Here is a 288,358-nt window from a genome sequence, read left to right as displayed (position 1 = left end):
TTTTTTTGGATTGCTGTTGCTAGGACTTTCAACACTATGTTGAAAAAAATAGTGAGAGTGGACATCCTTGTCTTGTTCCTGATCTTAGGGAAAAAGTCCTCAGTTTTTCGTTAGCTGTGGGTTTTTCATACATGACCTTTATTATGCTGAGGTATGTTCCCACTAAACCTACTTTGTTGAGGGTTTTTATCATGAATGGATGTTGTACTTTGTCAAATGCTTTTTCTGCACCTATTGAAATGATCATATGGTTTTTGTTCTTTCTCTTGTTGATGTGATGTATCTCATTGATTGATTTATTTGTGAATATTAAACCACCCTTGCATCCCAGGAATAAATCATTTGATCGTGGTGAATGATTTTTTTAATGTATTGTTTGAATTCAGTTTGCTAACATTTTGTTGAGTATTTTTGCATCTATGTTCATTAGAGAAATTGGCCTGTAGGTCTCTTTTTTGTAGTGTCTTTATCTGTTGTTAGTATCAGGGTAATTCTGGCCTCATAGATTGAGTTTAGAAGCTTTCCTTCCTCTTCTATTGTTTGTAATAATTTGAGAATAGGTATTAACTCTTTAAATGTTTGGTAGAATTCACCTGTGAAGCCGTCCAGTCCTGGACTTCTGTTTGTTGGGAGTTTTTTTGATTACTGCCTCAACTTCATTGCTGGTAATCAGTCCATTGAAATTTTCTATTTCTTCCTGATTCAGTTTTAGAGGTTATATAAATATATGTATATATTTAATGTTTATTTATTTTTGAGAGAGAGACAGAGCATGAGCAGGGGAGGGGCAGAGAGAGGAGGAGTCACAGAATCCGAAGTAGGCTCCAGGCTCTGAGCTGTGGGCACAGAGTGCGATATGGGCCTCAAACCCATGAACCATGAGACATGACCTGAGCCGAAGTTGGATGTTTGACAGACTGAGACACCTACGTGCCCCGGAGGTTATATGTTTTTAATAGCTTATTCATTTCTTTAAGTTGTCCAATATTTTGGCATATAATTTTTCACATCCTCCTATAACTCCTGTATTTCTCTGGTGTTGGTTGTTATTTCTCCTCTTTCATTTCTGATTTTGTTTATTTAAATCCTCTCTCTCTCTCTCTGTTTTTTTTTTTGTTTTTTTTTTTTATAAGTCTGGCTAGAAGCTTGTCATTTTTATTGATCTTTTCAAAGAACTAGCTCCTGGTTTCATTTATCTGTTCTATTATTTTTTTTTTTTAGTTCTGTTTTGTTTATTTATGCTCTAATTTTTATTATTTACTTCTTTTTACTGGTTTGGGATTTTGTTTGCTCTTATTTTTGTAGCTCCTTTAGGTGTAAGTTTAGGCTGTTTGTGGAGATTTTTCTTGTTTCTTGAGGTAGGCCTGTACTGTTGTAATCTTCCCTGTTAGAACAGCTTTTGCTGCATCCCAAAGATTTTGGACTCTTGTATTTTTATTTTTATTTGTTCCGTGTATTTTTTTTTAATCTCATCTTTGATTTCCTAGATGATCATTCATTGTTTAGTAGCATGCTATTGAACTTCCATGTATTTGTGTTCTTTCCAGACTTTTTCTTTGTGGTTGACTTTTAGTCTCATAGCATTATGGTTGGAAAAGATACATAATATGATTCTGATCTTTTTGAGTTTGTTGAGATTTGTTTTATGGCCTAATGTGTGATCTCTTCTGGAGAATATTCAGGTGTACTTAAAAAAGAATGTGTATTCTGCTGTCTTAGGATACAATGTTAGATCCATCTAGTAATTCAAAACTATTGTTTCCTTATTGATTCCCTATTTGGGTGATCTAGCATTGATGTAATTAAGATGTTGAAGTCCCCTACTATTATTATGTTACTATTGATCACTTCATTTATGTTTGTTATTAACTGTTTTATGTATTTGTGGCTATCATGTTGGGTGTATAAATAATTACAATTTTTGTATCTTCTTGTTGGATTGTTCCCTCTATGATTATATAGTGTCCTTCTTTTGTTATGGTCTCTGTTTAAAATATTTTTTTAATGTTTATATTTGTGAGAGAGAGACAGAACATGAGCAGGGGAGGGGCAGAGAGAGAGGGAGACACAGATTCCAAAGCAAGCTCCAGGCTCTGAGCTTTCAGCACAGAGCCTGACACGGGGCTTGAACTCATGGGCCATGAGATCATGACCTGAGCCAAAGTTGGATGCCCAACTGACTGAGCCACCCAGGCACACCTACAGTCTCTGTTTTAAAGCCTATTTTTTTGATACAAGTATTGCTACCGTGTCTTTCTTTTCACTTACATTTGTTTATGCAGAATATTTTAGAATTCTTCTTCCTCCAACTCTGTTTTATTTTTTATATTTTTTATTTTAGATAGAGTGCTAGTGGGGGAGAAAGGCAGGGGGAGAGAGAGAATCTTAAGCAAACTGCACGCTTATCATGAAGCCTGATGCAGGGCTCGATCCCATGACCCTGTGATCATCACCTGAGCTGAAATCAAGAGTTGGACACTCAACCAGCTGAGGCACCCAGCTGCCCCTTCAAGTCTGTTTTCTGAGCATATCCTGGGCCTCCCTTTTTAAATAATAGAAAAAAATAAATTACTAAATAGCATAATGAAGTGTTTTAATAAACAAAATAACTGTTTCTCAGAAAAGACATTCTGGCCACAAAGTTTTGAACCATTTTTTCTTCCTCTTTTCTTTCCACAGTAGGAGAATGTTAATTTTGAGACAGAAGTGAAGATTCTTAGAGGTAGGTCCCAGGTGGGAATACTACCTGGAGAGGAGACATTTTCCTGGACTCTCAGACTCTTTCAGGGTTCTGGAATTCCAAGGTTGAAGAGTGTCGTTTCTTTGGCCAAGTCAGAAGTGAGGCAGGGTACTGACTTCAAAAGAGACCTTCATGGGTCTGGCCTTGACCAGTGATTAGAAGCTCCTCTAGGGGTTGTTCTTCTTTCCTGTTATTTCCAGTTTTTAAAGAGGGTCTTATTAAGAATTAGAGATTGATCTCACTTGTGCTAAGGAAAATGAGAAAAAGGCCAATCCTCTTTCAGATGAAGTGATATAATAAGTGGCAGGTAGGAGAGACTTCCAGACCACTGTGCTCCTACAGTGGTGTGACCAGAGGTAGAGAAGCTCAGATGAGAGGCACTGGTGGTCAAGGTTAAGGGAGGCAGAATATTTCCCAGTTAGTGGTTTAGTATAGTAGTCCCCACTTATCCATGGATTTGCTTTCTGTGGTTTCAGTCTTGTTCAGTCATCTGGAAGCAGATGATTCTCCTGACATAAGGTCAGAAGGTCAATAGTAGCCTAAACTACATCACAATGCTTATCATTCATCTCACTTCATCTTATCACATAGGCATTTTATCATGTCACATCATAAGAAGGGTAAGTATGGTACAATAAGTTATTTTGAGAGACAATATTCTATATAACTTTTATTGCTGTATATTGTTATAATTGCTCTATTTTATTATTAATTATTTTTTAAGTTTATTTATTTTGAGAGAGAGAGAGTGAGTAGGGGAGGGGTGGTGAGAGAGGGAAAGAGAGAATCCCAAGCAGGCTTTGTGCCACCAGCATAGAGCCCAATGTGGGGCTTGAACACATGAACATGAGATTATGACCTGAGCTGAAACCAAGAATCAAATGTTTAATCGACTGAGCCACCCAGGCACCCCTATTAATTATTGTTTTTAATCTCTTACTGTGCCTAATTTATAAAGTAAACTTTATCATAATTTTTATTATAAGGAAAAACATAGTTTATTTAGGGTTGAGTACTATCTGATGTTTCAGGCATCCACTGGGGGTCGTGGATGTATTTCTCGTAGATAAGGGGGAACTACTGTAGTAGGAGAATCAAATAGTTTGGATTGTGAATCAATTAGTATATATCCCTCTTATTTTTATCATTGATTTGTAGATTTTGTTGTACTAATTTATTTAGATTAATTTATGCTGTTACAAAATCAAATACTGGACCTCAGATAAAAGGTAACACGTATTTCTTACCTAAAAAATAAACCCTCCCAAGTCTGTGCAATATTCTTAAACCAAAAGTTAAGTCACTTTGATTACAGTAGAGGATACTAGCAACTTTCCAATACATATAAATTACTCAATCTAAGATATTTTAGCAATTATTTTAATAAGATAGTTTTATAAACTTGTTATGAACAAACAAAAAAACATTAGCTAAACTCAACAACTGGAAACTATTACATTGGAGAGCTTTTTCAGAATGTCCAGATCAATTTTAAAGAACATACTTTCTGTCAAGGAATTTCTTAACATTATTCAAGAAATTTTCAAATTTCATGAACCAGTTCAGTGTTTAGTTCAGTTTTAATTTTTACTCCAAATCTGAGAAATCCTAGAGTTAGGGAACAAAATGTTCTGTTATAAATGTTATGTTAATCAATGTTTTGTTATAGTTTCTAATGTTAGAATTAGAATTAACTTTGAGAAATCAGCAGGAGCAACAACAACAGCACAACAAAAACCTGAAGCATTGGAACATAATTTCCTCCAGTGTCTATTTACTTCTTGCCCAAAGGTCAATACTCATCCAAAATGGTAGTACTACTCATTGTGAAGGAGCTATTACTTGCACGTTAGGTGAACCAAGAATGGGTTCATTTTGTAGAAATTCTTTATTAATAATAGTGTTTATAAATACTGGTATTGCATGCCACCATTTCAGTCCCTCTTACACTGCTGGTGGGAATGCAAACTGGTGCAGCCACTCTGGAAAACAGTATGGAGGTTCCACAAATAGTTAAAAATAGAACTACCTTATGACCCAGCAATTTCAGTACTAGGTCTTTACCCATAGGGTATAAAAATACTGATTAAAAGGGGTACCTGCACCCCAGTGTTTACAGCAGCATTATCAACAACAATAGCCAAATTATGGAAAGAGCACAAATGTCCACTGACTGATGAATAAAGAAGATGTGACATAAAAGTTGAATGGAACATCAGCCATCAAGAATGAAATCTTTTGCAACGATGTGGATGGAACTAGAGTGTATTATGCTAAGTGAAATAAGTCAGTCAGAGACTGACAAATACTGTATGATTTCACTCATATGTGAAATTTGAGAAACAAAACAGATGAACATAGGGAAGGGAAGGAAAACTAAAATAAGATAAAAACAGGGAGGCAAACCATAAGTGACTGTTAAATATAGAGAACAAAATGAGGGTTGCTGGAGGGGAAGTGGGTGGGGGATGGGCTAGATGGGTGATGGGCATTAAGGAAGACACTTTTTGGGATGAGCCCTGGGTGTTATATGTAAGCGATGAATCACTAAATTCTCCTGAAAGCAATACTATACTATATGTTAACTAACTTGAATTTAAATAAAATCTTGGAAGAAAAAAATAAGGAACATAAACTGACTATTAAGAGAGGAAGAAAGTTGACAGTTCCTGAATTTTGTAAAACTATGAAATTCCAATATTCCAAAAATTTCAAGTATATGTTCTTTGGAAAAGAACCTGATATATTTTTTGAAATAAAACATATGGTTTAAAAAAAAAGAATTCCTGTCCCCTAAAAGGTCCTTCTAGCTGGACTAAGAATCAAGTTGACATGAGACAGATTAATAGGAGAAAATAGAATTTAGTAAGTATATGTATGGGGAATCCACATCGCCATGAAAGATAGGCAAAATGAAGTATATGTATCATTCTGAACTAAAAACGGGTAGGGGTTTGGGACTTTCAGAAAAGGAATGTTATTCACAGGGTGATAAGAACAGATATTTGGTAATTAGATGATTGCCCTGCCATGCAGATGGATCATTCAGGTAAAATTTCTTTCTGTTAATAACTCTTATTCTGGGAAGGGCCCCCAATTTAGATTCTTCTATGTAGTTAAGGGAGGGGCAAAATTTCCTCTTAAGCCCATAGGGTCTCAAGTGCCTTCAGCTCAAAATAATCCGTATGCCAAAGTGGCACATTCTTGGGGGCCCTGTCCTGAACACCTTCAATTCAAATGTTTCCTTTTGGTGTAGGCCGGCTGGGTCCAAGGACCCAGAGGCGTTCCTACAGGACCAGCCAAGAGAGTCTACATGCAGGATAGAAATCAAACATGAGCTGGGAGGGCATGAGAGCAGAGTTTATTGAAGATATAGAAAGAGTGCAAATACAGACAGAGCATCCAAGAGACTCAGAAAGGAAAAAGATAGTCTCATCTTTGCTTGGATCTGGGGTTTTTACTGAGGATTGTGGTCTGGTGTACATATCCTCCCAGGCATCCAGGATCTAGTCAGAACAAGGAAAAGGGTCCATAAGTCCTCCATACGTCGCTGATTCCTTGGAGCCAGGGGATCTTGGCGTCAAGATGTCTAGTGCTGGTGGTCTGGAATATGCACAGGATGGCTTCACTCGGTCATTCTCGCCCAGTCCTTCCTTAGATGTTATCTAATGTGCTGGAAGACTCTAAAGAAACCATTAACTCCTTGTTCCTTACAAGGAGGACATACATTATTTGTACTATGAGGCATATGTAAAGTGGGGGTGCAGTGGGGCTCAGTCCCACAAACTGACATCATGACCTGAGCCAAAATCAAGAGTCAGACGCTTAACCAACTGAGCGTTAAGCAAGAGCTTAACTGAGCGTCCTAGCAAGAATAGAAGCAGGAAAAGGATCAAAAAGCAGATTTTTATGGAGTCCTTCAGTTTCTCTATGTCACTTTGATGCTGGAATTTAGTTAATGTATGGAAACTTCAGTTGTTTTAGCCAAATATTAGGCAGAAACTTTTGCTCTCATCACCTCTTGACCTTCTTTCTAAGCCAGGAGTTTGAATTGGTGTGTGCGTCTGTTTTCACTTTATGACCTTGGTTTTCTGATTCTCCCAAGCCTGGCTAACCATGCTAATGTCTCTCAGTGTCTGGGTTTCCCAAGTATTTCCCAGGATACTTAGAACGCTGGAATTTGTGTGAGTGTGAAGGCATTTGAGAGCCAGCAGATCCCCATGACAATGATTCATGGTATGGGCTGATTTATTTGCAAGCCCCCTCCCAGTGGCAGGATAGAAAAGGCCTCTCAGAGAACAGTAGTACTTTCTTCCTCCATCCAGAGTAGCCTGTCAGGGTGCTACAGACCAGCTTTGTCTTTGTAGGTAGATTTCATTCATAAGGTGATTCTCTTTGTGGGTAGATGGTTGTTAGGATACAGACGGTCCTAACAACATCAAGGCAGCTGCCTTGTTCTTTAGCACATGATGTGGCAGTTGAGAAATAGTGTTTTATTTTATTCATTTCAATACTTTTCTGATTAAAATTTCAAAAGCTTGAAGAAGGGTCTTTCTTCTTCCATAGGTTGCATCCTTTTATAAGCAGATCAATTACAGAAGATCAGTCACACTCAGCACCATATAGCTGTTGACAACAATCCTGTGTATTTGGGACCCTTCCCTTATGAGGTTGAAAAACATGCAGAGTTTAGAACCTACCAGGAGTCTTCATATGTTTTCCTCCCTCTGAAGCATACAGTTGTTCTGTTTACTATAGAATGTTCAGCAGAAAGGAATTTAACCTCTCCTTGGTCTGCAGGGAAACTGCAAAGTCTATTGTCATTAATTTACCCAGTATGTGGAAATACAGATCTTTTAGATTTAAGCAACATTGTTGAGAATTTTAAAAGCTCTGAGTGGATCAAAAAGGTTATTATATTTTGGGAAACAAATTTGAAAAACCAACCGAAACTTATATTTCTTGATTATTCTAATGAATCCTGGCAACAATTTCACATAAGGAGAAAAAAGAATATGTGAAGAAAAATTTCCATCTAAAATTTCAATGCGTTTAAAAAGCACCCAACAATGGGGGTGCCTGGGTGGCTCAGTTGGTTAAGCGTCTGACTCTTGATTTTGGCTCAGGTCAGGATGTCACAGTTTGTGGGATCAAGCCCCACGTTGGGCTCTGAGCTGGCAATGCGGAACCTGCTTGGGATTCTCTCTCTCCCTCTCTGCCCCTCTCCTGTGTGCTCTTCCTCTCCCCCCCCCCCCACAATTAAAAAAAGAAAGGATGATAGGTGAATTTCTTTAAATATCGATAGATTATCTTCTGGAACAGAAACCTAAAAAAAAGCACACTGTGCATGGATATCCTTCTGTCACATAAGCTACGTTGATGCATAAGAAATGACTAGGTTTTATTACTTCCAACAGACAGGATGAAATGCCATTTTTTAAACAAAGGACACATTTTAAATAGTGAATTGTGGTTGGTGCATTACACATGTGGATTGATCTTGTCACAGGAAAAAGTGGAGCAGTAGATAGGTGGTTCTAGTGTTACCTTGCTGTTGTCTTATTTTGCATGAGAGCGCTCCCTCAGTTTCAGTCGATGGGCTATACCTGGCAGGTTGTGTTAGGCTTCAACTTTTGAAGTTAATAAGGTTCAATTCTGTAGCTGATATGAGCTTCCAGTACTCACCTCATAGGATTTTATGACGACTAAATACAGTAGTCAATATAAGGTCCTTAGACTCACACTTGACTTAGTGAGTTTCCAGTAAATACTAGCTGTTACTTTCCACCCAATACCATAAGCTGAGACATTTAGAACACCTTTGCTTTGTGAACACCTTTGCTTAATGATGCTTAGAGAAATCTGAAGTTAGTTTCTTGGGATGAGCCAAGTCCTCACAATCATCTTACCCACAATTTTCTGTGATTTGTTATTATCCTTGATGATAAAGTATGACACAAAATTTCCAATTAATTATTTTTTCCTAATTACTCCATCATATCTGCTTTCAATATTCCAAAGAAATTACATGAAGTATTTTTTCTCTATATTTGTATAGCTATATGTGCAGCTGGGGCTTAGGATTAGCTGGTTGGTCAGGGCGGAATTAATAAGAAAAATGAAATTGGACTCAGGAAGCATCTAGAATCCAACACTTTTTAATTTCTTACTGTTTTTGTCTATTTGTCTAGGGATACTCAGAATGTATCTACAGGCAAATGTTTATTTGTTTAGGCTTGTAATTTGAGAAACATTATCTTAAAGTAGTGAAAGAAGAGAATTGTGTTAAGGTGTTATCACATGGTTTGATTTGCTGACAGGTGTAAGGTGTTATCTCATGGTTTTGATTTGCATTTCGCTAGTAATTACTGATGTTGAGCACATTTTCATGTGTCTGTTGGCCATATTTATGTCTTGTTTGGAGAAATGTAGACTCAGATTCTCTCCCCATTTTTTTAAATGTTATTTATTTTTGAGGTGGGGGCTGACAGATTGTGAGTGGGAGAGGGGCAGAGAGAGACAGAGACACAGAATCTGAAGCAGGCTCTAGGCTCTGAGCTGTCAGCACAGAGCCTGACATGGCACTCAAACTCACAGACTGTGAGATCATGATCTGAGCCAAAGTTGGACACTCAAATGAGCCACCCAGGTGCCCCTCTCCTCAATTTTAAATAGGGTTTTTTGGTTGTGTTTTTGAGTTGTAGGAGTTCTGTCTATATTTCTGCATATTTACACCTTATCAGATATATGGTTTGCAAATATCTTCTCCCATTCAGTAGGTTGCCTTATCATTTGATGATGGTTTTCTTTGCTGTGCAGAAGCTGTTTATTTGATGTCGTCCCATTTGTTTATTTTTGCTTTTGTTACTCTTGCCTTTGGAGTCAGATTGCGAAGATGGCACTAAGACCAATGTTTGGGAGCTTACCATCTATGTTTTCCTCTAGGACTTTTATGGTTTCAGGTCTTCCATTCAAGTCTTTAATCTATTTTGAGTTAATTTTTGTGTGTGGTATAAATAGTAGTCCAGTTGCATTCTTTTGCATGGTAGCTGTCCAGTTTTCCCAACACCATTTATTGAAGAGATTGTCCTTTCTCCATTGTGTATTCTTGGCTCCTGTGTTAAACAGACCCATTTTCTAACCAGTTCCTGGAACATGGATGCAGAGAATCTGGCCTTAGGGTGAACATGCCCAGAGCAGTGTTTCCCAAAGTGGGTTTCTTGACACAGTTGAACTATGAGACCCTAACTCGTAAGAGTTCTTGGTAAATTAAGTTAGAAATAAGCAGCACAGCATGATGTTTAAAAGCTAGACTATGTGATCAGAAAGACATGGCTTTATTATTTATAAATAATTAACCTGTTACTTATTGGCCATGTGACTATGTCACATTAACTGCTCCCAACTTCAGTCTCTTCTTCTGTACAATGAAAACACTGAGAACCCACCTGCTGGTATTATCCAACTAAATGAAACAATACATTCAATGTGCTACCCTAAGAGATAACACCCTAGATGTTGGATATTGCTGTTCTGGTGATACTCACCACCTACCTTCTTGGAGTATCAAAAAGTGTAATGGCACATTAAAGAGTGAGAAGTCCTGTTGAAAAAAAAATCTGCATAATCTTGTGTCAGTTACCATCCTGAGAACCTGGACGACCTCTTAAGGTTGACGATGAGAATCAGGTTGAGGGTTAGGTAGGGGCTATTTTCTGCCTTAGATGACACATGTCTGCTACCACTCTGGGACTAGGGTGGCAAACTTCATTCGCATTTTTTAGAAAGCAAAATTGGGCCCCTAGGCTTGTCTTTCAGAATTAAGATTTAAATTCACCTCTCTGGCTCCCCTTTCTGGATATATTATTTCTGGGTCACTTGGTTTCTCTCTCACCTGCCTTGAATTTTGACACTAATGAATAAACTGAGAAAAAAGCTATGATTGTCCACCAAAACAGATGGGGATAGTCTTTTAGAATGAAATAAAACTTTCTGTGGTTCATAAAACCCAAGTTTCCCCTCAAGTTAGGCTCTTGAGAGGCAGTAATAAATGACTCTTCTTAGGGGTTTATGGTAGGAGCAGTGAAAGGTGTCAAGCTTTCTTATGTCATCAGGTCCATCACTTTAAATCTACCTTCTTTCTGCATGGTGTTGTTGAATCCTGGAGGTCTGGAGCTTCCTTTTCACTGTCTGTCCTGTGAACCTGAAGTCTGTTTCCAGATTTAGAGCAGAAAGCCTGTGGTGGGGAGAGCAGGGTGCCATATGGGCCTAAGAGAAGCCCAGGATTTTTTGTTAATCTGATTGCCAGGATCATTTATGTGCTAACTAGGTTCTGTGGGTCTTTGCCCCCAGGGGGCAGAAGAGCTTGGCTTCCTTTTCCCATTTACCTGTGTGGGACCTCTCCCACCAGCTCAGAGCAGGTGAAAAAGGGACTGTTGTGAAATAATTCTGTTTCTACCGCCCACTTCAATCAAAACATGCTTTTCCTAATTGACCTCTGAACCAGCTCTTGGAGTCACTAATGAACATCTTCAGGATGCTCCACGCATTCTGGCCTCCTTTGTAATTTCTGCAGATCCCCTGCTAATCCCCAGGCTGAGAAGTCAGAGGCTTCAATTGATTTGCTGTGACCGGTTTGCTGTTTTGGGGTTTGTATTCCTTAGAAGTAATGTTTCACTTTCTGTGCACTTCCCTTTTACTGAATGGCACCCAAAATAAACACCATAGGTTTTGCCATGGGAAACTTTAGCTGTTCCAACATGCACATTCTGCTGACATTCAGATCCACAAATTGTCCCACACACTGATGTTTACAGAGTCTTTGACAGGTCTTAAAAACCCTAACTTATTTATCATTTCCTGTGGTAATACAGAATGACTATTTTACCAAGCCTAATTTTCAAAGTCTTTCATTTTTAAAAGAATCATGTTACATTTCATGTCTACAAATACTCACCCAGGCCCTACAGTTACACAAAATGATGCCAACAGTGTAGGGGGGGAATGAACAATGTTTTGAGGGAAGTGGAATTAAAACCAGTTACATAAGCAAAATGAAGATTGTAATGTCTTAACATATAGCAATCCAGACCAAGGCAGGAAAGAAGGTGATATTGGGCTGCTAATTGGGCACCAACTAGTGGTGGCTGTTGGGAAACATCATTGGATTTCCTCATCTGAACTAGATCTATGATTTCCAGTTCAGCAAGATGTAAGAATCATCTGGAATGTCTCACCCTCAGCCCAGCCCTTATAGTAAATTGGAATCTTAAAGGAAGGGGTCTGCAAAAGACACACACACACACACACACACACGCACACGCACACGCACACACACACACACACACCATTCTGATTCTTTTGGACAATTTTAGGAAACACTGATAAGTAATGTTTAGGATCTTTTTAGTTCCAAGAGGATGCTATCTATGATTCACCAGTGAATGGGAAAAATCGGAAGAGTAAATTCATTAATTCATACTTAGTACTGTAATAAATATTTTCTATTTTTTGAAAAGTTACTGAAGTTAATGTTATGGTTTGTGTTTTATGGATCTAAGTATTCTTCAGATTTCTCTTTGATTTATTCATTGTAATATCTGGCCCATCTAGCTCATGGTGTTATATTAAGGATAAATGAGATCAAGATGTAAAAGTTTGTTGTTGTTGTTGTTGTTGTTATTATTATTGCTATTAGTAAAATAACCACTGTAGGATTGACTCTGCTTTTATGAATTTGATAGATCTGCTGGCGTCTTTAGCTTTGTTCCTTTGGTAAAAGCCAGACAAATTAGCAAATTACAATTGTTTCTTTAATACTTTTTTATTCAAAATTTTGAGTACCTATTATGTACAAAGTGTTGTGCTATATTCTGTCTAAAATTTTTAAAGTACCTTTTCTTTCTCCTTTTTTTTAAACCTGGAAAGCTCCCATTCAGTAATACTTTTATTTATTAAAAAAATTTTTTGTCAATGTTTATTCATTTTTGAAAGAGACGAGAGAGAGAGAGAGCGGCAGGGGGTGGGATACAGAGAGACAGAGGGAGACAGAGAATCTGAAGCAGGCTCCAGGCTCTGAGCTGTCAGCACAGAGCCTGATGCTGGGCTTGGACTCACGAGCCAGGAGATCATGACCTAAGCTGAAATTGGATGTCCAATCGACTGAGCCACCCAGGTGTCCCTATTTGTTTTTTTTTAAGTCTTATTTATTTTTTTTGTATTCTCAACACCCAGTGTGGGGCTTGCACTCATGACCCTGAGACCAAAAGTCATATGCTCTTCTGACTACCCAGCCAGGTGCCCCCATTTAGTAATACTTTTAAATAAATAAGTTTTATTGAATGAATAAATGTATCATTCATGTATCAAGTATCAGCACATAAGAAAATTAATAATACGTATTGGGTGCATTTATTCAATTTATAGAGAGTACATGATACACATTTCAAAAAGAGGACTCCTAGCAATAAATCTACAGGCCCACAGATCAGTAGCTATGAGCTTAGGGTGCCTTTTGCTATATGACTTCTTTTCCTCCAGGACACATTGCTGTGGGATAGTTGAGTTACATCAACGTTCTCATCCAGGGGTTCAAACCTGAACAGTGGCACAAACCTATATAGTGAGACCTTGGTTGTGGGAATCGGCAGTGGCAAATTATATTTGTGTAGTGCTCCATAATTAATAAAATACTTTCCCATATAAAATTTCATTTCTTTCCTCAATAATCCTCTGATGTAGCGGTGAGATCCTGTGCAGGGAAGCTATGGCGCCAGGACTAGAAATAAGGTCTCCTGGCTCTCAGTCCAGTGCCCTCTTCCCATTTCTTCTATGATACTTCTGGTTCCATAGCTGGAGTGGCAATAGGAAATGGACTGTCCTCTGTATCTGTGCAGGAGTCTTCTGTTGTGTGAAAGATATGGGAAGAGTGATTTGAGCTAATTCTCCTAGACATTCATGCCAGGACCAATTTCAAACTCTCATGATCTTGCACCCCTTCCTTCCTCTTGTATCTATTCTGACGTCCTCTAAGGTGGAGTTAATGTTCTCTGACCTTAGAACATAATTCCTGAGTAAGAGGGTGTTAATCCATCATTACGTTTAATCTTTTTTTTTTAAATGTTTTTATTTATTTTTGAGACAGAGAGAGACAGAACATGAGCAGGGGAGGGGCAGAGAGAGAGGGAGACACAGAATCTGAAGCAGGCTCCAGGCTCTGAGCTGTCAGCACAGAGCCCAACGCGGGGCTTGAACTCATGGACCGTGAGAATATGACCTGAGCTGAATTCAGATGCTTAACCGACTGAGCCACCCAGGTACCCCTCATTCCGTTTAATCTTTAGAACAATGAACACGTTCACTATGTCACATTAAGGTATTAAAGTCTAGTGTGGATGCAGTGTGAATAATATGTGAGAATAATGTGAACCTCGCGGAGAAGCAAGAATATGTTAGCATTCATCTCCAATCCCCCACTCATCCCAGAGGTTCCAGAGTTATCTAAAGGCAGGGCTGAAGGAGCCTTCTCACGCTCAGGCAGAAGAGACCAAGGCGACTAATCTGGCTGCAGGAGACGAAGCTATTCTCTGGCATTATCTTGAAGCATCAAAGGCAAGCTCTGTGCAGAGTCAGTCAATATGTGCTGAGGTTTCCAAAGAAAGGTATCAGGTTCCCAAAGCAGGTGTTGGATACTTGGGAGTCTGAGAGGGAAGGTGGCATCACCTGGAACAGGAGATGATAGGGTTAGGGCCCCGGGCAAGGCCCTGCAGCAATCGAAACTCTAGTGCAGTCTACCACCCAAATTTAGCAGATAAAAATATAGGGCAACTAGTTAAATTTGAATTTCAGATAAATGTGAAATAATTTTTTTTAGTGTAAGTATGTCCCATGCAACATACATGCAATTCAGATTTAACTGGGCGTGCTGGGTTTTATGTGTTGATGCAAACAGAGACAAAGCATCTCAGAGCTTTCACAGGCTGGCATTTCAGTTTTTCCTGTTTCCACTTAAGACCTCTTCTTTCCATCATCTTCTATGTCATTACTCCAAAGTTCTTTCTGTTCATTAGGTAAGAAGAGGAGGTGGGCTCCATTTCCAAAATGATATCTATAATATTATTTCCAATTTATATAATTAAAAGTTACCTTCATATAGACCCTATCCACAATAGAAAACAGGTGGTTTCTTTTTTAACATAAAATGGCATTTTGTAGATCAGAGTAGAAAGTGGTTTTCTCTTCAAATAGTTCTTTTTTTCATAATTGGCAATGTTCATTTCGTACAATTTGTGAAGAAGACGATTTATAAAATTAAGTAGGAATATCTACAGGAACTTGTTCTCTATACAACTGTCTTCATTTAAAATACAAAACCAGGGGTGCTTGGGTGGCTCAGTTGGTTAAGCATCTGACTTCAGCTCAGGTCATGATCTCATAGTTTGTGAGTTCAAGCCCTACATCAGGCTCTGTGCTGACAGCTCAGAGCCTGGGGCCTGCTTCAGATTCTGTGTCTCCCTCTCTCTCTGCCCTGCCCTCCCCCCCCCATCACACTCTGTGTCTCTCTCTAAAATAAAAATAAACATAAAAATAAATAAATAAATTAAATAAATAAATAAAATAAAAATAAACATAAAAATAAATAAAATATAAAAACAGTAATTAAGAATTAAGTCTACTTGTATTAGCTGTCATGGGAAAATACTTTATCTAAATCAGATAAAATCCTGAAAATGTCTTTCTTCCCACACAGGTCCTGAACCCTTCTTAATTTTCTCCCATGGAGGCAGTATCTTTAGGATTGACCTGGACGGAACTAATTATGAGCAGTTGGTGGCTGATGCTGGTGTATCAGTGATCATGGATTTTCATTACTATAAGGAAAGACTCTATTGGGTAGATCTAGAACGGCAACTTTTGCAAAGAGTTTTTCTGAATGGGACAAGGCAAGAGGTAAAGTACATTTCCCGAAGCATTTAAGGGATTTCTGTATAGGCTGACAAACATGATATAGTTAATTTGCAATGTATAGATGAGTGAAAATTACATTCCAATTCAAATGTTTCTGGCATTTGTGGATGTTTCTTTATTTATTTTAAAGCTCATTCCGGGGCACCTGGGTGGCTCAGTCGGTTAGGCGTCTGGCTTCGGCTCAGGTCATGATCTCGCGGTCCGTGAGTTCAAGTGCCTCGTCGGGCTCTGTGCTGACAGCTCAGAGCCTGGAGCCTGTTTCAGATTCTGTGTATCCCTCTCTCTCTGACCCTCCCCCGTTCATGCTCTGTGTCTCCCTGTCTCAAAAATAAATAAACGTTAAAAAACATTTTAAAAAAAACCTCATTTATTTATTTTGAAGGAGAGAGAGAGAGAGAAAGGGGAAGAGAGAGGGAGGAGAGAGAGAATGCCTGAGGCATTAATGCACATCCTGAGGCAAGAGATCATGAACTGAGCTAAAGCAAGAGTGGGACGCTTAACTGACTAAGCCACCCAGGCACCTCAGAGATATTTATTTAATCTGTATCTGTGGTATGTTACTAAATAAGCCCATAAATGTGGCACTGATATTCAGAAGCCCCCCAAAGGAATAGGATGTGAATGTAATTTTGAAAATACGTAAGTTCATTAAGTACGGATTATTTACATGGTTGCTTCCAGTGGTTCTCAGCTGAGGGCAATTTTGCTACTCGGGATATTTGGCAATGTCTGGAAACATTTTTGGTTTTCACATCTGGATCGGGAAAGCGGGAGAATGAGGTAGTAGCATCTAGTGGTAGAGGCCAGGGATGCTACAAAACATGCTACAATATACAGGATGGTCCCCACAACAAGGCATTATCTGGCCCCAAATGTCAGTTGTGCTGGAGTTGGGAACCTGTTTTGTCTAAATGTCTGTCATGGGTTTTAGTACCTGATATTTAGGAGGAAAACCTTTTTTTGATTCTTAAGGTGTTTGCACTGTGGAAAAAAAAACAAGAAAGCAGGTGTCAGATATGGAGTATTTTGCTTCAAGTACATACAAAAGATCTTTAGTCTTTTTCCCTAACTGATGGAGCCCTTAAATGAGTCGCAGGAGGAATGTTCTCTCAATTCCTGAGAGGTGGATTATAGAGACATGTGACTGGAGAAACCTTAAGCATTTATTCCCAGCACAAAGTGCTCATTGTTTTGTTTGTTTTTCTTTAAACCAAACCTTTCTCCCTCCAGTTATTCTTAAAAGCTTCAATTAAGTGCTAATCTCTTTTATCATGTCTCTGATACTTACTAATGTCACCTTTAGCAAGGCTGACTACTCAATATTCTCCAACTATCTGTAGAAGAACAGTTTCAAAATCTTGAGTCTCAAAATCTGGAGGGTTTCCTGTCACAGACTAGGAAAAAAAATTAAACAGTTGTGACTTTGTGTCAAGTCATTAGGAGAGGATTGACCTGATGCCTAAAATCCACCATTGTTTTCCCTTCTTTGGATTAAAACATTATTTAAAAAGGACACCTGTTAAAATACAATTTACCTGGGTAAGCTTATATATTAAGATACTAGCAACTGGTTAAGTGGATTGGCTAGATTACTTTGTGTGAGGTATAGGAACAGTACAAGCTCGTGAGATTTTTGATCTCTGCCCATTCCAAGTTCAGTCAAGTCATGTCAGTGGCTGGAAATCAGTGATGGTGGCAATATTTACAAGCCAAGGAAACCTGCAACCTCACATACCAGGGCTTCTCCCCACCCCCCTCCCTCCACCCCCTAGGAAGACTAACTGGTTTACCTGCATGCCCTGGAATTAGGAGATAAGAGACATTTTTGTTTGGTCATTTTTACCATGAGAGAGCAGGAGGCTCTCCTACCCAAGGGCATAAAGAGAAGCCCTCACTTTGGGCCATAGGGTCATAGTATGAGGGCACTGAGGACCTATAGAAAGGGAGGGGCCTGATGGAAGAGGAGGGGCCATGAAAGTGGGACTCTAATGAGAAATTCATTTATTTTATTAAAAAATTTTTTTTAATGTTTATTTATTTTTGAGAGAGAGACAGAGAGACAGAGTGTGAGTGGGGGAGGGGCACAGAGAGAGGGAGACAGAATCAGAAGCAGGCTCCAGGCTCCGAGCTGTCAGCACGGAGCCCACCTCAGGGCTTGAACTCACAAACTGTGAGATCATGACCTGAGTGAGATCATGACCTGAGCTGAAGTCGGACGCCCAACCGACTGAGCCACCCAGGCGCCCCAAGAAATTCATTTATTTTAAAGTTGTGTGCACAAATGTCAAGGACATCTTTAGAATCTCACAGAGCTTAGAATTGGGTTCAGGTGAGGATATGGAAAATTCCATTAGCAAATGGATAAAGTGTCTTTAAAATAGCTTGGAAATTCCACTGTTATTATGGTTGAAATTATTAGTACATTACGGTTGATTGCCTAATTTCAATAAGCATAGGATAGTTTTCCACTTTAAAACTAATGTATAAATCCCATGCCCAGAAATATTCGTGTGGTAATTGCTCTGTCAAAACAATGGCACCCTAACTGTGCCATATGTTAAGATCTTGTGAGTGCACAAAAATGACAAGTACCTAAAAGAATAGATTTTTATACATAAAGATGAAAACAATGGTTATGTGAATGAGAAAATATTAATATTTTGAAATTTGATTTTACAGACAGTATGCAATATAGAGAAAAATGTTTCAGGAATGGCAATAAATTGGATAAATGAAGAACTTATTTGGTCAAATCAACAGGAAGGAATCATTACAGTAACAGACATGAAAGGAAACAATTCCCGTGTTCTCTTAAGCGCCTTAAAATATCCTGCAAATGTAGCAATTGATCCAGTAGAAAGGTAACTGCTGTTTTCAGACACTGAAATGTATTTCAAAACTCTGATGGTACTTCCTGGCATCATAGTATTTTGAACTCAAAAGGACCTTCTCATTGAGAAAGTGGCCTGAATTTGAACCAAGGCAGGCTCCCTGTACAAATAGTGCTTTTGAGTACCGTGATTTGCTGCTGTACAAGCACAATTGCTTTTTTAACTTGAAATCACATGGAATTTCCACAGCAGGGCAGTAAATGTTTGTTGAATTGGAATTTCACTCAAAATAGTCACACTCATCCTGGGGGCATCTGAAACACTGAAAGAGTTGGCCATTTAAATGACTTTACATTCAGTTATGTGTCTATGTAATGTGCTTGCTCTCAGGTTTATATTTTGGTCTTCAGAGGTGGCTGGCAGCCTCCACAGAGCAGATCTCAATGGTGTAGAAGTGAAGATTCTGTTAGAGACGTCAGAAAGAATAACCGCTGTGTCACTGGATGTGCTTGATAAACGGCTTTTTTGGATTCAGAACAATAGAGACGGAAGCAATTCTTATATTTGTTCCTGTAATTATGATGGAGGTTCTGTACATTTTAACAAACACCTTACACAGTAAGTTGTGCTTTTGGCATAAAAAACAATTGCTGTTTGAAGTTTGTCCAGTGGTTTAGCACAGACTGGGGTGTCCAAAAGACTTGAGAACCAGTCCTAGATTTACCATTTATAGGACAAGTGACTTGTCCTATAATATAAGAAAATGATATCCTATATTAGGATAATGTCCTATAATATAATAATGTCCTATAATATAATAAAAGATTAACCACTTATAGGAAGGTCACATGACTTCTCAGTTTCCTTTAACGTGCGGATAATAGCAGTAGCTATTTTTTGGGATTATTGTGAAATTTAGTAAAATTAATTAAGTAAAGAAATTCAAATAAAAATAATTAACAGAGTTTTGGCATCTGGTAAGTTCTCACATGTTGGTTACAGTTTTGTTTTGTTTTTTTTTTTTTGAATTACTATGTCATGTATTTGTGAAGCACCTATGTTTCATTTGATTTACTGTCTTGCCTGTAACTGACTCTCCTGCTTGTGGTTAAGAGGCAGAAATTAGTCAAGTGTGAAATGGATACAACCAGAATGCACTCTTACACAATTCCTATTTTCTTCTTTGTTTTATTTTCATCACACTTAAGTGCTGATTAGCAAAAGAATGAGACAATGAAGTTTAAGCTAGAAATCATATCCCATTAATTCAGATTATGACTACATAAATAAAATTTTAAATTTAACATCTGCTTCTAAACCTAAAGGAGAAACAATTGGAAAGGTAGGTAATTAAAATTTAGTCAACACACTGAAATGAAGTGAAATGTTAATAAGCCTAGGAAGAAGTGTTCTGCTATTATTTATGGTTTTTTTTCTGTTTTTTTCTGTTTTTTTTTTTTTTTTTTTTAAGGCACAGTTTGTTGGCAATGTCCCTTTTTGGTGATCGTATCTTCTATTCAACATGGAAAAAGAAGACAATTTGGATAGCTAACAAACACACTGGGAAGGATATGGTTAGAATCAACCTCAATCCATCATTTGTACCACCTGGTGGAATCAAAGTAGTGCATCCACTTTTACAGCCCAAGGCAGAGAGTGATGCTTGGGCACCTGGTGAGTTATCTTTGACCTTGAACAGGGTCTGGCACTTAGTCCCCACCTGTCCACCTGCTCAAGCCAGACACTTAGGGGCCATCCTTGATTCCTCCCACTGCCTCACCCCCAATTTCCAATCTACCACCAAACCCTTTCCATTCTACCTCCTAAATACATCTCAAATATCCATTTCTCTTCTCTACTGCCACCACCATCGTCCAAACAACCAGCATTTCTTGCCTGTTCTGTTGTAGTAGCCAATCAACTAATCTTTCTGTTCTTGCCTCTTGACCTTAAATAGCCAACCTGATCCATTAACTCCCGTGCCTAAAACCCTTCAAAAGCTTTCCTGTGCCTTTAGACTGAAATGTAACATTTTACCAGGTTGATCAATATTTGATGAAACTTATCTAACACTCTGTTCCTCACTGGATTCTGACTCAAGTCTTTCCACAGTTGTTATGACATGCCATCCCCTTCACGTCTTTAGGCTTTTGGAGTCACTCCTTTCTCTTCCTAGACTTCCTTTCAATTCTGAGCTTCAGTATGTCCTCAGATAGGCAGTCTCTGGTCATCCAGTCAAGAGGAGGCAAGGGCCCTACCCCTTATTACCTATTTTTTTTTTCTCAGTACACCCTTCACTGAACTCACCCCAAGGTGTAGTTACATATTACTTTGCTTTCTTTTTTTGTTTTCTCTCCTGCTTAATTATAAATGCCGTGCAGGCAGGGACCATGTCTGGTATGTACATATTATTAATTTATTTAAACCACCCTATATTCAGTGGTTGTTGATTTATTTATAAATGAAGAATTTTAGATAACGTTAATACAATGAGTGGATTGACTGAATCTAGTCATAGTCCCAAATTTCTACTTTTAAATGTAGGCTTCTCTGTTTGAATTCTTTAGCACATACCTTTTTTAGGTAGGCTCCTCAATATGGCTTATCTACCATGCGAATGATGTTATACTAACATTTGCTATTTGTACAAGCTTAATTTCAAGCAGGTTTTGACATACATTTAATCCTATCCCCAATTAGCCTTGTGAGGTTCCGAAGCCGAGATGGAATTGTTTGTTTTCTCTTCTTTCTATCTGTTGGATGCCACTAGGGTTTGGTAATAGTGTGGGAAATGGTAGGACTGTGAGTCCCTGCCACAGTTAGTATATAAATGTGTTTGTTCCTGCCCTAGACATAGCTCCTGAACAGAGCTGTGGAGACTGAACAGGAGGACAGGCACGAGATTGCTGAAGGGAGGCTAGAATCTAGGGGAATTGACATTATTATTACTTACATCTTCAAGGAGGTAACTAATAGTGTAAGTGCTTTTTAACTGATTTCTTTAAAAACTTAAAACTATAATTTTATTTGTGTAATGACTATGCTTTTAATGCAACTAATAAGGCACTTCCAAGACTAACATAAATCCCAGGAGATAAAGTGTTTAGTCAGATAAGTTTTTTTTTAATGTTTACTTATTTAAAAAAATTTTTTTTATATTTATTTATTTTTGAGAGACAGAGTGAGACAAAGTGAGACTGGGAGAGGGGCAGAGAGAGAGGGAGACACAGGATTGGAAACAGGCTCCAGGCTCTGAGCTGTCAGCACAGAGCCTGATGCGGGGCTCGAACCCACAGACTGTGAGATCATGACCTGAGCCGAAGTCGGACGCTCAACCGACTGACCCACCCAGGCACCCCAATGTTTATTTATTTTTGAGAGAGGGAGAGGGGGGTTTAGGGGAGAGAGAGGCAGACAGAGGGAGACAGGCGATCCCAAACAGTCTCAGTGCCATCAGCACCATCATGAACTGTGAGATCATGACCTGAGCTGAAACCAAGAATCACGTGCTCAACCAATGGAGCCACCCAGGCGGCCCCAGAGAAGTCATTTTTTAAAAACTGATACTTGAATTTGTAAAGCAGAAATTGTGGGAAACAGTTAATCTGTGGGTCGGAGTGTAACATTAAATAGCAACGACCTGGTGGAGTGTTATAAATGAGATGGTGACCATATTCCACACATGAACAGTGAAACTGATATTCTGCCAGATACCTTCCATGGGAAATAGGGACTCAAGCTGTCTTCAAATATGACTCATTGTCCATGTGGTGATTACCCACAACAAAATTAGAACCAACAACTACTATGAATAATTATTGAGTGTCATTTGTAGTAGTTACAGATATGTCCATCAGCACCTCTTACATTTATGTGTAACCTCATGGTTTCCAAAGTATTTTCATGAACACTATTTTATTGGTTTGTCCACAGCAGTATTGTGAAACAGAAAGGTCAGCAATAACTGTGCTCATTTCATAACTGAACTGTTTAAAGCCTAGAGAAGTAGGGTGCGTTTTCCAAGATTACACAGCTTGTTAATGATGGATTATAGGAGAAAAAAAGCCTGGTGCTAAGTCTGTTGTTCTTTCCACCATAAACACTTTAACTCTTCAGAATCCTTCACTATTACTCAGCTTTTTTTTGATAGGGAAGTCAAATACGATAACTGAAAGCATGAATTTCAGAAGGAAATCTATAATGATTTATTACAAACCAGCTTCAAACAATCTGGCAAATAACAACATTTGGTTGGGAAGCTGCTGCCAGCTGCAGAGCTACAGGCTAACCTGAAATCTAGAAGACGGTGGCATTGGTGATATTGGCTCCAGTTATCGATCAAAGATTGGGCTTCATATATACTCCAAGTGTGAAGAGCTTTTGACTTCAAGGACGCTGTTACTTCAGCTACCATTAAATAGGTGTAAATTGTTTCAGTGCCTGGCAGAGCAGGAATTCTTCACGTGGGACTTAGGGTCTGTGAATCTCTTGATTGTATGGTTAGACGAAAATATGCAATTGTCCCTCCCTAGGAAGATGGTATGGAGCTGCCTTCAGGTTCCCAAAGTGCCTTCACGTTTAAAGACATACTACTCTAGGGGCGCCTGGGTGGCGCAGTCGGTTAAGCGTCCGACTTCAGCCAGGTCACGATCTCACGGTCCGTGAGTTCGAGCCCCGCATCAGGCTCTGGGCTGATGGCTCAGAGTCTGGAGCCTGTTTCCGATTCTGTGTCTGCCTCTCTCTCTGCCCCTCCCCCATTCATGCTCTGTCTCTCTCTGTCCCAAAAATAAATAAATGTTGAAAAAAAAATTAAAAAAAAATAAAGACATACTACTCTAGAGGCTTGTTAGTTCCTTCTGGATAGCAGGCTTACAACAGGCGGATGGTAATAGTACTTTGGTTTGCAAGGCATTTAGTCACGAGATTACTTCAGTGGGGAGATAACTGAGAAAAATCGTGTAACCTGGTTGACATTATTTTTTACATAAAATGTAAGTATTTATACACATGAGAGTGTCAATAAACTTACTTCATGCCAAATACCTAAACTATCACTTATCAAAGTATGTTCTAAAAGACACTAGTTCTGTGGGATTTTATGGGATTATTTGGGGCCAAAAAAGTTTCAGGATCAGATGGTTTAGACAGGCTGGGTTAAATGAAATTAAACAGGTGTCTTTTTCCCACGTGATTTCTCAGAACCACTCATCTGGCTAAGTGCCTTGTTAGTCTCTAAGGGCCCTACAACCTATGCCATTTTCCTATTTTATTTCCTACGCAGCAGTCCGCTTGACTCCTAACTCTATTCTTTCTAGCCAGACCACTTTCTTGAGATCTAGACCAAAAAGAAAAAAAGAGAGACTGAGGCACAGTGAGAGTTGAACTACAGAGAAAATTGATTTAAAACACTGGGGATTTATTCATAGCATATGAAAGTGAGCAGCCCCAGTGAAGACTGTCCGACCAAGGGCAAGGCCACAAAACTTCATAAGGAAGACTGCAGTCATTTTTTGGTTTAAATAATCCATGGCTAATTGATTCGGATTGCCTGGTTATAGAGGAGCTGGCTGCAGCTAATGGCTGAGCCCCAAAGCCAAGCGGTAGAGCCACAGTTTCACCATCAGGATGGTTTTCTGATACTTCTGACCAGTTTCCTCAGGGTGGTCACTCAGTTCTCTCATCTGGGCCACACCTACTTGCTGTCTGCACCCTCCAGGCTCAGGGTCCTGCAGTGGGCATGTGGAAAATTTCCTTATTAAGGCCTATATATTTATCTGCCTTCTGAGCATTTCTACTTGGATTTCTTTCAAGGGCTTCTGGCACAAAGGAAATAATTGGCCTACCAACTTTTACCTCCCTTTTCCCTGACTCCAGTGCCCCTATTTCAGTGGGTGGTATCTCACCCCATGTCCTAAGGCAGAAATCTGGGTATGACCCTTTCCTCTCTCTTTCCCACTCCCACCCCATGAAATCAACCTCCAGCTCCCACCAGTCTACCCACTTGCCATTGAACCACTCTTGCTCTATCTGGCAGCGATCCATCCCTACTGTCCGCTTCATCAGTGTTCCTGCCTCTCTTTTCCATGCTGCAGGGAGCATAACCCTTCAGAAATCAGAGCCCAGTCATGCCATTCCTTGGTTAAAACCAATCAAGGGGCGCCTGGGTGGCGCAGTCGGTTAAGCGTCCGACTTCAGCCAGGTCATGATCTCGTGGTCCGTGAGTTCGAGCCCCGCGTCAGGCTCTGGGCTGATGGCTCAGAGCCTGGAGCCTGTTTCCGATTCTGTGTCTCCCTCTCTCTCTGCCCCTCCCCCGCTCATGCTCTGTCTCTCTCTGTCCCAAAAATAAATAAAAAATGTTGAAAAAAAAAGAAAAAAAAACACCAATCAACAATTCTGTTGCCAATAATAAAAATCCAGTTTCTTTATTTAACCTGTTCACAGCTGTTCACAGAAGGTTCTCAGCTTCATCTCTTGCCATTATCTGTATTACATTCTGTGCTGCAGCCATGTTCAAAGGTTTCATTTCCTCCCACAAGACATGTTTGTTCTTTCCTCCAGGCCTTTCAGCATGTCCGGAAACATGCTTTCAATCCTTCTCTGCATGGGCTCATTTTCCTTATCCTCTGAGAAATAGCTCAAATTTCCTTCTTTCAGAAACACCTTTGCTGCCCCACTCATGATTAGCCTTGGTTAACTTTTCGCAAATAACAGATTTCCCTCACCTGTCACTTATTATTCATCTTCCTAAATTTCCTTATTCCTACGAGGACAGGAGGACACCTCTCCATTGCACCCCCAGTGCATAGAGGACATTGTATAAATAATAGTTGAAAAAAAAAAGAAATTTCAAGAAGCCCAGAGATACGCTAAAAATGTTTTGTATAGCCTATTCTACAATGGAAAATAAGAGATTTGTTCTATAAAAAAATAAACAAGTAAACAATAGTTGGGGAAAAAAAAGAGTGGAAAGAACACCCTTTGTCACTCTCTCCCCAAAATAATATGCTGAACAAGTTTTAAAGAGGTATCATATCTAAGTACATGTTGTTTTCGTTAGGTGCTGTAAGCCCTACCTTTCCCTTGGTGCAAGGGACAGTCTTCACTGGGGCTGCTCCCTTTGGTTTATTATAACTAAACTCCCAATGTTTTAAATTTTTTTTAATGTTTATTTTTGAGAGAGAGAGAGAGAGAGAGAGAGAGAGAGAGAGAGAGAGAGAGCGCATAAGCAGGGGAGGGGCAGAGACAGTGGGAGACAGAATCTGAAGCAGGCTCCAGGCTCTGAGCTGTCAGCACAGATGCCGACATGGGGCTCGAACTCACGAACCGCGAGATCATGACCTGAGCCGAAGTCGGACGCTTAACCAACTGACCCACCCAGGAGCCCCTAAATTCCCAATGTTTTAAATCAGTTTTCTCACTTAATTCCCATTGTGCCGTAGTGTCTTTTTCTTTTTTCTTTGAATTGATCTAGTTCTCAAGAAAGAGGTCTGAGCTAGAAATAATCATTTTAGAAGCCGCATGGGCTGCTGCATTGGAAATAAAATAGGACAATGCCACAGGCTGTCATCCTTAAAAATAATAGAAATAGGGGCAACTGGGTGGTTCAGTTGGTTAAGCATCTGACTCTTAGCGCAGGTCTTGATCTCAGGGACATGAGTTCAAGCCCTGCATTGGGTTCTGTGCTGGGCATGCAGACTACTTTAAAAAAATAAACAACAACAACAACAAAAAGAAATAATATAAAGAGTCATAATTATTGAGTATGTAAAGAATTATCTGCTCTGGCTTTACCCATATTATCTCATTTAGTCTTCACAACAACCCTATGAACTAGGTATGATTATTATTACTATTTTATAGATTAAAAAGCTGAGTTGCAGAAATGTCACAATATCTTGTTCAAGGTCACACTCTGGAGGAATTGGGATTTGAACCCAGAGAGAGTGACACCATGCTTCTTCCCCAACCACACTATGACTATTATCATTTCATATCTTAGATTTTGCCTTATTTGTTTTAAAAAAAATCTGTAATTTGGTGTATTCTTATCTATCCATGGCCTCCTAGTAGTTAAATGCTTGGGTGTGCACAGATCATGGGGCCAAAACCTATTTCTCTCTCTGTCTTTCTCTCACACACACATGTGCACACGCACACACACACACACACACACACACACACACACCCCTCTCCCCTGGCTGTCGCAGAATTCATCACCCAATTTTGTTGGTGTGATTAAAGTCACTAAGCAACAATGCTCTCCTGGCTGTCCCAACACCCACATTATTATATGAATCTCAGAGCCAGTGTGGGAACTCCTTTGTATACAGTGTTAATGACATTATTTCAAGCTCAGCTTCTGGTGATTTTTTGCAACTAGTTTGCTCACAGACTAGTTTTTATAAAAGGTCCAAATATCTTTGGATATTTTATAAAAGGTCCAAATATCTTTGCTTTCTTCTGTGTTTTTTTCTTTTTGTATTCTGTAAGTGTAGATTCCAGTGGGGCACCTAGGTGGCTTAGTCGGTTAAGTGTCCAACTTTGGCTCACGTCATGATCTCACAGTTCACGAGTTCAAGTCCCAAGTCGGGCTCTGTGTTGACATCTCAGAGCCTGGAGCCTGCTTTGGATTCTGTGTCTCCCAATCTCTCTGCCCCTCCCTGGCTAGTATTCTCTCTTCTCAAAAATAAATAAAACATTAAAAAAATGTAGATTCCAGTGTTATGTTCATAAGAGTTTCAAAAGCATATTCTGTGGTAAATGAAGGGTGTCTACCATCAACACTGTGCAAAATACTTTGCATTCATTTCTTGCACAAAAAATATTGCTGAATTTCTTTAGTTCTGAGAGTTCGTGAAGGAGAATTGCTCCCACCTGGAGGTCTACCTGCTCATGGAAGTGATTAGTATAGATAAAACAGCCCAAGTGGGACTCTGATTCATTTTAATTATGTCATTGCTGGAGTGTCTACTATAAAACCTTAGTTATTTGGAAACTTATAGAAAAGAATCATCCTAGAATTATGAGTATTTTTTTCACATAATTTTCCCCCAATTTTTTTATTGTAGTAAAATACACAAATTTACCACCTTAACTATTTTTTTAAGTTTATTTATTTTGAGGGAGAGAGAGAGAGAGAGAGAGAGAGAGAGAGTGTGTGTGTGTGTGTGTGTGTGTGTGTGCATGAGCAGAGGAAGGATAGAGGTGGGAAGCAGGGGAGAGAATCCCGAGCAGGTTCTGTGCTGTCAGCTTGGAGCTTGACGGCAGGTTTCGAACCCCTAAACAACAAGGTCATGACCTCAGCCAAAATCAAGGATTGGATGCTTAATCAACTGAGCTGCCTAGGCACTTCACCATCTTAACTATTTTTATTGTACAGTTCAGTGGCATTAAGTACATTCACATTGTTGTATAACATCGCCACCATCCATCTCCATAACATCCATAACTCTTTTCATCTTATAAAACCACAATTCTATATGCATCAACGATAACATCTCTCAGCCTCTGGCAATCACCATTGTACTTTCTGTCTTTATGATTTTGACTACCCTCTGCACCTCATATAGGTAGAATCATACAGTTGTCTTGTGACTGGTTTATTTCACTTAGCATAATGTTCTCGTTTCATCCATGTTTTGTTTTTATTTTATTTTATTTTATTTTATTTTATTTTATTTTATTTTATTTTACATCCAAGTTAGTTAGCATATAGTGCAACAATGATTTCAGGGGTAGATTCTTTAATGCCTCTTACCCATTTAGCCCATCCCCCCTCCCCCCACCCCTCCAGTAACTCTCTGTTTGTTCTCCATATTTAAGAGTCTCTTATGTTGGGGCACCTGGGGGGCTCAGTTGGTCAAGCATGTGACTTCAGCTCAGGTCATGATCTCACAGTTCATGAGTTTAAGCCCTGTGTCAGGTTTTGTGCTGACAGCACAGAACCTGGAACCTGCTTCAGATTCTGTGTCTCCCTCTCTCTCTGCCCCTCTCCCACTCGTTCTTGGCACACGCTCTCTCCCTCTCTCTCTCTCTCAAAAATAAATACACATTAAAAAAAATTTTTAAGTCTCTTATGTTTTGTCCCCCTCCCTGTTTTTATACTATTTTTGCTTCCCTTCCCTTGTGTTCAAGTCTTCACGAGTGAAGTCATATGACATTTGTCTTACTCTGACTAGCTAATTTCGCTTAGCATAATACCCTCTAGTTACATCCATGTAGTTGCGAATGGCAAGATTTCATTCTTTTTGGTTGCCAAGTAATACTCCATTCATCTTTATCCATTCATCCATCGATGGACATTTGGGCTCTTGCCATACTTTGGCTATTGTTGGTGGCGCTGCTATGAACATTGGGGTGCATGTGCCCCTTCATGATTTCATCCATGTTTTAACATATGTCAGAATTTTCTTCCTTTTTAAGGCTGAATAATATTCTATTGTATGTATATACCACATTTTGCTTATTCATTCATCTGTCGATGTATACCTGGGTGATTTCCCTGTATTTGCTGTTGTGAAAAATGCTGCAGTGAACATGGGTGTGCAAATATCTGAAGACTCTGCTTTCAGTTCTTTTGGATATATACCCAGAAGTGAATTGCTAGATCATATGGTATTTTCGTTTTTAATTTTTTGAGGAACCACCATACTATATTCCACCCAGTAGCTGTACCATATTATATTTCCACTGATGCTTATTTTCTGTTTTCATATAATTTGAAATGATCCAGTTCAAATACCGACATCTCTCTGTTTTTCATAAAAATCTTAGTAAAATATGGGTGGCTATATCTTCCTAACTTTATAAATAATTGTTGATATTTTGTTAATGACTAGGATCAGATTTACAAAGATACATGTCACTGGGCATTCATCAGACTAGTGTGAGACAAAGCTCGGTTTTATTTTATTTATTTACTATTATTTTCCATTTGAGAGAGAGACAGAGTGTGGACAGGGGAGAGGGGGAGAGGGAGAGAGCGAGAATCTTAAGGAGGCTGTATGCTCAGCCCAGCGCCTGACACAGGGCTCAATCCCACAATCCTGGGATCATGATCTGAGCTGAAATCGAGTTGGATGCTCAACTGACTGAACCACCCAGGCGCCCCCAAAGCTGCATTTTAAATGCAGGTTTGCACTGACACAAAATTGCTACTACTTGAAATGTCTTTTAAATATTTTGAATGGTTCTTTTATCATTTTTCTGTCTTCTTTCTTGCTGTCAGCTCTTACTTTTTGCTGTTTTTCTCACGCCTGGCCATGGACTCTGTTTATTTTCTAATCTGAGGTATTTCTTTCCCATTTATTTATTGGGGAAACCAGATCATTTGTCCAATAGAATTTCCACATTTTGGATTTTGCAGATCATAACCCCATGGTGTCATTTAACATGGCTCTGTATTTCCTGTAAGCAGGTAGTTTTGGCCTAGAAGACTGATCAGATTCAGATTTTTTGTAAGACTAATTTATAGGAGGTACTGTATGCTTCCTACTGATCACACTGGGGGACATGTAGTGGCTAATTCTGGATCTTATTGTGACGTTCAAGGGTCATTAGCAGTTCAGGTGTGGCCAATGTGGTCCATCCTTTGTAAAGTTTCCCATCAACCTTTCACATAATTGTTTCAGAAGCTATTGGTTATCATTGCCTAGAGCCATTTTTTTCATTAGAGTTTCTTTTTTTTTTTTTTAATTTTTTTTTCAACGTTTATTTATTTTTGGGACAGAGAGAGACAGAGCATGAACGGGGGAGGGGCAGAGAGAGGGAGACACAGAATCAGAAACAGGCTCCAGGCTCTGAGCCATCAGCCCAGAGCCTGACACGGGGCTTGAACTCACGGACCGCGAGATCGTGACCTGGCTGAAGTCGGATGCTTAACCGACTGCACCACCCAGGCGCCCCTCATTAGAGTTTCAAAGTGATGGCATTCTAATTGTATCACCGCTTATGCATTTGTTAGCTGAAGAACTTTTCTACATCAACTATGATTTCCCTGGGGAGGATCTTTTATAGGAAATGTAAATTAAATGTTCAGTTCTTTCCCTTATCTGTTTTTGAAATAAAGGGTCTTTAAAAAAAATGTTCATTTATTTTTGTGGGAAAGGGAGCGTGAACAGGAGAGGGGCAGAGAGGGAGACAGAGAATACCAACCAGGCTCCACACTCCGCTAGTGCTGAGCCCCAGGTGGGACTCCAACTCATGAACCATGAGATCCTGACCTGAGCCGAAATCAAAATCAGACCCTAACTGACTGAGCCACTCAGGTGCCCCAAGGTTCTCTTTTTAAGCATCTTGATAAACTCATAGATTTAAAAAAATATTTGACATGTGTCTATTCATTGCAGTTATTATCATTTTGACACTCAAATTGTACCATCTTTCTCTAGGAAGAGACCTGAATTGAGGCTTCTAGTCTTTGTGGGAGAGATGACCAGTAGGGTCACCTCAGCTGCCCTCTCCCAGTAACTGGCCCTGGTAGTCTGGAAACCTGGGCTGAGGCAATGTGTGGGCTTACTGGAATCATGCAGTCCCTTCTGCCAGCCGGGAATGCAGTGGGGGTGGGGAGTGACAATGGGAGTGGCATTAACACCTTGCATTTCCATCTCTGTGCTGTGGGGTGCCATGGTCACACTCGTCAGAAATGGCTACAAAATAAGACTGAGTGGGCCCAAGGGGCTCTTCTGAGAGTGAAAAGAATGTGCAGTAAAACCTTGGTTTGAGAGCATAATTCTTTCCCGAAACATGCTTGTAATCCAAAGTACTTGTATATCAAAGCTAATTTCCCCATAAGAAATAATGGAAACACAGATGATTCATTCCACAACCCCAAAATATTCATAGAAAAATGATTACAATACTGTAATATAATACAAAATAATAAAGAAAATACAAAATATAAAGAAAAATAAACAAATTAACCTGCCCTTACCTTTGAAAACCTTTATGGCTGGTGTGAGGGAGACAAGAGAAAGGAGGGTTATTGTGTAGGAGGACTTTCACTATCACTGACAGATGTTGAGTACAGTATAGTATTTTTTAAAAATTTTTAAATGTTTGTTTATTGTTGAGAGAGAGACAAAGCATGAGTGGGTGGTGGGAGAGAGGGAGACACAGAATTTGAAGCAGGCTCTGTGCTACAAGCTGTCAGCAGAGAGCCTGAAGTAGGGCTCGAATTCACGAAATCATGACCTCAGCTGAAGTCGGACACTTAACTGACTGAGCCACCCAGGCGTCCCTACAGCACAGTATTGATAAAATCTTGTCATCTACTGTATTTAATGTAACTGGCAATAAGGCAGCAGAGGAAAGGGTCTAAATCTGCAGGCAGCCTGACCTAGAATGAAGCAAAGCATTCCGAAGCTTTCTCTTGTATGGAAAAGCAAAAGACTGTCCATAGGTGCTTTGAAGTGACAAAACATACACTAGTGCCAGGTGTGGGCACCTTCCAACGTTCTGAAAAATCACTGATTTCTGTGGCCTGAGACTGAGCATCCAAGCATGGGAGACAATCACCCACAATCCAGAGAGAGAGAGAGAGGGAGAGAGAGAGGGAGGGGGGAGAGAGAGAGGGAGGGAAGAACCATTGGGTCATTTGTGATTGTTCTGTTTGGTGTCATGTACTACTCATATTGCAAGACATCACTCACTTATGAATTTAAAGTTTATTAGAAATGTTTGTTCGTCTTGGGGAACACTCACAGAAAAAGTTACAGCCCAAGGTGTTTTACTGTATTTTTTAACTGTTCAGAGGCTGTTGATTTGTTTACGTTCTGATTCTTAGAGGAATTTAGGTGGCTCAGGATACCAACTAGCTGAATTCTGGCTAAGGGGTTTTTGTTTTTATTGTAATTGGGAATTCCAATAGCACAGAATGACCATTCTAGTATTTTCTTCCTTGTTATTGCTATTAACAAAGAAGAATAAATATACAGTTTGGAAAGTTTTTAAGGAAATTGAAGAAGTCATTTACTCAGGGAACTCACTAATGAGTAAGACAATAAATAAATGAAGCAAAAATATAACTAGGTTCTTATAGAAAATATATTATAGGGGCACCTGGGTGGCTCAGTCGGTTAAGTGTTGACTTTGGCTTAAGGCCTGATCTCGTGATTTGTGAATTCAAGCCCCCCATCCGGCTCTGTGCTGACAGTGGGGTCTGGAGCCTGCTTCAGATTCTGATCCCCTGCTCATGCTCTTTCTCTCTCTCTCAAAAATGAATAAATATTAAATTTAAAAAAGAAAATAAATTAGAAATAACATATAGGTGTCTATAAAAACCTATAGTTATATACACACACACATACAAGTGTACGTATATGCACATATATATATATATATATATATATATATATATATAATGGGGTCTACAACCAGAAGGCTTGAGCTTGAGTCCCAGATTTACCCCTTATTACCCATATGTGATCCTAAAGACACTATTTCCTAATCTGTAAAATGAAAGATCATGTGTGCTCTGATTAGTGAAGGGCTTCTTTTGAAAATTAAATGTGAAGATTTAAATGCTTTATAAAATGTTATTCCAATTTTTTATTGTATATGTTAAATACTGGATGTGCTAATATTTAGTTATAAGACTGGTTAAAGTGAATGGGTTCAAATGGAAGAGACTAGGAAGGCTCTGTTGATGAGGCGAGTCTTACACTGAATTTGAGGTAGGGAAAAGGTGACCAGCGAAACAAAGCAGGTTGGGGAATCCCATATGCACCGTTTCAGAATGGGCCAGGGTAAAATTTACAGATTTACTCAGCATTAGAAAAGCTCACGAGAGCCTGTGTGTTAGGCAGGCATTTATTGAAGGCGCAGTTGGTGGTGGACATTAACTCCGTGATTAGGAGCTTTAATGTGATCTCAGAGGTAATTAAGCTGCACTGCTGGGCTCTGGGATGGGGTGTTATTTGAGGTCAGCCGCAGTGGTTTTCAGTGCTAGCTTTGGCCTAATTTGAAGCTGAAGAACAGCAGCAGATTAAGAAGATTAAACAAAAATATAGCCCTCAATCCTCTATGTTTTGCCACTTCCTAAAATGACCTTTTAAAGTGTTTGGTGCCTGAATTCAGGTCGTATCCTCAGCCTAACCATTTAGAGGAAATAGTGATTGCTTTCCTGCCCATCTTCACCACTAAAGAGTGATATATATTGCTAAGGACTACCATTAAAACCATCAGCAGCATGGTAGCATGGAAGGAGGCTTTGACTGGTATAGTCTGTCTGAGTTCTAACCTAAGGTTGACTGGAAATTCAAGGAAAAACTAAGTAAAGGAGTTCAGTCGCAGGTGACATGATCACCGCTTTGTTTGTGCATATATTCTGTATGTTTGAGGTATACCTGTGCTGTAAAAGGCACCATGCTAGATGCCGTTTGGACTATGAAATGTGAATGGGATGCATGCCTTATCCTCAGGAAGCTTATTGGTTAATGGAAAAAGGATGTACATACATAATTGTGATGGCAGTGGGATGGAAGGTGATGATAGTAAGAGCAGAGGTGAGCACAGGTGAGAGGTAGGAGAAGAGTACAAAAAAGTAATAAGTAATATTAGATCTAGATTAAGAACAGAGCATTTCCCGTACCCTGGATGCTAATTGTTTTTCTTCATTAGGCAGTTTGAATCCCTATTAACACATCATAAGCAGTAATTAAGGTTGAGACTCTTTAGAGGTATAAACTTAGAGGAATTTACCACAAACATCTGGCTCTGTACAGAACCGTAAAAATTTCATTTTTAAAATATGTGATCTCAAAGCATATTTATTCCAGCACTTTCATTTCATAGATTAAGAAACTAAGGTTAAAGAGATAATGATTTGATGTAAAGGCAGAATCAAGACAGAACTCAGTTTTCCTAGTCCTTAATTAAGTACTTGCCTATCATGCTGGATTTGGAAAGGTTTTTATAAGGGATATTCATAGGAAGCATAATTCCTCGATTTTTTGTTACCAAGAAAACGGAAGCACTTTGGTGCCATTAAAAGGCCAACTCCGGGGACTGCCTCTCCACCTACTAGATAGGGTGCTGCTGGATTCATGAATCATTTAATAAAGCCAATTAGATCTTCAAATTAAAAAAAAAGGCCAAGTCAGACCTTTCTGTATTTTTGTTGTTGTTATTCTCTTGCAAAATTTATAAATTCAAAAATAAATATAAATTTAAAAAATACATTTAAAAAAAATTTGAAGTGGGTGCATTTGTCTCCTAATTTTAGTCATTTACTTTTAACATTTGGATCATTTTATTTTTCATCTTGCTTAGTTACAATTTGAACATGTGAAGCATGTAGGAACCTGAAAGCAGTGTAATTATACATGTGTGATTAGTGTAAAAACCATAGACAAGAAACAAAATTTTGGGAATCAGTATCCAAGACACTATTCAACGTATATCTGAACTGATTCAGTAGGTAGGTGATATTACAACAGTATTGAATAATTGGCAAGATGTATTTCATATTTAATTCTGTCATCATGTCCTAATAAGTTAAATGTTTTTAATGTTTTATTTATTTTTGAGAGAGAGAGAGACAGAGCGTGAGTAGGGGAGGGGCAGAGAGAGAAGGGGAGACACAGAATCTGAAGCAGGCTCCAGGCTCTGAGCTGTCAGCACAGAGCCCGGCTTGGAGCTTGAACCCACGAACCGCGAGATCATGACCTGAGCCAAAGTTGGATGCTTAACTGACTGAGTCACCCAGGTGTCCTGAATAAACAAGTTTAAAATCACCAAGGAAATAACACAGACTTGCTAAAAGGAGGTATTCATAACTGAGGTGAGGCTGGGAAGTTTCATTGGTACATTCAGTATTCAGTGTTTGAGGTATTCCTCAAAGTGTGTGTGAAGACTTACAGCAACAGAATCAGAATGATTCCTGAAATGCAGATTCCTGAGCCTTTCTCTTGATTTTTACCAAATCAGAATCCCTAAAGGGTGGCATGCCAGGTAGTCTCGATGCACATTCGAGACATTTTCAAGAGCCCAAGAATATGTTATGTTTTTACTGTGTCGTGGTGTTATTGGTCAAAAGAGTGTTTACTGACTTGAAATAGAAGGAAATTGGTACAGTCAGAGTAAGGAGACATCTTTATAAGTAGATAAACAGGGACCAGAGGAAGAGTCCTACACAGAGAAAGAATGGCCTCAGCTTCTTGCACTGCTGAGCTCAGGCTGTCACTGGTTTGTTCCCTGTGCCATTCACAGCAAAGCTGTGTTTTTAGCAGAGCTTCTGTTGGGTCCTTTTCATTATTCATAGGCTCTCACTGATCTCAACCCCTCCATGACTTCTGATCCGTGACCCGGGCCTTCTTCCCTTACTGTCACCTCTTGCCAGAGTTCTGGCTTCCATTTCTAAATGTATCCTGAAATCTGCTCTCAGACTCAAGCTTAACTCTGTATCTCCAAGAACATGTTACAAATTATCCTGTCGTTGTTAAAATTGGTAAAAGAGGAGAAGGAGCATGATTTGAGCAGGGATCCGTGTGTTACTAGTTTGTCTCTTGACTCTGGCTCTGAAAATCAAAGGTGCTAAGTTGGCCATTTGTTGTTCCATATACTTGGCTAATTCAACCCCAACACCTACCTCACAAAGCAGATTCTGCTATTTACCCTGGGCTATTTTGTAAAACATGGAATACTGGCTGCAAAAAACTCAGAAATTTGGGGACAAGATATATGGCAGTGGTATATTTTAAGTCTGAAAGATGTTCTTTAAATAATGATCCTAAGAACTGAATATATAGATCAAACCTATAACTATTATATTTAAAAAAAGATGTTCTTAGGATTGAAGCTTTCTTGTTTCTTAAACAGGTATTTCATTTTCAGAATTTTTGTTTTATTATTCTTTTTTTATAAAAGTAAATCAGAATGAATGAAATAAAGGAGATTAAGAGTACACTTATCTTGGGGTGCCTGGGTGGCTCAGTCAGTTGAGCCTCCAACTTCAGCTCAGGTCATGATCTTCTGGTTTGTGAATTGGAGCCCCATATATGTCTCTTTGCTGTCAGTGTGGAGCCTGCTTTGAATCCTCTCTCTCTCTCTCTCTCTCTCCCTCTCTGTCCCCACCTCTCAAAAATAAATAAACACTTAAAAAAGGAGTACAGTTATCTGGATGAGCACTGAGAAATGTATAGAATTGTATACGTATAAATATAAATGTATTTTATTATATATATGTAGTAAGTAAAGCAGAAATGAAAAACTGATAACTTGTGTTTAGTGTTTATAACCCAAGGAATGAAATCTCCAGCTAATTAGGATGTCTGATCCTGAGTGCTTTTGTAGGAATAATACAATTAGAGAAATAAGTGGGCTGCCTCTCTGAATGCTTCAGAATCCAGACTAACACTGTTTGGCTCCAAAGCAGTGTCACCACCATGAAAGACAACACCCCTTCTTTTGTCACAGGGAGATTAGACTTCTAAGAACCACGAAGGGATCAAGCAGTGTCCCTTGTCAAAATACACCTCCACTCCAAATAAACCATCTTCTTTTTTAGGTCAGAAACTCTGCAAGCTGAGGAAAGGTAACTGCACAGGCAGCGTGTGTGAGCAAGACTCTAAGTCCCATTTGTGCACGTGCGCGGAGGGGTATACTTTAAGCCCAGATGGAAAGCACTGTGAAGGTAACCTGTGGGGTAGCTACCTAAAACAAGTGTAGCCCGCCTGAGCTGGGGCTGTTCTCCAGTGGGTCATGGAGAGCCTCGAAGTGAAACCAACTTGAGGTTTCTCCCCTTCCCCATCCAGAAAAATAATTTTTTGTTGTTGTTGTTGAAGCCTTTGTAATAACTTTCAGATCTCCTTTATGTCTTGTGTTCCTAGATCAAATTCTCTCAGAGGCTACTCAGAGCTGGATATAAGGCAGGGATTCTCTGAGTGGACTCCATGGACCTCCATGGGTTTGATAGTGAGCAAAAATGTCAGTATTTTCAGATCTTTTTAAGGTAGTAAGATTGTTTCATAACTATCATTAGATCCTCAAAGAGTAAATGAAGTCCGCACCTTATCCCATAAAGGTGTGACAGGATCTTGAGACACTGTGCACCAGGACTGGTTATCTAGGGCTCCTCCTGTTTTGAAGCTTCAGGCCCAATTCAGTAAACCCAGGAGAAGTACTGTATCCTTTCTCCTGGGAGCTCCAGTGAGTTACTAATGAAGAACACTCAATGGCTACAGCACACATTCAGTAAAATTGGCTGGGGTGAGAGGTCAGGTAAACTTGACACCTAAGTATGGGTTAAGTATATGTCTCCTGTTGACCTGGGACTAGTGGGGGAGAGCCATAGCATAAAACAGTGGCCTGGAAGGTTGGGTTTCCATCAGAATGAAGCTGCTGGGGAATGTTGCTACATTCAAGGCTCCTGTCAGCCTTAAGAAGGCTGAAGAGCAGAGCAAGGATGTCCTAGTCTTATTAAGAACTTTCACGAGTTCCTGCCTTAAGTGGCTGCATCTTTTCATGGGAAATTGTACTACTTTTTCCTGAAGGCAATCCTAGTATGAAAGTACAGATGCATTTGAAAGTATAAACTGTGACCATAAAAATGGTTTCACAACAATTGAATTGACTTCTTTAATTCTTTGTGAGAGTAGCAGAAACAGTCTTTCCATGGTCAGTTACAGGAAATACAAGTGTGAGATATTCTACTTTGTGCTGACTTATTAGCAATATTACAATTTATTGAAAAAATAACCATCTGAGGCTGCCTGGGTGGCTCAGTCAGTTAAGCGTCTGACTTCTGCTCAGGTTATGATCTCACAGTTTGTGGGTTTGAGCCCCCCATCAGGCTCTGTGCTGATGGCTCAGAGCCTGGAGCCTGCTTTGGATTCTGTTTCTCCCTCTCTCTCTGCCCCTCCCCTGATCATGCTCTGTGTCTCTCTCAAAAATGAATCAACATTAAAAAAAAATAACCATCTGATTACCGTTGTCGTTGTATAGATGTCAATGAATGTGCCTTTTGGAATCATGGCTGTACTCTTGGGTGTGAAAACATTCCTGGATCTTATTATTGCACATGCCCTGTAGGATTTATTCTGCTTCCTGATGGGAAACGGTGTCATCGTAAGTATTTATTGCAATATTTTCTTTCATTTTCAGTGATGTTTCTAAGGTGGCTATGAACTGGGTTGGTAGGCCTTGATCAGCAGTATGCATCGGAATTACCTTGATAAGTTATTATGTACATGAGTGACTGGACTCTACTCAGGCCTATTAAATCAAAATAAGGTTGGGAAGCAGCTGTATAAATTTCTCTCTCTATATATATTTATTTCTTTTTCCATATCTTATTGTATATCTCTGAAAGGTAAGTATATAAAAAACATAATCGTAATACATTATTACATCTACAACACTAGCTGTAATTCTCTGCTATCATCTAATATCCAGTTAGTTTTTATGTATAATCACAATAGCATTGTTGTACCTGAGAATACTAGCAATAATTCCCTAAGAACCTCAAATGTCTACACAGTGTTCAAATTTTCTTACAAAGTTTTTTTCAAACCGTTGATTTGTTTGAATAACCATCCAGACAAGAGCTGTTAGTTTTCCAGATGAACTTGCAAATGATTTGGCTGAGTTCCATTTAAAAAATTTTGGAATAGGGGCACCTGAGTGACTCAGTTAAGCTTCTGACTTCAGCTCAGGTCAGGATCTCATGGTTCATGGGTTCAAACTCCGCTCTGTGCTGACAGGTCAGAGTCTGAAAACTGCTTTGGATTCTGTGTCTCCCTCTCTCTCTCTGCCCCTCCCCTGCTCATGCTCTATCTCTGTCTTTCTCTCAAAAATAAAAACATTAAAAAAAATAAAATATTTTGGAATACTGATGACTAATAACTTTGAAAATATTATTTGACATAAAAGAAACTTAGAGGAAGCTAGATTCACTTCCTAAAATGATAGATCTTTCTTTAATTTTTTTAGATTTGAAGTTTTTCTTTATTTTTACAATTTCCTTACCAAAGTATTTCATAAATGTCTGGTTTTGATTTAACTTTCTCTTTTTAGCATAGCATTTTTTTTAATTGTCAGCTGATTTTGCTAAATTTCTACAAATCTGGTTTAACACTAATCTTGACGTTATGCTTCATTGATTAGAATTAATTTCCTGTCCAAGCAATACATCTAAATGTAGCCATGACTGTGTTCTGACATCAGATGGTCCCATATGTTTCTGTCCTGAAGGCTCAGTGCTTGAGACAGATGGAAAAACATGCAGTGGTAAGTTTATTTACTTTTTGTTTGTTTGAAAACATTAATTTTCTTAGTGACACCAAAAAATTGATCTTATTGATAAAGGAGAATAGATTTTTCAACATTACACATAGAAAGATACTTATGCAACAAAGTACCATATAGGTTTATATCAGGTTTTGGTTTGTGTGTTGTTTTTTTTTGTTTGTTTGTTTTTAGACAGCATAGTGTAGTGGTTATGAGCAAGGGCTTTCAAGTTAGACAGCTATGCGGTAGCATTACATTACTAGCAGGCTTACTTTGGACTAGTTACTTGTTCCCCCCTTGTTCTCATTTTTCTCATCTGTAGAAGTTAATCATACATGCCTCCTGTATTAATATTACTAATATTAATTAATTAATTAATTAATTATTAATTAATAATACTAATATTAATATGTTTCCATATGTGTGAATCAAGGAGATTATGGCACTAAGACTTGCGTCTTCTAGTTCTGGTGTTCACTATTTGATGCTGGCTCTTTTGACAATGTGGCCAGCATTGAACAAGACGATGGACGCAGAGTTCTTAGTCTATTCCTTGCAGCTAATAAATATCTTTCTACTTTGATCTTCATAGAGACTGAAGCATTATAGAGGGCTGGATGTAACTTAAAATTAGCATAAGAGTTATGTGTAGCTTTTTTTTTTAATAAAGCAAAAGAAATCCGGAGGCCAAAAATACATGGAGAAAAAATATATTACTCACCAGCAAGAGTTAGACCAGCTGTCAAACTCATCAAAAGATATTTCTTATTGCAGCCGCTGGCAGTGCTCTTGTTTTCAAGCTCAGTGACAGAACAGAGGACAAGGGCTGTTGGGATGTGAAGGGTTAACATTCAAGATATCAGGTTATAGGAAAATGGAATGTGGTGACATTTTGTTCTTAGGGTCTGAAAAATAAACTTGTTTGCAGCAGTATAAATGATGATGGAGATAGATTTAAAAACTAATATATACTTGGCTTTTTCAATATTTTGATGAAAAATTGTTATATTTTTGAATGGCATAGCATCATCAGCAAGCGATTGTTTTTATAGGCTGTTCATCACCCGATAATGGTGGATGTAGCCAACTCTGCCTCCCTCTTAGCCCAGTATCCTGGGAATGTGGTTGCTTTCCTGGGTATGACCTACAACTGGACAAAAAAAGTTGTGCAGCATCAGGTTAGTGCTGTGGATGTTTGAATGTGTGTCTCTGCAGAAAGATTATGTGAAAACATTTTATTTAGAAAGATGGAGAGTTAAATTGCTTTTGGCTTCCGAGTAGAAAGTCTGAGTTTTTATTTTTGGAAATGGAACACAAAATCACATTGTAAATATAAATAGGAATCACATAAATAATAATCATTTTGAGGAATATCTCTAAGTCAGTTAGCACTCAGCAAATATTTACCATAACATCAAGCATGGGATGCCAGTATATGTGAAAGTCATGACCGGAATAATCTTTAGAGATGTTTAATAAATATTTGTTGATTGATTTGATTTTCATCTCTGCAGTGAATGTAGCCATCATAAGACTTTGACAAATTCTGTCCTTTTTATGTCAAGATTTAATATGTAGTTGTATGCTTGAACAATTTTTTCATCTTCTGACATTGTATCTCTTGTGTCCCTCAGCAGCTTTAGAAATCCTAGGTTTATACGAAATTAATGTCATCTCTCCCAAAGTTCATTATGCCTGTGATCTGGGATCACATAATGATGAGCTTACAGAGTTTTGCCTTAGACCCCAATACTCTTAGCTTCTCAGGGCCTTAGTGAATATAGTGTAATCTGAGCTCTGAAAATTATCAGGGGTCTTGTTATTAACTCAAATAATCATGCCTCCTTTTCAGAAGTGCCCAGGCCAGAGAAGTATATTTATTTGGACATGAATTTATTTGGACATGAATCTGCTAATATTAATATGTTTCCATATGTGTGAATCAAGGAGATTATGGCACTAAGACTTGCGTCTTCTAGTTCTGGTGTTCACTATTTGATGCTGGCTCTTTTGACAAGTAATTTGCACTTTAAAAGCTGGCACCTAGACAGAGGGGAATCTGGTAAAATGTTGCCTCATACAAGAAATCGTCTTGCCTGTCTTAACCTACACCACACTGGTGGGAAATTACGAAGATGAGAACTGCAGAGAGCGGGTACAATGAAAAGGAAGAGTCAGAAGTGTTTTCTGGGTTCCAAGGCATATTTTAAACAGAGCCATACTTGAATCTGGTTAACAGGACCACAGCCATTTTTGCTGTTTGCCAATTCTCAAGATATTCGACATGTGCGTTTTGATGGAACAGATTATGGATCCCTGCTCAGCCAGCAAATGGGAATGGTTTTTGCCCTTGATCACGACCCTGTGGAAAATAAGGTATGGTTTTGTCGCCTGAACAGATGTGGCTGTGCTTTAAGGACAGAGTAGAGGATTTTATCCTAACAGATGACCTGAGCTACTTGAAAATCCTCTGCTAAGCTCAGAATGATTAGGCACAGAGAAATCTAGGAACATCGTTTGGCAAATTTTAAGGGTGTTCCTGTTCTCATAACACTGCCTTGGTCCTTATTGTAATTCAGCCATTTTATTGGGAATGATTGGGCAGAATCTTAAATTTAGTTTCATCTTTGGAGGTGAGGATGGGAGGTTAGCAGAGTGCCATACACATAGGAAGACTGCCATAAATAGGTTTTTAGTTATTTACTGATAGGGGAAGGAGTGGGTGGGGGTGGGACACTGGAAGTATGGGTTAGTAATCTGCATTTAATATAAGTTCTTGAAAGATGGAATTCAATGACCTCTTAATCATGGCAATCAGAAACACAGATTTTATGACTCACGTGGGAATGACAGTCTTACAACATTGTTTATATAATAATCAATTTTACATGAAGTTTTAAAAATTTCTGTGTTATCACCTGAATCAACTGACCATTTGATCTTTAATTTCTGGTTATATTTGTGCTAGGTTACAATGTGCTTGAAATGATATGTTACACTGTCTTGTGGAGGTTAATCACCCAATAATTATAAATTTACATAGTGCTTAACTAATCATTTAATTATTACTAGACAGTGCATTAATTCCTAGAATTTTAAACTTTGTATTTTTGTTTCTTCCTGATTTGAAGGAAGCAGTCTGGTAAATGGTCAAAAGAGGCAGAGGGAAGCAAATCAACTCTTTGTTTAATTGCTATGGATTGATAGCCAAATATAACTATATTTGCAAATAGAAGTTTTGTACTTAAACACTAGCAAAAAATCCTACTCTCTTTTCCTTGAACTGAATTTAGATAATTCCATGGAAGAATTATATTAACAGAAAGAAATAATTAATAGAAACAATCAGTTCAAGATTAATTTATTACCAAACTAGTTTTTTTTCCTACACAGTCAGCGTTCTTTATAAGGTGAATAAAGAGACCTAGAATGAACTTGCAGTCATGTGGCTAGTTTTCATTTCTCTGGTCCAGTTCTCATTTTCTTGCTTTTTAAACTGTGGTCCTTGGGCCAGCAGTATCAATGTCACCTAGAGCTTGTTAGAAGTGCAGATTCCCAGGCTCCACCCTGACTCCTGAATCAGAATCTGTATTTTAACAAGATTTCCGGCGATTCATGTGCACATTTGAGTTTGAGGAGAAGAGCTCTAGCTTAGTGTTGTTTAACATGAGAAGTACCCATTTTTGTGTTATGGAATAGAACCTTTTCTATTTTATCTAATGATAACTCATTAGATAATGAATGTTTATGAACATTCTCATCATTGATTACAGGTTTATGTGCATATATGTACTCACAGCTAAAATTCCACACATGCTATCATTAAATTGTCATCTAACTCATGGTTAATACTCTCACAAAATTCTGGTACCTGTTTGCTAGTCTGCATAGTAGACTGAAAAAGAGCTTTGCACCTGCAAGGTATGTTCTGTTAAACAAGGTGGATTAATTAAAATGAAATTAAATGTGGTTAGAGATGAAAGAAACTTTGGCAAATATCTAGTCTAACTTTGTCATTTTTACAGTTGAGAAAATTGAGGTCAAATGACTTGGGCAGCACAATTAAATAAATAAGGGCCAAACCAGGAAAGGAACCTGTGTTTCCTGACTTGTAGTGAAATGCAGTGCTGTGGACTGAGCAGCAGAAGACACAGCCCAGCTTGTAGCTGCCACTAAACTGCTCATCACTGTTCACTTTCAGGCTATAGAAGCCATTAGAGTTCAAGTATAATGGCTTTGTTATTAACCAATGATCAAAGATTAATAAACTACCAAGTAGCAATAGAAATATGTGTCAAGCACAGGTCTAAGGAGTTATATATATATATATATGTCAGTGATATATATATCACATATAGACTCTTGGTTTCCTCATTGGTTAAATGAGGATAATGATACCAAATGCATTCACTGATATATATATATATATATATATATATATATATATACATATATATATCTGTGATATATATATATATCTGTGATATATATATATACCTGTGATATATATATATCTGTGATATATATATCACTGAGATATATATATATATATCTGTGATATATATATATATCAGTGAATGCATTGAATATATATATAATTGAATACATATATTGAATATATAATTGAATATATTGAATATATATTGAATATATAATTGAATATATAATTGAATATATATAATTGAATATATTGAATATATAATTGAATATATATATAATTGAGTATATATATAATTGAGTATATATAATTGAGTATATATATAATTGAATATATATGTATAATTGAGTGTATATATAATTGAATATATATAATTGAATATATTGAATATATAATTGAATATATATATAATTGAGTATATATATAATTGAGTATATATTATTGAGTATATATATAATTGAATATATATGTATAATTGAGTGTATATATAATTGAATATATATAATTGAATATATATATATCAGTGATATGCATTTGGTATCATTATCCCCATTTAACCAATGAGGAAACCAAGAGTCTAAGACATCTGGGAAGCAGCAGAGGTGGAATTCAGTTGCTGGTGTGTCTATCTCCAAAGTCAAGCTCTTAATGATTACACTGTATGATCTGAAGGTTACCAACTCCATTTGTATATATTCCACATTAATTTTTTAAAAGCAAATCAGAGAGAAATGCCTGTGTTCTTTTTTGTAGATATATTTTGCCCATACAGCCCTGAAGTGGATAGAGAGAGCTAATATGGATGGTTCTCAGCGAGAAAGGCTTATTGAGGAAGCAGTAGATGTGCCAGAAGGTCTTGCCATAGACTGGATTGACCGTAAATTCTACTGGACAGACAGAGGGTACGCTTCCACCTTCAGTTTTAAGCCACGTGGGATGGGAGTGATGGCATAGGTAATACCGCGGACCTCATCCTCCACTTTGTACTCAAGAAATTGTTGCTGGGCACTTGGCTGGGACTGGAGGAAAGATGCTCCTAATGCTGTCCATATTCCCTCCACTCCCCCACACCACCAAGCAGGATGTTCCTCCTTTCATCAAGATTGGATCTGTATCCAAGGGAGAATTGTGTGGACCAAGGAAGTAGCATGTGTTTTCACACTTCAGGCTGTGGTAATCAGAGAAATGCAAAGCCTGTCTGAATGCAATCAACAAGCATCCTTTGAGCACCTGCTATGGATAATTGTGGGAAATGCAAAGGAGCATGAAGAGCTCTCCATCTTTGTGGTCAGCTTACAATTTAGCCAGGGAGCTAAGGCACATGTACACAGGCAAAACCAGTACAAATGCTTGGTCTACTTATCAGTACAAGAGATGTATAAATAAGGCCATACAAAAATAAATGCCAAATGAGGGGTGTACACATCCAGAGCGAGTGATGGAAGGGGCTTCAGGGATCGACTAGTCAAACCCCCTCATTTTACAGACTAGAATCCACACGCTGGCTCCTTGTTAATAAGCATGAAGGAGGGAGCAGGGCTTTACGTGGGAGTTGTGAGGAGAGTCCTCATGAGATTGGAGAGATGGTCTACTTTCCCTTATGTGGGAAAGAACAGAACTAGAGAGAAATTGTGATATTTCTGCCCTCTGGGCACACTGCTCTTGGGGCTGCAGGAAGGGCAGCTGCATTTGGTGTGTGTGTGTGGCCTGTGTGAGCCCCCCAGAATGGTGTGGGGTGGGGGGAGGAGGGTGAAGGATGGGGGAGAGGGATGGGTGAAGGGGCTGTTCCTCTTATGTGTGCTCATGAGAGCCCAGTCCTTGCTTCTGAGATAGGTAGCTAACCAGAGAGTACAGGCAGCTGTCACAGGACGGTTTTGGAAATGCTCTGTGCTCTAGGATGTTTTCTCAGAGTAACTTAAAGTAATGAAATGTAATGGTAGACAACCTGAACATCTGGTACCTACGCAACTGTGTTAAAGCAAAAGAAGATAGAATTAATTAGGATATCACCTCTATGAAATCAGTGGTCCCAACACAGAACTCCTTCCAAGTTCCAGGGAACAGGCTTATATGCTTGGGGGTAGGTTTTCTATGCTCCAGAAAATCTTCTTTGGTCTAGATAATCCATGGGAAACAAATGGTGTTCTAAAAATTAGCCAGACGTATGGTGTGGTGTACAGTTATCAATAATATGGTACTTTTATATCCAGGGCAAGTATATTTTCATTCATTCATTCATTCATTCATTCATTCACTTAAACGTTTCTTTCTTTATTTTTTGGATATTTATTTATTGAATCACTAAAATGCATCAGACTGTGCTAGGAGTTTTATATCGATGACACTATTGAAAAAGTAAGTTTTCTTGTCCCCAATTTAAAGATTAAAACATTGAGAATTAAAGAGGTAAAATAACTTTCCCGATGGCAAGCGGCCAGCAAGAAGTAGATCTGGCATTTCAGTTGTGGTAATGATAAAAATCATAATAACAGCCTCCTCTGTGTTGAACCTACTTGAAAGGACGTTTTAAAATGTCAGCTGTGCATAATAACAGAGCTTGTACACGGCTGTTCTCAGAAGGGTAAGCGTTGATCAGGACAGCAGATGTCAGGCGCTCTTGGCCTCTCTGAGCATGCCAGGTCTCCTCATATTTCCCACATGTGCATGGCACCTTTAATTTTAACAGTGTTTGATTAATAGCCCCATGGTACCTACAACAAGGCAATGCCTTCAGGAGATCGTCACACACCTCCGTGTCCTGGAGAATCCAGACCTCAAATTTCCTAGTTCATTGAGTTCTGTAATAACAAGCCCTTCTAAGTCCTCTTCCCTCTAATGGCAGCTGTTACAAGAAAACCTTTAATTTGTCTGGAAATGAGAGGTTTATAGTTTGAAAACCTTGATATTAGCTAGAAATTGGATTCAAATAACTGAGATTCCAAGTTCATGATATTAGATTATATGGGAACTTTTAACCAACTAAAAGAACCAGAGTGGATGCTTACAGTTTATATTGGCTTAGGAAAAGACAGATTCAAATTATCATCTAAACATAGGCAGGAAGCTAATTGATCATTCCACTGGTAATGCTATTATTTAGCATTAAGGAATCCTGATTCTTGAAGTCAAATGCCCAGTAAAAAATGCATCAGGAAGGTAAAAATAACATGTTTGCTCTTTCTTCTGAGGTAAAAAACAACAACAACAAAAAACTACCATGAAGTATAAATCGCTCTTCTATGGTTCTGGATGGACAATCCTGTCAGGAAATAGGGTGGGTTTTGGAGGATCCCAGTGGCATTGAGACCCATTAGATAATGGATAAAAAGAGAGAGATGCTCCACTAGATAAAGGGTCATCCTCGAACTCCTTTGCACCCAAATGTCCGTGCTTGTCTTTACTTTCTCATTACCAACACCAGAGTTAGAGATTTGCTTTCTGGCTGAATCAAATAGAAGTACATTATTGGGCGAACCCCTTGGGGAGCTTTGAAAGTAAATTGCAGGAGACCTGCCTAAGACAGATCCAGGGTCAGGAGCTTATGTCCGTCTTGATTCTCATCATTTCACTCCTGCTCAAAACAGTTAGAATTTAGAGATGATGTACCAGTGAGATCAGAACTGACAGTTTTATCTCCCCTGGTCACAAGGAAGTGGCCTCAGAATTCCTTCCCTCCCACCAAGGGACAGGCTCAGTGACAGTTGTGATTGAGTGAATTTGACATATTGAGTTCAAAAATACCTTCCACCCAGCAGTACCTTTCTGACAATCACTTCATCTGGGAATAGAATTATCTTTTAAAAGTGGCCCTGGAGTACACATCAGATTATCAGGGTCTTGAGTTGGTAGTTTGCAAAGTGTACTTGACCAGCACATGCCCTGAGCCAGTTTTAGCTTTGCCTCTCTCCTTCACATAGGCTGCAAGGGGGAATATATGAAGCCCCTTCCCAACCGAGTGGCTAGAAAGTGCGCTCGAATAAACCACACAGAGACCTCCTTCGTGTTTAGCAGAACAAGGAAGAGAAAATAGTTCTTCCCTGTGTTTCTGGGTAGGCCTGTTTCATGCAGACATTGTCCACAAGAACAAGAGCTAGGCCTTTCCAGATGTTTGTTGAATGAATTAAAGATAATTATACTTTTCTAGTTTGCAGTAGGGAAAAGGCTGAGCAGACAGCATGTGGTGGGGAAGGGTGGTTCTTCTTGTCCCCTCTGCCTGTGGTCCTGCCTGCTCCTGGATGCTGCTGGGAAGCCCAGGTTAGTACCCAGGGTGAAAGTGTGCTGCAATAAGGTGTCTGCCCTGAGTCTGGCGACTGCATTCTTTACATTCTCTGTACTATAATTCTCTCTCCCTCTCCTGCTGAACTCTAAGCTCTATGAGAACAAAGACAAGGTTTTGTTTACTATTGTCTCCAATGCTTAGGCCAATCCCTGACACACAGTAAGTGCTCAGTATTTATTTGACAATAAAGGTTTGTTTAAAAAATAAATGGAAAAATGAGGAGACAAGGATTTTTCTCCCCTGCCAGATTCCAAAGGGTTATTATTTTTTTTAATGTAAAGAATACCAAATAATATTTCAGTACTCCCATTTGTCTTAGAATCATATGGAAGAAAATTAAGTCAACATTACTCTCTCCATGCTGTCCTTGTGCTGGCTGTCTCTGTGGCCCTTTGAGGCCTACTCTCTTTCCTGTGATCTCTGACCTGTCCTCTGGCTTTCATTGGGTTCAGCAGGACCTGGGAGGCTGTGAAGAAAAGGGGTTGGTGGTATTTACACCCCTGGCTTTGTCCCTGCCAGCCTCCTGACACAGTCCCTCTTACCTTATCCTTTCACCGTGTATTTTAATTGCGTGGGATAAATAATGGGATGCTATTTAAAAGACTGTGTAAGAAAAGTAGAATTCATGGGTGTATGTCCTGACCTGTGTGTGTGTGTGTGTGTGTGTATGTGAGTGCATGCACATGTGATGGAGGTAGTTTAGAATGCCTGTTTTTGCATTTCAGTAAGTAACAGAGAAAAGGAGTATTTTCATTTAAAAAGTAAAGTTGATGTAGGGGTGCTTGAGTGGCTCAGTTGGTTAAGCGTCCGACTCTTGATTTTGGCTCAGGTTGTGATCATGTGGTTTGTGGATTTGAGCCCCCGTGTCGGGCTCTGCACTGACAATGTGGAGCCTGCTTCTGATTCTCTCTCTCCTTCTCTCTCTGCCCCTTCCCCACTCACGCTCACTTTCTCCCAAAGTAAACACATAAACTTAAAAAAAAAAAAAGTAAAGTTGATTTAACAAGTTCCTTTTTATCACATATATTTTAGGAAATCTCTCATTGAAGGGAGTGATTTAAATGGAAAGCATCGTGAAATAATCATCAAGGAGGAGGTCTCTCAGCCACGAGGAATTGCTGTCCATCCAATGGCCAAGTAAGCATTTGTAAAAACAAGACACTTTCCCATAGAAGTCATAAGACGGTTCATGTTTGATATACTAGTGTCCAAAATTTGTCTTAAGACCTCAGGTGTTCAGTGGAATCAGAAATCAAGAAAATCCATGAAATTTGTTCAAATTTTCAGAAATGATATAGTTAGCATGACTTCCTCATCCTCTTAATGTCTTTTGACTTTCTATTCTTACATACAAACTTCATTATTCAGATAACCATTTTTTTTTTTAACGTTTATTTATTTTTGAGACAGAGAGAGAGACAGCATGAACAGGGGAGGGTCAGAGAAAGAGGGAGACACAGAATCTGAAACAGGCTCCAGGCTCTGAGCTGTCAGCACAGAGCCCGACACGGGACTCGAACCCACGGACCGCGAGATCATGACCTGAGCCGAAGTCGGACGCTTAACCGACTGAGCCACCCAGGCGCCCCAAGATAACCTTCATTTTAAGCAAATTTAATTTTTTTTTAAAAAAGGAGTGAGCTGTAATTCATTAATCAATTAGACACAAGCCCATTTAAGTACTTTCTTTAAAAATCTACATTATTGATTTCCCAAGTGAAGGATAGTATTTAGATTGCATAGCTTATGAATTCTATTTAGAAAAATTATAACATGAGTTCAAATGATAGGTTATTCCTAGATTTAGACATGTGGAAATAGAAATTCTGAAAGATTAGAAGACTATATTGTTAATTGTGAATTAGCAACATATTGGTGACAGATGTTGGTTTAGGTTTAGAGAATTAAGGAGAATAATGGATTCCTTCCTACTTGTTAAAACAGAAGGATTAAAGACTAACCCTATTTTGTTTCTAATGAAAGTTTTACAGTGGTCCATGGGAAACAGTATACTGGCAATAATTGATAATTGATTTGGAGCCAGCCATATGATTAAAAAAGTGGGACTATAACCATCTCCAAACTAACCAGTATAAAAGGCAATGAACCATATGACAAAAAGTGTGCCTCAGCATCTGATTTATGGAAGTTAAAACTGACCAAGTTAACTGAGTACATTGTATAAAATTAGGTAACAGATAAATATGCTATTCCCTTTATGTTGTAATTTAACATATATAGTTTTATATATGCATGGCAGAGGGACAGGCTAACAAGGTTTTATTTATTGCCTTTTGCAGCATGAAACACTAATTTAAGAATATGCTCTTGAACACAGTTTCAATTAGTAATATTGTAAAATTTTTCAAACTAATAATTTCTTCTTTATCCAATGACCTAAACCTTAATTCAGCATTTCCTGTCCAAGATGCTCTACATGGAAAGATAATTTTTGCTATTGAGAATTATTTGTCTAATGTTCACTGCTATACTCTCTATGTTCCTTAGTGTACCACTTCAGCTTATTCTATTTAAAGTGATTTACATTGACATTTTCAGTGATGAAAGAATGAAAGATTTTTGTTCATGCAAATTTTATTTGTTGTATGCTTTCTTGATTAAAGGCGATTATTCTGGACTGATATGGGGATTAATCCACGAATTGAAAGTTCTTCCCTTCAAGGCATTGGCCGACGGGTTATAGCTAGTTCTGATCTGGTCTGGCCCAGTGGAATAACGATTGATTACTTAACTGACAAATTGTATTGGTGTGATGCCAAGCAGTCTGTGATCGAAATGGCCAATCTGGATGGTTCAAAACGCCAAAGACTTGCCCAGAACGATGTAGGTGAGGTTTTGGGATGGGTGATTTCTTAATCTTGGCCTGAGTGTTAACGAGTGTTGATGAGTGTTAATGAGTGTGAAATACAAAATGGGTTTGGGGTGCCTGGGTGGCTCAGTCCGTTGAGTGTCTGACTCTTGATTTTGGCTCAGGCCGTGATCCCAGGGTCGTGAGATGGAGCCCTGCGTTGGGCTCCAATCTAAGTGGAGCCTGCTTAAGATTCTCTTTCTCCTTCTTCTTCTCTCCCCTGCTTTCTCTCTCTCTCTCTCTTACTCTCTCTCTCTCTCTCAAATAAAAACAAACAAACCCCACAAAATATGTTTAGACACACACTCACCCCTAGGTGCCCTCCTCCTTCAGCCATATGATAAAAAAGGCATGGAGACAGACTGACAGACTTCTTGGGAGATTCCTGAGCTACAAAGATTACCTTCATATTGGAATACTGGGTAAAACGTAGTGATGTATAATCATTTCCCTTTGCCAAGATTTCCCCAAATCAGAAGGAAAATATTAAAAATTTTAAGATCTCTTAAGAATAAGAACTTGGTTTGTTGTCATTTCTTATGTTTTAGACAATGTCATTTGTACAACTGTCATAGTATCACCTTTAGACATTAATGAATAAACATTTATATGCAAAGGATAATAGTTTCCAGATTTTGCACGGAGTGTTGTATATATTCATAAATATATTTAAAATGCTGTAGTCTATGCTAAATGTTGAAAGAGAAATACTGAATGTACCAGGAGCCATTGCATGTTCTTAAGCAGCAAGTGTATATGATAAGACTGGTACCTCAGCATAACTACTTAAGGAACAGCATTAGGGTTGGATTGAAATCCGAGGGAAGGAAATTAGTCAGGAGGCTACAACAGTTGTCCAGTCAAGAGCTGATGAAAGCCTCGGATAGAACATTGCCATGTCAAAGTGGAGTGGAGGACTAGAGTATTTAAAAAATCATTGTGAATGAAAACCTGAGAGGATTTGGTAACAGACTGAATATTAAAATGAGAACCAGGGAGATACTGAATATGCTTTGGAGATTTGGAAACTGGTCGGTTGAGAAGATGCAAAAATATGGTCTCTTTTATGAAGAATCTAACTAATAATCTGTATAAGGTATTGTTTTGTCCATTCTTTTTGATTTAGAGGAAATGAATTTCTAGATTTGTATTATACAGTAAACAGATCATGATAAGTATAGTTGAACATTTTATATACTTACAAGATTCTTTAAAAATTAAAGGTACACTTTACAATAAGTTAAAAACTTATGTATGACCATAAACTATTTATCCATGCAGTTAACAGATATTTATTGAATCATTTGATGGAAGTGGACATACGGTAGAGAGTAAAATGAATATGGTTCCTGTGAAGTCATAGAGTCTAGTTGGGGGGGCGTATATTATTTAAAAAATACATCACCCAAATAAATGGGAAATTATAGCTTTGCTATATGACAGTATAAAGGAATTTGAAAATTCCTATCCAGAATGTAAAGATACCATATGCTAAACCAAACGCGTAACAGATATTTTGTGAATGATTTCTATTGCTGCTGTAATCTAATGACTATACAACTTCTTATTAAAAGCTATTATCAAATATTTGATATGAAAATATCTAAATGACCATTTCCATCATTACAGTGCCATCTACTGGTATATAAGTGGTAACTTCTCAGCTGCTAGCTCAGTATATTTAATGTAAAGATTGAAGGAATTTATTCTGAATTTAACATTCAACTGTGGCTCTTCTATTAAAAAAATAAGGAAGGGGAGACTGGGTGGCTCAGTCAGTTGAGCCCAACTCTTGAATTCAGCTCTGGTGGTGATCTCACAGTTTCATAAGTTCAAGCCCCATGTTGGGCTCTGTGCTGACAGTGGAGCCTTCTTGAGATTCTCCCTCTTTCTCTACCCCTCCCCTGCACATACTCTCTCTCAAAATAAATAAATAAACTTTTTTATTTTATTATTTTTTTTAACGTTTATTTATTTTTGAGACAGAGAGAGACAGAGCATGAATGGGGGAGGGGCAGAGAGAGAGGCAGACACAGAATCGGAAACAGGCTCCAGGCTCTGAGCCATCAGCCCAGGGCCCGACGCGGGGCTCAAACTCACGGACCGCGAGATCGTGACCTGGCTGAAGTCGGACGCTTAACCGACTGCGCCACCCAGGCGCCCCTAAACTTTTTTAAAAAACAAAGAGGACTATGTCTAGTGTGAGGTATTTGTTAAAAAAAACCATAGCTAATTCTCATCAACTGTACTTCAATATTAAAATTAAGAAAAATAAATTTTTTCAAAAAGATTAAGAAAACATAGCTAATTCTGACACATGCTACATGTATGAACCCTGGGGACATTATGGTGAATGAAATAAGCCAGTCACAAAAGACAAATACTGTATGATTGTATCTATTTGAGATCTCTAGAATAGTCACATTCATAGAAGGAGAAAGTAGAATGGTGTTTTGCCAGGGACTAAGGAGAGTGGGAAATGGGAAGTTGTTGTTTAATGGATATAGAGTTTCAGTTTTGCAAGATAAAAAAGTTCTGGAAATCGGCTGCACAGCAAAGTGAATGTACGTAACACTACTGAAATGTGCACTTAGGTTAAGATGATATATTTTATGTTAGATGTTTTTTACCATAACAAAGAAACCTTATAGCTATATAAAAGAATTTCCTTGATGGACTTATAGCTTTAATTGGGGACGAAGAACTAGAAACTAAAATACATCTTAAAGGCCCTGGTCAATAATGATGGATGGAGACTCGTGGTCACCAGGACAAGTCATTTGAGTCTGCTGCCAGAAGAGGGAGACATTTATTCTAATCCATTACATCCATTGCTTATTTGCAAAAACAAAACAAAACAAAACAAAACAAAAACAAAAACAAAAACAAACAAGCAAACAAACAAAAATTGTCCCAGAAAATGTGACTGGACATGATTAAAGCTTCCCAATTTGGGGCTCCCTAGCTTAGCCTCTAACCACTTGAGATAGTGTATTACAACGTTTCTTTGCTTACTATAAATACTTGAATATCTTATCAGTTCCAGGAGCATGGCGAGGTGGTTTAATTGAGGTGGGGTCAGGGAACCCACTTAGGGGTTGATAGGAGCCATGAAAATGGAGGTAGTAGATAATAAATGACTTTTAAAAACTTTGGCTAAGAAGGGAAAGAAAAAGACACAAAGATGCTAGAGGGGCCAAGGAGATGAGGATATTAATCGGCTAAGGGAAGGAAGCTAGTAGAGTGAAGAGAGTAAAGATGTAAAGAAAGGGATAATTGACAGACAAATTTCAAGAGAAGGCAGGAAGAAAGAGACTAAGAGCACAGGTCATTGGACTAATATGGCATAACAAGAGATATAGGAAAGGAGGTAAGGGTCCAATGCAGCAAAATGTGTTGTTGGAAATGGGAATTTAAGGAGACAGCTATTCAATTACCTCAAATTGTTAAAGATCGTTGCAACAACCTATGGCTTTAGTACTTATTGCTGCCATTCAAAAGACAAGGAACCTAATGCAAAGAGAGGTTAAAAATCACTTTCTGAAGCTTAGTCTGTAGTGTCAGAATCACCAAACATGGAAACATTCCCATCCTGGTCTTTTTCTTGATATTCTGTCAATCAACCCACATTCTCCCACTCCCCATATGGTACGCAACAATGCTAGGACTTCCTAGCGCTGGGCTCGCATTGTAAGATGATGTTTGCTCATCATGTGGGTTCTTCTTGATGCAGGTGTAGTAGTGGCGTGTATCTTGCTTAGCAGCTATATTAAAGGAATGATTTGGTGTAGGAGTTGTGTATGTTGTAAGCCTTGTCCTTTTAAAAATAAACATGGCAGAGACAAGATGTATGTAATGGATTTAAACTGCTTCCAGGTCACCCTTTTGCTATAGCTGTGTTTGAGGATCACGTGTGGTTCTCTGATTGGACTATGCCATCGGTAATAAGGGTGAACAAGAGGACTGGCAAAAATAGGGTACGTCTCCGAGGCAGCATGCTGAAGCCTTCATCACTGGTTGTAGTTCATCCATTGGCAAAACCAGGTACACTGGACATGTTACACAGTCTTTCTTTGGCTGGAATCTGCAACTATTTTAATTGTTTGATGGGAGAAGAGGAGGGGGATTCTCACTAATTCGGGTAGATGTTAAGATTTTGTAAGATGTGGAAGCACCTGGGTTGCTCAGTTGGTTGAGTGTCTGACTTTAGCTCAGGTCATGATCTCACAGTTTGTGGGTTCGAGCCCTGCATCAGGCTCACTGCTGTCAGCTCAGAGCCTGGATCCTGCTCCGGGTTTCATGTCTGCCTCTCTCTCTGCCCCTCCCCTGTTTGTGCTCTTTCTCTCTCTCAAAAATTAAAAAAAAAAAAAAAAAAAGATTCCGTAAGATGTGGATTGGGTTTAAACTAAGACAATCTGGTACTGAATTTGGGCTTTATCTCTCCAGTCTCATCTTTACCTCTCCTGGCCAGCTTTTATTAAATGTTCCTTTTCAAGGATGCTTGGGTTAAAGGCACTGAAAGGGAGGTCAGGGTTTGGGGGTGCAATTTAGACACCTGCAATGGAAGCTTCTATGTATACTGGGGCCTTTCCCCACCCCGTGAGAGTGCCAGTGAGTGAGCATTATCCAGTGTCCTATGTAACTTCCTTCTGAATTGCCCTTTGTCAGTTTGACTAGATTATGAGTCAGGAAATAAGGATCACATCTGCCTAAAGAGCTTCTTGAACAAAAGCACTGGCTATACTCAATAAATACTCATAAGGTAATAACATTCTGAGCTTATCTTAGAAATGGCTCCTTTAGGAGCTCTTCTGAAATAGCTCTTGATATAGGCTCCATTTAGATACACTAAGTTTCTCTCCCCAAAAGCTGTACAATGTGATTTGTATCAATGGCACTCTTTTCATCTCCAAGCCCATCTGTGAATGTACCTCTTTTCCCCGTAAGGATCAGATCCCTGCTTACACCAAAATGGAGGCTGTGAACATATTTGCAAAGAGAGGTTTGGATCTGCTCAGTGTTTGTGTCGTGAAGGTTTTGTGAAAGCCCCAGATGGGAAAATGTGTCTGGCCCTCAATGGCCATCAGATACCACCGGCAGGTAAGATGATAAATATGTGGCTAAATTATTTTACTTTGGCTCAGGAATATAATTCTACATCAATCGTATGCTTTTGCTGATTTTTAGTATTTTATATTATTAAAAGCTTCCCTGCTTTTAGGGAGGCCAAGTTTGTTTTGTTTTGTTTTTCTTTTCTATGAGTTTAGGCTCCTAATTTTTATTTTTTATTTTTAGGCTCCTTATTAAAGACTAAATTCAATTGACCTCCTCCAGTTGTAAAATTAACAAAAAAATATAATATTCAAAATGTTAAGTTTCCAGCCCTCTGGTCCCCCATTTACGATGGAGTGGCCCACACTTGGAAATCAATGTGAGCATTTTACCACCTCAGATAATGTTTAGAGACATTTTGGCCTCAGTTTTTGAAGGTAGTCCTATACAATCCTCCTTCCACATGGCTGGGCTTAATATGAAAAAGCAAAGTCCTTTATAGTAAATAACTTTAGGATATTAAATAAGTGTAAGGAATCTAGCCTGAGAATGCTTGTGATCCACGTTTAAATAACTAATCATGTTTTTGAGGAAGAGGACAGAAGAGTAAATCAAATGTGATGTGTAACCAGTAGTGTGCTGATTTGCTTTCCTTGAATGTGTATGCAAATAATGAAGGAGAATTTGGATTCATCTCTTGAAGTTTTCATACTAAAGAGAATTTAAATTTTATTTACAAATTCTTTAATTCATTTATCCGGTAGGCAAGGTTTAAGTTACGTGGTAGATTAACAGCAAACAAATGGATTAATTATCCATGGACCAGAATTGGTTATTTTGGATTTTCAGAATTTTCTATTAATTGTTGCTGTAGCACAACAGTTCTCAATATTTTTGGCTTTATGACCCTTTACACTCTTAAACATGACTGAAAACTCCAAAGAGCTTTTGTTAATGTGGGTTAAATTTACCAATAGTTATGCTATTAGAATTAAAAATAAAACTAGGGGCACCTGGGTGGCTCAGTCGGTTAAGCAGCCGACTTCAGCTCAGGTCGTGATCTCGCGGTCTGTGAGTTCGAGCCCCGCGTCGGGCTCTGTGCTGACAGCTCAGAGCCTGGAGCCTGTTTCAGATTCTGTGTCTCCCTCTTTCTGACCCTACCCCCTTCATGCTCTGTCTCTCCCTGTCTCAAAAATAAATAAAACGTTAAAAAAAATAAAAATAAAAATAAAAAACATATCTATATTTTAATATATAATTTTATATAATATTTTATTATGTATGAACATGACATATTTTTAGGGAAATAAATGAAGTAACTATATTTTCTGGAACAAAAAAATGTAGGGAGAATAATAGCATTGTTTTACATTCATATCTTTAAAATCTGGCTTCATATAGGGCAGCTGGATTCTCATATCTGCTTCTATGTTAAATTTGTTGTTGTGTTGTTTTGGTCAAAGCCTATGAAGAAAACCTGACCTCACATAGACGTGGATTTGGAAAAGGGAGGATTGAAAATTTAATAGCCTTTCAGATGCCTTTTTTGTATTCTTTTGATAGTATATCAGAACTGGACAGGTGGTAGTTTCTTAAACCTTAGCCGCAATGTGGAATCTGAAGCCACATCAATAATCTTTTTGTCACCTGTTATATTAAAATCCAGTGGGGTTTTTTTGTTTTGTTTTCTTTTTGTTTTGTACTTTGAGTGGCTCTTTTACCAATGTGTGATTTTGTGGCATCATGTTGGTCATTTGAAAAAACTGGCTGGCCGAGTTGTTCCAAGTGTCACACACACATCCAGTCACGTTCACTAATTAATTCCCCTCAAGCCCATTAGAAAAGCTCTTGAGTTTTGAGATTTTGTCAAGCTCAGGATAGTGGGAAAATTTTTCCAGAATTCTACTTTTCACTTGAAAGCTGAAGTTTTATCATTGGCAATAAGTACTGTCGATTGCTTTTCTTGAAACAACATACTCACTTCATTTTTGGAAGGGGCTTGCCAGATCTCCAAGTGTTACTAACATACTTTGTCAGTCTCCCAAGTAAAAATTATGTCCAATGAAAAAGAGGCTAGTTTCAACTTGCAGCTACACACGTGCTTTTCCTCCAGACGACTATCATCGCTTCAGTGTGGACACAGAGTGTTTTATATATACTTTCCATTTCATTGTACAGAATATTAAAGAGCCAAGTACTCCATGGTTGAAATTTTAAAAAATTAATAATTCTTACTGTTTCATCATGGGTCTTTTTAAGTGAAACTGTGTGTGTGTGTGTGTGTGTGTGTCTGTGTGTGTGTGTATGAATGTGTGCAGTGAAGACATGACTGTTAGTTGAGTTTTGTGCCATTGCCTTAATTCATACTAAGGCACCAGTAATTTTGCCTAATTGGTTTGCCCCATTAGTATCAAAGTCAACACAGGGAAAAAAGGCAAACAATATAACATGTATTTGTGAAAGTAGTTTTGATGTTATGGACTCTGTGCAATGGGAACCCACTAGAGAACTAAGAGAACACACTAAGTGTTTTAGGGGATCAATTTCTCCCATGTACTGGGTTCCATGCCTATGTTAAATTATGACTTGTTTATACCCTTCCATGTTTCTTTTTAAAAATTTTTTTAATGTTTAATTATTTTTGAGAGAGAGAGGGGGAGAGACAGAGGATGAGCCGGGAAGGGGCAGAGAGAGAGGGACACACAGAATCCAACGCAGGCTCCAGGCTCTGAGCTGTCAGCACAGAGCTTGACGTGGGGCGCGAACTCACAAACTGCAAGATCATGACCTGAGCCGAAGTCAGACGCTTAACTGACTGAGCCACCCAGGTGCCCCTTCATGTTTCTGAATACAGGTAAAATAAGGCTAAAGTAAGTATTGAAAGCAGCCTAAAGGAGAAAGAATATGTATGGAAGGCAGGATGGGGAGATCATCTTATTAATTTGTCCTTATAGCAGGCTGTGATTATGAGCTGATTATGTCCATTAGGATTTTAGCATTTTATGCATTGTTTTTGCCAGTACCTAAATTGGTCTTGTCTTTTTGCCCACTGTATCTCCCTACCCTCAACTGTCAAGTGCACTGAGTGAAGCTGGGAGGGTGTGGTATAGCAGGTGAGGTTTTCTAAGTCACCAAGATACTGCTAGTTGAGTGCTCTTACTGTACAAGTAAGTCTGAAATTATAACCAACAAATATCTATAAATATAAGTTAAAATCAAAACTTTCTTGAATCATAAAAGGTAAATTAACTGTATCTTTTGACCTTCAGTAGGTAGTGAAGCAGATCTAAGTAACCAAGTAACGCCACTGGATGTCTTATCCAGGAATAGAGGATCTGAAGATAACAGTACAGAATCCCAACATATGCTAGTGGCTGAGATCATGGTGTCAGGTATGAATGATGAGTTCTCCAACACAGCTTTGGTTCCAACAATTTCCATCCTTCTAATTAGAATCCTGAATTCATTCTCTAACTTTGGCTAAATGTACACAAAACTAGTGAAGCCAAACCTTGGACTCAAATTTTGGTCCTTCTTTTCTGAACCGTGTGCCTGAGGAAAATGGCTCCCTATTAGACAGGACATGAACTTTACTCATTGAGAATCTTTGAACTGAAACTTCTTTGAAGAAATCTAACTTGGAAACAAAGGTGAAAAATAAGACAAAACAGATATGAGTGTATCCCTATCCATACCTAGTATTTTTTATCTTTTGCCCATCTAGCTATACTTCCGTTAGTGTGAAAAAGTAGATTGTAACTGATAAGCAAACGTAAGTTGGTTGCTTCAGCTGCTCCAAAGTTTACAAACGGCAAGTATTTGAATTGTTTTCTTCTGTACTGCACGTTTATCACCGAAATACGAAATAATTTGTTCAGTATGTAACAAGTTTAGGGAGCCTCATTCTTTTATATTCTGTATTCTATTTACTCATGAGGTCAATGGTGTTCAAACTGGGCTTAGCTCAGCCCTAGATCTTTTGCAAACCCCACCCCTTCTTCACTCGGCTCTCTGCCCTGTAATCAGTGCAGCTCTACTTTGAAATGTTTTATTTATTTATATTTCTGGCTAAGATTTTATTTTATTTTTTATTTATTAAAAACATTTTTTTAGTGTTTATTTATTTTTGAGACAGAGAGAGACAGAGCATGAACGGGGGAGGGTCAGAGAGAGAGGGAGACACAGAATCTGACACAGGCTCCAGGCTCTGAGCTGTCAGCACAGAGCCCGATGCGGGGCTTGAACTCACGAACCGTGAGATCATGACCTGAGCCGAAGTCGGACGCTTAACCGACTGAGCCACCCAGGCGCCCCAAGATTTTATTTTAATAAAATATCTGTGGTGAAAAATAAGTTTGAAAGCTCCACATCAAGATCTTAGATACACTTAAAGCTCTCATCCAACTTTGGTGGCCTGCAGACTCCTTTGCCAGTGTACCAGAGCCTGGAAACCTCTTACCTCTCCCTATAAAAACTTATCAGTGTGATTTTTTTTTTTATAAAATGCAAACACAGAGGTGGATATTTTAGGTAATAATAACTTGTACAGAGGTTTAGAGTTTACCAGTTACTTTAACCTCTAATATGATTCTTATCACAACCCATCACTTAACAGATTTGAAAACTGAAGCTAAGATATATTAATGTAATGAGTGTACCAAAGACTTTTGAAAATTAGGACCAAATAATTAATTCATGTCAAGAAAAAAAATCAGGAAAACATGATCACATTAGGAATATTCCTCATTTAGTGACTATTTGCTACACACTGTGCTAAGCACTAGGGATACCATGAGGAGCTGAAAATAGCCTTGACATCCAAGGTCACAGTCTGATGTGGAGGCAAAAAAAATGATAGAATAAAACAATATTAATAAATATTAGCAGTATCGAGAACCTTTTCAAAGTTGCTAGGGCTCCCTAAAGGTTCATGAAGCATATTTTGAAAGGCTAATGTTTGGGAGATTCCAAGACCAAGATGAATGACAGATAGTAAATTAGACACATGGATGGGATGGAGGGGAAGATGAGATGGCCAAAGATTGGAATACATATACTGTATAATAGGCTGTGTCTGGCTTCATACCTGAGACTGTACTGTACCTTGTGCAGAATGGATGGAATTGATTGCCTTTGTGAAAACTGCCTCCTCTTTCCATATCTAAACTATGTTCTATTTTGTCTTAGTCTATAAAGTTTTAGTTCTACCTGTGTTAGGCTAAGGGTCATATTTATGTTTTGTAGTGAGATTTCATTTAAACAAAATATCTATGCCACAATGAATTTGAAAATGGTATAAGAGATTTTAGGTCAGTATCAATATATTCTTATTCACCAAAGACACAGAGACTGGTATATAGCAAGTAGATCTGCATAGAAGATGGCAAAGAAATTCAATCATAAAAAAGTTTCATGGTCAGGTTTACAAAAATAACGAGTTCTTCTAAATTCATGAATAAAATTTAAAATTCTTAACATGGCCTGTTGGGCCCTGGATGAACTAGTCCTTACACATCTCAACAGCCTCAATGTGTGCCTTTCTAGCCTCGTCTTTTTTTTTTTAAATTTTTTAAATGTTTACTTATTTTTGAGAGAGAAACAGAACACAGCATGAATGGGGGGAGCGGCAAAGAGAGAGGGAGACACCGAATCTGAGTCAGGCTCCAGGCTCTGAGCTGTCAGCACAGAGCCCGACACTGGGCCCAAACTCATGGACTGTGAGGTCATAACCTGAGCCAAAGTCATACCTTACGGACAGAGCCACCCAGGCACCCCTGTCCTCAGCTTTCTATGGCCAGCTTCAGTTATACTGGCCTTGCCTATAACATACTGATGTTGTGTTCTCAGCCCACAGTATTCTTTCTATACCCTTTCAAGTCCTATGTATCCTTCAGATCTCTCAGAAAGCTTTTCCTAGTCTCCTAACAAGGTAAGATGAGAGTTATTTCAGCTCTCTTAGAATGTGGTATTGTTTCTTGAGAGTGCTTATCACACGTGTACTTCAATAATTAATTACACAAGAAAGCAGAACCCTGTCTATATTCTCTATCACTGTATTTGTGGCTCTCTTTGGATCTGACATATAGTAGGAACTTTTAAATGAATTAATTTTATTAGTTTAATTAATAGTCCCAAGAGTCTTTTCTTTTTTAAAAATTATTTATTTATTTTGGAAGCGACAGAGACAGCATGAGCAGGAGAGAGGCAAAGAGTGAAGGAGAGAGAGAGAATCCCAAGCAAGCTCTGCACTGCCAGTGCAGAGCCCAGTGCAGGGCTCGAGCCCATGAAACTGTGAGATCATGACCTGAGCTGAAACCAAGCATCAGGCACTTAACCAACTGAGCCACTCACGTGCCCCATCAAGAGTCTTTTCTAATGTGATAAGGCTAATTCTGATTCAGACGGTCACAATACGCTTCTTCTTTGTTGTCCTTATTTACATATGTGTAGAATTTATTATTCTCAAGGCTTTTTAAAAAAATCACGTTTTTTCAAGTTTGGGACACCTGGTGGCTCAGTCCATTAAGCACCCGACTCTTCATTTTGGCTCAGGTCATGATCTCATGATTCAAGAGACCGAGCCCTGGGTCAGGCTCTGCACTGGCAGCATGGAGCCTGCTTGGGATTCTCTCTCTCCCTCTCCCTCTGCCCCTCCCCTTCTCACTCTCTTTCTGTCTCAAAATAAATAAGTAAACCTAAAAAAAAAAAGAAAAAGAACACGCTACTCTTGATCTTGGGGTCATGAGTTTGAGCCCCACATTGGGTGTAGAGCTAACTTAAATAAATAAACTTAGACAAAAATCACTTTTTTTCCCCAAGTCCTTACAATAATCATGTGAAGTAGATGGGACAAAAAGTGTCACCTGTATTTTGGGTATTTTGGAGAACAGGAATGTGAAGCCTAGGCATTCCTTCCAGAGGAAGTTTGTGGCAGAAAGAACTTTGGTTATGGCCCATCCCCCTGCAACAGCACATCCATTGCTTTTCATTATGCAAAAGCTGCCTTGGGGTTTGCAAGTTACCAAATAAATCCTGAGCCATATTCTAATTTAAGGCAATTCTGCAAGTGATTTAAAATGTCTTGGGTAATTGGATACTGTCCATTATACACTGAACAGCCTTGTGACTTGAGCGCTAGTCTTCCAAATGCATGCCAAATCAAATATAATTGATTTAGTCTGAACTTATCCATCTTGAAGAGTCATGAGTGACAGGAGAGGACCAAGCAAGAATGAAGGGCATGTGTTCCCACAAGAGAAACCTCACTCAAATAGCTAAGCAAATCAAATGCAATTACCCAATGTCTACATTCACATGGATCCTGAATCCTACTTAGATCATTTAACTTTCTTTTATTTATGGACAAATTTAGAGTGCTTCTTTTACCTCTTCGGTACTCAGATGAGCAAACTTACCAGTGAATAGAGAGATGATAGTTCATATCCTGCTGTGGTATGTCAGGCCCCCCAACTGCAAAAGAGAGGAGACATTTGGAGAATGATTATATACATGAGTAGTCAAAGGAAAAAAAAAAAACCACAAAACTTGCTCATGTTTATGGCTCAACATGTAGCTCCATCCCCTGGGGCATTTGCATTTCAATGGAGTATGAAATGAAATGATCCATTTACAGCATTTAGTTTGCATGGTTCATGACTTTTGTAAAAGTGCCTTGAAGTTTGCAAGTCACTGCATAAATCTTGTGACATACATTTCTCTTATATATGAAACACAGTCTTAGTAAATTGACAATAAATCTTTCTATTGTATCTTGTGTTATTATAATAAATTGTTGTTTATTGTTTCTCTGCCATGTTGGTACACAGATCTACTTGCTGTATATTAGTCTGTGTCTCTTTGAGGGATAAGAATATATTGACCCCTATTGTATGTCATGATGGTTGGAAATTCTCAAATAAACAATACAACTTTTGAAACTTGAGTACATTCACTCCTAGGAATGTTATGGTTCAGACTTGCAAATGGTTTTTAAAAAATGATAAACAAGTTCACACAGGGCTCTTTGAACACCAAATAGTTCTTTAAGACTAGAGACTTATTGAGAGCATGTAAATGGAAACATATGGCTGGTGGATCCTTTAATATAGATAAAGCTTATAAGTCAACAAATTGTTTCTATTTGGAGGTTAACTATCCCAGAACTCAGGAAAGGAAGTGCTGGAATGTTCTGTAGAACCCCAAACAGTCAAGTCCATTTCCCCCCCTGAGGTCTGCAAATAATCTGATGGGTTTCTCCCTGTTTGCAGATAATGACGACTGTGGTCCTATAAGATGTGGTACATGGGCTCAGTGTATTTCAGAAGGAGAAAATGCCACATGTCAGTGTTTGAAAGGATTTACTGGCGATGGAAAACTATGTTCTGGTAAGAGCAAAGGCCAATACACATAATATCTGGAAAACAGTGAACTAGATAATACTGACTCAAAATCTCCAGAGGATTTATGTAATCAACAGGATTGAATAAGTTATTTGATATTAGCTAAAAAGATGATGGATAGTATATATAGAATATATGAAACACATGATATGTGGTTATATTTCAGTGAGTTTATATTAAAATTACATAATATATGCAGTTGACATTAAAGGAAAAAATATAATTAGCTTCAGAAACATGAATTTGAGTTCAAGTCAAATTTATGAAGTCAACAATTCCAATGAAAACACAACTTTCTCCCCTAAAAGCTGAGGTTTTGCTGGATAGGTTTCTATTTTATATTGATAGCCTTGAAATTTTAAGTTAGTGACTACTGTAAAAATCTCAGTTCTCATGGTCTGAAACTCTGGCACAATGTGGTGTATATACACATACTTAGCTAATCAGACACCTGAGAAATCTGTAGAAACGGATTCAGAAGGCAACTTTACGACCAAGATGCAGAGTCTGCATTACATTTGCAAATAGCATCTGCAAGCAGCTGAAAGATCGTATTTGAGCTTATGTTTCTTTTTTCCTATGACTCTCATTTGTGTACATATTTCACTAGTTGGTCATGTTGCCCACAGATATAAATGAGTGTGGGACAAGCACCACCGTTTGCCCTCCCACCTCCTCCAAGTGCATCAACACTGAAGGCGGCTACGTTTGCCAGTGCTCAGAAGGCTACCGGGGAGATGGGATTCACTGTCTTGGTAAGAGAGCACGTGTGCCAAGGGAGGAGGGTGGAGGCAGGCCTCAGAGAATCATGAAACACGGTGGGTGTGGTGGGTCAGGAGAAGACAGGCTATAATTTAGGTGCCACGCATGTTAGGACTGAAAGAGAAGTTGCGTGATGTTCAAACTGACATATCTCAGTTCTTGATGAATAGTCAGGTTTGTGCCCTTGTGCTATGACTGCAGTCGTCAGCTTCAAGACCCCGAAGACGTGGTTTGCCGCTCTGCCTTTCTTTCTCTGGGATTTGAGTGACCCCCGTGCCTCACCCACACTCTATACCTCGAGCCATCCTCGGGGGAATTGTACAGCATTTTCACTGTCATTGAATTTGGCAGTTGAACTGTGGTGAACTGCAGAGCTGCTGTAGGTCTGTTGGAAGTGACTGCTATGTGCATGAAAGAAAGGAAAAATGGTTCTATGAAGGGGTTCATCAGGTGGCTCTTGATAAGTTTCAAAAGATGAGAGATTCAAGGGGCACCTGGGTGGCTCAGTCAGTTCAGTGTCGGACTTTGGCTTGAGGTTTGTGGGTTTGAGCCCCACCTTGGGCTCTGTGCTGATGGCTTTGTGCTGACAGCTCAGAGCCTGGAGCCTGGAGCCTGCTTTGGATTCTGTGTCTCCCTCTCTCTCTGCCCCTCCCCTGCTCACACTCTGTCTCTGTCTCTGTCAAAAATAAATAAACATTAAAAAAAAGATGGGAGATTCAAGTCACTGACATTTGGATACAAGTAAAGCATGATTAAGACCTCTTTTCATAATTACCATCCTCTGCCAAGATCTGGGTGTGGCTTTTGGGTTGGGAGTTCACTTAGTGGATGTCTGCCATCATTCCAGGTGTCAGTAGCATAGTAGTCCGCACAAGTGGGGACATGCCTGAAGCCATCATGGCCCAGTGAAGTGGTTATCTGAAGTTTAATAGGGCTTTAACATGTCTCTTTCAGTATTTTCTTTTCCTTCTGAAAACATACAAATCTTTTCACGGTGAGGGGCAGATGACCCGATAAGACACTAAAATGCTATTGCTTTCTCCCACATGTTGAGGTTGAAGATGAAATCAGTCATAACTACCAGTTTTCTGGATCTGGTTGGTTTAAATCAGACCTTTATCAGATTAGTTTTGTGGAGCCCACAGTCATTTGTAAATGCTCTTTTAAGCACATATTTGGCTGTCAGTCAGGAAAATGTCACTGCTCTAATTAAGCAGGCTCATAGATAATTTAGACAAACAGGCTTTATATTTAATTCAAGAAAGGTATACTTTCTTGAATGTTTAAACTTATTGTAGTCTGGATTCTCACTGTGTCACTAACCTACCTCCTTCCAGTAGTGGGCACACAACAGGGGATCATGGCCCAGACTACCTGGATGGCATGGAATCCTCAGGCCACATGGAAGAATGGGCCTATTCTTGTTCTCTGTGTGTGTGTCATTCTCCCTCTCTGTCTTCCTCCCCCCCTCCCTCTCCCCCTCTCTCTGACTCTCTCTCCCTCCCCCTTCTTTCCTTCCTTCCTCTCCATATATATGTAGATATAGTGCTTTAAACCATGCCTGGCACATAAGTGCCATTGTTGTTATTCTTATTCTTAAGAGTAGTTGTAGTTTTTGGCCAAGACTATATCTTTGTTTTTGCTTCTTAGAAAAGCTTTCTCTGACTCTTAAGATAACAGTTCATAGAAATTATAACAGGAAGTAAGTAAAAAAAAAAAGACTCAATTTGAGCCATCAGGATAGCAGTTCAATGTGACATATATTCATTTAGCTCTTATTAGTGGAAAGACACAGCAGTAGGACCTGTGAGGAAGACCAGAATGCTGGAGGTAGAGCTTGTTTGCGAGAAGAGCAGGATCTAGAAGAAATGGAGCTAATAATAAGTAGAGAAGAAGGGTGTGCATCATGGGAGAAGTAAAAACTACAGTGAAAATTCAGAACTGGGAGAATATCTGTGTGAGGTATTAGGAAAGACTTCATAAAAGAAGTATCACTATGGATGGACCTTGTGGCATGAGGAATTTTTATTTATTTATTTTAAGGGGGTGGGGAGAGGCAGAGGGAAAGAGAGGGGTTGGGGGAGAGAATCCCACGCAGGCTCTGCACTGTCAGTGCAGAGCCTGACGTGGGGCTTGAACCCAGGAACTGTGGGATCATTACCTGATCTGAAATCAAGAGTCAGACGCTTAGCCAACTGAACCACCCCGGCAACTCAAGAGTAAATTTTTATTAGAAATGTGAAGGAAGGGGGGAATTCCAGGCATAAACATATTACAGGTCTATTTGGGAGGTAGAGAATAGCCCAACTGATCCCTAAGTGTAGTGGGTGTGAGAGAAACAGACTGAGGCTGGCAAGGCGATGTCTTAGTCTGCTCAGGCCTTCATAACAAAATACAGCATCGACTGGATGGCTCAAACAACAGAAATGTATTTCCTCACGGTTCCGGAGCCTAGACATTCCAGGTCAATGTGCTGGCTGATTCAATTCCTGGTAGCAGCTCTTCTGGGCTTGCAGACCACAGCCTTCTTATTGCATACTCACATGCCTTCCTGCTGTCATTGGGGGTGGGGGGGGGTGGGACATGTGGTGTCTCTTCCTTTGCTTTTTTTAAATGAAAAAAAATTGCTTTAATGTTTATTTTTGAGAGAGATAGACAGAGGGAGAGACAGAGCACGAGCAGGGGACAGGCAGAGAGATCCAGAAACACAGAATCTGAAGCTCCAGGCTCTGAGCTGTCAGCCCAGAGCCTGATGCGGGGCTTGAACTCGGGAGCTGTGAGATCATTCTCTCTCTTTTCTTACAAGAACTTCAATTCTGTTGGATTAGGGCCTCACTCTTATGACCTCATTTAACTTTAATTACTGCCTTAAAGTCCCCATCTCTAAACATAGTCCCATTGGGGGTTAGAACTTCAACATATGGATCTCGAGGGAGATTCAATACAGTTCATAACAAGTGGGTTGGGTTACATATGTAGGAGACTAGAAGCTGAGCATCAGTCATTGGGGTTTTACTTCTCTAGACCAGCACCATCAAACAGAAGTGTAATGTAAGTTACATATATGACTTTAATTTTGCTAATAGCCACGTTACAAAAAGTACGAAGAGACAGGTGAGATTAATTTTAGATTTTATTCAATCTAATATGTCAAAGGTATTAACATGTTAATATGTAATCAATATAAAAGTTATTGAGAGATTTCACATTTTTGCTTCATGTTGGTACTAAGTCTTCAAATCTGGGAAGTGTTTTACACTTACAGCATGTCAGTGTAGACTGGCTGCCGTTTCAGATGCTCATACACACACACGGCAGTGGCGGCCACCTCGGGCAGCTCAGCTCTAGGCAGCCACCGGCAGCATTTGAGGCAAGCAGTGTACTGATGGGCAATGTGCTTTAGGAAGAGTAATCTGGCACTGGTGTTTAGGAGTAGAGTGGGGGAGAGATGGGATGCAGGGAATGGAGTAAGGCCGTTCTATTAGTAATGCAAAGTTGAAGAGAGGAAGGATCTAGATGTCAGGGGGGTGGTAATTGAGAAAGAAAATGATGGTAGTTGGGAAAGAAAGGGATGAGTTAGCTTATATTTATGTAGGAAAAAATGCAGAAGTGTTTTATTTGACATAACAGGTATGTCAATGACTGGAGGTCTATTTGCAAAAGTTAAGAATGAATTTTTAGGATTTGATTTTCTAAATGTTTGCCTAGAGATAGTTTACCAATCTCCAGCCTCCCCACTGAGCTGCTGTTGGGATGTCTCCTTTCTCCCAAGCAGTAGGAAAACATCCAGCCATATTTCAGGAGTTTAGAACACCTGAATGGGCAGGCAGCTGAGGGACTCCATTCATCTTTGTGTCCGATATTCATGATATAATTTTTAAATTTTTTAAATGTTTATTTATTTTTGAGAGAGAAAGAGAGAGAGAGAGAGAGACAGAGTGTGAGCAGGGAAGGGGGACAGAAAGAGAGGGAGACGCAGAATCTGAAACAGGCTCCAGGCTCTGAGCTGTCAGCACAGGGCCCGACACGGGGCTCGACCCACGAACTGTGAGATCATGACCTGGGCCGAGGTCGGACGCTTAACCGGCTGAGCCACCCAGGTGCCCCAGGATATGATTTTTTAATCAAAATATGCAAAGCCTCCGAAAGCATGCAGCATGACAAAAGTTGAATATGTTCCCCTCCCAGAATGTTGGCTCTTCCAATAGTATAACCCTTTTTACTCCTCTGCACCTCACTTTTCTCCTCCCTACTTCCTTTTTTTTCTCTGGCAGATATTGATGAGTGCCAGTTGGGCATACACACCTGTGGGGAAAATGCCACCTGTACAAATACGGAGGGAAACTACACCTGCATGTGTGCCGGCACCCTGTCTGAACCTGGACAGATATGTCCTGGTAGGTTGGTGGGTGGTCTAAATCCAAGGAGGGGCTTAATTTTGGAAAATTCTCTACCCAATGTATTTGCTCTAGAGATTCTGGAAAATCATTGGATTCAATCGGCTGGTGAGTTTACTTTCCTCATTCGGTTGATACTAAGCTTGAGAATGTGAAATAGTCCAAATTTTCTTAATTTAATAGCATCTGGAATAAATTCTGTTTTTATCACTACAATTCACTAAAGGTGAGAATACAGATGGTTTTCTTTAACTATGTGACTAATGTCTTAATTTGTAATGTTGATTTCTGGGACTGCTGGAAAAACTTCGCAGGTCAAAGCAGGCCAGGAAGGACATCTAGACCCTTAGCATTTTGAATCACTCTTAAAGATTTTAAAATATTACCTTAAAAATGAGTATTTCTTGATCTGAATTAGAACTTCATCTCTTTTTTTTTTTCCTTTTTAAATGTTAATGGTTGACTTCTGCTTCCTCAAGCATCTCTCCAACAGGCAGTATGTTCTCACCATCCTCACAAGGGAGCTGCCTTCACCCCAACCTTCGAAACCAGGATCAGGGACTCTTCCCCATTGCCAGAAATTCACCTGTCTCAGCTCTGAAAACACCCCAAGAAGGGAAATTTCTGCACTTACCTGGATCTTTTTTTTTTAAACACATGATTTTTCTCAAATAATTTGCTCTTCTTAAAACTATTGAAGGACTACTAATATTTATATAGTCGGCTACACATCCTAATGTTTTCCTTTTATTTTTATTTATTTATTTATTTTTCAACGTTTATTTATTTTTGGGACAGAGAGAGACAGAGCATGAATGGGGGAGGGTCAGAGAGAGAGGGAGACACAGAATCGGAAACAGGCTCCAGGCTCTGAGCCATCAGCCCAGAGCCCGACGCGGGGCTCGAACTCACGGACAGTGAGATCGTGACCTGGCTGAAGTCGGACGCTTAACCGACTGCGCCACCCAGGCACCCCCCTAATGTTTTCCTTTTAATAAGCAGAGAATCGTTCAATAAAAGGAATTTTTACGACTTTGACATTCCCTCTCTTATGGTAACATTTCTTTTCTGTCAAAGTTGGTACTCTTGTCTTTGAGGGCTCCCCTGAAAGTTGAATTATTTTTAGAAGAAAGCATTGTATGGGAGAAATTTTTGAGGCTTTCAGAGTATTGGGGGTAAAGATTGTATACTGGTGGGTGATTGATGAGCCATAAAAAGATCTGTTGTTGTTCAGTAAGACCCTCTTAAAGCTATCTGGCATTTTACACAGTTAGTGTGTGTTTATGGATGACAGATGCACTTTTATAATGAGACCAGTGACTTGGGATTCATGGAATTATTTAGAATTGACCAATTTCTTACTTGCTTCCATTATGCTTTCTGTCACATAATACTGAACCCAAAGAAAGAGTGGCTGACTTCATAGTGAATGACATGAAGTCTGGTTGGGAAAGTGAAACTAGAGTCACTTGTGACGATTCTTGTCCCTAAAGGACACTGTATCACAAGTTGTTCACAGAGACTAATTCCTGATATTAAGACCTGAAAGATCTAATCACTTCAGAAAGTAAGAGTAATGTCTTTGATTCTTGTAGACTCTACTCCTCCTTCTGTTCTCATGGAGGATGGCCGCTATTCTGTGAGAAACAGTTACCAGGAATGCCCCCCATCCTATGACGGGTATTGCCTCTATAACGGTGTGTGTATGTATATTGAAGCAGTGGACAGATACGCATGCAAGTAAGTCGAGCTATCTTTGTGGTGGCACAGAGATATGATATTGTAGTCTGTAACTTTTAGCTAATTGATAATATTTGTGTCAAGGAGAGTTTTCTATAGGTAGGTTTTTGCTAGGTAGAAATATATAAATACACATATATAAATTGTGTGTGTGTGCATGCTGCACCCTCCCTACACATCACCCCCCACCGCCAAGCTGCCAACAGTAAATATACATTTAAAGAATTGGTGACTTTCCCTTTTACTTAACTTGATGTTACTACTGGTACAGTCTGGGGCATAAACCTCTCATTCCGGCTGAAAACTTGGGTTTGTGAAAGAATCCCTTAAAACTTTTGATTTATTTTCTGCCACATATATGGAGAACACCCACAATGCATTTCCGAATTTACAAAACTATTATATATTCACATTGAACTTCTTACCTTCAGTGTTCAAAACTAGCAAAGAAATTATTTTTCTTCTTTTCTTTTTTTTTAAGGTTTATTTATTTTTGAGACAGAGAGAGACAGAGCATGAACAGGGGAGGGGCAGAGAGAGAGGGAGACACAGAATCCGAAGCAGGCTCCAGGCTCTGAGCGGTCAGCACAGAGCCCAACGCGGGGCTCGAACTCACGGACCGTGAGATGATGACCTAAGCCGAAGTTGGACGCTTAACCAACCAAGCCACCCAGGCGCCCCTTTCTCTTCATTTTCTAATAGTTGGTGTTTACATTTTCTGTGGTTTAGTAACAAGTGTTGGAAGCGGCACCTGCTGCCCCTTGCTCCTTTTTTGTCCCCATGACAGGTTCACGGTGGACACGGTCAACTGAAAAGCAGGTCTGAGGGTGACCTGAAACCATAGGTCCCTCTACCAAACTTATTCAGAAAACATTTCCATTGGAGCTTTTGAGAAAACCACACTCACAGTATCTAGTTCCGCATCAAATTTTACTCTTAATGGATCTTATATTTTGAAGTCAATTAGGGGGAACTGATAGGTACTGAAAAATAAATAGGTCTCCTATGGCTAGACACCTGACTCATTGATGATTTTCTCTGTGCCTGAGGAAGACGTGATAAAATATTCTGATCCTCATGAATACATGCTATAAGCTTAAAAGCTTTTATTATTTTATGAATAGTAATCAGCAGAAGCATAGTCTAAATTGTTAGAACAAGTTATATCATGTGACAAAGTGAACGGTCTTGCATTACAAATTGTGTCCGCTAGACAAAAATCATGAAAAATGCTCATGAATATAATGAAAATGACTCAATTCTCATAGAATTCTACCTTCATATTCATATTTTTATGTTTATTTATTTTGAGAGAGAGAGAGCATGCGAGCAAGTGGGGGAGGGTCAGAGAGAGAGAGAAAGAGAGAGAGAGAGAGAAAGGGAGAGGGAAAGAGAGCAAACTCCCAAGCAGGCTCCTCGTGTCGAGGCCGATACGGGCTCCAACCCACTAACTGTGAGATCATGATCTGAGCCAAGATCAAGAGTCAGAAGCTTAACCAACTGAGCCACCCAGGTGCCTTTTCATATTCATATTTTCATGTTGTAATTTTCTAAAATAAATCCAATGTTCACAGTAGTTATCCTTGATTTTTGTTAATAAGAATCATTTTTTTTTTACTTGTTCATAATTTCTTGTTATCCAAAATAATGAAATTACGGAGATAAATTTATTCGGTCACGGTTTGTTTTTCTCTATGATACTTTACTTTTAGATTATAAAAGGCATTACAATAATGTGAAAGGTATTTCACAATTACGTATTGCATTTAGTACATTATTTTCATTTGACCCAATAGCATCAATTCATTAAATGATTAATCAACTCTTTAGTATGCTGCTTTTCTTCCTGTCATTAAATCCTGATGAAAGTATCTTATTCCCTGATAGTGTTTTAAACATGGGTTGCTACAAAATGACAATTAAACTAGAGATAACACTCACATTTGAGACCTTTAATCAAAAGCAATATTTAAAATATCACCAGAGTTCCCATTAATCTAGATCACAACTTTGTTTTTGAATTCTACATTTGATAAAAGTGTGGTTTAATCAAACATTGAACCCTTTCCTCCTTTTGCCCTGCTGATCTCACCTTGTATTTTTAAAAATTCTGCAATAACACATCTCTAGAAGTGTGCACCAGTCTAACTTTTATTAGAAACACTGCATGGGCATCATTCTGCAGAATGTTCTTAACACTGTGAGCAGGTTTAGAAAGGGCTGTTCTACTGTCCTTGCTCGCAGGTGATGGAAACTCCCCTCAATACAGAGATCCCCTAGTTCCCTGGGGGTGCAGAGGATGTGAGAACTGATGTCTCCACACCCCATGTCTTCCTCAAAGATTCCCTGGTGTGGAGACTCTCAGAAGACCAAGCCTCCTGAGCTAAGTGGAGGTCCTCGTTTACTCTGTGTTGGCTTTGAACCACCCCACATCCTTCTGGCCAGGTCTTCTCGAGATCAAGATCCCCCAACTCCAGTGCTGTGAAATGTTTCATGAAAAAAAGTTGTGTGGTCAAATCAGTTTGAGAAATGCTACACACTCTAGCCCTCAGTTCTTGATCATAGTACACCACAATGTGAAAAAGTCTTGTGAACCTTTTTTCAGTCCAGAATTTCTTAAAATTATTTAAACAAATGAACTTGGGTTTGAATAATTTATTTGAATAAATAAACCCAGGAGTCTTTTGCTTGGTTTAACAGGACTAGTTAATAACCCAAAGAACGAGTAGTGGGTGGCCCATCCATGTGAAATGCTAACTGACAGCCCAGAAAGGCGTCGATATTACAGCTTGCCTTGGCTCCCCAGCACTCTTGCCCATGTGACTGGCATATTCCTTGAGACCCTAAAATCTCTGAGGTTGATATCCAACAGTTTAAAAGAGGCTGTTAGGCATTGGTAGTAAAGGACTATAACCAAAGATAGCTAGAGTTAAAACAGTATCCAGGAAAGCATGGAGTAATTTGATGGTCCTTTATACTTACTACACTCAGATCCTATCCTCTCTTTCATGGTCCATTCTAGAAGAATAGCTTCTCTCTCTCTCTCTTTTTAAAATTTTTTTAATTTTTTTAAGGTTTATTCATTTTTCAGAAAAAGAGCATGGGGGGGGGAGGGGCAGAGAGAGAGGGAGACACAGAATCTGAAGCAGGCTCCAGGCTCTGAGCTGTCAACACAGAGCACAACACAGGCCTTGAACTCACAAAGTGTGAGATCATGACATGAGCCAAAGTCAGATGCGTAACCAACTGAGCCACCCAGGTGCCTCTAGAAGACTAGCTTTTCAGAGGTGCAGACAGCTCAAAAAACCTTTTTGGGAGTAGCCCAATGCAGCAGAACACTGGCTCTGACATCAGAAAACCATTTAGATCAAACTTGCCATTCACTGGCTAAAATCAAAAAGACAAAAAGTAACAAATATTGGCAAGGATGTGGAGAAAAAGAAGCTCTCATACACTGTTGGTGGAAATATAAGTTGGTACAGCCACTGTGGAAAACTGTATGGAATTTCCCCCAAAAAATCAAAAATAGAAATACCATATGATCCAATAATTCCACTATTGGGTATTTACCCAAAGAAAATGAAAGCACTAATTCAAAAAATATATATGCACCTCTACGTCTATTGCAAGAATTATGTATTATAGCCTAGGTATAGATGCAAACTAAGTGTCCAGTAATAGATGAATGGATAAGAAAGATGTGGTGTGTGTGTGTATGTGTGTGTCTGTGTGTGTGTGCTCACGTGATGGAATATGACACAGACACAAAAAGGATGAGATGTGCCATTTGAGAAAACATGGATGGACCTAGAGTATGTTCTACTAAGTGAAGTAAGTCAGACTGAGAAAGACAAATACCATGTAATTTCACTCCTGTGTGGAATCTAAAAAAAATGAGTAAACAAACAAAAAGCAGAATCGGACCTATAAATACAGAGAACAAACTGATGACTGCAAGAAGGGAGAGAGATGGAGGGGTTGGGCAAAATGGGTGAAGGGAAATGGGGGGACACAGGCTTCCAGTTATGGAATAAATAAGTCACAGGAATAAAAGGCAAAAACATAAGGAATATAGTCACTGATGTTGTAATAGTGATATATGGTGACAGATTGTAGCTACACTTGTGGTGAGCACAACAAACATATAAGCTTGTCAAATCACCATGTTGTACACCTGAAACTAATGTCACATTGTGTGTCAGCTCTACTAAACAAACAAACAAACAAACAAACAAAGTCCCTGCCATTCATTAGCTGTACGACCTGGTACACGTTACTTACCGCCTTTGAGTCTCATTTTTCTCATCTATAAAATGGGAATTTGCTATCGAAAGTAAAATGAGTAAAAGTGCCTAGCACAGTGTCAGACACATGGGTACTTAACAAATGCGAGTTCCTTTCCCTCCCTCTCTGAAAGTGACTTTCCAGGGCTCTTGTGACCAACTCGAGGTAGAGCTTGGCCTAGGGTCTAGATCTTCTGGAGCTCCATCCAATGCTTTTTCCATACTGTCTCTTCCCATCACAAGGACCAGTACCAATTCCCTGTGTATTCATTCCTTCATATGATATGGACAATATGGACATAATAGATAGTTGATCCAGGGCCAAGGGGGGAAGAAATTCCTAACAAGTGGGTATCTCAAAATGTTTAATAGGATATTTTTTAAAGTTTATGCCGTTGCAAAGAGTAATAGAATATAGTTGTTGTACCCAAGATCCCATAATTTCTGGAAGTATACATTCCCAGTAGATGGCAGCATTGTTTCATTTGCTTTTGTCTAAAAGGTTGACAAGCATATTGGTGGTTGGTAATGCTAGTTACAGTTTCACTAATGAAATACTGCCCCTGCATGCCCCTTTTCCTCCGTTTAGTTTTTTCTCCCTTGAAGAAAGTAGGCAAAAGTTCACATGTTGTCACTAAGACCTTTTCTCTTGAGTCAGTAGTGATTTTTTTAAAAAAGAAAGCAGGGCGCCTGGGTGGCTCAGGCAGTTAAGCATCTGACTTCAGCTCAGGTCATCACGATCTTGGACTCTGTGAGTTTGAGCCCCATGTTGGTCTCTGTGCTGACAGCTCGGAGCCTGGAGCCTGCTTTGGATTCTGTGTCTCCCTTTCTCTCTCTGCCCCTCCCCTGCTCACGCTCTGTCTCTGTCTCTCTCTCAAAAATAAATAAACATTAAAAAAAAATTGTAAAAAGAAAAGAAAGAAATGTTTCCTCAGCTGACTAGGCTGTACTTCCTGTTCAGAGGCTACACATTCTTTTATAAGCCTGGTCTCAAGTGAGGGGCTCTGCCTTCAAATTCTTCCTTCCTTTGACCTCCACTCACTGCAATCTAGCCAAACATTTGTTTAAAAACTCTCTTGGCTCTTAGGGCAGAGTTGCTTTGTGTTGGTCTTATAGGTAGCTCCTCAGGATTTTAGCCTAACAGAAGCTGATCTTTAATCAATGTTCTGCAATGCCTTATAGAGGCGGTATGCAAATAATCCCCCATCCATCCCAGGGCAAACAGACTAAAGGGGGAAGTCCATGCCGCATTAACGTGTAAATCAGAGTGCTTTCAACTGACCCCTGATGGATTTTCCATATGCTTCTAAAGAGCTGAGCCTGGAAATGCAGAGGTTGAAAGACAGCTGGATATCGAATCTGAAAACTCTAAGTGTTCTTGGCCAGGGCTTACTGCTGACCTCTGTTTGTGTGTTGTTTCAGCTGTGTTTTTGGCTATGTTGGGGAGCGATGTCAGCACCGGGACTTGAAATGGGAACTGCGCCACGCTGGCCAAGGGAGACAGCGGCAAGTCACTGTGGTGGCCGTCTGCGTGGTGGCGCTCGTCTTGCTGCTGCTGCTGGGGCTGTGGGGGGCGCACTGCTACAGGTGACCTTTTCTATCCATTGGCACTTCCTTTTTTTTAGTGTTTGTTTATTTATTAGACAGAGAGAGAGCGTGTGAGCACGCGTGTGCATGCGGGGGAGGGGCAGAGAGAGAGGGAGAGGGAAGGAGTCCCCAGCAGGCTCTGCGCTGTCAGCACAGAGCCCCGTGCGGGGCTTGATCCCATGAGCCCGTGACCGGTGCCCAAACCTGAGCTCAACTGACTGAGCCCCCTGGGCCCCTCCATTACAACCTCTTTCTTGCTTCTCCCAGGAGAACGCCTGCCTCCCTGAGATGAACTTTTGTTACAGACTTGCTACATTTATTTAAAAGGTGTCGTTAACAATAAAAGACAACAAGAAATGTCTCAGGATTTCACTGCTCTGAAACATCAGTGGTTTTACTTTTCCTTGTTCCACTCCAGTCTTTGTCAATGTATCTGTGTTGTTTATGGGGTTGTTAACTGAGCATAATGCATTTTTACATTCCACTTTTTTCTCTTAGCATCACATGCTTCCCCCCATAGGCTACGTAATTAATTTCTCATGGCTGTCTTCCACTGAGTCAATTTTCTGCAAATTATTACTTCTGTTCAAGAGAATCAGTATTTTCCCTCACCCAGAAGTCCCTTCGGTTTTGTTTTTTGAGTAATTTCAAGGTGAAACTTAAAAACTGTGGAACAAAAATATTTATACATTTAATTAAAAAAATAATGCTACATTAAGGTGAAGGAATAGGTGTCACATTGTTTGCTTATTTTCCATCAAAAGTTTTTTTTAAAAAAATGTTTATTTTTTGAGAGAGAGAGAGAGAGACAGAGTGTGAGCGGGGGAGGGTCAGAGAGAGAGAGACATAGAATCTGAAGCAGGTTCCAGCTCTGAACTGTCAGCACAGAGCCTGACGTGGGGCTGGAACCCACAAACAGCGAAATCATGAACTGAGCTGAAGTCAGATGCTCCACTGACTGAGCCACCCAGGTGCCCCCATTATTTTCCATTTTCTTAAAAAATGACATCATCTGGGGGTGCCTGGGTGGCTCAGTCGGTTGAGCATCCAACTTCAGCTCAAGTCATGACCTCAAAGTTCATGAGTTTAAGCTTCACGTCGGGCTCTGTGCTGACAGCTCGGAGCCTGGAGCCTGCTTCGGATTCTGTGTCTCCCTCTCTCTCTGACCCTCCCCCCACTTGTGCTCTGTCTTTGTCTCAAAAATAAATAAAAAAAAATTAAAAAAAAATGACATCATCCTCCACCATCATCAATGTTGAAAAACATTTTATGTGCTATTGTAGTTTCTGCTGTACAAAACTATTGAGTCAAAACGCGTTTGGGGTAAAGAGGACTTTTTATCTAATTCAGTTTCATCATTATATGGCTAAAGAGCCTAAGTCTCATTTAACAGCCCCAGTTCTCTGGGAATGTAGGAAATACCTATCCCACCATCTGCAGATAAAAATCCAATCACGTTTACCAGCGCTACACAACCATTCAGGAGGCTAGTGTCATGCACTGTGGAGAATTTCAGAATGTCATCCAAGATGTGCTTGTCTGAGATTCTGCTATATCTTAGTGCTGTGGCTAACAGCATGGGTTCTAAGAGTCAGACTACACAGGTATAAGTCTCTGTCATGCTTAAGTAACATCAGGCATGTTATCCAAAACCTTTGTATTCATTAATTTCCTTTGCTATAAAATGGAAGCAAAGAACAGTACTTATCTCAAGAGTTATTCCAAAATTAATTGAATTAATTTAACTAAAGAGTTTAGTGTAGAACTGGTATATAGGACTTAATAAACACTATATGTTATTAAGATGATGACTTTTTTAGGAACTGTAATCTTCCCCTAAAGACTAACATGTTCTAAACCCTTTTATTTACATCTTGAGAGACAAGATTCTCAAGCACAAACTTGAAATTTGTAATTCAGAGTGCCAACAATAACCATTTCACTTTTTAGCCCGGTACTGGATTTGTGGAAAGAATATCGAATAATCAAGATTTATTCCATTGGACAGAATGCCGAAAGAAAAGTAGATGCTTGGCAAATAGTGTAGAAAAAATGGAAACAAGAAACTCAAGTTCATGTGTGCTATAATTATTAAGTATTTTTTCTTATTCTATGGGCTATGACATAGTAAATAAGTTTTATGTTCTGTTGATGTTCTTCAGAGCTCTGGGTTGAAAGCTAGTGTCAGATTGCTGGCTTTTTGGACTTAGAACTCAAAGACCAGCTCAGCTGGTCTGTGTAGACTTTATATACAAATAAGAACATTTTTGGCTTCTGACCCCCATTTACCTAAGTCAAAAGTGATAAGAACTATTTCTTCACACACACACACACACAAAACTCATCAGAACGCCTTCTTTTACTTTTTACTGGAATGCATCCAGAGCTGCAAAGTTCTTTCTGAGCAATTCTATGGTTACTTACTTAATAGTTTTTTGGTCAGTGGAACTGATAACCCAAATTTTCAGCTATGTGTTTGACTGCATTTGTACTCTGCTGTATTGATTCTGAGAAGATCAAATTAAAACTGCTTGTCTAAATATTGTCACGTCACTAAAGTATACCAGTAAGTACAGATCTTAGGCATGTTGAATGATTTGCTTTGATTTTTTTTATATTGTTTATTTTTTGAGAGAGAGACAGAGTGTGAGCAGGGGAAGGGACAGAGAGTGAGGGAGACACAGAATAATCCGAAGCAGGCTCCAGGGTCTGAGATGTAAGCACACAGCCCAAGATGGGGCTTGAACTCACAAACTGTGACATCATGACCTAAGCCTAAGTTGGATGCTTAACCGACTGAGCCACCTGGTGCCCCTGAATGATTTTCTTTAAAGAGTTATAATCAGTTATTTCCTTTATTTCCTCCTTTTGTATTACCCCTTGCATGTCTTGTCTAGATTGAGCACTTAACACTCTTTGGTATATCTCTCAAAAGTTTGTTTGTGGAACTAAGTCATTTTTTAAATGTTGTAATATTACTTCATAAAGCTTGATTTCTTGGAAGGACCCCCTTGTAAGAAAATCAACAGGAAGACTTCTGTCACAAACTATAACTTTGTTACTTTGCAACTTGGAACTGTTTCTATTATCCACTTGCTTCAATATTTTCCTTGATGCCTTTGATTAAAAACAGTAACAGCCCGTACCACCACCCAGTACCATCTGTCACACTGAACTCACAGTTTCTAGAATGGTTTTCATAGGAGTGCCTACCTTCCTTACTACTCTTGATCAGATGTCCAGGCAGGCCTATTTGATAGGTGGTCACACTCCTAGAGGGACTTAGCTGCCACCTGCCCAAGACAGCAGCACTGTTTCGGAATCTTGAGCTGGCTAGCGATCTTTGCCATAACATTTCCTTCATTGCCTTGCGTTAAATGGCTGTTCAATACATTATGTACCCATCTCTCTGCCTCTAGAGGCTACTGCTTTGGAGACAGGGATCGCAGCTTAATATTAGATCTCCCTCCCTTAACTTCCCTTCCCCTCAGTGCATGACACTATGCCTTCTATAGAGTTTGTGCTTCGTGTTTGTCAAACAAATAAGTGTTTATAAAGCTAGATTTGGAGGCGAGAGACCTATTCTGTTTCCTAGCTTGGCAAGTATGGGATAGTATCCTCTTGGGTTCTCCACTGTGTGTCCTTGCATCTGATGCTTTTGAGCAGCAGAGGGCGCCAGGCCAATGGAAGAGGCCTAGGTTTTGTGTCATTGTGACCCAACTCCTAAGTTGCCTTTGGTAGCTGTGTGCCTTGCGTGAGTCACTGCTATCTTCTAGTCCCACTGGCTTCCCTTATAAAATGGAGCTAACATAGTCTGTGTCATAGTTGCCATGATATTATTTCCATAGACACTCCCTGCCGCCCAAATTGTAAGTCCATTAAGGTAGAGACTTTGCTGTTGTTTCTCCACTTCTTTATCCCCAGTACTAGGGTAGTACCTGGGATATAGTTAGTAGTCAGTATATACACATGAGTGAATGAATGCATGGCTCCCTGCCCCCTGGCCCACAACATCTCAGAGAACCTTGGAAAAAATGAAATATCATCTGGAAAGTTCCAGAGAAAAGAATACCTTAAAAATCCCAAGTTATGCTCCTAGCTTTCTTAATATTTCTTCTCTCTCATACATTGTAAGTACCTATGTTTCAGTAGCAAAAGCGGTTGTCCTGACCAACACTAAAAGGGCTCTGGTTGTGTTTTGTTTTGAAATTGTCTCACATTTTGGCTTTATTGCAGAACTAAGAAGCTACCATCAAAAAATTTGAAGAATCCTTATGAAGAGTCGAGCAGAGAAGTTAGTAGGCCTACAGACAGCGAGGCTGGGATGGCCTCTTGTCCCCAACCTTGGGTAATGTGACCGAAGGACATGAAGCAAGAAATTGGTTTCATATGGATCCTAGTTCATTTTTTTCTCATTATTTTTTTCTGTCATGTACCTTCTTTCTATAACTTACACTTTTATGGGTGATGTTAAAAGTCTTTCCCAATTTTTAGGTAATCTCTTTCAAATGGATGTCTTGAAATCCCAAGATTATGCTCTCATTTTGTTTTCTTTTTTTATCTTCTTTCTTCTTCTGGTTTCTCACTGTAGATGTTTATTTATTTATTTTTTTTAATTTTTTTTTTAAATTTTTTAACGTTTATTTATTTTTGGGACAGAGAGAGACAGAGCATGAACGGGGGAGGGGCAGAGAGAGAGGGACACACAGAATCGGAAACAGGCTCCAGGCTCCGAGCCATCAGCCCAGAGCCCGACGCGGGGCTCGAACTCACGGACCGCGACATCGTGACCTGGCTGAAGTCGGACGCTTAACCGACTGCGCCACCCAGGCGCCCCTATTTATTTATTTATGTATTTATTTATTTATTGAAATACAGCTGATGCTCTAATTTTCTTAATATTTCTTTTCTTCACATACATTTTTAAATCTGTAAAATTCAGCACCAAAATTGTTGCCAGACTTAGCAAATAAAAAATATAGGATACCTAGTTAAATTCATACTTAACACTGAATGTTAAATTTAAACTCAAATTTAACTCGCTGTCCTATATTTTATCTGGCAAATCTACACATTTTCTTTTCTTTCTTTCTTTCTTTTTAAATCTACACGTTTTCCTAAAAGCATAATGATTGGGAAGTTCAAAATGCTTCATAAATCACCCACTTCAACAGTTGATCTTGGAACAGTACAAGGCAAGTTTGGGATAGGCTCAGCTCTCTTAAAACTGTTGGAATTTAGGGGCGCCTGGGTGGCGCAGTCGGTTAAGCGTCCGACTTCAGCCAGGTCACGATCTCGCGGTCTGCGAGTTCGAGCCCCGCGTCAGGCTCTGGGCTGATGGCTCGGAGCCTGGAGCCTGTTTCAGATTCTGTGTCTCCCTCTCTCTCTGCCCCTCCCCCGTTCATGCTCTGTCTCTCTCTGTCCCAAAAATAAATAAACGTTGGGAAAAAAACTGTTGGAATTTCCATTTCCAGACACCTGTCAGAGTAACTTGACTAGTTTAGTGTACTGCTGGCAATATTTGTTGTATACATTGCAGATAAGCCTGGAATATGTGGCAGATCCATGGGGATGGGATTGAAACCTGCGGGCGAATAGGGCAAAGATTATTAGGAAGATGTTACGGAAGGGTGGAGGTTGCCTCCATTCCCACACCATTTCCCCACTCCCCCACCTTCACTTCACTGTGCTTTCCCAGAGAATAGCTTTCTCATGGCCACAATTTTACCTAACAGGTGATCATTGCCCCTGCTTCTTATAGGCATTCAGTGTATACTTATTTTCTGGCTGAAACTTGAGTACACAAACAAAGTAAGCAATGTGAAGTCTAGCTTTACCCTCCTAGTAATTGGCTGTCTAATCTTCAGCAAGTCATTTAACTCCTGTTTCCTCTTCAGGACACGGAGGCGTTTGGATTCAGTGGCCTCTGAGACCACTTCTGTATCTCCAGATTTAATAAGTGTGTGTTTCTGGGTGGACTTACCTATAGAATGTCCTCAGTTCTTTGAGACCTCATGACTATGCAGACTTCTAAGTGACCATTATGGCATCTGTTGGTCTAGATGGTATTTCATTCAGGTCTTGGGTAGCAAGTTTAATTCATGTTGTTGAAATCATGGAAGAGTGAGAGAAACAATCTCTATCTAGTTTTTAAAAAATCAAAAACACTTGCCACTGTTATGAGCAACTTGCTGGCTAAGAGCTATACTAGGAGGTCTCAGGCTGCTGAGCTCTGTCCCCCTAGCCGTCCTGTCTGCTGTAATTGTCATCAACACCAACTGCTGCTGTAGATATTAGTGGGAGTGAGAGAGAGCTGAGCATCTGAACTAGCAGGAGAAGCAGCAGAACCGAATCTGGTTCTATCAGCTGCCTTCCCCAGCTCAGCCCAGAATTCTAGGGCTTATGTTCTTCTGGAAGAAACACATGTGGCTGGAAAATTTGCAGTGCAGAGGACTGGATTTTGACTTCAGTCAGAAATAATGAGTATGTGCCCTTAAACAGTGGGTCATGTAGTGCTTTTGCAATATATTGCTACAGAGAGACCATTAATGAAGAGAAAGCAGTGAAAGATAATTAGCACTGTGGAAAATAAGAAAATGAAAACACATGTTCATGGGATTCACCAACATTTCTCTCCCTAGTCATTATTCTTCCTATACTTTTCTCAAAGGTAAATATTAGCAGGGAGGTTTTTTTGTTCCCTTTTCCTCATTGTATTTCTGAGTCTGGGCTCGTTTCTGTAGAAAGCCCATTTCTTTTTTTTTAAATTTTTTTTTCAACGTTTATTTATTTTTGGGACAGAGAGAGACAGCGCCTGAACGGGGGAGGGGCAGAGAGAGAGGGAGACACAGAATCTGAAACAGGCTCCAGGCTCTGAGCCATCAGCCCAGAGCCTGACGCGGGGCTCGAACTCGCAGACCGCGAGATCGTGACCTGGCTGAAGTCGGACGCTTAACCGACTGCACCACCCAGGCGCCCCAGAAAGCCCATTTCTGAGCCAGCAGAGCATGATCAGCTAAAATCATGGGGCAGTCCCTCTGCTGAGTTACTCACTGGTGAGGAAGGACTTGCAAATTACGTCCTTTGTCCTCCGCATGAGATAACTTATTTTCTTTAATTTTATCATCGATCTTTGTGTGTGTGTGTGTGTGTGTGTGTGTCCAATTCTTTTTTTTAATGTTTATTTATTTTTGAGAGAGAGAGAGAGTGAGCATGAGCAGGAGAGGGACAGAAAGCAAGAAGGAGAGACACAGAATCTGAAGCAGGCTCCAGGCCCTGAGATGTCAGCACAGAGCTTGATGTGGGGCTCAAACTCACAAGCTGTGAGATCATGCCCTGAGCCGAAGTCGGATGCTCAACCGACTGAGCCACACAAACACCCCTTGATCTATTTTTTTTATTGATCTATTTTAATAGCTAATCTATCTAGTGTGAATGTGAGCCAGTGAACTCTGGTTAGCCTGCATTGCAAGTGCCCAGTCAATTGTGGATAATACCATAAGGACAAAATAATCAATTTTTTGACCAAAGAGAAATGCTGGATTTTTCTGGGCCTGCCTTTTAGAATTCTTGTTCCCAAGCTCTTCAACTATGAAAAAGCATTTGGTGGATCCCTGAAAAATAGTAGTTCTACTATTAGTTATTATTACCCATTAATGACCCCAAATTCCTTAGAACTTGGTAGCAGGTTTAAATGAATTTTATAAACTAAACACATACACATATTTGAACAGTTGGATCACATACACATATGAGATCTTATTTGGCTCTTGGGCAATGGTTAGAACACTTATGGATTCTTGGATTGCTTAAAGTAAAACAGTGGTATCCTTGGGATCCATGACCCAAAAGTTGGGATTCCAGAATTAGAATAGATTCTTCAGTAAAGCCATTGGTAGTGCCTAGTTGCTTTAATAGAGTATTCTCTATTAAATGGCTAGTATGTATGAATAGAGTAGTATGGCTCCTGAATTTTCCATTAGCAAGAGCAATAAATTTGGCAGGGCCTTTCAACTTTCACATTCCATAGGATGAACATAATGAAGCCATAGACTTTGGTTTAATGTATATTGAGATAATATGTGAATTATAGCAATATCCTCTCTCTCCTTCCCTCTCTTGTATTCTCTGCAGTTTGTGGTTATAAAGGAACATCCAAATCTCAGGAATGGAAGTCAATCTATGGCCCTCAAGGACAGTGAGGCAGCAGATGTCAGCCAGTTTTCCTCTCAGGAGACAGGTGAATGGCTACCTTTATTTGGATCCTGAATGTTTTCCTTAATGTGAAACTCTCAAAGAAGCACAGAAACAATGGTTAAGCTGTATAAGCTATGCAAGCAGCTGGGCTGTATTGGAATGCCCTAGAACTTTAGAGAAATGTGTTTGTATTGGATTCCTATCTTATGTGAGGTTAGCACGTTGGCTCAAAACTCTGGTTACATACCAGTCTGCTAGATCACTTGGAGCAAACACACAATGAGTGACTCCTTACTTGAATTAAGTTGGGTTTTGAGGTCATTCTTGGGGTTTGGGATCTGTATTGGTAGCTGTAGGTGTAGTTCCAGTGAAATTATACATGGCTCCAAGAAAATGTGTTCTGTGTTCTACTAGGAAGGTTCTTCTGAATTCAAATTGATCTGGGGGTCCTCCTGGGGATTTGGGAGTGTTCAAGTCTTCTCAGGAGCTAGCCCTCAGCCAGATGCCTGGCCATCTGTGAAGTCCATGGCTACTGGGAGAGGGGCCATAAAATCAACCCAGGTTCTCAGGCTTCTCTGGAACTCAGTCTGCTTCACGTGGAAATGGAGTTAGACACCCTTTAAAATAATACTGTTGCCAAGGGTTGCATTATGACATCTTGGGCATGGGTCTCAGATGTCAGTTTTATTTCATAATTCAGAGGACAAAATTGAACATGTTTTGAATCATACGCTGTTAGAAAGGTTCAAAGAAACTTTGAGCCAACATAAATAGTTTCTCTGCTGAGAGGGGCTTCAACTCTACTTATATTTTTTGACATTTGCTTTTTGTAAATATGCTTGTTACCATACTCTCCTCTTCAGATATCCATGTGGAGAGAACATGGGATTCTTGTTTTGAAAAACTCACTCTACACCTCTGTCTCATACATGTATTGTCATGTAACCCAAATTCAGTAGAACTTTTTTTCCTTGAGGGAAGCCTTGGATATTATGGTACACTTAAGAATTGAATATTAAAATTACAGTAAATATAGTTTTACATATAAACTGTTATTAGTGTTGTTACTTGTGTAATGAACACATTTAGCATTTTCAAAAGTTACTTGGGTTTTGCTGCTATTACTAACATTATTAGAAAGTAATGGAGTACCTTGTAGTTACATATTACTTTTTCTTGAGGAGATAAAAGCATCAAATTCTTTATTGCATAAGTAATTCACTGTCAAGGTACGTATAATTTTGCCAGTTAATCAGTAGCACAATGATTTGACCAAGGTATGGTTAAACTCAAGAAAGAACTAAGAACTTGGTTAGCTGAGTACACAGGAAGAGATTAAAATATCTCCCTTTTTGCTCACTCCACTGCAGTTTGACCCATTCTCTGTGGGCCATTCATAAAGCTGTCTCCCAGTATGAGTGATCACACCCCCCAATCATGTCCAGCTGTCTCATAAATATATGTGGTGGAAGTGCACAAAGAGATCCGCAGTAAGGAAATAGAGTGGAGAATGAGATAAAAGATTGAGACTGGCTCTGAGCCAATTCCTTCTCTGCTCCTGGAAAAACCATTAAAGTACAGGCTGTGCTGGTGGTGGATCCATGGAACCATGTTCATTGACCTCAACCAACATCAGTTGGTGCAGGTTAAGTTAGCACTGTGCTAGGGGCCGAGTGCCATGCTAGGGCATAGGCATGCAAGTGCATTTAAAATCTGGCCTCTGTTCTCAAGTCTCCCAGATGGGGAGAGAAGTGCACAGAGAAAGTTAAAATGGAATGTCAGGTAGTATTGCCTTTGAATCGTCTCATCCAACCAAGACTAAGTTTTAAAAACATTGGATCCAGGTAGTCTGAGAATGGATTCATTTTGTGCCTCATCTTTTAGGCCTACTCTCCAACCACTATTATTAGGGCCTCTCTTGCTGGATATTGTGAATGATGTGAATCCTAAAATTCCTTTTTCCTTTTGTATAGGGTCAGTGCAACTGCCATCACGGAGAAATGAACCCCAGGTGTACATGGGCGCAGAGCAAGGCTGCTGCATTCCACCATCCAGTGATAAAGGCTCTGGTCCCCACGGAATGCAGTGGGGTTTTCATCTCCCTTCCTGTGAGGCACAGCCCATTGCTCTGGGGGTTGAGAAGTCACAATCTCTCTTGTCAGCAAACCCCATACTGCAACAAAGGGCCTCAGATCTACCACACCAAAAGAAGCTGACTCAGTGAACACTGGAATTGAAAGGAAGGTCAAGAGGTATAAACTGTATTGATAGACAGTAATATTTCACTTCAAAAAGGATAGAGAAAATACAGATTTTGGTTTCACAGTCTCTGCCACTAATCACCTACTCAGCATCCTGGAGACAAATAGGTAGTTGTGCTTTTGTTTCTTCCTCCAAGCAGTCCGCTGCAGATTTTCAAGTAAGAGTCACAGTGAGAATCACTAGGTAACTCATTAGAAACCAAAGTACATAGTGCTTTGTACACTGTGTTGTCTTCAATAGTCAATGCAGATATTTTTTTTCTCTGCAGCCCCAGAAGAAATCTGGGTTAAAGTAGGCAAACACACTGGCTCGGTCAGTTGTAAGGTAATTCCTTTTATCTGGACAGAACATTTGGCTCAATCTCATAAAATGATTAGAATATTAACATTACTGGTATGATACATTGTGGGCATTTAACTTATCATTGGTGTGGTCCATGCTGGTAATCTCACAGAATGAAATTTGAAAACCAAATCAAAAAATGTACTAACTGAGAATTTGATTTCTTCAGAATTAGTTGGCTTATGTTTTCTCTTTTAAAATCTTTGAATGAAAATATTTTATTTTAAAACATTACCCAAGAGACATCGGTGTTTCTCAAGCATTGCTATCCTTTCCCCATGGAATTTTTTTCAATGAAAATGGTAAATTTTCCCTTCATGCGTTTGCACAGAATTTTTACCTTTTTCAAATATGAGATTGTAAGCAAATTTCCAGATTTATTTTCATTTTGAACAATCAATCTCTACTAATTATTTAAATAAAATCATTATAAACATAAACATCTTATTGTATTCCTGGTTAAGCAATAAATTATAGTCTAAGGGATATTAGAGTCGAACCAAAGTGATTTGCCAAGCTTCCTATTTTTACACTTCTAAAAATAATTTTGAAATCTATCATTGTAATTTTATAAAGTAAAACTACACAAGGTGTTCTAATTAAATCTCATTCTTGTAGCTAAGACATTGTTACTACCATTATACAACCTGATACAGTAAGTGTAGACTGTTTAGGCTTTTGGATTATTCTGTTAATGCATTAGCTAATCCCTTTGCTTATCTTTTCTTGTGTTTCTCTTCAACTCCTTAGACTTTGGTTATACCGGAAGTCAGAATAAAAAGGAGCTGAAGCACAACTCTTTGGGTAGATACTTAGATATTTTGGTAAAGATTTGGTGGTGAGGAGGGTAACTTAGATAATTGTTCAGTATGATCCCTCTTCCAGTTAATTCAGATTTTTCTGTACTCTGTATTAAGTTTTGCTTTAATTGACAGCCGATACCCTGAAGGATCATAAGATCTATTTTTTTTTTTCCTAATGAGTGAAATGACCTCAGAAAACAATACTCAGAATGTTCCCAATTATGAGGAAATTATATTCCTAAGTGTGAATCCTATTTCTCTTCCAAAAGTGAGCATTTCTGAAGCTTTAAAGGTATAGAGTATACATTTTTAAAAATTGTTACTATCTCTTTTAGGATTTCAATGATAACTAAAGAGATGACATGAGACCACCGTAGCTCATAACATAACATTACCTTTGAACCAGAAAACCCTTGTTTCCTTCAAGGTTTTCAGTGAACCTGATTTTTCATAAATTGGGAGCATGTGAAGTCCTGAACCAGGCTGTAACATTGGCTCCCTGGTCAGATTAAAGAAAAAATGTACTTCATGTTCTTTAATCAACAAGTCACCATGAAGAGATGGCTTCTTTTCTTGTGGTTCCACTTTTCTACCAGAAATATCCTATTTTAAAAACTTATGTTTAGAAAAGAGCATTTTCATCTAAGATGTTTGATTTGCATTTTTTCCCAGACCATTTTTATTTCTTGACTCTTACGATCTCATTGGGCACAATGCCTGATTGTGATTCTATTTGACTAAATGTCGCCTACTACATATAAAATGAGCATTCTGCCCTCTTTTTCTAGCATCTAATGAAGGGTTAGTACCCTATATTGTTTTAAAACCATATTGTTCCAGTTTCACCTATTAGCCTTGATTTCCAACTCATATCATTTTCATATGAGTAAATGATTATTGTGTGATAATTGAAAATGTGTTAAAAGCACTAAATAATAAATCTTTAAAAATAATTTTGGAAGAAAAGGAAAATACTTAGTCATTTGAGTAGCTGTGATAGGCAACATGTTGTTTGTTTTACTTTTTCTTTCTTTTTTCAAATCTTTAAATGAGAAACCCTAGTTCTATGCATTGATTCATCTTGAGCTCTTCAAATTTGGACATGCCTGAAGCAGAAAGTACTTCCCCATTTGGAACTTCATAGGACTTCTGTAGCTAGTAGCCATATGCTAGCAACAATATAGCTCGATAGGAAAATATGTGATAAAACATTTAGTATTATGTTAATCATGCATATATGTGAAACAGAGACTTTAAGGAAGCATATAAATTACAAAACAAACCACCTAACTGGTGGTCATATATTTTTTTTCTTCTGCAGTGAATATTTGGCCATTCTGGCATGATTCAATTCCATTTCTGGTGGGCCAGTAGAAAATGAAGATGTGCCCACTCCACAATTAAGCCTGCAGGATGCATTCTTTTTTTTTTTTTTTTTCTAATTCCAGTTAGTAAACATACAGTGTTATGTTAGTTTCAGGTGTCCAATATAGTGATTCAACACTTCCATACATCACTCTGTCCTCATCACAAAGGCACTCCTTAACCCCACCACCTATTTAACCCTTCCCTCCACCACCTCCAAACATCAGTTTGTTCTCTATACTTAAGAGTATATTCTTGATTTGTCTCTCTTTCCTTCCCCCTCCCTTTGCTCATTTGTTTTGTTTCTTAAATTCCACAAATGAGTGAAATCATACGGTATTTGTCTTTCTCTGACTGATTTTTTGCTTATCATTATACTCTCTAGCTCCATCCACGTTGTTGCAAATGGCAAGATTTCATTCTTTTTTATGGCTGAATAATATTCCAGTGTGTGTGTGTGTGTGTGTGTGTGTGTGTGTGTGTGTGTGTGTATCTCATATCTTCTTTATCTATTCATTAGTTAGTGGACACTTGGGCGACTTCCATAATTTGTTTATTATAAACAATGCTACAATAAACATCGGGGTGCATGCATCCCTTTGAATTAGTGTTTTTTTACTCTTTGGGTAAATACCCAGTAGTGTGATTGCTGGATCAGAGTAGTTCTATTTTTAAGTTTTTGAGGAACCTCCATACTGTGTTCCAGAGTGGCTGCACCAGTTCACATTCCTACCAACAGTGCACGAAGGGTCCTTCTTCTCCACATCCTCACCAACACCTGTTGTTTCTTCTGTTGTTGATTTTAGCCATTCTGACAGGTATGCGGCCATATCTCATTGTAGTTTTGATTTGCATTTCCCTAATGGTAAGTGATGATGAACATCTTTTCATTGGTCTGTTCGCCATCTGTATGTATTCTTTGGAGAAATGTCTGTTCATGTCTTCTACCCATTTTTTATATGAATTATTTGTTTTTTGGGTGTTGAGTTTTATAAGTTCTTTATGTGTTTTGGATACTAAGCCCTTATTGGATATGTCATTTGCAATTATCTTCTCCCATTCTGCAGTTGTCTTTTAGTTTTGTTCTTTGTTTCCTTTGCTGTGCAGAAGAAACTTTTTATTTTTATTTTTTTTAAGTTTTTATTTATTTATTTTGAGAGAGAACTCATGTGAGCAGGGATCAGGTAGAGAGAAAGGGGTGATAGGGAGAGAATCCCCGGCAGGCTCTGCACCATCAGTGCGGAGCCTGATGCAGGGCTTGAACTCACAAACCATGAGATCATAACCTGAGCTGAAACCATGAATCAGACTCTTAACTGACTGAATCACTCAGATGCCCCAGAGCCTTTTATTTTTGATGTAGTCCCAATAGTTTATTTTTGCTCTTATTTCCCTTGCCTCAGGAGACATATCTAGAAAGAAGCTGGTACAGCTAATGCCAGAAACATTACTGCCTGTGCTCTGTACTAGGATTTTTATGGTTCTGGGTTTCACATTTAGGTCTTTAATCCATTTTGAATTTATCTTTGAGTATGGTGTTAGAAAGTGATTCACTTTCATTCTTTTGCATGTTGCTGTTCAGTTTCCCCAGCACCTTTTGTTGAAGAGACTGTGTTTTTCCCATTGGACATTCTTTCCTGCTTTGATGAAGAATAATTGACCATATAGTTGTGGGTTTATTTCTGGGCTGTTCTGTTCATCTATGTGTGTGTTTTTGTGCCGGTACCATACTGTTTTGATTACTACGGCTTTGTAATAGAAATTAAATTCTGGAATTGTGATGCCTCTAGCTTTGCTTTTCATTTTCAAGATTGCTTTAGCTATATGGGGTCTTTTGTGACTTCATACAGATTTTAGGATTATCTGTTCAAGCTCTGTGAAAAATGCTGTTGGTATTTTGATAGGGGTTGCATTAAATGTGTAGATTGCCTTAGGTACTATAGACATTTTAACAATATTTGTTCTTCTCATCCAAAACATGGAATGTCTTTCAATTTCTCTGTGTCACCTTTGAGTTCTTTCATCAGTGTTTTATAGTTTTCAGAGTATAGGTCTTCCACCTCTTTGGTTAGGTTTATTCCTACGTATCTTATTATTTTTGGTGAAATTGTAAATGGGATTGTTTTCTTAATTTCTCTTTTTCTGCTACTTCATTATTAGTGTATAGAAATGCAACAGATTTTTGCACACTGATTTTGTATACTGCAACTTTACTAAATGCGATTATCAGTTCTAGCAGGCTTTTGGTGGACAGTCTTTCAGGTTTTACTCTATATAGTATCATGCCATCTGCAAATAGTGAAAGTTTTACTTCTTCCTTACCAGTTTGGACGCCTTTTATTTTTGTTGTCTTATTGCTGTGGTTAGGACTTCTACTACTATGTTGAATAAAAGTGGTGAGAGTGGATATCCCCGTCTTGTTCCTGACCGTAGAGGAAACGCTCTCAGTTTCTCCCCATTTAGGATGATATTAACTGCAGGATTTTCATAGATGGCTTTATTATGTTGATGCATGTTCCCTCTAAACCTACCTGTTGAGAGTTTTTATCATGAGCGGTTGTTGTACTTTGTCAAATGCTTTTTTTGCATCTATTGAAATGATTGTATGGTTCTTATCCTTTCTCTTATTGATATGATGTATCATATTGATTGGTTTGTGAATATTGAACCACCCTTGCAACCCAGAAACAAATCCTACTTAGTTGTGGTAAATGGTTTTTTTTAATGTATTGTTGGACTCAATTTACTAGTATTTTGTTGAGAATTTTTGCATCTATGTACATCAGGAATATTGACATATAGTTTTCTTTTTTTAGTGGTTTCTTCATCTGGTTTTGGTATCAGGGTAATGCTGGCCTCTTAGAATGAATTTGGAAGTTTTACTTCCTTTCCTATATTTTGGAATAGTTTGAGAAGAATCGTTATTAACTTTTCTTAAATGTTTGGTAGAATTTGCCTGCAAAGCCATCTGGTTCTGGACTTTTGCTTGTTGGGAGTTTTTTGATTACTGCCTCAGTTTCGTTGCTGGTAATTAATTGATATGTTTAAATTTTCTATTTCTTCTTGTTTCTGTCTTGGTAGTTTATATGTTTCTAAGAATTTATCCATTTCTTTCTTTTTTTATTTAAAAAAATTTTTTTTAACGTTTTTTATTTATTTATTTTTGAGACAGAGAGAGACAGAGCATGAATGGGGGAGGGGCAGAGAGAGAGGGAGACACAGAATCCGAAGCAGGCTCTAGGCTCTGAGCCATCAGCCCAGAGCCCGACACGGGGCTCTAACCCACGGACCGCGAGATCGTGACCTGAGCCGAAGTCGGACGCTTAACCGACTGAGCCACCCAGGCGCCCCAGAATTTGTCCATTTCTTCTAGGTTTCCAATTTGTTGGCACATAGTTTTTCATAATAGTCTCTTATAATTGCGTTTCTGTGGTGTTGATTGTTATTTCTCTTTTCTCATTGTGATTTTATTTATTTGAGCCCTTTCTCTTTTCATGATAAGTCTGGCCAGAAGTTTATCAATTTTATTGATGTTTTCAAGAACCAATTCCTAGTTTCATTGATCTGTTCTATTGTTTTTTAGTTTCTTTATCATTTATTTCTGCTCTAATGTTTATTGTTTCCTTCCCTCTGCTTGTTTTAGGTTTTGTTTGTTGTTCTTTTCCTGGTTTCTTTTTTTTTTTTTTTTTTAAATTTTTTTTTCAACGTTTTTTATTTATTTTTGGGACAGAGAGAGACAGAGCATGAACGGGGGAGGGGCAGAGAGAGAGGAAGACACAGAATGGGAAACAGGCTCCAGGCTCTGAGCCATCAGCCCAGAGCCTGACGCGGGGCTCGAACTCACGGACCGTGAGATCGTGACCTGGCTGAAGTCGGACGCTTAACCGACTGCGCCACCCAGGCGCCCCTCCTGGTTTCTTTAGATGTAAGGCTAGGCTTCTTGCTTTTTGAAGTAGGCCTGTCTTGCTATAGACTTCCCTCTCAGAGCTGTTTTGGCCACATCCTAGAGGTTTTGGACAATTGTATTTTCATTTTCATTTGTTTCCATGTACCTTTTTATTTCTTCTTTTATTTCCTGGTTGACTCATTCATTGTTTAGCATGCTGTTTAACTTCCATGTATTTGTGGTCTTTCCAGATTTTTTTCTTGTGGTTGACTTCTAGTTTCATAGTGTTATGGTCCGAAAATATGCATGGTATGACTTTGATCTGAATTTGTTAAGCCTTGTTTTGTGGGCTAATATGTGATCTATTCTGGAGAATGTTTCATGTGCACTTGAAAAGAATGTGTATTTGCTGCTTTACGATGGAATGTTCTGAATATATCTGTTAAATCCATCTGTTATAGTGTGTCATTCAAAGCCATTGTTTCCTCATTGATTTTCTGTTTAGATAATCTGTCCATTGATGTAACTGTTTAATGCATTTGGGTGTTTCATGTTAGGTGCATAAATATTTACAATTGTTGTATCTTCTTATTGGATTATCCACTTTATTATTATATAGTGCCCTTCTTTGTCTCTTGTTATCATCTTTGTTTTAAAGTCTACTTTGTGCAATGTAAGTATTGCTACTCTGACTGTCTTTAGGTATTCATTTGCATGATAGATGTTTCTCCATTCTTCTGCTTCTTTCAGACTGCTGTTCATTCTATTGGGCATGTTTCTTATTTTGTTTATTGTGCCTTTTATCTCTGCTATAGTATTCCTTATCTCTGTGTTAAGAGTCTCACTCATGTCCTCCACTCTTTTTTCAAGTCCAGTGAGTATCCTTATGATCATTACTTTCAATTCTGTATCAGGCATGTCACTTACATATGTTTCACTTAGATCTCTGGTCATGGTTTTGTCCTGTTCTTTCATTTGGGATAAATTTCTGTCTTTTCATTTAGTCTAAGTCTCTATGCCTGTTGCTACATGTTAGGAAAGTCAGCTACCTCTCCTATTCTTGAGGGCAATGGCCTTATGAAGAAGAGATCCTGCAGTGTCCCTGCTTCCCAGGACCTGGTGTTTCCTGGAGTGTCTCCAGTGGGTGCCGTGTGTGCTCTGCTATTTTGTCCTGGCTGCTTTATCTTTTAGACCAGTTGACTGCAGAGCCCCTCTTTGCCTGTTATGAACAGTGTTTGGTCCCTGGCCTGCATGTGGCACATTTTAACTAAGTTTGCTCTGGTCTGTTTGTGAAATGAGACCTGTCACTACCACCACCGTAACTGAGGCTCTGCAAAATCCCCAGGTCAGGAGGTGGTTTGAACAGAGGTTTGGGCTGGGCTTCTGGTAGAGGGGATCCACTGTCCTGGGACTGAGGCAAGCACAACTGAGAGTGGCAGCTCCACGGGGGTTGGGGCTTGTCAGTAAGCAAGTTAGGTAGTGAGTGTCAGTGCTGTGCTGGTTCCCACAAGTGGCTCTGTATTTATGCTGAGGGGTGGAGGAGGGACACGGCACCTGCCAGTTTCTGTGTTCACTTAGAGGTCTCTCCATGAGTGCTGTCTCTCTGGGATGTGCTTCAAGATGAGTGAATAATCTCCCCACTGTGTGCCCCAGGTGCTCTTCGGATCACTGTTTCCATGCTGTATGTTCCTGAGATGTTTTCCTGCCTTTTCTCCAAGAGCAGACTCAATGCTCTCCAAGCTCTCCCAGAAGCAAGCCTGGTGACCTTTAAAACTCCAGGTTTCAACTGATGCTGGTTGCAAGAACTCATGAATTTGGCTCCTCTTGCTTTCTAAGCCAGTTGATATGGAGATTCCTTTTCCCCATGTGCTTCTCTGTGTGCTAGTCTGTCTCTTACCCCTCTCTATGACTATGCTCCCCACCTCCAACAGCAGCCATTATCTGTTTCTTTTCCAAGCCCATCTTTGCACTTCTTATCTTCTTTGATGTGACTTCTTCTCTACCTTTAGTTGTGAGGTTTGTTCTACCTGTCTTCAGGCCCACTTCTGGTGTATTTAGGATGATTTCATAGTTATCTAGTTGTACTCATGGGACGGGGTGAGTGTAGGGTCCTCCTACTCCACCACCATCTTCCAAACAGTTACTAGGATGCATTCTAAACTAAGAGTTATAAATCCCACGTTAGTGCCTGAGTTATTTGGGTTCCTATTTTTCATTTATATCATTAATCTGCCAGAATAATGAAAGTATAGTAAAACTGTTGCCATTGAGAACATTTAGGGAATCGTTTTGGACAGTGAGTCAAGTGTTTGCACCTTGGTTTCTTTAGCTCTAAAATGAATCATCCTTTGTGTGAAAACAGCTTAAAGTCACAGCAAATACCAATACAAACTGAGATGTTATTACTACCTCTGAGGTATTGAGATACTCAAAGCCTTACTGCTTTAAACACCCAATGTTCTTTTATTAGTCCAGGATAACTTTCTCTATCATTGTATAAAACATGTTGAGCATAAGTATATCTATCATTTTATAAAACACATCAAGCATAAGTATACATTTTATTGACAACATAAGAGCTTCATTACACATCAGCCATAATAAAATGCTACCATTTTGTGATGATCAGAGCTCCTTTACTGTATATTAAAGGTTCTTGAGTCCAAATATTTTACTTTTCTTATAGACTTTCAGGCTGTCAACTCTCATGTCTCTATCAATTACCTTCCCTGCAAGCTCCTCATCACCTTCCTTATTGCTTCTGTTTTGTAAACTTGTGTTCAGATAACCGAGAAAGTTAGCATTGTAACCAAAAGTAAGAATCAATGTATATTGAAGGCAAGTTTAAGAACATTTAGTGAGTAAAGTATATAAATTTAGCCCTTAGACTTTTGGCATATTGCATCCTTTTATTTTTTCCTTACTGTTCTAGGCTACATTCTCAGAATGCAGATACATCAATTCCATATAGGTGAGGTGGTTTCAGTATGTATATAATGACAATACATAATATAGTCGTTAAGAAGATGGTCTCTGAAGTCCACAGGACTGGATTTAAATCCCATTGTATCGCTTACTAGCTTTGTTACCTTGTTCAAACTACGTAATCTCTCTAAACTTCAATTTCCTCATCTCTACAATAGGGAGAATAACATTACTGTTGTCATAAGATTGTTGTGCTTTGAAGTGAAATGATGCATGTACATGCTTACCATAATGCTTACCATAAAATTAAATCATGTTATTATTGTTATTATTTTGCCCCCTTTTAAGACCACCGTTTCAATAGTATTAGCTTACACTATGGTAAACTTGTTTGTACTGCTTCGAATCCAGGCAAGTGGCACATGAAGATGGGGCAAAGAGCAGAGCCCTAATCCCCTGGGTCAGAATTTCAAGAGGCATTGTACACAAATATCATGACAGATTAAACATTCAATTTATTTTTTACGTTAAAATGACTACCTCAGACATATATGTTTGGGGTATGTTGGTTGATTATTCATCAAGTTTTATGCATTGGATAAAGAAAATTAATGAGACCATTAATTAATGACCATGTTAATATCAGACAACACTGTGCAGTTCATCTATGCCTATGTAGAGCTGGGAAAGTTTTTGTTTTGTTTTCATTTTTATCTATTTTTAAAGGCAGAATGCTTATAAGCAGAAGATGCATTTGAGAAACCCCATAAGGGTTCTGAAAATCTCAGTTGACTTTCATAATTCCAATAGTAATTAATACACCATGTGTTATGAGAATAACCCCTTTGTCTGTATATTCTAGTGAGATATTTCTCTAACATTTGTTGCCAGCTGTTAAGCCAAGTAGAAATACCCTGTCAAATGTGGACATTAATTTTAAATACATAGTAATTTGTTATAACTGGAGACAGTGGCACAAAAGACACAGGTGGTGGCTTCTAATGATAGGTAAGAGAATGTGTAATTAGAGTTCTAGAACCACGTGATCTCTGTCAATAGCAACTTTCCAAAATTTTTCACTATCATCACCCGCTTTTATTAGTATTTCCACCTGTTGCCTCAATGGTAAGGAAATACCACCTAAAGAAGTATGGTAATGACTGGGCTGTGATTGAGCTTTTAAACCATTTATATCCAAATCCTATTTAAGCCTACCTAGTCTTGTAAATGTGGATATGTATGATAGTTTGCACTATTAAAAAATCTTTGAATCTGTGGAATTAAAATATTTTTCTCCAGAATTATATCTTACATTTGCATTATGACTTCTAATTTTTATATTCCTTATCTTATTTGACCTCATTAATTCTCACATCCAATCTACAGAAATTAGTGGGGCAGATATTCTATTCATTTTACTGGTTCTTAAAGATTATATCCAAAGTTGAAGGGAAGTGAAGATGAATAATAAAATACATTATTAGAGATAAGAAATTACTTCATAATGATAAAATGTTTATTTTTCCAGAAATATATTACAATTCTATAATCATATACACATAATACCCATCCTCAAATATATAAAGCAAAAAATGTATTAACAACTTATCAGAAGTATTGAAGAAAATAGAATCACAGTAGATTTTATCATACTACTCTTGGTATTAATAAACTTGGAAGACAAAAACATTAGTAAGGATCTAGAAGACTTTAAAGTACAGTAATTATAATTGGATATATATAGTGAACATATAACTTCATGAGAATTAATATGTGCTAATTAATAATGTAGTTTCAATAAGTTTCTGGGGACCACACGAATTTAGTGATATAGACCATATTCTCTGACCATAATGAAATTAAGTTAGAGTTAATAATAAAGTGATAATTAAACATTTCCAAATAACTTATGAGCCAAAGGAGAAATCATAATGGAAATTAGAAAATACACAGAGCTGAACAATTGTGAAAATTCTACACACCACAATGAATGGAATATAACTAAACTGGCACTGAGAGGGAATTTTATAGCTTTATATCCTTATAAAGGAAAAAATAGAAAATTAATGAGCTAAGAAGCACTCCACTGAAGAAGCTAAAAAAAAGTGGAATAAATCCAAAGACAGTATAACCAAAGATTTCATAAAGATAAGAGGAGAAATTAATTAAATAGGAAAAAAATGAGGATTAAAAAAGCCAAAAGTCAGTGGTTTTAAAAAGTTTAACAAATATACAACAATATTAATCAGAAAAAAAGAGAGAATAAACAACTAATGTTATGAATGAGAAGGGCATAAAACTACAGACATGGTAGCCATTTAAAGAATAAGAGAATAGTATGAATAATTTTGTGGGAATAAAATCTCAAATTTAATCCAATGGACAATTGCTTAGAAAAAAAAAATCAGCTTACCAAAACTGACAGAGAAAGAAACAGAAAACCTGAATAGTCCTAAACTCATTAAAGAAATTAAAAATTTTTTAAATCTTTCCACAAGGAAAATATCGAGCTTTACATATTTGGTAGCCTTGCATTGTGTCAACTTGGTAAACTGGAACTGTTCCCCCAATTTTATTCCTATGTGTTTTTGTGATATGGTTGGTCATCATGGTTAGATACAGTGAAAGACAGGTGCATGGGTGCCAGCTAGTTCTCACTCTTCCCTGTGGTGATTACTGTCAGGTTGCAGATTGTTCTTCCTCTCCATTGCTTGGTGTTCATCTCTTTTTCCTGATTGTTGGATATAATGCATATCAGTGTTCCCAAGCCACCACTTAACACAGATACAAAACTCTTCCATTAACCTCCCCACTGGCTCTGCTTCATGCTCCCACTTGAGAAGGTAGGAGCACCTGGCTTTGCAGATTCTTCTGCAAACTTTACCTTATCTGTGCATCTCATTGCATCAGGGATGCTCATAAGTGACTTTCCTCTGATTCTCCAAGTCTCTAGTCTGGACCTTCCTCTCCCAGCTGCTCTTAAAATTATGTAAGATCGGTCTCTCTCTGTCTCAAAAATAAATAAAAGCTAAAAAAAAACCCAAAAAATTAAAAAAAAAATTATGTAAGATCTAATTTCTACAATAAACTCTTTATTGTATAATATCCAGTGCTGTGCTTCCTTGATTGAATCCTAAATGATCTAAAAAGAAAATTCAACCAAATATTTAAGGTATACCTAATTCTCATATTATACGTATTTTTTCCATAAAATAAAAAAATAAGAAGATATACAGATGTCAAATAATAAGCATGTGAAAATATGCTCCACACCATCTTTACTTCGCATGTGTAAAAAAATATTTATTTTTGAGAGAGAAAGAGCAAGCAGGGGACGGGGAGAGAGGCTCCCAGCTGTCAGCACAGAGCCTGAAGCAGGGCTTAAAACCACAAACCATGAGATCATGACCTGCGCCAAAGTCAGGTGCTTAACAGACTGAGCCACCCAGGCACCCTTGATTTGAATGTTAAAACAACAGTGAGAAACCACTACACACCTATAGAATGGCCAAAATCTGGAACACTGACAACACCATATGCTGGCAAAAGCGTGGAGCAATAGGAACTCATTTGTTGCTAGTGGAAATGCAAAATGGTACATCCACTTTGTAAGACAGTTTGGCATTTCTTATAAAACTAAACATACTCTGGTCATATGATCCAGCAATCAACTCCTTGGTATTTACCCAAAGGACTTGAATATGTCCACACAAAAACCTGTACATAGTTGTTTATAGCAGCTTTATTCTTAATTGTCAAAACTTGGAAGCAATGTCCTTCAGTAGGTGAATGGATGGGATAATATATCCCATCCAGACAATGAGATATTATTCAGTGCTAAGAAGAAAAGAACTATGAAGCCATGAAAAGGGATGGAGGAACCCTAAATGCATATCCCTAAGTGAAAGAAGGCAATCTGTAAAGGCCACATATTGTATGATTCCAACTGCGTGACATTCTGGAAAAGGCAAAATTATGGAGACGATAAAAGATCAGTGACTGTCAGGAGTTGAAAGAGAGGGATAAATGGGTGGAGCACAGATTTTTAGGGCAGTGAAAATACTCTGTATAATACGGATGATGGATATGTGTCATACCTTTGTCCAAACCCATAGAACGTACAATACCAAGAATTAACTCTAAGGTAAACTGTGGACTTTGGGTGGGTGATATGTCACTGTAGGTTCATCAGTTGTAACAAATGTACCATTCTGGTGGAGGATGTCAATAAGGGGGAGGCAGTGTGGGGGCAAGAGATTTATGGGAAATCTGTAACTTGCTCACAATATTGCTATGAACCTAAAACTGCTCTAGAAAAAGTCTTAAAAATTGTTCTTTAATTTTAAAAGTTTTATGGGACTAATATAATACTTATTTCTAATGTAGACAAGTATAGCACAAGAAAAGAAAGAAAGATTCCAGGCCAAACTCAATTATGAATATATATGCAAAAGTCTGAACAAAATTTTAACAAATTAATTTAGCAATATAGCAAAAAGATAACATGACCAAGTGACAACTATATGGTAAGTGAAAAACTGACTAAATATTTAAAGCCAATAAGTATAAAAGTAACAAAACAGAAAAAATTTAATAGATGTAGGAAAAATTTTCAATATAATTCAACATCCATTTATGCAAAATCTTAGCAAAATAAGAAAAGTCTTTAACTTGATGAAGAAAAATCTATCAGAATTCCACAGTGAACATTATATTTTAAGGTCAAATGTTGAAGATCAAGATAAGGATGCCCTATATCATCACTTTCTTTTTTTTATTTGCATTTTTTATTACTGAGGAGGGTGATTGCTTGCTTACATCTTAACTATGTTTTTCTGTGAATTTTGTTTTAAATTTTTAAAAAATGTTTATTTTTGAGAGAGTGACACAGAGCGTGAGAAGGGGAGGGCAGAGAGAGAGGGAGACACAGAATCCGAAGCAGGCTCCAGGCTCTGAGCTGTCAGCACCCAGCTCCACAGAGGGCTGGAACTCACAAACCCAGAGATCATAACCTGAGCTGAAGCTGGACGCTCAACCCACCGAGTCACCCAGATGCTCTGCTAGTATCATGATTTTCATTCAATGTTATGCTAGATGTTGTAGACACAGTAATATTCCCCAAACAATAAGATTAAATTTTTAACAATATGCAAGTATTGAAAACAAGGAAATTAAACTCTCATTATTTTTAGATGATAAAGCTTTTCATAGAAAACAAAAAGAATCTACAGTTAAATTACAAGAAGTAACACAAAGTTACTATATCTTAAACAATTTTTTTTTAATGTTTGTTTATTTTTGTGAGAGAGAGACAGAGACAGAGAACAAGCAGGGGAGGGGTAGAGAGAGAGGGAGACACAGAATCTAAAGCAGGCTCCAGGCTCTGAGCTGTCACAGAGCTGGCCGCAGGGCTGGAGCTTATGGACTGCGAGATCATGACCTGAGCCAAAGTTGGATGCTTAACTGACTGAGCCACCCAGGCACCCCAAAGTGTTATCTCTTTATAACACTAACCAGAAAATGTGGTAGGAAAAATATATACGCTACAATAGTTAATATAAACATGAAGTAACTATCAATAAATCTAAGCAGGTCCAGATCCATTATAGAGAAAATAAAAAAATTAAAAGACATGAAAGATGGTCTAAAAGAAGATATATCATGTTCAGGGATAGGAAGTCTTAATATACTAAAGTTGTCAATTCTCATCAAAATAATATTTGAATTCAATTTCAATTCAATAAATTTTCAATACAAATTGAGAGACTAAGAGAAAAATTACCAGGTGTTCTCACAACTGCAAAGAAAATACCTCCCCCCCCCCCCCCCCCCCCCCCCCCCCCCCCCCCCCCCCCCCCCCCCCCCCCCCCGTTCCTGAAACCAGCCAGGGCGTGCCCGGTGTAGTCTGACATAAAGGCGGGAACCAATCAAGTTCTGCTGAATGGTTTGAAATAAAGGCAGGAACCAATCAAGTTCTGCTGAGCGTTCAAATTTAAATGTCAACCAACAACAGCTCTGTAACCTCTAAAAAATATCCCTAACTTGTTTGTGCCTGTCTATAAAAGAAGCTGAAAGATCCTTACTCGGGGCCTCTTAGCGTCACCGGCAACGAGTGTGCGGAGGACCGGGTTCGAACCTGCAATAAACGACCCTTCCCGCTTGGCTTTGATTCTGGAGTCTGGTGGTTTGTTTTCGGGGGGTCTCTCGAATCGGGGCATATCAAAATCTCACATTTAAAAAATAAAACTTGACAAACTCATTCTAAAATTTAAACAGAAAGGTCTGGCTATGAAGGTCCAGGATATCAAACATTTTCTGTGAAGAATTAGATAATATAAAAACAACAACCCATTTGAAGGCATCAGAGAGCTACTAAGGCAGTGAGGATTTGAAGGGTTAAAATCTTGCATAGAAGGAATAAGAAATGAAAAGAGATAAACTTGATATTCAGTGTCACTTGTCTAGTTGAGGCATTCACCAATTTGTAAGCAGCAGAATGAAAGGGTAAAAAGAGAATCACGATAAAATGAAGAGAAGGTGAGCAGACAGTTTTATGAGGGCTAGGAGACTAATATCAGAGTTTTGGGCCTGGAAAGAGGAGTCGCTCTGAGAACCAACCCAAACTTTCACATAGGATCTTTGGCTATAGCCGAGGCAAAAAAATGAACTAGAAACAGTCCAGGTCTCACAAAAAAACAGATTCAAATTAGCTCATTCCCAAATAGGATTAAGATGATCTGACCTCATTTTTAATTTTGCTACAAACAAAAGTGAATCCTCTCTAGAGGAACATAAATTCATTCAAAACTTCTGATTATTTCTCCAGTTTTTAAATATGTGATGTTTGGTATTCAATAAAGAATTAGCAGGTAAACCAGGATATAAGACAATTGACCAAAAACCAAAAGAAAAGAATAAAACAGGCAAAATAAATAGACCTATAGGAGATTCAATTATTGAAGTTACCAGACATGGATTTTAAAATAATAGGTTCATATACTGAAGAATATATACCAAGAAAAAGAATTGTAGCAAGAATTTGAATCTATTTTAAAAAATCAACTGAAAATGACAATAATTAAAATAAAGAACTCAGTAAATGGGTTTAAAGATTAGACACACCTGAAAAGATAATTAGTAAGCTAGAAAATAAGTCAATAGAAAATAAACATATATTTAATTATAGAAGGCTAGAAAAGAGAGTGGTAAAAGCAATATTTGAAGAGATAATGTCTGAGAATATTTTAAGATACATGAAAAGTGATAAACCAGATTGAAGAAATGCCACAAAACCAAACAAGAGAAATATAAAGAGGGGCGCCTGGGTGGCTCAGTTGGTTGAGCGTCCAACTTCAGCTCAGGTCATGATCTCACACTCCGTGAGTTCGAGCCCCGCGTCGGGCTCTGTGCTGACAGCTCAGAACCTGGAGCCCGCTTCAGATTCTGTGTCTCCCCCTCTCTCTGCCCCTCCCCTGCTCATGCTCTGTCTCTCTCTGTCTCAAAAATAAATAAAAACATTTTAAAAAATTTAAAAAAGAGAAATATAAAGAAAACCTTGACTGCAAAGAAAATGAGAAAATATGAAAAGCATTAAAAAAATAAGAAACATACTTTCAAATGAACAAAAATAAGACAACAGAAATGATGAAAGCCAGAAAATAGAATAATATATTTAAAGTGTGGAAGGAGAAATATATTTAAAGTGTAGATTTTGACATCTAGCGAAATATTGTTTAAGAAAATGAAGCAAAAATGGTAACTTTAGATAACACGAACCTAGGAAATAGGACATTGGGACACATGCACCAATAGATACACTGAAGAAAATTTTTCAGACAGAAGTAAAATGATCCCAGATCAAATCATGAAAATACCAAGAAATGAAGAATAATTGAAAGGGCAAATATGTGGGTAAATTTAAATGGATATAGACTATGTATGAAAAAATCAAATGCTACCCATTAAGAAGGTTTAAATAAGAGGACTTGATCTATCAGATATCAGAAATTTAATTATAAAGTAATAGCAACTAAGAAGTATAGTATTGTTACAGGAATATACAAACAGACAAATGGAATATAAAATGACTCACACACAGCAACCTGAAAAATTATAGAATGGACAATGCACATTGATGGGCTAAGAAAGGACTATCAGTAACGACAGCTGAGAAAACTGGTTATTCTACTGAATGTAATGAAACAGATCCCTGCCTTAAACATTTACATAAAAATCAATCCAAGGTAGAATATACATTTAAATGTAGAAGGCAAGGGGCGCCTGGGTGGCTCAGTCTGTCCTTCCATCTGTCCTGTTAAGCATCCGACTTCGGCTCAGGTCAGGATCTCAAGGCTTGGCTTGTGGGTTTGAGCCCTGCATTGGGTTCTGTGCTGACAGCTTGGAGACTGGAGCCTGCTTTGGATTCTTTGTCTCCCTCTCTCTCTGTCCCTCCTCCGCTTGTCCTCTCTCTCTCTTTCAAAAATAAATAAACATTAAAAAAATGTTTAAATGAAGAAGGCAAAACTACAATCCTTTTAAAAACATTTATAGAAGCACATTTTAATAACCTTGGGTTAAAGAAGAATTTCTCAGTCAAGACCCCCAAAATGAAAAGATCAATAAATTATCGTTAAAATTAAGAACTTCTGTTTTTCAAAATACACCATAAGGAGGGTCAAAATACAAGTTGTACCTTTAAGAAATTTGCAACAGATATAACTGACAAAGGATGATATAAATCTAGAATATATAAATATTTCCCAAAGACAATAGAAAGAGAAAAACTGTAATAGAAAACAGACAGAAGAGGAAACACAAATGTGACCCAAAAACCGCGTGAAACACCGTCACATTAGTATTCAAGGAAATCAAACCACAGTGGGGTGCCATTTCACACTCAGCCTCTGGCAAACATTCCACTCAGACAAGTCCAAATTTGAGTAAGAGTGTGGAACACCCAGTACTCTCACACAGCTGGTGGGGCTGTTAATTGGTATAATCATGTTAGCACTACCAAGTAAAGTTGAACACGTTCATTTCTACAACCTATCCATTTTAATCTGAGGCACATATCCCAGAGAAACCCTTACACCTGTATATCTCAAGGCACGTAAAAAAGAGTCCATGATAACAAAAACCTGAAGACCACATAAATATCCATTAACAGTCACATGAAAAAGAAATTATTGTATAGTTTTATTATGGGATACTGTATAGTAGCTAAAAAACATAAATGAATTATAGCTACACACATGAAAATAGGTTAATCTGAAAAAGTGTTTGAGTTAATCTGGAAAACAGGAAAGAAAATTTTATGAAAGAAATAATTCCATTATATAAAGTTTCTAAGCAGGTAAAACTAACAATATGTTGTTTGGGGATGCAGGGTTAAGTGATAAAATTATGGAGAAAAGTACTCTCACGCAGCTGGTGGGGCTGTTAAAAAATTCTGACACTGACAAAAAATTCTGAAGGGTAGTTGTCTTTCGCACCAGGAGAGGATGCCTTCATTTATGGGTACCCAGGGCTTCTGAGGTATCTCTGTAGTGTTCTATCTCTAAGTCTTAGGGATGGACATGTGCGTAGGTGGTTTTACTATTACTATATGTCTGTAAACTGCCCACATGTAATAAAAAAAAAGTGGGAAAAATGTGTATTTCACAGTTGCAAAACAAGATGGTGAAAACACAAAAGAAATTGTCCCTAAATTCCACTAAGCACTTCATGGATTCCAAAGCAGAATTATTCACATTCCTCGCATTTATCCAAGCTGGGCTTTCTGAAGTCTGGATCTCTGAAGCCATGGAGCATGCATGACGCATTAACATGTTCTGAGCTGGGAATTTTCCTCCACAGTTGCAAGAGCCTGAAGAAGGGCAGAAAATGCTATTTACTATATGCTTTGAACACATTTGGCACATAGAGGGATATAAAAGAGGAATGGGATAATGGAGGCTATGGGGAGAGAAAGGTGATGTACAACAAAGGAGGAAATACTTAGAAAAAATAAAAATTGGCATTTGAAATTACCTCGTTAGGGATGGTAAAAAATGATGTTTGTAATTATGATGAGAAGGGGCATTGAGATTTTGGTGATTTGATTTGCTTCGATCTTCTATTAACAAATCTGACCTTTAGCAATCCATTGTTCAGATTTCCTCCTTTGTTTTAAATTCTGCTTTTCAAATCCCTGTGCAGCCTTCTGTGTTTGCTAAATTATTCAACAGATTCATATAGCAATGTGTATGTTTGTCCTGAGCTGGAAATTATAATGTGACTGTCTGTACTTCTTTCTTTCATGATATAATGGATAGGGATAACTTTAAGTAATCAAAGTAGAAAGGAAATCAAGATCACAAATGGAAGAAAGTAGAAGCTAAGGTCCTCTGCCTCTATGGGCATTTTTTAACACTCCGCCATATTCCAGCTCTTGGGACCAGGTTTGTTCCATTCTCATTCCAAACTCATAGCTTTGTTTAGTTTCTCTTGGGCTCCAAACGACTTTGTATCCCCCCCCCCCCAACAACTGTTATCATCTTCTTATTCAAAAACTGTCTTGAGACTCAGTAGAGTTCTCAGAGAATAAGGCAAATAAGAAAAATGTGGTCTTCAGTGATCACTCGGTTCCCTAAAGCAGCCACTCTATTTGCTCATGATCGGAAGAGAAAAAAGAGCCTTCTTGTAATCCTGGCCCTGTAAGCGGACAGTCTTAGCTATACAACATATTCTAAAGGTTGGCTAGCTCTATCCTCAAAGTAGGGTTTCCTTTCCCACATCTCCAAAGAGGGTCCTTTCGCTTTACTTTGGACTTAACACCTGTAGTCACGGGCAGCTTGGCACTTCAAGGGACAGCTGTTATTTCATTGGAATTGCAAGAATGTTCTTCCTGTAACAACCATCCACTGGGCTGGCTCTGAAAGCTAGAAGACCGATTCTTCATTTAATCCTTTAAATATTAGAAAATAGTATCTCCTTTTTCAAGACGTGGCTCCTGAGAATCCTTTTTCCCCCAGAGGCCAAATATCCCTGCCTTTGTTGCATTCCCCTATCTATTACATTTTTAGACCTTTCAAATACACTGGTGCCTCTCTTCAGAGGTCAGACTCCAAAATGTCAGTGTCCTTTTAAAAGTGAGATGTCCAAACTGAGCACCAGACTCCTGACGTGGCACAGATCCTATGGATTACGAAGTGGTTTATTCCCCCTTTTACACTAAACTTCCCAAATTTTGTTAGTTTTAACAGAAACTACATCACACAGGAAGCTCATAGAGAAATAATCAGGGATTAGCATGGGACTCCCATTGGAGCTAATTCTTCACTGAAGAATTGTTCAATGTAAAGTTGCCACAGTTCACAGGGCATCCATCCAAGATGTGAAAATGAAATGTCTCCAGGTCCTGGAATTGGGCAGCACCGTAATGGAGTTGGGGTGACTCAGTCCCTTGCCCCCAGGGCCTCACATCTTTGCTTCACTCTGCAGGTCTGCTCTGCTTTGCCTCTTCTCTTGACTTCGTGGCCTTTTCAAGCCTTTTATGTTCCTCCATGACATTGGCTTGCCTGTGCTCCAGTGTGCCACGAGCAATCTAGCCCAATTTCTAGACCACCTTTCATTTCAAGGGCTCCCTGCCCAGCATCCAGCTCAGTGTCCCTCAAAGTTGAATGTCCACAAAGTCACGCAGAAGTCTTATAAAAAATGCAAACGATGGTTGAGTAGGTCTAGGGAAAGGAGTGTAACTTTTTAACAAGTTCCCAGCTGACATGGATGCTGCTGGCCCACAGATCCCACTTTGAGTAGCAAACGAATCACGATACAGCTGATCCAATTTCCCAATTCCAAATTCCTGTTCCTCGGTCCAGTTTTTGGGTTTGCTTACCCTGGATCACACTGCTCTCACTAGCTATTGGCAGGAGAACACGTGGACATAATACAAATATGCACTTTAGCCAGCCTTTACAGCAGGAGCCATGGGTCGACTGGCTATCTCAAATGTTAAAATACATCTACAAGAGGAGTAGCTAAAACCCCAAGATCATGTTTACATAAATGGCTCCCTAAACCAAATTTTGCATATCTTGTACTTGTGCACTTTTTTTTTTCTGATGGGAGAGACTGTCATTTTCCAACATAATTGGTACAGTTCTGATTTCCTTTAAACCCTGTTCATACAGTTAAGTTAAACTTGTTTCTGACGTTTGTCTAAGGATTATACCTGTCAAATTAAAATAGTCTAGAGAAGAAAAAATAATGAATTATCCTCTTAAACTAGATTTTCATATTTAGATTTTATTCTTCCATCATTTCAGTGAGACTTTGGAAGAAATGAAAGACTTGCTTTCAGTGAGCCATCCTAAAGAAGGAGCCCTTTATATTGTATTCTTTATCTTTGTGCCATCCCTGAACTCAGTGCAAATTTGCAGTTATAAGGGTCAAATGTCCTTTTGTGGTAGCTTCTCTAGGTAGGCCTGTATGGCCCTCCAAATCTCCAAGTGTGACTTCTAAACTGCAAATGATGTCTAGAGGGAAACATTGTAGTTCAGAACTCAAACTTACACTCTATACTCTCCCGCCTACCCAGTATTCAGGATGCTGACCCTTCCTTCCACTCCGTTAAGGACACTGGAAATGATGTCTGCATTTTATTTTTACTCGCTAATTTAGATGCTTACTGCTTGGTAGAGATACTACAGTGCTCTCCCGTTCCAACTGGCTCCAATGTTTTTTGTTTTTTTGGGGGTTTTTTGTTTGGTTTTTTAGCTTCAAGTGAAAGGTAGTTCCAAACAATTGAAGTACTTGAAGGAGTGTGCAGTGGAGAGAGGATGATGGGAATGGATGAGACAGGATAATGAGAAAGTTCCCTGGCATGAGACTGGGGAGGGTAAAGAAATTATTCCAGCTTGGGGAGCTTAGAAAGAAATCCTGTAGCAATTCATTTCAGTCCTGGATTGTCAGAGTCGGTCCTATTGTTTATTCACTTTTTAAAAACTAGTCCTAGAAAAACCATATGATCCATTTGGGGTTTGCAAGAGGTCTTCCATAATTCAGAGAACTGGCACATTAATTTAATCAGAAACTTGGCTGCTTCTCCATCTTTTCATTTTGTCAATTAAGAGGCATAGCCACAATGGATAGATTTATTTGGGATGCAAAGAAAATCAAAGTACTCTCAGAGATTTGTTGAGCCAAGGAGACATTCACCTGGGACCACTTTAGAGATCAATTTTCAAAGCCCATAAAAAATAAATGGAAGTGTCCTTGTGTGAGTCTGTTAGCATCTGTACCACTGCATTATGCATGATTCTGGCCATGTTCATGGTGTGTCTATTCATCATGCTGTTTCCACAAAAGTTTTTCTTTTTCGCCAAATAGGAGATATCAGGACCAAATCCATACTTTCCTCTCTCTGGCTTCTTGGCAGGAGTGTCTCTTGTCCTTTTCAGCCATGTGTAAGTTCCCTTTGGTATAGTCACAGAAGTTTGACCTCTTCCCTTAGGGGACAGTTTCAAAGGCTTGGAGACATTTCCCTAATCTTCATATTTCCTCGATAAGTTTTCTTTCTGCATCCTGTCATTTCTTAAAAATTTCAGATAAACTTATTAATGTCAGTCTGTCTAAAGGAGGTTAAATATGATTTTCACATAAATGTTATAACAAGAAAAAACCCATAGATCTGATTCCTACCCTCTGCTAGTTTACCCACATATTCATAGGTATAAAAGGAAACCGTATTGCGGGTTGTTTTTGATTTTCACTAACAGGAAGTAATTGATTCATTTTAATGTTGGACTGTGTAAAATCGAAGTTTGCATTTGAATTACAATTTCCATAAACAGTGTAATTATAATTGCCTATTAGGGTGATTTCTGTGTTTTATAAGCATTGAAGTTTTGGATACCACAGCAAGGAGAAAGTGCGTGTGCCATTTTTCTTTTCTTCCACAGATTTAATCTATGCTAATAGCTATTCAAACACTCTCCATTTCAAACTCTATTCAGACTGCTGAATATTTGTCTTTAGTGCTGTTTCTCCCTTGCCCAAGATAGTAATTGCCTTTGTAAAAAAAAAATCATTTTATTTATTTTGCCTATACTCCAAATCCCCTATTGTAGTTTATTTTATATTGCGTGTTCTGCTGTTCTAGCTTTCTTAATTTCTTCTGAGGCCTATTGTTTAAATCTTGTGAATAATTGTCATTAATTTGTCAGAAAAAAATATTTTAGTCCAAATCATTATTTATGTGAGTTGTCATTAGATTTATATGCTTGATAACTGCATACCACAACTGAGCCTTTCCCGCTGACCGTCAACAGCATCTGAGACAATGGTTTAAGTGGCGGCACTTAAGAAACTTACCAAGTTCTATAAGTGTCAACTTTGATCTTTTTTCTGTCATGCCCTTAAATTAGAGACATATTTGTGCAGTGACCAAGACTTCCAGAAGCCAAATCCCTCTTTTTTCCTCAAGAATGACTTTCCTGAAGGAGAATAGAGCTCATTTACAAATTTTAGTCAGTTGTTCCTTTGTTTCAGAAAAGCTTGGAATTGAGACAAATTGGAGGAAATGTGTAATTTTTGACGTGAAAAGCAGTGAGATGGATATGAATCTAAACCATAAATTTTTCACTCAGCTGTATAGGCTTAAACAGAGCGGGAATAATGTTCTTTTGCAACTCTAGGCATCAAGAAAAGCGAGTTTCTGCTACAGCAGAGTTTGCGGACTATGAACAGGTACCACTGGAGGGAGGTGATGTGCTTTCAAGTGGTACCTATGTGAATGGTTTATTATAATGGTTAGCTGTTTACTTTTCATCCAACATTTTGTTATGGAAAATGTCAAAATACAGTCAAGTAGGAAGAATTTTATGGTGAACACCCATAAACCTATCACCTAGATTCTACAATTAACATTTTACTATACTTGTTTTATCATATACATAACCTTCTATCCATCCCTTGATCTAGCCATCAATTCTTCTTATTTTTCATGCACTTTCTGCATCTTATTTTTAATGCATTGCAGACATCAGTACATTTCTTCTAAAACCCTTTAGCATGCAGATAGGTCATTAATGAGAGTTCAATATTTTTTATAGTTTATTTTTCTGTGTGAGTTAACTTCACTGACTTTAACAAAATGCATACACGCACCTGTGTAACCCAAACTCCTATACAAATATAGAATATTACTATCACTCTAGAAAGCTCCCTGATGCCTGTTATTCCTTAATCCCTGTCCCTACTTCTTATCCTCGGGCAACCACTGTTGCTATGTGTGTGTATAAATATATATATATTTAACCATAGGTAGATGTACGTATTTTGGAACATCAAATAAATGGAACCAATGATAGGTATGCTTTTGCTTAATACGTCTTTCACTCAGCCTATTTTTTTTTCCACATCCCTGTTTTTCTTCATCCCTGTTGCAGTAATTCATTCCTTTGTATAGCTGAATAACATTCTATTCTTTTTGTATACATTCTCACCTTCCTTGTATGGAATTGTAGACGTCAAGTTATAGGATAGGTATATCTTTTTACTTTTAGAAGAAATATAGGGAATTTTTTTCCAAAATGGTTGTACCATTTTATATTACCACCCGTGATGCATGAATGGTTTGGATGTGTTATCATCAGTCTTTTTATTTTATTTTTTAGTTTTTACTTTTTAATGTTCATTTATGTTTGAGAGAGAGAGAGAATGCAAGCGAGGAGAGGCAGAGAGAGAGGGAGACACAGAATCTGAAGCAGGCTCCAGGCTCTGAGCTATCAGCAAAGAGCCTGATGTGGGGCTCAAACTCGTGAACTGTGAGACCATGACCCGAGATGAAGTCAGACACATAACCGACTGAGCCACCCAGGCGCCCCTGTCATCAGTCTTTTTAATTTTACCCTTTCTGGTAATATGTGTGGCACTCATTGTGATTGTAATTTGATTTCCTGGGTGTTTATATTTAATATGTTTTAGGAAAAAGACAATTAGAACATCAAGTTTATGATTTCAAGTATATCAGGCCCAAATAAAAAGTGTGTCAATTTAAGATGAAGTTAAATTAAAATTCCGGGTAAATAATAGTTGAGGTGGCATATGGATATAGCAAAACTTATGAAGTGGTTTGTGAACAAAAGTTTGGAAAATGCTGTTATAGAGAAGGTTATTTTTCAGACTTCCTCTATTTCTATGGCTTTTTTTGGACTGAGTCAATATATCAAATGTAAAAATCTTTAAGAAATTTAGACATTTTTTTTCAAAGAAGATGTACAGATGGCCAATAAGTACACAAAAAGTTGTTCAGCATCACTAATAATCGGGGAAATGAATATCAAAGCCACAATGAGATATCACCTCACATCTTTTAGCATGGCTATTATTGAAAAGGTAAGACAAGAAAAAGACGCAAAGCAAAAAACAGACTCTTAAATACAGAGGGAGGTTACCAACCTGTGGCTGCTGGAGGGGAAGTGGATGGAGGGTTGGGTGAAATAGACAAAGGAGATTAAGAGTGCACTTAGTAATGCACAGAATTGTTGAATCATTATATAGGACACCTGAAACTAATATAACAGTGTGTTAATTACAATTGAATAAAAAATACAGTAAATAATGAGTGTTGGTGAGGATGTGGAAAAAAGACAATTCTCAGGCACCATTGGTGAAAACGTAGGCTGGTGCAGCCACTATGGCAGATAGTATGGAGGTTCCTCAAAAAATAAAAAAGTAGAAATACTCTATGATTCGGCAATTCCACTTCTGGGTATCTTTCCAAAGAAAATGACAACGCTAACTAGAAAAGATACCCCCATGTTCACTGCAGCAGCATTTACAAGAGCCACGCTATGGAAAATACCTAAGTGTCCATATAAAGAAGACATGGTGTAGACAGCCACACAAAGAAGGAAATCTAGTCATTCGTGACAGCATGAATGGACCCTGAGGGCATTGTGCTAAGTGAAATAAGCCAGACAGAGAAAGATAGAGACTGCATAATCTCACATATATGTGGAATTTAAACAAAAAAACAAACTCATGGATACAGAGAGCAGATGGATGGTTGCCGGAGGTAGGGGCTGAGGGGTGGGCAAAATGCAGGAAAGGTGTCAAAAAGTGGAAACTTCCAGCTTTAGAATAAATAAGTTATGGGATTGTAATGTACAGGATGGTGACAGCATACATACAGCATAGTTAATAATCCCGTGTTGCATATTTGAAAGTTGCTAAGACAGTAAATCTTAAAAGTTCTCATCACACACACACACACACACACAAGATTTGTAACTGTATGGTGACAGATGTTCATTAGACTTATTGTGGTGATCATTTCACAGTATATACAAATACTGAATCATTATGTTGTACACCTGAAACTAATGTTCTATGTCAATTATATTTTAAAGTAAAAAAAAGAAATTCCAAGTACCATTATCCACTACAGAGCTGTCGAGCTCTGAAATTAGAATTCTGTGTCAGCCTCGGGTGAAAAAGATTTCAGGTGCCGTCCCTGTTGTTGAGGCTAGGTTTCGAATAAAGGAAAACTGTTACAAAGGCAAAACAGTAAGGTGGATGTAAGTACCCATTGGAGCCAGCCGGCTGGTTTGCTTTTTGGTTCCACCACTTAGTTGCTGTGAGACCTTGGCAAATTACCTTACTTCTCTGTGCTTCTGTTTCCTCATCTATAGATGTGGGGGAATAATAGTAACAAATTCATATGGAGTTGTGAGATATATATGAGGAAAAACATGTAAATAGCACAAGGTAGATACCATAGAAGGGATGAGCTAGTATTATTACTACAGATGTAGGAGAATCAACCCCATGAGGGGAAAGATTCTGCAGGCCAACATCTCTAACTGAGGAATGAGGCAGAAAAGTAAGCACCTGTAGCAAGCAGAAAGACCCATATCTCATTGTCGGCCTGGTGTTTGTTTCTCCTCCTTCTGGTACAGCAACTTGCCATTCCTTTGGGCAAAAGCCTTCCCCAATTCTCAGTGTTGGTGAGGCTCACTTTATTTCTCAACATTCTTATCCCTTGGTTTACACGGATTGGTCATGAAATGGACACTTGATCTCAGTCAAGATATACTCCTCGATTGTAGGGTTTCCACTGGTGCTACTGAGAAAGAGTAACTCCCTTTCTCTCTGGCTGAGCTGCTAAGCTGATAAGACATAATGATGGTACTGCTGGGTGTCATTTTGCCACCTTCTGGGGAGAGCCTTCAGGAGACTGAGTCCCAAAGAGAGAAATGCAGAACTGGGGAGAGAAAATGAGAGAGACAGAAAGAGGCAGAGAGAGACTGAGAGAAACAAAGCGAGAGACAGAGATAGAGACAGAGAGGGATAGCATTAGAAAGACAGAGAGAGAGAGAGAGAGACACAGAGAGACAGCATGAGAGAGAGACAGAGACAGAGAGACACAGATAGAAACGGAGAGCAACAGAGAGACCGACAGAGACAGAGACAGAGACAGAGACAAAGAGAGACAGTCTGGCAGAGGGACAGAGACACAAAGAGACTCACGGGGAGAGACAGAGTGAAAGAGAGAGAGAGAAGCAGATTGAGAGACAGAGACTATGAATTGCTGACGTCACTTGAACAACTGTCTCCAGCTGTATTAATTGGACCTCGCCAGCTGTGGACTAATACAGTATCTTTTTTTTTTTTTTTTTTTTTTTTTTTTTCCCAAGCCAGTTTGCTTTGGTTTCAGTCATTTATATGTGAGAATCCTGATGAATACAACTTTTATCATCAGGGGCACATTTTTGCACGATAATTTTCTTGGGGTCAGGGGGCTTTGCTGTGTTTATGTAAACATCTCTCTCCACAGAAACTTCTGTGGGTGGTTTGTGTAGATGACGTGGAGATACTGGCAGAGCCAGCTTTATGAAATTCCCCAACAGTCAGGAGACAGGTTTGGAGAGAAGTGATGCCAATCAGTTTACCATGTAGCTGCCATGGGAACCAGGAAGAAACTGGTGAGCTGGCCTGGCCATCTGGGTTCCACGGTCTGTGTGAGGTGGTGTGGAGAGGGCCGGGGGGCCTGGGGGTAGGTAAGATTCTCGGGCAAATCTGTGTTCCTTCAGTACCTCCCTGGCACTGCAATTGAGACGCGAGATTCTGTTCTACTTCTCTTTTCTCAGTCTGCCTCTCCCAATTGTCACTGCAGAAACTACCAGAACCTCTGCCACCAGATCTCAGTACTATTTGATAACACCTCTGATAGTAATCCTACCTTATATCTGCAGGCAAGGACTCGCGTAACATGGTGTGATCATCTGATCTCAACTGGCCCGGCCATGTGGAAAAGGTGACTTTCTGTCATTTGGTGGCACTGGAAATAAGCTTGAGATTATATTTACAACTAGTGACTGCCTAATCATGATATCGGTAAATGCGGCTTCTCGTGGCAAAGCTGGATAATTGCACTTCTCGTTGTTAACATCTCCTGTGCCTCAAAGAGTAATTACAGATAATGAGAAAGTTTAGGTTCAAAGGACTGTGCATATTATTAACCGGTGACTGGAGGGTGCTTGAATGGTGTCACAGGGGTTAACCACCGAGGCCTCAACTGCCTGCTCACGCTCAGCTGAAGGCCAAGCAGCAGGTGCTCGACCCTGGCGCGCAACCATTGTCAACTCCACACAGGCCTCAGTTATGGAACCCTAACCGTTCAGGACGGTGAAGAGAAAGTGGCGCTAAGGGATAGGTGGGTTCGAGATGGCAGTGAGGGGGTGGTTAGGGGTGGGGGAGAGAAGCCCGTAAAAGTAACCTGTGACGATTAGCAAGGGCTTTCTGGCGATGGCCCATTCTCTCATCACTTCCTTTATTCACTTATTTTTATGTTCCATTCACTCATTCAAAAACATACTGAAACTCTATGAAGGCGACGGGCACATCCCAAGTGCTGGGTACAAGATGAGGCTGCCCTCACAGAGCGTGTGGTGCAGCTGGGGAGACATGTTGGAGGAGGACGGTGATAATTATTCCTGAGCACAGACACAGTGTGCCATGCCAGAATCTAACCTACCTTAATGTTCATTTACTTTTGAGAGAGAAAGAGTGTGAGCAGGAAAGGGCGGAGACAGAGGGAGACGCAGAATCTGAAGCAGGCTCCAGGCTCTGAGCTGTCAGCACAGAGCCGGATGCGGGGCTCAAACTTGCAAACCGGGAGATCATGACCTGAGCCGAAGTCAGTGCTTCACCGACTGAGCCACCCAAGTGCCCCGGCGCTTACCTGCTTTTAGATAGGCATGGGATTCTTTTTATTTTGTAGTTTTAGTTTTAGTCATTTATTCAGTCACCAAATAAAAGTAAGGTTCAGGAATTTATAAGAGGCAAAGAATAGTAGGTCAACAAGACAGAGAAAAGAAAGGATTTGGGGATTTTCTTTGTTCCATTATACCTTTTTCAAAGGTCCCCACCCCCTTCTATTTGAAATCTCTTTTCCCACTAAAATAGATCATGAAATTTTCCATGTTTATTGTAATAGATACCATTTTATAAATATCTATGTGATGAATAACCGAAAACTAGGTTCACACAACAGTAACCATGAATAATAAAAAAGTTTTAGAAGGCAATCTGAAGGATTAGAAGTTTGGATAAGAATGAATAGGGGGCACCGGCCTGGCTGGCTCAGTCTGAACATGCGATCTTGATCTCAGGGCTGTGAGTTCAAGCCCCACATTGGGTGTGGAGCCTACTTAAAACAAGAATGAATAAATGTGATATTAATTGAAATTAAACTATGATAGAATTTAAATACAAAAAAACAGCTAACTTTAAGTGAATACATAAACAGAGATGTTACAAGAAAGGCCAATAAGTCATTTCAGAGGGTCCAAAAAGCAATAAAAAGAGTTTTAATTGATGTTTGAAAGCAAAGGTCAGAGAGAAGAGAACAACGAACAAATACCTTCAAGGGCCACGGAAGTAATGCAAACATATAAAGCCACTGCATATCATGGAGTGGGGAGTCATGGGGATCTGCATAAAATCATTCAAATTTAAAACACTCTGTATAAGAAAAATCATGCTGATCAAACAATTTGTAACCTTAGGAACAAAATGATAAATTCCCCAAATTAACGGAAAATACAAGTGGAAGCCTTGAACAAATACTTTCTATGCCGTAAGTCATGTTCTGTGCCATTTCTCTCTTTCCTGATCTGCTATCAGCTATCTGCTCTGGCTCCTGGTGATCCATGTTAGTCTGGTTGCTTGGGAAGATAATCCTTCTCTATCCTTAGCATACCCAGCAGTTACCCAGTTGGGTTTTGCTGGGATTTGACTCTAATTATTATGGGTATGATGGCTCAGAGGGGATGCAGGGGTCAGATCAGGAGAAGGGCAAGCATTGCCTAGTCAGGTATTTGAATGAGATGAACCCTCTTCAAGTGGATGTGTACGGGGGAGCAGAGGGCTCTACCTTTCAACAATGGGGAGGGAGCCTCCTCTGCATACCTCAGGAATTCAAGAGAATCTGGGGGACAGGAGTGCCAAGGTTCTCAAATGCATCTACTCCAATATATTTCCCCATCTCCATTTTCAGGGTCCCACTTCTTTCCCACCATGGCCCTGACTTTGGCTTTTTTTTTTTAATTTATTTTGAGACAGAGAGAGAGAGCGCAAGTGAGCACAAGCGGGGAAGGGCAGAGAGAAGACACAGAATCTCAAGCTGTGCTGATGGCACAGAGCCTGATGCAGGGCTTGAACTCATGAAGTGTGAGATCATGACCTGAGTCAAGATCAGGGGTCAGACGCTGACAGAGCCATCCAGGCGCTCTAAGGCTCTGACTTTGGCTTTTGCTGGGAATTCAATCTCTCTCAATTTCTGCTGTTCTTACAATTAAGTCTTCCAGCTGTAGGAGATGAGGGTCACTGTAAAACTGCCATTTTTCTTTCCTTTTTTTTTTATTCTTGTACTTTGCTTCAGCTTGTTGATTAATTGATCTGCCAGTCATTTTCTCTCTTTATTAACGCTCTCAGTCCCTACAGGTACTTTTTCCCACATACCTTCCAGATGCCCGTCTCTTGCACCAGTTAATGAACCTCTTTCCACCTGTATTCTATCCCAGTTCTCCTGGTAAAGGTCCATAGCAATCACCATAGCAGGAATAATAGCATACCACCTCGTACCAGTGATGTGGTCTGCTTTCTGATGAGCAGGTTAGTGATGCAGAGTCCCACCTTCAGTTTTGCTTCCTAGGACCATATGCAATACCAATTCCCTTAGGATGTGGGGTTTCTCATTCAGGTTATTTTTTGGGAAAGTGCCCTCTGGAGAGGAGGAGTCAGAGAAGGAGTGACAATAGGACAAGGAGGAAAAACTAAACTAGGGTGTGATGTACGCTGGAGACTAGCTTTCCCTCATGGAAGATTTGAAGCAAGCATTGCGGTGCAGAATTGGCCCCATCTGTTGATACAAAAGACTGGCCTCCTTACCCCAGGTGGGACCAATTCTGTAGTGCAGCTCCCGCCCCAGATCACGGTCTGCATTGTCTGCCCGCTAACCCCAACACACATACGTAATAAAGAGTGGGCAATGGCCCATTGGGTTGTTACCAGCTGTTGAAATAAATGTCTAGGCTCAAGATGGAGCTGCTCGTGCCCAAGTTTGGCGTCAGGAAACTTGTCCCTGTGACCAGAGGCACAGTATTCTTAGCCAATCCCTGAATGCTAAACCATCTCTGGTCTCTACACTTATTTCATTGTTCCTTCTCATTCAAAAAAGGTTGACTATGCAGTCCCAGTCAATCAGATATTTTCTGTTTTTCTCTTCCTATTCCTTATTCTTTATCCTGTGAGAGCGTTAATTTAAAAAAAAAACTGGGAACTGGAAGTACAGTGGCTTTTCATTGGCTGAGGTGTGACTGTTGCTCATTGGCTGGGCTGTTGCCAGGGAGGAGGAAGCCCCTCCTTCATCCTGCCGGAATAGTCCCAGCAGGTCTGTCTCTTCCTATTGTGTCTGCAAACTGATGACAAGTAGTAGGGTATGAGAGCTTCCATGCCATGCCAAACCTCCTGACTGACTCCATTGCAGTGAGGTTCCCCTATATTAATTTTCACATTTCCCTCTTTGATCCAGATCTTTCTTTGAAAGCATTGATGATCAGTAGTCAGGTTCTTTATATTTAGTGGTTTTGTCATTTGGTGCCTCGAAGGACCTTTCTGGTTGTCATGTTCTACATAAGAGGGAAAATGCATAGCAGTTAGAAACCAGGTATGGCCACATTTGCACAACAAGAAAGGTTAAAAGGGAGAAACTCAGATATTTCCCATCTAAAGTCTATATCTTCCAAAGACCCATGTTTGAGTTCCATTAACGATGATGTGTCAGAAGACAAAACACCTACAACCATATGCAGACTCTTTGAAGACACCAATGAGTGAGATGTCATCGAATCTTTTATGTGTTTATTAAATTCTGTGGCATAAAAGTGTTTCTGTTAGAGGTAAAGATGGCTAGTTAAAAAATAGAGACAAACTAATCTGTATTAATCCAGGGAAAATCAGTTGTCTGCAACCAAATGACATGGTGTGAACACGTCTTCCTATTTGGTGGAATTATCAGCTTTGCCCATATGTGGATATCTTAGCCACCCTTGAGACATGTCACTGCTGTCACCTAAAGACAGACCTTGATGAATTTTCTTACAGGGTTGATCAGAGATGACCCTTGGGAGACAAAATGTTTAAGTATAGGGAGCTGTGACCTTTGTCTATATGATGCTGGTAGTGCTGCTGCTTAAAAAGTAAAAGTATAGCTAATCAATAAAAAAAGATGAAGTCTGTATCTTCTCAGGAGAACTTAGGTGGCTCAGTTGGTTGAATGTCCAACTCTTGATTTCAGCTCAGGTCATGATCCCAGGGTTGTGGGATCGAGCCCCACATCTGGTTCTGCACTGAGTGTGGAGCCTGCTTGGGATTCTCTCTCTCTCTCTCTCTCTCTCTCTCTCTCTCTCTGCCTCTGCCCCTCCCCTGCTCACATGCGCTCTCTCTCTCTTTCTCTCTCTCTCTCAAAAAATAAAATAAAAAAGGTATCCCTTGGTATTCCTTTCTTTTTCTTTTAAGGAACTATCGCTTTCTAATTTAATTTTGAGTGAAACAAGTTTGCGGAGATCAAAAGTTCCCCATAATGGCCATTGAAACTCTAAATTACTTTTGGTTAAGTCGGTCCACATAATTTTATATGTGCATGTGGAGGGGCCACAGTATTTGAACATAAAACTGGCCAGAGACCCAGTAGGGGGGCACCCTCAAAACATTTAATGACTGGGATCCCATTTCTTAGACGTTTTTCAGGAATGGTCCAGTTTTAGAAGGAACCAGACCAAAGGCCAGCACGGCTGCAAGAGGAACAGTCCAGTCCTAGCAGGACTCGGACCAAAGACTGATGCAGTACGCATAGGCACAGGTCTTACTGGAGCAGTCTGACTCCCAAAAGGAGTCAGACTGAAGGCCTCCACATTTCCCACTAGCACAGTTCTGACAGAAACAGCCCCGCCCCAAAAGGGAGTCAGACCAAAAGCCAGCACAGCTCAGACTGGCACAGTTCAAACAAAAACAGTCTGGGTCCAAAGGGGTGAGACCCAAGTCTATCACAGGTTCAGTAGCAAGAGCCTGCTTCCAAACAGGACTCAAACTGAAGGTCAAATGGGTATCTCTCAGAGATAAAAACAAAAACCAGAGCCTTAAAACAGATCCTGAATACAGCCCAGAGAGCTCAGACACAAAGCGTGGAACTTGAAATCCAGGAAAAAACTCACCCTCAAACCCCAGGTTTGGTGAGAAAGCAGCGAACCCAATCAGTTGTGTGGGCACTGGCACCTGTTTGCTCACCAGCCTGAGTCATGTGGGGATCTTCTCTGGATCCCTGAACAGGCCACTAACTAATGTGAACCTTAAAAATAAAACTACTGGTTATTTTCCCAGCAAAAGATGGGTTCATTCGGGAATGGCAGAGAACTGCAATCCAGGACAAGCAAGTGACAGCAAAACCATAGGCAACTCTGGAGAACAAAGGAGAGAAACACTTTTTTTTTTCTTTTACAAAGGAAAAGTGGGACATTGGGAAGGCTATTATAAATAAAAAAGCCCATTGGAGTAAACTGGGAGCTGAAAGTACCATGGCTTTTCATTGGCTGAGTTGGAATCAAGGCATTGGCTGTGCTGTTGCTGGGGTGGGGTGGGGTGGGAGGAGGAAGCCTTCCTTCCTTCCCCTGGGATAGTGGAGTATCCCAGAGAGGGATAGTACCTACTTGCAAGATCCCGCTCTTCCTCTTGGGCCTGCAATCGATGACAAGCATCAGAGCTCTCCCTACTGAACCTCCTGACTCCGTGGTAGTGAAGTCGCCCTTTATTAATTTTCATAAAAGCTTCCTGCCTTCTGGGCCATTTTGCAGTTCTCCGAATGGAGACTCTCCACTTATGAAGTGTTTGTAATATTTAAGTTGTTTTCTTTGGTGTTTTTATATAACACAGCCAACACACACACACACAGCAGCTGGGGGCAGGGGGGAGGGGTTGTGCGTGCTCCAGGTGGTAAAGAGAGGCGGGCACCAGTAACCTCCACTGTAGCCATCATGGTCATTATCATGGTGGATAATATTGTGGAGGAGCAGCTGGTGGTTTTCCAACTAGAAAAAAGTTCCCTTTAATGGTTGTGAAATGATGCCACCTTTTTTCCTTCTACAAAGGTTATGTTTTCCTTAATGTTAACCTTTTAATTTGAAGAGGAAAAGCAAGCCAATTTATTAAATAGAGTCTTAAAAGGATCATTGCAGTGATTTCCCACAAGGCCTCCTTACACATTCCCCCCCACACTATTTTCCTAAGAATATCTGACTATTGGTTTTTGAGATAAAAATGCCCCTATCACCCCCCCCCCCTTTTATTTTTCTTTTTGGTCAGCTGTAATCCAAGCAAAGATTTCCAAGTTGGTGAATTAATCCACTGTCTCCTGCTTACAACCAGCTAAAAAAGAATACAGTATCACATTATATAGTCACAAAAATACGTGCTTTAATATGTGAACAAGAATTAATTAACATTTTGTGTAAAAAACCCATTTTGTCTCAATCCTTTCATGTAAGCACCTGAAAAATGGTTTTTCTGAAAGCTGCTGGGAATCTTCCAGAGTGATCTACTGAACTACAAGTGTGAATCTCTTTGTAACATACAAGTAAATAATCCTCAGGCATGTTCTTATAGTTTCAAACTACTCCGGCCAGTTCTCACAGCAGAAAAGAAAAAAGTACTGTTCTAACAGTAAGCCTAATTTTCTTCCCACATTCAGCATACGTGAAGGAATTTGGGGGAAATTTTGCATTTCGTGAAACCTATTTATAAAGTTTTCTTGTGAAAATATGACCATTGCAGCAATCATAAGGAGAGGAAGTGCTTGATCGATCTTTGTGCAGGTTATTGGCTATGAATATTGAAAGTGAAAGCTGCAGGGGCGCCTGGGTGGCTCAGTCGGTTGAGCGTCCGACTTCAGCTCAGGTCACGATCTCCCGGTCTGGGAGTTTGAGCCCCACGACAGGCTCTGTCCTGACAGCTCAGAGCCTGGAGCCTGTTTCAGATTCTGTGTCTCCCTCTCTCTCTGCCCCTCCCCCGTTCATGCTCTCAAAATGAACGTCTCAAAAATAAATAAATAAATAAACTGTCTCAAAAAATAAATAAACGTTAAAAAAAAAAAGTGAAAGCTGCTGAGATCTGTGGTGTAGGAGTGGTGGGCTGAGGTATCTTGTTAAAAGGGAAAAACTTACACATTTCAGTATTCACAGACATTTCTAAGACTACAAGTAGATACGACCTTTCAGGAAAAAAAATGCCTAAGAGGTAGATTGCTTTCTTTGCCAGGAGACAGAATTGTTGAGTAGATCTCAGGAGAGCAATAATGGCCCAGCATGGGTTTGATGGATTTGCAACTGGATAGGTATTAAAGAAAGTGTTCTAGAAATATTTTGAGGTTATGGTTTCCCTACTGAACTGCCTTGAAAATTTAGCTGTCCCTGCAGGTGTTGTATGATCTGTAAAACAATGTAGTGACTTGTGAGCTTTTGGAGGGAGGTGATGAAGGATGATGATGGTATGTTGAAAGAAATCAAAATTCTCTTTTTTGGTTAGGACTGGTGGCTTGGTTTACTGCATACTACCTAGCATTTATTGAGGACTCAGGTGCACCAGACGCTATCTAGGAGCTTTATTGTACATATTTATGAGGGAGATACTATTACTACCCACATTTCATAGATAAATTCAGGCAAAGAGAGGGTAAGTAACTTGCCCATGGTTACACAGCCAGTTATTGATAGAGCAAAATTTAAACCTAGATAGTTTGACTCTGGAGCACATGCTCTTTACTATTTTGCTATACAACCTCCAAGGGTATAACCACAACTAAAAGAAGGAACCTAGAGACTTATAACATTCAAGTTACTTTGAAGCAATACAGTGAAGGGAGGAATTGGATTATCTTCTGATGAATTTCGTCAATTCTATATGGCAGCCTAGTTTTTTGAAAATGTCAAGTTCTTTTTATTCTTTGTTTAAAAAAATCTTTTTAAAGAGAGAGAACACGAGGGGTGCGTGGGTGGCTCAGTCAGTTGGGTGGCTGACTACAGCTCAGGTCATGATCTCGTGGTCTGTGAGTCTGAGCCCCACATTGGGCTCTGGCCTGAGCGCTCAGAGCCTGGAGCCTGCTTCGGATTCTGTGTCTGCCTCTCTGCCCTTTCCCTGCTTGCTCACAGTTTCTCTCTCTCTCTCAAAAATAATAAACAATAAAAAAAAATTAAGAAAAAAAGAGAGAGAGCACGAATGGGGTGGGGGGAGCAGAGGGAGAGAGAGAGAGAATCCTAAGCAGGCTACACACTCAGCATGGAGCCTGACACAGGGCTCGATCCCATGACCCTGGGATCATGACCAGAACTGAAATCAGGAGTTGGGTGCTCGACTGACTGAGCCAGCCAGGTGCCTCAAAAAAGTCAAGTTCTTTTTTTTTTTTTTTAACTTTGTTTGTTTGTTTATTTATTTATTTAGAGAGCAAGCGAGCATAAGCAGAGGAAGGGCAGAGAGAGAGGGAGAGAGAGAGAATTCCAAGCAGGCTCTGCACTGTCAGCACAGAGACAGACTCAAGGCTCCAAGTCATGAACCGGGAGATCATGACCTGAGCTGAAACCAAGAGTCAGATACTTAACCACCTGAGCAACCCAGGCAACTCCCCCCCAACCCCCCCCCCCCATCAAAGTCAAGTTCTTGATGATGGTTTCTAAGTCCTCAAATACCATTTAGTTAGTTTTCCTAAATTCTTCACTTAATTTTAAGTTTGTACCAGCTGAAAAAAACCAAAAGCACTGTGACATAAATGAAGAAAGTAGCTTGCATCTAACCTTGAGCTTGTTTCCCTTGGCCGATTTGGATTTCTAGGAGGATTTTAGAGAGACATATCTAATTTTAGTTGGGGGAAAAAGTTGGAGTCATCATGACCCTCACAGATCATCTGGCTTTGAGGAAACTGAGGGTCACAGAAGGTCAGTGGCTTGTGCAAAATCACACGCAATAGTTCAGAGAGGGGCTTATAGGCAGCCTAGAATGTTCACTTCCCAGAACAGAGCTCTTTCCACAATGGTGCCCTGTAAACTGAAGCGAGCCATCAGACAACACTTGAAAAATAACAGTGAAAAGTAACAGCCCTGGTGACAAGGCGTTTGCTGACAAAGAGGTAAAATCTAATGGAAAATCCCCCTGTTGGAAATCTCCTGGGCCATTCAGCCACGGAGAGTCCTCTGAGGAAGAATACATTTGGCTCAAGCTTACCCTTTGATACAAAGGATGCCTGACAATGAGGTGGCTGGGGCTGGCTGGGCTGGTGATAATGACAAGTTGGCAACCAAAATGAGAATAAAGCAGATTTATGGCTTGAAATTCTAACCCAACCACAGTCAAAAACAAAGGACTATCAATTGCCAAGTGCTGGGGACCTCAGAGGATTTGATATCTTGGAAAATTAGGCCAATTTCTTCCTCATATGTCTAAGTCTTTAAAATATATCACGATACTCTAATCCTACCTTTGGTGGTTATGGGCTAGTCTGATCATGATTGGTTTAAATTCGCAGAAAGTGTGTCCTATCTCCAGAAATTAATTTAAAACATCACAGCTGTAAGAACTAAATGTTACTGTGTCATATGTGTCATATGTCTAGGCACATAAATATTTACTGACTAAATAAATAAATGAATATTTGTTCTAGTCAGCACATTACATCTCTGGTCAATCTTTACCTATTTTTATGTGGAGTAAATATTTAAATTTATGGTCAAAAGGCTTCTTTTAAATGACTTCACTAGAATTTAATTAAATAACTGCCAGTTAGTCGCATTTGCATAATACTTTTTGGACTGCTTTGTACAATTTCTCTAAAGCCTTGACTAGCTTTCTGTTAATAGTGAGAGAACACGACTGATGCCTTAAGGTTTACATGCATCTCATATTCTGTACAATTAAATTTCTACTTTCTGTTCAGCTCACCTTGTTAGATGGGGATAAAACCGTCTTGTTCCAACTTAATAGGAATATTGCAGAACCAGTGAGCAAATGCCCAAAGTGCTTTGATAATCTTACTTGTGTGTGCCTGGTGATTATATTAATTAAAATGTCTTTTGTGAGGAGCACATGAGTGGGTTTTTAGTCTTTGAAATCAGTTGATTTTCAACCTGATGATATAGTTGGATTCAGAGTCGCTGTGAAATATGAATATTTTAGAGTAGAAAAAACTGGTAATTTTCCCCACCGAAAGGAATATCCCATTGTGCCAAAAGGAAAGAAGCTATCAGACTTCTGAGGTCATGACAAAAAGATAAAGCAGCCATTCTAAAGGGCTCCCACTGACCCAAAATGGGATAACTTGAACAGCCAAAAAAGAATAATGACTACATTTGGTTGAAACATATTGAATATATAAAACTCTATTAGTTCATCAAGATAATGAGAAAAAGAAGGGGGTGAATGAGAAAAAAAAATTTCAAAACTCATTTGTCACTATTGGAAGTGGCTTGTGCACCAAAATGATACTTTGAAAACTGCCATGTGAGGAAAGAATTAAGGACTTATCCTGCCTATCTGTATAGTTCCCTACATAAACGTTATTTTAGGATGCCCAAACGGCGTGAGGTGATGAAGAATGCTTTTTAATTAAGCAAAAGAATTTTAGTTAATGTAGAAAAGAAACAAAATGATAAAATGTTGATTTTTCATCTCCAATAAAATAAATGATTCAAGCGTTATCAGAATGGATGGCAAAAGGACTAGATGAAAAATTTATAGGGAACTAGACATTTGAAAGATGTCAAAGTATGAGCCTGTAGTATATGCCTACAGTATATAGACATTATATTATATACTGACATTATAAAGTGGGGGCAGATTGCCATTCGAGCCACCTGGGCAATCTGAGACTCTCTAAAAGTGGGGAATCCAGGCATCATGCGTCTCCTTTAGAAATACACAGTACCTCCAAAAATGTTCTTGCCTAAAACCTTAGGCTGAATATAATGAAGCTTTAAGATCTGATTTCTCAGGACGCCTGCATGGCTCAGTCGGTTAAGCAACTGATTCTTGGTTTAGGCTCAGATCATGATCTTGTGGTTTTGTGAGTTTGAGCCCCATGTCAGGCTCTGTGCTGACAGCGTGGAGTCTCCTTGGGATTCTCTCTCTCTCTGCCCCTCCCCCGCTTTCACTCTCCCTATCTCTCTCAAAATAAATAAATAAACTTGAAAAAAAAGATCTGATTTCTCATTAATAGGCAGTACTGGGGACAGAGAAATAAGTTAAATGATACCACAAGCTAACAATCAGAGAATCCAGAATGTAGGACATTTCATAAGACCACTGACCCTGTTTCTCTACTAAATCATTTGGCATGGGAAAAAAGGAGGAGTAGCTCTCTGTAGAGAGACATTTTGGAGATAAGCAGAGAAATTTGAAAAATGCCACTAGATGGTAATAAGAAATTATTAATTTTGCTAGGTGTCTTAATATCAATACCGTGATTATGTAAGAAAATGTCTTTTTCTTTTTTAAAGCAATGCTTCTTGAAATATGTAAGAATAAAATATCATGATGCCTGGGATTTGCTTTAAAGCGAATATGGGAAATACAACAAAATGTTAGTAAATGTTAAATCTAAGTGGTAGGAATATAGGGCTCATTACACTTTTTACTTTGATGTATGTTTAAAAGTTCTCATAATGAAAGGTTTAATCAATGGTTAGGTGCAATAAAACTACCTATGAATTAGGCTCTGAGGAGCAGTTCAAAATGGAGAAAAACTTCAAATTGTTTTTTAACATGCACATATATATGTACACATGGGACATTTTAGGAAGAACTAACATAGCTTTTTGGATGTAATGAGGATCTTTCTTGATAAACAAACTCAATGTAATAAAAGATTTTTTTCTTTTCTTTTTTTTAAAAGGAGAAACAGGCTCTAAGACTCTATTTGTTGAGGATACTGGCTTCATTCTGGTTTCACAGCTGGACACTGGATAAATCCACCGACTAGAATTGCAATTTTGAAAGAAACACGTGGCTTTAATTAACATGTCGTCGCTGTAACATAATTGCAGAGTAATACAGAAAGTACACTGAAATTCTAGACAAGGAGAACCCTTTTTAGTGGCATCGTACCTGAATTAAACGAAGTTTATAAAATTTTGGTAGTTAAAGCAGAATCTGTAGCCTACACTCTCTGAGATGCAGTTAATTTAGTTGGAATGGACAGACAAACATACGTGATTTCTCAGCCCAGGTGCAGCTTCTGATGATTCACACAGTTTTCTTCACACTACAGACATTTCCGAATGAAAGGTTTATTTGTGAGCTTAAAGGTAAGCGAATAGGTCTACGTTGAACGATGCTTCTAGTGATTAATATTTCACTCACTACTTTTGAGTGACAAGTACATGTTTAATCAGCTTAGAATTTTATATGTTTCAGGGTGTTTTGAATATAATAACCATTTGGGAGTTATCTATGTTCCCGGAGTCAAGTTTCTTTTAGTAGAAAACCTCCTAACAAGACCCTTGTTCTTGACAGATTCACCCATCAGATCCATAAAACAAAAAGACCATTCCGTTTCAGTTGAGATGTTTACATGTAGATATTTGCGTCGAATTAATAGTCCTGGCACTTTTAAAATTAATTATGCCAAAAAATGATATTTAAGCTATAAAGTGCAGGAACTCACCCGTAAGATTTTTTTTTTTTGTTATTACAATATTCATTCAAGGAGTAGACCGTAGACCTGTCGGTGACAAATGATCTCTGAGAACAGGTTACAATAATATTTGGGCACAAACTGTGGGTGCTTAGGTGAAAGATATTTTCTTCCCCTCAAGGATCTTTGCTAATCATGAATGACTACCAAAAGAAACAAACAAAAATGTTGGAAAGAACTTTACATTTGCCCTAATGGAAATAATCTATTAGCCTGGAAAAGACACTTCCTCTGTTTATAGAATGTGTTTTAACAATGAGACAATGGAGTTCTATAGGCAAATTTCTCAAGGCTCATGGTGTAGAATAAAGAGAGGCTCAGGTATATACGACCCAGAAGTGAGAACATGAGAAAGCAATAGTAATAGTGGTAATATTAGCTTAACACTTACTGAGCAATTATTTCATACCGAGGACTATGTTTAGCACTTTACAGGGATTATCTCATTTAATCCTCATAACTCTATGCAGTAGGTACCATTTTTATACCCATTGCCCAGATGGGGGGGAATGAGGCCCAGGCCTGCCAAATAACTACCGCCAAGCAGATGGCAGGGCAAGACAGCTGGATCCCAGAGCTTATGTTCTGAAGTCCTAGACAAGAAGTTTCGCTAATCACAAACCCTACGTTACATGAGATTTTAACGTTTTCAGCAGAGTGAGCAAATATTGAGTAAATAAGCAAATAAGCCAGGAGCTGCAAATACAGTTCTGCCTGTTTATAAGTACACAATGAAAAAGTACAAGGACTTTGTCGATGTACGGAAACACACACATGTACAAACATTCACACTAAACACACAGGCAGTATGAGAAAGAAGTGAGAGCACTAAAATGGTACAGGTTACACCCACAACTGCACACCAACATTTATTCATCCTTTCAGCTAACATTCAGCCCTCTGCCACGCCCTGGCATTGCTAGGGAGAACAGGCAAACGGGATTCCTGTCCTACAGAGCTTGTAGTCTACTGAAGAAGAGAGACTTGAAACAGTCCACAAATAACTAATCATTTAATCACTGGGAAGATGAACCTCACAAGGTAGAAAAGCACAGTGCAGTGAAGAGAAAATACGAGTACCCTAACCTGTGCTTATACTTGGAGGCAGAGGAAATGGGCCATGAGTCAGGAATAAACAGAGCAAATCTAAGAAATTATCGTGACTTTCTGCGGTTTGCCCGTTTAATTCAAAAATCGATTTTTACTGGAAGGGAAAAGATTTGTTTTAAATATCTCTGCACTTCATTATTTATTTGTGGCCGTGGCAGGGAGTCTCAGCTGAATTTAAGCGAGTCACGCTGGTCATCCAGTCCACGGCTGGACCTATAGTGGTGGCAGGTGTTAGGGAGTCCGCAGGAGAACGGGGCCGGGACGGGGCCTTCTGGAAAAGGACCTCTACCTGTGCCCTCTGCTAAGCGTGGATGTGTCTGGGTAAGTCTGGGGAGCAAATGCAGTGGCCGCAAGGTCCAGTTACATTGGGGCTATGAACTCCCCAAGGAGGGTATTTATCCATAAGTGGAGAAGGAAACTAGGTCCATTGAGCTCAACCCAGGAGAAAGCTTTGCCCATGCAGAGGAGGATGGCTGTTCCCCCAATTTGTCTCCTGGAGACATGCCTGGCCCCTGACTAGTGAACCGGGCCAGCTTTCTCACATGGCACATGTGACCAAGGGGAAAGAGGCGTCCTGCCCCACAGGAGAGCAGTGGGCGGTGGTCGCCTGCTGAGAACTGCTGAACCTGGCTGTGCAGAAAGCAAGACTTCAGGGCCCAGCAGAGAGATGCAGTAGCAGCTGGGCCTGGTGGAAAAGGGAGGGAGGGAAGGAAGTGAGGTGGGGGTGATGGCATAACAGAAATGCCTGACAGAGGCTGCAAGACTCCCCTTGGTGGTTTCCAGAATTAGATGCAAGGGACTTGGCAGGAAGTCAGAGGTCCTGCATCAGTGGGAGCTACAAACTGGTAAACCATTGGTCTCTACAGGCTGGTGGGTCCAAGGGAAATTCACGTTACAGGTAAATGAACAAATGAGTTGGCATAGCTGCCTCAGTCTGTTTGGAAGCTCAGTAGGTTTATTTATGTTGTCTTGATTTGATTACTCTGAGACGAAGTTGAAGTTAGAACTGCTTGTAATTTGGAGACAAAGTCCTTGTTTTGCAAAAAGGCTCTGGAATTTTATAGTAACGCACATAGAACTATGAGCCGTGGAGGATGCAGGAAGAGTGAACACTGCCTTCTCTTTGTAGAGAGGTATTGGCTGCCTTAAGAAACACCCATCAGAGTTTTCATAAATAAAACATAGCAGAGCAATGCTCGGTGTGTGTGTGTGGGGGGGCAGTTTTCCCTCTAGTATGAAAGGAATTAGTGTAGTCGATAGAAAACGAGGCTGTGTATGAAAGCCCAGTGTGTAGCACAGGGTTTTCACCCTGGGGGCCTGAAAATACCAAAGATAGCAGAATCCAGGAGTGAGATCGCAGCGGGGTGGGGGGGGGTGTGTCAGGAGGGGGCTGGCACACGTGTTTAACCCTTAGGTTGCAATGTTGTTTTCGTAGTGTGTATGTGTATGATCTTTTCCGCACAAATACATATTCTATGATGCATATATAAATAAGGTGAAATACCAAAGGTTACTTCTTTCAGTTATTATGTACATGAAAAACAATGAAAAGCAGAAGAAAATGTAAAAGGTGACAGCGTAAAATGGATAGTGAATTAGATATATCTCTTTTACATCAGTAGGATCTGATCTTTTCCTGACCCAGAGCTTCTCATCTTGCCTGGAGTCTTTTATTAGTGACATGATGTTTCAGGACAGCATGGAATGAGGCAGACAGCACATGCAAGGGCACGTGTGTGACTATCCAGTTGTGTGTGTGGGGGGGTGGGGGGCGCGTTCAGTGTAATCCAGCCCATCCCCCCATTGTGGACATCCTGCCATCACCATTGCTTCTCAGCAGGGCCCCCTGTAGACTAAGGTGTTTGGCAATAACTGAGACCCTGCCCCAGATCTGCCAGGACTGGAGATTAATCAGCTATAGACCGATCAGTGGGGAGCTCTTAATTATTTTAACTGTCCTGATCATTGATTTAAGGCACTCCCTGACTCCAATTAATTTCATTCACTTTGAAACAGCAAAAAACAGCCAAGAGTGCTCATGTTCCTGAAATATTGGTATTTGGATCCCATTCTTATGTTTCCACTTCTAGGAAGTCTGCTGGAGTAAGTTTCTGGGTTTTGAAATAATGGAAGTGCAGCCTTTTTGTGAGCTAGACGATGATATAAAATGCTTTATGTTTTAATGCTTGCTTCATTCATTTCTGGAGCTTGCATTGTATCACTGGTTTTATCAGTCATTTGTATTGGGTTTCTGAGACTATCAAAACGAGAAACACCCCCTACGTTTGCTTCTGCTTTTCTTCTTTCTTTTTTTTGAGTGAAGTTAATAAAATAATTTGAGTAACATGGAGTTCCCTGCCACCCTGCCCCATTTTATCCTGAGTTAAAAGCATACGTTAAATAGGTTATAAAAGGAATATAAAGTTCCCTCTTTCTTGGGGGGCCTGGGTGGCTCAGTCTGTTGAGCATCTCTTGATTTCGGCTCAGGCCATGATCCCAGGGTCGTGGGATTGAGGCCCGTGTAGGGCTCCCGCTGAGCATAGAGCCTGCTTAAGATTCTCTCTCTCCCTCTGCCTCTCTGCTCTACTTGTGCTTTCTCTCTCTAAAATTAAAAAATAAAATTTTTTTCTTATTTAAAAAAAAGTTCCATCTTTATTCTGAGATGATGTAAAAAGAGGCATGTTCATAGTAATTTGGCTGTGGAAAACATCCCCCAAATGACAGGTTCTTGGGTGCAGGACTACCCTTGCTAATAGTCTACAGGTGTGCAGGTAATGAATCTGCTGTGCCTTCCTGGGGAAGAGGTGCTATGCTTTCAAAATATTCTCCCCCACATACATTTTGCCCTGAAACCCTTTGTCCAGTGACATGGCAAATTGCTTCCTAGTTCGGTGCCAGGTATTGGAATTTTATTAACATATACTCTACTTCTTCCAAAGGATTCGAATGGCAACAATGAAACTGAAGTTAAGATGATGTTAAAATTCCATTCCTTCTACTGCTGTGACATTTGATTTAATAAGAAAATTTTCCTCATCTGTAAAATGGGTTATCCAACTGCGACTGTCTGCCCCATGACTGCTCTGGTGAGCTAATAGGTCTGGAAAGCACGTAAATTATTGTATCTGTGGGATCTGTAGTTGTTCGGGGACTACGTCATTATTGAGCTCTACTTGAGACCCCCAGTGACTCGCCTACGTTCCACGAGAACATTGGTGTTAAGTGTGGAGTGACCTTCCTGAGATTTCTGAGTAGGCTGTAGTGTCCAGGATGCCCCCTTTGGAGTGCCAGAGCAAGAGATCAAAGAAACCAGAAACATAGTTTGATTTTAAATCAAAAGTTATGACTTTATTTTAATATACCAAGAAAAAATATTTCTTTGAATGTTGTGAAATAAGCACTTGAAAATAACAAGTCCAACATTGCTGTGATTTGCTCTGTGAAGCTTCTATGGGTGAACTTCTATCTGAACGTGCTCTGGGGCCCCTAAGAGGCTGCATCTCTCAGCGGTTTTCAAGTTAGCAGCAAGCAGCCTCCTACCTGAACATGCCCGGACAGACCTGCCTGAAACTGACATGCCTGGGGAGCACGATTAGGCTACTTCTGGAGAGTTCTTGATATCTGCCCACAGAGAGAAGTCTCAAGAGCCAAGTGTTGAGAAATTAACAGTGTTTAAATACCAACATGAGTCAGGACGCCTCGATCCTGGCCTAAGTGGGTTGCAATTATGGCTTGACCCTGACTTATGGGACCGGTTTCTTGAATTTAACGAGTTGCTTCAGAAGTTTACTACAATGTAGTTTTGGGCCTAGATTTCCACTGAAGTGTATCTGACTGCAAGACTTTTGTTTGCCCGACATAAAATTAAAATGCCCTTATTACGACCTTTCCAAACCCACACATGGGTGTGCACGCGTGCTTTCTCTTCTATTGTCAGAACAACTTCTGTTTCACTTTTTTCTAAGTGTGATTCAGGAGGAAGGGAAGCCTGGGAATTACTGTCTCCCCTTCTATGAGCCCTGAATTTTTAAAGTATTTGAGGATGAGGAAAGTTAATGGGATGATTCAACAGGCTTGTGAATATTCTTCGATACTCTGTGCGGGTGTTCTTAGCTATGCGTTCCGCCATGTGGCTGGAGGACGTTTATAATTGGGAGTCTGTCACAACTGGCATTCAAAAAAATGCTATAATGGCACTGACCTTGTTTTGCTCAAGTATTGGGTGCCAGCAGACCAAGGCCGTCTGTTCGTTGGAAACTGGGTCCTAACACTTCATACTGATTGTTGGCACAAGGAGAGTATCGCTGCTTTATTAGCTCTCACTTCAGTGTGTGCGTACTACAGGCCAAACCCTGTGGTGCATTCTCAGCAAAATCTCTTCTTGATGGTAATGGGTCTGAGGCGCAAAGAATCAGATCTTGTGTATGAGACAGAGAGCACTTAAAGCTACAGGAGACAGTGACTCACAGGACGAACTATCATCCTGAACTGATAGCAAAATATCAGTGGAAACAAAAAAACCTGAACTACTGGAAAGTTCTGGGATTCCATCATGGAATTTTCACACAGTTACACTCTTAGGGAAACTTTTCCAGGGAAACAAGTGTCTAAAAGAGACAGGCATGGACCACCACATACAACTCAAAGCACTCGATTCTGGGATCAAAGTCTACTGGATCTTCTCCACTCCACTGCCAGCTCTCTTGAATCAGCACATGGCCAATCCAACAACTCTGAGAGAGAGCAAAAAAAAAGCCCTCAGGATGTGCTGGAGCCGGCAGTTGTGTGACACCTGGTCTCTGAGGGGAGGCTGTTTTATCAGAATAAAGAGAAGAGAGTAACCTGAGCACGCTGTCTCTCCCAGGTAATTTTGCAGTCTGGGAATGAGGCCAGACTTCTGGAGCATTCTACTCAGTGTAGTTTACTCCAGGCACTTTGCTTCTTTGATGTGCCAGGTTTTATCACAAAGATACCACATCTGATTTGGAAAAAAAAATTCTGTAGATCTCTTTCCCAGAAGTGTTCTACCATTCTGTTCTGCAAAACTCCTACCCAAATGAAGTTTCTGATGCAGGCCAGAACCACATTACTAGAGAGGTGGGGAAGTGAGAGTAATATAATCAATCCTTTCTTCCCCCTTAAGCAATCTATCCCTCCCCCCTAGTTTTTATAGTGGAGTGTGACTAGAAGCGTGAGGGTAAATTATCTGGAATAAGAATCTCGATATAGGATTTTAATTTGGTACTTTGGCCTGGCAGGAATTTAAATAGTACAGTATTTACTCTTTTCTCATTAGCAAAACTAGAAGGCCCAGATAAAACCTCCAGAGTGTTTTTCATTAGAATGTTTTCTATTGCAAACTTGTAGACTCGGGTTGATACTCAGACCTCGGGCATCAAATTGCATGCACTTATATATGAAACGAAGGATGTTTGTTTGTTTTTCAACCCAGAAATGTTGTCAACATGGTGGGATTGGAATGCAGTGGAAAATCTCCAATAGAAAGATAATCTATTGCAGCATAGAGGGGCAGTTCTAAAAACTTGCCTGCCCAAGTTTTTCTGGAATGTTAACTGATAGTAGGATTATCTATGTGGCAGTCAATTCTCTGGTAGGATTCAGATTTGCCATGGGCTAGTGGTCCAGCCTCTTATCTCGATATAATTAAGTAATCAAGCCAAGATGTTAAAAACATTGTATTGAAACTGTAATACCAGAATTTTTTTTAAGGTTTTTTTTCCTCCCATGATAAACATTGGAAAAGCCTTTAGATATATTTAGCCAATTCAAAAACTATTTATTAGACATTCAACCTGTAAACAAAAATTCTAAATTATCTCACAAGTGAACACAAGTATGAACCTGTATCAAGATAAAAGTGCTTTGGAAGCATCATTTAGAGTCTATTTAAGGTCTATGCTCATTTCCTTATTCTAACCTGCATTAAAGGATCAATGATAAATCAATGGATTCAATAATTAAATTAAATCAACCATATAAGCTCTAACTGGTCCTTCAGTTAAACTCAAGTCAGCTGTATTTGGCCTTTTCCTCATTTTAATTATTCTGCTCCTTTTCTTTTATAAGGAAAAAAAAAGCATATTGCACAGTATCATGGATTTTCAAAGCTCAAAATAACATTATTTGCATCCTAAGAACCTAGTAGCTGTTATAGCAGGTCCCACCTTTTTAGCTCATGCCTGTTTTTGCCTTAATATCACAATACATCCCTCCGTCAATTGTCTCTCATCTCTGAACCAATGTCAAGACATCATAGACTGTTCACAATAATTTAACACAGATGTAACAGTTTCCCTCCCCTGCAAAGCCCCACCCCCACCCCGGGTCTATCAGTCATGACTTGGTTTGCATGGATTCTTTGTTCATTGTTCAAGCCATTCACACAGAATGGGATAAAACTTTATTCTTTTAAATTCCACACATAAACAAGATGCTGAGAAAGCCCTTGTCATCTCTGACAGAGAAGCAGAGCAGCTCTGTTTCATGAATGACAACACAATTAAAGCTAAAATAATATAAAAATAATCTGAAAAATCCCTTTTACTGTACACTCTCAAATAAAGCAAGAAAGATAAACAACAGTTTTCCTTTTCTGCTAGCCAGAAAATGTGTCTCTATGCATTTGGGCTTTGAAGTTGAGTGTACCCCACATCTGTGTGCATGTACGTGTGGTTATGCGTGTATAGTCTACACAGTGTGGCTGCTAATCGTTTCATCTAGTTTTTCTAATCATGAAGCTACTTAACCAATTAGAATACTAGCATATCACATTGAACAATTTTACATAATTGCTTCTTTGAAATACTAGGAATGTTTACACATTTATTTGGCTTGTAAAGGACTGAAATATTACAGATAATATTATATTATCTAGCTTTTTTTTTTTTAAACAATATGGCTCTTCATAAATTGATTTTCTGAGTTCCAGAGCGAAAGTCCCTTTTAAAAAAATTTCTGAAGCGGACTTGAAGCAGGAAGAATGTCTTCTGACTTGGCCAAAAATATGACGAGTATTTTATATCATTTAAAATTTGAAGGATAAGTCTCTAAGGGGCCCTTTGTTGTCAACTGTTCAGCCAAACTTGCCATGAAGTGTCTGTTGAAGTATCTCCACTTGACCAGCAGAGGGCACTTTACACACCTCTGCATTGCTTAGGCAGCAAATGCAGAGGATGAGGAAACACAGTGTTCACCCAATATCAGGAAGAGCCCTGCAGATTTCTTTTTGAAATTCACAAAAATATAGAAAATATGGACTGTACAACAGGGTTTCATTTGGAAAGTTATGAGTGTGTGTGAAGTCAAATCGAGAGGGGTACGCGTAGTCTGTTGTATTCATCTTCGGCCCCCTACTTTCCCTCCTGTCCTTTCCCCTTTTTCCCAGCTCAAGAGTGCTATCCGGCTGGATCTTTTCACAGGTAGTACAGAATCCATTTTCAAATCATTCGGTTGAGTTTTACCTTTTCTATTCTGTATTTACTCTTCGGTTCCAAAGCCCAGGGCAACTGAACCAAGGATAATCCTTTCTAGCTCATTTCAGAGTAGAAATTACAGTTAAACTATCAGAAATGCTCCACGATGGAGCTGCCCCTTTAGGAACTGGGCTGCGTTGTTTCCATCCTCCCAGGAAGAACCTTGGAAAAGTATTGTGCCCCGTTTGGTTCTAGCAACCCCACTAGCCTGAGCTTGTGCTACGAAGGGAAAGATACCAGTCTTTCTCTGAGTTGAAATACAATTGTTTACATCCGTTTTCATGAGAGGTGATTAAGACATCTTTTCTTTTGGGGGCTACAGCTACTAACCTTTCTTTAAAAGGTTTTACTTTTCGCAAAAGCATTATTGTTCTAGATACCCACCCTGTGTCTCTTCCATTTTATCTATTCTATTGGCTCCAGTTTAGTGTCAAAAAAGATTAGAAAGGATTGTGTGTGTATGTGCTCGCACGGTTTTTTAAGTAAACTTCTTTCATTCTTAGAGAATTATAACACTTAGTAAATACTTTTTTTTTTTTTTCATATAGTGTTAATAGCCTTTGTTTACTTTCTACTTCTCTCTCTTTCTGTGCCTCTGGCTCACTTTTGTTCTCATTTGTCCTAGAACTGACAGTGAAAGGGGAATGGGGTTTTCCAGCAGCAGTCCTTTGGGATGGAGGTGCACTCAGTGAGTCCTCACCCAAAAAGGATCATAAACTTACTGGGTTACGTCAACCTAATTATCCCTAAGCTGCCTTGGGTTTTGTGTTTGCTCATGTGTTTTGTTTTGTTGTAGCTGCACCATATGTGATTCCTTGTGCCATTTTCTTTTGTCTATTGTTTTTCTTGATGACCCTGAGCTATGGCTTTCTCCTCAGTTCCAACACTATTCAGCCTTCGTTGTTTTCCTCATCTTGCCGATGTAGGCCTCAAAGAAGAAGTGGCAGAAAAGCACAAGGTAGCTGAGGTACATGAGTGAGGACCAGAAGATGTTCTGAAAGTGAGAGTGACACTGGTCTTGCTGCATCCAGGAGAAGACCAGGTAGTTAATGACACAGCCCATCAGCATCTGAGTGATCTGGGACAGGGTGATGAACATGGCAAACTTCCGGGAAACTCGGAAACCTGCCGCTCGCAAGGCATAGTAAGAGTACATCACGGCGTGCACGCCATAGTTCATGGTCATAAACCAACCACCCCCGGCTACCATGTCCTTGTAGGAGTACCAGGAGTACAGGAGCACAGTGATGTGGTGGTACCAGTGCAGGAAGATCAGCTTTTGCTTCCTCAGAATAATGAATATTGTATCTCCTGAAAGACAGAGAAGACAAAAAATGTACATGAGCCCCTTGACCATGACATAATGGTAATTCACATTTTTACAAGAAGGTAGGCATCTTGAACTAGCACTTGGGCGTGGCATGGACGGCGTTAGAATCCGGGAATGGTACTAGCTCTGTGAGCTTGGGCAAGTTACTTATCCTCACGATTTTCCAGTTTCTATAAAATGGGGATGATGGTGGGGATACCAACAGTAGCTTGGAAATGTCTGAGGACTAAAGAAGATAACCAACATGCCCTCTTGACACATGGAAAACACTCGATAAATGTCACTTTCGGAAACCCGTTTTACACAAAATCTTCATAACTTTTGATCTAGAAGGGACATTAGCAATCATGCTACCCAATTTTTATCTCGACCATACATTTTAGGAAATATTGTCTGAAAAAGTCAAGTGACTTCTCTCAGATCATTTATCAATAGAGACAAACAGATTAGAATTGGAGTGCTCAGCAAAATGTCCTTAGGCCTCTCTAGAGTAGGAAAACCATTTTTCTTTGGTATATGACAAAAGGTACTCCTCTCCTAAAAAACATATCTTTATAAGCTCCCTGTAAAATGTGAAGCCTCGACATACAGCAGTTGGAAAAGTAAAATGTGAGGAAAAGACAAAAACAGAGAGAGAAAAGTCACCTTTTACCCAGTTTGCTGAAGATGGTAATCTGAAAATTTTATATCAATGAATCGAACGATTACAAACTTAAAAATGACACACATTTTTATGGAGTTAACTTTGAGAAAGCTTTCCAGGATCTATTAACAATATTCTCTTGAAGAAAAAGACCCCTGTTTCTAAGGTAGGAAATTTATGTTATAGATGCTAGGATTCTGCTCAGGTAGGTAAATGCTATTTATACGTAATGATTCTCTGAAAAGCCTTAAGGATTCCAAAAAATATACTGTAGAAAAACTTATGTGAAAATGGATGAAGAGCAAGCTTAGTCACAAATATACATAATTCCATAAACAACTCTGAAAGAAGTGGAAAAGACATTGGGATGTGGGACAAAAACAGGATGTATGCTCCTTTATCTTTCTGATCTCTCTGGTTCTTCTCAGATATAGGAAAACCCAACATCCTTTGCGACCTTTGGAATTTGATTTGCTTTGCACAACGAGAACTAGAAGGCCCCTCGTCTCATTCTGAAATCTAATTAAGCACAAAGGGAATTAGTACTTACCCATGTCTTATCCCTTATATACTTCATGGATGGCCTAAAACATTTGGCACTCGGAAAGGTCAAAGAATGTGAGGTCTGGGTAAGATTTTTAAGGTTCTGATGGTCATGGTTGGAATAATATAGGTGGTGCCCCATTTCATTCAGCAGGAGCTATTTGTTTGTTTCTCTACAGAATTGTTAGACATTATCACTTCATATGTGTTTAGAACAGAAAAGGACAGCTATCAGTCGCTGTATTTCTGAACATATTATCAAATTTTCTTGGAAGTCCTTTTTTCTCTTATGAGATGTCTGGCATATTATGCCTTTAAATGTTAGCCAGACTGATAATGATTGACGGTGACAGTTACTCTGACTTGTATACTTAAGGGACAGAACTGGTATCAGGAGACCCGGGGTCTACTTCTTAGTGTTAAGCTGTGCTATTTTCGTGTGCCTGTCAAAGATCCACTATTTCTGTGTAATTACTACTTTGTGCCTCCCTTGGCTCAGTAAACTATAATGCAGACACAGTAATTCTAGCTTACTTTTGTTCAAAGTGGAAAGAAGGTAGAAGTCCAAGGAATTATATGTTAAAAACAAATTCAGTCATTCATAATTGAGAAGATGTTTGAGTCTCGAAGCATGAACAGAAATGTATATAATCCACCATGACATCCAACCATGTTGCAATAAAAGTTATTTGCTGTAAAGTAGTAAGCACCTCATCCTTTTAAATTCTTTTGATTTTTAACTCTAGCATCACTTTTATGTTAAAACTGTATCGTCTAAAGAACAATTTCAGTGTGAGGAGAGTAATAGGGGACAAAAGACAGACCATATTAGAATAAGCTAACTGGGAACGAAAAGTGGGGCCTAGAGTTCTGGAATTGAAACTTGATTTTGTGTTTTTCCTGTCTAAGTAGGAGTCTCACATCTCACGAGTACGGGGCATGATCTGAGACACGTTAGGTATTTCCATTTAAATGGGGGAGCTGGAGGTCAAGGACATGTCATGAGAGCTATAAAACAAAATTGATTTGATTTCATTTATGATTTTTTTTTTTTTGAACAGACAGGCTGGCAGGTGGAGTAATGAAGACGGGATTTCCCAGTAAAGGTCCTGGAGCCACTCCGGGCTAGCCTCCAATGCCCTATTAAGGTTAGTATCCCCAAGGAGGCTGCTGACCTAAGGAATGGCAGATTCTCCTGGGCAAGGGGAAGGGGAAACTGGCGGGGTTCCAGAAGGGCTTCCCTTAAGACCACCTACTTTTTTTTTTTTTTTTTTTTTGGATATTGCAGCTGAGATGCAATGTCACACCGCTCTGGAAGTTATGAATTATTTTTCTTCTGGGGAAACAACATAATCTCACAGTTGACTTGTCATGAGCCAGTCGTGCCATGATATGGTATTTACAGGCCTGCCAAAAGCTACAGAGTGACCTACAAATGCAAACCAAAGATAGGGATTGTGTATTTATTTGATGTTGGCCAACCAATCTTTTCTGGCCAAAGGTCTGGTTGGCATCATGGAAAGAATGTTGGCCCAACAATCAGCAGCGGGACTCTCGACTCTTAGACGCTTCAGCCGCATCATGTATTTTAGGTACCGCTGGTTCGTGTTCTCCCTACCACTGTCTCTCTAACTACTTTTGATTCAGCTATTTTCAATTCAGTCTGCAGGCAGGGTGTGCTCTTCTCATTCCTAAGTGTCCCTTCTGAACTGTACCTTCAGCCTGTGTGCCTGTTAAGTACAGGTGTCTGTGCGGCTTTGGAGAAGCCCATCAGCATTTGGAAACCCCCGGGTTGCTCACAATCACCAGGAGACGGACAGCCCACTGTGCGTGGTTTGTCACAGATGGCTATACCCCTCTTCGCAGAGTTAGCTGGAGCTCTGCTGAGTCAGAGTTTCAAAAACAATGACGAGCTCAACTATGCAAGGACCTAGATAGACTCAGAGCAGATGTTTCCAAGTTTTCACAAAAGCAGATCTCAGCAGCTTTTCATATAATTCAAACAGTAGGCGCGCAAAGATTTTGGCACACAAAGCAGGTTGGCGGTTCTCTTCTCCTCATTTGTAATAGATCGTAACTCTATAATTCACTGAAATGAGCTCCCTGTTTTCTGCTGAAACAGAAAGCCCTTCTTGCTATTAAGAGTTGAGTGAAGGAGGAATGGTGATAGGATTTGATGGTTGGTGGCGAATGGGGAAGATGAAAAAGTGCTAGGGGTGGATGATGGCGATGTTGTGCGTAATGCAAGTGTTCTTAATGCCACAGCGCTGTATACTGAGAATGGTAAGTTTTACATTATGTGTATTTTGCCATCCTTACCCCCCTCCCCCCTCCCCCACCAGCCCCCAAAGAAAAGTATAGTGAAAACTGCAGGCATGTAGGTTTGGGTGGGAAAACAGAGTTTCAGTATTGGACACAGAAGAACTGTTCCTTCTCACAGGAACCTTTTCTTTCTGCTGCACATAAGGGAGTCCAGAATCTTAGGGTATTGAACAGCAGAGCTTAGGACCTAAAAATAAGAAAAGTTCTAAATAATCCAAGTGGATAAATCTTTATTTCTTTCCTTTTTTTTTTTAAAGTCTATTATTTTGTTTGTTTCTGAGAGAGGGAGTGGAGGAGAAGCAGAGAGATAGGGAGAGAGAGGATCCCAAGCAGCCTCCACACTGTCAGCGCAGAGCCCGAGGCGGTATCAAACCCACGTGAGATCAGACCATGACCTGAGCCAAAATCAAGAGTTGGACGCTTAACTGACTGAGCTATCCAGGTGCCCTGTGGATAAATCTTTCTTAATTAAGTGGTAGAAACAATGTTTTCTAAGAATGAAAAAATTGAAAAGGGTCTTAACTTCCAAAATGAACAAGAAGGCATTCAAGAAACATGTTCACTGAATTAGGGCTAGGGGCTGGCGATCTCTTGAGGCACTCAATCTATTTTGATTCAACAGTTTAGTTTCGGAAGGCCATTGTCAATGAGCTCCAGACTATTCAAAAGGAAATAAAACATATTTTAAAATAGAAAAACAAAGCAGTCTGACCATGAAAATATCTATATAATGAACCTGAAACTACATGAAGAATGTCATTAAAGAACCAGATTAAGTTTTGGATTCCCCCCCCCCCCCCCCCCCCCCACTCTTTAGCCCATTGTCAACACTTCAATTCTTTATTTTAACTATTAAGAAATGGAGTGTTTGATATCCAACCTACAACCCACTAAGATGCATGAGGCTTCTTAGGGAAAGAGATTATCAAAACAATGGCACAAGGGACTACAGTACAGCTCCTTCTGGGCTCAAGAGGGAATAGAATTGTGTTCAATTATAAGGTCCACCTTGGGGCAGTGGGGAGTGGTGAATTTGGGTCTAGATTAAATAAGACAGCTGATTAATTAGCATCACCTGGACTAACACTCTAACAAGACACAGGATAACAGCACAAACACCTCTAAAATGCTTCACCAATAGTTCTAGTCTGGAAATTTTAACTCTGGCCGCCATCCCAAAACTTTGATGTCAGTCTGGAACAGAAGATGGGAGGACAGACAGTAGAGGTCTACTCATGTCTTTGAAGAAAAATGACCACTATAGATAGGTTGAGGTGGCTCTTCGATAAATTATTCTAAAGGTAGAAGGGACTATTTTGAGTTTCAAGTCCCTCAAATACAATGGCATAAAATTCAGAACACAGACAAGCAGCGCTTGCAAGGAAAAGGATTTCTAGAAGCAAAGACTAGTTTGTTTCTTTGCAATTTAAGGCTTAAGGGCCAGAAGCATAGAAGCACCATTGCTGATTTGAAAAAAAATATGTTGAGGGTAGTAAGGTAGAAATTGTGAAGAGTGTTCAGTGGTGAATATGCGGGGGCGGGGGGGGCGGGTGTGTTACAGGTTTCAAGTATTCACTGTACTCATATATTTATAGTCAGTTTTGTATCAAAAAAGATGGGGGTGGTTCAGGATCTTTATTATACAGTATAAATTAAGTCAAAGGGATATGATATTTCTCAAAGTGAATAGTTCTCAAACATTAATAATGTATGGATTTTAAAGAAAATGTCACAAAACCCCAGGGGAATACATGAGAATGCACGCTCATATTCTTAGACCAACCCCTGTTTGAGAAAAAGTAATCTGCCTCAGAAATTGTATGAATCTAAAGCATCAGTATGAAAGAAATATATCTGGCAAGACAATCTTTTATTTCATCTATAAATGCAAACACAAAATTAACATGTTCCCATAGAATTTTGAAATTCCTAAAAACACATCTGTTTTAGGCACTGTGTATGGCTCCAAGTTTGGAAAACATTTTTCTAGTCTAAGATTTGACAGCTTGTGGTCTCAATTCAAACATGAAAAAAATAGCGTCCTGTGGCCTGGTTCATAAAACTCCTATTCTAAATTTCTTTTTAGATGGATTAGACATTCTATTCCAGCCTCTATTAAACATCCATTGTAGGTGCTTAACATAAATATATTAAGTGAATGAATGAATACATCCATACTAATGCATTTCACCCTAAGTCTGCTTTCATAGACTCTGCACACACAACGGTGACCTACTTATTTTGGAGAGGACCCCTCTCCATACCCCTGCTTTTCTTAGGAAAGGTTTTCTGAAGAAGTTTTCCTTGTCTTTGATTTGGGAAACTAATAGTCAAACCAATAGTTCAAATCAATTGCCAGTTCTCTGTAGGCAGGATATATAAAGCAGCCGGTAGAAAGTGGTAGGTTGTCAACATACACATCAGAGAGATCTCACCTCCCTTGTGAACAGACACAGGATATGAAGTAGGGACACCTTAAAGAAAGACTCTGGGTAGTTTGTATTGTAACATGGCTTATAGTGAAAGTACAACCTCTAACCCCCCTTTTTAGGAGAAACAGGAGAGGGAATACAATCTATAAATAAATATTTTGAACTAAATAATACAATTCTTAACTCCATATAAAAAATTTAAAAACCCAGAGACTAGGTGTTCCCTGAGGATATAAACCAGTTTGTGAGATGATGACCAGTACTGCTCATGGATGAACCCAGAGTTTATGATCACCAGCAGATCACTTTCTCCGACAGTAAAGATATTGGTGAACTACATCCACGTCAAATCCTTAGTCACAAATTTTCCACAGTTTCTGCTAACCTATGCCACACTTATATTCAAGACCATTAAAGAGTTGAAGAAGAAGAAGAAGAAGAAAAAAACACCCTACATACACTGGGAGTTATTTTGGATTAATTTCTAGAAGGTGGGCCATATTCCTCGTCTCCGAGGCCCGTTCCTTAGATGATTAAAATCAAACGTCAGAAACCAATGCTTAGCATTTGTTACTTAGAACATGAGGATACCCAAATGAAAAGCTAGTTTCCAGGTCTGAATCTAACAGCAGGATGAAAGTATGCTTCCTTGTGGGACTGGGAAATTGCTGCATTGCGAATTTTCCTCCATATTTGCATCTTAGCACAGCTGCTAATGTGCTGGACAGAAGGGGCCGCGTAGATTTTATATGCTCTGGCAGTGTATTTTCAGTAGTGTTTGGAAGTCTGCACGTTTACATAAACTATTTTGCTCTTTGTGTATACCATGAACAATTATTGAAAAGGAAGGAAGGAGGGGAGAGAAGAAGATAGCGGAAGTTAGTCAAGAACTCTCAAATTCATTAATTATAACTTTCCTGCAACCAATAAAACAGGGCCTTCAAATCGTTTCTTTGTTTTAAGATAAATACTGTGGGTGTGTAGCTACCAAGGGGGGGTGGGGGTGGAAACGGAAGGAGAGAAGACACTCACCTAGTTCGGGTGCTTTGCTTAGCACAAATGCATAAGCCCAGAATTTGCTGACAGGTCCATTGTAAAAACTCTGGTCACAAACTGACTGCTTCAGGCCTTTGGTCATCAAAATGTACACCATATAAGCACCAGTTCGAAGAGCACCGAATATACTTCATAACGAAAAGAGAAAAGAAACAACATTCAGGAAAATAATTTCATTTCTGACATTACTCACACTTAGAAGACTGTCTGCCGTCGTGGGTAAGAGGTATAGATGACTCATAATCATTTGCATTTACCCAGAAGCATCTTAAAATGTTTTGTAAGCAAGAGCAACAAAACTTCTTCGCAGTGCTTTATTCTGAAAACCATACACAATGCCACTTATTCTTCACCAGCATACCCCAAAAAGGCCATGGACAAGGGGAATGGATCCAGGGCAGGCTCTCACGAGGAAGTCTAGTGACCTCTGTGTTTCAGCTTGAGGAGAACTATCCTTTGGGGAGGATATGGGCTTGGCTGAAAACTCTTGGAATCATCTCAAGTCTGTCCTATTGATGAGGTTTTGGGGCGATGGCGAGGGGTCTGGAGCCGACGACCAAGAAAGAATTCTTGAAGACATCTTTGGTGCAAAAAGGTGATTTTGTTGAAGCATGGGGAAAGGACTTGTGGGCAGAAAGAGCTGCCCCGGGACCACGAAGAGAGACTGGTTATATACCATGAAGTTGCTGGAGGTAAAGTCCAGTGGAAGTTTCCAGTGAGATTTTCATATGCTAAAGAAGACTCACAGGATCCTGGAGGCCTAGCTATTATCAAGCTAAGGTTGTTTTTCCCTCTAGCAAAGCATTAGTATTATGACAGTAGGGAGTTCCTGGAGAAACCTTTTACTGCACCTGCCTCAAGTATTTGTCAATGGGCTGCAGGTTATAAGGAGATTTAATTTTATCCGCCATTTCCTTCTGCCTTTGTTTCCCACATCACTATGTCCAATCATTTTCGAAGTCCCCGGCTCTATTGCTCCCCGGCTCTATTGCTCTGCTCGAGTATCTGTTTATTTCTCTCCACCAACTCTTCCTTTACTTTTGGACTGGCCTCATCAATGTAGACCTCCATGGCATCTTTTTGGAGCCCAGCAGCAGCCTTTAAACCACTACTATCATTGGTTACCCTTTTCCACTCAAATCTGTCTCACAGAAGCCAGAAGAAGGCTCAGCTCTACTGTCACCTCCTCCAGGAAGCCGTTCAGGTTCACTCCTCTGAGCTCTCCATAACCACATACTAACACTGTTCAAACTCCGTCATGTGTTTGTCTCCACACAGGCATAGGCACTCAAAGACTGTTGAAAAACAAACCGACTTATGCCATTTTTATTAAGGAGCCTTTAAGGAAACAGGAGAGCTCTGGAATGTGTTGAACTCAGTGAAGCAACCCGAGGTGTGAAACACCTTTGCAGCTGGAACAGGCAGCCTCCGTTACAGACTGATCCCCCAGGCATATGTGCCAGACCATGCAGACCACACGCATGACAAAGCAAAGCTGGCAGACCATGTGGGGAGATGTGCTTGGCCATCATTTTTCTGGCAGCATCCCCTTCAAAGGTCTAAGTCAGTTAGGAGATTAACCAGTGAACAACTGTTGAAGTGAGTAGCAGCCTCACCAGATTGGGAAATAGGAGCTTTCATTTCTCTTCAGAGGCACTATTCAGCATGTCTTAAGAGTTTGCTTCCGAATAAGTCATTGCTCTGGGCTACAGGGTCTATAAACAGGCATCTACCAACTAAAGGTCAGCTTTGCATAAAACCAATGTGAAGAAGTTGAATTCCTTGCAACTTTTTTTTTTAAAACGTTTATTTATTTTTGAGAGAGCGAGAGATAGAGTGTGAGTGGGGGAGGGGCAGAGAGAGAGGGAGACCCAGAATCCGAAGCAGGCTGCAGGCTCCAAGCTGTCAGCACATGCCTGACGCGGGGCTCGAACTCACAAACTGTGAGATCATGACCTGAGCTGAAGTCAGACGCTCAACTGACTGAGCCACACAGGCTCCCCTGGCAACAGTTTATTGGGACTTCATAAGTAGCTTCTCTAAGGATATACTGCCTACATTAAAGGGAGTTATTCTTTCCAACATATAAAATGATTCTGCTTAGGATTTATCTAATCCTTTAGTAGCTTCCCATTGCATACAGAATAAAACCCCCAAGCTTCTTAACACAATCTACAAGGCTGTGAATGTCCCTTTGTCCCCCATCCCTACCCTTCCCACCTGCCATTGTCTTCTGGGTGACTGTGAGCCAATTATTCCAGCGCTTCCTTATCCTTTCAGTTTCCTGCCTTAGGAACTTTGCCTAAGAAATGTCCTCTTAGGGAGCTTCTCTCCCTGTTCTTTCAAGGCTGTTCCTTTTCACTTTCTTATCTCAAAGAAATGTCCCCTCCTAGTGGAATGACCTATGTCTTTACAGTCAACAAACTGTCCTCATTTGGGTGTGGAGGATTGGATTTCATTGGTAAACTCAGGTAATGGAACTGTTTCTGTCTTACCTGAACTGAGTTTTTATGTGTTGTCTTTACCTCACCAGATGACGGCTAAATTATGAGAAGTTGCCAAACCCCTTCCTCTTTCTCCATATTAAAAGAATCCTGATTTTGTTGTCTCTCCCAACGCATAATTCTCCCAAGAAAGTGACAGTATCTTCAATTTAGGAGTAAATCCTAATTACTTAAGCAAGTTTTAGCAATCCCATTTCCCTTCCCAGTGATTTGTTAGGGTGGGCATTGACCTACTTCCCACTTCTAGCCAACTGTGATGTGAAGACAGGGCTGGCAGGGGGCCTTTGGGGATAGGTTACTTGCTCTTTACTGTGAATTGCCTGGAATCATAGCAGCTACTTTCCAAACAGGAGGGAGCTACTGGGGAGACAAAAGTGCCTCTGAGAGGATGCCAAAGTATCCCTTCAAAATGTGAGGGAGCTGCGGGATTAACCAATGCCCCTACTGCACGGCTTCTTGTTTGTGATAAAGCTTTCTTTCTTATTGTATAAGCCCTTTGGGGTTTTGCTTTCTATTACTTGCATCCCAGCAGACACAACACACCAGATCTGATTTTCGGTAGACCTTTGAACACTAGTTAACATTTCCGTGGCTACGTAATACATCTAAGTCAAGCTACAACTTACTACGTCAGTTATCTGCTTTCTATAAACCAGTGGGAGATACATCAATGACTGTTGTACAAGCCCAAAGCAGAGAAACACACAAGTGACATGCTTTCAACACGTTATCAGTCTCTGCTCATTAGTCCCTGGTCTAGGACTTTTCCGAACCATCAGCATATTGTCCAGAGCACATCCCTCCTGCTACCTCCGGCCCCCTGAACACAGCAAGCAGAGCCCCTCCTCTACTAGGTTGTGCGGCTAGACTCTGTACTTCACCCGTGATCAGAGCAGATCCGAGGACAAACTTCTGGAAAAGTCACTGTCCTCTCACCTTCTCGAGTCTCAAAAATCATGGTAGTTCATGTCCAATTTCTTAAGTATCGGCACGGTTTAATCTGTTCCTTCAACTGTTAAATATTTATTGGCAATGTCCTAGATGCCGAGGTGACACAAACCAGTAACTCTGGTGAGTGGTGGTGGTGGTGGCGGTCCTGGAAGACTTCAGAGGAGGTGGTATTTGACTTGGGGATAAATAGGTGTTCAAGCTTTGGGGGTCAGGGAAGACGGAGGTCACCTCAGAGCACTGCAGAATTAAAAGTTTAGGTATCAGGATGTTGCCACAATATTGCTGGCAACGAGCGTATCGCACATATTATTGTCCCATATCTGGGCCTAAGCCTCCCTCCCTAAGCTCTGAACAATAAGGCTGACTCAGAACAGAGGACAGTGCATTTTTCAGGGAAACCGGCAGTGCCAGCCATCAGGCCCATGTGTCTGCGGGCAAAGGCACTTTGTTGTGATGTGACAATGCTCCTGCTGGGGAGCCGTCAGGGAGCCGCTTAGCCAATGGGATGATTGTTATCTGTGGGAAGCCAGTAGCTCTGCCCCTGGCACATCTCGGCCACAGTATACTTTGGAACCATGTGGCTCTTTAGTACAAGTGGGCACAAGGCCCTGTTATACATCAAAATATACTTTGGATCCGGAGACATTCTCCCCGCCCTAAGTTACGTCATCTCGAGAGACACTGTGATGTAAAAGACAAATGTGCCACCCGTGCTCCGCTATCCCCGGTCCTCGCGTCTACCAATGGCAGACATTCCTAATCAATCTTGACACTCTTTCTGGCCATGCCTGGACATGGCATCAACACTCTCAACCACTCTAACCCATTCCAACAGATGAGAGCCACAAATTCCAGGCACAGTGCTCTCACTTGCTAGTTTCATGGCTGGGTGACTTAACGTCTCTAAGTTTTTGTTTTCTGAAATGTTCTTATCTAACGTGCACATTAGTTCTATGAATTTTGTAGGACGATACAAGTAAGGTATTTAGTTAGCACACAGCCTCTGGTATAACTGAAAACAGTTTTTGTTATATTATTACTACTTTATTACTATTTATCATTGCTATTAATGCCACTTTACTTGGTCTGTTCTTCAGTTTGGGAAAACACTTTTACCTGTCTAACCTCACTGGGTCAGGCAAAAGAGGTTAAAGGTAATTAGCCCTGAATGAAAGTCAAGAAATACATATACAGAGAATTTGGTTTGCACTGATGATTGTTCATATTATTAAGTGTTTTAGAGAAGGTGTTTATTGTTAAGTGTTTCATGAGCCAACTTTTCACAAAACAGGCGACAAGCAGCAAATTCAAAATAGGATGTGAAATCAGCATTTTTCCATAGAACATCTTGAAGGAGAGACTGTTGGTATAGAGAAGCATCTGCTTCATGTAAAATTTATCTTTCAATCAAATGATAAAAGATTATTCTAAATCTAGGGCCTCAAACCGGCTGAGAGTCTGGGCCATTGTGTTTAATGAGGGCAGACTAGTGCTCTAGTATGTCTTTTTCCCAGCTGTAAGGTCACACTGGCATTTTTTAAAAGAAATACATAATTCTTTGTGTCAAGGTCCAATTTTGATTATAATAGCGAAGGGACTAGGAAAGAGCTTCGTGAAAGGAGCGGTGGATGTTTCCACTCTCTTTCCGCTACATTAGGCACAACGGGGATCTGGGGGAAACCACAGCCCTGATTAGCTTAAGATGCTTCTCAAACAAATGTTCTAGATTCTTTGTCCAGAAGAAGTCTGTTTCTTCATTGTTAGCCATTTGCCATGGCACGAGGAGGTACCAAGAATGCTTATTGGACTATTAATTATGATACTCTGGGGGTAGAAAAGGGAACCGTCTCTACATACATTTCTGACTATTTTAAAGCAAGCATATATTAGATTGACAATAAAAAAATTTGTTTAAATAGGCGCTTAGCTACAATTGCTATAATGAATAAACAATCACAGTTGTACTGGCGTGCAAGGCCTTACATAAACTTTTTAGTGTGAAGTGGAGACGTAACATTAATCCCTGATCAGTCAGCCCATGGATGGCACACTAGCCTTGAGCCTGGTGGAAAAAACTGGGAGAGTACACATATGTATTTGGTCGGGATTCTTTGGATATATAATATGCTACATTCAACAGATGTTGAAACATTTAGAGTAAAAGTTTGGAAAACAAGTTCTCATTTTCAGGTTGTATTAGTTGTTTTCTTTTACAAGCATAAGAATTAGAGTCCTTTCTAAAGAAGTGTGAGAGACATGGCAAATTTTCTTTCAAACCCAGGCTCTTACCATGAGGCCTAATCATTTGTCAACCTTGAGAAAAGGGTGAATAACTCTGTATTCCAGCTTTCCAATTTTCCTGCCATCTGGAAGTCAAAGTGGAATAATCTCAGCAATAACCACAGAATTTCAGAATTCTGCCCTTGGTAGACAGACTCTTAGGTATAAACCATCACTCATCTTTTCAGTTATTTCACCGTGAATGTCAACGGTAGATAAACTCACTTTTACATTGTTCCCTCATTGGCCTTCGATATAAATGAAAGGTATTTTGGAATCAGAACAAGGTTTCTGAAAGGTTTTTATTCTGAAGTGCCAGCCACCCAAGTCCCTCACCCTATTAACTCAATAACCAAAGGGGTAATTACTTTTAGGATTGGGCAATGAAATGTTTTAGTATACTTGTATCCTATAATAAGGAAAAGGGGGAAAAAAGGTGCGAGATTTTGTCAGTTGTCAAAACATGGCAACAGCTGATCTAACAGTAGTAACTCTATAAACATAGTAGAGGTCACTGATTTTCCTGGTAACAAAAGTTGGAACTACCATTTGTCATAGACTCTGACAATTTTCAGAGTAGGAAGAATATTCAAGGATCCCAGAATGGGTTAAAGTAAATTAACAACAACCAAAAAATCTACTCTAATGTCTTTAGACTCAGGAGGTGATACATGATTATGGTGCTTACGGTATGGAATAATGACATCTGAATGTCAGTATCATGTTTCTCTTGACCAAGTGCAATCCAGCTTCTAAAACCTCTCTGAAGGAGAAGGCAGGCATCCTTAAATAGAGAATGTCTATTTTAGTTTAGCCTAGTATTTAGCCTGGGTTAAAAATGCACTTTTCAATACTAACATAACAGATCATCAAGCATCAAGATGTGCATTTTTTCCCCAATAAACCAGCAGTTAAATGGGAATATACATCGTAACTTTTGATAATTTACTTCCCCTACTCCCCCACTAACAAGTCAGAGTACACAGTTTTATCTTTTACTGAGTGATCATTTCTAGGTTTGACTCATTTATCTTGATTGGAATTTTTAATCAGACATCTCCATTACAAAGTCTTGCAAACAACTTGTAGACTAAGACACACGAGGCTAAAATTGCGTATTATATACATCAAAACTGAAAACACATACATCTTATGTAATACTTCCATTGTTGGAAACAGAAGTTACCATTTAGGTAAACTTGCAAAATCTAAAAGTCTACTAATGCGAGAAAGGTAAAATAAATTACAATAGACACAATGTAACTATAAAGTATGCCAGGTACATCTGCCTTGGGTGCTGACATGGAAAAGCTCCAATACACAGGATGATTAAGTGAAAAATACAAGGAACAGAACATTCCATGTGGTATGATCCAACTGGTGTACATCTAAAAAAGGTTGTAAGGTTACCTGTACATGCACTGATGGCTATAAAAATATTTATGGAAAAAACCCTTCGGCTGTTAGCAATGACTCCTATTAGAATTGTTTTACAATAGCCATGTAATGCTCTTTTAAAGAGGTTATTAGAAACCTGATTTTTAATGTCTATTTCTAACATTTATAATCTGATGCTAAATAATCCTTGGGATTTTTTTCTTAATAAGAAAGGATACATTAAAAGTCTAAATGTTACTTAGATAATGACCATTTTACTTTTCAGATATCAGATATGTTAATTTTCTTAAGTCTTTATTTATTTATTGAGAGAAAGAGAATGCAAGCAGGGGAAGGGCAGAGAGAGAGAGAGAGAGAGGGAGGGAGAGAGAGAATTCCAAGCAGGCTCCACTCTGCCAACATGGAGCCCGATGCAGGGCTTGAACCTATTAACCATGAGATCACGACCTGAGCTGAGATCAAGAGTCAGACACTTAATCAACTGAACCACCCAGGCACCTTGAGATCAGACACGTTAGATGGAATTTTTAGTCTAAAGGGGGATCACATAGCCAACAATCATCATGAAAAAGACCAGAAATAAATCATTTCAAACTTCGGTACATGTTAAGACAGAAAAGTACCGAGTAGAAAAGCAGAGCCTACTTTAGAATAGGAAGGGGAGGATAGATAAGGCCTCTTTGGAAAACTATCATTTAAGCCCTGAACATGGAATAGTTTCTACTGCATTTCTTGCAATGGTACCTAACTGTTAAATAGTAACACAGATAATGATATTCATGAATCCTAATTAAAGTTACATGTTGCAGCATGGAATCTACTGGAGCTGAAGGTTTCGTGGAAGAAGCTGTAGGTGCAGAAAGTCTTGCAGTACAGGGAAGGTATCTTAGCGGGTAATATGGTTCCCTGACAGACAGACGGTGGGCATATACTCTGTGATGCTCTCTCCACTCACCACAGATCCCCCTGATAAGCCAGAAAACTTCAGTCTCAAACACATGTTCTTATTCAGTGTTTGGTAGGATGGGTTGACTTCAAGTCACTTCCTGATGTATCAGTTTATTCTCTTAACTTGTAAATCTAAACCTTAAAAAAGGAAAAAGCCTTACGAGGCCTGAATATTGCTTAGAAAGTAGTGTGGGGCACAGTCCATGCATCTGAAATATGCAATGTGGATATAATACAACACACTTGCTCCAGGTATCTGACAAGGCAAAGAAACGCTGGCTCAAGTTTAAAAAAATAACCTTAAAATAGCCTGGCAGAGTGGGAGTAAGGATGGGTAGGGAGATTAAAAGAAATATTAATAATAAGGGCAATTGGTACCATGATACATCTCAATTAGGATTTCCCCAAAGAAATGCAATACCTGGCTATAGAACTCCTAACATTTTACTTTTAATTTGAAATTTCAAGATTGCACAGTGTGCCATAAAAGACAGGATTTTTTTTTTTTTTTACTTTTATTTGAGCTACTGTTATTATGCTGTCATCTGAGATATAGGAATTTATTTCATCTCCTTAGAACAACTTAGCGCCATCGGGGCCCGAGTGGAAGGCAGTCACTGCCTAACATCACCCTGATTCTCAGACCACAGTGCCAGCTTCAATTCTTGCTGACAAGTACTTGACTTTGTGCAAGCATTGTGCTAGACGCTGGCACAATATTACGCATTTGAAGAACTTTATTGAGCTCCTCCATTATAAAATTTTATTTTTACAACTTCATGAAGCACCATTATCCTGGTTATAGAGACAAAGACATGTGCACGGGGAGGACAGGGGACTGGCCCAAGGTCACCTGGTTACTAAGTACCAGAATCCTCTGACTGTATCTCCAGTGCTTTTGCCTTTTACCCAGTGCTGATCCCAAACTCCCTACCAGGCTTTCTTAGCTTACTGGTTTTTAGCCTGATTGGGCATTACAATCACCGAGAAGGTCTAAAACAATTCTGGTGTCTAGGACCCATCCCCTAAGAACTGATTCAGAATCTTGAACATGGAAGCATGAAGGACTCTGGTTTAGGGACTCAGTCTGGAGTCTGGAGTCTTCACCCTCCAAGATGCCTTCCTGCCTGTGCCTCTCCCCTACCCATAATTCCTACCTCATGAACCTTTGGATGAAGCAAGTTACCTATCTATGCATCAATGTTGTGCTAGATGAGAACACTTGACCCTGAATTTTAAGCCTTAGAGCTCTGCTAAATTCTACAGAATTAATGTCTTTTGATTGGTACACTTTCTGCTTTTGCCTTATCTTCTTTATTCAGCTACTGATGGGATCTTATCTAAGGTACTCGGGAGCAAGTGGAGACTGGCCCACAATTTTCAAAGAACAATGTGCTGATTTCTGGACTTTCACAATGGGAACAAAGAGATAAAGTGCTACCATTAGTGACCCCAATTAAGCACAGCAGAAAATTAAAATAGGGGAGTTGTATGAACTCAAAAGAACCTAAAGATAACGGTGGGCAGTAGTAAAGATTAATGTCGAAGCCAAAAAACTCACCAAGATCACATAAAGTGATTAGTCATCTTGTTTCTACAAAAAACGTTGTTGCTTTGAGAAAACTCTTAATCAAATTACTAGGACAGTGATGATTTCAGTGCTAAGACTAATAGCATTGGCCCATTCACTCCGCTGCACAGTCTTAACTAGGTTTCATAGCCACATGAGGAAACCAAACTTCTTTTTTTCTGAGGGATGATTAATGAAAATTTCATTGGAAGAGTACTTGCATCATGATATATAACATTTTCTGTTGTGAAAATAATGGAAATCTTTTTAAAAACAAGAGTCCAGAAGCCCTGAAGGGAGAGCTCTCATACATGACACCCTATGGGAAGAAGCATTCCTTGAAATCCCCAACAGGAAGAAGCTTAATTTACATACTCCAGCAGGAGTGAGGAAGAATTTTTCTGGTCTAGCAACAGCCCAGCAATGAGAAACCACCACACTCAGTCAATGAGAAGCCATAACAGCCCCTCCCAGCTTTCTCCTTTCCCCTTTAAGAGTAAGCCCCTCCCCTCTGCTCTCTGGACTTGCCAGAGTTGGCTTGTCCTGAACTGCAATTCTCTGCTATTCCTAAATGAACTCATTTTGCTGGTAAAATAGCCGGCTCTTTTATTTAAGGTCAACGTTGTAAAAACAGTCTCCCCCACTCCCACCCAACCCCCAGACTAAAACAAAATAAAAGGAAGGGAGGGAGGAGAGAAACAAAGAGAGAGAGAAGAGAGAGAGAAAGTTATTATGACTCTGTTTTCCACATCCTTAAATTTAGGGACTGCGAATGTCCTTCAGGATTCCAGCCCTAAACTTGTGTGAGTTCAAAAAGAGAGGAAACATATATGAGAAGTTGCGGCTCTTTATGTGCCCCATTTATTCCTTTGGGCTTAATGGCTCTAAAACCCATCAGATGAATTTTTATAACCTTTTTAAGCAGCACACTGGTTTTTTTCTAGAATTTTCATAGTTGTTCACAGTAATTGAAGAATCCTAATCACAATACCAAAGAAAGTAAATTTAAATAATATTCATTTCACAAATATTTATTAAGTACAAATACCTACTAGGTGATAGGCCCTGAGCCAAGTCTCACTCTTATCAAAAAGAGTTTAGTTTTTAAAGAGATCACTCAAATACCACCACTGGAGGGGCGCCTGGGTGGCGCAGTCGGTTAAGTGTCCGACTTCAGCCAGGTCACGATCTCGCGGTCCGTGAGTTCGAGCCCCGGGTCAGGCTCTGGGCTGATGGCTGGGAGCCTGGAGCCTGTTTCCGATTCTGTGTTTCCCTCTCTCTCTGCCCCTCCCCCGTTCATGCTCTGTCTCTCTCTGTCCCAAAAATAAATAAAAAAACGTTGAAAAAAAATACCACCACTGGAAAGAGATGGTAGGAGAGAAAAGATATTCTTTTCTAAATCTGCTTTTGTTAATATATATATTTAAAGATAGGGTTATACAGACCTCAAGGGAAATTTCTGAGGAATTTTCCACAGAATTACAGGGCCTGAAACATCTGGTGAGCTCTTTGTCAGGTGAACTTTATGTGATAAGGGCTCTGAGAGTCAGCCTCCCCATCACCCCAGTCTTTTTTGCATCAGAAATATGGTAGTTCTCAAATGAGATCAATTAGCCACCAGCATCAAGAATTAGAGGGGTTGGGGCACGTGGGTGGCTCAGTCGGTTAAGCGTCTGACTTCGGCTTGGGTCACACGGTCTCAAGGTTCGAGAGTTCAAGCTCTGCATCGGGCTCTGTGCTGACGGTTCAGAGCCTGGAGCCTGCTTTGGATTCTGTGTCTCCCTCTCTCTCTGCCCCCTCCCCTGCTCATGTTCTGTCTCTCTCTCTCTCTCAAAAATAAATAAACATTAAAAAAAAAAAAGAAATTAGAGGGGTTGGACAGATAGACAGATATGGACTGAAGCTCTTCAATGATAACTACTGACTTGCTAGAGGGCCTAATTTTTAGCAACTGGCCAGTGATCTCAGAACGTTAACTCTGCTGGCTAAAAAAGTGGCGGCTGTAAAAATCCTTTGTACTGGTAATCCTGGGAAACAATGGGGATTTAACTTCCAGCTGCAACTCAACTTTAAACTCTTCAACTGCAAAGTTGGAGCCCACATTGGTCACTCTTGAGATATGTCACGTTGGCAGTGACTGCGTTGCAGAGTTCACATGCTCCCCCGAAAGAAACCCCAGCAAGAAACCTTCAGCAGCACTTAACAGTCCCTGAAATAGTGGTCAGTTCAGAACCTCCCATCCTAAAATTATCAACATACTGGAATGGCTACCCTGACATTTGTGAACATCCAAATGGTCTGTTCTGAACTCCTCACACCCCCACCTCACGAACTTACTTTTGCCCAAAGAAGCCCGAGAATTTCCCCTCTCCTGCATCTCAACACCCAAACCAAAGCCTCCACAGTTCTGCACGACTAGGCAACAGGATCTCACGGGCCCAATTTAATTGCAAAATGATTTTAAAAACAAAAATCATAGTATAGAGAAGCACATTTTTATCCATTTGTGTATACGAGGTCTAATTAAAGAGGAAAAATTCACTTTGTTCCTTAATTTTTCTACAGATCTTGGCTTGCTTCCTATTTCCATTTTTCGTATTAATCCAAATTTTTCAGTAGAGAATTCAAACAGAACAAGTTTCTATCTACTAGCAGCAAAAAGTGAAAATGACCTAAGTGGCTGCTTTTATTTAACATGCCTATGAAAAGTTTTATACATAAAATTTCACCTATCTTGATCCGATTAAATAAGACCTGCACATCCCTCAATAGGACTATTTATGTAGTAAGGACTTAATAAAATGTTAATCACTAAGAAAATATAAGAGCTATTGAGAATTGAATACACGTGAAAATATGTCTAAAAACTATGGCATCGTCTACAAGTTTAAGGTATTGTCAGAAAGGCAGCCTGGCATTAGGGCAAAGAAAATCTGAGACCAGATTCTTAATCTTGTCTTCTTCACCTATTGAGTGCTTTAGAGGATGTGTCATAAATCTTCTCCCTTCCCTTATAAAATGGAGGTGACACTCTCTAATATTCTGCCTATATCACAAGTTGTTGCAAGGATCACATCTGCTGATGGGTGTTAAAAATCACTGAGTTGACAGTAAAACATTCCTATTGATACCACTACTATCATCAATGAGTCTTTTCCTGACTACATCATTCTCATTTATAATCTCTAATTTCTGTCTAAGCACATACACTCGTAGTAACTGGGTTCTGTGAACTTTTAAGGGCTAGGAACAGGCTTAAATTGCCCTTACCTATTCTGTTTATTTTGTGCTTTTCTTTCTTCCTCACACACAAAAACATCTTTTAAGGTCAATCTGTTAGATTTTAATGACAATATTTTGGTAACATTCAAAAAAAGACATCTATGTACACATTTGTCTCTTAGTAAGAAATCGTATCTGACTACTAACAGATTAACAGTTGAAAACAACAATGCTACCAAAATCAATACAGAGAGCATTAAAGCTCAGATCCCTTGTTTTAATACTGGAAAAACTTTCAAGCCCATTCAGCTTCTTGGGTGGGACCACAGGTTTATGGAAATATTTTCATCTCTTATGTTTTTATAACACATGTGCCACTGACCTCATAGAAGCTGATAGTTGGTACATTTTGCACCTGGATTGACTTGACATTCAATCACTCCTATCCTAGGAGTATTTCCTTTCTTTCCACAGAGGAATTTCAAGGCAGAAAAGGCTTAAAATGGCATTAAGTATGTTTTCACAAATTACCTTAAAGGTCTTTGGTATATTAGACAGTAGTATCTGTGAATTACCAAATGGCCCTCAGGCACCTATAAATAATAGGAACTCAATGGATGTTTCTGTGCTATGACATTTATGATTATCATGATTGGGTAATACAAACACAGGCTTTAAAAAGTTGAGACACTATGCTTGTTTTCTTTTACTTCACAGATCCTCAGGCTATTGGAGTTTCCAAATGGCCTTATCATGCGTACCTGAACTCCTAAGATCCTGTAAATTTTCTCAGGGAGAAGGTCTTCTCACTTCATTATTGCATGTGAGTGTGGAGAAACAAGGGGGAACTCCTTCCACTTCTGTCCCTTCACCTCCCAGCCATCCCAGCAAATAAGATGGTGCCCTTGAGGTTTTAGAGTTTTTCTCTCTTCTGGAGGAAAAGCCCGCTTCCATCTGATATTTGAGAAGAGAAATAAAAGACATAGCCAAGAGCACAAGTGGAAGGTTGGTGGTTTGTGTTTGGCATTTCTGGTCTCACCTGCTGGCCTTCTCCCTTCCTGTTACTCCTTTCCTTTCCTGTAACCTGTGGCCCTTCAAAACTTTGAGTTTCAAAATACAGGTTCTTTTGCTTCTCCTTTTCTATAGGGAATTCACCTACTTTCTCAATTAGACGTTAGAAGACAATGTGATTGGAGGAGAGAATGAATGAAACTCTCTTACTCTTTCTGGGGAGTTAGAGAAATTTTCAACTGATAGAATTGCAGATAGTCCCAGTCTGAAGAATTCCAGACAGGGAAGGGGTAGGGATTTTTATTCATTCATTCATTCATTCATTCAACCAATTCTTTCTTGAGTGTTTTGTATGTGCCAGGTACTATTTTGGGTGAGGGAGAGGCCTAAAATTTTAGGACCTGGATAATTTTAAAAAGAATATGGATAAGTCATTAGGTACTGGAATACAAGAGTAAACTCAACAGATAGGTCTTGCATTTCTTAGTGCTTACATTTTAAAGCAGGGACAGATATAGTACATCAGGAAACATATAATATGCCGGGTGATGGGGGCACCTGGGTGGCTCAGTTGGTTAAGCATCTGACTCTTGATCTCAGCTCAGGTCATGCTCTCATAGCTCATGAGTTTGAGCCCAGCGTGGGGCTCTGTGCTAACAGAGCAGAGCCTGCTCGAGATTCTCTTTCTCTCCGTCTCCTCCACTCATGTTTTTTTTCCTCTATCTCTCTCAAAATAGATAAACAGACTTAAAAAAAATAATATGCCAGGTGATGGTAAGAAAGATTAGGATGGCTGGCTGTGAATTGGGCTTGATGTTTTATTATTTCTATATATTCCATATTATTTCCATATATACAGATGGACGCCTCAGTAATATGGTTACATCTAAACAAAGAGCTGAAGGAAGTAATGGAGTGAACCCCACAGTTGTCCTCCACCCCATGACGTTGACCTTAGCCTTCCACTGAATCCCTATGTCAAGCTGTACCCTATTCCTTTGTCTCCCGGAGCTGGATCTGTGACAGACCCATACATTACTCAAAGCTTTGTGCTCATGAGTTCTGTCTCCAATGGACTAGGATGGAACCACAAGCCAAAACCTCACCCAGTCCAATTTTTATGACTCTGGAAGCATGTTTACCTAATTCAAGAGTACTGGAAGGGGACTTAGATGTCTCCAAGTCCAGACTCCTATACTTTGAGCAATCACTTCAACACCAGTTAGGTGGGTTTCCCAGTTAATGACTTTTCAAATATTGGAACCAAAGACAAACCAAAAAGTCCAAATGGAAGCAACATATGCCTTTGACAAAAACACAAAAATTACTTTCTGAAATAAACTGGGTTCCAACAGTGAAGAGATGATAGAATGAGCTCTAACTTGATCAAAATTATTGGAGGTGTAGTGGTGTTGTGTGAGATGGTAATACAGGATAAGCAGATTAGGAAACTGAGCAAGCGTATAGCAGTCACACTACATATCAGCACAAACAGACCTCAAGAAATTGCCTGATAATGACTCAGAATATGAAGGTATACATTGAATTTGTTTATAAGTAAAAATGAGGAATTAGTGACGAGGACTTAAGAAATGAGAGACACACATTAGGGCAGTGTCTTGGGACAAAAACGCAATGAAGTATAAGAGGATAAGGATGAAATCAGAACTATTCTCTGTAATTTATTATATCTAACTATATATGATAAGCTGTCAAATGTGTTCATTGTAGAATCATAATGGGCTCATTATGGCCGTCATCCACAAACCTCTTTAGCAGCTCCTTAGAAATATTCAATTAAGGAACCCCTTCAGGTATTATTACATGTAAATATCTGAACCAGTAAACTTTACTTGACCATTGAGACAAGAATCTGGTGCCTAACGAGCAAAATCAGAGAGACAGATAACTTTTTAATAAAACTGATCTCATCAGATTGTTTCTATCTGGGTTTATTATTCATTTAAAAAATTTATTCCAGCTATGGATACTACTTTTATTATTCCTCACAGTGTGGGTGCTCCTGAGATCTGCTGATAAATGCACAGAAGGAGAAAAAAGAGATGATTTCAGAGATTTAATTCATCCAGACAGCTGGTTTATTGTAAAAGAAGAAACTATGAAGCCACCCACTAGAATTGCTAAAATTAAGAAAAACTGACACTAGCAAGTGTTGGTGAGGATAGGGAGGAACTGGAATTTTCATATGCTCATGGTGGAAGTGTATATTCGTACAAATTCGTACAAAACTAAGCAGTATGACTGATCACACTAAAGACAGGCATAAAAATGTTCACAGTTGAATTACTCATATCTTCAAAGTAGAAACAACCCAAATGTGTATCTACAATAGTGAAATAAAACGAACAAATGAAGTATAGTAATGAGGACAAAGGAAAAATTGCTATGCAAAAACATAAGTAATTCTCACAAATACAGTGCTAAACTGAAGAATCCAGACACAGAAGAGTATATATTGTATACTGTTCAAGTGACGTTCAAATATAACTGAAACTAATCTGATAGAAGTGAGATTAGCAGTTACTTTCGAGGAGACAAAATTGGGAAGGAGCACAGACAGGAGCTTCTGAGGTGCTGAGAATTTTCTCTATCTTGATCTGGATGGAGATTACACAAGTGAGTTAACTTTGTTTAAAAAACAATCATTGTTTTGAATCATCATTATTTCCTTGGGATAGATTCTCAGCAGTGGAATGACTGAGTTAAAGGGCTGGTTAAGAACTTTTCCATAAAACTCTGTCAGATCATGTTGAGAGTGAGGCATGATGGGACATTCAAAGAAGAAAATGCAGACTGATATGAAACAGGGACTCGAGAAATTTGGCAAATCTTATGTGTATACGAGTGGAGGGATGTAGCCTGGGAGACGCTAGAGCCACAGAGACATTTTGCTCATAGGAAATCGTAGCACAACTATGCGATCCTATTTTGGGGCTTTCTTTGCTTCTCACAGCTCTGTGGATAGGCATTAGGCTGACCAGGAAGTCGATTGACCAGGAAGCTGATGGAGATATGATGCCCTCGTGAAAAGTTAGCAGAACACTGATGTTATTTCAGGTGCAAGCACACACTTAATAGTCCACGGAGCTGGGTAAAATGGCTACAGAAAGGTCAGAGACACAATAAGAAATGCATGAGTAAGTATCAAGTATGCCGTCATTGGCCAGAGTCACAGCTTAATGCCTATCCAGAGGTCATCATACACTGGACTTCTTAGCTACTGAATACCTCCCCCAAACTCTATTGTTTAATAGGGGTTTTCAGTGGAGGGCGTCCCTGGATTTGGGGTGAGGGAGAGAGTAATGTCTAAGGGGCATGTAAGACCCTTGAAGTCATAAGGGAATTTTAATTACAGTAAACCATGAAGGTTAGTAAAAAGTGCAGATTGCCAGGCTCTAATTTAATAGCTTTGGCGGAAGACCCAGAAATGGAAATTTTTAAAGACATTCCAAGTGTTTTGATGCAAATAGTCCACAGGTTACAGTTTGAGAAATTCAGCTAAGTTTATCTTCCTTCCCTTGGCGTATAAAATCATATTTCCCTTTTATGGAAGTCACTCACAAAGACTGTCTGGAGGTAGCACCTTTAACTTTGACCTTCCTAGTTAAGTAAGCAGCATGTATTGAGCAAAGAGCATGGGGTTATAGGTCAGACCAACTGATTCTGACTCTGCTATCTATAAACTGACTGTCTACGGGTAAAGTGCTTAATCACTAAGCATTAGTTCCTTCATCAGCCAATATGGGCACAGTTGCATTTTACATGGATTTGGATCACAACATTTTGAAATACTGGCATATACAATATTAATAAAGACACATGTGATATGCAAAATCTAAAGGAATATGAATCCCCTATATCTAAAACGTACTCAAGAATGACATAATTTCAAAGCAGATGGCCAAACTTATATAAACTATGACACTGTCACACAAGAGTACCACATTAGTGGAAAACAGAAATGCCATCTTCTGTCAGCATCTTCCGAACTAGGCTGTTGTTTAGGTACCTCAGAAGTCCTGAGTGTGATTTGTGGTGACTATCGAGCTATTACTGGTAAATTATAACCATGCATCCAAGTATTCATTAAGTCGGGGTTGCTAGTGGTAGAACAGAGAAACATGTGCCAGAAGCCAAGAACTTTGGAATGAAGAAACAAAAGTTAGACACAATGAAAAGCTATGATTAGGTATGTATTATTGTGTTTAAAATTATTCCTATGGGAGCACCTGGCTGGCTCAGGGTAGAGCATGTGACACTTGCTGTTGGGGTTGTGAGTTCAGGCCCCACGTTGGCCATGGAGCTTACTTAAAAAATAAACAAATTACGGGGCGCCTGGGTGGCGCAATCGGTTAAGCGTCCGACTTCAGCCAGGTCACGATCTCCTGGTCTGGGAGTTCGAGCCCCGCGTCGGGCTCTGGGCTGATGGCTCAGAGCCTGGAGCCTGTTTCCGATTCTGTGTCTCCCTCTCTCTCTGCCCCTCCCCCGTTCATGCTCTGTCTCTCTCTGTCCCAAAAATAAATAAACGTTGAAAAAAAAATTAAAAAAAAATAAATAAATTAAAAAAATAATAAATAAAGCCATTACCCATTAAAAAAAGATTTAAAAAAATTATTCCTACAGGAAAACAGATTTTGAATTATGGAATTTCTGAAATATCTGAACATTTTGTCATTTTCAAGGAACGCCTCTATCTCAAAAAATGTGACACCCATCTAATAGCTTTTTCTGCATAGGTCTGTTGGAGGATGATTAAGATTTTGTAGATAAAGCACTTAGCATATATCATCTAAATTGGTTATTAACTTCGGAAATTTAGAGCAAAACCTATGATTTCTTCTCTATTTTCAACAGAGGGGACATGTTCACTTTAAATCAAGGTAATCCTAAAAATGTTTAGAAAACAAAGTGTTTTCAGAATAAAAATTTTCCATTTGATATTGAGAGCTACTTCCTGTCCCTCTCCTCCCACAAAGGTTTTCATCAATAACATACAAGTCCCAAAGAAGCCTCGTTGAAATCCTTGGCTTTTGTATTACGACAAAGCCTAAGAGTGGGTAATGGGTAATGAGTCTGATTTTCTCTCTCCTTTATTTTTTGTAGTTTTGACAAGATGGTTCTTTGCTTTGTATTCTGTTAGTTAAAGCAAACAGACCACTTCTGCTCTCTTAGACGTATTTTTTTTTTTTTTTTTTTTTTTTATAAAATGCAGTGGCTATTCTTGCACCTTGGCTCACATTTCTTTCCTACAAGAGCAGGGTTATCTGAACAGCCTGAAAACTTGGCAGTTAGAGTAATTATTCTCACTTTTGGACTTGGTCCAATTCAGGAAACAATAAAAGACTTCCGGTAGTTTGCAAGCCCAGCTGTCTCTGACACTCCTCTTCATTCTATAAAAATTCTTGAATGAACTTCTTAGTGTGCACCTGTCATTAATGTCACATCAGAGAAACCCATCCTTTCCTTTGTTTGTATAGTTATTTAAACTGCATCAAGAAATAATTCATTTAAAATTTATACTGGGATGAAGGAGGAGTTAATTTTTAAAAAAAGTTACTATATTCTGGATGGTGTTCAATACAAAATACTTCTAATCAAAGTGGTTTCTGGTAGCTTAGTTTAGTCAAAAAATTGCTCATATTGCCTTAACAATGAGTCATTTCTGATCTCTTCTTTTTCACATTTCTGCCTCTTTGAGTAAAGATTACAAATCACAGTTTTATTAATTTTTGGAAGAGTATTTGAAATCTATTTAGGATTTGTAAAGCATCTCACAGACTCTGCCTAGAAGTGTTTAAGGCAACAAGAAATAATAGATTGCCAGGCCAAGATGGCCCTTACCCTAGGTTCAGAAGCTTCTAGTTCCTTCAGTCACTCCTGCTCAAAGGTTTCAGTGCAACTGCGTGTGGAGTTTATTTTCACCAAAACCAACATCATGGTGGTGTAGCTTGAGTATTTTATAGGAATCAAGATGAGAATGTATATTACTTTCTTCTTTTCTTAATGTTTATTTATTTATTTTGAGAGAGAGAGAGCACGCGATCAGGAGAGGGGCAGAGAGAGAGGGAGAAAGAGAATCCAAAACAGGCTCCATGCTGTCAGTGCAGAGCCCCACGTAGGGCTTGACCCAACAAACCATGAGATAATGTCCTGAGCTGAAACCAAGAATTGGACATTTAACTGACTGAGCCATCCAGGTGCCCTGAGAACCCATACTACTTTCAATCAAAAGTCTGGGTACAGCAATGCAAGCAGAAGTGGGATGCCCTTTATTCATATTTCTATCAACCATAACTCTTAAAAAGATGCAATTTGTGTCCATTACCAATAGAATTCTGCACACCTGGATACCATATATTGCTTGAAAGATATGTTATCCATCTAGTCATGTACTGATTTGAGACATAATTGTGAATCATACTTTGTGCTCAAGATGGAGATTCAGAACAGTGACACAATCTCTCCCTCACAAGCCACAATAAGTAGTCCTTGATATTTTTTTTTCTCTTTTTTTTTTTAATTTTTTTTTTCAACGTTTATTTATTTTTTGGGGACAGAGAGAGACAGAGCATGAACGGGGGAGGGGCAGAGAGAGAGGGAGACACAGAATCGGAAACAGGCTCCAGGCTCTGAGCCATCAGCCCAGAGCCTGACGCGGGGCTCAAACTCACGGACCGCGAGATCGTGACCTGGCTGAAGTCGGACGCTTAACCGACTGCGCCACCCAGGCGCCCCAAGTAGTCCTTGAAATAACAGAAAGATTTGACTTTTGTTCTTTAGAACTACTTCACATACAATTCTGTTTGTAATCTTAGCTTGTGTTTGTCAATGTGAAGGAAGAATTATAGAACATATTATACAAGGATAATGGAAAGAGGATCAATCAAATATTCACATGTTGCTTCCATATCTTGGGATTGTAAATAATGCTGTAATAAACGTAAGTGCACATATATCTTTTTGAACTAATGTTTTCATTTTCTTTGGATAAATATTTTAATAAAGGGAATTTTATCATATGGTAGTTCTATTTTCAATGTTTTGAGGAACCTCCATATTTGCTGCACCAAATTTACATTCTCACCAACAATGCACGAGGGGTCCCTTTCTCCATATGCTGACCAACACTTTTTATTTCTTGGCTTTTGGTAATACCCATTCTGACAAGTGTGAGTTGCTATCTCATTGTGATTTTGATTTGTATTTCCCCAATGATTGGTGACGTTGAGCATCTTTTCATTTATCTGTTGGCCACTGTATGTCTTTTTTGGAAAAATGTCTATTCAGATCCTCTGCTCATTTTTAATTGGATTTTTTTTTTTACTGAGTTTTATGAACTTCATGTATTTTGGATATTAACCCCTTATCCGATAAATGATTTTAAAATATTTTCTTCCATTCAGTAGGTTATTTTTTCATTTTGTTTATGATTCATTTGTAAAACACGCAGAAGTTTTTTAATTTTTAGTTTGATGTAGTCCCACTCGTTTATTTTTTGCCTTTGTTGTCTTTGCTTTTGGTTTCAGATCCAAAAAAATCATTGCCAAGACCAATGTCAAAGAGCTTACTGCCTATGTTTTCTTCCACGAGGTTTATGATTTCAGATCTTACGCTTAAGTATTTAATCCGTTTTGAGTTAATTTTTGTGTATGGTGTAAGATAGTAGTCCATTTTCATTCTTTTGCATATGGCTGTCCAGTTTTCCCAGGACCATTTATTGAAGAGACTGTCCTTTCCCCATTCTACATTCTTAGCTCCTTTGTCATAAATTAATTGACCATACATGTGTGGGTTAATTTCTGGGCTCTCTACTCTGTTCTACTGATCTGTGTGTCCGTTTTAATGCCCATATCACACTGTTTTGGTTACTATAGCTTTCTAATATAGCTTAAAATCAGGGAGCGTGATGCTTCAACTTTGGTCCTCTTTCTCAAGATTCTTTTTGTTATTTGGGGACTTGTGAGGTTCCATACAAATTTTAGGATGTTTATTCTATTTCTATGAAAAATGCCATTAGAATTTTGATAGGGATTGCATTGAACCTGTAGATTGCTTTGGTTATTATGGATACTTCAACAATATTAACCGTTTAAGTCCATGAGCACAGATTATCTTTCCATTTATCTGCATTTTCTTCAACTTTTAAAAATCAATGGCTTATGGTTTTCAGCGTGTAAGTCTTTCTCCTCTTTGGTTAAATTTATTCCTAAATAGTTTATTCATTTTGATGCAATTGTAAATGGGATTTCTTTTTCTAAGTTTCTCTTTCTGATAGTTCAGTATGTGTGTATAAAAACATAATAGATTTTTGTATATCAATTTTGTGCCTTTTACTGCATTCATTTATAATTGCTAATAGGTTTGTGGTAGATTCTTTAGTATTTTCTACATATAATATCATGTCTTCTGCAGAGAGTGACAGTTTTACTTAATCCTTTCTGATCTGGGTGTCTTTTATTTCTTTTTCATGACTAATTGCTCTAAGATTTCCAATACTATAATGAATAAAAGTGGCAAGAATGGGCATCATTGTCTTGTTTCTGATATTACAGGAAACGCTTTCAGCTTTTCATCACTGGAAATGTTAGCTGTGGGCTTGCCATATATTGTTGTAATATTACGTTGAGGTATATTCCCTCTATACCTACTTTGATAAGAGTTTTTAATCATAAATTGATGCTGAGTTTGTCGAATACATTTTCTGCATCTTGAAATGATTAAGTGATTTTTATCTTTTGTTTGGTTAATGTGATGTATCACATTCATTTGAGGATGTGAAAACATCCTTCCATTCCTGAAATACATCCCTCTTGATCATGATCTTGATCATGATTTGATCATGGTTTATGATTTTTTTAATGAATTGTGCAATTCAGTTTGCTGACATTTTGTTGGGAGTTTTGCCATCCATGTTCATCAGGGATATTGGCCTATAACTTTAATTGTGGCATCCTTGTTTGGTTTTGGTTTTGGGGTAATTCTGACTTTGTAAAATGATTTTGGAAGTAATCCCCCTCTTCTATATTTTGTATGAGTTTGAGAGGGATTGGTATTAATTCTTCTGAATGTTTGGTAGAATTCACCAGTGAAGAGGCCTTGTCCTGAACTTTTGTTTGTTGGGGTTTTTGATTACTGATTTAATGTCCTTACTAGTAATCAATCTGTTCTGACTTTCTGTTTCTATTTCTTGGTATGGTGTATGTTTTTAGGAACTTACCCATTTCTTCTAGGATGTCCAATTTGTGGGTATATAGTTGCTCATATAGTCTCTTACAATGCTTTGTATTGTAAGATACAATGCTGATATTTGGTAAGATCTCCTCTTTCATTTCTGAATCTATTGGAATCCTCTCTCTTTTTTTAATGTTTATTTATTTTTGAGAGAGAGAGAGAGAGAGAGAGAGAATGAGCAGGGGAAGGAGCAGAAAGAGAGGGAGACACAGAATCCGAAGGAGGCTCCAGGCTCTGAGCTGTCAGCACAGAACCTGATGCAGGGCTAACCCAGGAACCAAGAGATCATGACCTGAGCCAAAGTCGGACGCTTAACCGACTGAGCCACCCAGGTGCCCTGAATCCCCTCTTTTTTTTTTACTAGGTTAGTCTAGATAAAGACTTGTAAATTGTTTTATCTTTTTAAGAACCAGCTGTTAGTTTCATTGGCCTGTTTTTATTCCTCTTTAAGTCTCTATTTCATTTATTATGCTCTGATCTTTGTTATATACTTCCTAACTTTGGGCTTTTTCTTTTTCTAGTTCCTTGAAGTGTGAAGTTAGGTTGCTTGAGATTTTCTTCTTTCTGAGGTAGGCACTTACTGTTATAATCTTCTTATTGCCTTTGCTGCATCCTATATGTTTTATTATGTTGTATTTCCATTTTCATTTGTCTCGATGTATTTTTTTACTTTTTTGATTTCTTCTTTGACCTATGGCTTATTCAGTAGCATGTTGTTTAATCTCCATATTTTTACAAATTCCCCAGTTTTCTTCCTATAATACATTTCTAGTCATACTATTGGTTTTGGAAAAGATACTTGATATTATTTCAAATCTCCTAAGTATATTAAGACTTGTGTTGCGGCCTAATATATCTCTCATCCAGAGAATGTTTTCCATTTATGCTTGAGAAGAATGTGTATTCTATTGCTTTTAGATGGAATGTTCTGTGTCTATCTGGTAAGTTCATCTGGCCTAACATGTTGTTTACAGATGATGTTTTTTTTATTGATTTCCTGTCTCGATGATCTAACTATTGATTTAAGTGGGGTGTTAAAGTCCTCTACTATTATTGTTTTGCTTTCCATTTCTTTCTTTAGGTATGTTAATATTTGCTGTATATGTTTAGGTGTACCTATGTTGGGTGCATAAAAATTTACAAATACTATATGCTATTTTTGGAACTCACTCTCATATGTAATGTTCTTCTTTGTCTCTTATTACAGTCTTTTTTTTTTTTTTGAAAAAAGACTGTTCTGTGTGATATAAGTATAGCTACCCCAGCTTTCTTTAGGTCTGCATTTGCATGGAGTATCTTTTTCCATTCCTTCCCTTTCAGTCTGTGTATCTTTACATCTGAAGTGACTATCCTGTAGCAGCATATAGACGGGTCTTATTTTTGATCCATTCAGCCACTCTATGTCTTTTATTGGAGAATTTAGTTCATTTATATTTAAAGTAATTATTAATAGGTATTGATTTTATTGCCATTTTGTTAACTGCTTTGTAGCTTCTCTGTTCCTTTATTCTCTTGCTCTCTTCCTTTGAGGCTTAAGAGGTATTCTTTAGAGGTATGCTTAGATCTCTTTCCCTGTGTCTTTTGGGTACCTACTAGGTTTTTGCTTTGTAGTTACCATGAGGCTTACATACACCAATTTCCATTTATAACAGTTTATTTTAAGTTGGTAGCAACTTAAGTTTCAATGCATTCTAAAACTCTACATTTTGGGGCACTGGGGTGACTCAGTCTCAGACTGAGATGATTTTGGCTCAGGTCAAGATCTCACAGCCGTGGGATTGAGCCCTGCATTGTACTCCATGCTGGGCATGGAGCCTGCTTAAGATTCTCTCTCTCCTCTGTCTCTGCTCTTCCCTCTCTCTCTCTCAAAAACAAACAAAAACAAACCAAAACAAAAACTCTACATTTTAATTCTTTTTCCCATTTTTTATGTTTTGATGTCATATTACATCTTTTTATCCTGTGTGTCCCTTGTAATTCTGGTTATAATTATTTTTACTATTTTTGTCTTTTGATCTTCATGCAAATTTTACAAGTGAATTTTACTATATATTTACCTTTACCAGTGAGATTTATACTTTCGATGTTTTCTTGTTACTAATTAGTGCCCTTTCTTTTCAGCCTAAAGAAATCCCTTTAATGTTTCTTGTAAGGCTGGTTTAGCATTGACGAACTCCTTTATTTTTTATTTTTTGATTTAAAGAAAATTTCTTTAACATTTATTTTTTAGAGATAGAGAGAGAGAGAGAGAGAGAGAGAGAGAGAGAGGGATCGAGAGAGAAAGCACGCAAGCAGGGGAGGGGCAGAGAGAGGGAGACACAGAATCTGAAGCAGCCTCCAGGCTCTGAGCTGTAAGCACATGAACTATGAAATTATGACCTGAGCTGAAGTCGGATGCTTAACTGACTGAGCCACCCAGGCACCCCTGATGAACTCCTTTAGATTATGCTTGTCTGGAAAATTCTTTGTCTCTCCTTTAATTCTGAATGACAACTTTGCCAGGTAAGTATTCTTGTTTGGAAGTTTGTTCTTTCAGCATTTTGAGTATGTCTTTGTATTCATTCCCTTCTACCCTGCAAAATTTCTGCTGAAAAATCTGCTAATAGTTTCACGAGGGGTTCCTTTCTATGTAAGCTGTTTTTATCTTATTGCTTTCAAAATTGTCTCTTGGTCTTTAACTTTTGGCAGTTTAATCATAACGTATCTTTGTGTGGGTCTGTTTATCTTATTTACAACTCTCTGGGCTTTCTGGATTTGGATGCCTGTTTCTTTTCCCAGGTTAGGGAAGTTTTCAACCATTATTTCTTCAAATAAGATTTCTGCCCCTTTCTCTCTCTCATCTCCTTCTGGGATGCCTAAATGCAAGTGTTGGTCTGGTTGATGTGGTTCCATTAACTCTGTAAGCTATTTTCACTTTTTTCCATTCTTTTTTCCTGCTCTGATGGGGTGAGTTCCAATGTCCTGTCATTGGGTTCACTTATTCTTTTTTCCATTTCATGTAGTGTGTTTTAAAACCCCTCTACTGTATTTTTCAGTTCAGTTATTGTATTCTTCAGGTCTGTGATTTGTATTTGGTATTTTCTTATATTTTCTGTTTATTTGTTGAAGTACTTACTGTGTTCACCCATTCTTCTTCCAAGTTTGGTGAGCATCTTTATGACTATTATTTTGAACTCTATCAGGTAAATCACTCGTCTCCATTTCATTAGTGATTTTTTCCCTGAGATTTTATCTTATTCTTTCATTTGAAACATATTCCTGTTCTTCATCTTCCTTGACTCTGTGTGTCAGTTTCTATGCATTAAATAAAACAGCTACTTCTCCCAGTCTTGAAGGAATGGGCTTGTGTAGGAGATGAAACATACTGTTCAACTTTGTTCTAGTTCTTGATGGTCTCTCAAACCTTTGTGATTATTCAAGCAGTCTAATTTATTTTTAATGTCTCCCAGTTGTTGAGATGTGCCAAGATCTGTCAAGGTCCCAAATAGGAGGATCTCTCTCAGCATTTAGATTCAGGCTGATTAGATAGAACTTCAGGCAGCAGCTTGTAACATATGCACATATACACAGTCCTGTGGGACAGCAAACAAGCCCCATTGGCTACCACAGCAAGGTGATCTGGAGGTGGCTCCTGGGTGAAGCCACAAAAATCAGGGCAGCAGGCAAGGCTATAAATAAATTCCTTTCTGGGAGATACCCAATAGCTCTAGCAAGGCAAAGAGAAGCATAAAGAGGGTGCCCACCAGCCTCTGTCCCTGGAGAGTACTGCAGCAGGCCCCTAAGTGTTTGTTAAATTAGATGCTTGTCCCTTAGTCTTATGCTTTAAAATAAGCAAATGAGCCTCTTGATTAGCTGCTTCTGCACTGGGCCCTGGAATTAGTGAGTCCAAGCACACAAGCCCTTCAAGAGCCACTTCTCAGGTTGATACAGCCCTGTGGGTTTTGTGTGCTCAAATCCCACTGATTTTCAAACCTGGATATTTTGGAGTCTCATCTCCCAGGTGCATGTCTTTGAAGTTGGGATGTCTTCTGCTGTGGGGTTCATTCCTCAGGGAAAAGCTCCAGGTTTTCAGTTGACCTCCTGATTGCGGGTCCCTGTGCCTAGGGTGGGTTTTATGGTGAGACTGTGTCTCAGTCACTCCTCCCGACTTCAGTGTGGGTTTTTTGTCTCATCTGCCTGATGTGTAGGAATCTCTCAACTGCATGGTGTTTTGTTTTTATGTTTTTTTGTTTTTTGGGTTTTTGTTTTGTTTTTTTTTTTTGAGAGAAATCGAAACCCAAGCAGGCTCCACATTCAGGGCAGAGCCCAATGCAGGGCTCGATCTCGCAACTATGAGCTCATGCATGACCTGAGCCAAAATGAAGAGTCAGATGCTCAACTGACTGAGCCACCCAGGCACCCCTCAACTGGTTTTTAGAATTTTTTTCAGGGGAAATTGTTCCATATGTAGCTATAGACTTGGTGTGTCCATAGGAAGAGGTGAGTTCAGGATCTTCCTATGTTGCCGTCTCGATCTGGAATCTGCCTCTTCTTTTAATGACTTCAAACTTTAGCCTAGTTCTACTCTATGAATTTAAGGACCAACGTCCTTAGGAGCACGGAAAATGACATCTTAGAGATACCAATCAGCAGATTAGAGAACACTCAAGTGCAATTCCTTCATTCCTGGGTGTGCTTAAAAATGGGTTCGGTTACAACAAAAACATATGAGATGGCAAGAAGCAGTACATGAAGTTAAGATAAAATCTCCTGAGCCAGGCTCAGGCTGGCTGTCTGTTCAAGATTGCTAAAGTTCTAGAGTTGAAATATGTTCTTTTTAAAGGCAAGAATTAAGTTTTCTTCTCTCCTAAGTTCTGCAGTCTTTCCCTGGATCTTTAAAAAAAGATTTTTTTTTTGTACCATACTAGTGTAAACTCCAATTTAAAGCTAGACCCTTATAAAGAACCCAAATTACTAACTCCTGCATAAGAGAACTCTGAATAGCTAGTGAATGGTTTGTAATTTCAATTTGTAGACAATTATATAAAGCTGTATTGAAGATTTCTGCTCTAGCTCTGGGTGAAAACAAATACCTAGAATCAGTGAACTGTCTCTCTTGGCTACTTTAATTACCCTGCACATCCTTTCTAGGTCTGTGATGCTTATCCAGTTCTCAGAACAAAAAAATAAAAAATAAAAAAAACATCTCTCTGCCCACCTTTTACCACTAGTAAACTATTGCTTTATTATCCTGTTAGGGAATTGCAATGTGTGAACAATGAAGTATTTAATGATATAGAGTGGATTCTAAATCCTAGGGCTCCAAAAACTCTAATAACTATCACAGATGATAAAAGAACACAGGGAGGATTGCTTGGGTACTGCAGGCTCCTGCAAGTATGACAGTTTAGTCCTAAGTGATGATAAAAAGGGAACAAACAACTCCCACGAATTTTCACCTGCAAGTGTTTTGAAACCAATGGTAGAGAAAGAGTTGCAAGGAGACCTTGCTACCAGTTAAACTGCTGGTAGCACTGGCTAGAATTGCTGGTGTAAGGGAGAACCCAGGCACTCTTTCCCATGCAAAATCAAGTGAGAGCTAGGCAACCTGTCAGGTCCACAGCATCATCAAAAATACACGAGCAGGTACTACCTAAAGTTCTTGGTTGAAATATAGTGAAGATAATCTGACAGCTCTCATGAAAGAACTGCCAAAGCTTTTAACAATGAGGTCCAAAGAGGCTCACAGCAGCTGTTTCACATGGGAAAGGCATGATATTTAGGAGAATGACTTGCACGTATCTAATGGCAGTGGATAATCCTAGTCTAAGTGACCAAAGTTTCTTTGTTTTTAAATTTTTATTTATTTTGAGAGACAGAGAGCGCCAGTGGGGGAGGGGCAGAGAGAGGGAGACACAGAATCTGAAGCAGGCTCCAGGATCCGTGCCATCTGCAGAGCCCTACATGGGGCTTGAACTCACGAACCGCAAGATCATGATCTGAGTCAAAGTCAGACGCTTAACTGACTGAACCACCCAGGCGCCCCAAGTAACTAGTGTTTCTTTATTGGAACAACCCTATCTCATGTCTTTTCTATGGTACTCCACTGTCCTCAAGGACATGAAAAGGCATGAAGAGAAAGATTCATCTCTCAGTGATTTCAGTTAATTCTCTGCTCACTAATGGGCCTCTCCAGAATAAACTTCTAGTATTTTTGCATGCCATTCATTTCTGGGATTCTTTCTGCCAGTCTACCACTGTGGCTAACTCAACTTGATAATGTGTGTGTGTGGGGGTGGGGGGGGTGGGGGGGGGTGGAGATGGGCAAAATAGGTGAAGGGGATTAAGAGGTACAAACCTCCAGTTATAAAATAAATAAATCACTGGGATTAAAAGTATAGCATAGAGAATATAGTCAAAGGTATTATAATTTTATATGGTGACAGATGGTAACTAGACTTACCATGGTGAGCAAATGCATAATATATAGAATTGTCAAATCACCATGATGTAGACCTAAAACTAATATAGCATTGTATGTCAACTATACTTCAATATTTGAAAATTTAAAAATATGATCAATATCAGCATCATCTGATGCATCACAGATAAGACAATTAGGCAATTTCATAAAAAGTTAGGTTTAAAGATTTTTTTAAGGTTTCACTTCCTCATTCAAAATCTTATATATATATATATATGTATATGTGTGTATATGTATATATATGTATATGTATATATATATATATTACCCTGCTGACAAAAAGGATTATTTAAAAATTCGTGAGGTAACACAGGAAGTTTAAACGTTGTAATCCTTAATTCAGTCTTAAAACAATCCTTAACAAAAGCTTCAGCGATATTACACTTACATCCTAAATTACCATGCACTCTTCAGGAATGCTCATGTTATTTCTCACACAAGTGTCAGAAAAGCTATCACAGTCCAGCTATTTAAATACTAATTCATTTTGGTAAAACGATATAAAATGTCTTACGCGTCAGCTGTTTCAAGTTGTTATAACACTGGTAATACAAACATATTACTGAGGTCATACTTTCGTCCATACTCAAATATATTAATTGGATTAAGAATTAAAATTACAATGAAAGAATCTCAAGCTTAGCATTAAATTATGGAAAAGGCATGTACCAAAATATCAACAACAAATATCTGTGTATGGTAAGATTAAAGGCTTTCCGTGTGCTTCCCGGGGTTTTCAGTCTTATCCACACAGACGTTTCACTTTTATAACTAGAAAAAGAAATTATTTAAGAAAAAAAAAAACACTCTTGAATAGGGTTTCTAATTGTAAGTAGACAAACGTTGCCAAGTGGACTGCCTTTCTGGCAGAAGGAGAGGCCATTCTCTGTCTGTGCTTACGTTAACCTGCAACTCTTTTCATGCATTACATTGGTGATGGTCTGAGTTTTCTGTAACGTCTTACATTTATAACAAGCTGCCATAAATCGTAAGCTTTTGTCCTGTCTGGACTTGATCGTGACATGATGAGCGGATTTTTTTTCCTCTTAATTTGGAAGAAAATAGATAAATCAGACAAATGTGGAGCCGCAGAGTGACTCACAGGTCAACAGCCCATGTAAGTAAGGAGAGGCCAGCCTCCCCACTGGCCAGAGCTCAAAGTGCCACCTGCAAAGCAGGATGACCTCTGTTTTCCTGGCTTCTTTTCAGTAAGCCCTTTTAATAGAAGCTTGGAATTCTCCCTCAAAATGCACATTTTTATTAAAAAAAAACAAGCAAAATATCATATATTTACTTAATTATTATTTTCTTGGAAATACTAATTGGTAGTTCCTGGATTGAAAGGAAAAGTGGAAAATTTTTCCTATTTCCCCCTTTGGAAAGAAAGAGTTTCCAAAAAAAGGAAAGGAGAGTCACTAACAACTGTCTATTTCATTTTCCATTTCTATTTCACTGTGTGTTCATTTTCCTTTTTAGTTAAAGAGAAATACACACACACACACACACACACACTTATTAAGCACCTTTTTGGACTAAGAGATGTGGCATAAGATCAGACAAAAATTCCTGCCCTCGTGGAGTTTAGACCAGTAGGAGAATGAACAAGATCAGAAAAACATAGAATGGGCTAGAAGGTAGTGAGTGCCAAAGGGAAAAATATCAGGTGAGGGCAGTAAGGAGCCTGTGGTGGAGAATGTTGTGACTTTAGAGAGGGAGACTGAGAAAGGCCTCACCCAGAAGGTGAGTCTTGAGCAAAGACTTGAAGGAGATGAGGGACGAGTGGTTGGAATATCTGGGCAAGGAGTGTTCTGGGCAGGAGGGCAAGTGTGTGGTCCCTGAGGGAGCAGCCTTAGCAGCATATTTAAGGAACAGCAAAAGGCAGGGGAGGGGAAAAGGGGGACAAGGCAGGGGGGAGGGGAGGAGAAAGAGAAGGACAGAGAGGGAGTTGGGGAGGGGAAAGGGAGGTAGGGGAGAGGTCAGAGTCGCAAAGACCAGAGTGTGTAGGGCTTTGCAGGCCTTTGGAAGACCCCTGCAATTACATGACATCAATCTCAGGTTTCTTTTTTTAACAATTGAGATGTAATTGACATACAGCATTATATTAGTTTCAGGTGGGCAACCTAATAATTCAATATTTGTATATATTGTGAAATGATTACCACAATAATTCTAGTTAATATCCATCAACACAGTTATAATTTTTGTTCTTGTGCTGAGAGCTTTCAAAATTTACTCTCTTAGCACCTGTCAAATATACAATAGAGTATTATTTATTATAGTCACCCTGCTGTACATTACATCCATATGCTGTACTTATTTTATAACTGGCAGTTTGTACCTTTTTGGTCCTATTGCCCACCTTCTACCTCCTGCCTCTGGCAACCATCAATCTGTTCTCTATGAGTTTGCAGTTTTTTTTGTTTTAAGATTCCACATGTATGTGAGATTATACAGTATTTGTCTTTCTCTGTCTGGCTCATTTTCACTTGGTATAATGTTCTCAAGGTTCATCCATATTGTCACGAATGGCAAGATTTTATTCCTTAAAAAAATTTTTTTTTTAAAGTTTATTTTCAAGAGAGAGGGAGGGAAGAAAGAGGGAGAGAGAGAGTGGGGGAGGGGCAGAGAGAGAGAGAGAGAGACAGAGAGAGAGAGAGAGAGAGAGAGACAAAATCCAAAGCAGGCTCCCAGTTCTGAGCTGTCAGCACAGAGGCAGACTCGGGGCTCAAACCCAGGAACCATGAGATCATGACCTGAGCTGAAGATGGACGCTTAACTGACTGAGCCACCCAGTCACCCCCGATTTTATTCTTTTTTTATGAATGAACAATATTCCACTATATATATATCACTATATGTTTTTTTCTCTACTCATTCATCCATCGATGGGCACTTAAGTTGCTTCCATGCCTTGGCTATTCTAAATAATGCTGCAATGAACACAGGGGTGCATGTATCTTTTCAAGTTAGTGTTTTTGTTTCCTCCAGATAAATACCCAGAAGTAAAATTTCTGTATCATTTGGTAGTTCTATCTTTAATTTTTTGAGAACCCACCATTCTGTTTTCCATAGTGGCTACATCAGTTTACATTGCCACCAACAGTGCACAAGAATTCCCTTTTCTCTGCATCCTTGCCAACACTTACTGTATCTTGTCTTTTGCAGATTTCTTAAAGCATGTGTATAGTGTCACAGATGAAGCCTTATGATAGCAAAGAAAAACTGGACTGGGTGTGTCTGAGGCAGTTGACCACAAGAAATACGCAGGGTGAACAAGCGAACATGACTGAAAATGCCGATCACATGTGACTGGAGGAGTGGCCAAATGTCAGATTTTTATTCATTAATTCAGAAACTTTGTGTATGCCAAGGTGTTCCAGGAACAGCGAGACACAATTTGGCCTCAAGAACTCATACACCTTACCAGGAGGCACATGGGTAAGACAGCATATATTCTGGTTAAATGATACATAACAACAAGTTTGGTAGAAACGGAGGTACGTGCTCAAATGATATATGCCTTAGATGGCATTCTAAGCTAGGTCAAAGTGATGGCTAATATTTAAGGGAAAAAATGGAGGGAAAATGGAGAAAGGGAGGTGTGGTGTATTCAAGGACATGAAGTTAGGATGGGCAAGTATGTTTTGCAGGCAATAAACAAACCCATGTTGGCTTGGGTGGAAAATCTGTATAGGGCAGTGGTGAAAGGTGGTTCAAGGTAAGATTACAATTGTTTTATGGACAGACTGAAGTTTAAACCTATAGGCAAAGGAGTTTCAATTAAGATTTCTACAGGAAAATGGTATGGTATGTCGAGTCGCTTGGATAGAGAAAACACGTGGGAGGTAGCAATTAATGGTGGCAAATAACTTAAGGGAAGTGATAAAGGTCATGACTGGAGTGTCCAGTGTGGGGATGGAGTGGTGTAGATGCTACTCTAATTATTGGAGAGTAATTATACAACCCAGTGACTGGTTAAAAGAGTTATCTGTGTATTTCGAATGACTTAAAGATGTTTGCTAATAAAATAGTGACAAATTTTGAGATATTTTATGGGATCAACAAAAGGGATCTGGCTTGAATATTTTAAATTTGAGTGATGTTATGTCAAACATTTGGAAATGTTACTGGCAGGGGAGCAAGTTTCAGGTGAGAGGCAATGCTAAAAAGAAAAACTTGTGAGGGCTAAGTTGGCAAATGATCATGGGTATTTTTTTTCCTTTTTCTGTTTCATTGAGCCAACAAAATGTCTCAGTGGGTATAAATAGAATAGCCATTTCTTTTACCATTCAAATTAGGACATTTTGAGAGTGAGAGGGGAGCTATTAATAATTACACTGGGACAATGGGCATAGAGCTAAGACTGTCCAGACCAAGCGAGGATGTGTAGATCTGTTTATAAGCTCTATCTTACTGTTAAAGGATGGAGAGTTGCCCTTTCCTTATCTTTATTATTGCTCTTGGTTTTTCCAAAGGAGTCAAGTGATTCAATTACTGTCACTTCATTGTAATTTGAGGCTACAGTCTATTCTGGCAAAGAATCCAGTTTTAAACATCGAAAGAAAAACACAATGCCAGTGAAATAGCCTATGTCCTGTAACTCCTCTCTGTTATCCACTATTGATGCTTCTGGCAGAACTAATGAAGTGCAGAGGGGAGAATCACAGATAATTCTTTGTTGGCCCTGGAACTTGATGTAAGGTCTCAGCTGAAGCAGCATTTTACTGAAATGCTGTATCTGAAAACAGGGGGATGGCATGACATCCCCAAGAAGCTGACAGCATGCGGAAAAGAGTGTGCATGCGTGTGTGTGTGTGTGTGTTTGTGTGTGTGTGTGTGTGAATGATGCACACACACATGCTGGAGAGGAGCAGGCAGGAAAAGAGCTCTTTTTATCCTGTAGTGGAGATTTGTTTGCTAGTTCCTCTGTAGCAAAATTGTTGAACAGAATAACAAAATTGATATTCATACGGAGTAGTACCGTGGAGGGTATTCTGGCAGCTCTCAGGTGGAAAGGGACTCAAGTACATCTCAAAATGCTAAAGAATGCCACTGTCTTTCAGCCTAGACATTGTCACCTTCATTTATGAAAACACGGTGCCTTTCATCAGGCAAGGCAACCAAGTCTGGAAGTACTGAGTAAATGTAGGGATTATTTTTCTTATGGCACTGGACTACTTTGCCCTCACTGTTTGTTAGGCTTCTTGCCTTAATAATTTATTGGATTTTTTTATTCTATGTAGATGCTTCACATTTCTCTTGATGCGAAGGGAAACAGAATGTGTTTTGCTGTCATTGCTTTGCCCTGACCTTTGAAACAACCATGTCATCTGGTTATTTGGTTATCGTGTTACTTCCAGTCTCTGTTGTTTTCCATATCAATAAACAATTTACTTTTGAGAAAAATCGATTTGATTCTGCAAAAAACCTTTTATATCCCCTGCCTTCAGAAAATAAGATTTTTCTATACATCTATTAGATATAGTTTAAAAAATGAGACAGAAGCTATAATTTATAAATATGGCATCAGAAGCAGAATAGTTCTGTGGTGTGGTCCCTTGATAAAATGGCACAAAATCCAGAGACAAAAAAATGCACAAAGTGTATATATATATATACACATATATATATATGTATATATATGTCATATATATGTCATATATACATATATTTTACAGTCTCAAATAGACTATATGTAAAAAGAAAACCTTTTGACAAAATGAGGTGATGAACAAATAGTTTAAGTGACCAATATCTGACTTCCATCTGTCTACATGTTGTCTATCAGACCATATATCTTTATACAAGATAGAAACACTAGATAGTCAAGAGTCCAACAACAAATGTTCAGAAAAGAAAGGTCCTAAAATTATCCTTCAGCCATAACTGAAAGGACACTCTTAACTGAGGACTGTTATCAGAAAACAGAAAACACGAAATATTCATAATTCTAACTATACATTTGCCATTATGGAGGTAGGGGAAGTATGAGGATCAATAGGGCCAAATTTGTATTTTGCCATAACCTTGATTGATTGATTTAATTTTAGAGAGAGAGAGTGCACAAGTGAAAGAGGGGCAGAGGGAGAGAGAATCTTAAGCAGGCCCCATGCTCAGCAGGAAACCTGACCTGGGGCTTGATTCCACAACCCTGGGGTCATGACCTGAGTGGAAATCAAGTTGAGTGCTCAACCACGGAGCCACCCAAGCGTCCTTACCTTGTTTTATTTCATGTACACAAGCATTTCACCAGAATCTTCTAAGTACAATTGCTAGCTTTTCTTTTGAAAAGTAGATTTTTTTCATTATTTGCTTTCAACTTAAAGAAAATTGCCATCTATACTTTGTGTCAAACACAATTATCTTTTTCATGTTTGACTTACTTGTAATGACATAAAATCTTGCAAAAAAAGAGTTGAAGACTCCATTGGACCCTCTCTGATCTGGTCATTCTCTCTGCCTCTTCAGAAACAGAGATAGCGTGAACCTTCAAAAGTTATTTTTATGCTTTTACTGCATATATGTTAATAAATAAAATGTAGTGTTCATTTATGGGTTCGGAAACCTTTCATAAATGGTATCACATTCCCATGATTATTCAGCAGCTTGCTTTTCTTTTCTTTCTTTCTTTCTTTCTTTCTTTCTTTCTTTCTTTCTTTCTTTCTTTTTATAACTACTCAGCATATGCTTTCTAGAGGTATCGTTTCCTTTGTTAATTCTGCCCCCCTTGGTGCTACGTTTAAAACTGTAAAATTTATAACCTGTTATCAATGCAATAGGGATTTCCTCCTATAGCATTTATAGCTCATGTATCCATTTCATTTTTATAATTACTATCACTAGAATCATTCTTTGTAAAGTTTTCTTTGTAGATCAAGAGGGAACGCTTTTGGCAACCACAGAACAAAATACTAGACAAGAGGTGCTTGAGAAAAAATTGATGAGGTTGTTCCAAAATTTGTCATTTTCTTTGTTTCCTCATTTTACAGGTCAATGATTTATTTTCCCCTTCAACACGTTTTTTATTTTTATTTATTTACTTATTTATTTTTGAGAGAGAGAATGTACACATGCCTGAGCATAGGATAGGGGCAGAGAGAGAGGGAGACAGAGAATCTTAATCAGGCTGCCCACCCAGCTCAGAGCTGGACATGGTGCTCAATCCCCTGACCCTGATCATGACCTGAGCTAAAACCAAGAGTAGGATGCTTAACCAACTGAGCCACCCAGGTGCCCCAACAAGATTTTTATTTTTATTTATTTATTTTATTTTATTTTTTTCCAACAAGTATTTTAGATGCCATAATTTACTCATCTGAATAGTTTCCATTGGTTTTATTATATATTTGTTGCCTTAACAATTGCTAATAATTCTCCAGATATTAAACATTTATGTGTGTGTATGAAAATCACAAGTAGATTTAATTAAATACCATTCATCTGCTGCTCTGCACTGTTAAACATACTTTTCTGAATGTTTCCTGTACTATATTTAAGCACTTTATTCTTGGAAATCTCACTAAAGAAAGAATACTTACTTTTCTATTCAGCTGGAATATATTTTATACTTAAGCCAACACTGAAATTTAATAAAAATTAAAATAAGGCCAGGAAATAAAAATGAGTTTCAAAGGGAAAAAACTTCCAGTTAGTAACAAGGCGAGGAGTCAAACTTGCAAAGTATAGAACATCTGATTTTGTCAGGAAGCATAAAACAATTGAGGCCAGACTGAATCACTGGGAAACATGAGTAAGCAAATCTGAAGCAAGTGTGATACTGGCATCTATAAATACGCAGTACATCTTATTCTGATGTACAATGACTAGACACCTTGCTTTGACCCTGTTCTGGGTCAGAGACCTGGAAGGCTCCTTGGAACTCCTTATGCTACCAACGAGAAGGAAACACTGCCAGATAGATCCTGGCAAAAGCTGCCTGAATCAGAATCACACACATTTCTACCCAATCTCGAAGGATTCCGGGGCACCTGAGTGGCTCAGTCATTTAAGCGCCCAACTTCGGCTCAGGTCATGATTTCATGGTTCGTGGGTTTGACCCCCGTGTTGGGCTCTGTGTGGACACCCTGAAGCCTGCTTCGGATTCTGTGTCTCCCTCTCTGTCTCTGCCCCTCCCTCACTCATGTTCTGTCTCTCTCTCTTAAAAATAAATAAACATTAAAAAAATTTTTTGGGGGGGGTGCCTGGGTGGCTCAGTCGGTTAAGCATCCGACTTTGGCTCAGGTCATGATCTCACGGTCCGTGAGTTCGAGCCCCGTGTCAGGCTCTGTGCTGACAGCTCAGAGCCTGGAGCTTGTTTCGGATTCTGTGTCTCCCTCTCTCTCTGACCCTCCCCCGCTCATGCTGTCTCTCCCTGTCTCAAAAATAAATAAACGTTAAAAAAAATTAAAAAAAAAAAAGGTCGTGACAAGTTATTAAAAAAAAAGAGAAAAAAACAGAAAAAAAAATTTTGTTTTAATTTAAAAATTTTTAAAAAATTAAAAATCTGGAAGGGTTTGAAGTCATTAAATAAATACGTCGAAAATCCTTTACAAAGCAACAGTAGTCAGGCAGCTGAGGTATCATAGCAACATAATTTAATGACTCAGCAGGGTCAGAGAAGAATGGATCATAGGCACCTTGAAGTGTTTGAGGATTTTTGCCATGAGACACAATCTCATCCAAAGGATCTACTAATTCAAAGTACCAGAATTTTTCTCAGCATTTATCCCAAGGAAATGTTCAAATAGCTAGAGCCAACCGCCACATAGAATTATCTCATTAAAATAAGGAAGTGCTTATCCTTAGGTTGGGTGGAAGGTAGGCTAGATGTAGTAGGGCACTGTGCCATCATCCCAGTCATATTCCTAAAGACTGATACCAGAAGCTCATGGTATGAATCTGAACAGGGTTGGCAGGGTGTAGGTAATGGGGAGAAACTGCCAAGAAAACCTCGGAGACATTATTATCAAATAAAATGAATACATTGCAGACCTGGTGAAAACTCAGTTATGATCATATGCTATTGACTCCATCAAAACTTATGACAGCTTTCAATAAATTAAATAAGAGCTCAGTTGGTTGAGTGTCAGACTCTTGATTTCAGCTCAGGTCATGATTTCATGGTTCTTGAGGTGCAGCCCCGTGTCGGGGTCTGTGCTGACAGCAGGGAGTCTGCTTGGGATTCTCTGTCTCCCTCTATCTCTGCCCCTTCCCTATTTGTGCACATGTGAGCACGTGTGCTCTCTCTCACAATAAACAGACATTAAAAAAATAATTAAAAAATAAAATTAAATGGTACATGGCCTGTATGAAGGCTAGTGTCACATATTCAGTGAGTATCCCAAAGGAAAGAGATAGAAGAAAAATATTCTATAGTTTGGGGTGCCTGGGTGGCTTAGTTTGTTGAGTGGTGAACTCTCGATTTTGGCTCAGATCATGATCCTAGGGTGGTGGGATCAAGCCCTGTGTTGGGCTCCATGATGAGCACGGAGCCTGCTTGAGATTCTCTCTCTCTCTCTGTCTCTCTCTCTGTCTCTCTCTGTCCCTCTCCCTGGCTTGCTCTCTTTCAAAAAAACAAAAAACAAAAAACAAAATACTCTATAGGTAATTCTTGCCAAACTATGGAAAACCCCACACCACTTTCTGAAATAGACTGGTATGAAGACAGGGTTTTATTTGTTTGTTTGTTTTTGCTTAAGTACTCTGCATGTCCAAATTAATTCTCATCTCTGTTGTTTCAGTTCTTGAGTAAACAGTGTGTGGCCTCTGGAAATTAGTCATAGTTGGACCTCTGGCTACTATAAAAAGCTAAGGGGTAAGCTTGAGAAGTTGTGGAAAAGAAATTATTCTTCAACAGCAAAATACTCAAAACAATCACATTTTCAATGATTTTTCAAAAAAACAAAAACAAAAAACTTACTGTTTCTCCCCTCCTTCCATTTATAATTTCTCTAACTGAAAATTTGGGTTCTCTTTCTTTCTTTTTCCAAATAGATAATATCTTATCCTGTAATGGCAAAGAGCAGGGAGGTAGAGTAGATCCAGGTTACCTAATACCAGAATGTCTCCTGAGCAAGGAATTTTTAACTTCTCTATTAGGCTCTATTGACACATAGACTTGAAAATTTGTGACTTTTATAGTAAGGTAAAAGCCATTCAAAATTTTTCTCTGAAAACATATGCTTATAAATAATAATGAAGTTATCCTATCTGGCCAAAATAGAGAAATTCTTACTAACTTTCACCAAAACATCTCTGAGCCAAAAGCATCTTTTGAAGGTTTATATCAACTCCATTCCAAATAAAGGTAGCAAGTATTCTTAAGATTCTCTAGAACTGGGTATGAGATCATGTGCATATATATTGAATAATGATCTAAATGCAGACAAGCAAACAAGATAACACATCACAGAAAAAACTTTATCTCCTTATTATTATTATTTTTTTAATGTTGATTTATGTTGAGAGAGAAAGTCTGAGTGGGTAGGGCCAGAGAGAGACAATCCCAAGCAGGCTCCGTGCAGTCAGAGCAGGGCCTGACACAGGGCGTGATCTCATGCACCATGAGATCATGACCTGAGCCAAAATCAAGAGACGCTTAACTGACTGAGCCACCCAGGTGCCCCAAATCCTTTTTATTTCTAAACTGCCAGTCCCCTAGAACTACACTCTACCAGCAATGAAATTTTTTGTTTTATTTTCTAGAAATACGAGACATTTAATAAAATCATGTCTCCTCTGTTTTTCGAGATATAAAATTGAGTATGTTTTTCTACTACCTTTTTAGATACTTTTAGAAATACTCAAATGTATTAATAAACAATATATAGGTATTTTGTGTCTAGGAATAAAATTTACGTAAACATTATGTAAGAAATATATCATTCTGTATTTAATATTTTCTTCCAATGTGTCATTGACCAGAATTCTTTAGGCACAGAGGAACTTCAATATACTCTTTCTAACATGGAACCAGGTTCAGTTAATAGAACAATAGAATTCTATGTCAGTGTTTTCCAAATTCCTATTAGAATATTATAATTTTTACAGGATCCTCAATTGTCAATGCTTTAACTCTATGTAGTCCTGCTTTTTAAATTTTTTTGCAAAATATGGCTCCAGAGGAAGTAACTAAAAGAATTAAAGAAACAGAAGAGAAAACAAGAAGAATCTGTCAATCTAAAAAAGATAAGGTACTGTTAACAGCTGTTGCACATGCGTTGTAGGATAAAAATAAATAAATAGTTAGTGGCTGACATTGGGATTTGGATTTTGGCATGAGAGGAAGGAGATATAAGAAAGTAAACGAGGGGCGCCTGGGTGGCTCAGTCGGTTGGGTATCCGACTTCAGCTCAGGTCATGATCTCGCAGTTCATGGGTTCGAGCTCTGCATCAGGCTCTGGGACTGACAGCTTGGAGCCTGGAGCCTGCTTCATATTCTGCGTCTCCCTCTCTCTCTGCCTCTCCCCCGCTTGTGCTCTGTCTCTATCTCAAAAATAAATAGACATTAAAAAAATTAAAAAAAAGAAATTAAGTAAAAACTAGTGGTAAATATGAATTAGAAGTATTAGTACTAACTCTGAATACATCTCTTGAAAAAAAAAATTCTATTTCTGGCCTCTGAAAGGCCTAGAAATAAGAACTACCTTGGCATGAACAATCACCACCACAACTCACCAGTTTGTAAATACTATCTTCCTTACCCCAAAGGAACTAGGGCTCCAAGGAGAAATGACTAATCCCATTTCCAGATAAGAAATATACAATATGCCTGGCCTAGAACATCTTGTCACCACCCCCACCCCCACCACACACACACAAATCAAGCTATGAGCACTACTCAGTGCATGTGAAAGGATTCAGGAGCCAACTTGATGAGACTCACCGTGACCAAAGATCGATAATTTAGCATCAAAAAGAATAATAGCAATGAACTAAAATATACCCAAATCAAATTCATCTAAAAATCATTGACACATAAAGTAGAAATCCATGAGTGCATAATGATACTTAAGAAAAAAATTATTATTTACATGCTGGGTAACCAAATTTTTTTTTAAGTTATTTATTTATTTTGAGAGAGAAAGAGAGAGAGAGAGAGAGAGAGAGAGAGAGAGTACTCTCGAGCAGGGGAGGGGCAGAGAGAGGGAGAGAGAAAATCCCAAACAGGCTCCACACTTCAGTGGAACTGTGAGATCATGACCTGAACTGTGAGATCATGAGCTGAAGTCAAGACTTGGATGTTTAACTAACTGAGCCAAGCAGGCGCCTCAAATTATTTTCTTTTGTGAAGCTGCTAAATATGGCCAAAGAGAGGCGCCTGGGTGGCGCAGTCGGTTAAGCGTCCGACTTCAGCCAGGTCACGATCTCGTGGTCTGTGAGTTCGAGCCCCGCGTCAGGCTCTGGGCTGATGGCTCGGAGCCTGGAGCCTGTTTCCGATTCTGTGTCTCCCTCTCTCTCTGCCCCTCCCCCGTTCATGCTGTCTCTCTCTGTCCCAAAAATAAATAAAAAACGTTGAAAAAAAAAATTTTAATATGGCCAAAGAATCAAGCACTTGCTCTGCCTATGCGGTAATAACTGTATATACTTTAGGATAACTGCATAGTTGATAAAGGCAAATTTCTTCTTATAGAAAGTCTTGTCAAATGTTACACCTGAATATAATCAAACTTCTAGATCTAACTACCAACTAACGAAGAATACAGGGGACAGAAGAACACCATCAGGAAAATCAGTGAGTCTGGGGGAAACTGTAAGGGGCGAATGATGTGCTTTCTTCAAAAGATGGATGGGGAGTTGGGAGTTTGGGGAGGGCTGAGGGGGGAGGAAAATAGAAACCTGTAAGTAAAAAGAAACATCCAAAGGAAACATATGGATCTAGTTTTGATCCAGATTCTTAAAAACAAGTTGAAGAAACAAAGTTTTTTCAACTGGGAAAATCTGAACCCTGAAGGATAAAGAATTATTACTAATTTAGGTTACTTAACTTAATGAGTACTTAACTTTTAGAAGTGGCACCATTTCATTCAGAAATATTTCAGTTTGTATTATTTCCAGATAATTTGGGGGACAGAGGAAAGTTGGCAGAAATGTAGAGGAAAGAATATTAACCCATCGGTGATAATTGTTTAAACAAGGTAACTGGTGCATGGGGTTTCCTTGTACTCTGCTCATATGTGTTCAAGATTTTAAAAAACAAAACATAAAGCCTTTTGTTGAAAATTCTGTAAAAAATGCTGAAAGCATCCTTAGGATAAAGATAACTTTTTCCTCTGGGTGCTTGGGTGGCTCAGTTGGCTGAGCGTCTGCTTTGGCTCAGGTCATGGTCTCGGGGTTCACAAATTTGAGCCCCACATCGGGCTTGCTGCTGTCAGTGCAGAGCCCGCTTGGGATTCTCTGTCCCCCTCTCTCTGCCCCTCCCCTGCTTGTGCTCTCTTAAGAATAAATAAACGTTTAAAAAAAAGATAACTTTTTCCCCAAATATCAAAATACTTCAGTAGAGGCATGTTCTGTGAACCTCAGATGCGAATAAAAATGAAAACACTGCTTTGTATTATAGAGAATCATGTCCTGATACAGACTGAAATGGAAGAATTTTTTAGTGACAGATCCACATCATGAGCACTTCACCTGCAGAACTTACAAAAGGCACCAAATTAGAGTATAGTCAGTAGTAGCAAGTAAATGAGCGTTTGGATGCAGGGTTCTGACATAATGGAAATGTATGATCATCAGAGTTTATGAAAATCCTCTTCCTGTCTGATCACTTTTAATAAGGCTTAAGTAAGTAATGAGGTTTCCTATTTCTGCTTAGTGGTAGAACAGTTAATATGTAGTGTGAAAAAATAAAAATGATTATTCAGAAATACTAAAATAGTTCTCGTTTATAATATATCTACATCTACCCACCCCCCCCACTCCCCCTTACCCCAAGCCTAGTTATACACTTGTGGGTTCTGACAAGCAAAACACACAAAAAAACAGGTACCTTTGTTAGCACTATAGGTATTTTCTGGCACTTGTTTGGACACCAGCTGTATGCTAATTAGTCTTGTGAATGCTTAGATCACCAAATATCATAAAACTAGAAAAGCTCCTTCAAGCTTCCAGGAGTGTGTCTGAATGTTGGCTGGCAGCTGCACCTGGAGAGATAGACCTGGCCCTGACAGCCTCTAGGAGGACTTCTAGCCAATACAAAGTGACAACGAGTTAGCTAAACATAAGCCAGTTGGTCAGCTCAGGCAATGGGGGGTGAACAGTGCTTTTGGGGATGCAGAGCAAAAGCGTTCTCTGGTCTAGTAATACTAACATAGACAGGTGTCCAGTATCTAGCCATGTGTCTGAGTGCTATTGTTTGATTACATATTAGTTGGTTGGGGGGGGGGGGGGTGGTCAGCCCTGGTGACCTGGAGGGACGGGACAGGGGCGAGGGGGTGGGCATGATGGCGGGGCCCGTGGGCAGCGTCTGGTGGGCCTCCATCACCGCCTGGAAGCATCGGGGCTTGCACCCTGACCCTGCGGGCTCAGCCGTGGTCGGGGACCACATCAAGGCGGCGGCCGTGTGGCCCCCGTCCCCCGCCTCGCTCACCCCTACTGTCCGGGTACCTAGGGAGTCCCGACGTGGAGGTTTAAAGACGCTTCGGGTGGGGTCGTCCGGCAGCCTCAGGTCAGGGCGATCGGGCCCTGGCGTACCCAGCACATTTAAACCCTACTCTGCCACACACCAACACCGGTGTGGCTTTGCATTTAGCGCTTCATCTATATTTAAGCAACACAAGTAATGGAATTGACACACTGCTTCTAGGCCTAAGAGATAAACTGGATCACTGCACCAGCCGTATGGACAAGAAACGAGACAGCCTGAAAAGAAGAGATTGAGTATATTATGGCAAGTCGGTTGCAGTGGAGGCCTACTCTCTGGACATGACTTTATTTTACCTTCAGTGTACTGAACAATCAAAAATATGTGATATAAAATAAAATGCTCAAACATTGCTCCTTTAGCCAGGTCTGAGGAAATGGATGGACGGCACTGGGAAAATGAAAATAAAACCTACCTGAAGACTGCAAGGGTCAGAGACCAGAGCACTAATGGCTTCCTCAGTTCAAACTTCGCCCGTTTGTTCATGAGGTGCCGACCGCCAAAGATAAAGGCAGCATACAGAGCGGAAAACAGGAAAGATTTCTTCCTATAACAAACAAAACCCCAACATCTTATGAGATGAAAATCTTTAAGCAATTTATTTTTACTCATCAGAAATCTATGTTTAAATTATTCATAATTTTTTATACCAGTCCCTCTTTGGAAGCACTGAACGCATATTCCTGGGAATGTGCCCCTCCACAGAAGAGAGAATTAGTCTTTTTGGCTCCATAGCCTTCTGTGGAAACCTCCCTTGACAATTAGGTCATCCAGATTAACCAACACATGTCAGAATAGATTTATCTGCTTTTCCAGCTCTGTGGCTTTACAAATTTCAACAACATAACATTAAGGTGCAAAAAGAAAATTTTTCAATGAGGGAATTAAAACACTAAAATCAAGCTACGTAACTTAGGGCGTCCCCAAAATGGATTTCTGAAATCTTCTCCACCAAAGGATTAGGTATTACCTTTCGATATTATCATTAATAATAAGGATGACTGGCAGACATCATACAATGTAACAGAAAGAACATAGAACCACCTACAGTATACTTGCCTAAAAGCTTGAAATTGAATCCTATCAAAATCTGATTTTACTACCTAATCATAAGAAATACAAAGGATAAATACAATAAGAATCATAAGATACAATACAATCATAAATAATAAATAAAAATCATAAATAAAAAAATAAAGGATAAATACAATAAAATCATAAGAAATATAAAGGATAAATACTTGTCTGTAAGACAAGTGAACATATTTCTTCTCTAAGTCAGAGGAGTATGGAATCCAGTAATCTTCTAGATTAAAAAGCGACTTGAGAGACTACAGTGAAAGATAATACGTAGAATTTTGGGGGCCTTTACTTGACCAAAGCAATTGCAAAAAGATGTTTGTAATAAATTCAGAATATAAATCAGAAAGTTATTAGTCATAATTTTAAAAGCAGCTAATATTTATGGGTGAAATTACATGTTTTGGGTTTGCTTTAAAATATCCCAGCAAACAAACAAAACCAAAACAATATTAAACGTAGAGAGTGGAAACTAGATTTTTTTTTTTTTTTTTTTTAAATTAAGTAGGCTCCACACCTAATGTGGGCTTGAACTCATGACCCTGAGATCAAAGTTACATGCTCTAGCGATGAGCCAGCCAGGGGCCCTGAGATGTAATCACATTAACAAAAAGGATGATGAAATACAGGGGCTCATTATTCTCTCTTTTCCTTAGTCAGGCTTACATGGAACTCTCGGTCAGAAGCATGCAAGCAATATGAAATAGAATCTCTAGGTCCTGCTGCTTTATTACAGTACGATGGAGAAGTAAACAGTAATATTAACAACGCCATTAAGAACAAAAACAAAAACAAAACCAAGATTCTATAGAACTATGATTCCATAGAAAGTAACAGAGGCCTCGTAAATAATTTAAACATCTAAGTGAACTTCGTATAAAAAAAGTAGTATTGCTCTTAAAATGGATATTCCCCACTCAATTAGATTAAGAGGGAAATCATTGAAAGTAAGTTACAAACATAATACAAAAAGCAAAATGAATGAACCTAAAGAGCATTATTTGCAAAATGCCTCATATTTTCTCCCCTAATTGCTAATACTTCCGCTGTGTATTGCTAACTAAAGAGGGATCTTATTAATTACACAAGCAACACACCTACTTCAATGGATACATGTTACTTACTTGGTGGACACCACCCAATAAAGCACTAATTCCAGAAATTAACCCATAAAGGTGGAATAAGCCACTTCCAAATGAGGTTTGCAAACACTCTTAGAAACACAAGACCTGACACGTAGTAACTTACTTGATAAAATGTTCATGAATGTATATGAATTTTACAAGTGTACGTCATTAAATTACTTTGAGTCCTAATCAGCATCTGTATTTATATGCAGAGACTCACTAAAAAACAACCACAAAATTTTATCAAGTTAATGTAAGCAATAGTCATATGAAATTGTATATATTCTTTTCTAAATTAAAAAAAAGATTCTTATCTAAATTGTAAAGGTAATGATGAGTGACAATTCATAGTATGATTTAGGGAGCGATTCCTTAGGGGTGGGCATACATAGTGCCCAAAAGCTTTCTCTAATCCTCCTAATCTCCCCTAATGTAGGTAAAGCATTATCTTCATTTTATGGATAAGCAAACAGGCTTAGAGGTTAAGTAGCCTCAGATCTCCCTATTCTCCTGTGGTAAACTTTCAGGAAGGAAAAGAGTGTGCCAGAGACATAACACCTGATGTGTTATAGGCATAAGAATTCCTCAAACCCTCCTACTGAATTGCATGGTCATTGTGTAACCATGTAGCATGTTGTTTAACTGTGAACTGACCAAGAGGACTCTCCATGCCTCCGTGTTTCGATTGTCATATTTTTGGGGCTGAGAACACTTTGATCCAAACCCTGTTTACCTCCTAAAGAATACAAATTAACTATATATACCCCTGAAAGCTTTTCCTTAAATTATCCATCATTCTCTTGCACATTCAACCTAATTCAGATTTTGATTATGGTTAGAATAAATGTATTACTTGCAATTATGCACCAAATAAAATGGATGTCTTTATATGATCCTATCATTCTAGCCATTCAGGGGAAGATAAGGTGCCTTGAAGAATCAAGAAAAATAGGGGCGCCTGGGTAGCGCAGTCGGTTAAGCATCCGACTTCAGCCAGGTCACGATGTCGCGGTCCGTGAGTTCCAGCCCCGCGTCGGGCTCTGGGCTGATGGCTGGGAGCCTGGAGCCTGTTTCCGATTCTGTGTCTCCCTCTCTCTCTGCCCCTCCCCCACTCATGCTCTGTCTCTCTCTGTCCCAAAAAAAATAAATAAACGTTGAAAAAAAAATTAAAAAAAAAAAAAAAAAGAATCAAGAAAAATAGAAAAATCTTCTCTTAGTACCTTTTCCTCTATATTTCTTCAGCTATGAAATGAGAATTAGTCCTAATGCACTACTAACTTCCTGGCACAAACCATTCTCTTTTCTACATATTTTCTAGAGATATCTTGACAAACCTTCAATTCTATAGCTATGGCAACCAAGTCAATCAATATGGACTCAGAGAATTTGAGAATTGCAAGAGACCTAAGCGACGGAGCTCAATTTCCTTGTTCTACAGAAGAGGGAATGGTGGATGGGGTGGGATGCTGGTGACATTAGTTTCTTATGGTCACATAGCTACATTCTGTATAATGGCCAAAACTACCAAAAGTTTGCTCAAGCAGATAAGTAAACATAAATTGTCCAGGTTATATCTGAGTCACATGGTATAATAAAAATAAGTTGCTTATTGTTTACTATACAAATCTTCTACTGTGGTGAAATTCAAATATGCAATGCTTTAGGTTAATTTAGAATTAAGGTCAGGCTTCTTCTGTGAGAGGGAGCCATCTAACGAAGCCTTAACTCTTACCTCTTCAACTGAGAAATCAAAATGTATCGTGTATAGTTGAATGTATTATGAATTTTTCCATTTAGCTTAGAATAAGGTAAGATTTTTCTTTAGCAAACTGGGCAGTTTAAATGGATTCAAATTGCCTTTCAGTTCTGGCATCTCTTTTGTAAAGTTTCAATTATAATCAAGATGAATAATGACTTCCTGCTAGCCCACTTACTATTTAATGGGGACAGATGACTTCCCTAATGCTTCAATGGTAATCTAATAACACTTCATATTCTGGCATGCCTCCATAGCTGGGTATAATGGTAACACTACATTGTTTTGTTACCAGATAACTAGCAATTTCCAGATGGTAAGGACTCTTCCTGTTTAACCAATCTTAATTGTATATTATTTAGCACCACCCCTCGCTACAGGTGCTTACTACTTTTCAGAATGGTGCTTCTGTAGCTATAATTACAAGGTACCCAACTAAGTGAAGATCACCCAGTTGAAATACTGAAGTGCTTTGAGCTTGTTGTGCTTGTATTTACCCTTTCTCCGCCTTCCATTTCTGTCATGGATGTGAATGGAAATTAGCCCATAACTAATAAAAAAATAATGGCTTTATTCATTATCGTTAGAAAGCTGGATTTCTCTATCATGCTACCCTGGTCCCAAACATTTCTAGGAGATGTTTTTTTCTGTTCTTACCAGAGTAGCTGCTAGTGATCTGTGTTTATTATTCTACCCAATAACACTTATCAAAGAGTCCTTACACATTCAAATGCTTTTTTCCCCCCAACTCCTGATATTCCACTGAAACCAGGACCTAGCTTGACTCTCTTTAACACTCACATCAGGATCTCTGTTGGCTGACCCGTGTTTCTCCAAGAGTCAAAGGAGTTCTTTTGAGAAATGGTGAAACTTTCACGTGGGTAGTGTTTCAACACAGGATAATTGCTAATGAATAACTTGGGGAGATGGCCTGAACTCCTTTGTACCCTGGTGACCTTGTTTTTGTGGCTACCGTGCACGTGTAAGGTGCAAGGAGTTGTGAAAATTCAAACAAAGCTTTGAGGGAGAAAAGAAAAGGACACCTGAACACTTCATCTGCTTTTGGCAGATACCGAGCCCAGAATTTTCTTGTTAAGACTCTGAAACTCAGAAACAAATGCTAATTGGTGAGGCCACATCTCTTTTTAAGACTCCTCCTTTGTTCAGCTGCTAATTCAAATCAGCAAACAATTCAAAATTCTGAAAGTAATTTTAAAGCCACAAACAAATTGGAGACCTGGAGACAGAAGGAAATAACACTCAGCTTTTTGCCAACAAGACATTCAGTGGATGTCGATGGTGGTCATAATTTGGTAAGAATATAGAGGAAGGTTTTCTTTCTTTAAAAAAATTTTTTTTAATGTTTATTTATTTTTGAGAGAGAGAGAGAGAGAGAGAACGAGAGCAGGGGAGGGGCAGAGAGAAAGGGAGACACAGAATCCGAAGCAAGCTCCAGGCTCCAAGTTGTCAGCACAGAGCCCAACATGGGGCTTGAAGTCACGAACCATGAGATCATGACCTGAGCTGAAGTCGGACGCTCAACCTACTGAACCATCCGGTGCCCCAAAGTTCTTGAGAGGGATCCTGAAGTTGTGGTCTTGGGAGTTCTAGCCAGGGATGGATTCTGTCATTTTCTTAAGAATTCCCCCAACACTTTATACAGGCATTTTTCCACATTGAAAATAATGGGAATTTCCAGCAGTTTTTATTCACAAGTAAATTGTAATTGGGAATTAACTCTGCCCAGAAATTCTGACAACGAATGATCTGGAAAATAATAATGGAAATATGTCCATAGTATACAAATGAATCGTGACTTTATAATTGCAAGATAAAGCCATGAGTGACTAAAGGAAAGGGTGCTATTTTTTTTTTAATGTTTTTTATTTTGAGAGAGAGAGAGAGAGGGAGCGCCCACACGCATGGGCAAGCATGAGTGGGGCAGAGAGAGAGGGAGAGAGAAATTCTCAAGATCGTGGCCTGAGGCAAAATTAAGAGTTGGATGCTCAACAGACTGAGGCACCCAGGTGCCCCGAAAGGGAGTTATTCTAATCAGTTATGTTTGACCCAGGAAACCAAATAATGCATGATTTCTGAGCTTCTTTGAGTTGCAAACACCCCTTTGTTAATCTGCTTTCCTCTCTGATGTGAATGGAAAGATCACAAGTTCTCCTAATTAAAAAAAAAAAAAAAAAAAAAAAAAAAAAAGATGAGAAAGCCATTTTTTGGGATTCTGGTTTTCTGTTGTTGAAGTTGGCCATGGTCAAAGTAGAGTCATATTTAGTATGATGGATTCAGTAACTGGATTCAATAACGTGGCTACACATCTCTTTCTAGGAAAGTACACTTCTCTTAAAACAGACCTGTTGGGGTGCCTGGGTGGCGCAGTCAGTTAAGCGTCCGACTTCAGCCAGGTCACGATCTCACGGTCCGTGGGTTCGAGCCCCGCGTCAGGCTCTGGGCTGATGGCTCAGAGCCTGGAGCCTGTTTCCGATTCTGTGTCTCCCTCTCTCTCTGCCCCTCCCCCGTTCATGCTCTGCCTCTCTCTGTCCCCAAAATAAATAAACGTTGAAAAAAATTAAAAAAAAAACCAGACCTGTTACAGAAAGTTGCTTGTACCTATATGTCTCACATACCATTTTTTCCCCTTGTCACCTTTTTAAAAATCTTGATTTCTATTCTTGTTGGCTTTCTTTTTACAACTGAAAACAGGCTCTTTCTACTTGCAAAATGTTAAAATCACGTACACAGCCCCATAAAAATGTCGTCTCTCTAATAAATTGGCAAGATACTCATTAATGGCCTGTTTTTTTTTTTTTAAGATATTTTCTGTTGCCGATAAAAAATGCCGACATCCATCCATCCCTTCACAATTTAAATGAACTGCCACCATTTTTATTTGCAGTGTGATTGGTATGCCACGGAATGAAAATATAATAATAAACCAATCCCTGTGTAAGAGTAAATTCTGCTTCCACTAGTCTAGTTAGAAAGACAGGGAAAACGTGTGTTATAGATGACAATGTGTGACAAAAATTCTGAGTAAGGAGATATTGCTGTGATGAGAAAATGCTCTGTGGAAGGTGCGACTCTGAGGTAGACCCTGTAAGGCTTTGTATAGTAGACAGAAAGAAGTGGGAATTTGGGGTGGGAAGAAAGCAGTGCCTTAGGCATGAGCTAAATTGGGAATGTAGTAGACCTGATGTTTCTGTAGGGGGTGGGGAGACACATGGAAGAGACTCAGTTCAGAAGTGCAGATTAAAGATTGCTAGAGTTGTAGCAACTGCACAGCAGTAAGGACAATATCTTCACCTCAAGGTTGCAATAAGCTGTGAGGTGTGTGGTTGGTAATTTAATATTACTAATAAAGTATAGTCCTAGAACTTGTGGCTTAATTTTCCTTTTCCTTCCTTCTTTCTAGATAAATTAGAATAGGGGTGCCTGGGTGGCTCAGTTTGTTGAGCCTCTGACTCTTGATTTCGGCTCAGGTCACAGTCCCAGGATCGTGGGATGGAGCCCTGTGTCTGGCTCCTGCTGAGCATGGAGCCTGCTTAAGATTTTCTCCTTCTCCCTCTGGCCCTGCTCACACCCTCAAACAAATAAGTAAACAAACAAACCAACCAGTGAAGAGATAGGTAAGTAAACAAATAAAAATAGATTCACTCCTGTGTGTACCATTATGTGCCTGGGGTGAGAGAAGGGGGCAGTGTTACCACTTGTGGTCCCAGGAAAGATAGATGGAGAAATGCTGGTTCAGGCCATGGAGAGCACTCAAAGTCTTTGAGCTGGCTGGGGGTGGGCAGATGTGGCTGAAGTTTGACTCTAGTCTCTAAGTCAATGCCCTCTGGCATGTTCCCCACAGCCTACATTGCTGGCATCTGTAGCCGCAGAAGTTCCTGAGGTGCAGTGGTGTGAACTGAAAGAACTTCTTTAATGAACTGCTGTACTTCACAGGAATTATCAGATGGGACCACCTTCAAGTTTTATTCACTTAAGAATATTCTCCTATCCTATGCAAACAATAGCAGACTGTTAGGCCAACCGTGGCACTGTTTCAATAAAGCCGATATCTGGTTCAGTGTCCTCAACTGTCCTATAGAGAAAATGTCAATTTCAATCCTAAAATATGGCATCTGAGACAGATGCAATAAAATATTTTTTCTGTTTTAGAAGACATGGTTTCATACAACTGATCAGAAAGATTCAATATCACAGTCAGGAATGAAAGATTATTGAGGATTAAAAAACAAAGAATTAAACTCTTTGAAAAAGGTTAGAGTCTCTTATCTCCTCAGAAAGAGTAAAGCTTGCTACCACCTCTAAATAGAAATTTTGCCAATGGTCTTGGTAGACAAATGTCCCTTTTCAAAGCAAACCACAAATGGGCTCTGCGTTGACAAACTCATTTATGGTTTCTGTTTTGGCTGAGAGTATGGCTCAACCTGATTATCTGATACTGATTGTCACTTTGAGTTAGAATTGCCAAGTAACCATCTCATACAGTCTATCAGCTACTGATACTGGCAAAACATTAAACTCTGGCCATTAAAACAAAACAAAACAAAACAAAACAGTGAAATCTAAATAGGAGACAGCATGCAGAAATAGAATGCAGAAAGTGGGTTCCATCAGCAATTTGCTTTCATTGTGCTAATTCCTTTAAAGAAATGCCCTTTGTTCTAAGAAAAAAGAAAGCTTTCATCTGAATTTCCAGTGAAGAAATGCTCACGCATTTAAGATGATAATACTGAATAAAATGAATATAATGATGAATACAGAAAGTGTACAAAAATTCTGAAATGACTCCTATTAAGTAAGCGCAGTGAGTGACTCCCTGTTACCAGATTAAATTTTACCTTTTACAGTCTTTTTTTTTTTTTTTTTTTTTTTTACACAGCCTTAAAAGCTATTAGGAGAGAGAAATGAGGCATTAGGGACTTTTTTTTTTCCCTGAAAATAAAGTTTTCTTGGACCGGAAGTTACACAATGTCTGTTTGGTTGTTTTTAAATCTTGTTATCTATTCTAATGGCCTGCTAGCCATAGAAATTTGAAATTAAAAATTTCATAAAATATTAAAAAATATATATTTAAAAAATTAGAGTCAAGTATAAAAATTTGTTTCCTGCTGTCTTCATCCTAAAGAATGTCCTGTAGAAAACAGATTTATCTGAGAGTTGCAGACTAAAACCAGAAGTGAAAACAACACTATAAAAAGCATGTATAGTTATTCACAATAGAGTGGAAACCGGATTTCACGTTTACAAGTCAGTCCAAGTCAGACACACCATTTTCCCAGACCTAAAATCAAAACGACAGCTGCACAGACAACTCATAACAAGCAGAAACATATCCAACTTTAAGAGTGCTTTAGACTCAAGAGCTAATCGTTTCAACTGAAAGATGACCCATTTCTGTTGCAGTCTATACGACCACCTTACATTTATCAAGTTTTAGTTGATACTCATTGCTTCACGCAACTATAAAGAAGCTAGAAAATACTTTCGAGGAAAAAAAAAACAACCCACATGTTTGCATGTTAACTACTGGGTGATTAAATATACTGTTGCATTGGCTTCCGCCTGGGTATAAATTCTGAAAGAGGGTTGGAGAAGCAATGAGAAATCATGTCCCAAATGCTATTTCTAGATTAGGGAGAAAATAGCCCAGAAGTGATAAAGACTTCGTGGTATAGCTCAGATACTTTTTTATCACCAAAATAAGATTTACATAAGAAATTTAAGCCTGAGAAAAAACTGGCAATGACAAGAAGAAATATATTGTTAGCAAGGTAGTGGAAATGGCGGACTTTTTCACCCATGAGATACCTATCACTCAGTTACCAAAGAAATAACTCTCTTTTGCTCTTGAAAATAATATGGCAAGATTTAAAAAAAAAATTTTTTTTTAATGTGTATTCATTTTTGAGAGAGAGACAGAGTCTGAATGGGGGAGGGCAGAGAGAGAGGCAGACACAGAATCCAAAGTGGTTCCAGGCTCTGAGCTGTCAGCACAGAGCCCAACGCAGGGCTAGAACTCATGAGCTGTGAGATCATGACCTAAGAGGAAGTCAGATGCTCAACTGACTGAGCCACCCAAGTATCCCAAGATTTTTTTAAAGTTTATTTATTTTGAGAGAGAGCGAGTGAGCGAGTGCATGTGTGCATGCACACAAGCAGGAGAGGGGCAAAGAGAGAGACAGAGAGAGAGAATCCCAAGCAGGATCCACACTGTCAGCCACATTGTCAGTGCAGAGATCTGCGGTGGGGGCGGGGGTCAAACTTTCAAAGAATCACTCACAATATGAGATCTTGACCTCAGCTGAGATCTAGTCAGTTAACTAACTAAGCCACCCAGATGCCGCTGGCAAGATTTTGATTGGGGTATTCACACTGCTCCTTCAAAATCTGAATGCTCCTTCAAAATCTGAATGCTCCTTCAAAATCTGAATGGTCCTTCAGTGACGTAAAATAAGGCCTGTAGACATTAGCTTTGACAACTTTGGTAACGAGGTAGTTTGCTTTCTGAGTTGGATTGTATTGCTTTCCTATTGCTGCTGCAACAAATTCCCACAAACTTAATGGCTTAAAAAACGTAATTACTTTATAGTTCCAGAGGTCAGGAGTCTGGAATAAGTCTTATGGGACTAAACTCAAGGTGTATCCAGGTTGCATTCCTTCTAGAGGTTCTAGGGGGCAATCTGTTTTCTTGCCTTTCCAGCATCCAGAGGCCACCTGCATTCCTTGGCTTTCTCCATATTCAAAATGCATTGTTGTGACCTCTGTTTCCATGGTCACACCGCCTACTCTGACTCTGCTTTTATCACCTTATCACTGTCTCTGACTCTGATCTTTAAGTCTTAAAAATTCTTGTGATTACTTTGGGTCCAAGGGATAATCCAGGCCCACACCCTGGAAAGAAAGGATCTCTAATTTTAAGGACTTCATGTGATTACACTGGGCCAACCCAGATAGTCCAGAATAATCTCATCTCCGATTCCTTAACCTAATCACATCTGCAGTCTCTTTTGCTGTACAAGATAAAAAACATATTCACAAATTCCAGGGATTAAATTAAAACACGGACATCTTTGGGGGAGTATTATTCACGTTACCATAGGGATTAACCTAAATAATAATATCTAAAGCCATTTTTCTGCTGCAACTCATAGAAAGTGCAGGGCAAACCTTTATTCTCTATTCTTGATTTGTTACCTCCAAAGCCAGCCTCTTCCCTCTACGTCAAGAAAGCACTTTAGAATGCAAGGGGCTGAGAGTCACATTGTTTCGGATTGTCCTGAAGCCACTCATGTGTATACAAAATCCCAAATATCAGTACTTGAACTCTTAGTAGTAACATACGATTTAGCGTATACCTTACAACGGAGTAGGCAACAGAGCTTGGGATTTCTAGTAACATACACAATTTGTTAGAAATGACTAGTTTGTTTAATTTATCCCCACCGTGACAAGTTCTAATTGTCATTTTACACTCTTTTGTGACAACAAATATTTGGCTTGTGGCTAGCGTCTGCATTTTAATCTGAAAATGTATGTTACAGGTTATACCCAGTACATTTTCCTCTTTGTGGCAATTCCGTTGTTCTATGCTTTATCACTTTTATTGTTAAGCCTTTATCTCAGGATGAGTCTTCATCTCAGGTGGCTAAGGAGCAGCAGCATTTGATACAGACGGTACCTCCTTTTCTGTAACACCTTCTTCACTTGGTTTTGGGACCCTATTTCCCCTTATTTCTTCCCCAACGTCACCATCTGGTTCTTTTTCATCCTCTTTTGCTAGTTCTTTCTTCACTTCCCTAATCTTTAAACTTTGAAGGGTTCCCAGGGCTCAGCTCAATCTATGGATTTCTTTTCTTTTCTTTCTTCCTTCCTTCCTTCCTTCCTTCCTTCCTTCCTTCCTTCCTTCCTTCCTTCCTTCCTTTCATCTATACCAGTGGTATACATGGGGACAATGATTTTACCCCTCAGATGACGTTTGGCAATGTCTGGAATCATTTTTGGTTTTCACAACTAGATGGAGGTTGGGTACTGGGATCTAATATGTAGAGGCCCTGGATGCTGTGTAGGACAGCTCTCCACAACAAAGGGTTACCCAGTGCTAAATGTCAATAGTGCTAAGGTTGAGGAACTCTGGACAAGAGAAATATAAAGAAAGATATTAAGAAATCATAAAACTCGAGAGAATGTGTGTTGAAATGTGATACAGCTTCAAAAACCACATTTACTGGATGGGATGATGTCACTTATGCTTCAGATACACGCAGGCTGAATTGCTTCACACCGATTCCAAGCACAGAGTAAACTTCTCATTTCAAATCAGCAGTTCAATTTAGAATGGAAGACAAGACAAAACAACTAATTTGGGTCAATTTTTCCCTCGTGATTCTAGAATTAGGTTCACTTTTACCTACAGTGGAAACACCAGCCTGGTAAAGACTTGAATGATCAGTTCTTACAAACTCTACATTTGTTGCAATGCTTCCTTGTCATGAAGGTCATAGTACCTCTCCAAGAGAAAGGAATAATCTGAAACGAAGGTTAGGCATTGCCAAGACAACCTCCTACCCCACACACAGAATTCAAATTCTTCTTGAAGTAGAATGTCAGTTCTTTCCAGTCATCTCTTTACTAACCCATTCTACAATATAAGATCATTCCACGATAGTTAAGTTTATTCCTAACTTAGCTCCAGGTGGGGCTATGACGTAAAACGTACATTAGACCATCAGAACTTAGAACTGTTACGTAAATCTTATACATTCTTACCCATTCTCTACTAAATCATTAAGTGTGACAAGGTGATAACAATAAAAGTTTCTATGACATAAACTTTTTAAAATTAAGAGTGGGAAAAGCTCTATTTTCTCTCAGGATTATATATGGAAAATAGGTATGCTCATTGGATAAAGCATGCCAAATGTGACAAACGAAATCAGTGGCACTGTTTTCTAAATCTTACAACAAATTATTACTTATTTTTTAGCTCCTCTCAGGCCTCTGCTCCCCAACATTTCTGCCATCTTGGGAGACACTGATTCTCCTCTGATGATTATGTACAAAGCTGAACAAGTGAAACAGGAAGCTGCTCTCTAATGTTCATGTCATCCGTTTCTACCGGGGGGACCTGGGTGAAGCCTGCCAGATAGTGTCCAAAGCTGGTTTAGGAGCCTTTTGTCTTTACATCTGTTTACATCATTTCTCACAAAGACTTTCACTTCGCTTCTTCCCGCACCCCCCCCCCCCCCCGCCTTCCCCTGTTCATTCAAAGGTTCAAAGCTAGAGAAAAATGATAAAAAAAGATTTGGGGGGAAAACAGGTGATACTAAATGTCTCAAGATCTGTTCAAGAAAGTAAGAGCATAGCTTCCCTTTCTTTAGAGTGAAAGAGGAATTGTTTTATTTGTACAAGTTTCTTTTTACTACTAGGTTGTGAGACAAATAATTTCTTTTTTACTTGTTTGTCAGAGGAGCCCTGGGACACAGCTAAGGCACAGCTGGGATTTATCAAACATGGGTTCTGATGAAGGAGATTCTCGAGGTAACAAGGTCCACAGGATCCTTTTCTTCAGTCAGTTTCAGAAGAAGGTGAAAATGCTTAGGGAGAAAAGAGAGTGCATCTGACTCATGGATTCTTTGAAAGCCTGAAGGTTAATGGGCTTCTCGTATTCCCAAGAGCATTCCCTTTGGGATGTGCATTAGAAGGGAATGTGTCCTTCAGACTGCTGGTGGTCGCATGCATATGCTGTCAATAGAGAGCAGTCACTCTAAATAGTAAACCCCAGCCTTTGTTTTTACTATTCTCTTTCTACTTCTCTTATTTGTCAAGACTGATTTCCTAAGCAACAAATTTGAGAATATTGAAAGAATAGTTTTCACTCAGCCATGCTGACCCAGAAAGGTTTCCCACTAAAAGAAGGAAATGAGGGGGCACCTGGGTGGCTCAGTCGGTTAAGCATCCGACTTCGGCTCAGGTCATGATCTCGCGGTCCGTGAGTTCAAGCCCCGCATCAGGCTCTGTGCTGACATCAGGCTCTGTGCTGACTGCTCAGAGCCTGGAGCCTGTTTCGGATTCTATGTCTCCCTCTTTCTCTGACCCTCCCCCATTCATGCTCTGTCTCTCTTTCTCTGACCCTCCCCCATTCATGCTCTGTCTCTCTCTGTCTCAAAAATAAATAAATGTTAAAAAAAATTTTTTTTAAAAAGAAGGAAATGAGTTTAAAAAAAGAAAAAAAAAGAAAAAGGATTGACCTGTGTTTACTTGAGACACATCCTTTAATCCAAAGCATTCTGAACCAAGTTGAGAAATACTAGATGCCTGCGGGCTACAACGACATTTAAAAGTATTTACTGAATACCCACTGGTTGCAGCTATCTATCTACACAAATCTCTGCTACAGGAACTTACTGGTCCATAACAGACCCAAAGTTAAAGGCTGCCTTGGAATGCACAACTGTGCATTGCTCTAGACCAGTAAAATAGAATAGGTTGCAATTTGATCAAATAGTAACTTAAAAAAGTTTCTTTTAACATTTATTCATTTTTGAGAGTGAGAGACAGAGCATGAGTGGGGGAGGGTCACAGAGAGAGGGAGACACGGAATCTGAAGCAGGCTCCAGGCTCTGAGCTGTTGGCACAGGGCTCGATGTGGGGGTCAAACTCATGGAGTGCCAGATCATGACCTGAGCCAAAGCTGGATGCTTAACCGACCAAGCCACCCAGGCTCCCTACAAATAATTTTTTAAACTGAATACTCACTATACCCTAGGCACTGTTCTTGGAACCATGCACTTAATGTATATAATGTCTCTTATCTTTTTAAAAAGATTTTTAAAACTCATTTATTTTAAGAGAAAGAGAAAACGCAAGGGGAAGGGGCAGAGAGAGAGAGAGAGAGAGGGAGGGAGGGAGGGAGGGAGGGAGAGAGAGAATCCCAAGCAGGCTTCATGCTGTCAGCGCAAAGCCCAACGTGGGGCTTGAACTCAGGAACTGTGAGATCAAGACCTAAGCCAAGATCAAGATTTGTACGCTTAACTGACTGAGCCATCCAGGAGCCCCCTTTTTTCCTTTGAAAGCTGAAAGAATCCTACAAATTAATCTGAATTCAATTCTACTGGCTTAAAAAAATTTGGAAACATGATTAGGTTTCTACTGAGGCATGCTGCTCTTGGAGAAGCACACTGTATCAAGCACTGTTCAGGAATGTTGGACAGCACACTATCCAATTTCTTTCGTTCTTGCTGGCCATGCTGATGTATTGCTTTTTCAATAGAACTGTTTGCATAAAGCAAGCAAAAGATAGAATAGACAGGTATGAAATGAGACTGGTGCCATGATAGCATGACTTTCCACCTGATAACTGTACCCTCATTGTCATGAATAGAATCTTCATTCACTGACATGTTTCAAGACAAATTCTGTGAAGAGCTGAAATCAAAATAATGACAACAAAACATCTATACTTTTACAATTCTAAGTAAAACATATTTGTTTTGATCAGGATCGTTCTATAATCGAAGAAAATTCTAAGATACCATTTGATGTCTATCCATAGGCAAGAAGACAGTGATGACACCTGATTCAGGAGAGGATACAGTGACTCAGGTCTTGCTGATGGGAAGGTAACAATCACAAATCAGTTGGTTAAGCGTCCGACTCGCGGTTTGTGAGTTTGAGCCTTGTGTCGGGCTCTGTGCTGACAGAGCAGAGCCTGGAGCCTGCTTGGGATTCTGTGTCGCCCTCTCTCTCTCCCCTCCCCCACTCACACTCTGTCTCTCAAAAATAAACATAAAAAAATAATCAAAATGAAGACTTTATAAATAAAACTAAATAATAAAAAATATGTTCTTATTGCTAAAAAGAACAAAATGCTAACAAACACACAAACCATTTGGTGGTGGTTACATGTATATTATGTAAAATTACACAAATTTTATTCCACATATTTCTGCAGTCTTATTGGAAGATGCTATAGAAGTCACTCGCCATCACACCTATCGGAGTCACCAAGCCATGGGTTTCAATCCTGGCTGCCACATACTGGTTCTGTGATCTTGATCTTTTTTTTTTTTTTTTTTAAGTTTATTCATTTATTTTTGATAGAGAGAGAGACAAAGAGGAAGACAGAGAATCCCAAGCAGTCTCTGCTGTCAGCGCAGATCCTGACGCGGGGCTCAAACTCATGAATCATGAGATCATGACCTGAGCCGAAATCCAGAGTCCGAGGCTTAACCGACTGAGCCACCCAGGCGCCTCTGTGATCTTGATCTTGAGTAAATTACTTTACATTTTATCTGCCTCAATGTCCTCACCAAAAAAAAAAAAAAAAGGGAAAATAACATTTGTTTTTCTCAGGCTTATTGTAAATCATCAAAATACCGGACTTGGCAGGTCTAATGCATTATAAGTAATCAATGCATTAGTACCTAATGCTATTGATTATTATCAAGAAAAAAAAGACATTATAAGATTAGAATCAAATGCAAAATCAGGCTGGTTGGGTCTTTGTGGCTAAAGGCATTTCAAATTCTATTTAGTCATTCTGACACCAGCAGTCCTTGAAGTTGAAGCTGACCCTGTGTGAGTACTTTAAAAAACAATAAACAAAAGAGCACAATCCACGTTTGTAGGTAAACAAGAGCTTTTATAAAAACAAGTCATTTTGATGTCACAGCTGGAATACGGAGAGCAGTAACACCGCAGAACAATCATTTAAACACTTTATTCTCATAAAAATTTGTAGACAGGATGCAGGACAGGTTTCTTAGATGGCACATGCAGGTAACTTTTGAACCGAGCCCACCTCAGTACTGGCCCACCTAACAGCAGTCTATTTAGGAACAGTAACCATTTAAGAAGTGGCTGTAAATGAGTCTTCTAAATTAGAGATTTCTAAAATAAAATGAAAATAAAACTGTTATGGGTAGATACCCTTTTTTTTTTCCTGACCTATTTAAGGAGGAAGAAAAAAAAAGGTCCCTTTTATAGTCATTTAATTACTAGGGTGGCAGCAAAGAAAGGAATAGAATTAAACCATTTGGCTGATTTCTGCTGCAGCTAAAAGGTCCATGGAATGTTATGATGTTAATGTTGTACATTGGTCATTCTTTTCGCAACTCGCAGTGTTTCGACAATAAAAAATGTTGACCGCAGCAAGTCTGAGTGAGATGAGGTTGGCCACGCCGCTAGGTGAGTGGAGATGAGGTGTTGGGAAATCGTTGCCCTGCCTTGGCGTGCACAGGGGGAAAGCAAACGTGGCCACAAGGTGAAGGTTTGATCTAATATAGATTTGTGAAAGTGACATAATTTTCTGATGTCAGCAGACATTCAAAGGATACACATGGATACAGGATACAAATATGGTACTATCTGATTATTCCAGACCAGCCACTGGCCAAGGATCTGCCTTCAGTTCCGCACATCTGGCATTGGTGAACTGACCGATCACGAGGTATTTGACCTGAACTGCACCTTTTGCTTTGGCTGACAATAAGCTAACGATCTTGGGTCAACGTCTTGTACTGCCTATTGCCCAGGATTTTCCTTAGACCTTTACAAGAAAAGAGACCTGCCAAGGGAATTTAAGTAGAAGTCAAAAGGGGCTGAGATTATGAAAGTGCTTTGGAAGATTCCTCTTCTCAGTATCTTCATTAGGCTCCTACTGACTGTTTGGGGCAGTGGGTGGGGAGCAAGAACTAAACCCAGCTTTTCAGCAGCACTGAACTTCACTCACCTACACAGCCACGGGGCAGAGAGTTCTGTGTAGCAGTTCTCAGTATGAAGGAGCTCCGACAGGAAAAGATTTAATCACAAGAGTAGCAAGCAATGCTAAAAATCTAACCTCTATTTTTAGAGTTAAATCTTTCTCCCAGTTGCATACTCTTTGGCTATGTCCTTTTGAAGTGTCTCAGTATATGAAATTGTCACTCAAAATGTGGCACAGGTATAACTACACATAGGTGAAGGCAGCCTGGTCTGACATTGGCAGCATGGTCAAGAATTTTTATCCATAACTATGTATGATAAAACAAAAGCATTACCTAATTGACACCCAAATGATGATTCTTTTTTCTTGTTAAACTGATGAATTCTGGGGGTAAATTGACTGAATCAACAATTTATGTCATATATTCACTGAAATTTATATGGCCTACGTTCACCGAAAACTCATGTCTCCCTGGCTGCCCCAACTAAGGAAAGTTGTATATTTTGACAACATGAGTAGCCACGTAAAAAAATTAATTTTCAGAGCTCTGGGGTGGCTCAGTTGGTTGAGTGTCTGACTCTTGATTTTGGCTCAGGTCATGATCCCAGGTTGTTGGACTGAGCCCTGCATTTGGCTCTGTGCTGTGCGTGGAGCCTTCTTGGGATTCTCTTGCTCTCCCTCTGACCCTCTCCCCACTCTCACGCTCTCTCTTTCTCTAAAATAAATAAATAAATAAATAAACAAACAAACAAACAAACAAAAAGAAGAAAAATTAATTTTATATATTCTTTTTCAGTTCCAATTGGAACTCCTAATTACTCATTTAGGGGGTATTAACTGAGCACCTACTGCATGCCAAGTGCAATTCTAGACTCTGGGAATACATCAGTGGGCAAAACAGACATCAAGGCCTACTTTCATGGAGCTTGCAAGTCTGGAGACAGGCAATCAATGATATGGTATGTTAGAAGATTATAAACACTACAGAAAGAGGAAATAGTAAAGCACTGTAAAGGGAAACTCAGGTGCGGAGTAAGGAATCGATCAGAATTTAAAATAGGAGAGCCAGTGTAGGCACACTGAGGTGAACTTGGGCAACAGGCTTTAAGGGAATGAGGGAGCGAGTGAAGCACTCTGGGAAAAGGTGTATAAAGCAGACAGAAGTGGCCAGAGCAAGAACTATCTCCAATGCTTAAATTTACCAGGTGGTGCCAATTTTGCTTTTGGAAAATTCAGTACCCTAAGATATCCTCTCAGAATGTGCCTGTAAGTGTGCATCCAAGCAATAATTCTGCTTCTTTCAGTAAACTTTCATGTCAGGACAACCGTTGGCATATTCATAAATGTCATTCAAGAGGAATGAGCATGAAAGTACCTAGACTATGGTTAAAAAAAGTTTAATTTCTAAAAGTACTCTTATTTAGGGAATAATTATAAATCTGAGTTACTAAGAAATTCCAGAACCTCTGAATCTCTGATAGTACCTCTTGCGAAGTAAGTTGAGATAGTCCATAGATGGAAGATTATAAGGTACCTCCCTTACCATGGTAGGGTCTTGAATTAAGACAGATCTAAACGTAGCTTGACACTTAAGGGGCTCCTGGGTGGCTCAGTCGGTTAAGCATCCAACTTTGGCTCAGGTCATGATCTCACGGTTTGTGAGTTCAAGCCCCGCATCGGGCTCTGTACTGACAGTTGAGAGCTTGGAGCCTACTTTGGATTCTATGTCTCCCTCTCTCTCTGTTCCTCCCCTGCTCACACTCTGTTTCTCTGTCTCTCTCTCAAAAATAAATAAACATTTAAAAAACCAAAAAATAAAAAAATAAAAGTAGCTTGGCATTTGAGATGAATTTATGTAATCTTTCATAATAAAGAAGGTGTGTTTTGTTCTTTTAGGATTTCCTCTCGCAAACCTAAATTTGAATATACAAAAGCAAAGGCTGTTTCTTCAAGAATTTACCAGGATTACTCCTGAACCAGAGACAAAATTTGTTTTTCTACAAGCACATTAATTTTGCTTCACAGGCAAACTGGTTTTAGGTCCAAGTTGGGAAAGAAAGATAATAATTCCTGACAAGGACAAGGAAATAGGTTTTCCATTTTCTTCCTGAGTCAGCAGGAACACAAGTAGGACACAAGTGACTTTCTAATGTATATTTCCCTAAGTGCACATAGTTAAAAAGCAAAGCCTAATTGTTTTGTGGAAATCAGTACTTTATTCTAAAAAAAGGCAAACGGACATGAATAAAATACTTTTTTTTTTCTTTTTTTAGAGAAAGAGAGAGCATGAGTGGGGAGAGGGGCAGAGGGAGAGAGAGAATCTAAAGCAGGCTCCATACTCAGCACGAAGCCCAACACAGGGCTCGATCCAATGACCCTGGGATCATGATCTGAGATGATAACAAGAGTCAGAAGCTCAAGTGAGCTACCTAGGTGCCCCACAACTTTTAAACTAAAAAAGGAACTAAGTGAATTTAAAACACACACACATACACACACACACACACACACACACACACACACACACACATACACCTACTATAACAACTGTTGATTTCCACTAAAAACAATTAGGCCTTTTACTGCAAGGCTTAAGTGAGTTGATATGAAGTTTTAAATTTCTAACCAAGTAAAAACACTACATGCACTATAGACTGATCCCAATATTAGGAAGTCATCATAAAATAGAAACATAAACACTTCAAAGGTAAAGTTTCTTTTTGGGCAGAAGACATGAACAGACATTTATCCAAAGAAGATAGATAACCAAGAGATACATGAAAAGATGCTCAACACTAAACATCATGAAGGAAATGCAAATCAAAACCACAATGAGATATTACCTCACACCTGTCAGGTGGCTAAAATGAAACACACAAGAAACACCAAGTGTTGACAAGGATGGAGAGAATAATAAAGGAACCCTCATGCACTGTTGGTGAAAATGCAAACTGGTGCAGCCACTGTGGAAAACAGTATGGAGGTTCCTCAAAAAATTAAAAATAGAAAAACAAATTAAAAACAGAACTACCATATGGCCCACTAATTGCACTACTGGGTATATGGCCAAAGAATATGAAAACACCAATTCGAGGGGTATCTGGGTGGCTCCGCCGGTTAAGCGTCCGACGACTCTTGATTTCAGCTCAAGTCACGATTTCACGGTCATGAGATCAAGCCCCATGTCAGACTCTGCACTGGGTGTGGAGCCTGTTTAAGATTCTCTTTCTCCCTCTCCTTCTCCCTTCCCTCTGCCCCTTCCCTGCCCCTCACACACACACACGCACAGGCTATCTCTCTCTCAAAAAAAATTAAAATAAAAAAAAACTAAAAAAAAAAAAAGAAAACGCTAATTCAAAAGGATATGTGCACCTCTATGCTTGCTGCAGCATTATTTATAATCACTTAATTTTGAAAGCAGCCCAAGTGTCCATCTATAGATGAATGGATAAAGAATGTGTGGGGGATGCACACGCAAGCATACAGACACATACACAAAATGGAGTATTATTCAGCCATAAAAAATGAAACCTTGCATTTGCAACAACGTGGGTGGATCTAAAGAGTATAATGCTAAATGAAACAAGTCAGTCAGAGAAAGACAAATACCATATACTTTCACTCTTGTGTGGAATTTAAGAAACAAAACAAATGAACAAAGGAAAAATAAAAAGACAAACCAATACACAGGCCCTTAATCATAGAGAACAAACAGATGGTAACAAGAAAGGGATGGGGGATGGGTAAAACAGGTGAAGGGAATCCAGAGTACATGTATCTTGATGAGCACTGAGCAATAGAATTGTACACACGAAACTAATTTAACACTGTATGCTAACTATACTGAAATTTATGTAAAAAAAAATAAGGTTTCTTTAAAACCCAGACGTAATTTTTTCAAAAAGAATCTCTTTTTATATTTTTTGGTTTATCTTTTCTGATATCACAAAAAATATCTTCGTAACTGAATGGATCTCAGAGATATCGCCAACTATAAAGGAAAGGCCAAAACGTCCTTAATGTAAAGGAAGGAGTGGATAAAAACTAATTTTCTAAATTAAAAAAGATACAGCGAGATGATTGGTTTGTGATGCTTTTTATTTTCCACTTGTGTTTATGTGACATATATTTACAAAGAGGATATACTTACCACTTTTATAATAAAAAGTAAAAACAATGCAAGTTTTCATTTGAGTGAGGAGGGGAGAGAGAGAGAGAGATTGGGAGTAAGGATTAGACTGAGAAAAACTGACCCCAGTGACCAGTCTTAAACAAAAGATGTCAGATCCTAGTCGGAGTTGGGGGGTGGGGGGCGGGGCTGGCATCAAAATGGGAGCAAAGCTTGGAATTCCCATTAACTGCAAATTAGTAACTCAGTGTTGGTGGCTTTTTGGAGGTCTGCTGAAGTGTATGTGTGGGTGGTGGTGGAAGATTAGATGCCCGTTTTCTCCAACCTTCTAACAGCTCCCTGGTGCTATGGAAACCGTTCCAGAGGGTTTTGCAGGTGTTGAGCCTCTAATATCTATCTGCCAGTTCACATTTTCTTTTTTTATTTTGAATCATTTTTAATGCTTATTTTTGAGAGAGAGAGAGAGAGAGAGAGAGAGAGACAGAGAGACAGAGAGAGAGAGGGGAGGGGCAGAGAAAGCAGGAGACACAGAATCTGAAGCAGGTTCTGTCAGCACAGAGCCCCATGTGGGGCTCAAACTCACGAACCATGAGATTATGACCTCAGACAAGATCAAGAGTCTGACACTTAACTCAATGCACCACCCAGGCACCCCCACCAGTTCACATTTTCTAACTGAGTGCTTTCACCAGCTAACCTTAAGTGTTTCTCAGTATGATCCACTGACTACCTGTCTTAGAACTTCCTGGAGTGCTTGTTAAGACTACAATATCACCTTCTCAGACCTTCTGAATCTACAAGAGTGCTATGGTCTGAATGTTTGTGTCTCCCTCAGAAATCATGTAGAAACCTTAACCTCCAAATAGTGTTAGGAGTTGGGGCCTATGGGAGGTGATTAGGTCACAAGGACAGAGCCCTACTGAATGGAATTAGTGCCCTTATAAAAGAGGCTCAAGAAGGCTCCAGGTGAGGTCTCAGAGAGAAGGCAGCCGTGTGTGTGTTCTTCTTTTTTTTTTAAATGTTTGTTTATTTTTGAGAGAGAGAGAGAGAGAGAGAGAGAGAGCATGAGTGAGGGAAGGGCAGAGAGAGGAGGAGACAATGAATCCGAAGCAGGCTCCAGGCTCTGAGCTGTCAGCACAGAGCTTGGCGTGGGGCTCGAACTCATAGACCATGAGATCGTGACCTGAGCCAAAGTCGGATGCTCAACAGACTGAGCCATCCAGGCGCCCCATGTGTGTTCTTATCAGACAGTGAATCTACCGACACCTTGATCTGGGATTTCTTAACCTCTGGAATTGTGAGAAAATTTTCAGTTATTTAAGCAACTCAGTCTGTGGTGTTCTGTTAGAGCAACCTGAACTAAGAACAAAGAGTAACTCTGAAAGTCTGTACTTATATATGACTCTTTGGAGGTTTTTAGACTTGAGATTGAACTTCAAGATCATGGTTATTTAGCTTCATATCATCAGCTACCACCAACCCTAACCCCTCTGGGTTCCTTGATCTCCTATCTCAAAGATAACACAGGTTTAGTGCATATCAAAATCCATTATATCCTCCAATCGAATAAAAACTTCTGGCTAATATCCTATTTACCAAAAAAGAGAAAAAAAAAAAAATCAGTGCATTACAGCTAGAGAAGATTTTGACAAGAGGAAAAAAATGGAAAAGTGGTAGACAATCTCTCGTACTCAGCATTAACAACACAGACAGGATATTTGAGTTTAGTTGCCCCAGTACCTTGACAATGAGAAGGTAAGCCTCAGCCTCACTAAGCTTCTGAAGCTTCTCACTTACATGAGAATTTAACAAAAACATTGAATTCATCTAAAATTCCTTCGCCTTTTAAACAAAACTGAAACCTCACAATAACATATTTACTTTTCTCCATAAGTAATGAGCTACTTCAGGTAAAAGATGTAATTTTCCAGGGATTGCTTTAAGGATGATAGTTTAATAACAGAGATCAAAGATATTTACTTATCTCCTAATTAACAAAAATTTGCAAAGCCTTTTGGCTTAGGGTACAAAATTTTGCTGAATCAGTATTACTGAGAGTTTATCTGGGATGACAGTAAGGAGAATTCTGATTCATTCATTCTTTCATACCACTATTCAACAAATATTTTCAGCAAATAGTTAAGTGCTAATTATCTGCAAAGTATTGAGGAGAGTTAAGAAAACAGACATACTCCCTTCCACCCTGGAGACTTTAATGTCTTTTGGAGGTAATAGACAAGTACATGGAAAAGTGGAGAATAGATAATAAGGAAATATTCGAATAATAATAATAAGGATGCACTCTAACCCTGATTAGACAGGATGACTAAGTAAGTTAAACAGCATGAGCAAAGAGCCAGAGGCAAGGATTACACATTCAGGGGCTCCTGGGTGGCTCAGTCTGTTAAGTGTCTAACTTCAGCTCAGGTCGTGACGTCATGGTTCATGGGTTCAAGCCCCACATCAGGTTCTGTGCTGACAGCTCAGAGCCTGGAGCCTGATTCAGATTCTGCATCTCCTCTCTCTGCCCTTCCCCTGCTCATGCTCTGTCTTTCTGTCTTTCTCAAAAATGAATAAACATTAAAAAAAATTTTTTTTTAAGTACATTTGAAAATTATATGAAGTTTAGTGTGCTTGACCTTAAAATCCAGAGAGGTAGGAGAGTATTAAGCTGAAGTTCCAAGAAACAGGTGGAAGCAAGATCATGAGGGCCCCTATAGGCCATGTTAACATTTCTTTTTAATCCTCAAAGCAATGGGGAGCCATTGAAGAGTTTAAATGAATGAAGTCAACATGCTTCTATTTTTGAAATATAAAGATTGCTCACTGATTTAAAAAAAAAAAAATCAAGAGCTTGAATAAGTCTTGAGTACGTGAATGACAACATAGGTTTTAGATAAGGGAAGGGCAGGCCCTGGAACTCAGGAAAAGGCAGGCATGTCAAATGTGGTAACAGGAAGTTCCCAAGTCTACGAATTCTCTGCTGGGGAGTCATCTCACAGTAACATGTCATAGGTCAAACGTCCGGTGCATGGCTGTATGAAGTTAGTCAGGTGCCTTCTGCAAAAGATTTCACTCAAATGTTTATCTGCTGAGCATAGGGCTCATAGCAAAGCGTAACATTTCCTCATTGGTTTGGTGCTTATCATGTTTTTAGATATAAAATTATGCTCCCTCCCATCATGTGTCAATCTCCGGTATGCAATGTTAGTTTCAGGACTTAGAAAACATTCATCAACGTTCCCAATCAACAAGACAGAACTTGTAAAGGAAACTTCTCAGCCTACCTGGAACACATTTTTGAAGATCTAAGAAAGGTTGCACTGATGAGGAAAAATAAAGCATGTGACTGCCTTACCAAGATTTTATATACATGCTTTAAAAGTAAAATAAATCTTTTTTTTTTTTAATTTTTTTTTTTCAACGTTTATTTATTTTTGGGACAGAGAGAGACAGAGCATGAACGGGGGAGGGGCAGAGAGAGAGGGAGACACAGAATCGGAAACAGGCTCCAGGCTCTGAGCCATCAGCCCAGAGCCCGACGCGGGGCTCGAACTCACGGACCGCGAGATCGTGACCTGGCTGAAGTCAGACGCTTAACCGACTGCGCCACCCAGGCGCCCCAATCTTTTTTTTTTTAACGTTTATTTATTTTTGAGACAGAGAGAGACAGAGCATGAAGGGGGGGGGTCAGAGAGAGAGGGAGACACAGAATCGGAAGCAGGCTCCAGGCTCTGAGCCATCAGCCCAGAGCCCGACGCGGGGCTCAAACTCACGGACCACGAGATCATGACCTGAGCTAAAGTCAGACGCTTAACCGACTGAGCCACCCAGGCGCCCCTAAAATAAATCTTTTTAAAGTACAGGTTTATCTTGCTTTATGCAACAGATTTATTCCAGGAAGATTATACACACATTTTTTAAAATTAAAGTGTATTTTGAAAGCATTTGGGGAATTTCCCTACTAAAAGTTAAGTTTAGGGGCGCCTGGGTGGCGCAGTCGGTTAAGCGTCCGACTTCAGCCAGGTCACGATCTCGCGGTCCGGTCCGTGAGTTCGAGCCCCGCGTCAGGCTCTGGGCTGATGGCTCAGAGCCTGGAGCCTGTTTCCGATTCTGTGTCTCCCTCTCTCTCTGCCCCTCCCCCGTTCATGCTCTGTCTCTCTCTGTCCCAAAAATAAAAAATAAACGTTGAAAAAAAAAATTTTAAAAAAGAAATGTTTAAAAGTTAAGTTTAATTATTTATGAGATCAAATCTTGTTACTGTGTTGTATATGTTCTCAAGTGAGGCACATCTATCTTAGATTGCTTTCTCTCCTTGCCAGCTGACAGGATAGGATATCCCCAGTGTCATCTCCTGGAAAGTCCTTGAGTCTCTCAAGAGATGTCACAATACCGGGGCAGACATTATAGTAAGCAATGTGCTCCATAGATGTCTTTTGACTGCGACCCTGTGGACCGATCATTAGTGAGGCTGTCGGAGTATGGTGGGATGACTGAACTCCCATCCACAATTCTCCTCTCCAGTGAGTGGTCCCTTCCAGTGAAGGGATAGCCATGTGATGGAAGTTCTGGCACTGACACATAAGTGAAAGTAGCCAGTTGGAACTTCTGGGAAAGCCTGACTGACTTGGCTGACCTGTTCCTTTGGAGCTTTACTCCTCTGTGCTTCTCTTTGCCACCTAGTCTCAGAACTGACTCCCGGTTGCAGCCGTCTCACAGCCATGAGAAAGAAAGTGCCGTAGAACGGTGAAATGAGCTTGGTTTTCTGATAGCATCACTGAGCTGCCTCATCAACTCTAGACTGTGCGGTCTGGACTCCTGTTGAATAAAGCGAGAAGACCCCCATACTTAATTAAGGTTCTATTTGTTGATTTTCTGTTCTTTCCAGCCATATTAACACTCTTAGTATCCTAGACTTCTATTGAAACTTCTCTGAATACAACGCACCAATTTCTGTTGCTATGGACAGTATGTGGAATTTTGTGATGATTTAATAACATGGATGAGAACCAGCAGGTCATCACCTCTAAAACCTAAATTTTTTTTTTTAATTTTTTTTTCAACGTTTATTTATTTTTGGGACAGAGAGAGACAGAGCATGAACGGGGGAGGGGCAGAGAGAGAGGGAGACACAGAATCGGAAACAGGCTCCAGGCTCTGAGCCATCAGCCCAGAGCCTGACGCGGGGCTCGAACTCCCGGACCGCGAGATCGTGACCTGGCTGAAGTCGGACGCTTAACCGACTGCGCCACCCAGGTGCCCCAAACCTAAATGTTTTTGTAGTGACATTTGTATAGCCTCCTAGGAAGACACCGAGCTACCTGATCTATGGGAGCTGTATTAATATCAACCCCCCCCCCAAAAAAAAAAACCAAAACAGCAGAAAACTCTCCCCGCACTTCCTGGGCCTTTTGGCCACAATTATTCTCATTTAGTTGAGCTTGATCGATCAAGTATTAAAAATGACTGAGCCCTGGATGCTAACGTAGAAACAACACTGTGGTCCAAGGGAAGGTAAATTCCCAGAAACACAGAAGGAAAAATGTTTTGTGGACAATGAAAGTTGCACAGTAAGAAGAACTGCACAGGCCAGTCAAAAGTGTCAGCCATCAGTATCAGATAGTTCATGTTAAGCAAACACACCATGTGGGCTGAAGGTTGCAACAGCTATATTTATTCAAAGGTACAACCTGTTTGGCTGGGTCCAGATTTTCAGAGTGGTTTATATGCATGTGACTGTGGTCTTTTTAGGATATCAAAGACAGCAAATTTATATTTGTGAGTGAGTATATATTTATATTGGCATTTGAATGTATATAAACATAGAGAAGCACATATTTCTGTTCAAGGAGATGGTATGTGAGTTTAACACCATATAAAGATCATTAGAGACTTCTCACTCCTACTCACCTGTAGGAGCTCTGGTGATACGTTCTTTTGTTTCCTTTGTATGTAACAGAATCCCATAGTTAAGAAAGCCTCCTAAAGAATTAATTCTTATGTGTAGGATCTATACCTTGGACACTGAGTTGAAAATAATGAAATACTTATGAAATATCTGCCACAGTGATTTTCAAACCCCTGCAAACCACTGGTTGCTATGCACTAATTGCTTCAAAGTTGCATGGAAACAAATTGATTTCCAGAGAGGAGACAACATGTTCACCACAAGAACTAGGAGAGTTTAGGCTGCTTAATCTGGAGTGGTGTGGATTGTTCTTTTAATCAGAATAATTCAAATTGTTTGTATTGATTAAAATTGGCTGCAGGATTTCCAAATCCCTAATTCATTTTAAGACATAAGGGCAATATTTTCTCTAGAGAACTAAATTACCTTTTATAAACATGATGGATATAGAATTATCAGCTACAAATCCAAGTTACTACAGTGTACGTGAATAAAAATATAAGATCAAATCTCCAGCTGATTTGCTTATTCAAAAATATTGAATGCATATATTCATAAAAATTTCCTGGGGAGTCTATTTAAAAGTCAGAAATTCTAATTCTCTAGGTCCTATGGCAGTGAGGAGGACCCAAAACTATGAATGTTAGCAACCGCTAAGTGACTCTGATATAGAAGGTTTCTGTGGATCCCACTTTGAGAAACACTGGTCTTCACCATTCTGGATGCCAGGGTCACAAATCGCAAACAGCTTAGTCTAGTGAGACGGGCAAGTAAACATTTGTACGATGCATCTTAAACACCCGGAGAGGTATGGAGAAGATAGGAGAAGGCATCAAAAGGAGAGCAGAAGTGAAATTCTTCTGGAGAAATAACTGGTTTTAAAGGGTTAGTAGAACAACTAGAGAATGGGAGGAAGCATGGTGAGGACAAGCCTGAGTGGGGGGTTGGCGGGGACAAGCATTGGGAGAGTTTGGAATAATCACCGGATACAAGAGTAGGAAATGAGGTTGTTGAATTAAGATGAGGCACTATCTTGAATGGCTTTTATGCCTGCGTGGGGCTAATTTTAACTTTTTATCCTGAGGTATGGGAGGCCACTGAAGGTTGAGGCAAGAGAGGCAGAGTCAGATTCAAATTTTAAAAAGCCGGCCAGGCAGCAGGAACATGGAGGACATCTGGGAGGAGCATAACTTGACGAGGATGAGAGGCCAGGCGACTGCCATTCTCCTCGAGAGAAGATGCCTGCACTGGTGAAGACAAACAGGTGAATGCCATCTCGAAGATGGTGACCCATCAGAGTAATCATTCCCTGTGTTTACTGAAAAGAATTCAACAAGGAGGGAGAACAGAGGTCTTAACTTAATGTGGGGAGAGAGGCAAAAGGGAGGAACAGATGAGGGATCTTGGGCCTCTGGTTTCTCTGTCTTGGTAGCTGGTGTTAGTTCGGTGGGTAATTAGTAAAGAAGTGGCATTTCAGTATTTACTAATAAAAATAGTTAACAAGACTGTACGACTTACTAGTAGAGATCGAAAGAGATCTACAGCACGTGGGACTTAGAAATGTCTAGGCTGCGGGCACCTGGGTGGCTCAGTCAGTTGAGTGTCTGACTTCAGCTCAGGTCAAGACCTCAGGGTTTGGTACTTGAGTGCCAGCCGCAGGTCAGGCTCTGCTGAGGGTCTGGAGCCTGCTTGAGATCCTCTCTCTCTTCCTCTCTTTCTGCCCCTCCTCCACTCTCTCTCCAAATAAATAAAAGTAATTAAAGGAAAGAAAGGAAATGCCTGGGCTAATTGAAGATATCTATTTGGAAGTCATCCATGTCTGAGTGGTGGTTGAAGTCACGCACATAAATGAGGTCATCCAAGGGGAATACTCTGAAGGTCAAGGCGGGGCCTAACTGGGAGAGAGGGCATCACCATTTAGGAGGAGGAGGAAAAGAAACATGCAGGAAAGAATACGAAGAGACAAAGGTAAAAAGATAACCAGGGAGTGGTATGGAAAAAAGGTTAAAGAAGAGAGAGGGTCAAGTGAGAGCAATCAAGTCGGATAAGTACTGATAAGGAGAGCGTTCCATCTTGACCCATGCTGCCTATCTATCTGTGCCTCCTCTGTGAATGGTTCATTCATTTCTTCAACAAATATTTACTGAAGTCCCCTGAGTACCAGGTGCTGTGCAGATAAATCTCAAACCTCAAGGGCAATCTCATCCTACTTTGAAGGCATAGCGAAAGCATTTCCATTTCCTTACAAATGTTACACTATGTTAAGATGTGAACAGAAATGGATGCAAAGAAGATCCCAGACGCCTGAGAAGAAAGTGAGCAAGAGACGAAGAGACAAGGCAGCTTGACCCACTCATCTCAGCCCTTGCTTCTGCTTAACCCTTTACTTAACTCCCACATCTGTCTAGGAAGCAAAGTCCTAGGCCAAAGAGAATTGATTATTTCCCAATACGTTCTTTTGGTATCAGAAGAAGAAAATTAAGACAGAAAAGAATGTTAAAGTCGCCAAATGAAACTAAAATATCTCTGGACTCTGACTACACTTTACAGAAACCTTATCTCATAATTACTTAGTACTGATTAAATGTCCATTTTCTCCTTCTTTTTTAAAAAATGAATAAGCCTTTTGAGATTTTTTTTATTACTGAACAAAGTTTCCATTTCTTTTTTTAGCTTTCTGACTCTGTGCTTATGCTTTCAATAGTCACAATTTTTCTGCTCCTCAATAAGGAAAGCATGTTTGTATCAGTCACGGACACATTTAGCACACACGGATCCATCGTAGCCCTGCTGACATGTTTTTTTTTTTGTTTAGTTCTTACCGCAGGGACTCCTCAAAGGTGGCCTAGGCACATGCCATGTATGGGTTCTGCTGCCTTCCAAAACATCTTGGTATAAAGGTAAACAATTAGCAGGGGTTCTATCATGAGGGATTTGAGACAGGCTGGTTTGGGGAGCTGCACTGGAGGACAGCCCACAATGGTGCATGTCAAATGCCACACAATGCTGAAGGTCTCTAGACACTGTCCCCAGAAGAGCATCCATTTCTTAAACTGAGCCTAAAAACTTAACCTCTGAAACTCTCACATAACAGCTCTTAGAAAGCCTGTTTATACACCTTTCGAAAACTGGATAGAACTGATAATATCGGTAACACTTGAACAGAGTAAATCCTGTGATTATCCATTCACTTTGTTCAGAAAATACTTCATGAGTTCTTGCTAAAGATTTTAAGCGTTAAAAAGATGAAGTCCTTGAGCTCAGGAAGCCTACATTCCAGTGGGAGACAGAAACTAACAAGGAACCCGAGACCCCCCAACAATGTACCTATAATAGGTGTTATATACAAAAACAAAACACAAGAGTGACAGGGCTTCATGGGTATGGAGATCAGGGAAGGCCTCTCCTACATTGAATAAAAATACATGAAAATCAATGTTTGAAATGGTTAGGGAGAATATCTTTGACTGACATCCTGCCAAATATTCTCTTCACCAGTGCTCCATCATTGAGACAGATCTACCACTTGCCAAGCACCATTTCAAGCACAGTGGCAGATAAAGACGTTCCATTTCCTGCCCTCAGAGTCTACGAACTAGGAGTGACTATCACACATGCAAGAACATGGTCAGTCATAATAAAATTATTTTTTATTTTTAAAAAATTTTTTAAATATTTATTTTTGACAGAGAGAGAGAGAGAGAGAGAGAGAGAGAGAGAATGAGTGGGGGAGGGGCAGAGAGAGAAAGAGACACAGAATGGGAAGCAGGCTCCAGGCTCTGAGCTGTCAGCACAGAGCCTGGTGCGGGGCTCAAACTCACGGACCGCAAGATCAGGACCTGAGCCAAAGTCGGACGCTCAACCGACTCAGCCACCCAGGCGCCCTTAAAATTATTTTTTAAAAACTATGCTAAATCAGCTGATGGAGGGATTATTTCACACTGTAAGAGAACAAGACCTTTGGTAGGACTTGCACAATGGCAGGATAGGAATGGTGGAGATCAGGAGTATGACATTCCAGAATAATGGAATGGTGGAAAACAAGGGCTAGAGAGTGCTTGTCTAGAGACAGAGGATTATTCCAGGCTGGTTAATGTGTTTAATGTTTGAAAGTGATAATGTGGGAAATAAGGCAGAAGGAGTTTGGGAAAGTACAGTGCAGGGTCTTGAATTCCAGGCTAGAAATACGAGGCCTTTCATTTTATTTATATTCACTAACCTGGACAATAAAACCCACACTCCTTTATAATATGTGGATGTAAGACCGGAAGAAGATGAAAGAATCACCTTAAGGCTATCAGGTAAGTCACCGAAAATAATCTGAGGATGCCTAACAAATGAGATGTCTTTAACTTGTACCAGACTCCAGCGTTGCTTAGGACCTCCCAGGCACTGTGCTGAGAACCTGATTAGGATGTGTGACTAGGCGTGTTTACCAGCCCCATTTACAGATGAGGAAACTTAGTGATGTTAAATAACTTGCCCAAGTTTGCACAATTAGTAAGCAGCCGTGTTCTGGGTTCAAACCAGCCTCACTCCAAAGCCAAGGTCGGCACCGTGGAGGATGAAAATTGTAATTGAATTAGCAAATCTGACTAGTCAGAAAGACGTGTAATGAAGCTCAATAAAGACAGTTTAGGGTAGCAGGGTAATAGTCCAGGGAAGTAAAGCACTACAAATCTAAAAATGGACAAGCACAGGGGCAGGTTAAGGCCCTAGTAAGAAAGAGCCTATGACCTGAGGGACTGCTCCACAACACCTTTGCTTCCTCCCCGCCTCCTTTCTTCCCTCTCTGGCCTCTTGCAATCAACCTCCATCAGGCCCTCCTGGAAGAAGCAGAAAGTATTCCTATTTTTAGTGGCATATGTCCACACTGGGCACCAGAGAGAACTTGGTATTCAGATAAGATCCTCAAAGATAAACAAAGAGTCAAAATATTAGAACTATCAAGAAATATTGAAAGAAACCAGGAAGAGGAAAGGCTGACCATAACTTAGTAGGTTTTCAAAGAATTGTCCTCTATCTTCATTAACATCACATGACTTCATTGAGGTGTTAAAACTGTGAGAACTAGTAGAAAAAGGAATCTTTCTTCTAAATTTGGATGAGTGATTGGGATGTTAATTTAACCTGTATAATCTAAATGATTAAGTGTGGGTTAAAATGAAAGGTATCTGTAGTAGGCTTCTTCAAAGCACGGATCATGGAGACTATACAGTCACAGACTGAGATGTATCTATTCAGGCAATTTACCCTAATACATTCCTGTTTCTCCATTAATGTTTTTTCATGGGATTCTAGATATTTGCGGGTGGGGGAGGAGGATTCTAGATATTTGAAATTCTAAGTGTTATTTTGGTCTCAATTTTCTAGGGAAGCATCTCAAATTCTTCTTTCCCTTTTCGATAGATCACGAATGCCCTCAGATGTTTCCTCTGGGGCTGGGAGCAGAAACATAAATACTTTAAGTTTCATATTTAAGTTCAATCAACCGTAAAGTTAAAGGCTGTGTTGATAGTTCTTCTGAGTAGAATTCCCACAACTATAGGTTTGTCTTTAATGAAATGTGCACTGTATGTCAAATGCCTTATTGAAGTCATTAGAAATGTAAAGTTGTCATAAAGTTTGCCCCGCTATCAACAAAGCTAGGACTGATTAGGTATTCTGTTGACTGACAGATAGTCACCTGAATTAGGAGCAATCAGCACTTCCTCATTAACTGCATTCAAGTCTAGAGATGTAGTCTTCGAATCAGTTTATGAATATTTTCTTATTTACCCAGAATAACTAATTCTTGTAGGATCTGCCAGCGACCTCTAATTATACCAGCTGCACCCAATATTCACATTGAATATAATTTTACCCTCTGAAAAATATTATTTTATCCTCTGAAAGCTGGCTCAAGGTCAGCTGTGGTTTTCTGAATTTCATATCACCTCTGTGCTTCAGGGTAAATGTATGCGTAAAGCTGCTGTTTGAGACTGAATTAACAAAATTAGCAGCTACATGACAGTCAAACCATGTCCACCTATATCCTAATACAGAGCATAGAGGGAGGTCGGGAGAAAAGGTGGAAATGAAGAAATAGAAGCCTGAAAAGAAAGTCTTATCACAGAAATGTCCATATATCTTCAGAATCGTCAGTTAAAGAGCTGTGGAGCTCACATAAATGCAGAATTACTCCCATCCTTCTTAGTTGGAAGGCCAAGAGCACCATGGTAGTAAGTACGCACATCAAAGCCCGTCAGGGAAAGTGATACCTTTGAAAATGTTATGGTTTGGTATTATACATATTATGTATAAACAAGAATAGAATAAAATGAATTTCTTCGATTTCCTCAGAAGACTGGAAATCAAGAGAACTTTAGGCTAGACTTATGGATTATTAAGGGTAAATTATAGTTCCCTCCAGCACTAGAATTCAGTGCTTCTTTGACTCTGAGCCTGGATTACTAGCTAGTTGCCTTTAGTGATTTTCCATTTTATAGCTGCTTCCTCTTAAGAAATTCAAAACTGTGACTAACTTTCTTTGGGGCAAAGGAGGAAAGCAGAGGTCAAAGTCAATCAGAAATGGAGCAAACTCACTTTCCACTACCTGGTGAGGAGGACATTTTCATCAGGAGCATTGTCCAAGGTTCTACGATCTATTTTGACTTTACTGTAGATGTTATTATGTCCATGCCAGTTAAGTTTTTCTTTCCATTAAGTCTACCCAAACTTAAAGGTTGGGGTGCCTGGCTGGTTCAGTCGGAAGAGCATTTGACTCAATCTCCCTGTCATGAGTTCAAGCTCCGCATTGGGTGTAGAGATTACTTAAAAACAAAATCTTTATTTATAAATAAATAAATAAATAAATAAATAAATAAAGCAAAAGCTAAAAAGTAAAAGCTAACAGTCACTATTAACAGATTTCTTTTTAGTAGTAGAATCTTATTGTTTTCAACTAAGAATAGTAATAGGACCATAAATTTATATGGCCCTTTGCAACTCACAAACACTTTCACTACCATTACAGAATTTGTGGAAATAATAGTTCCACAAAAAGTGAGTGGCAAAGGACTCACAGATGCCCAGAATTCCAGGCAGCTAGCTCCATGGGCTTCCCCTTTTATTAGTTTCAAAATAGTAAGACTGTGCACATATTCACTTATATATAATTATGTCAGGGTTCAGTTGTGTCTCATGTATCATCTACGTTATTCCCAGGAGACAAAATTATTGCCTGTTTTTAATTAAAAGTTTTTATTTATTTATTTTTGAGAGACACAGAGAGAGAGACAGAGGGAGAGAGCATGCACACAATCAGGAGAGGGGCAGAAAGAGAGGGAGACATAGAGAATCCCAACCAGGCTCTGCGCTGTCACCAGAGTCCTACATAGGGCTCAATCCCAAGAACTGTGAAGTCATAACCTGAGCCGAAATCGAAAGTCAGACGCTCAACTGACTAAGCCACCCAGGCCGCCTCTGCCTTTTATAGATAAGAAAACTGAGGCTCTTAAGAAAAGAACTTACTAATAAACAGCAGCTCTAAGATGAAAGAGAATCCAGTTCTCTCTTCCACCCCACAGCTTCTGCTCAAATCATTATGGAAATGCATAGAGAAATTTTCCCCATTCCCTATTTGCTTAGATTTCTCAAAAACAGCAACCCATTCCAGCCGTACAACATGCTCTATAATTTACTACAGATAGAACTACTCCACTATAGACTTACTAGTACCTTTTCATTTGGTAATACATAATTATTAAAAACCAGTCAAACAGCAACCTACTCTTTCTTCATGGCCTTACCAGTATAAAGCAAGCTAATATAATGTTTGTGTATTTGTGCTAATGAGAGAGCAAATAGATAGATATCATATGAATCCTACAAATTACTTACTGGGGACCTACTATGTACCAGACTTTATGCTTGGTGCTAGATACACAGTACCGAAAACGAGGGGTGCCACTGTGAGCCTCACAGAGCTTGTTCTATTGAGTAGGGGAGAGACAGCCACTAACTAACAAAAATAACCCATGTTAAAAAGAAAAACCACAAGGTTGCTTAGGTGGCTCAGTCTGACTTCAGCTCAGGTCCTCATCTCATGGTTCAGGAGTTGGATCCCCCTAACAGGCTCTCTGCTATTAGCACAGAGCCCACTTCAGATCCTTTTCCTTTCTCTTTCTGCCTCCCCCCAGTTCCCACACACATGCACACTTTCTCTCTCTCAAAACTACATAAGGATTTAAAAAAAAAAAAAGTAAAGAAAAACCACAGGCCCAAAATGGTGTTACCAAGGCTAGGCCAAGTCACCAAACTGGCGCTTAATACCTAACCTAATTGCAGTGTCAGCCACCACTGGAAATCTAAGTATTAACTTGTGAATCGGGAATTTTCTGATAAGAACCAAGAAGGTAATCTGTCACATGGGCCTCATCCACCCCCCAAAGGAAGATGAGGTAATCTGTATAATGAGACCCCTGCCTTTCTCCCTAAGGAAGTTGATCTTGCCTGGAACAATCTTTTCTTTTGTTTATAGCTTTCTTGCCACACCTTCCTTCTTATAAAAACCTTCCATTTTGTAGAGTTCAGAGCACCCCTCTCTTTGCTAAGATGGTGTGCTGCCCGGTACATGAATCATTTAGTAAAGCCAATTAGATCTTCAAATTTGAAGATCAGTTGAATTTTGTTTTTTATCACCCGCTATGGTGTGGTTTTGGCGGAAAACTAAGCAGAGTCCTGGGGGAGACAACGTTTGTGGGCAGTGAGCTCTTTTCATTGGAGGATGGGAGTGTCTCCCTAAAGTGTTGGCCTTGAGTAGGGTGAAAGAACATTCAGGAAGAAGGAACTGCCTCCTGGCAAGCCCCAAACTAGTTTGGTTTCCGTAAGGATGCAAAATGGCCATTGTGTGGGTAACATGCTTTGTGTGGGTGGAGGAAGATGGTTTGAGGGAAGAACGGAGTCCTAAACTCTCTAAAGTGTGTGCCCCAGGCACCTGCTTCCCATCATGTGACTTCTATCAGCCATGACTTGAAAAATTGTGTTGTAACCCAGAAATTATTACAGATTAAGCATATACGTAAAATATAATAATATCAATAGACGACCTAAACCAAGGACACAGTGTTCCAACTTTTTTTTTTTTTTTTTTAATTTATTTGTGGGACAGAGAGAGGCAGAGCATGAACAGGGGAGGGGCAGAGAGAGAGGGAGACACAGAATCGGAAACAGGCTCCAGGCTCCGAGCCATCAGCCCAGAGCCTGATGCGGGGCTCGAACTCACGGACCGCGAGATCGTGACCTGGCTGAAGTCGGACGCTTAACCGACTGCGCCACCCAGGCGCCCCTGTTCCAACTTTTTAATGAGGGTTTGCATTAAGTGAAACCATTGTAATTATAGATACTGATATAGCTACATTGATAGATAGAGAAGGATACATATCTCTAGTGTTCTAGAAAAAAGTATCTCATAAGGAAGGAAGGTACTGAAACTTTGACTTCTTACACATTTTAAAGAAAGTGCTATTATAGGAACCAATTTTTTGTATATCAAGAAAATAAACAAACTGAAAAAAAAAACCCTTTTTGTTTTTATGAAAGCCTGATTCTAAGAAAAATTTCAGCTGGTTAAACTTAGGGAGCTAAAAAAAGAAATCAAATCCAAGAATAGTCTCTGGAATTGAGTCCAATATACTTTTATTTGACTGAGAATTTGATATATATTTTTATCCCCATGGGGCTCTGGGCTGTCAACATTCTACTTCTTAGAGATAGGCAGACACGTGTAGAAAGTCAGTGACCTCAGTAACATGCTTTTCCTTATTCAAATCTGTTCTCCCTCAAGTTATTTTTGCCTGTTAAAGATGATATATATATATATATATATATATATATATATATATTTTTTTTTTTTTTTTTTTTTGGCTTACAGATACATTTTTAGAGAATAACCATGCACATAAAAAATTTTCCCCTTGCTGTGCTGGACCTGGGCTTTCTCTCTACTCTTTGTCTCTTTTTAGAAATGATTTGGGAGCAAAAAGGAATGACTATGTAGTCGACCCTACTCTTCCTACAGCAGGTTTTAACTTACACTTTTTAAACGGAAATAAGCTTTGTTACAAATGTCTAAGAATATTTTCAGTTTCTTAAACTAACTTTTCCCCCTTCCCAAGTCAACTTTGGCCAGTCCTGTCATTCAGCAGCTACCAGTCTCTAACATAACTGCGACAAACTCTACCGTCGCTAAATTTTCATGGCAAAGAATCTCAAGACACACAAATTGACTATTTCTTTAAAAAAAAATTTTTTTTTAATGTTTATTTTTGAGAGAGAGCGAGAGAGAGAGAGAGCGAGAGAGAGATAGAGCATGAGTGGGAAGGAGCAGAGAGAGAGGGAGACACAGAATCTGAAGCAGGCTCCAGGCTCAGAACTGTCAGCACAGAGCCCGATGCGGGGCTCGAACCCATGAACTGTGAGATCATCACCTGAGCTGAAGTCAGATGCTTAACGGACTAAGCCACCCAGGCGCCCCAACTATAAACTATTTCTAATACCTATGTGTTGGAGGTGGCTTTGTCCTGTCCCTTCCCCTTCCTGGCAGAACACTTAATTAACCTGCCCCTTAACTAGTCATTAGGCACCATTTGGCAATGGTTGTGTCATCCTGTTTGCTTGGTAACTACACTGCTAACAACAGGTGGTGATAATCTATGACCTCCCTAGTCCCCGGCTGCCATCGATGGAGCTGGCTCATTTGTTCCTTCGCTCAGTGAGTACTGGCTGGGCTCTCATGTGTCCTTTATGCTCCCTGCACTAAGGAAATGGACAGGGCTAGCACCTTTCTATAAAGCCCCAAACTTGACTGTATTTCACGGGAAGGTAGAAAAGTTGGATGTTTTTCTTTCATTTTCTTTTTCTCCCCCAAGATAAAGCCAGAGGGAGCTTGTACTCAGTCCTTAGTTCTGCAGCTGTTGAAGTGACTAGGTGCTTCCTGCTCATTTCTAATCTTTTGTGCACTAAGGTTTCAAATTCCGACCAATCTCTATCACTTATTCTGCTAAAAAGAACGAATACGGACTGAGGCTCTAGTTCTTTTTCATTTTTTTGGATGGTTTTCTGCTTTCAATTCTGAGCACTGCTTAATTGCAACCAAGAGATATTTTTAAAATAAATTCTTAAGGTTATCAACTGATACTCAAAAATCTTAGCAATGTCTGAGTGAAACTGAGCATGTCCTTATTGCCCAAGTGCCTTCAAAGATTACTTGTTAATTGCAACCCAGGGTAATACTTTTTAATGAATATTAAAGTCTTCAAGATGTACCTAAAGTTTAACAAAATATGAATAATACTATGCGTATTCTTTTATTACCCATTAAAGTCACCTCTTGGGCACCATAAAAATACCATGGTAGACTCTTCTGGAATGAGCATTTTTTCTAATTTTTTTTTTTAGATAAACTCTTTTGTTATGAACTTAGTAGATAGCATGTAAAGAGACAGCTCAACAGCTTATTGAGAGTATATAGCAGTAAAATCGCACTCTTAACTCTATGAAGAATACAATGACTCAGGCTCTTTTTCTGCAAGTGGTTTGCAACCTGGTCGAAGAGCTTAGAATTTAGTCTGAACAAAACACTGACCTAAGTTCTGTTATCCCAATTTATGAACTATTAAAATATGTTTTTTTTAATGGCCCACCACCAGAATTAAAATTGCTCATTCACTCATTCTCATTACTCTTGGTTTTAGAAAAACCCAGTCCACAGGAATTGATTCACCGTGAAGGGTGAATGACTGACAGCTTTCATTTTTAATCTTTAAAGCTGTATGGTTCTGAGTCCTGGGAGCACATTAGAATCACCTAGAAAGTTTTTAAAACTAGAGTATTTGAGAGCTGATTTTTAGAGAATCTGATTTGTTTGGAATAAGGACCGAGACCTTGGTATTTTTTTTCAAACTGAAGGTGTAAGTTTCATTAATTTCAGGTGAACAACATAATAGGCCATTAGTATTTATAAAAAGCTGCCCAGGTTGACTTTAATGTTTAGCCCCAGAATATCTGAACGATACTCATATGCACCTGAAGAATACAGCACAGTGGGTCACTGAGGCCACATACTCAGAAAAGGGTGTATCAGAAATGCTGGGGACTGGGAGAGTGGAAGATCTGAAGAAGCCCTACAGATGACTGGTAAGCCCCCCCACCCCCAGGAGGGGGAATGGTCCTCATCTTGAGAAGCACTGTAATTGTTACAGAAGTATTTGAATTTTAGTAGCATGGTATCAGTGTGTCATTAGCACCTTCTGATGCTTTGGAATTTTAGGTAATTAAAAATTTTTTTAAATTTAATTTAATTTTTATTTTAGAAAGAGTGAGAGAACACAAGTGGGGGAGAAAAGCAGAGGGAGAGAATCTTAAGCAGGTGTGGAGCCTTACACGGGCTTGTCTCACAACTCCGGGATCATGACCTGAGCCGAAATCAAGACAGTCAACAGACGGAGCCACCTAGGCTCCCCTTAGGTAAATTAAAAAAAAAAAAAAAAAAAAAAAATTAATGTGTATTTACTTTTGAGAGAGAGAGACAGACGAATTTGAGTGGGGTGGGGCAGAAAGAGAGGAGGAGACACAGAATCCAAAGCAGGTTCCAGGCTCTGAGCTGTCAGCACCGAGCCTGACGCGGGGCTCGAACCCATGAACTGGAAGATCATGACCTGAGCCGAAGTAGGATGCTTAGCCAACTTAGCCACCCAGGCGCCCCAGATAAAATTTTAAATACAAGAAATTCCACTGGTGTGGGAGAATGTACTTTGAGGCAGAATGAATTCCATATAGTTTAACCCTGCTTTTTAGTAAGGCTTCACTTCCCAACTTTTCCATAAATTGATCCTGCTTCTTTGATCATCTTCCCTTTGCCCACTTCTGAACCAGCAATTTGCCCCAAAACTGCCCACCTTTTTTTCAGTGGCTCAAATACCAGCAGCAGCAGCAGCAGTGGTGGCAGGAGCTCTGGGAAAGTGTCCTGTAAGCCATGACTGTCACCCATCCTTGCCTGTCTACTTAGTATTGGCGGCACTTGTCAAATACAACCAATGCCCTTTGCATTCCATAGCCCAGTGGAGTTGGGAGGCTGACAACCAAAAAGGAAAGTTGATATGGATTAAAGAAATACTCGGCTTCTTATCCAATTTCTTCCTCATTGGTGGAAATGCCTCCATTCAGATATCATAAAATTCCTGATTCTGAAATGCGTGGTTATTCTCTAATAGAAATAGCTAGAATATTTTCTTTTCAAAGGGCTATTTCCTGATTGAATTGTCTAAATGGATATTATCATTCCAATACTAAAAGGGTTTTTTTTTTCTCCCTCTTCTTCACAAATAAGTTCTCACATTCCCAGAGGCCCCATTTCTGCTAAGGCAAGTGGGGGAAGCGTTTCTCAGTGGGTTCTGAGCTGGTGCTACAGAGCTGTTTGCTCCCACTTACCTGGAGAGTAGCTTACTCATTCTTGAGACTTCCATCCCCAGAGAATAAGCTATTGTATGCAAATAGTTTAAACTGTGAATGTTAGATTGGTAAATTTCTTGTACGTGGATTTTTTAAAACTTGGCGCTATTCAAGGTGACTTCACTTAATGTATCGCACTGTAAAAACACAACAGCCCAGATGTTACATACCAGTTTCACAGATGAGGAAATATGTTTGGAGTATATGGGACTTGCATGGTATATAAATTGCAGGGGATGGTGCTAGGACTTGTGGTGTGTTTCCCTACTATTACGCTCTTCTTACTGTTTCCCAGGCCTCTTTTTAATAGCTTGGGACTAGACTTCAAAATCAAAAAGGTCTTGAAGAGAAAAAAAAAAAGGCTTTGATTCCCAGGTATATATTTTTTAATGTTTTTCTTTCTTTAAAAAAAATTTTTTTCAATGTTTATTAAGTTTTTGAGAGAGAGAGAGAGAGAAACAGAGCAAAAGCAGGGGAGGGGTGGGGGGGTAGTGGGGACACAGAATCCAAAGCAGGCTCCAGGCTCTGAGCTGTCAGCACAGAGCCCAACGTGGGGCTCTCAAACCCACTAAGTGTGAGATCCTGACCTGAGCCGAAGTTGGATGCTCAACTAACTGAGCTACCCAGGCCCCCCCCCCCACCCCAAGTATATGTTTTAAGAATATTTACTGCATTCTGTGATTTTTACCCCAGGTAAAAATATATATATATATTTTTGATTTTTGTTAATTATTATTTTGTATAAAGCCCTCTGTCATGCAGATTGCTTAGTAAATTCTACTGGTGACTCCTGCTGTGAGAATAACTGTTTTGCCAATTTAGCAGCACATGACTGACATTCCATTCCCCTCAGGACAGGGAACTTGAAAGCATGGAGATACAGGGTGAGGGGTCTCATGTCTGCCTGCTAGCATCTTCCAGCTGCATCTGGGCCAAATGTCATTCAAATGTCATTCATTTCTGGGATCTCTGCAGTCCAAGGAACTTCGTCCTGGACATCCTGCTCCTCACTACCTTTTAGCAGAGTCCTGAGTTATAGGAATTTGCCTGACCTGTTTAACAGGATTTAACAGGATTAATCTTGCTCCCATTCTAACTAGTTATTTACAAACATGGCTTACATTCCCACCTATGCCGGTCTGAGCTGTGGAATCACTCCCATTTGATGTAATCTGTCCACTCATTTAGTCTTCCTAAAGAATTTCTGGACAACTAGTTACATGAATTAAGGTAAAATCAGGAAGTTCAAATCTTCAACAGTAAGAATGAACTCTTGATCTCTCGCTCTTTCTCCTTCAGGTAGATCATGTCATTTCCTCATTCAATCTGAATAGGTAAACAACATAATTACTGACTTTAGTTAATTCCTTCTCATATTTCTTGTCTGGGAGCTTTGTTGGCTGTGTTGCCAGTTTTTCCAGTTATCAATCCTACAACATACCTAATTCTTCAATATAATTCATCTTTAAATTGTGGTTTTACCTTTTGAAGAATTTATTAATTATACCAATGTTAAATATTCTAAAACATATTGTAATGGCTTGCCCATTGTCCATCATACACCCCTCTACCCCTGAGCATACACAAAATGGGTTGTCCCTTTGTCAAATTCCATAGACCCTTAAATCTACCAATTAAAACTAGTAACTTCTCTACCATGTGCCTATCAAGTCAATAGCTATTGTAGAATGGCCCATAATATTATATACACTACTGATTTCTGGATTTGGCAAGAACACATCATTAAAAAGCAAAAACAAACAACCTCATTGGACATTGCTAGCTGTGCCATATCTCATCAATGTCAGCTCAAATAAATAGCAATGAGATTTTCATACAAATTAGACTCCAGTGCTGGTTTTCATTTGTCTTTACAATAAATATTTTTCTATATATATTCTATAAATACACATAATTTTCCACAAATATATATATGTTATATATTAGACAATATGTAATACACATCTTCCAATTACTCCATTAGTTCATTTACTGTTTTTTTTAATTTTTAAATTTTTTAATGTTTATTTATTTTTGAGAAAGAGAGACAGAGCACAAGTGGGAAAGGGGCAGGGAGAGAGGGAAACACAGAATCTGAAGCAGGCTCCAGGCTCTGAGCTGTCAGCACAGAGCCTGATGCGGGGCTCGAACTCATGAGCTGTGAGATCATGACCTGAGCCGAAGTCGGACACTTAACCAACTGAGCCACTCAAGTGCCCCTAGTTCACTTACTTTTTAATGGTACTCTTGAATCTGTGGATAAGGTAAAAAAAAAATAAAATAAAAATTCATGCCCTGATTCCATGTTTTGCATTCATAGAGTAAATGTCTACCAAGTCCAGAAGAAAAGAGCTAGGTTGTAGAGAAATTACCCATTCCAAGAATTGTCAGTCATTTCTTAGGATGCCTAGAGCTTTGCTCCTCGAGGGGTAGTAGCAATCAGCATCACTAGCATCATCTAAGAATCTATATTTCTACATAATGATTTTCTGCAAGAGTCCACATTTATCAAGATTCCCCAGAGGACTTGGATGCATATTAATATTTGAGCAACACTACATTAGAAAGTTTGGCTTTCCATCAAGAAAACAATTAACCATAGGAACAAAAATAAGTCATTTTCATAACATAAGAAGAGTAGGTTTTGAGAAAATATAAGGCAAGGAACTGACATAGCAATTTCAAAGCAAAAATACTGAGATCTGTCATATGGACCCACTAGATATTTAATATGCACACTCTGTCAGTTTCTTTTACAGGTGAAAATTAGGTAGTTCCCTGCATTTTGATTCCACCTCAATCCATAATCCTTATGTAGGCACTTTTATAAGAAATGGAGAGACATAGGGAATAGTTATGAATATTTTAAATTTTTTTTTTTCAACGTTTATTTATTTTGGGGACAGATAGAGACAGAGCATGAACGGGGGAGGGGCAGAGAGAGAGGGAGACACAGAATCTGAAACAGGCTCCAGGCTCTGAGCCATCAGCCCAGAGCCTGACGCGGGGCTCGAACTCACGGACCGCAAGATCGTGACCTGGCTGAAGTCGGACGCTTAACCGACTGCGCCACCCAGGCGCCCCTGAATATTTTAGGTACTGGAAAAGCTATCTTTCATGTAAATCAATAAACTTGGCACAATACTTAACAGCATATTCATATAATGTAACACTATACCGGCACTAAAATCATTTTGCTTACATCTATTTCCAATTTTTTGATGAAGAACATGAACGTTTTATCTAAATACCCCCCTTTCCCTAAGAGAACTGGAATACCCACCATCGGTGAAGTGATGAGCCCCTGGACATACAGGAGACTCATGAAGCCCTTCCTCAGTGAATGGCGGTTCTCCTCTTCCCAACCTTACACCGCTACCTAAGCTGCAGAAAGGATCCTAATTCTAATAAGCCGGGATGGATGCAGTTAGTGTCTCCCTGCTTGGGTGTTGTGCAGGAGTAGTGACCATTGCCAATAAAAATATAATTTGTAGCTAACTCTGAACAGAGCCTCTTCGCTCTGAACATTGAACTAATTCCAAATGGAACAACTGTAATCACTACGAAGAGAGTGTCTGCCAAGAAATACATTATTAAAGATGGAAATTCCAGCACTTCAAAAGATCTAATTTTAGATGCCAGACTCCACCAACTATTGAAATCTTTCTCTCTCGTCTTGTCATCAGGCAGCCACCTCTCTCCTTTTGGTCTGACTTGTACTCTCATTTTCTGCATGAGCTCCTAGAAGTGTGTTAAAATCCTCATCCTAGAAGACTGGCATCCAGCATGCTGCAATGCAAGAGGGTCCATGCCAGCTAGAGTTAGCATTCAGGGTGGTTCAAGGTGGAGAGGAATGGCCTGGCTGGGGCAGCAGACCAGGCAGATGGTACAGTACAACAATGTGTGGGTTAGGGATGCCAACCCCCTGTTGCAGTTGAAAATCTGTTCATTAACTTTTGACTTCCCCGCATTTCACTACTAATAGCCTACTGTTGACTGGAAGCCTTACTGAAAACATAAACAGTCAATTAACACCTATTTTGTATGTTATATGTAATTATATATTGTATTCATACAATAATGCAAGCTAGAGAAAAAATCATAATAAGGACGGGGCACCTGGGTGACTCAGTCGGTTGAGCACCCAACTTCGTCTCAGGTCATGATCTCACAGTCTGTGAGTTCGAGCCCCGCGTCGGGCTGTGTGCTGACAGCTCGGAGCCTGGAGCCTGCTTCCAATTCTGTGTCTCCCTCTCTCTGACCCTCCCCCATTCATGCTCTGTCTCTTTCTGTCTCAAAAATAAATAAACATTTAAAAAAAAAGAAAATTATAAGGAACAGAAAATACATTTATAGTACTGTACTTTACTTTTATTTATCCAAAAAAATCTGTATTTAAGTATACCCATGCAGTGCAAACCTGTGTTGTTCAAAGGTCAACTGCATACAGAAGAGATAAGAGAGAGGTGATTAGGATGAAAACAGAGCTTAGTACCTAGCTCACAGAACTGGCAGGAATAAAGAGGAAAAACAAAACCCCAGCCAGCCTCCTGGGACCAAGGAAGGATTGTTTTCCAGCCGCACATTCCCAGCCCTCATTCCACAGGTGAGAAACCCAAATATAATGGATAAAAGGCAGAAGGAATCCTGGTCAGCAGCCCCCTACTCAAGAATGCTGATGGGAAGAGTATCACCAAGACCCTTCTCAAACGGAGCGTTTTACCCCAGTAAGAGCTTCTGATTTGGTTCTAAAAAAGAGATGAATCAGTCTATCCATTTCTAGATGATCATAAATTAGGACAATAATGAGAAAGAAACACAATTATTAGAGACAGAAAAGATTTTGGAATAAAACAAATATGAGTATGAATATCGTCTGGACCACTTTCTGCTACTTTCTTGTTAAAGAGCCTTCCTAACACTGATATTTACCTGCCTACATAGAAAAATTTCCACTTAGAAAAGGCTTACATAGATAATGTTTTAAGCACCCCCAAATGGATAAATGCATTTATTATTTTTTGAAGACTAAATCTTATGGATATTCAAGAACTTAATACTTTCCTAATCAAATTTTGAGTTGAGCTTTTCATTTTTCTTTAAAACAAGCACAGAATGAAGCCAAAATGAGCAATTATGGTGTTTCTGAAAAGTAGAAATTTAAATGGAAACTGGTCTTTCTTTTCCGCATTATTTTCCAAAATAACCCTGAAAATTCAGGCACACAAGTTCATACAACAGTCTCATTGCCAGAAATGCCAAATTTGAACATACAGGCAACAAAAGTTAAACCCATAAATTTCTGATTCTTTGTTTATAGACTGATCTAGATTTGTTTCTAATGGTTTGCTATAAATGGTCAAATGTACTGGTCATTTCCATATTATTGCACATTACCACAATTTTGTCTGGCAAAAGGGAATCTCAAACTCATATCACCTGTCAATAGCCAATTTCAAAAACAGATGATTTCTCAGCAATTAAGGAAAGTTAAGTAAATACTTTCAAAATTCTTCCAGTTTGCATTTTAAAAAGCTAAAAATGTTCAAAACCTTTAAGAGTTGTTTCCTATGAGTATTGTAAAGATTAACTTAGTGAATTGTGAAGAATGTATTTAGTAATCAGCTAATGAATGTAAATCTTATTAAAGAAATTCTAGTAGTCAACAAGAAGTCATTACCTAAAAATATGAACATCTTCAAATTCTAAACTGTATGGATATCCTACTGGTAAGACTTATCCAGGGGCACCTTACTGGCTCAGGTGGTAGAGCATATAGCATATGCAACTCAATCTTAGGGTTTAGTGAATTCGAGCCACACATTGGGTGTGGAGATGACTTAAAAATAAAATCTTAAAAAAAATAAAGTGGGGGAGCGGCTGAGTAGCTCAGTTGGTTGAGTGTCCGACTCTTGATTTCAGCTCAGGTCATGATCTCAGGGGGTTCCTGAGTTCGAGCCCCTTGTCGGGCTCTGCGCTGACAGTGTGGATGGAGCTTGCTTGGGATTCTTTCTCTTTCACTCTTTCTCAGCTCCTCTCCCTCCTTCTCTCTCTAAAATTAAAAAAAAAAAAGATTTAGCTAATATAGTATAATAGTAAAATGAATTTTCATATGAGGAGTATACTATTCTAAATAGTTGACTCCTACTGATTTGCCTCTTGAAACTCTCACATCCCTCAAAATATTTTTAAAGTTTAATACTGGTTGGATCACACCATAATAAGAAACAGTATAGTTTAGGGACTACTGATAGGTCACACCTTACCTCATTCCAATCCCTATCATGGATGCTTCTCTTCACAGATCATTAACTGAAGACACTACCAAAGAGTAAGTTGTTGAGAAAAACTCATCTGTCGTAATGGATTCTCATCAATTATTTCCCTGGCATTATTTTACACATGTTATCATCACACTATTATGGTTACAACACCTTTACCTGCCCAAAGCTCACTTCTCTATGACCCAGGATCAGGATCTCTCTTGTTTAGAAAAGAGTAATGGATTGTCTCAAGCAGAGAAAGAGAATTATTTCAGTAAAAATACAGACAGTGCCATGTTTGGCCTTTCTGCCAGGCAGTGAGTGATTCTGATACCAGCTTGTCAAACTTTGGATGTGTTGGAACATAAAAAACACCTGAAGATCTTGTTAAAATGCAGATTTTGATTCATTCACCTGTAGGCCTAGGGTGGGACCTGAGATTCAATGTGTCTATCAAACTCCCCAGGAATATTGCACACACAGATCACACTTATAAGTAGTGAGGACTAAGACAATCAGGTCATGTGTGTGTGTGTGTGTGTGTGTGTGTGTGTGTGTGTGTGTGTATGTTTTAGACAGCTAAAAATATTTCAGAAAATTTTTGATGAAGGGGGAAGCAACTTCCTACACTGTCCTAGAAACCTTATTTCAAAATGAACATTTGGTTCTTTCAAAATTTGCTTTTTCAAATTGGCAAAGACAATTTTTTTCTGTCTTTCAAAATGAGGATGTTAAACCTATGTGACCCTTCCATGAATAAAGATACTGGTCTCATAGAGAGCAAGAAGGACATAGTAGCTGACGAAGTACTTCTCTGATATGCCCCCGGTCACTTTTTAATGTCAAGGTCAGCCTGTGTTAGTTTGTAAGTAGGCAGCCAGAACACTGGCCGATATGAAGAAACAGTCATAAACAGAATGTATAATAAAGAAAATTTCCTGGTGTCATGGATAAGATTTTTCAAATTTAGTAATAATAATAGTAACTAAAGTTACAAGTAGAATTATAGAAAGATAGCATTCTATAGAAAGTAGGTGGCTAGTGTCACTTCCTGGGACCTTACATATTACTTAATTCCCTATACAAAATATTTACCTTTGAAATAGAAGGACAGCATTTAACCACCCACAGATCTCTCTTGACTGCTTTAAACTTTGATAGTAGGATAACGAAATTGAAAGTTATTAGATAGTAGATTTAAATTTAACTGATAGTGGGTGAGAAACATTATCTGTAAGTGTGGCAATTCTTAACAAATTTATTTCTTGACATAAAATCCACAAGGGTGGGCAGGTGAAAAGTGCCATGTAAAGAAAGTAAAATGTAAAAAATGCTCCTTTAAGATTCATAAACTTGGGGCGCCTGGGTGACTCAGTCAGTTGAGCATCTGACTTCGGCTCAGGTCATGATCTAGCGGTTTGTGGGTTCATACCCTGCCTCGGGTTCTGTGCTGACAGCTCTGAGCCTGGAGCCTGTTTTGGATTGTGTCTCCCTCTCTCTCTGCCCCTCCCCTGCTTTCGCTGTCTCTATCTCTCTCAAAAATAAGTAAACATCAAAAAAAATTTTTTTTTAAAGATTCATAAACATTCAACACATTTGATCACATTTTACCCTCCATATAAATCTCATTCTTAAAATAGTTTTCTTTTTGGTGTTTTGAAAATTCAAACTTTAAACCTTATGCCCCCACCTTAATAAGAAAGTGAAAAGTACTATAATCTTAACATTTTTAAGAGTGGTTTTACAGATTTAAACAAAGCTAACAAATCTTTAAGATGGGATGCACTGAACTTTCCAATGCCATTCCTGAAATAACTCTAGAGATGGAATAATGGGCTGTTTCTTACTTTGTAGTTTCTTAATGCAAAGTAAGCAGCTTTACAGGGCTTAGCTGTCTCCACTGACCCAACAGCATTCTTTACCTCATTTGCAATGAAACAGAAATAGTTTTTTTCTCCAACCACAATTTTATTCCAAGGCACAGCCTTGTCTACTAAAACCGATTCCCCCTTTATTTAGAAAAGTTAGAAATGTAAAAAGCGCTAGACATTATGTCATCAGTATTAATTTTTTCAGTTTAACATCTGATTTGCTTCCCTCCAGTTATTTTGTATTATCAAACCCAAACTCTGTCTGCATTTATTTTTTAATATTTATTTTACTTATTTTTTTATGTTTTAATTTTTTCTTAAGTAGGCTCCACACACAACAATAGGGCTGAGCTCACAATCCTGAGAATCAAGAGTCCCATGCTCTATTGACCGAGCCAGCCAGGTGCCCTTCTGTATAAATTTCTTATTTTGTCATTAACTTGGAGGAGAAAGGTTATTCTGGCTGCTAGAGGGCCAAACATGTGGCAGAAGTAGAAAAGATGAGGGCTTTCCAGAGAGCTAAGCTGAAATCCTACCCTTTTGACAGTTACTGATTCTGTGATGGAGACTCAGCTCTCTCATTGGTAAAATGGAGATTGGTAACTGATTTGAAAAATCCCATGGAAATATAATTCTGAAGTACATATTGACCACGTTTATATAGATAAAAACTTCTTTTTTAAAAATTTGTTTAATGTTTATTTTTGAGAGAGAGAGGCAGAGCGTGAGTGGAGGAGGGGTAGAGAGAGAGGGACACACAAAATCTGAAGCAGGCTCCAGGATCTGAGCTGTCAGCAGCACAGAACCCAACATGGGACTCGAACTCACAAACTGTGAGATCATGACCTGAGCCAAAGTTGGACAGTTGACTCAGCGAGCCACCCACGTACCCCCAAACCCAAAAAACTTACTTCTTAATGTCTTTCAAATGATATATAATTGCTTGCTTAGAATTAAATCATGATCCTAATTAATATATTTACTAATGGCTTTGTGGTTTCAGAAGTTTTTTACATTTAGTCACATAGTATATATTACTGTGTTAATAATATGGACATATCATAAAAAATTTATCTAAAATATAGGCACCAAAAATTATTAGCTTGGGGGACTGAAGAGTGTAGGAAACTTTCTATTTATAGCAAAAAAATTGTTTATAATAGAAAAAAACCCAAAAATATGTAACTATAAAAACTGCCAAAATATTTAAATGCATCCTATTACAAATTAGATAATATTTCACAAAATCAAAGTTTTAAAGTGTTTACCATAAATGTCAAGATTGAACTATGCTATAGGCATTTGTCAGAATATTTATTTTTTTCTAACACAATTTCATTCTTTCCAGGCAGTAAGAAGAGACCCAAGTTGTCACAGTTCATGTATTCATACCTGAACCCAGAGATAGCTCAATGTGCCATGATAGAATAGGTATATATTCCAAGTATGGTTTTTTTTCTTAAGTTTGTTTATTTATTTTGAGACGGGGGGGGAGGGGCAGAGAGAGGGAAAAAGAATCCCAAGCAGGCTCCGTGCTGCTGGCACAGAGCTCGACAGGGCTGGAACCCACGAACCATGATGTCATGACCTGAGCTGAAATCAAGGGTTGGACACTTAACCAACTGAGCCACCCAGACATCCCTGCAGGTACGTTGAAGTTAACCAGAATCACTTGAGCAGATAAATAGACCCCCCCTTGTTTCAAATATCTTCCTAAGCTACACGTTCTCATTACCTCATCTCCTAGGGAAGTTTTTAAACCTCCTGATCCCCGCCTCCAGAAATGCTACGGTGATTATAAAAACTTCCCAGGTGATTAATACGTGGGAAGTGCAAGTCATATTAAGAACCACTATCCTCAGTAATGAGAATTGCTACAGTGCGGTGTGGGAATAATAAAGTCCACAAGCACTGAAAAACGACATTGAACAAACATTCCCTCAGGAATAGTGCCTTACTGGGCATACCTCCAAATATCCCGGTTTTCCTTTCAATACCTAACTAAAGAGACAAAGAAAAGGATAGAAAAATGAAGAGAAAGACAAAAAGAAAACCAGAACCTGCTGAAAAAGTGAGATTCCATATGAGCCACCTTGAAAAATCAAGAGACTTGTAGTTGTTATGGAGCACAACATGGTTGGTAAAATCTAAATAATCAGGGAGTTAAAATGCTTTCTGAGTGGGAGGCATGTCAGGAAAGAGGATTAGGTAACAAGTGACCTAGTCTTAGAATGTGAGTCTCCCTGAAAGACTGTTGCTCAGGGGATAATGGAAGGGCAGGGTTTGTCTAAGCCTTCCATGCCCGACCATGTTCCCTCTACAATTTTACTGATGTACATGAACGGAAAAAAAAGGGCTCCATGTGTGATGAGACACATGCTTCTTTTTTAGGAAAGAAGGGACAGAAGGATTGAATTAGTTTCTTTGAGCGGTTTTGTACTGCCTTGGTTAATTGAATAAACATTTGATTAATAAATGTCTGCCTCGGAACAAAATATATCATGAAACTAAAAACAGCATCCACATGGAAAGCACAAAATTGTTCCTAAAAATCTTTCATATGGTAGCTCGTGGCTGGATATCTGTGACTAAAGGAAGCCACGGCAACACTGGTAAAAGATCTGTAACAACACTGATCTGTAACAACCTGTGCAAACTGGCTAATCCTTATTAGGACCTGGTTTTTGGCAGATGTGGAGAGGAGGATGGTCCAGGAGGAAAAGACAGCTCCCCCCCCCCCCACCCCCCACTGCCCCCTTGGTCTCCTTGCAGCAAGGCCAAAGCCTAGAACTCAGAAGGGAGTAAGACAAAGGCTCAAACATCTTACTCACCCCTAGTGTCAAATAACCACCAACTTGACCTCTTCCCTCCCCAAGTTATTGCTAACTGAAGCATAATAGGAAAATACTTTGGCGTATGCAATATGAAGTCAAAATATCTGGTTCTTCTACTTTGAGCAGATCAGATACCAAAAATAGTATTACACAGTACAGTATTTGGGGAGGCAGTTCAGGGGCAATGAATGAATAATCTGTAAAGTATTTCTTAAAGATATTTTATCTTGCTTTAAGAAGAAAATCAACAGTAATTCAATAAACATTTACTGAGCCAAACACGTCAAGGAATTATACATCTGCTATGGAGGATATAAAAACATCATTGGAGAGTTAGACATGTTGAATTAACCTGACACTTTGTCTCATTCTGTTGTTAAGTGATTTTTTTTTCTTTTTTTTAAAGGAAGTAGTGGGTGCTCCTGGGTGGCTCAGCTAATTTAAGCATCCAAGACTCTTGATTTCAGCTCAGATCCTGATCTCAGGGTTGTGAGATAAAGCCCTGTGTGGGGCTCCACACTGAGTATGGAGCCTGCTTGGGATTCTGTCTCTTCCTCTGCCCATCTCCCCTGCTCTCATGCTCTCTCTCTCTCTGTCTCAAATAAAAAAATAAAAGGAATTAGTGAATATATATACTCATGAACGTACGAAGTGGACTAGAAGTCAGTGATTAATATTTTGACATCTGATCACAAACCCTTTTCTAGGAACAGGAAGGATTAAACAAATACATTTTAATAGTAATTAAATACTCAATAACTTTAGATAGAAACACAAAGGTAAACCAAAGTTCACGGATATAGTTCACCGAAAACTACGTTTGCCAAGTCAGTTAATTATGCTTTAATGCATAGTTTAGGAAAATCTTTACGCTCTTTTCTTGCACTTATTTACAATTTGGCAAATTTATTAACACATATATTACTTATAAAAATCCAATCATAGTATACATTCCTATTTTACTTTGTATCAGATAAGGGTGCATCTTTCCATGTCAGTACATATTCGGCCATGGAAATAAATGTAAGGCTACATAATGGACCCTTGTATGGATGGTCCACAATTTAACTCCATTTTGAATATCACAAAAACTTTAAACCAAACACGAGGTAACTTATTTTATGCCCTCTATGGGATCGACCTCCACATTTCCTCTCATTGTAGTCTGTTTTACTGAGATGGAAACATAGCTCTGATGAAGAAAAACTCCACATTCATTAACATTTTTCTGTTTCCCAAGGGCACTATCAAGAACTATCAAGAACCAGGACAAAATTTAACAAATATTCTCAAGTTACTGAACAAGGAATTGGGTAATACATTAAGTTAAACAAATAGTTATGACTCACAAAATCTTAGCCTTGGCTCGAAAGTGAAACTCACTTTACACAGGTGTTTTATCTACTCTAATCCCTTCCAGATTTACTTTGTGATTTACAGTTTTTTCTCTCCTTTACCTGTAAAACTGAGACAGTAATGTACCTGACAGAATGATAGTGGTACTAGAATACCGGACATTTTATTTAAAAACTTTTTTCTTTATGCAGTCAACAAACTTTTATTGAGTGCCTACTATATGCCAAGACACCAGGGGTACAATACAGATGAAACCTTTTACTATCAAGGAATGTTTAATAGAGGGGACCGCCAGCCAATAATATATGTGAGGACAATAAAAATGATTTGATAAAGTCATTTTGCTTAACTGTATGAAGGAAAATAAATGTTTTCTCATTTACATTGGTGAGATTTAATTTTTACTATGAAAATAATACATGCACATGGTAAAAAAAAAAAAAAAGGTCAAATAATACAGGAAGAGTGCAAAATGAAAGTCAAGTCTCCTTCCCATTCCCACAGACTCCCAATTCCACACTTCAGATTTTTATGCATATTGGTGTATTAATATATGCATATACACTTTTTAAAAAAAGTATTTATTTATTTTTTTGAAGTTCATTTATTTAAGCAATCTTTACACCCAACGTGGGGCTCAAATTCACCACCTGAGATCAAGAGCTGCATGCTCCACTAACTGAGTCAGCCAGGCGTTCCTACAAGTCATAATTTAAATATTAATGTGCATCTTGGGGCGCCTGAGTGGCTCAGTCAGTTAAGCGACTGACTTCAGCTCAGGTCATGATCTCATGTTCTGTGAATTCGGGCCCCGCAACGGGCTCTGTACTGACAGCTCAGAGCCTGGAGCCTACTTCAGATTCTGTGTCTCCCTCTCTCTCTGCCTCTCCCCAACCCATGCTCTCTCTCTCAAAAATAAATAAAACTTGAAAAAAAATTAAAAAAAAATACTAATTGCATCTTGATGTTTTTCACTTACAACAATGTATCTTCGAGATAGTTTCACATCAGCACAAGATTGTGCCTTATTCTTTTTAACAGTTAATAGAGAATGTAAAATTAACTTCTGAAATGCCTCCAAAAGGTTCAGGAATTTATACTGCTACCAACATTTTCCCACACTCTCTAGCGTTGGGATTGCTCAAAGAATTTAATTTCCCATAATCAAAAAGATAAAAGTGGTACACCGCTGCTGTTTTATTTCTTAATTATGAATTCATTTAAGCATTTTTTCATTTTTCCTGAAAGACCTGGCTAAGAAACATTTCCTTTGTTATGAACTTTCTACTTATGCCCTTTATCTACCATATTATTGAGTTATTTCTCTTTGTCTTATTGATTTGTAAGACCTCTTTTAACAATGGAGAAATTGGCACCTAAATAAAATTTAATGTCTTTTTTTTTAAGACAACATATGAGGGTTTACTTACCATTTATTAAATACACACACGCAATTGAATTGCCTTGATTTTTAGCAATATATCTTGTGGATCTTTCTATGATAGCACTTAGGGCTTGACCTTATTCTTCTTACAGTTTCATAGCACTCCATGGCTTCAATATGCCATACTTTTATTAAACCACTTCTCTATCAGAAGGTATTTAGATTGCCCTTAATTATTTGCTATTACAACCAATACTGCAAAAGAACATTCTTGCACCTGCACCTTTGGTACACATATGCAAGGGAAATCTCGGTCATGGAGAAAACCTATGCACACTTAAAAACTTTGACAAATATTGCCAAAAGTTCTCCAAGATCATCACCCCTGATTGTCCTACCCATAATGCACTATCCCACACCCTCAATCCACTAATACTGATCAAGCTTTTAAATCTAGATCTTCCTCAACTCTTTACCTAGAGTCTTCTCTTATAGTCAGTGCCCTGACTCATCTGTGCTTGCCAACCTGGCCCCTTGTCAGATATGCTCTTGCCAGGGGTGCCTGGGTGGCTCAGTCAGTTAAATGTCTGACTCTTGATTTTGTCTCAGGTCATGATCTCTTGGCTGTTGACTTTGAGCCCTGTGTTGGGCTCTGTGCTGATGGTGCAGAGCCTGCTTGGGATTCTCTTTCTCTCGCTTTCTCCCTTTCTCTCTTTCTCTCCCTCTGTCCCCGCACCGGACCTCAAAATAAATAAATAAACTTAAAAATATATATATATATATGGTCTTGCCACATAGGGCCTCTACACAGCACCTTCCCTCAGCCTGGCATTTTCAAAGACTGCAGAGTTCATCCTCGCTCTCTTACAGTCTTTGCTTAAATGCTATCTTACCTAACATCCTTGCAAAACTGAACCTTCCAACTGCTCCCTGATCCACCATCCACACTGGCCTTCCTACTTTGCTTTTCTCCAAGGTACATATCGCCATCAGACATACTATATAAACTACAAACTATAAACTACAAACAAGTTTACTTACTTGTTTATGGTCTATCTCCTGCCACTAAAATATAAACTTCATGAAGGCAGGGACTGAAAAATGGTATCTTGTTAAATAATCTGTACAGCACCATTTTACAAGCTTGAATCCATCCAACTTCATGATAGTAAAGTTTCAGATATTTTTAATTATCCTCTCTAGACATGTTGTAACAATAAAATACTGAGAGCGTGCACGTTGCCCCTATGTTCCTGCAATGTGTGCTGATGTGTGTGAATGTGTTTAAAACACATTCTTTTCTTTAAAAAAAAAAATTGTTTTAATGCTTATTTATTTTTGAGAGACAGAGGATAAGTGGGGGAGGGGCAGAGAGAGAGAGGGAGACACAGAATCCCAAGCAGGCTCCAGGCTCTGAGCTGTCAGCACAAAGCTCGATGAGGGGCCTGAAACCATGAACCCTTGAGATCAAGTTGGCAGCTTAACTGACTGAGGCACCCAGGTGCCCTGAAACACGTTATTTTCTATAGAAAGTTCAACTAGAGTGGGAAATGACAAATTGCTTCATGTGAAACACTGAGCGTGGTCAGGTATCAAATACAAAGTTTAGGAAATTGGTATACAGAGAGGGAAGGAACTGAATATCTCACACACTCACTCTTGTGAGGTTTTAACTATTGCTTTTTCTCTTGAGTAGACTCTTGGGCCTTCCTGGAAAACTTGAGAAAATGTTTCTTCTGACATAGCAGATTGGTATTAAGATAGAATTCAAGCCATTATCCAGTAACACCAGCAAAGGGTGCTGCTTTGTGAAAGAATGCAATTCCATCCCCTCTTACAATGGCACAGGAATGTTTGAGGAATGTACTGTGAAGCATGCAACTTGATCCGTTTATGTCCTGCAGATATGCATATATACAGTATCCCCAGTAATAAATGGTTGGAATACAAAAGTCCACATAAGGGAAAAATAAGCAGCTCCAATGAGAATATACACCACAAAAGTTCTTCTTACTGAAGTGAAATAGATATGTATGGGTGTATAATATATGTTTAAGATGTAGTGTTAAGTGAAGAAGTCGGGATGCATAATATTATTTATTGATAATACCGTTTGTGTCTTTAAAATTAGAAAAGAATGATAGTCGATCCTCATTTTGAGCCGATTCCGTATTTGCAAACGGTCCTACTCACTAAAATTTATTTCTAACCCCAAAATCAATACTCACAGCACTTTCATGGTCATTTGTGGAAATGCACAGAGCAGCAAAAAAATGTGAATTACCTGACACACTCGCATGCCAAGCTAAGGTCAAACACGGAAATGTTCCTCTGCCTCTTGTTTCCACTCTTGTACTATAAAGAAGTGTGCTTTCAAGATCTTATTTACTGCCATGGCTTTTGCATTTGGGGACTTTTTCTTAGTGATTTTGCTGTTTAAAATGACCTCCACTCAAACAGAAAGGGGAGGGTGTGCCATGACCTCTACTTAAACAGAAAGGGGAGGGTGGTGCCTGGCTGGCTCAGTTGGTAGAGCATGCAAGTCTTGATCTCAGTTGTAAGTTCGAGCCCCATGTTGCATGTAAACATTACGTAAAAACAAAATCTTAAGTGCTGGGAAAACTGGACAACGACATGCAGAAGAATGAACCTGGACCACTTTCTTACACCATACACAAAAATAAACTCATAAGTGGATGAAAGACCTCAGTGTAAGACAGGAAGCCATCAAAATCCTTGAGGGAAAGCAGGCAAAAACCTCTTTGATCTTGCCCGCAGCAATTTCTTACTCAACACATCTCCGGAGGCAAGGGAAACAAAAGCAAAAATGAACTACTGGGACCTCATCAAAATAAAAAGCTTCTGCACAGCGAAGGAAACAATCAGCAAAACTAAAAGGCAACCGACAGAATGGGAGAAGATATTTGCAAATGACCTATCTATCAGATAAAGGGTTAGTATCCAAAGTCTACAAAGAACTTATCAAACTCAACACCCAAAAAACAAATAGTCCAGTGAAGAAATGGGCAAAAGACATGAATAGACATTTCTCCAAAGAAGACATCCAGATGGCCAACCGACACATGAAAAAATGCTCAACATCACTCATCATCAGGGAAATACAAATCAAAACCACAATGAGATACCACCTTACACCTGTCAGAATGGCTATCATTAACAACTCAGGAAACAACAGATGTAGGCGAGGATGCGGAGAAAGGATCTCCTTTGCATTGTTGGTGGGAATGCATGCTGGTGCAGCCACTCTGGAAAACAGTATGGAGGTTTCTCAAAAAACTAAAAATAGAACTACCCTACGACCCAGCAATTGCACTCCTAGGCATTTATCCAAGAGATACAGGTGTGCTGTTTCGAAGGGACACATGCACCCCCATGTTTATAGCAGCACTATCAACAATAGCCAAAGTATGGAAAGAGCCCAAATGTCCATCAATGGATGAATGGATAAGAAGATGTGGTATAGATATACAATGGAGTATTACTCAGCAATCAGAAAGAATGAAATCTTGCCATTTGCAACTATGTGGATGGAACTGGAGGGTACTGTGCTAATTGAAATTAGTCAGAGAAAGACAAAAACCATATGACTTCACTCATATGAGGACTTTAAGAGACAAAACAGATGAACATAAGGGAAGGGAAACAAAAATAATATAAAAACAGGGAGGGGTACAAAACAGAAGAGACTCATAAACATGGAGAACAACTGAGGGTTGCTGGAGGGGTTGTGGGAGGGGGGATGGGCTAAACGGGTAAGGGGCATTAAGGAATCTACTGAAATCATTGCTTCACTATATACTAACTCATTTGGATGTAAATTTTAAAAAATAAAAAATAAAGTTAAAAAAATAAAAATAAATAAAATCTTAAAAAAATAATGTAAAATAAAATAAAATAAAATAAAATAAAATAAAATAAAATAAAATAAAAAACCTCCAGTGCTGAAATGCTGTCTAGTGTTCCTAAGCAAAGACTGCTCTACATCTCATGGAGAAACTTCATGTGTTACATAAGCTTCATTCAGGCATGAGTTACAGTGCCACTGGCTGTGGGTTCAGGGTTAATGAATGAACAGTACACATTAAATAAGATGTCTTTAAACAGATATACACATAAAACAAGGCTATGTATTAATCGGTAATCAAAAATGTCATGACCAGAAGCTCTCAGGAACCTAATCGTGTATGCATAAAGGTTCTGCATTTGCTAATTCAGTGTTTGTGGTGACTATAGAAGATAACTACCACGAATAATGAAAAGTAACTGTATTTATAATTGCTTTGTACACACATAGAACATCTCTGTAAGGGTACACTGGCTGTCTACAGGGAGGGGCACTGTGGTTTACAAAGGGATATATTCCTTTATATTCCTTTATATTGAATACATTTTTCAGTGCATGCCCTTGTATAATTTTTAATTTTATACCATGCCTGTTCTTAATTATTTTTTAATGAATAAAATTAAGGTTAAAGATAAACTAGAAGAATGCTAACAGCAGAATGCTGAACAAATAGTTTTTATGGGCTATCCGCAGTCGAATTATATAAAGATAACAGACAATTAATTACCAAATTATCTCGTTTTTAGTCAGACTCAGTAAAGTTTTAATATGACTATTTCAAGGAATTATAATGAGCCATTTTTCTGAATATAGATATTTTGGACAATTTCTTCCCTTAGAATTTTTTTTCTTTTTCTTTTCTTTTTTTTTTTTTTTTTTTTGCCATTTTTCCTCCTGTCTCCCTGCTGCAATGACAAGATTTATATTTTCCTTAAGGAAACAAAACATCTAGTGGCAGTTTTTCCACCTCATTTAACACGTTACAATTTCTACTGTTAACATCTTAGTTCCTTTTATCAAAATCTCCTTGCTGGAGAGGTGGAGGTGCAGGAATCTCCACCCCAGACTTGCATCAATCACTTCTGCTTTCAGCAGGAGCGCATCTGCCCTCAGATGAAAACTTCACAACAATGAATGCTTAACCACTGGAACTAACTCCAGTTACTATAGAAATACAAGCTTAGAATCTGGATTTACAATTCCATTTTTAATAACATATTTGAAGGTACCCCAAACACAATGCATGGCAAAATAAGTTCTACTCTTTACTAACTTCTACTATATGCCAGGCGCTTGACATACAGTTTTTTGTTTTGTTTTTGTTTTTCCTTAAGTAGGCCTCATGCCCAGCATGGAGCCCAATGCAGGGCTTGAACTCGAAACTCTGAGATCAAGACCTGAGCTGAGATCAAGAGTCAGATGCTTGACTGACTGAGCCCACAGGTGCCCCTTGGTATACATTTTCTAATTAGATCCTCACATCCCTGAAAAGCATTTGCTGTGATACTCATTCAAGGCAAGGAACACGAGGGGACCCTGGGTGGCTCAGTTAGTTGAGCACCCAACTCTTGATTTTGGTTCAGGTCATGATCCCAGGTGGTGGGATCAAGGCACGCATTGGGCCCCATGCTGAGCTTGGAGCCTGATTGAGATTCTCTTTCTTCCTCTGCCCCTCTCCCCAGCCCTGTCTCTCTCTCTCTCTCTCAAAAAAAAAAAAAAAAAAAAGACCAGGAACATAAGTCTTCAATAGGTGAATAATTTGCTTAAGGTCACCCAGGTAGTAAGTGGCAGAGCTAGGATTTAAACTAAATGTTCTGTATCCAAGGCTGTGCAAAGAAAAACTGACTTCCTGTGAACAAATATGAACCAATCACATAGAAATAATACAGAACCACACTGAGAATATAATGAACTCCAAACTATCAAATATGACTCAAATGTGCAATCAATATCTGAGTGTTGTTCAGAAATAAAACAGAAAGCAGAGGCCTATTCTAGTGCAAGCCATAGTTCTCTGACAAAGGCTTTTTGTATTTATTGTCCTGTCTAGGACCCTCTTTTCTCCTACATGTTTCCAGGGCTAACATGTAATCTTCTCCGTGATCTTCTCATTTGCTAACATCTCAGACGATAACTTTAGGGAGGCCTTCACAACAGCCCCCACCCTAGCTAAAATGTGGGGCTTCTTGTGGTCCCATGTCACCTCCTATCACATGGTTATTTTATTTTCATTGTAGCACTTATCAACATCTAACATTATTTTGTTTATGTATTTGTTTGCATGCTTAATGCCTCTCTGACCTAGGGGCATGTATGGTCCATGAGAGCAAGAGCCTTGCCCTGAATGTGTCTGGTGAGTAAATGAAATTCTGCAAATAGTTACTGACCTTACTGTATATTGTAGCAGGTTTGATTACAAGTCAAGTCTTATCATCAATGAGTATAAAATGTGATAAAGGTGATAACACAAATAACAACTAACCTTATTACAAGAAAATCAGCCAGAGTTTAACCCTAAAGAAGAGATAGGGGCTGCAAATATCAAAACCATTTAGAAAACCTTTAAAAGTTTTTTGAAGGTGGTGGTGCCGAGTTGGGCTTTCTGGTAAGTTTTAAAAGTAAGAAAAGTGTACAGATATTCCAGGTGAGAGAAACAAAGGAAAAGGATGGGATGGAAATACATGAGAAACAGGAAGTGGTTCAGTCTGCCAGGGTTATAGGTTGTTCATAGGAAAAAGGGAAAAGTAACCATAAGACCAGAAGGGTGAGTTGAGGTTATAGTGCAAAAACCTTGTGTATCAGAGTGGGAAATTGGAGTCAATGTAATAGGCAACTTGGGAGCAATGAAAAATTTTCTAGGCCTAGTTGTAACATGATGTTTCTGAATACTTGGTGAGAAGGTAAAAAAATCTTGTTTGATTAGGACTCTGTTATGTTGAAAGCAAGGCAAAATTCACATGGATGCCCAGGTAGTCACTCAGCAAAAGCTATCTTTTAAGAAGGGCTGATAAGGTGCTGGACATTTGGTAAGCAATTTACACACTTTCTCTAGTTCAAATCTTACCACAGCCCAATTTGATGATCCCAATTACACACTGAGAAATGGAGGCCCAAGGACATTAATGAGCGTGCTCAAATTCACCAAACCATTAAGTGGCCAGGGTGGGTCTGGAACTTGGTGTGTCTGAATCTACAGGTACCAGGCTTTCATACACTGCTTCTGTAATGACAAGTTCAGGGTAAGGGAAGTTGAAGCCACAGCTCAGAAAAGAAAAAAGGGAAATTGCATGTGTTGGCAGGAGTATTATGACCCCAGCACTAGGTACACAGGTTCACATAAGACAACTATCATAAGTCTGCCATCGAGATACCATGAAGATTTGCTAAAAGAAAGAAAACAAGATGGAAGGCAGGCAAGTAGGCTGCTTGTTTCTGATGAAAGGAAGCAGTCTTGAAAAGTAATGCAGAGTGTGGCCTTTCTGTGTGTTCAATCTTTATAATGTCTATCCAAATTGCAGCCAACAAATGAGCTCATGTAGCAGGTTTGACCTTTATTCTGGAAAAAAAAAAAAAAAGAGACCTGGCTTTTAACTAGTTGGACAAGAAATACAGAGTATTTGCTTGGTGTCTCCAAACAATAAACTCAAAATGGCAAAGCTTGCCAGTATTCTCTCAGGTGAAAATATATGTGAAATAAGAAAGACATGAAAACAATACCAGGGAGGGGCTCAGTCATGATCTCATGGCTTCTAAGTTCGAGTCCCATGTCGGCCTCTGTGCTGACAGCTTGGGGCCTGGAGCTTGCTTCGGATAGTGCATCTCCCTCTCTTGCTGCCCCTCCTCTGATTGTGTACATGCACTCTTTCTCTCTCTCTCTCTCTCTCAAAAATAAATAAACAATAAAAAATAATTTTAAAAAAAGCAATACCAGGGAAAACCGTTGCAGTTGAACCATATGCTTTTGCCATTTCATAAGTCAAAATACTTAAGTATTGGTAATTTCATATAGTTCATCCTCAATATTATTTGGGTTTGTGAAAGAAGAGGGCATTATATTTGTCCTTCATTTACGTGTTTCCTTCCTGCCTTCCAGAGCTACTCCAATTCCTCAGTCTGGCTTCCAAGCTGCCCATCTACCCTCACCTATCCAGCCTCATTCCCCCCAGCAATTCCATGTAAACCTCAGTCAGGCTGGGCTGCATCTCCCCTCAGCTTCTAGATCCTGTTTTACTAGCACTGCAACAAACAGAGTGGGTACAACTGAGCTCAATTTGCCAAGCTCTCAGAAACACAGCAGAGCTGCGTGTTAACTTGTGGCTAGGTGATGGGCAGGGCAAGCATTGCTTCTGGAGTTGGGCATGCTTGAGTTCTAATCCTGAATTAATCACATAGTCACTATGGGGTAGAGATGACTCAGTTTCTTTCACTAACAGTTATAATGATTCCTGTCAGGATTATCAAAGATTTATCAAATAAGGTATGTGGAGGTTGCCAAGTAACACCTCCTTTGAAAAACCAAATGTTTACCTGGGCATTGGAGAGAATCCAAGAATTTCCAAGGACAATCCTACATCTTCTGCCTATAACCTTTGGCTCACCAGGAAAGGTGGGAAGGAAGGGTGGTCTTCTCAAGCAAGAAGAACAATTAGGCTTCTCTATATTCCTAACAAATTATCAGCTGGTGATCCTATTTTCAATACACTTGGCCACCACCTCTGTGACAGCCACAGAGTCTGGCACTACTGGGATAGCTCATCAGCAAAAGCCCAGCTCAGAGCTGATCTTCAGGGAAATTAATGACAGCATTACTGATTCTCTGGGTACTGTGACTTCCAACTTGCTATCAGGTAAGATCACAGGAAAGTGACTTTGACCATGTTCATTTGGCTCCTAGGCTGTAGTGTCCTTTGACATTATATCACTTACTTTACCCCAAAGGTTGCTGTTTTGTTTTGTTTTGTCCTTGACTTCCAGAAAAATCAACCAGCTCTCCTGAGCAACAGACACCCACCTTTTTTCTCAGATAACAACTCCCTTAAATTCTTGTGTTTCTACTTTTGCCCTGGCTGACAGAAAGCAGCTGACAGCACTGTCTCAACCTCAGCACTCTGTAATCTGTCATGATTGGCATATTGGACAACACACGGGATTCTACTGTGACCACCTAAAACGTCAACTCCCACTACTCCTTCTTGTCAATCCAACTATAAGCTCTCAAGGCTCCTGCCTCTTAATGAAATCTTCCCAAACATCTCACTACATAGTGATTTTCCTTTCTGAGTTACTGTAACTCATTCCGATATTACAGCACTTGAGTATTTGCTCGCAATATGGCAATCTACCTGTATTTTGCATGTAGATTTCTCTTTCTGAATGGATCACAATTCAAACAGACTGAGATATTTACAGAGGGTCTCTACCTATCATAGGACATTGCCTTCTTGTCCTTCTTGCCTGTCTCTTGCATGTCAGGCACACTCTGATCTCTCAGTAATCACCAGCTGGCTTGACCCAAGAACAGACTGAACAGCCTGGATGCACACAGATGACCAAGGCGTCGGAAAGTCTCTCCACTGGCAAAAATATATTACATGTATTGAGACACACTTTTGGTTCCCCGGAATAAAAACTTAATTCCATCTTCAAAAGGATCATGATTACAATTTTGATATACACACAGTTAAAACTGTGTATATATGTTTGTATTTGTACATGTATAATATGTGTATGTTTTACAAATTGGCCATGTTGTTCTGTACATAGGCATTTTTCCCCTCAGCAATATATGATGTGAATTTTCTGTCAAGACATATTCTTCAGTAATATAATTTTAATGGGTACACAGAGGTCTACTAAAGATTTTTGGAGGGTAAGGATTTTTTTTTAGAGGGAGACAGAAGAGACCTTTCCATAAGAATATTCTTGACTACAATTGATCTCAGTCAAGAACATACAATTAGCCCACATCATCTTTTGAAAAATATTTATCTAGAGTTCTTATTTCTTTAGAGGCATCAGAACAGAATGCCTATGTCAAAGTTTAAGGCTATTCCTATTGTTTGTATATAAAACTTTTTGAGGCCTTTATTTAGGTGCTGACAAGTGTCATGGCAATTAAAGAAGTCCTTTCTTGTATTTTTTTTAATGTTTATTTATTTTTGAGAGAGAGACAGAAAGGCAAAGCACAGGTAGGGGAGGGGCAGAAAGAGGAAGAGACACAGAGTCTGAAGCAGGCTCCAGGCTCAGGCTCTGAGCTGTCAGCACAGAGCCCAACACGGGGCTCAAACTCTCAAGCCGTGAGATCATGACCTGAGTGGAAGTCAGACGCTTAAGCAACTGAGCCACCCAGGCGACGGCTTGTATTTTTTTTTTTAATGTGTATTTATTTTTGAGGGAGAGAGTGTGAGTGGGGAAGGGGCAGAAAGAGAGGGAGACAGGGGATCTGAAGCGGGCTCTGCAACGACAGCAGAGAGTCCCATGTGGAACTTGATCTCACAAGCCACGAGATCATGACCTGAGCCAAAGTCGGACGCTTAGCCAACTGAGCCACCCAGGCACCCTCCTTTCTTGTATCTTTGGTACAAATTTTAGATTTAGTGCTTGATTCCAATTGGAAGACCTGATTAGGGAGTGTTTACTAATTAAGATTAATGTTTTTATAGAAATTTGCCTTCGTATCACTTTATGAATAGAGCTCAGAATGTAAGTGAACATAAAAGAGATTACTCAAAGAAAAAAAATTAAGTTTTCAAGAATGAATCAGCATTTTCTGGCTGTATTTTTAACTTGTTCTATGAGCCCTGTATTGCTATAAATTAGTAGAATAAGAGTCTAATTCGGGGCCCTGGGTGGTTCAGTTGGTTGAGTGTCTGGCTCTTGGTTTCGGCTCAGGTCACGATCAAACGGTTTGTGAGTTCAAGCCCCACATCGGGGTCTGCACTCAGCATAGAGCCTGCTTGGAATTCTCCCTCTCTCTCTCTCTCTCTCTCTCTCTCTCTCCCTCAAAACAAACAAACAAACAAACAAACAAAAAAGAAAGCAAATCTTTTTTTTTTTTTTTTTTAAAGTCCAGTTTAAAAGATACAATCAGAACTTCTTCGAAAACTGCCCATCTCTTCTGGTTACTAGCTCTGTGTTCTTTTGCAAGTTAACTTATCTTCTCTGTGCCTAAGGTTCCTCAGTTGCAAAACATGCCCTCACAAAGCATATTCTATAAAACGGAGGGTTAGTGAGTCAATGTTCAGAAAGTCCTTCGTAGGCTCAGGGTAAGCTCTCAATCACTGCTAGCTAATATCCTTATTACATGCCCAAAAGAGATCTTTAAACAAACATTACAACTTCCAGCAAACACTTCAATCACCTTCCATATCCATAAGTGCAGTGGCAAAGGCTTCCCTGTGTATGTGTGCATTTGCAATTTTCCACCCTTTTCCAAAATTCTCTCCTGATTCTCTCTTCAGAGACCACAGCAATTTTTTTGACCTAATTCTTATCTCCTTTAATAAAACTTTAAATCTCCAGCTTTAAAGGCATACTTTGTGATGATAGCTAAAATGCTGCCCAGTGTTCCTAAGTGCAAGAAGGCTGTGATGTGCCTTACGGAGAAATATGTGTGTTAGATAAGCTTCCTGCAGGCGTGAGTTCTGAGGCTATTGGCTGGGAGTTTAATATTAAAGAATCGACAGTACATGTTAAGTATAAAGTATCTTGAAACAGAAGCACACATAAAACATTGGTCAGTTGACAAAATTGTTACGACCAACGGCTTGCAGGACCTAACAGTGTTACTTCCTTTGTGAGCAGTGTTTCGGAATTTGCTAAGTGTTCCCAGAGACTTTATAGAACATAACTACCGTAAGGAATGAGAATCAACTACCTCTGACAAGAACACGGATTAGAAACAGAGAGTACTAATCCACCTAGGCAATAAATTAGACCCTGGGAAGGAAGAGCTTTCTAGAATATAATCCATACTTGATACTAGTTACTTACGTGAGTGATTATCTCCTTCTTAAGAAATGTGATCAGACTTTGCTTAGTGTAAAATAAATGCTTGCAAAAATAAACATTTGTGTTATCCCAATGTATTTAAAATTCTCACTGATTTTTTTTTTTTTTTAATATTGTGGATTTCTGCCAAGGGGTTTGAGTCTGAATACAGTGAAACAATGAACATATGTCCCCTGGAGTATGGGGCCTTTGTGTCTGAGCCTATGCTATATAGTGCAGTGAAAACCATAAAAAGCAGCAATACTCCCAGATCTCCCAAACCTGCTTTTGTTCAGGTTCTAAGTACAGAAGAAAAGCAAAATCTGCTGTCACACTGACTTTGCACAATGCATATGTTCAACCTTCCAATCAGCCCTGTGCTGAGTAAACCTACAGGTCTGTTTAAGAAGTACAGAAAGCACACAATGCATCACCATAATAGCATACTATTTCATCCATTGATTTTATCAGCTTATCTGTGTATTCAAATAGCACCACTGACCTGCTTCTCCGCCTAGACAACATAAATTGTTGGGTGTGACTTAGTCAAGCGTGAGAATGAACACAAACAGGAAAATGTAACTCAGGCTATCAAGGCCCAGAAGCAGGCAGTAATAGAAGCAGGCAGAATGTGATCCCAGCAGACCAATTCGCTCTCTGAGCACCAGTCCCAGGATGGCAGTAACTGCTCTAAGTTATGTTAATGCCCCTAATGATATCCCCAACCCCCTTTATTTTCTCATCCTAGAACATCCACATCTAAAACATTTCAAAAGACTCCTGACCATCATTTAAAACTTTATTAGACCCGATAAGAATGGATTCTTCCCTTGATTTCTAGATTTGCAGGAGGCCATCTAATGTAATTTACCCTGTTATTTATTAAATAGTCCATGTCACTCCACCTATGGCTGCATTATGCCAAAACAATGTCCTGAACTATAAAAAGAGTAAAGTAAAATGACATTGCCTTCAATGCATGGTAAAAAAAAAAAAAAAAAAAAAAAATCAAATATTGGGATGTAAAGCCATTCAGCCATTTAAAAAGTTTTTTAACTTTTATTTATTTTTGAGAGACAGAGACAGAGCACAAGTAGGGGAGGGGCAGAGAGAGAGAGGGAGACACAGAATCCGAAGCAGGCTCCAGGCTGTGAGCTGTCAGCACAGAGCCCCACATGCGGCTTGAACTCACAAAGTGAGATCATGACAGGAGCCTAAGTTAGATGCTTAACCAACTGAGCCACCCATGCACCCCCCCCCCCCATGCAGCCATTTTAAATACATATCTTCATAATGAAGAATGCTGTTCCTCTTGAACATGAATCGAAAGAAAAAATTAAGAGTTCAGATGGCATCTCTTTTTGCGTGTGGCCTTACTGAATCAGACTGGACTTAACTGAGAGTTTTCTATCTTTCCTGCACGAAGATGGATACTCCTACTGTCAACACATGTTCACCAGGCCGGATTTGCTTCCCCTATATTACATCTGTCACAGGTGCAAAATCTACAGGTACAGAATAGATTTAAAGCACCAGATGGGGCACCTGGGTGGCAGTTAAGCATTTGACTCTTGGTTTCGGCTCAGGTCATGATCTCACAGTTTGTGAGTTCAACCCCTGCATCAGGCTCTGTGCTGGCAGCACGGATCCTGTTTGTAATTCTCTCTCTCTCTCTCTCTCTCTCTCTCTCTCTCTCTGCCCCTCCCCCACTTAGGCTGCCTGTCTCTCTCAAATAAATAAACTTAAAAAAAAATAGAGCACAGTCCCCTTTACCTATATTTTTACTCTTACCCTAGAGTTGGCATATCTATGCACTTAAGTCAATCCCAAAAATTTAATGCAGTGAATAAACATAACTACTTCTGCTGAGTGCAGTTAACACCTAGGATACTTGTCATCTATTAACCAGTCATTCCTTTCTCTTCTCCATACTTCCTGATGTGATCTCATGGATCATGTAATCTAAGAATGTGTAAATTCCAGGTATTTTTTAATTTCTGCAGACACTCTAAGTAAAATTTATAATTAACAAACTAAAAAGAAATAGTCATTGTTGGGCTCATACATGATTGGGACATAAAAGTATAATGTTCTTGTATGGGGATAGAAGGGGGATGAAAATTTCTAGCTCTCAGGGTTGCAGTGAGTGGACCATGAGATAATGTGAATATACTATATAAAATGTTAAATACCAACACATTTAACTTTCAATGATAACAGCATAACTAAAACTTATATGCTGTTAATGAATGCTTTACATGCATTAATTCATTTAGTCAATGCAACAACTCTATCAGATCGGTATTATTTGCCACATTTTAGGTTTGGTTTTGTTTGGTTTTAAATTTTGAGAGAGAGAGAGAAAGAGAGAGAGAGAGAGAGCATGAACGGGGAGGGGCAGAGAGAGAGGGAGAGAGTGTCCTAAGTAGACCCCACTGTTGTCAGTGCAAAAACTGAAATGGGATTTGATCTCAAGAACGACACCATGACCTGCACCAAAATCAAGATTCAGACGCTTAACCGGCTGAGCCACATTTTAAAAATAAGGAAACTAAGGTTTAGAGAAGATATATAACCTCTCAACACTGTATAGCGAGAACAAGGAAGAGCTCAGCGAGAGCTGAACAAGGAAGGACTCAAATCCAGTCCGGTCCTAGAGTCAGACTATACCATCTCTCTACACAATGTTACTATTTCCAGCATGTGCTATTTGATCCAACAGAGACAGTAACCACTACTTTTTCCAAAGCAGTGCCTTGCTTTGGATGGTTAGGTAAGACAAGCATTGAGTTTACGTACTGAGTATCTGAAGATGACTGACACACATGGATATCAATGATCCCAGTATTTTGTCAATGTTGGGTCAAGTTTTAGGACTCCCACATGTCAGGTAACGTGCAGAACTATTCTTTCATAATCATTTGTTGGTACTTTGTTTGGAAATTATTCTTATGCTTCCATTAGAAGATTAGAATTTCAATCTCTATCTTTAGGGATCAAGGAGTAATTCACATGATACATTTACATTTAACATCACCATGAATAAGTCAAAGCATCCACTTTTTAATAAGACCATTCTGTTGGTAAGGAGTCATGTAAAAAGTACCAAAATGAGTTTTATTGAAGCCTTAAATCGTTTCTGTCTTCTATATGTTTTTGTAATAGGCACAGTGGAGGATAATGGAACAGTCAACCCAGTTTCCTCCTTTGCTAACAGAAAACTTAAACCAATATTTTTTGGAATGCAATGTGCCCAGCCCTGAGACAAAGCAAAACTGGTACGAGCATCTCAAGGCAATTAGTTTCTTTGTCAGCAGTCTAAGGGTGGGCAAAACAATCACAGTCCTCTTTGCCAGTGAATGGGCCAAGAGTGAGGCATGTGACCCAGGCCTGGCCAATGGGATGTTGCTATAGCAAATTCTTATATAAGCTTATTGAGAATAAGTTGTCTGGGAGGCTTCTCCTTAACAAAGAAGAAAACTAAGAGAAGGCACTTTGCTGCCTCCTTTCTCTTCTGCTTGGAAAGCTGGAGTGAGGACAGATGCTTGGGGATATGGCAGCCATCTGTGGCCACGAAGAAAACAGTGCTGATACATTAAGGGTGGCAAGACAAAAACTCCCATAGGACCTGGAACATTGATGACATTATTAAACCACTAAGCAACTGCAGAGGCTCCCAATCATACTTATTCTTATATGAAATAGTTAAAATGTTTTATGTTTGAAGCCACAGTTAATTATGTTCTGTTATTTGCATTTGAAAGCATCTCAACATAGTTCCTTGATTGGCGGGTATATACTACATAGCAAACTGAGGATTATTATCCAAAGAGGACATAATCCATGGAAGGAACTAATCTGAAATGTATAGTATTTTTATTCCACTGATCAAATTTAAAACCATTTTAGTACTATTATTCAATGTATTCTTTTTGCACTTTTAAAGCTACCAGTTTTTCCTTCTAAAAATAACAAAACAGGGGCGCCTGGGTGGCGCAGTCGGTTAAGCGTCCGACTTCAGCCAGGTCACGATCTTGCGGTCCGTGAGTTCAAGCCCCGCGTCAGGCTCTGGGCTGATGGCTCGGAGCCTGGATCCTGTTTTCGATTCTGTGTCTCCCTCTCTCTCTGCCCCTCCCCCATTCATGCTCTGTCTCTCTGTCCCAAAAATAAATAAAAAACGTTGGAAAAAAAATTAAAAATATAAAATAAATAAATAAATAAATAAAAATAACAAAACAAATAATACACCGACTGAAAAGAGTGACATGTGTTCTCTAACTTTTCACATGGTAGCTGGAACATCACAATGAAGAAACATAATTCTCCCATTTACAGTTTGGTGAGGGAAATACTTAACAACACAGAAAAATTTCCATTCTATATTAAGAAAAATGTCAGGTTATATAAAAACATGGTATGAATTCTATGATTATGTTTTTTTGTTAAAAAGAGAAATAGAACAAGTGGAAGAAAGTTTTAAAAAAATTAGCACCAAAACGTTAGTGTTTATCTCAAGGTAACATTTATTTTCTTATTTTTGCTTATTTGTGGTTTCCTACATTTTCTACAATGTTACTTAAACTTACTTAGTCCAGGCCTATCCACTGAAAGAAGAAATCACAACTGAATGAAGTTTATTGCTTTTAAAATATTTCTGTGACAATACATATTTTTGCATTATCAAAATGAATCCTAATATTCTCTACATAAGCTAAATCTTCAGGAAAAAACAAAGATTATATGTAAATCTCAATAATTCCTGGCCTCTAAGTGCATATAATTTAATTGATGAAGCAAAACAATATACACATAAATTTCAGAAAAGGGGGTAGAAATACTAAACCTGTATTTTATTTATTTATTTATTTTTTGGGAAATACTAAACCTTTAAACTCAGCTGAACTCCTGAGAAAACATGAGCATTACTTTTCATTTCCACACGAAAAACAATGTAAGCTAACTATTAAAGACAACTGGCAAGCTATTGATGGTCTGGCCCCAGATCAATGAAAACAAAATTTATAGGCTACTTGGGGAAACTGCTATATTCCAAATGCCCTTGACTTTGCATATAAAGCAGACATTGGAGCTGTTATGCTGTAGCTATCCAATGAAAACAGCTTAGATCTATTACAGTATGTCTAGATATGACAAACTATAAACAAACAAAAAAAGAGCCTGTGCATTCTTTCCACTAAGTAAAATCTCATCCTGGAAAGGCCATTCAGCTACACCGTGTTTTGTTATTTTCTGTACACCACTGTGAGTACCAGCTTCAGAGTCCCTATACCTTCTCCCTCCAGCATTACTGAGAAAAAAAGGAACTTCTGGACACCAAATGCTTTGTGGAGAAGAAATATTCTCCACAGAAAGTTTAGTAGTCAGATGAGGAACTCTTAGATCTCTGAGGCCAAACATGGCTATTCTTTAGCCATGATATAATTCTCAAAACCATGGTAATCTTTTTTTTGTTTTGTTTTGTTTTTTGTTCCATGTAGTTTTCCATTGTGAGTATTATTTCATCTATGTAATGCCAGTTCAAAAAAAACAACTGTCTGGTTTGCCTGAATTATTCACATGAAATAACATTTACAATCTGAGCCCAGCCATCAGTTACATCACTGACCACTTCTTGTCATAGCAGAACTAAAGAAGAGATTAGCATCGAAAAGAAAAAAAAAAAAAAGAGAGAGAGAGAGAGATTAGCATCAACATTTGCTTGATTAAAAAAAAAAAAGCTCAACTAGTAGTAAGGGTTTATTTTTTAAATCACCACAATATTCATATTATATAGTACTACAATTTAAGCTTATTTTCAAAATAAATGTAAATATTTATCAAGCATTTATACTATGTGGCAATTTGTCTGAATGTTTTAAGTTTATCAAAAGTTTATAATATTTAACTTTTTGTCTTGATGTTTTAAAAAATCAAATACAATCATATGGACCTTACTCTCTCCTGGCAGAAACTGCATCTACATATCCACAGAGATTGTGTAAGTCACAACATTTTATGCTTAGTATATTGTAATTTTGATATTAGACTGATATAAACATGTTGTTCTGGACTATGAAACTACGTATGCTTTCTTTTGGGGTGGTTTCCAAAATTAAAAAAATACATTTCTTTCTTTTTTTTTTTTTTTTTAAATGTTTATTTATTTCTGAGACAGAGAGAGACAGAGCATGAGCAGGGGAGGGGCAGAGAGAGAGGGAGACACAGAATCTGAAGCAGGCTCCAGGCTCTGAGCTGTCAGCACAGAGCCCGACACGGGGCTCAAACTCACAAACCGTGAGGTCATGACCTGAGCTGAAGTCCGTCGCTCAACTGACTGAGCCACCCAGGCACCCCCCAAAATACATTTCTATAATAGGAGAAAGGTTCCTTAAAAAAAAAATTACCTGAGGGGCACCTGGGTGGCTTAGTGGGTTGAGTGTCCAACTTTGGCTCAGGTCATAATCTCAGGGTTTGTGGGTTGGAGCCCCACGTTGGGTTCTGTGCTGACAGCTCAGAGCCTGGAGACCGCTTCACATTCTGTGTGTCTGTCTCTGCCCTCTCCCCTGTCTCTCTTAAAAATAAATAAACATTAAAAATTTTTTTTAATTACCTGAAAAGAGATAAATATACCTTTTCTTCTCAGGTTACAGAAGAAAGTCACAAATGTTCAGCAGATTAAATTTTTAAATTTACTTCAAAAAAATATCTTTTGGGAAATAACACTCTTAAAAATAATCAAGTCTAATATACCTAACACATAGTAAGTATCCAATATTTTCCTTAGTATTCTTTTTTGCTCCTGTAGGATATTTCTACCTATTGTTTGTTTTCTTACATCTGGAAAGAATATATTTTTTAAAATGTTTATTATTTTTGAGAGAGAGACAGAGGGCGAGCAGGGGAGGGGCAGAGAGAGAGGGAGACATAGAATCCAAAGCAGGCTCCAGGCTCTGAGCTGTCAGCACAGAGTCTGACATGGGGCTCAAACTCATGAACTGTGAGATCATGACCTGAGCCAAAGTCAGACGCTTAACCGACTGAGCCACCCAGGCACTCCCAGAAAGAATATTTAAGTTATCTATAGCTTATGAGCAAAACTTTTTCTAAATTTATAGAAATGATAAAATAAAAAGATCAAATCATTTACAGAGATTTTTAAAAACTATAGCCCATATGATTTGCAACCATTCTCCTCTAACCTCCCTGTCCCCTCTCCTGTGGCCTTTTGTTTGTTGGTGGAGACAATGGAGAGGAAAAGACGAGTGTGGAATGAATGGCAGGTCTTCCTAAATACAGGTAACATAAAAAACAAACAAACAAACAAAAAAACCAAAAAAACCACAAAAGACTACTTTTCCTGTATTCAAATGGCAATCCCCCATCTTTTTATAAGAGGAAGTCCAAAAGAAGCAAGGATTCAAAGCAATGCCCAGGACTGATAAGATCTCCTCTACAAAGCAGTCCTTTGAAAAAGCTGTCACAGTCTTGCTAACCTCATCCCTAGAACTTCTCACCAGATGAAGACACACCAGGTTCTCTGGACCCACAGAGCCTTGGCCTGTGCACTAGACTCACCCTTAAAACCTTCATTTTAGACTAACAAAATCCTTCTAGCGCCTTTAAATGAAATACAATCTTCCAGGAATTCTGCAATTCTGGATATATTTGTTAATGATGTTCCAGGTATGTGTGCAGCATCTGTTTCCAGGTGCCACAAGGTCCCTAAGCCAATTATCATGTTCATTTTTTTCTCTCTGGGGACAGGTTTATGTTTAATCTTTTATCTCTATTAGATTAGAGGACTATTGTCCCTGGGGAACCTTTGCCCTATTAGATACCTTCCTGAAGCCCATGCATAAAAGTTGTAATGTTAAAGTGAAACTAATGTCTTTTATCAACTCCCCAACCCCTGCTTAAAAGATGTATTACCCCTTCTGACTAAAACATAATTGAACTTAATAATTTACAATTGGAGAAAGAGAAGGAAATTTATTGTGACATCAATAGGATGGCTCACCTCTAGCTTAATCTGAGAAAGTGTATTTATTTCAAGTAAGATTGTGCAGTTCAGTGTCCTTACAAATTGTGTTTATGTTTAACTGTACTGCTTTTTGAAATATTTATTAAAAAATGCATTAGTTTTTAAGGAAGTGTTTGTTACCTAATATTAAATACATCTTTGTAAAATGATAGTTCTATTATAAAATAGTAAATACTCTACAATTAATGCAGAAAAATGGGAGTAAGACCACAGGCATAATCACACTACCCAGAGGGGGGCCGGGGCGGCTCAGTCTGTTAAGCGTCATTCTTGGTTTCAGCTCAGGCCATGACCTCACGGTTCATGAGTCTGAGCCCGCTTCAGGCTCTGTGCCGACAGTGTAGAGACTGCTTGGGATTCTCTCTATCCCCACTCCCCCTTCTCTACCCTTCCCTGCTCATGCTCTCTCTCTCTCCTTCGGTCTCTCAAAATAAGTAAATAAGCTTAAAAAATCCCCACCACCCTTGTGTATTCAGAATATTAAAAAGATTATAGAAAACTGGAAGAGCAAAAGGAGAAATAACCACCACTTTACCATCTTTATACAAACAATTACCTTTAATCATTTTGTATTATTTTCTTCCTGATCTTTGTTCCTTGCGCATACAGTCCCACCCACCCCTCATTGTAGGTAAGTCTTTGGACTTCTTTCTGATTAGAGTAGATGGTTTGAGTGCCTAGTAAAGAACTAATAATCCCCAACAATTAGCACAGTTTCACTAAGAATTGGTCATGATAAATTAATACCTTTTTTTCTTAAAAATAAAACCAGATGAATAAGTATTTTTATTATTGTTTCAATATGGCACTGGACAGCGTCCCAGAATTCCCTTAAGGACAATATAAAGTGTACTGGATAATAAATCAGATACATTTGAATGTGAATGAACAGGCTTGAGGATCCATACATATATGCATTCATCTCCTCAACACACAGACTGCAACTATATGCCAAATTCTGTGATAGGCATGGATTTCAAAGCTAGAAGAAAAAATACTAATCTGTTTATGAGTCAAATGCCAGAAAACCACAAAGGAAGACCCAATGGATTCTGATGGGTGGGGAGGACCAATGATTTTTAATTTGCATTTGAATACACGGGTGTGGGATGAAGGAAGGTGATTTGGACCCATATTTGAATGGCCTTTCAAACCAATCAAAACAATGTGGAGTTGTCATACAGACCATGGGAAACCACTGAAGGTCTGTACCACAGGAGTGACAGGATGGGATCTGCAACTTAGTGTTGAAAGACTAAGAGAATAGAGTAAGGGAACAAAAAGTAAGGTGGGGGTCTGAAGGAATAGTGGCCATGGCAGTGAACTAAGAGCAATGGAACCAAGAGCCAGACCACACAGGGCTTGTGGGGAGGGAAACAATGGTGTTGAACAGTGACATCCTGTCCCGAGGGAGGTAACAAAGGAAGTAGAGCAGGGGAACTGAAGAAGTTCAGTTTGTGAAATCACTGGTCTGAGAAGACAAACCCAAAGAATGTAGGATGGAGTCAGCATCATCCAGAGCAGTACTTGCTAAGGCAATTGTAAGAATTACCTGGGGAGTCTTTTCACAGTACCTGGGCCCCTCCACAGACCTACTCATTCTGAATCCCTGACATGAAGCCTGCACATGTGTATTCTGAAGAGAAACAACCTCCTCCAAATGAGTCTGGCCCAAATACCTGCATAAGGATTAAGGACACAGCATGGTTCTCAAACTTTTTTTTACCCCAAACTACCCTCTTCAGTAGAAAAACAACTCAATAATTACAAATAATTAGAGAAGAACCAAGTACCAACCAAAACGATGCAATCACAAACAATATCAGCAATCACAACATATAGGTTCAAAAAAGTATTTCTGCAAAAGTATTTCTGTGAATGTATGGGCAGTAATCAAAAACCACTACAACTCAAGATAACCCTGGTGGTTTTCTGATAAGAATCCTTAAAATCTCTAGAATGCCATATAAAAAACAGAAGCTTTGTAATGTTCCAAAGGACCACAAGGATTCTAGTGGATTAGAATTATAATTCCCTCTTCCTCCACCATTATTCTCTATTACAGACTTGCTCATGTTAGTGTATATGTACCCAATTTTAATAAACTTATTAGCAGTCTACTGGTCAGTCACATTTAATTGTCCAAACCAAAAGTGTGCGAGTCTTAATTTTTGATTTCTCAGAAGTATCCGTGTGGATTATGAGTGGACTGCAGATGGTGTGACTGCAAATGGAAATGAGTGGACTGCAAATTGGCTTAGAAAAGAAAGTCTAGAGAGGAAGTAATAGCAATTTCCAAATGCATACACCATGGTCATGTGGACTTGGTTATTAAATACAGGTAGGGTCAGCACTAGGGCTAATAGAAGCATAATGGAGGGACATAACTTTCAGGTCAATATGTAGAACAGCCTTCAACAATCAGAGCCACCCCAAGTGGAATGGACTGAAGGGGACTTCTTAAGAAAGTCCTCAGGTTCTGACAGTGGATGACCAAGTTAAGAAGAAATTGCTTTCCCCAGTTAGGAAACTAGTCTTAATGACCACAACACATGTGGGAATGCTATCTATAACCTTTTCCGCAGTCAAGAAAACATAGTTAAAAAGATACTTGATAACTTACCTAGGTCTTTCCTTCTAGCTCCCTCCCAAAAAGTAAAAATGAACAATGATATGAGGCAGAAAGATAATATCCATTTTTCCCCTTCTGTTTAGAACCTTTACATAATGGACATTGAAATGTTCTGAATTCAGAACAACCAGCAACAATAATGGTTAGTGCCATTGATTCTTTTTATGTGGAATATGACATGTTTTTTGAGCCATCAATTGAATAAAACCATCTAGAAAAATGTTTATGTGATTTCAGATTCACTGTGCATTATTAAATAAAGTAGGTAACCCTGTCAGCACATCAGAAAATATTTATTCTAACTAGCTAATCCTCACCTTATTTATTCTATCTCTATTAAGAATTTAATTCAACTTATAATGAAAAAATTTAAATGTGTCAGGCAGTACATCATTTTTTTTTTTTAAATGCTTTTAACGATTATTGTTGAGAGACAGAGCGTGAACAGGGGAGGGGCAGAGAGAGAGGGAGACCCAGAATCGGAAGCAGGCTCCAGGCTCTGAGCTGTCAGCACAGAGCCCAACGCGGGGCTCGAACTCACAAACCGCAAGATCACGACCTGAGCCGAAGTCGGACGCTTAACCGACTGAGCCACCCAGGCGCCCCCAGTACATCATTTTTGAAACTTCTTTTAGAGGGATGTACGCCAAAAAGTTTGAAGAATACTCCTTTAATCTAGAAAATTCCATACAACCATTTATTTTTTCTGATTAAGCATCATGATGTTCCTAGACCTCTTACTCTTTTTTTTTTTTTTTTTAATTTTTTTTTCAACGTTTATTTTTGGGACAGAGAGAGACAGAGCATGAACCGGGGAGGGACAGAGAGAGAGGGAGACACAGAATCGGAAACAGGCTCCAGGCTCGGAGCCATCAGCCCAGAGCCCCACGCGGGGCTCCAACTCACGGACCGCGAGATCGTGACCTGGCTGAAGTCGGACGCTTAACCGACTGCGCCACCCAGGCGCCCCCTAGACCTCTTACTCTTAACTTTCATGTCGGTACAAAGTGTTATACTCCTTTGTGGGGCCATTTTTCATGACCACATAGTATCTACTCTTCATGAGAATTCCTACCTACAGGACAATAAGAGAGAGCACAGCATAACTGCTCTGACAAACAAATGCTTCTCAAATTTGACCCCAGAAAAGTTTCTTTTTTTTAAAAATTTTTTTTAAGTTTATTTATTTTTGACAGAGACAGAGTGCGAGCATGAGCTGGGGAAGGGGAGAGAGAGAGAGAGAGGGAGACACAGAATCCAAAGCGGGCTCCAGGCTCTAAGCTGTCAGCACAGAGCCTGACGCGGGGTTCGAACTCAGGAACTGTGAGATCGTGACCTGAGCCGAAGTCAGACGCTTAACCGACTGAGCCACCCCAAAAACGTTTTTAAAAATTGCTTCATTTCCTGGGCCCTTGGGTCATTCTCCACGTATAACTGCTACTGTCAAAACCACAAATTCCAAGAATCTACAACACTAGGTCTGAAAGAAGAATGTCTCTATAGTTGACAGGGGCCCAGGGGGACAGTCCACTTATAACTTAAGTATCATTACCTTAGAGGTTAGTTATAAAACCCCTCTAACAGCACGGCACGCTTTACCTGTGCTGCCATCACAAAGAGAGGTACATAAGCTGCCCACTGCAAATGCAAACTCCAGGCCTGGATGGGGAGCTGTTGGTTTGTGACTGCAGGAATTCTCTGGGTGAAATTCCAAACTGGTCCTCTATGCATGGAGACCGAAGAAAGAGGCAGATCACTCCAGATTGGTAGGTGGCAGTTTTAATAAACAAGGGGATTTATGTATGAGGCTTGTCTTCAGAGGCTGCAAGACAAGAAGATCTCTACACCTGCCCGCCAGAATCTTAAGAGTTTGTATAAAGGCCTTCACAGGGTTCAGTCACAAAGACAGTCCAGATGGTCTCAACAACACATTCCTGTCTCAAGGCTGTGTCCCTGAAGTAGCGTCTAGTATGGGAACAATGGGAAGAACATACATCTCAAAAACAAGGGTGGGGGAAGGAGAATCTTCCAAATGCCCAGGTCCAGTTTGAGGGTTGAGAAGCAGTCATGTGCTCTCAATGACCTCCTTCAACTGAAGCTAAGACAGGAAGGAATAAGCACATGGAAGTAAAATCCTCACATCCCCTGAGAACCTCTAATGGACTTTCTTGTCTCAAGAATGAGAAAACTGGGAACCTTAAAGAAAGGATTCCACTTAAGTTTCTCGACCACAAGCTCACTGCCGTTCAGGTGCATAAGAGAAGATTGATGTGTGATGCTCGCTTATTTTACTTTGCTAAGAAACCAAACAGCCATGCTTCTCTTATTGAAATTAAAAAAAAAAAAAAATCATTGAGCAAGGACAAAAGACTTACTTGAAGCACAAACTTGCAAGCTCATAATGCCAACGTTTTTAGCCACTATCATTTCACTTATTAATATGGAATGATTTTACCTTTAGTGTAACATAATAAAGACACTATCACACTTTCGATGAATAAATTATTAAATGAGATAATCTCAGGTGTTTTATAGGAAATAAATTAGTAATCAGTGTCTGTTACGAGGACTGCCTGTATTTCACACTGTTACATGTGACTGAAGATAAAGCATAGCTTCTGAAAAGTTCCAAACATTCATGGTAGAGTTGGCCTCCACACTTTTTTTTTTTTAATTTTTTTTTTAACGTTTTATTTATTTTTGAGACAGAGAGAGACAGAGCATGAACGGGGGAGGGGCAGAGAGAGAGGAAGACACAGAACCGGAAACAGGCTCCAGGCTCCGAGCCATCAGCCCAGAGCCTGAAGCGGGGCTCGAACTCACGGACCGCGAGATCGTGACCTGGCTGAAGTCGGACGCTTAACCGACTGCGCCACCCAGGCGCCCCTCCACACTTTTTTTTTAAACCACATATATATTAACAATGTTTTCTCTTGCTGGGATCTTTCAAATTCCAGATTTCTTGATAGCAAAGTTGATGTCATACTTTTTCTTCTTTTTTCCCTCAACACCTCTACCTTGGTAGTGGCTCCCAGGTAATGGGCTTTTTTGTCATATTTGGAGGACTGATTGCACAGCCATTTCGGGTTACCTCAGTTATACAGGAATTTAATTATGACTTCTTTTTCCCTTTTGATCCCATAGAGTCTGTGGTGCAGACAACAATAAAGATATACTAAATATCACATACAGTCCTGGACACTGTTCTAAGGGCTTAAGGTATAATAAATTGTCTAATTCTCACAACCTGCTAAAGTAGATTCCATCATTATCACCCCCAATACTAATGCTATTATCATCTCCCAATTTAGAGATGAGGGAACTGAAGCAGAGGTGCTAATTAATCTGCTAATAAGATGGTCACTCGGCTGCTAAGTGGTTCAAAAGTAGGGCTTGAACGCAGATACATACACTGGTTCCAGAGTCAATGTGCTTAACCACCACACTATAATACCACAGTGGATACTCATCACCACCCCTGTGGAAAACTGAAAAATAAATGCAAATAAGAGAGTCCAAAAATTAGCAGGAAGTCCAAGAGACTACTCCTTCTCTCTCCACATTGAACAGGAGCCCAGTCTCCCAGTCTTCTCTCCTCTCTCCCTTCCTCCCTGGGGCTGTTGACTTACAGGTTATTATAAAGAGATCAGCACAGTTGTTTCCCTTAATTCAGAGTGTGATGGAAAATACATTTCTATTTCATATACTAAAGTAGTTGTTAGATCTGTTCCCAGCTATGGAAATTTAGTGTACTAGGGTCACAGAAGTCACTCTAGAGAAGAAATTATTCACAACAAAGTAGTCATGCTGGACAAAAGCTAATATCCTTAATATATCCCAAGTGTAAGCAAACAATAGTTAACCAGGAAAGGCCTGGTACAGATAATTTACAAAAACAAATGGAAAATAAACCCAAATAAAATTTTTGAATCTCGATAGAAATAAAAGAAATATAAATTAAAGCAATGGGACATCGCATTTTATATTAACTTATCAAAGATTTTTTAAAGGTGATCATCTTCGGTGCTAAGAAAGATGTGAAAACTGTTCTTCCTTGCTGGAGTGTAAATTGATTCAACTTTTCTAGACATCAGCCAGGCTCTAGGTATCTTGAACCTTAAAAAGAGTAATTCCCCTGGATGCTATAGTTTAGATTTATACAAAGAAAATTATCAGATAAGTAAAAGAAATTAATATATAATCAGAGCACTAGTTCTAACAGCAAAATACTAGAAACTTAGCCTGTTGAACAATAAGGCAATGGTTATCTAAATTTACTGAAGCTCAAACAATAAAATATTAAGTTGCCACTGGAAAATGTACTTATGGAGGTTTCAGTGAGATGTTTATAATGTAAAGAGGGACATAAGCAACATAAAAATTTGTAATGAGATGATATGTAAATATAAGCGCCCAGCAGTCCCTGGCACATAATAAGAAACTCAGTCTGCCAATGGTAAGTACTGAATCATTTAAAGTATGTAAAAAACTTGGAAACAAGGCTGGAGGAAATGTGGCAAAACAACAGTGGATGCCTCTGGATAAGAATTAAAGATGTTTTATTTCCTGGATCTTTACATTTTCTAATGATTTCATTTCTTTTTCCCATATTTCTCACTTTAGAATGAGATAAAGAATTTAAAACTGATAAGCAAAACAAATAAATGTACTCTTTACTTCTTCACACTGCAGGAACTGACCTCGAAGAATAAAGTCATCCCTGACCCACACATTTTTTTTTCTTCCTCTGTCCACAGTGGGTGGCTCTTTACCAATAGCTACAAAAATCTGCCTGGAAGAAAGCATGGCTGGAGGCAGTGGCAGGTGGAAACAGACTCCCAGAGTCTAGAACCAAGCTGAGAGAGTATGAGTCTCATGGAAGAGAATCAGACAGAAAGCATGCTTTATAAGAAAGGTTCCAAATCTGTGTGTCATAGTTTGAGACAAAATTGGACTATTTTAGGATGGGAACATCGATAAAGGTGACAGGCTTTCTCCACTTAGGAAAGTGTTGCTAGATGAACAAGTAACGTTCAGGAAATATTTCTTAATGATTAAATTACTTATTTTTCTATATAGTTTATGTTCATTATGCTCATTACAACATTTATAGGTGTTTTCGTATTCTGGCCTTATGTGTTCAGGATTTAGAAGCTAAGAGGCACTTGGGAGATCATTGACTAAAACCACAAGTTCCTGACATGTTTACAGTGCTGCAAGTTTTCAAGTGCATTACTTATTGAGTTCAAATAAGGGGATGGTTGAGGCCTCAGTGACAAACTCTTCAGTGGGGCTGGAGCCCATTTCTTCTCTTTTTAACCCTACGTGCAAATCTCAACTTGTATAAGCACACTGAGCCTCATTTCCGGTTGTAAAAAAAAATCAAAAAGATAATACATCAAAGGGTGGTTGGGAGGATGGAACAGTTAACATATGCAAAACATTTTAAAAGAATACTTGCAATTAGTAAACAACTACGTATCAACTATTAGGATCAGTACTTGAGAATAAAGAAAATCTACCTTACTTTTTAAAGATCTTTAAATCAAGTCTGTCGAACAGTCATAAAATTGAGAGGCAACTATAGACCTGGATATTTAAAGTCCCTTTACTGGGCTTCCTTCCCTCTTATTGTAATGACAACCACTGCTAGTTAAGCTTTTAAATGCTTAACACACCCAAAGACTTCAATAGAAGCCTCACGCGTTTTAAAAAAAAAAAGGTTTCTGGAGTAACCCTTTTCATCTAGCCCTTTTTTCCCCATCGAGCCTCCTAAAACAAGATCATAAAATTCTCAACTTTAAAGCATTTAGTTCCACTGAACTCACTACACCTGAAAAAGTCAATTACCCCAGTTAGAGTGGGCCTAGGATCTTAAATTTTTTTTTACGTTTTATTAACAACACCTGATGAGTAGAAGGAATGGGCAGAAAAACCTTGAAGGTTGTGGCTATCATAAACTATATGATTTTTAAAAATTTATTAATAATTGGGGTAAGTCCAAGTACTAAATGTTCCATTTTTGCAGTTTTAAAATGGTTATTAAAATCGTATTATTTAACTAGTTTAAAAAAAACCAAAACACTGCCAAAGTCAATTAAATTGGCACCTATTTTGCAGCAAAGTCTAAAAGTAGGTCTAGGTGAGCAAGATGCTCTTCGAATACCAAAAAACAGAAAAGAAATGGTCTATAATGGGCTATCAGGTTTCATATTTTGAAAGTCACTTTAGTATCTTTATGTATGTGTGCACTTTTGTAGGTAAATGCCTATATTTTCTTAACAAAGATATATAATAACCATGCATTTCATGGGTCTTTTCAACAGTCTTAAAAGAAAGATGTATACTGTTCCTTAAGAGTTAAGGGATAGTCAATTCAAAAATTCAGTCTTAGAGCTCAAAGGATCAAATAAAAAACCAAAACATTAGCTCCAAGAATGAGTGTTAATAAAATTAAGGGTTGAGCTAAAACATTCGAAATTTATCTTTAAAAAAATGGAGTTACACCTATTTCACTTAAAATATGTGATCCTAAACCTAAGTAAAAACTATGAGGCCCCCTCTCCCAAAATACATTCTATCGGTGATATTCCCCTTATCATTTTGCAATTAGCTATAAAATCTTGAGAAGGACAAATACTAAAATGGGAAATTCTGAAGGAAATAAAAGTTTTAGAAAAGTGTATGAGTACCCATCCAGCAAAACTGCTTGTAATCAGCATGCCTTATTTATCTCAGGAAAGGTAAGTTTAAATCATTTTCACGTGTACATTTTGGGGGGCAGACAGCCTTAAAGTTAAATTTTAGAAAAATCACTGTGAGTGACTGATTGAACAGAAGTTTTTCCTAAAAATATTTGTCATTCCAATATACTAGGATAAAGAACCCTAAAACTGAAAACTGTGAGTGCTCAGTACAGAAATGAATCAGGAAAAACACAGAAGCCTGAACATAAGAGAACTCACATGGACCCAATGCTTTGGAATGGTTTTTGCTCAACAAGCTTAAAACTACAAATTCATTTTTGACTCTAGAGCAATAATGTTTTTAAAAAGGACTAATCTATTTCTAAAATAAAATTGTTGAAAGTTGCATATAATTAGGGATGCTATTTAAGCTCTGAGTAACTGCCAAAAGTTACCCATTTGTACCCGCCTGTCTACACACACAATCAGAATACAGATAAAGGACAAAGTTATGAGCCTTAACGTTTCAACAAAGCTATGTTACATTTTTGTTCAGATGTTTCTAAGGTTATCAATAGAAATGATATCTGTGGTATAGGTAGTAACTTTTCTAAGTAAATGCCTGTGCTCTTTTAACAAAGGCCGGTAGAAAGTCAATGGGGGCAGGCAGATTTGAAGGTAGGGACTAGAACATTGAACAAGAAAAGGTAAATAGCTAAAGAAAAATTTGTGGACTTTTGTCTGCTTCTTAGTAATAAAGGGCAGCTCAGCTCACCTAGGTCCATACATGAACAATAAGTGGATCACTGAGATGATGTTTAGATCATTTCAGAAAACACTGAGACCTAAAATGTGCAGATCATTGAAGCAAAGATGAATTCTTGAATTAACTGAATAGTACCACGCTCCATTTTGCTTTGTTGGCTAAAGACTGATTGGATGCTTATTTTATGCCATCCTAAGTATTCACCCACCCTTCCCCGCCCTCCACCAGCTTCTCCAGGGTCTAACTTGAAAGAATCTTCTTTTAAGGAAGTATGCAAAGCAACTCTTAGATCTGGAGTGAGTTGACTTTGGAGGTAAATGACAATAGGATCCTGATACCTTTAGAATTATCATCATCTAACATCAAAAGCAACAAGCAACAAGCCTTCTTCACAAAATTTAACAAAAGGCCTTAAGTAAAAATTTTACATCATTTATAACTAATGCTAATATAGAGATGGATAATATGATCATAAAATAATTTCCATTATCCCTGGGAATCCTAAAACACTTTGGTGTTTAAGACTGCATGAAAATACAACATTTTTAAAAAGACACATGAAACTTCAGATCACAGTTCCCACATATTTCATTACTTTCTAACACTGTAAAGTAGGTCATATTTCTCTTCTCTGTGCATTTTATCAGACTTCTCATTTTTTTTTTTTTAATATTTGTTAATGTTTATTTCTTTTGGAGAGAGCGCGCACAAGCAGGGGAGGGGCAGAGTAAGAGGGAGACACAGAATCTGAAGCGGGCTGCAGGCTCCAGGCTCCGAGCTGTCAGCACAGAGCCTGACTTGGAGTTCGAACCCATGAACTGTGAGACTGTGACCTGAGCCCCAGTCAGTTAACCAACTGAGCCACCCAGGCGACCCTCAGTCCTCTCATTCTTAACCTAGTAAATATTAGGCCAATATCCCAGTGCTTTCTAAAGTTTATTGAATGACATGCTAAATTCCTCACACTTAGGACTTCTCAATCCTAAGGCTAATATGAGCTGTGATTCCCCAAAGTGGAAGGAAGCAGGAGTATTATGTGGACATAGTATTTTCCTAGATAGCTGACCAAATTTGTATTTGCTGTAGTGGCAGATTAAATGAGACTCTGGCCTTTCCTGTTTCATGGGAGTAGACTGCAGTATTCTCCAGTCATTTTTCTTATAAATGAATACAGTCTTATAAATGAATACAGAACATCTCAAGGATTCTAGGGATTGATGCAGAACAGTTGTCACTACAGAAAAAAACAACAGCTTAATCCTATGCCTGCATTTTAGAAGTTTGACACACATGATGCTGTTTTGAGTAATATACTCACACACAGGCTTACAATATTTTTATGTTCTTTAATACATAAATTGTCCGTCATGTTACTTTCTAAACCTCACATATAAGAAGGTATAGATGTACAATTCCTTTTAAATAGTGTTTCTTCTCTTTTTTTTTCCTTAGTAAAAACCAATTTGTAGATAAAAAGGTTTTCTTAAATACTGAATCCTAAAATTGCCTACACTATCTTATAGATCCTAAAATACAAAACACAAAATATAAACAATAAAACCCTTATAACCAACGCCACCGTGGGGGGAGTGGAAAGGAGAAAGTCAGAAAAATATACAAAGCAGTGAAAGGCTGGATGTGTGAAAGATGCCAAAGGGGAGCGGGGGAGGGTTTCATGAGGTTCTAGGCAAGGCCTGTGATGACGTCACCTCACATCCATAATGTTACAGCAGTCAGCACAGGCCTCCTGCTTTCCTATTGGTGAACACCGTGTCAGCCGACATCAGAAGATAATCATCATTGGCCAGACAATTACAACTGGAGCAACTAGCATCCACCGCTGTTAGCACAAACCTGGCAGGCTGCTGAAAGAGAAGGCAGAGCCCAGCTGCCCTTCTCACTCAATGAATTTTTATGTCGCCTTGCCTTACCAGTCACCATGTGATTTCGCTTCCTTGCAGGCAGCACTTATAAATTAAATCAGCTATTAGTGAAAATAACAGGTAAAGTCCAGACATCTCATTAAGGAACAAAATGCCTTTCTTTTCAATGTTGTAAAATCACAGGGCTTTTCAGTGTAAAATTGGAAGTCAAAAATGCTATTGAGGCTAAAAGCATGCATTTTGCTCTACCTCTACCTCGTCTAATAAAATATCTACCAGATAATATTACCCACGGTATTTTTAACTTGACATGTAGTTTCAAGATGAGGTTTCAGGATGATTCTCCAAGGGAAATATATTTATTACTTTGCATTTCAATTGCTTATCTAATTTATTATACATGAAACTATTTGCTAGAAAATTAAAAAGGTCTATAGTATTTATCCTGTGTTTAAGACAACGACTATAGGGTTAATAATTTGTAAAAAGCAGCAATAAATAAACTTGATAAACTTGCCACAATTGAACAGTTTGGTGTTTATACAAGTACCACTCCAAAAATAAGGGGATCATAACATTAGTATGTATTAAGGTAATGAATAGGGATTATTTAAGCTCCTTTTAAATAATACTAAGTAGTGTAGACAGCATACTGACAAAACAGCACGCCTGGCCTTTCTCATAATTCTTCAAAAGACCATGTAGCTCATTTTTGAGAGATAAGTTCTAAATCTAGAAATTAATAAGATTTGTTTGAGGCTACGTCTAAGACATTTTTAAGGACAAGTGCAAATGATTGCTCAAAAGACAGAGTAGATGTTTCACAACATTGTGTGTTTCCTCCAGAAACTATTTCAAGCCATTTTGAGTCCTGGAAAAGATAAGGCTCTGGTTTCCTAAACTTCCTCTAGCCCCAAGAGGGTCTAAGCTTTGGTTATAGAGCTCCCTTCTATTAACAAGGGAAATGAAAAGAAAATCATTTTCTTACACACCTTGTTCAAGACATTTTTGCGGTTGGGATTTTGGTGAGGAGGGCTTATAAAATTGGGCCCCTGTGATATTGGGAGAAATGCACACCCTCTGGGGTAAAAGGAGATAGCAAGACAATTAAGGTCAGGTAGACGTGCAAGGAAAGAGTAACAGCTAGCAGGATTTTTGACTGCAATATGCAAGCCAAGAACATAGGGTCAACCAAGAAAAAGGAACGGAAAAATCCCAATAAAGGACTAGGATGCAGTATTCAAATGCAGTGGGAAGACCAAACCTGTTAAGCTTCAGGTATTAACAGGTAGTGCTGGCAATAAAATGGGCACCAATCATCATTTTAACTCACTGGATAAGCATTTTCTCCAGCATCTGCGTCGTACGAAGCACTCTTCAACGTGCTCCGTATAATCACGAGTGGAATGGGACAAGAACCATGCCCTAAAGAGCTGATGAGGCACAGAGAAGGCACAGACATACTCGCAAATATTCATGTATATAAGTAAGAGCCAGGAAAGATGTTGCCATTAGAAAGGTCTGTAAAAAGCTGTAAGAAAACCGTGGTCAAGACTCAACAGGAGAAAACAGCTTGGCGCATTTTTGCCATTTTCAGTTCCGGGGAGGGCTAGGCCCTGTCTGGTTCAGTGTGTACTTGTTGAGTGAATGGAAAGAAGAGGCGGGAAATGGTTACCTGGAGAAGCAACAGAAAGTGGCCTCAGAGAAAAGGCAACCAGTAAATAAGAGGCAATATCCACCGCTGTGGTGCAAGGGAGGGCTGGCCCACCGGGAATGGGGGCAGCCACTGCGAGGGGACGCCGGCTCCAGATAGGCAGGTTCAATAAAGGTGCAGCAAGTAGGAGACAAGGCGGACTGGAAAACACAGAGCACACAGCGCTAATGGGGGAAGAAGATGCGCTCGAGTGGTGTGGCAAGAGAACATGACAAACAGCTGCAGAGAAGACCCGGCCCCTCAGCTGCCCCGCGGCGCAGCTTCCAGCGCCTGCGGCCTCGGGCCCCCGCCCCCGCCCCGCCTTCCGCGCCACCCTCAACGCTGGAGGAGGAAGTGCCTCCGGAGAAGGTCCCCAGGCCGCCGAGGCCGAGAGGGGGTGGCTTCCCCAGGCGCCAAGACCCTTCAGTGTCTGCACTCCTACAGAATCGAGCCTCCCCGGTGTTCAACCACCTTCCGGACCCATCTTCGGCGCTCTCCGGCCTCGCCGGCCCAGGAGGGGCTCCAGCCCCGCGCCCCAAGTGCCTGCCGCACTTCCTGGGCTTCCGAGAAGATCGTGTCCCCCAGCTGGCTTCCGGGTCTGGCCAGACGCGGCCCTCGGACCCCCTCACGCCCCGCACCCTGTGCAGTCCCCCAGCCAAGCCGCAGCGGGTGTGGGTGCTCCGGGCCCTCCACGCTCGTCCCCAACAGGCCGGGCCCAGCCGGCGCGCTGGGCGCAGGGGGCGGGCTCCGCACGCCTGCAGCCGCAAATGGCCAGCGGGCCTCGGGTGGGCCCGCGGGGCGGGAGGAGGGGGGCGCGGCGGCCCAGCCTCCCGAAGCCAGTTGCAACTCCTGGGGACCGGAGTAAAGGAAGTTGAACCTCCTTCCACCAGCTCCGGCCCGCGGCACCCCCTCCTACAGCACCAGCCAGCCCTGACCCCCCGGCGCGCCGGCGTCTCTGGTTTCCCATTGAGGAGATGGGGGAGGGAAGGCCGGTCGAGACCGCGCGGGGCACGCGCGCTAGAGCACGCGGCGGCGGGCGAGATCCCTTGGCGCCGGAGAGCCTCTCCGCCCGACCCTCCCATCGAGCACCCAGGAGGCTGCAGGCCACTGCCCAGCTCCGGGGTGCGTTGAGCTTGCACTTTACTGATAGCCAGACCCGGGTTTATAGGGAGGAAGGGAATGTCTGCCACAGGAGCTCGGTCTACAAGGAAGAAGCGAGATGAACACACCCTCCCCTGTTAAATATTGCAAGGTGACATAGGATCGCCTCCCACACTGGGATTTTCAAAAGGACTGGCGGAGGAAACAGTAAACAAGAAAGACTCTTTCCCTATTGGAAGTTTTTTCTGGGGAAAGGCCCCCAAGGACTCTGCGGACCGAGGGGTTTTTAATCTGTGTCTCCACTCCAATCAACAGCTTCCTACTGAATTAGAACGGAGTGTGTCCAAAAGGCGTTTCCGTAAAACAGAAACTTAATAATGGCGTGGCTCCACTCGCTGGGGTTCATTCATTTTTATTACCGTTTTCATTGTCCCCTCCCCCCCGTCGCCCCCGCCTCTTAATGAAACCGGAAAGGGATCCGCGCCGGGAAAGGGGTCCAGGAAAGGAGAAATCCGGCCAGGGAGCGGTAGAGAGTAGGGCAATGAAGTAGGAGGTCTGCAAGGAGAAAGGAAGGACACGAGGGATGGGGAGAGGGCGAGGACTAGAGCGCGCAGGCGAGAGAGGGTTAAACGGAGCAGGAGATCGGGTCCTTCCTTCACTGCCTTTCACACTCAGCTTGCTGGAGGCCAAGCGAGAAAATCCAAAGCTAGGTGAAAACCAGAAGGTTGCACAGGTAGGGAATCTGGACTGTGGCATCTCTCCCGCCTTCCCAGTCGCGCAGACATCTACTCTATACACACACATGTATGATCTACGTTATATAATCTGTTAAAGATGTATGTGTAGCGACGGTTCACACAGGGGCACTCACAGACCCACGCGCTTCATGCAGCCCCAGTGGCTCCTGCACCCGGGAGACCGGAGAACTCAGCCACCACCTCTCTGCTGCCCGCGATTCATCGCTCCATTCACGCCCCGGACAGAAAATACCGACATTAAGGCACACAGCGGGGACACGCAGGGCTCCCGGGAAGAGTATCACGCGAAAGCATCACCTACCAGTTTTCCTGCATCCACTGGATGGCTTCATTCTCGTTGAACTGCTTTTCGAATTCATATTCTTGTAAAGTCAACACTGACATGTTCATTGGGGCTGATCTTCGGAGTCGCTACGTGCTCTCTACACAAAATAAAATAATCTGTAAAGCGCTTGATTTCGAGTGCTCTCCTGTGGATTTTCCCCACCCACCCCCCCTAGGTTTTCCCCTCGCCGCTGGGTCTCCGGCGGCCGGCCTCTCTCAGCCTCTCTCAGCTACATCCAGGGTTGAGCATTGCCTGTGCCACGGCTCCCAGCTCCTAGCTCTGGGGTTCTCCTCCTCCCGGCGTCCGCATCCACCGTCGGAGGAAATGAATGCCTTGCGGTCTTAGTGCCCGCACGTTTGTCCATCACCCTTTCTACTTGTCTACAGGGAAATCTCCTCCCCCTCGTGCGATCGGAAAATTAACCCTTAGCGAGAGAGAGCGAGACCTCTCGGCCTGAGGGGGTGTTTTGCTGACGCGAAGGTGCCTAGGGGCGTGGAGGAAGGGCGCCGAGGAGGAAGTCGCCTCGAGGTCATCCACAATTCCCAGTCCCAACCTCGTGGGCAGCCTAGCCTGGCCTTTGAGTGTAGTTTCCTCGTGCGGGGCGCAGCCCCTAGGCGCGCGGACCCGCGAGCTTGGCTACTAGATGAGAAAGAAATAGTAAAACCTGCCGGCTGTCTCGCCAGCAGAACTCCAGGCAGGTTTGCGCTGAGATCACACGTGAAAGGAATGCGCTTCCCACCTCCTTGCTCCTGCCGTACCCTCGGGGTCCCCCACCCGCGGCTTTGACTCACCTAAACCCGCGGCGCGGCAGCCCGCAGAGCTCTGCTCAATCACCAGCGGGCTGGGGATGCGGAGGATGAAGGGGTGGAAAGTGGAGAGTGACTAGTAGCCGGAAGAGGGAGAGAGGATAAGTGGAAGAGTTAGGTTCGGGGAGAGGTACAGTTAATGAACCGAGACAAAGGGGGTAAGGAAGTTAGCAGATAGAAGAACTAGACCTACTGGTCCAATGCAAAAACTTCATTTGTATGCCTGAGAAATTTCGTTTTATACAGATGCAACAGAATCGTGTTGAGGGGAAGGCTAAGTGTAATGTTGACCCCCTACTGAACCCCCAGTCTCACAGCCATGTCCTAAACTCAGCGTCTATCTACATCCCCTCTTTTCTTTTCGGAAGGAAAAGGAGTTTCTACTCAGTCCATCCCTCCACTGATTCTCCACAAGTTTGGAAAAATGAGACATATGAGACATGGAGGTATCTAATAATTAATCTATGAATGTAATTGTAAGCTTAAAATATAATAAGGAACCTATGCTTTAAAAATTAGTTGGACATTAGGACCAAGAAGAAAATTCCCTTCTTCTGGTGCCCAATTTCCCCACCACACCTCTAGTCTAAGGAGAGGGTATTTTCATTCAAAGTCAGGTTGCTTGGAATGTCTGAAAAGTGGGAACTGGGAGAAATAGCTCTAAAAGAGCAAGGTATAATAAGAAATTAAGGAAAGCGTTGTAAAAATCCAGTACAATTGGGGCACCTGGGTGGCTCAGTCGGCTCAGGTCATGATCTCACAGTTCATGAGTCCGAGCCCCACTTTGGGCTCTGTGCTGACAGCTCAGAGCCTGGAGCCTGCTTCAGATTCTGTGTCTCCCTCTCTCTGCCTCTCCCCAACTCGTACTCTCTCTCTCTCAAAGGTAAATAAAATATTAAAAAAAAAAAAGGATAAAAATCCAGTACAATATTATGTAAATCAAAGAGCTAGACTGGTTGATTAGCAAATTAATTTATAAGTTGATCCTCCCATAGATTTCATGTATAGACTTTCCTCATATCTCCATTTAAGAGTTGTCATTCCAGATATTTATGCAGTGTAAGTCAGAGTGAATTTAGAAATAAAGCCCAGGGGGCACTTGTGTGATTCCGTTGTGCTTGGGACTTGGGCTAAGGTCGTGACCTTCCTGAGTTCAAGCTCCACACCATGCTCACTGCTGTCAGGGAGAACCCGGCTTGGGATTCTCTGTCCCCCTCTCTCTGCCCGCCCCCCCCCCCCCCCAGCTTGTGCTCTCTCAAACACAACTAAAACTTTAAAAATAAATAAATAAAAATAAAGCCCAGGCCAAGAAGCTTGGAGACATTGACCTAGAAGATGGGTGAGAGATAAAGATTTTACTAGTCCTGGGACTGTGAGCAATCAATAAATATTTGTAAAGTGAATCATTTTCATTAAATAAATGAAAAAAAGGAGGGAAGTGAGAAAGGAATCAAATTCCAGCAAACGTTTTATTGCATATTGCAAGGATAAGTCTTTTTTGTCTTAAAAAGATTGACTTTTCAAGTTCCATACTCTTACTAGTTATGACATCAGTTTCCAACCAGTATGAAAAATTCTCATTTACTATCTTTCTTACTTAAATAACAGTTTTTATCGCCTGTTTATTTTTCAAAGATGGATATGAGGTTATGTTAGAAACAAATATCTGATTTGTTTTTAACAGTGTCTAAAGAAAAGTTACTCCAAAAAAGGAGATTCCCCATTTTTTACCTTTAAAATGGACAATTAGAAAAAATGGTAAATGCTCGATAGTACTAAGTGGTGCTCTTCCAGGGTTTTCAGGCACTGTCAGTGACAGTAACAACTGGCGACTCTTTCTGGAAAGCAATTTGGCCACCTCTCTGATCATTTTAAACCCATTCATCCTCTGACCATTTATTCACCGGATATTCCTCGAGACTGCGCTCTTCTGAGCTCTTGAGACTCAGTGGAGAAGAAAAAAGATAGGGCTCTTGCTCTTTTGGAGCTCACATTTCAGAGGGGAAGACAGAACAATTTCATGTAGAGTGAAGTGCTAAGATGAAAATAAATCAGTATGATGTGAAGGGGTGGAAATGCTCATTTAAGCTCTTTAGGCCTCACAGAGGAGGTGCCTTTGAATTGAAACCAAAATGACAGAGGCAGCCACCTCTCACAGCAGGTTGTAAGAAGCAAGAGCAAGTACAAAGGACCTGGGGTAAGGAATGAGTGTGCAGGTTTAAGGGCAAAAGGCTATAAATGAAGAGTAACTGCCAGGCTAAAGAGACAGACACTCCAAGTCTGGAAAACCTGGTAAATCAAGATAAGATAATTTGGCTTAGATTCTACCTGCAGTGGACAGGGGAGTATTACAGGGTTATTACCTGGGGAATCTTGCATAATAATCGCTAGTATTTCTGCAACTAGGAGCTTAGTCTGAAATACACTTGCAAAAACATTCTAGACGTATGTGTGAGATATTATTCAGCACCGTAATAACAAAACACTGGAAATAATGGGGGTTGCTTAGCTAAATGATGGTGTATCCTTATAATGGTATATTGTAAAGCTTTTTTTTAAAAAAAGGAATGGTTCTGTAGGTTGTAATATTGAAAGATTCCAGATTATCTTTAAGAAAAATAAAAAAGCAAGGCAGCACATCATGTATAGTGTTACACTGAGAAAAACATCTACAATTGCATGGTGTTTGTTAGTTTGTTGTTGTTCTCTGGAAAGACAAACAAGAATTTGTTGGTGACGTATGTTTGGAGGAAGACCTGGCAGCAAAATAAGGAAAGTTCTAAAAGGTGCCTGGGTGGCTCAGTCGGGTGAGTCCACCTTCAGCTCAGATCATGATCTCACGGTTGGTTCATGGGTTCGAGCTCTACATCCGACTCTATGCTGACAGCTTGGAGCCTGGAGCTGGCTTCAGATTCTTTGTCTCCCTCTCTCTTTGCTCCTCCCCTGCTTCTCTCTCTCTCTCTGTCTGTCTCAAAAATAAATAAACATTAAAAAAAAAGAGAGAGTTTCTACTTACTATTTATACTGTTTATTTTTCTGAAATATTTGAGCTTTCTTGTGATGTGTTTGTATTTCATTAAAAAGATAGCCAGTAGGAATTAGCGGAGTAGTGAGATAATGGGTCATTTTTCTTTTTTTAATTTTCTATATTGAAAACTTTAATATGTAGCATAATATTAGACATAAAACATTTTAGATGGTGACTTTTCCAGGCTTATTTTAGGGGCTATTGAAGGTTGGGAAAGATGGAGGGGAAGGTTGGGAGGGTGCCCAGCAACACCACCAGGAATTTTTATGAAAAGATTTATTGTGTGTGTTCTAACCCATAACCAGATAGGTAATTAACATTGAATGTAAATAACTGAGGCTCAAAAAGTAGCAGTTAATTGATATTTAGTAGTGAAAGTTTAAACAGTAGGCCAGAGAGTAAGGAATATTTGAAAGATGGAAATTTATTGCAAAAACAACTTAATTACTGAACAAAAGATCTGAATTTTAGTGTTGACTTTATTCCAGACCTAGCTATCTGATCTTGGAAAAGTAAGGCTGTCCTTTAATTTCCTTTCCTCTATATAAAATAACAGTACTAGCCTGGATAATCTTTTTTTTTTTTTAATTTTTTTTTAACGTTTATTTATTTTTGAGACAGAGAGAGATAGAGCATGAACGGGGGAGGGGCAGAGAGAGAGGGAGACACAGAATCGGAAGCAGGCTCCAGGCTCTGAGCCATCAGCCCAGAGCCCAACGCGGGGCTCGAACTCACGGACCCGCGAGATTGTGACCTGGCTGAAGTCGGACGCTTAACCGACTGCGCCACCCAGGCACCCCTAAACTTAACTCTCCTTCCCTTGACCTTGCGTTTTGGGGTAGGCCTAGGTTACCTCAGACTCTTTTCCAAATAGACATGTTTTTTGTTTTTGTTTTTGTTTTTAATTTGAGAGAGAGAGAGAGAGCGAGCGAGCAAATATACCTGTCTTAAAAGATCTCACCACACTGACAAATGCTCCTTATTGATCTTGGAGGGAATTGAGGTAAATATAAAAGACATCAATTATTCTATGTAAATAAGAGAAGTGCAGATAATTAGGTCAAAATAGAGTCACACTCCAAAATGAATACCTATGAAAGTTTAATTAAATGAGCAGGGAGCACGGCAGTTCATGAGGAAGAAATCTGACTTAAGAAAATGTAATAAGAGAATGTGACGGGTGCTCAAAAGTCCAGTTTTACCCCGGGGTTTGCACAACACTGTCAGCATGTGCCTTCCACGCTGAAGACTGTTTCTGCCTGGAAACATGTGAGTTTGCAAACCAAGACCCTTAACTTTGGTAGTGAGTAGCAGAGGGCAATGAAGTTCCAGGGAAGGAGTTTGTCTTGGCCTTTGGAGGCTCAGGGCCTTTCCTGTCTGGGAAAGATCAGTGGCAGTGGCATGATGGGTTTCTACCTTTCTTGTGCTTTCCTTATTTCAGATGTTTTCTGATACACTTCCCCTATATACATTCAATACACAGAATTATTCTGCAGTACAAAAATGTATCTGATATATAAATTAAAACCTAAAGAACACTATTTTTCTTAAAAAGATTTTTTTTTTAACATTTATTTTTGAGACAGAGGGAGACAAAGCATGAACGGGGGAGGGTCAGGGAGAGGGAGACACAGAATCTGAAACAGGCTCCAGGCACTGAGCTGTCAGCACAGAGCCCGACGCAGGCCTCGAACTCACGGACCACGAGATCATGACCTGAGCCGAAGCCGGCCACTTAACCGACTGAGCCACCCAGGCGCCCCTAAAGAACACTATTTGATAATGAAAGCAGATTTCTCATTATTGCTATTAAGGCCATAGCGCCCCTGGAGGAAAATTGGGCAACCTGCATGTGAAGGGAAACCTTTAACTTTTACAATATTATTATTAGGATCTCCTCTCTCTCTCTCTCTCTCTCTCTCTCTTTAAAGTTTATTTATTTTGAGAGAGAGAGAGAGAGAGGCAGGGAGAAAGGGAGAGAGAGAATCTCAAGCAAGCTTCATGTCATCAGCACAGAGCTCAACGCGGTGCTCCAACCCACGAACTGTGAGATCACAACCTGAGCGGAAATCAAGAGTTGGACCCTCAACCAACTGAGCCACCCAGGCACCCCGATCTTTCTCTCTCTCTATCTGAATATATGTATTAATTACCTTGCTGTTAGGAATTTTCACGTACTCCTCATTATATGTGTTAATAGAAACAGAGAAGATGCATGGAAAGCATCTAATGATGAATAAACTTCTTTGAATTTCCAAGAAATACCCAGACCCTTTCCTGCTATCTCTCTGGTTCAAACTACACAGGAGGCCTCAAGAAAGGCGAGGATCTCAGTGGGTCTCTTTCCCACCATGATCCAACCTTCACCTGTTGGATGCATCGCAGCAGGGCAGTAGATAATGCCTGGGCCTTTGGACAAGCAGGGAGGTTACGTTCATGTAAGTTTTAGGATGGCCTTTCACTGCCTTTGTGATTTGGGCTAAGGCTTATAACAGTGAGTACCAATTAAACTCCTAAAGGCTTGTCTTTGTAGCCTGTTTCAGGCCAGCTAATCTACAGAGGGTAAAAATACCTCAGTGTTTTTCTTGTGCGGAACCTCTGAAGAATATTTGCATCTGGTTTCAGTATGAAGAATAATTTTGTCATCTTAAGTAATTGATCTATTAGAAAGAATCCTGTGTATCATATCTTCACCGTTAGAACACTTGGAGGCAAATCTGCGACTTGCCCCAGTAGCAAGTATTTAGCTTAATCGAATACATGTTTTTAATCTCATTCCTCTCTCCTTATAATTTTACCCTTATTTTTTCTTTTACTTGTTTTTATGATCTTGAGGTATTTATGCATCCTTTTGCTGTATTGTATATACAGCAGAGTAGGAAACAAATGGAAATATGTCAGAAAAGATAGAAGGGAGAAAGAAAGGGTAGGAGGGAGGTTGAGAGGGGGAGAGACCTACCAGTCTCAAATGAAGGCAGACAAGACCTGGCAGGAGGAGTCATTTCAGCTGCTTGTCTGAGAGAGGACACCTTGAAAAGGGAAACGTATGGCACGGTGGAAAAAGTGCGAGACTGT

At 39.4% G+C, this 288,358-nt stretch overlaps 2 protein-coding genes across 3 annotated transcripts in view; one reads left to right on the top strand and one right to left on the bottom strand.

Annotated features, from left to right (window-relative positions):
* The window catches only part of EGF (epidermal growth factor), a 98,835-nt gene extending 9,671 nt beyond the window's left edge, over positions 1-89,164 (top strand). The window contains 24 exon segments of the mRNA XM_043570436.1: positions 15,489-15,688; positions 18,386-18,567; positions 18,928-19,155; positions 20,009-20,211; positions 37,043-37,168; positions 38,479-38,601; positions 39,640-39,762; positions 40,815-40,940; positions 42,002-42,138; positions 44,954-45,102; positions 49,512-49,616; positions 51,104-51,327; positions 55,225-55,392; positions 56,296-56,448; positions 59,673-59,792; positions 64,668-64,784; positions 65,429-65,554; positions 69,836-69,958; positions 71,554-71,698; positions 77,404-77,568; positions 81,805-81,916; positions 85,702-85,807; positions 87,738-87,931; positions 87,933-89,164. Of these exon segments, the coding sequence (XP_043426371.1) occupies positions 15,489-15,688; positions 18,386-18,567; positions 18,928-19,155; positions 20,009-20,211; positions 37,043-37,168; positions 38,479-38,601; positions 39,640-39,762; positions 40,815-40,940; positions 42,002-42,138; positions 44,954-45,102; positions 49,512-49,616; positions 51,104-51,327; positions 55,225-55,392; positions 56,296-56,448; positions 59,673-59,792; positions 64,668-64,784; positions 65,429-65,554; positions 69,836-69,958; positions 71,554-71,698; positions 77,404-77,568; positions 81,805-81,916; positions 85,702-85,807; positions 87,738-87,931; positions 87,933-87,980 (3,503 nt within the window). The 3' untranslated portion in view covers positions 87,981-89,164.
* Positions 89,165-136,410: 47,246 nt separating this feature from the next.
* On the bottom strand, positions 136,411-282,395 carry ELOVL6 (ELOVL fatty acid elongase 6). Of its 2 annotated transcripts, none has more exons than XM_043570425.1 (5): positions 282,241-282,395; positions 281,426-281,546; positions 191,207-191,338; positions 146,528-146,679; positions 136,411-139,536 (listed from the first exon to the last, which is right to left on the bottom strand). In XM_043570425.1, exons 2-5 carry the CDS (start codon positions 281,512-281,514, stop codon positions 139,112-139,114), a joined length of 798 nt encoding a protein of 265 aa, XP_043426360.1. In that variant the 5' UTR covers positions 281,515-281,546; positions 282,241-282,395; the 3' UTR covers positions 136,411-139,111. The 2 variants fall into 2 exon arrangements, with proteins under 2 accessions (XP_043426360.1, XP_043426351.1); XM_043570416.1 differs by lacking the exon at positions 282,241-282,395 and adding an exon at positions 281,702-282,062.
* Between the last annotated feature and the right edge of the window lie 5,963 nt (positions 282,396-288,358).

Source organism: Prionailurus bengalensis, chromosome B1 (genome assembly GCF_016509475.1).
Source record: "Prionailurus bengalensis isolate Pbe53 chromosome B1, Fcat_Pben_1.1_paternal_pri, whole genome shotgun sequence".
NCBI lineage: Eukaryota > Metazoa > Chordata > Mammalia > Carnivora > Felidae > Prionailurus > Prionailurus bengalensis.
This window is presented reverse-complemented; position numbering and strand designations above follow the sequence as displayed.

Excerpts from the sequence above, each read along its gene's own strand:
- ELOVL6 (XM_043570425.1), bottom strand. The coding sequence starts at position 281,514 with ATGAACATGTCAGTGTTGACTTTACAAGAATATGAATTCGAAAAGCAG. Across the intron at positions 146,680-191,206 it reads CTGACCCTTGCAGTCTTCAG|TATATTCGGTGCTCTTCGAA; the intron begins GTAGGTTTTATT and ends TTCGTTATGAAG. Across the intron at positions 139,537-146,527 it reads AAGCAAAGCACCCGAACTAG|GAGATACAATATTCATTATT; the intron begins GTGAGTGTCTTC and ends TCTGTCTTTCAG.